The sequence below is a fragment of the Sylvia atricapilla genome, chromosome 7, assembly GCF_009819655.1.
Source record: "Sylvia atricapilla isolate bSylAtr1 chromosome 7, bSylAtr1.pri, whole genome shotgun sequence".
In the NCBI taxonomy this organism is placed as follows: Eukaryota; Metazoa; Chordata; class Aves; order Passeriformes; family Sylviidae; genus Sylvia; species Sylvia atricapilla.
This window is the reverse complement of record NC_089146.1, coordinates 15812489-16100846: the sequence shown is the minus strand read 5'-3', so window position 1 is coordinate 16100846 and position 288358 is coordinate 15812489. Positions and strand designations below refer to the sequence as shown.

The window sequence follows — 288358 nt, the reverse complement described above, 5'->3', positions numbered from 1 at the left end:
ATTTAAAGATTTCCTTGGAGGCTCTTTAGGTTCTGTAGTTGAGTTGCAGTATATAATTGCTGAGTGATAGTTCAACTAGCATTTAATAACAAAAGTATTCTGAATGTTTTTAGTCAGAGTTGAATAGAGTATTTTGTTGGTGATAAGAATTGAAAAATTCAGTGCTGTCAGCCTTAACTTTCTGTAAGGCAAAGTAGTAGTAAGACTGAGTAGGGCTGTGTTCCACGTGAGCTGAGGGCGTGCATTAGAGAGAGGACAACTCCCTTTTTAACCCTCAAGGCCTTGGGGCAGAGAAGATATGCTCCATGCCCAGGAGCTTTAGGTTGGCCAGGGTGGAGCCTTCCTGAGGAAGGCACAGGTGACTGCTTCAAAGAGAGGTTCATACTTTCCATTACTTTAAAAAGGTATTTAAATGAGCTTATCTGTAGCCTCTCTAACAATTCCTAAGCTTTAGTTTGCCGAACAGTTAGTTTGTAGAAAGCCCTTGAAGTGTTAATGTTCTGTTTCATACCTCCCTTACATGATTTTAAAAAATTAACAGCTCGGTTGAAGTACTTAATATCCTAATACCTCTTTAATCAAACTGATGTTTGATTTGAAAGATTTCAAGAGCAGGCTTAACACTGTATAGAAAGGAACTGAAGAAAATACAAACACTTGGAAGTTTCTTAATAAAACCTTTAAAATTTTTCCTGCATTAAATTGTGATACTCATGATTTCACAATTGAGTTTAATTTGAAGCCAGATTTTAAAGTGAAGTTATGTTTAAGAATTTCTGCTTTGAACAACAGCATGTATTGCTCGTTAGTAGAGACCTGCCTCCCTTTCCATAAGCAGGAACAAAATTTGCAGGAAGAAAACTTTACAAACAAAACCCCACAACCCAAACAAACAAACCCCTCACAGAAGTACACCTGGTCTTGTAAATATCTATGCTTTTAAATGCAGCACAAATGTAGTTTTACTGAAGTTTTGGCTAATGAAGTAAAGCTTCAAGAAACATCCAAAGTAGTAATGGATATTGACCAAAGATACAAATGCATTAATACTAGGAGTAACTGAAGAATCCTAGGAAGTTTTATAGAAAAAAAGGCCAAAGGGAAAATTGTTTGTTTGTCTGTTTAAATGTGTGGGTTCACTCACTGAGCTTATCTTGTAAAAGCGTTCCTATTTGTAATGGTACATACATTACATAGTACAGGGCAGTAATCAAATATGTAATATGGAAGCAAAAGTAATGAAGATGCCTAGTGCTGAGGGTCAGCAGTTCTTGATGTTGCAAGGTAGCTTCAGTAAGGGGTTCTTGCACTACTCTTATTGGAAAGTATTTTTTAAGTACTGGAACTGCAAGACATCCTCTAGTATTCCACACTGCTGGATGCCTGACTACAAGAGATTACACATCAGGAAGTTCTAATAAGCAGTATTTGCAAAATGTTGCATGTTAGAGGGCTTAAAAATCCAGAGAAGCAGAATTCATGTAGTGGGTTTGGGTACTGAAAGTGGAATTTGCTTGCTGTGTATCAGTTGTATTCGCAATAGTTTTGTTAGGTAGTATAAGATAAAGGTTTGCTACAGATTTTAGTATTAGTTTGTAAAGTAAGCTTAACTGGGATAGCAGATGTTGCTTTTTTACACCCCTTTTTAATCGTTAGCTAACTAGGCTGAGGCTTTTTATTCTATCCTTTTAAATACTTCTGGGATTTTTTTTTCTCCTTTCACCCATTTCTTCTGTAAATCCGCACCTGTGCATTGCAGCCAGTGTCACAGGAACTGGGGTAAGTACTGACTTCTCCAACCTGTTTTCTGGGTTTCCTAGATCTAAAAGAAAGGCCGAGTTAGAGTACCCTTCCAAAATGGCTGCTATTAAGGAAGAGAGAGAAGTGGAGGACTACAAGAGGAAAGGAAGACGATCCTCACAGGTGAGAGGATGGTTTTTTTAGTAAAAATAAAGTAGTTTTAAGGGGAAAAGATGAAAAAAGCCCGCAAGTTAACAATTTCTATCTGATATATTAATATCTTTTTTTTTCTACCTTCTTCATCCCCGTATTAGCGGAGTAACTTTAAACTGCAGTGTATTACCTACAGTTTTAAGGGGTGGGGTTTTAAGCATAATGGGGAAATTTTGCTTGTCTAGCTTTCTGTTATAACAAAACTGATTAAATGTATGTTTCTGATTAAAGCAAGGTGTAATTATTAAGAAATTCATGCATCCTCAGAGTATCAGCAGGAACTTGATTACTTCCTACCTTCAAAGTCCTGTTTTTACTGGGCAGGAAGACAGGTTTCTCTTTTTTTTTTTTTTTTTTTCCTTTTTTTTTAAGTAAAAATGGTTGCCTGATAGTCACTGCGAATGAAAGCGAGCTGTACTAAGTAAAAATAACTGTTTTCTTTTGCTTCTAGCAGAAATACCGTAGACTGAATAAGGTGCGTAGTATAGAGAAGATGTTGGGGCTGTTTTTGGGAGGATGGGAGCTAGTTACTTTTGGGGCAGGGTTTGGAAGTGGGAGGGGGGAAAGTTCTTAATACCCTTCAGAAAATAATTTTAAGATCAGCAAAAAGGGTATTAAACGTGCCTATATAGCTTCTAACGGAGGCATTTTCTCTTTGTTTATTGGGATTTGTTTGCTTTCTAACTTTACTTTTTTCAGGTTGCCTGAATATTTTAGCTTGTTCAACTTTTTTTCTGGAATGATACACTGCTGCAATGTGGGAGGGCCTGTACACTTGAATTACAAACCAACCTTGTCAGAGTTGCATGTGTCTGGTAGTGTATGGTTATTTTGTATTGAGGTAGGGTGTGTAAAGTCCTTTTGGAAGGAATGTTGAAACTCTCACTCATTTGGACTTTGAATCGAGTGGAACTGGGGTCGGTCAGCCGCATACTAAATAAGCTCTTGTAGTTCACGAAAGTAGATTGCCCTGCAGTGATCTTTAAACTGATGCGTTTCTGGAGAACAGGTTTCTCGGGGAAAGTTGCTGCAGCCCCAGTTGCCTGTAAGCTTTCCAGTTTCAGAAGAGAGGCTAGGATTCTACTGCCTGGGGCCAGGGTGGTCTCAGGTTCAGGCACAGCTGAGTTCGGATCTGGTGACAGGCATTTTGGGGGCACTTGCTGCTGCTCAGAGGTAGAATGCACGGGAGAGCTCCACCCAAAAATTGGCTTTAGGGAGAAATACTGCAGCTCTAAAAGGCTGATAATTCAAAACGGCTGCCACAGGAAATTTCGGTTGATGGCAACCCCAGGATATAAGTAGGATGTATCCGCAGCAGTGTTGTCTCAAAAGGCGTCGGGATTTCTGCGAAAGTGAGGATTTTTGCAGGAATCCCGGGGGGTTTTAGCTGCTATCTTCCCTCCCCGGCTTAGGCGAAAGGTACAGTTAGACTGCGCCGCATGTTGGGGGCTTGGTTAGGGCCGGGGAGGCAGCGGTGCGGTGTTGCCGGCGGCTCCCGCAGCGCCGCCTCTCCCTGGGCCCCGCGGGCCGGGCCCGCCCATGGCGCCACTGCGGCGCCGGCCGCGCGCCCCGCCCTCGCCTCCATATTGGCGGCGCGGCGGCCGCGGCTCGGCACAAAATGGAGGCGGCCCGCGCAGCGCTTGGGCTTTAGGGGGGAGCGCGGGAGTCGGGGCACAAGGAAAGTGCTCCGCCTCTGTAGAGCCTTGTAATATGTCTGGAAGCCCCTTTGACAGCTTAGGGGGAGAAACAGTGTCTTGCCGACTAAAGGCAGGCCGGGCAGTCTTGCGGGTGTTCTCTCCAGTCCTGCCAGAGGAGTGCTGCAAAATGGCGTGCTCTCCTGGCAGGTCAGCTGAGCTGGAGGCAGCCTGATTCTGATAGAGCAGGGAAGTTACACTGAGGGAGAGATGTGCTCTGCAGGATCTTTTGTGCAGCAAAGACTGCTGTTAGAAATAACTCGAAGTAGAACAACTGAGAAACAGCATCTTGTGTGATAAGAGGACAGCACTCTGAAAACCCCAGTGAGAACAAACTGCCCTAAAAAACCAATTCCCTAGTTCTCTAAGAAGATACTGCTTTCTGTTTTTTGCACTGAGTTCCTATAACGTGTATGTGTCCTAAAGATAATTTCTGTCCAATAGAACAGAGAAGCTGTAACAGCAGGTGTTCTTCCTGCTTATAAGAATAGCGGTTCTCATCACATAATAAAAATAAGCAGAAGAGAACTTCACTTTCCCTTACCTAAAAAATTCTGTGGTCGTTCTTTTAAGGTAAAAGTACTCTGAGTTGTTAGATGGAAACCCTAATAGCCTTTGTTAGTACCAGAGAACTGTAAATAGCCTGTGCAGTTTTTCCTTAACATAGGTTTCTGATTTTGGAGGAGTCAAAACTTTATACAGTTTTACATAATAAATTTCTTTCAATATGTGTAGAAGAGTTTAAAACAGTGTTCTGAGCTTTAACTCAACTAAAAATTGTCAGTAGATTTTAAAAATTGCAGTTAACAACAGATAACATGTGACTTACGCAGTAGGTGTGTAATCCTATAAAATTAAAGTTTCAGTGTAGTTAGAAGGAAGATTTTTTAAAAATACCTTTGTAGTCTGGACCACTTGGAAGACACTCACTACAAGCTTTACTTTGTAATCATGGGACTGTGATCCTCCTGAGGTAACAAAGCCTTAAAATAGAAGGCTGTTGTCAAGAATACTGGGGTTCTTTCTAACAAAATTCAGCAGGTGTAAGGGCAGGGGTTTGCTTCCCGGACAGCTTTTCTTAATTCTAGTTACTGTTTGCTGTAATACAACCTGAGTATTATAAACCAGCGATTTGCTAAAGCACTGTAGAATACAAAAACTCTGGCTCAAAGGCGCTTAAGCCTTTCTGGCCAACCCTAGCAGTGTGACAGAGGTTAAAGCACTTCAGATTTGAAGCAAAATAAATAGAAGTCTATGGCTGTTTTTATGTAGTTCACCTCAGGATAATGCTGCATCTAGTCTGGTTTAATGCACTGCAGCAGAAACAGTGAGGCCTGTTGAATAGTGATGCCGCAGAACTGAAGTCATACACAGCATAGGTGGCCAGCACCTTGTGAGTGTTTTCCATGCACAAAAGTACCCACTTGCTGAATGAGATTTTAATCTGGTTGCTTTTTGTAAGACTTCCCTGACAGCTGCAGTTGTGAAACAAGTTTTTGTGAACTCCTTGTCAAACGTACAGGGAAATTCCCTGTTTGTTAAAAAGGTGCAGCACTGAAACACAGCAGAAGCACAATTGAGCTTTTAAGCCATTTCAGTCATGTGATAGAAAAATAGGATCTGCAAATTTGCACTTTTTAAAACTGGTCATATATAGACACTGTTATCAACAGCTATTACACTTGTTTGTTCTGCCATGCTTGCTAAGTTACTTTACTTATTCTAGTAGTTGTACCCACTGTTGGTCATTGATGAGTTGTTACTCATGGCATTTTTTTGTCTGTAAGACAGGTGTATGTTGTGTTACATTTAAATATATTTCCCATAACACTAAAATCCACATATATATTTGCACTTCCTTGCTTGCATGTACTCCAATAGTAAAATTACCAAAATGCAGAATTTTTAATTTCAAGGAATTTAGCATTGATATGTTTCATAAAAATGCATAAAAGTAGCCTGTCAAAATGGATGCCCCCAAAGAGTAGACATTCAGCTCACCAGGAACCTTTCTTTCTTTTATTCTGCATTCTTAATTTTTTTGTAGTTCTGCATATTTATGCTTCATAAAGTGTTAGAACTTCCCTTTATCTAGCAGTGCTTCATCCCCAGTCCCTACAGCGTGATCTGCATCTCAAATATAGGTACAGAATGAATGCACTTCTGGGTAGTGGGGAGCAACTAAGTTACCTAGTATATTGAAATCTCTTTACTGTTTGCATTTTAACACTCTTTAAGTTGTTAGTGTTTTAATTAAAATCACATCTCATTAAGTGTTCACTATTCTGCCGTCTAAACCCATTAGAAGTCATTGTTTTTATGTAAATGTATTTCACCTATTTGTAGTATAATGTGCACAGGTAATTTCTAGTAATACGGCAAAATTTTAATTTTGTGGTTTGTATTCAAAATATGTTTATGATTTTTTGATTTTATAGGGCCATGAGCCAAAGGAGCCAGAGCAGTTGAGAAAGCTGTTCATTGGAGGTCTGAGCTTTGAAACAACAGATGATAGCTTGAGAGAGCACTTCGAGAAATGGGGCACACTCACGGACTGTGTGGTAAAGTCTCTAGTATTAATTTGCTTTAGAAAGGGTTAGGTACTTAAAGTAGCGTGGAAATACAGAGTGCCTCCTTGTGTGTTTGCAGGTGATGAGAGACCCCCAGACAAAACGTTCCAGAGGCTTTGGCTTTGTGACTTACTCCTGTGTGGAGGAGGTGGATGCTGCCATGAGCGCTCGACCACATAAGGTTGATGGACGCGTGGTTGAACCAAAGAGAGCCGTTTCAAGAGAGGTGAGTTAGTGTTCCAGTAGGCCACATATCCTAATCTTTATCTCTTGCATTAAGCACTGAATGTCTTTTTTGGCATTACAGGATTCTGTAAAGCCTGGGGCACACCTCACAGTAAAGAAAATATTTGTTGGTGGAATTAAAGAAGATACAGAAGAATATAATTTAAGGGAGTACTTCGAAAAATATGGCAAGATTGAAACCATAGAGGTCATGGAAGACAGGCAGAGTGGAAAGAAGAGAGGCTTCGCTTTTGTAACTTTTGATGATCATGATACAGTTGATAAAATTGTTGGTATGTGAGCTCATAAGTGAAAAATTACTTACAGGATGAAAGTGTTAAGATTTCAGAAGAGCAGTGTGTGGAATGAGATGCTGCGCAATGAGCTGCTTTACTGTTGTGAGGGATGGGGTTGATTTAATGTTACTTTTCAAAGTGTGCACATGCCTTACAGTAACTTTCCATGAGAATTTTACAGCATACTGCAGTGATGTGATTTTCTAACTTCCCTTTTTCATTATTTTCTGTAGTTCAGAAATACCATACTATAAATGGACACAACTGTGAAGTGAAAAAAGCACTCTCAAAACAAGAGATGCAGACTGCTAGCTCTCAGAGAGGTGAGTTGTAGTTGTGCATAGCTATTTTGTGTAACAGGTTTTCAATTAATGTAATTCAAGTGAAATATTTTGTAGGTCGTGGGGGTGGCTCAGGCAACTTCATGGGCCGTGGAAACTTCGGAGGCGGTGGAGGGAACTTTGGCCGAGGAGGAAACTTTGGTGGGAGAGGTAAATGGCTAAAATATTAATATAGAATATAATTTACATTTTGGTTTGTGTCGTTTTTTTTTTTTTAATTTCCTGTGTCAACTGGCTTAACCACTTGTTTGTTCAGGAAAACATTCTCATCTGTTTTGTGTTCTAGGAGGCTATGGGGGTGGTGGTGGCGGTGGTGGGAGCAGAGGAAGCTTTGGGGGTGGTGACGGATACAATGGATTTGGTGATGGTAAGTGTATTGTTCACTTCCTTTTCCCCAATGTTAGAACCAGCTGTAAGTTTTGCCTTCACCTTGGAAGCAAAGTCTATTTTTGTGATAGTGTTATAATAGCAATAACAAAAACGAAGTGTGTACATTGTAGAGCTGTGAAGAATTAACTTTTTTGTTCTTTCCACAAAAATGATGGATGGAAAAAATACTCTTCTGTATTTACCCTTTAAAAAACCTCACATCACAAGGTCATGAGGTAGCTGTTTGTAATTGAGAACTAAGTGAAGATTCTGATGTCAGTTGAGATGACTAAAACTGAATAAAGCAGTAAACAACTGTTTTCAGTCAACTCTTTAGACCTCTTGTGGCTCAGTAGTATCTTTTTTGTGATGCAGTTAAGGATGAGTATCGTAAATGCATCTGAAGAGAAATGCAGCAATTACCAAAAAGCTAAAAGTTGCAATTACCATAAGGCAAAAAGGGATGAGGGAAGAGGCGTGTAATTAATTACTTAGGTCCTGGTTTTATAAGCATGGGGTATTTTCTCAGTTAAATAGTTTAGCTAAACTCTGCAACCACAGTGAATATATATAATACAGGGAAAGTGCTGTGGGACATTTTTATTGTGCAAGTGTGTTGGTTTGGGGTTTTCTGTTAAATGAATCCTTCCTTACCTGTATTTAGCTTCGGTGTGTTAAGTTTGACTCTTCTTTTATTCAAAGGTGGCAACTATGGAGGTGGTCCTGGCTATGGCAGCAGAGGAGGTTATGGTGGTGGTGGAGGACCAGGATATGGAAACCCTGGTGGTGGATATGGAGGTGGAGGAGGAGGATATGATGGCTACAATGAAGGAGGAAATTTTGGTGGTGGTAAGATTCCAGCTTTAGTTCAACATCCATCGTTCTTAGGTTTCATTTCACAATGCCTGAAATACGGTAATTCACAAAACGAGTTGTATTCTAGGTTTTAACATAGAAGGCCATGTTGCATAAGGAAATTTTTTTTTCATGTGGATCAGCTTTGATAAACTACATCTTTTGCCAGAAATGTATTTTTTAAAAGCTTTGGCTGTAAATTTGTATGTGAAGGGAGAATACAGGAATTTGAATGGTTTTGATCATTTCGAGTATGTTACTGTCAGATACCAGTTCACAACATTTAGATTACATTTTCCTTTGCGAGGACTTGAAGACACATTTTTTAAGGTTTTTTGATTGTTTGCCTCAAATTTGGGGAGCTAAGCTGCAAAAACGACTGTATGTCTTACTATTTTATTTGTGCATGCAGCATGTCCATTACAGTTTAGGGGTTGTTTGTTTGTTTTTGGCTTTTGGTTGTTTTGTTTGTTTGTTTTTGGTTTTTGGATGTTTGTTTGGGGTTTTTTGTTTGTTTTGTTTTTTTGGGTTTTGTTATTGTTTTGGGGGTTTTTGTTTTGTTTTTTTGTTTTGTTTTTTTTTTAGCAAATAAATTGTAATTTACATTATTGCCACACTTGCAAAGTTGTACAGGAGAACAACAGTGGTGAAACTCACAGTTTTCTGATTTTGGTGGCCTTAATTTGGTCTATTAAGTTAATATCAAATTGCCTGCTCGAATGTGCTTGTAATGTGATGTGTTTCATCTCTGATAAAATACTGATTTCAGATAATAAAAATAACAATACCGTATGCAATACCATTATTTTGCATTGAGATAGCATCAGAATACATGAACTTCAGTTGTTCTGAACTACTGCAGTTTATTTTTTTATTGGATATTGGAATTTGGCAAGTTTTGTGTCCTAAGGCCTGTTCAACCAACACGGTTCTGTCAATTACTTGTTTCAGGTAATTATGGTGGAAGTGGAAACTACAATGATTTTGGCAATTACAGTGGACAACAGCAGTCTAACTATGGTCCCATGAAAGGTGGTGGCAGCTTTGGTGGCAGAAGTTCAGGCAGTCCGTATGGTGGTAAGTATGATTTTGTACAGAAAATACTTTTGAGTTAAAATCCCTTGTTGTTCATGTATTTCAATATACACGTTGGGTTTTTTTGTAGGTGGCTATGGATCTGGAAGTGGAAGTGGGGGCTATGGTGGTAGAAGATTCTAAAAATGCTACCAGAAAAAGGGTAGGTGTAATGCATATTTATAATGATGATTAATAATGTACAACTGTTCACTGAGAGTAATAATTTTCTTATCCTGTATTCAACAGGCTACAGTTCTTAGCAGGAGAGAGAGCGAGGAGTTGTCAGGAAAGCTGCAGGTTACTTTGAGACAGTCGTCCCAAATGAATTAGAGGAACTGTAAAATCTGCCACAGAAGGAACGATGATCCATAGTCAGAAAAGTTACTGCAGCTTAAACAGGAAACCCTTCTTGATCAGGACTGTCATAGCCACAGTTTGCAAAAAGTGCAGCTATTGATTCATGCAATGTAGTGTCGATTAGATGTACATTCCTGAGGTCTTTCTCTGTTGTAGCTTTGTCTTTCTTTTTTTCTTTTTATTTTCCCATTACATCAGGTATATTGCCCTGTAAATTGTGGTAGTGGTACCAGGAATAAACAAATCAATGAATTTTTAACTTTTCAATATTTGTGTAGTTCAGTTTTTCCACATTTAGTACAGAGAACTCTATAACAGAAATGAAATGTAGTTTAGGGTGTTTCCTTGTTAGTTAATAGAGAAGATAAATGCATTTCTCAATTACTATTTTGTATTAATTTAAAGTTAACAATAGAAACACCTATTGATTTGCAGTCTTAAGGGTCTAGTCTCAGTGTATATACGTAACTGTCATTGACATGAGTTACATAGGCATACAGAGGGAAAACATCTGTATGTTGCATTATAGTTTGTTTAGATGTATAACTAGGATTGAGTTACTCAAATTAGTGTTTGTGAATCATAGAACTAAGCTTTATCTTAATGAAAATTTCAAATTACTTTTTGCTTTGTGCATATTTTTTTAATTTGTAGTTCTGTATTAGTACTAGCGCTTCAAGAAAATAAGGCATGATAAATATTTTAACAAGACCAACTTTAGACACATGAAAGCTGTCTCCCGTCTCATTTGAGATGTATAAGGGATAACTGAAGTTGTTTAAGTCTTGGGTGGAGAGAAAAAGAAATTTGCTTTTTACCTTCGTATTTATTGTAATTCCCGAGAAGTTAAGGTGGGGGGAATCAAGTGCCTGTTTCCTTGGGATATACAATGATTCTGTTTCAATAAAACAATACTTTGGGGAGGGTGGCTTGGAATTTTCATCCCCTTTGTCCCCATTTCCTTCTCCCTTGCACCAGACTGCACTGTTTCAATTAAATGAGGTGTCATAGTGAGAGTAATAGGTATGTTCCTCAATAATTTAATGGCTATATACTTTCTTGCATGCACCCTAGGCAATTTTCTGGACACGTGCTTCTGACTGGGAGCCAAGGGTAGCACAGGTGTAATCACTGACAGTCCCAGGTAATGCGTTCCAAAAGCCCATTTCCCATGGGCTCTTAAATAGTAGAGTTCTTTAGCTGTTTCCCTGGCAGACATCTGTGCTCAGCTGAGAGCTCAAAGATAAAACACAATCTAGTTGTATTTTACTGACTAGAAGCACTCCCACAACCTAGAGGGGTACAGTCCTGACTTCCCACAGGTAGAATGATAGTGTGCTACAACTGGATTTGGTGCAGTGGAGTAGAAAATCTGACCCGTACATGTGGCTAGAAATTGTACTTCATTCTCACTTCTGACCTCCAAATTAAGGCACTGCAGTCTGTCCTGTCCTCATCTGATGTGAATTCTCTTGACTATTGCCAGGCCAGTGCTTGCTGTCAATTCAGACTCAGAAGAGTAGGGACCCAGTCAATAAAAGAAATACTCAGACACTTGGCAGTATGTATTGGAATTACTCACACCTGTTTCACTTCTGGGTCAATGTGCAGTATAAGGTAAATGCAATTCCAGTGTAGGAATGAATCTGCAAAGATGTATGAAATGGCTTAAGGCATAATCAGTCATATTAATAATGGATTATAATTTTTAAGAAGTGGTAGAAAAATAAGTGTGTTGTTTGAAAAAAATTAAACATGTTATTTAAACACTGTTATTGGAGTGTATTTAGACTGCAGTATGCTAAAACAAGGAACCAGTGTCAAGATGGTAGCCTCCAAAATGGATTTCAAAGTCTGCTTATTGTCTGTGGAGTTCTGAAAGATCTCAGAAGTTAAAGCAAGAATTGGTGGTTTAGTGAACGCTTCTGTTGTTGTACGTGTGCATTTGGGCTTGGGGTGGGGGGGAGGCTGTACTTCAATAAAGGCATTTTTTAAACAACCCATTTGGAGTTTGAAAACATGGGAAACTAAACCACAACTCACTAGGGAGTGAGACACCTAACTACTGACTTGCTTTGTACATTACTACGCTAGAAGATGTGTAGACTTGCACCTGGGGCCTGCATCTGATTGCAGGGACAACTGGAGGATGGGGTTGATGTCCCTTCTGACAATTGATCTGGTATTTCTAAATTTTTTTAGAATGTATTGACAGTGTTCTTTTTAACAGGGCCTCTTGTAGCTGTACTGTGACTACAATGTTAACTTTGAAAAATAGTGTCATAATAAACTTTATGAACAAGATCTGTATGCAACCTTTTAAGAGATGGATGTAAGTGACCGCTTTGTAGGTGGGTGGGGTAGCTTAGCTGTTGTTTGTGACGTGGAAAAGTGTAAGCCCTGAGGACAGTGATCCGCCAGCTTTACAGAACCTAGGATGTACTTCCTTGATCCATACATTGCTAAGGAGACTCGTAAGACAGGACTTCAGCAGCCTATTGAGTATGGAGAAGTCAGCCTAATTAAAGAATGACAAGGCAGCAGGAGCAACAGCTTCAACTTCCAGAAAAGTGAAGGAATAAGATACTGTGCTGATAGTGAGCAGCTTTCCCAAGGCTAGTTAAATCTGCTTATCACAGCTGAAATATCGAAGAAAGTCTAGCAAGAGTTCTTCACCTTTTGGAACCTCCTTGAGTGATAGCTACTTGAGTTGACTCAAAATCAATAGGTCTAGCATTTAGACCTGAAAGGAAGGGCAATGAGCATAGGTAAGGTTTGCCTTTAAAATTTTTCATGAATTATAAAGAGTGGTGGGAGGTTTTTAAACAAGGTAAGAGTAATTTTTTTAATTTTCAGGTTGAATGAGAAGCTGCTGCTTGACAAAATGGGGAATGTCTTGCACATCCTCTTCAAATGAAGGTTTCTGACTGGGTAAGATTTGTAGTGTATAGTAAAATGTGTTTAACCCTTATTTCTTTCTAGGCTTTCCTTAGACAGTCTTTTAATATCAAGGGAAATCACAAGTACTAAGCAGCAAATATTCCAGCATATGTCATCCAGAGTTTCCTGTTCTGGATGAGGGCTGCTTGCTGGCACAATTTCTACTGAAGAATCTTTGGTTCCTGGCAGATACAAAATTGCTTCGTGTCTGAGATCAACAAGACAAGTTGATGTTTTGAAAGAGTGTGTTTTGGTTACTGGGGAGTGTGCTGGAGTGGGAGGTGGGGGGAAATTGTTCTGTGCCTTGTCATGGAAAGAGGTGGCTCAGAGAAGCCCAGAAAGGCAGTGACACTGAAGTGGTTCTTCAGTTCTCAGCAGAATGTGACCTGCTGCTGCTCCCGTTCTGGGAGGGAGCTTGGTGTTGGTGCAAACTGAGATTTCCCTCACAGGTAGTGGATCTTGCCTTACCAGGTGATACTGTATGTATGTGTACAACTGGAAGCGCTCCCTTTCAGATTCTGGGTGCTTTCAGGCCAGGGTTGTTGAGGCTAATACTGTCACACGAGAGCCAGCTGAAATCACAGTGGCATTTGTACAGGCAAATCAAATGGCAGTAACTCATGGAATCTTGATTTTGTGCAGACTGGAACATGTATTAAGTCTTGGAACATGTATTATTTCCTATCTGCATCTTTGGCTGTTACAGGTCCTTTTATAAAGTACTTCAGCATCTATTTAACTTCCCAACACATTTCTGAGCCTGTGCATTCTTACGAAGTCAATTTCTAGTTTAGTGTTGGTTATGCTTCAGTTGCTCTGAAAGTAGTCAAATGGAACCTGCCAAATCAGAGGCAGAGGCATATTCACAAACTGTTTCAAGTACTTAAACTTTTTTACCTGCTGCATGTAGACTCCCAGAAAGTAATTCCTGGCCTTGTTAAAAGCAATATGGAAGTAACATACAGAGACTTCCATAAAATCAGAAGCTATTCAATTGGAAATCTCATGATGACTGCATATATTTTTTAAAAAAACGTTGAGACAAGTCTGTGTAGCCAAGATTGAGCCTAAATCTGAAACTGCAGCAGTACAGTCACGTTGCCTTAGTGTAGCATGCCAGCTTGTTGCTGAGATGACAAGCTTGCTCTCTTGGACCTAAAAGTGGGAAAGCTGTGCTTTTGCTCCACTTGGCAGAGCTCCCACAGGCGTCTGTGCAGCAACAGGTAACGGGGAACAGCACTGCCCCTCGGGTGCAGGCAAATACTCTTGCAGTGGTCTTTGGACTTTTTTAACAGTAAAATTTTGAAAATGTTGTAACAAAATTAACAAAATCTTTGTAGCTTGCCTTGGTACTAGGCCTGTGTATAGAGTGAAGCTCTACCTTTCTTTAACAGAGGATTCCATGTTGCTGCAGACTTGTTCTGTGCTCTGGATGGGTCTTTTTGCACCACATACAGAAATATATAATCACTGTTAGAATTATTTTCACAGTTTAATTTATAACACTCTTGTTAAGACTAATTTGCTTAAATTCAGTTACTTATAGCCAAGTTGTTCCGAAATAACTTGGACCATAATAAGCGCTTTAAGGGAGTACTTGGTTAGTTGCATCTCTGTCCAAGAGGCACTTCAAGGAGTTATGACCATTGTTTCATGGCCATGTTTTTGTTTACTGGCTTCCATTGAAAATAGGAGCTTTAAATGGAGATGGGAATGTAAAGATGCAAAGCATTGGTCCCTAAGCTGCAGTTATACAGAAATTTACTTGATAACAAAAATGATACTTCCAGGTAGAGCAGGGGGTTTCCCCAAGAGCAGCCCAGATTGGAGGCAACTATGCTATTACAAAAAACTGAAATTAAACACAGCTTCTTAACTTTGATATCCTTTCAATACATAAAGTTCCTAATCTTTTCAAGCATTGATTGTGTGATGTACTGACTGACGTGCTGTCTTTGGTTCCTGTGTTTAAGACATTAACGTGTTTTCATGTACTGTCTACACTGCAGTGGAATAGTCACAAATCAGTGTGTGGTCTCTGACAAGTGTCTGTATCTTAAATTGTGTGGAGCATGTAAGATCTTGAGTATCACTGAAATTCTCATATCTGATGGATGATTCTTTTTCTGCTGTGGGTGCTACAGGTTGACATCTCTCTATTAGCTTTTTCCTGAACTAAAGTAATCCAAGTATCTGCATAGAAGAAAAAATGGCCTTCATGTAGAAGATAATATCGCAGGATTGGAAACAGAATAAAATTGTGTAACTGGCAAAGACTTCAAGAGCAATGGTGCTAGTGTGCTCACATCTTGAAACTTGAGGCTGAACAAGTTAAAATAGCTGGAAATTTAAAATTTCAGTATAGTCCATATTGGATTGAAATTTGTTAAAATATTTCAATTTTGTATCAGAATAAAGTGTATATTGTCAAATGACTTACATCATAAAATGCGTTGGCATCACCTTTTTTTTAGTGCTTTGAAGAACACAGTGGTCTAGAATTACTGCAACACATTTTCTTACAGGACCATCTTTCCAACTTGGGACTGCAAGCGAAAAACCCTTGGTTCAGGCCAGCTTTTCAGCTTTATTCTTAATAGTTTTAAAGCCATGTGGCAGCTTGTCAGTGTGAGGTCAGCACTGTGATGCTTTTGACTTGGCAATGTCACTAGTTACTCAGGTTTGGGAACATACTCTGTACCTCAGTAATAATAATAATAAAATGAAGGTTATAGTTTGCAATCTGATGTTTTTATATGTATGAGTAATGTGCATTTTTTTCCTTGATGTTGGGGGGTCTGATGCGAGAGCAGCATGCACTGTGTTGATATGAAGAACACTTGTTTAAACTGAATGCAAGTTGCCACATATCAAGTTACTTTAGACTGCTTCTTCACCTGATAAAATTCAAACAAGGCTGCTGTGTTAACTGCAGGTGTTTTGTTGTTGTGCTTTTGTTTTGGTAATGGAAGAAGCAGTATGTTTTAGACAAATAAATGGTACAAATATAGCAGTCCCTGCAAAGGCTGTAAGGATGCTGTTTGCCTTTGGCTTTCACATTAGTGAACATATTAAGGAACAAATGGAGGTGCAAGGGCAGGAGTTTACTGAGATACCTGTTTTATAGCAAATTTGTAGTTACAAGTATTTATGTTGCACCTGTAGAGAGAATTTTCTCTGACAGACATTTGATAGCATAGTTAATGGCAAGGGGACCCCAGGAGCTTTTTAGGTGCTCTGTGCTTTGCCATCGGCCCCTGCCTGTGTTGAGCAATTACTCTGTATCAATGTTGAAAGGCTGTCCAGGGCCATTGCTGGGTGTGCTTTTTCCTTGATGCCTATGCTCTAAAATTGCCATCTTCAAACTTGGATTAGTCCTCTTGCTTTAAGTGGCAGTAGTGTCTTGCATTCCCTCAGTGCCTCCCCAGGCTTGGCTACTGTTGGGAGTTTTCCTTCCTGAGCAGTGCTGGTGGCAAGGCTTCGAGGCACAGTTTAACAGCATCAGAAGGAAAAATAGCCCCTGCTGCTGCAGTAGCTTTGTTTTAGGCCAGCCAGGTACCAGCTGAATTATCTAGAGCTAGTAAAGTCCATTAAATCGAGCCTCCAGGTTTTCAACCATTGTTGCTGACCATCTGCTGCCAGCAGAGGACTTTCTGCATTTGGAGTGTGTCAAGGACAAGGCAGGGGGATAGCCCGGCACACAGCTAACAAGGAAGATCAGGATCACAAAGGTAAGCAGCCTCAGGGTGCAAGCTGGATCACCTAAATCTGCATTTCCCAGTATCTTCTGCAAAAGCACAGATGTAACAGGCATGGTTCCTAGAACTCAAGAGATCCTGGAAATAGCCAAATTTTTTTCATAACTCCACTCTAAGAGCATCAGCCATGGACATTGTGCAGGGCACAACCTCACTTGAAAGCTTGCAGCAAGTAACTGTATGAGAAGCCACATGAAATCTTCTTCTCTTGATGTAGTTAGGGTGGGAACATCTGCTAGTCCCAGGGTTAAGTACCAAAGACTTCCTTCTGGTGCTGGCACTTGGCAGTACCCCTGTCTTTTTTAAAGAGGGTGTAGTCAGTCACATCGTGATTCGTGGTGTTACACTGCCCTGGAACAAACCTACCTTTGCAGTGAAGCTGTTACTGCTCTGCTTTTTCTCCCCCAGCCCTGCCGAGACTACATTGCAGCGGGGCAGGGAGAGTGTGGGTGAGTGCCTGCACCAGGTGCCAGGGATGCCTTGCTCTTCCGAACCGATCAATGAGTTCACGGGAAGGTGGGGACAAGGAGACAGAGGTTGTGGGTAATAAAACCAAAAGCTGATTGGGAAGGCTACTGTGGCTACCCAAACAGTAAAAGATAATCTGCAATTCAGTGTATTTGGGGAAAACCAGAACTGGTACCCACATTATTACAGGCTCCAAATTAATGATAGCTGTTCAGGTGAGAAGGCTTGCAGTCACTGGAGTGTTGTATGAAAGCAGCAAGCAGCTCAGAAGAGTTGGAAATGGGAGTCCTTGCACAGCAGTCTGTGACACAATACTTTCCCTGCTTCATAAATGCACAGGGTTTTTTTTTTGAGGACACTCAAAACGTTCATAATAAGTGATATGATATGGAATTGGGATGATTAAAAAATTGTTCTTTTAGCTTTCAGAGCCAGCTGAGATGCTTTTGGATGGATATGCAACTCTAGCACAGTTTAAAAGTTTGAGAATAAAAATATCAAGACTGAATTCAGCAGCAACCTGTATCATTTTACTCAACACTACTCTTAACTTTGTGAATAATGAGCTAATGGAAGGTTGTATTCCTAGTCTGATACTCCTCTTTAAACCCCTTCACCTACTGTAATACTACACCATCGTTGTGGGTCCTATTCTACCTTTTCTCAGCATCTCCATTTCCTTATTTTAGAAATATGTACCATAAGGTGTTGCAAAACAACTTCTTTCAATACATACTTAAATGATATTATGCATAATATTGCAATAGGTAAATTCCTAAAATTATATGGACCATCAGTAGCAAGAAAAAGAAATCACTTCAGATCAAGCATGCCTTTTAGAACTTTCACAGGGATGAAGATAGTATTTAATGTTCAGATCAACATGCCTTACAAATTATGCTTTTTTTGTATTGGAAAAAATAGAAAATGATCAAGTGCAATGAGTTCCTTTGAGTAGTAAACAAAACAATGCTATTTAGTTGCTCATTTTTTATTCTTTTATAAATCATAACTTAGACTCCACAAAGCTTTTCAATTCACTGAGCAGAGATTCCAAACAGCAGGTGGCTGCTAGTATGCAGTTTTCTGTAAGCACCAAAGTAACAGCAGGGACACGTGATGCTCGTTGATTAAGTCAGAGGCACAGTAGTGTATTTCTAGAAGAATTGCTCAAAAGCCTACAGAAATTTTAGCTGGAAAAAGGCATAATGCTGACAATGCTTTAGCAGATTTTAAATGCCTTTGGAGAAAAGATCACGTGAATTTACATAGTGCTCAAGGAGGAAAACAAAAATGTGAGCTTAGCATAGACTTCAAACTTTGTGTTACATGGTCTTTCCAAAGGTTATTAAAATGAAGCTGAATGAAGTAATGCTGACACTGCTGTGTGATTGATTATTGTACTACAGGAAGACTTTGCCTTGGAAAACTAGCAAGGATTTCTCTTCTTTAGGGAAATAAAGATGTATGAATTAGAGTTAAAAGAGTTTATTGAGCTGATAAAGCATAATCAAACACTGAGTGTCAACTTTTATACTAAATCAATATATTAAATATAAAGTAAGTATAAATGTGTAAGAAAAATGGGGAACACTACTGCATATTTATAAAAAATGCCAGAAGCCATCCTGGTTGTCTTGCAAGAAATTATATTTAGAAGGCTAAAATAATTTTTATATATATCTCAAATAAATCTATTAATATAACAATAGATAGGAACAGTATATAAATATGGCATATTTAAATATTTACATATATATGGAAACTAGGCAAAGTGGTGCTATAAGAAGGAAATGTCTGTTATAAAGTCAGATTAACAATTTTGTATATGCCCATCTGCATTATGTGATTAATTTTCAACTTGCATCTTCCATAAACTAGTTAACAACTTTAAAATTATCATTGCATAGACTTACTTGACAAACATTACTTAATTCTGCATTCCACCTCACAGTAAAAACTATCATGATACAAAAATAGTAACTCAGAGAACAGGAGCCAGCTGTACTGCCCTTCAAAGTTTAGTCCCTGACTTCCTGCTCTTAGGAACAAGAAAGACATTGCCATCTCGAGTTTGCTGCAGTGAATATTCACTAGGAGAGTAAGGCTTTCCGTCTTCATCACGCAGCATGCTGAAGACCTCGAGGTACAAGGTGGTAAATTGCTTTTTCATTTGATGAAGGCTCCTGTCATGCTCTCCTTTCTCCTTAAGCAATTTCTCTTTCTCATCTTTTAGATTACTCAAATCATGCTCCAGTTCTACTATATTTTCCAGTTTTCTTTTACGGCAATTTTGAGCAGCCACTTTGTTTTTGCCTCTCCTGCGTATATCTCGAATAAGTGTCAGCTGGGCTTCATTGAACTGCTCCTTAGACATCATTTCACTGAAGTCCGCAACAGGGAGATTGATGATTTTTTCAACAGGAAAAGGGATCTGCAGCGCTCGGGCTCTTTGCTCATCTCTCGTGAGATGAGCTTCAAGGCGGCCTGGAGGTTTATCTTTTGTGAAGGGAGCTTTGGGTTGGCTGGGAGCAGGAGGGGGTTCTTCCTTCGGCGTGCTCGTACACGACAAACTTGGTGTTTGAGTGCTTGGCCCTAAGGAAGAGAACACTCCATCCTGGAGGTGCAACGAGTACACGCCAGTGCTGCTCTGCAGCACACTCCCAGGAGAACTATCCGTGTCTTCCATTTCAGAATCGCTGCAACCCAAAGTCTTATCTGCATAGACAGAGGATTCCACAGAGTGTTCCGGTGATGCTACGCTGGAACTCGCATTCAGTGAAATACCAGAGTCAGAATCGTTACATTCTGCTCTAGTCCCTGAGTGGTTGCCATTAAAAGCTTTACACAGTGCAAAGTCAGAAAGATCAATAGGTTCACTTAGAATCTCTGCCAGGGATTGACTGATAGTGTTCGTTGCTGCTGCATCACCGTTCACCTTTGTATCAATAAACGTGGTGTAGAAATCCTCACAGAAATCAGGGTTTGAAGGGGATGTGTCATTTAAAGAGTTCACACTCAGCTGGCTGGTGTCCTCTGGTGGCAAAATACCCGAGAAGGGGCCCTCCATACCATCCAGGAAATCTGGACTGCAGTTAACGTCTTTTTTCAGCACGGGTACTGAGCTGCAGTAATTGTAGCTGTCGTGCATCTCTGCTGGCTTGGGTTCAGGGCTCGTGATTGTGCTCACCTCAGCCAGGTTATCATTTTCGATGTTCAGGCACTAGATGGGGAATGCAAGGGAGAAGTCGAGCAACACATCTCCAATTGACAAAACTCTTCTACAACCCAAAAGCATTAAATAGCAATCAACATGGACATAAAGGGGTTTTATAGCAGTGTTGTCTAGATGACCACAGCACCCTTGTGCTATGAAGAGGAAGATGACAGATAGCAGAGCAAGAGCACAACACAACTTGTTCCGGACAAAGCTGTTCACAGTAAGAGAGCAGAGCCTCTCAGGCTCATGGCAAGATGCTGAAGACACCCATTCCAGTGTGCCACAGAAAGTGCATGGAGCCCTCCTGTTCTGGTAATTGCTAGTGGGGATCCTGGAGCTGCCAGGTCTGAGCTTCTCACGAGCAACACTGGTAGGAATGGCGTGAGTACAGAAATGTAAAATTCTTGAATGAGACCTAATGAGCAGGTACACCAAACAATTACTTCTAGCACCATTACTTTCATGTCATGGTTCCTCAGAACCAAGATTGTTCCAGGATTTACTGAATGAAGGTGCTGTTCAGCACAGAGCAATGTAATTCTTGGTGAAGCAAGAAGACTGCTGACATGGAGCCTGGCGAACACACGTTAGTTCAGCTGGCTAACACCAGTGTGAGCATCAGACTGCTCCACTGATGGGTTTTCACTGGCTACAAAAACAACTTTCCAACAGGGCGGCAGTTGCCTAACTGAAGCTGAAATAAACAGGCCTGCTGTCACCCAGAATCACTTAATTAGAGGCTGTTCATAGCTTAAGCCAAGATTTTCCAATGTGAGAACTCTATTTTTCCATTTCTCTAAACATAATTTGTAAAAGGCAGTGTCCTCACTCTAATTATCTTTTTTTTTTTTTTTTTTTTTTTTTCCCAGAAAATGATTCAATTACTATTCAGAATTACTGCAACAGATAATTTTGATTTGGTTTCTTAATGTATTTTCACCATCACTGCTGTCTCTTCACAGCCAATTGCCCTTGTTACTTATGTGAAGCCTTTAGGCCAAACACAGTAATCAGGTTAGAAAACTAGAAGAATATAAAAATATAAGAATACGAAGGGAAAAGGGAGAGTGGCAGGAAAAATTCAGGTCCTGCTAATTTTCACTTTTGCTTTTTGAAATATGATTCAGATTTATGGACATTCACCAAGCAATCACCTCTTGCATTAATAGCATAAAGTAGAGCAGCAGCATGCTGGAAAGCATGATGACATTCTACAGTAATATATTTGAAAATAAATTGATTCAATTTCATAGTAAAATATAAGGAAAATAGAAATAGAAACATAATAGAAACATAAATAAAAATCCCTACATATTCTCTGTATTAGCAAAGTGATTTTTTTGTTCCTTTGAAATACGCAGTTCAGGTACATTACACAAGTTGTTCTTATTCAATATATATAAATAGCATTCATATAAATGTATCTGACTCTTCTGTGTACCTAAATATATACTCCATTATCAGCCTTAAAAAACCTTTTCCTTAGATAAAAGTTGAATGCAAAAGTAATCATATTCCCACAATCAGACACTGCCAAAAAGCCCCCAAACATTTACAGTAACACTTGTGAAAACAATTCCTGTTGTAAATTCATTACTCAGAAGTGTCTATTTTGAGCAGCTGAGTTTTAACAATGATCATGCTGTATCAAGCTGCACACAGAGGCAAACAGTGGCCTGCTAAACATGAGGAAGTTCTGGCTGAGAAGTGTTTCGTTAAGGCTTATCCATAAACAACTCATTTCATTCTTTCTGTATGTTTTTCAAGATACTCTTTTTTGAAAAAAAATAAAGCTTATATTGAGTTATAAGCACCCTACAGGTGTAGAAACCAAGTCATAATCACCATCTGTTCAGATGCTATTGTACTGCCTTCTAAAATACTGTAGTCCTCCAAAAAAATCATGCTTTGTTTTTCAGGTGCTTATCATACTAACCTGTAACTCTGGAAGGGACAGTAATTCTTCCCAAACTTGCTCTATGTTCTGCATATTCTCTGCATCAGTGGGTTGTACTAGATCAGGGGATTCAGGTGGCTGAGTTTGATCAGAGGAAATGAAGGCTGGGTTGCTATTGACCTGAGCAGGAACCAGTGACTGAAATGCAGCTGAAGAATCCTGAAGGGTTTAAACAAAAAATTAAAAGCCGAACAAAACAACTATAACTAAAAAACCCACTCAAAAAAACAGACGTGCATTTTCCAAAGCAAAAATTTAGTTTCTGGAGTTCTACCATTTCTGTAGAACAAGGAGGTGTTTCTTAAGAAAAACATTTTTTTTTAATATAATGGAAAAATATAAAAATAGGCTCAAGCATACCCACTGCTTTATGCCAGCTGGAGCCAGCTTGAGGAGAAAATTCAGATCACAGATCAGTCTTATGCTGAAGACAAATCCCAGTCAGAGAAGACATGAGACTGACCTCATGGAAGAACAGCCACGAAATCACTGAACTGTGCATTTTTTACCTCATGCTCATCTATAAATGGGAATGCTTCTGCCAAGAGCTGCATGCAGTCATCAAAGGATAAGGCCTCTGCTTCTGGTTTTGAAGGCTCTGTGGTCTAAATAGGAAAATTTATGAAGAAAGGTTACTGCATCTTGAAGTAACAGAAGATCTTCTATTACATCAACACATGCAAATTCATTTTAGGCAGCCACTAGTATTATGGCTTCCTGTGAATGGAAAAGGGGTTGAACACACTCAAAACACTGGAGTTTACCTGTGAGAAAACAATGGGTGGCTCAGTATTTTCTGACTGAATGCACTGAACTGGCTGCACAGGAATGAATTCACCTGTCTCTTCGTCTAACTCCAGCTGAGCCAGCAAGGCTTCCTCCTGCTCTTTTTGGAGCTGCTCTTGTCTTTCCTTTTCAAGTTTCTTCTGTTTCTCAAGTTCATACTCCTTCTGCCGCTGACTAGAATCAAAAACTTCACGTCTTGCCCCAAGGTCTATATCTTGCCTCCAAAGGATGTCAATCAAGTTCATGTCCTGCAACAGAAATACTTTTTTTGAGCAAGTTTCTCCCCAGCCGAACTGCTTTACAACAACAGCAAAGCTTTTAATCTGTGTGTCATATGGGTAGCCTCATGTAACTGAAGCTTATTCCCTCAATCCTACAAAATTACCAAAATAAAACATGGCTCTATATGACCCTTCTGAAGTGTGTGGTCTGGTGGTTTGGTTTCTGTGGCCCACATACAGGATTCACAGAAACCACGAATTTATTACAATTGGTAAGGAAATACAGGAACTAGCCAAAGGATAAATACATTCTTCTTTTTCAACTTGTCTCATAGAAAACATGAAGATACAGGACAAATTTGTCACAAAGAAAGTAATTTTTAGAAGAAAAGAGAGAAATTGAAAAGTTTGACCATGTAAATTTTTTTTCACGTGTTCTTGTAAAACTGCAAAAGCTGACTAAAACCATGATAGAGGCTTCCTGAAGTAACTATAATAGCCATAATACAAAATGTCTTTTGGAATATTAATGTTCCATTCTGGTATTAATCTTAAAGATCAGGAGAACAGAGCTTCAGAGCTGGAAGAGAGTCTGGTTTCAAAGACAGGAACTGACATAACAACACTAGCACTAAAGACAGACTATCAGTAAAAAACTGTAATTTAAAGCTTAGTCTATGTTGATGTTCTAAATGTGGCTGCTTTGGAGAAGCCGAGTATAAACAGTGGCTGCAGGGTCTCAAATATCGTTAATGAGTTAGCCCCTGACTCATTACAGCATTCAAATGGAATTCTGCTGTTTAGGAAAAAGCAATTGCTTAATACTATTTGGTGCGGCTACAATTACTTTTAATTTATTGCATCAGGATTTTTTATCAGGGGAAAGAGGGCAAGGGAGTTAGTGGATTCTTTTGTTTTAGTTTTTTTACTGTTCAAATAGTCAATGCTTTTAGGGCTGAAGTCTGGAGTATTTTCTTCTATGAAGAAAACCTAACATTCAAAATTTATTGATTTGTATTTCTGCTGATACAGAATCGTAATACTTGCTAGCCACATTTCTCAGACAGGTAAATGCCAACCATTTAGCTGGTGCCTGGAAATTTTTGATTTTACATCATGTTTTGTTGTGCTTAAAATTCCCCTTTAGGGCAGCATGTGAAAATAATGTTCAGCATTGGGCATCCTCATCAAATCAACACAGTACAAATCATGCACCAAATACTGCATCTCATTTAAACAGAACCTTCCTGATTCACTCTGCAGCTCTACACCCAAGATACAGTTTTTTGCCATCATATCAAATTAAAACATTCCCTTCTCTCTGAAGGTTAGTTTCAAATAGAGAAGCAAAGTAACCCAAACGCCAGTTCATGCTGCCATTCAAAATGATGATGTCTGTACAACAGCTATGGCAAAAAGCTTTAGGCCAAGTCCACATCTGAACAATAATTTCAGGGTCCTCATTCCATGTGATATGAATGACTACTACTAATAACTAAAAAAATGTATTTTTACTAAAACTGGGTAGTTACGTAAAATACCTTTGTGTAACACAATGCAGGCACTCCCAACTCTAAAACATATTTAATATACCTTGCTGGGAGAGACCAAAATCAGCTTTAATGGCCAGCAATGAAGAAGATGAAATTATTACAGTGGCTGCCCCAGACAATGTTTGGTCTTTCCAGATTGGCAGGGTAAAATGAACTAATTAAGTTCTGCAGTAATTGGAGATACTGCAATATGGTATAGCTTCATTAAGGGCCAGTAGTTTACCAGCTGCTCAGTGTCTCCTTCTGCAGCAGATCCAAAAGTGTTTCCTAGTCTCTGAGCATTTGCAATATGTTCTGGATAAAACTGCAGGATCTGGATTTTAGGGCTCACTTCTGAATTATTCATTTACAAAGCACCATTAAAAATCTGACTCAAAATATTTTTTTTCTGCATGCGTGTGTATAATGCACAAAAATATCAGAACTGGTGCTCAGTTTCAGGTTAAATCATGAAAACCAAAAATTTTTCTTTCTGTAGCTACAGAGGTACAGAAGACAAAACACATTTTCCCTAAGAAGAAAATCCACATAGCCTTAGTACAGAAACTTAAGACCCAGCTATGACATCTTTCAGCCATTCTAATATTTATTAGCAAAGTAAGTAGCTTTGGGTGCCGCCTCCTTTGTGGGATGAGATGTCTCCAAAGACACCAGCTGACCAAAGAAAATGCTGTGGCTGTACACCACTGCTTCTTTGTGTGTGCAGCAGTCAGTTCAGGATTCTTGTCTGAATGAATATGCTTGTATACTTATCAAGATTGTCAGGATCTTGAATTGCTGTTTGACAAATATGACAGCACTGATTGGCTCCTGTCACCATTTTTCAAGGGACCATATTTAGGTCAATGTCTTATCTCTAGCAAAGAGCTGAGCTTTGCCAAACAGTGTCATGTTCTACCCTGGAGAGCAATGCTTGTCAGGAGCACTTTTAAATTTTATTTAGTTGTGCTTGTGACACTTAAAACCAATAGGATGGGTTGTTTTGTTTTTGTTACCACCATGTAACTGGAAAAGAGCCCTCCTATTTTCAGTTTGAAAAGTTGTACATAAATACAGCAGTATTAGTCTTAACTTTGAATAACAATTCAGCTAATTACTCTTAACATAAATGGGCTACATGGAGGAAGTGTTCTTCTGGTCAATAAGCAAATATGCAGTATCTAACAGCACACTGATTTAAATATTAACCTGCCACTTTACACTTATCTATAATTTCAGCCAATGCTTGTACTTCTCTTTTCAAGAGAAAAAAAAGAATTCTGGTCATTACTCCAAAGCCTCAGGTCAAAGTTAAGGGAGGCAACACTGACCAGTGATTCACTAAGGAATGAATCACAACCACAAGCACGAGGTAATGGCAAAGAACTCTTAAAAAACCCTTTGCAGTCTAAAGCAAACATTTTGCAATTTTCTTCCTTTAGCCTCCCCACAGTCTTCCTCTTTAATTCCCTGCCTTGTCGAACACCAGCACACACATTCACAGAGGTACCCACACAGGCAGGCACTCTACTTTAGGTTCATGACTGAAGCAATTTTCCCCTTTGACTGTGAAAGTATCCCAGAAGTAACACCCCAGACTACCCAGATTAAGTGTGTACTCAATGCCTGGAGTGTTAAAGCTGAAGCTATGAAAATGAGTTCCCTTCTCCTGTGCGAAAACACTGGTTTTTAGATGCCTCAACATGATGTGCTGGTCTCTGACAGACTTGTTCGGAGGGACAAGTGAGCACAGACTGGCATGGAAACTGGAACACATGCACCAAGAGTCTGTTCATCTGACCCGGAGCTGGCTGCTGCCCTTCAGAGCCCGGCTGACCACTTCCCTGAATATCAGACACAGTTACTGCAAAGGCACAGCCTCATGTGACAGCCTCCACAAGCGCCCACTTGTTCTTTCCTCCCTTGTGCAACTTCTTGGATTGCACCAGAGGAAACGATGGGTTTGGCAGCGCGGGAAGAGCCGGGCCTGTGCCCAGGAGGGAGTGCAGCCACGGTGCTTCCCCTCGCCTGCAGCTCAGCTCCTTCCCTCTGAACCAGCACCTAGGCCAAGGGCAAATACACTACAGCATTCAACCGGGCTAGTACTGCCATACAACACTTCTAGCTTTGGAGAAAACGGTATGGGTTTAAGACTTTTCCCAAGCAGACAAACAGTGATTCAGTTTTGGTTGGGTTTGGTTTGATTTTCTTTGCAAGTTTGAACACAGAGAAACAACTCAACAGAAGACATGTTTGCTTTCCCATGATCCATGTAAGCAGGAGGTGCCCTGTACTGATGGTTTGATTTTTCTGTTCATTTAGTGATATGCTCTTCCAGCCACATTGATAGCTTAGTTTGGACATATAAAGGCACTTTTAATAAGATAAACATAAATGTTAAACAATTCACATTAAGCCACCATCTGGCTCCCAATGGAAATTTTCATGTTTTACATTTACATATCAGCATTTGCCATCTGGGCAGAGTCTGTTATACATTTGATGAGAAAATCTCTGACTACGTTGTTAAGTTTGACAATTAACTCTTATTGCTCCTAAGCAAACATTTGCAGAAGGGTAAACAAAGAGACCCTGTTTTCACGTTACTTTCATAGACTGACTTCCATGCTTTAAACAAAATGCTAATCTTTTGTTTCATCCTTATTTGGCTTATCTGACTGGTTTTGGTGTTGTCTGGAATATAAGCCATCTACAGGTAGCCTTGCTAGAATGGAAACATCCAGCAGCCCAGGTGTCAGCAAAGAAACAATCTCAGTACCTTCAACACCTTGTAAGCCAACCCCTGGATACACATTGATGGCTTGTGCATTTGCTTCTAAAGTCATGCCTTTGCACCATAAACTGAGATAACAGGAGCAGCATCTCTCACCAGACAAGGATTTGTTTTCCTTTCCCATGATCTGTTAGCACCTAACCTCACAAAGACAGATGATTTCACATGCCAGCATGAGTCAACAGAAGAGCAACAGAATCAATGGCTTTGCATCCAGCAGGGAGCTCAGACCAGCACCACACAAGAAGAAGGAAAGCATTCCTACAGCTTAGTCACAGAAAGAGACAGGGCAAAGTATCCATTAATTATTATCTGTTTTCCAGAAAGTGAAGGGAATGAAGAAAAAAGCACCTTACATAAAAATAAAAACTTTAATAACAAGTGTTGGAAGTGAAACAGGCTCAAGGACCTGAGACACTTCAAGGCAAAAATGAAAAGGAGGCCATCAAGTAATAAGGTAAGTACAAGAGGAGCTGGAAGCATCTTAACACTTAAGAAAAGCACACTGGAAGCAGCAGCTGAAGGTTTTCACCTCATTATCCTCTGGAGGAACTGATTTTGTTCAAGTAGTTTTTAAGAATTATTTATAAATAATTTAATGCTTTCAGATGATCTCTCACATCTCCACAACTACTGTTTGGTTTTCTAAATCTTCTTCAAGGTAAGTTACTTAATAAGAGCTTACAATAACAGAACAAAATTCTGGACATATAAGCCTTATGCTTAAGAGAAGGCACAGAAAGCAGACAAAGTTAGCCCAACACCCTAACTTTTTAAAAACAATTGAGAAGAATGGGGAAAAGGGAATGACAGAAGTTATTTACACTGGTGGGCAGGGGGGTAAAACAGCAATGTCAGAAGTGTGACAGAACAGACAGCTGTCAAACAAAGCCACATGACAGCAACATGTGATTTGTGAATACACAAGGTCAAATCCCCCACTGCCCTGCAGAGCTGTTCCCACATTTTCCACCAAGACCTTCTAAGAAATCTGGAAGGCAACAAGGTGCTTGGATGGATGCAAGGGGATGTCTTCTGTCTTTCATACCAGTGCCATCTAACACTGGTGTGACTGTACTGACACTAAACCAGTATGTTTGACACTACAGCAGCCTGCTTCTCTTTCTTCATGCCCATTTGCTCTTCCTGCTCCTAAAGTCTTTGGATGCCTGAGCCACAAAACACTCTTAAAGCTCTGGTAGGCTAATTTACCTAGGAAAGGACTCAAAAAGGGTTGAAAAGCCCTAGCTTTAAAGAAATTATATTGCTGGAGAATTTTCACTCCCTGTCTGTATAAATAAACCTGTTAAACGCTGTCCATGCTGAAGGTGCATCTTGGGACATTCTTCTGCCCCAACAGAGCCAGACAAGCGCCGTTCCTGAAATGTTACGTCTGTGTATGCAAATTTCTATTTTCTCCTAACACACATCTCGTATTTCAGACTGTACCTCCCACTGCATTACAGCAAGCTATCTCAATAAATGTCAAGTTGTCAGGATCTACATTTATAAATTAGATTAGTTGAAAAATTCCTTGGCTGGGTTGTCCAGCATTCTTAAGAAAACTTCACTGCAAGCCTTGCCTAAGGGCATTACTCTGACAAAGACTAGGAGAGGCTCTGCCTGGCTGGAAGCACAATTCTGGATACTACTCACACATTCTCCCAACCTCCACTCCACAAACAACTCCTCTGAGAAGTGGATTATTTATGTATTTTACCTGAAATGCCACCTTCCAGGAATGGTATCAACAAAGGTTAAGTCTGTAAGTGATGTACAGCTCTCAACATGATGGTTTTCTTGAACATATCCCATGCTAAGCAATCTTTCCAAACTGCCAGGGAATAAATATACCTTGTATATACCTTGTAAAAAACACACCCTGTATTAGTGAAAAGACAAGTTTCTTTAAGCATGAAGAACATAAAATGAGCAAGAATGTAACCCCCTAATAAAAAATAACGGTTGAAGGCTGTTTATGGTCATTAATGTACTAACTTTATTTCAATTCCAAAACCTGCAAAATCCTAATGTTAACAGTAAAGCAAGACCAAAGCAGGTAAAGAAAAACACCTTTCTTCAGCAAAGAAGAGGAAAAGGAAGGACACAGAACAGTTCACTTCTTCACTCTGGCAAGTCTTCTCTTTTTCTGCAAAATCAATCCCCACCCACCTTGCTGACACTCCTTAAAACACTGGACAAGTGCAAGTGCCTCACAGCACTCCCTGTCTGGGGCACAGCAGCAGGAGCAACACTCTCCTCTCTGGCTCAAACTCATCATCAACAGTCAGAAACAAATATCTATGTCCTATTCCCATCACATCTAGTGTGCTTTGAGGTGACCATTTATGGTACAGCAGATCAGGGGATTCTTGCTCAGTGCTGCAGATCTTTCAGCAGAAGCCTGTTTCATGATCTATCTCAGACACTCCAGAAGCAGCTGTGCTTTTCTAAATTGTTTAATCAATACATATTTTAGATGGCAGGTTTAAAATAGTAAGAGTTTAATATAGAGCATTGGTTTCCAGGGGCTGAGTGAGGTCTAGACTGATCCTGTCTCAACATACTTAAAAAGAAAAAAATAATAATCCCAAATCCACTGCCTCATTTGCATGGCTTACAGAAAGCAAAATCTTACGTTTGACATTGGTACGTACTTTCTTTGTCCAGTACCTGATTTTTCCAGTTATCCTCCAATACAGAGGACCAGACCTATCATTGGAGCATTGCATCTGCTCCAAATTCCCTTATTTCTGCCTTAGTCATAAGGAAAAGACAGAGTAAGGTCTAACACGGTCAAATGACAACACTAATTTTTTATTAAATAAACTGAATTATGCCCATATCTACAAATGCTACCACGGCTGCTAAGACCAAACAAAAAATGGCCATGGTTGTGATCCCACTTCAAACTGTCTTCAAACTTAGTCCTAGAACTCTTGACATCCCAGAATGCTTTCTGAAGCATCTGTATCTAAAGCAATGAGCCATACATGTTTTCAGAGCTTTGCTGTTTTAGTTAAATGGGTTCTGTTTTTCTCTTTTCAGTCTTAATTATGTTGTGTTAATCCAATTTTCACTTTTCCACAGTATATTTTGGCTAGTAGTGTTGCAGTCCCTTACACTCCAATTCTGAATCCCTCTTTCAGCCTAGCAGAGTTATTGACTTGCTATTTCTTTATCTTGCATCAGCAGCATTACAAAAGCAAGTCAATAAGCACAAAAAGTTAATATGTATTCAAGTTACAATCTATTACACAAGTTGCATAATGAACTTGGGAGGCTGGCAAAAATACAGGATTGTTTTCTAAGAGTGGGTTAGTCTATTTGTTTTTGCTTGATACATCAACAAAATTCTGCTGCGCTGCCCCAACAAGTCAAGTGAGCAATTCTGCTGTGGCTGACTTTCTAGCTGTTGTCTAATCACCATGTACTAAACCATATAACCCCATCTTGACAGGTATTCAAACAGCAGCCATCTCAGATAGACCAGCTCTTCCGAAAAGAAATACAGCTTTAATGGCTTTATTTGTGTTTGGGGTTTTTTTTCTTCCCAAGTTAAAACAGCATCATAATGAAACAGGCATTTATTGAATTTTGTCATTTATACAACAACAAAAAAACTATATGTAAACAAATAATATAAAAAAAAAATACTGCTGATCTTTTAGTCACAGGAATACGAAAGCCTCTGCATCCCACTTTGTTTTCTATATTGAACCTACAGTATTTGAAATACAATTAGCTGTTAAATTATTATCTTCAAGCTGTTCTGCTGTACTCAGCGAAACATGTACTCTGCAGACATTGACACAGGATATTCACTAGTTTATACTAGAGGATTTGTTTATAATAATGGCTCAGTCATCTGGGAAACATGATCCAGTCAAATTATAGCACATTCTTTTGTCCAATCAAACAAATCAGGAAGTAAAATGAACATAGGAACTGAGAAAAGAACATTAAAAACTGCAAATAACATTAGGTTATATAAATAGGCTATAACCTATTAGCCACTAATTCGAGTTCACACCTTTTGGAAAAGCATGTTTCAAACCAAACATGAAAACTGTGTGTTTGTTTGAGGGTCCATATATTCTCCAGGATTATATCTTTCTTGTACTTCACGTTTTCACCGCATTGGCATCTTAGTTTACAATGCCTGTTTCCAGCTGTGGTTTTGCTGATGGCTGGGCAAGTTCCAGGGACAGCACGCTGGAGCTGGGTCACTACAGCTGCAGCAGGGCCTGGATGTGGACACTGCATGCTCTAACGCTACCAGAGGCAGTCTTGGAACTTCCACTGCACTCATCTGCTTCCCGATGAAGCGACAAGCAACTGGAGTGCCTGGGTGAGGTAGAGAGCAATGAGGCTCACACACCCAGCAGCCCTCTTGCACAAACACAGGCAGCTACTGTGGCTGCATCAAGGACATTCCACACGAACATCCCATCAGCCAGGAGTACTATCTTAAGACTAAAAGCTTAAGAACAGGGTTGTATTGCAGGGAACAGTGTTTGCTCCAGATGTGCCCACATCTGGCAGAGCACATAGGTACACAGTTCCCACCGCACTCCGTGGAACACAGGTGTTAAATACCTTTGTGCCCTTTTCACATACATAATCCATATAGACAGCGCTGGGAATTCGGTCAGAGCACAGTTCTCACTAAACAAACAGGGACAGGGGCAGTTTTTTTGAGTGTTCAACCTCTAATATACTTACTTAGTTTCTGCAAGGGGAAAAGAAACCAAACCTAGAATGGAGGCCAAAAATACATTGCTATTCAACTGCTCACCACTTGGGCAGTACAGAACCATAACAGGTTTGAGAAAGGAATACCCAGAGGGGCAGGTTTTAGCTGTGCTGGCAATATCTTTCCAAAAGAGTAATTCATGGTTAAATTGCACTGTGAACTTAATTTGACACTGTGAACAGCCTTCATTAGTGACATACTTCAGTCAATAATAATACCATTCAACTGTGCACTGTTGACCAAGAACACTGCCTAAATTTACACATAACATCATAGAAATCATTATTTAATTTGCATGAAAGGAGTTCCTGTAGCTTTTCCCTTTTCTCTAGCCACACCAAGATGCATGAATTATCCTTCCATAGAATGAAGCAAGGATAGATTTTACTCATTTTCTTAAGCACTTGTAATCCACACATTTATCTGCAAAAACCAAGCCTCCAGAAATCATCAGTCCCCACAACGGCTTCAGGAATCTCTTTCATATGAAGGTCCTGCAAAATTAAACAACTAAATCAGAAAGCTCAATAAGGGCCAACAAGTCAGGCATCTACATGCCAATTTATCATTTCTGTCCTCAATGAGAGCTTTTGCTTAAAAAAGGTAAACCCACTGAGGAAGTGAGTAATAACTGGGTAGAAAAGTAAAGGTTTGTCTGTGTGGTGCATTCCAGCCCTCACTTCTCAATTTCTAAATTCTGAAAGCAAAACGATCTAACTCATCTTCCAATGCCTAAACCAGAGCAGGTAAATGGTTCTATATCTCTTGCCAAAGTAATGCTCCTTATCTTCAAAAGAACAACAAAACTGCAAACCTCAACCATCAGTACCTGCCCTTCCACCCAAATCAAGAGCCTCCACCACCCACCACTTTCCTTGGGGCTTCTTCCATGTCTGTCCCCTTGGAGTATAGAGTAGACTCAGAGCCCATTTTATCAAAAGCTCTCATCCCAAGCTTCATTTTGAATTTAAAATAATTCTGTGGGTCTGACCTTAGTGACAGTGTTTCAGAACAATCCAAAGCGCTCCATTAACAGTTTTATTTTTTAAATAGCTTTCATTCTTCACTTTGGGAACAAAAAGAAACTTTGAGAGATGAAAGATGTCTAGAGATGTACACACGAGCTGTCAGCTGAGCAAAGATTCCCAAGAGTGGTCAGCCCAGACTAGACTTCTGAAGTGGTCAGTGATAAAGGATTATAAATCAAGCCAGAAAACATTCCATGGCACTACAACATTTCACTGAGTCACAACAATTCATACTAGTTGAAGAATTAACCTGATAACATTCTAGTTCAAACGCTAAAACCAAAACAGAAAAGCACAGTATCAGAAGTCACTGTGCTGTAACTCTGTGTTACAACCTGTTACACAGCCATAAGGCACATTAATATGGCATGCATTTCCATAGCCAAATAATTAAATTTAAATAATTTGGAAGACCAGCTGTCAGAAATCACAGTTTAGATTCAAATATAAGTTCTTGTTTTCATATTATGCTATTTTACTAGCACCATTTTTGTTACTGACAAACTTCTATTTTCATCCTTTGGCATCTTAAATCCTACTTGTTTCAAAAGTTAACTCAGGTTTGTTTGATTTATTTTACAAATATCAGTGGGCCAATCTTCCAGAAATTCCTCAGCTGACACAGATCTGCTCAAGACCCATTTACAGTAGAAACAAAGCCAAGTGTGAATATAAATCTGTGTCATAAAACAGAAAACATGTCTATGCATCTCATGTCAAGTAATTCACAGCAGACTGCACCAGGGTCTACTGTACACTTGTACCAATGACACTTCCTGACTATATAACCTGCACTGGTGCAGATATATCAGTGACTCCTCCTGTGATAGTGGTGAAGTCCAGCATCAGCGTCACAAACTGGGGTGAACACCTCCACTGACAGGGGTTGGATGACCTCTGCTGCTAATGTCTCCATGTTCTCCTTCTGGCCATGAAGCATCTGAAAATCTTACCCTTCTGAGCTGAGCTGCACCAACCTTCAGAGCCACCCACTCATCCCTGCCATCCTCTCTTGTCCACGTTCTGCTACCCAGCTGATCGTGAAACACGTCATCTGGCCACATAACTGCATGCAACCCAACTGGAAATACCCTGATTTAGAACAAAATTCAGTCTTCTTACCCAACAGCATGTAACTCAAGCAAACAGCTCCTGAAGGCAGAAAGAAGAAATGATGAAGTGCCCCTGCCCAGGCGGCCAGCTGCAGAGCAGACATTAAAACTGGCCCTCTTCAGCATTCTGAGTGACAGACCTGCAACAAACACACACTGCCAGGGAATTCTGAATGGGGATCCCCCAACGGGGAGCCCAAGCAGCACAGGAATTTTCCCACTCTAAACGAAGCAATAAGTAGGAAGAACTCATTTTACCACAAGGTTTCAAACAAACAAAAACTCCCATGATCTTTCTATCATTTTATATTTTACAGCAAAATGATGGTGATGACCTGAGCAGGAAGCAAATCAAAGTCATAGCAACTTTTCACATAACTCAGCTGTTCAGAAGTCACTGCTTTAACATTTTGTAGGTATTAATTTTCAAACACAGCAAATAGACACACCCTTAATCATAAAACAAACCTCCTCTAACAGGCACACTATCAACCAAGCTCCTTCTGAGTCAATTTCCCCAGTATGCAAACTTTGTTTCGCAAGCTGTCTCCAGGAGTGGAATTTTTGTTATACTTACAAGAGACAGCATGTAAAATCAATACAGCAAACAGCAATAAAACTTTGAAACTACAAGGCAGAAGTGGGGGCATGGAGGGAAAAGTTCATATCTTTACATTTCATAGCAATACAGAAGGTACTTCCTTAAAAGGTTTTAAAGATATGGTTTCAAACTGATATTACATAACTTTGTTGCTGCAACTTCAATCTTAAAGGAACTTTCTTTCCCTTTCTCTTCTCTTTTTTAACTAGATTGCTAATAATAATACTGCAGAAGTTAGGCTAAAAGTCTAACTGTAAGAATTTACAAGGTTGAGTGGTTGTTCAACTCCCTCAGTACTGCAACAGCATCCACAATCAACACATACCTCATGAAATGGTGCAGTTTACATTTAAAGATGGAAAACATTATTAGTCATTTACAGTACCTTCCAAATAACTTTGCTAAACAAACACTGTTTTATATTCCTTCTTCCCAATATAAAAATTGCATCTAATCAGGCCAAATCATAAATCTGAACTGAAATAATTAAAAAAACCTTCAACTGTATCTGTAGTGCACAAGTTGCAGCCGTGTAAGTATTATTTCTAAGCTATACCCACTCTACTAGAGCTGTGCCCATTAGTATTTATGCTAGGGTTTAATAATATACTACTGAGCAGCAGTTATACTCTGCTGGTAGGACAATGGTAACTTAACTTTGAGTTATTAACACTCTTATTATCTCCTAATAGCTTTCCAAGATCTCCAGAACAACATGTCAAAACATCTAAGTATTTTAAAGTGAATTTTAAAGTGAATATTAACATATAAATTAAGAAGCAAATACAAAGCCACTATATTGACACATCACATTGAAAAATCAATGCGTCACTTAAAGAAAACAGAGAAAATATTTCACCAAGAACTCAGAATGGCAAGACAGAAAATAGAAGATCCTTCATAAGATAAAGATGAATGCGCTTCTCCAAAGCAGTCCAACAATTATACACTTTTATCTGTGCTAGTTGTTGTTGCAGACTGCTTGGTTATCCAAATTAATATTTAATTTAAATGTATGGTGGCAAATTAATACTTACTTTAAATATATGGTTCTGAGAGACTTTGCTTCCATTTGAAATGGCCACTGCTGGCAAATGCATGTCGAAGTAAAACCAAAGTAATATTAAAACAAGATAATATAATGGGGAATATATTTTTATTTCCTTATTTTAAAGAATAGTAAATAAAAAATAAGAAATATGTATCTAGAAATCATAGAAACAGCAAAATAGGTGTCACTCTGATTGTTTCACTACTGTGCTGCACGGAGCAGCAACACTGCTCTTTTATTTCAGAAAAACTTAAGTGCTATAGGATAACTAAATTCTTGCTACTGCAAATTAATATGTGACTGTCACTAGCTTTAGTTTTCCCATACAGAAAGCAGTTACTGGGTAGGAAAGCTAAAAGTACACAATGCCTATCTTTAATTGAATGCATTTGCCAGTATCTGTTCCAGATAAGCCTTCCAGGGTTTTCAGCAGTTTTATCCACACAAATAGCAGTGCCGCCCTCAGTTCTTACCGCTGGTTTAATTGTTTACCTTAATGAAACAAATATGCCATAAAAGAATTGCAGTTGAGCAACCCTGAGCGGCATTGCGGTTCACTGTATATCAGTCATCCCTGGGTAACACAAATCCAGCTCCTCCTCCATGACTTCTCATTGGTCATACTGAAAGACTTGCTGAGGAAGCAAATGAAGTGTTTTCAAAACCAATTAAATCAGTTTATTGCCGAAAAAGGACTAAGCCGACCAATGTGTCATTTTCTTTCCCCTTCACCTAAAGCGGCATTCTGTGGCACAAAGTCCAACTTTGGTAAAATATACTGCATCAGAAAACTGAACAGACTTCAAACTCTTTCAAGTTTTCTAGGAATGTGCTACATGAAAATAATAGGTTACTTAGGGCTGGAATGAGATGGAGGCCAAAGCAAACTTTAACCAGGTGATTAACCTAGAGACTTTGCAGGACGTCTTGCTGGCCGCGACTCAATCAGCAGGGGATTAATATTTAATTCATGCCAATGGGTTACTGCCTGAACTTGCACTGCACTGGCCTCTGCCAAGACAATCATTGGAAATAGATCACACTTGCACAAATGGGCCTAAATCTAGGGAATAATTTTAAAGCTAGACTTTATAATTGCAAAGAAGAAGAAAAAAAAAAAAAGAAGCAGTGCTCAAGATACAAAAATCAAACTAATTTCTTCTTCACAATGCGTCACGCACCCAGTATAACAGATACGGGTACACATAGTAATGATAATGCCAGTAACAGATACTGGCAAATGCATACACATTTACTGCCCTCTTCATCTGTACTTCCTATATTTTCTTTCTCCTTCAAGTTTGTCCTTTTCTGAGCCTGCAATTGACTATTTTCATTCTCCTTATAAAGTCTACTGCATTCCAAAAACTTTCAGTGACAAACTCCAACAGCTTTCGCTGTTTCGAGTTTTCTTAGTTCTACTGAAGGAATAAATACAATAAATTTTTACAACTATGTATGGAAAACTCCAGTAAGGAATAGTATGGATTGATTTTACTCAACACAAATATTTCCCCTGGGTGTTTGCACTTCTAGTGTTCAACACCACCTCACCAAGCCCAGCATACACCACAAAGGTATCTGACATATTTTTAACAGAATAGGTATGTTTAAGATGCTGATGCTGTACTTGTTTCAGTCAGGATCACAGAAGTAGCAGTACCTATCACACAGGTATTTTTCTCCTTTGCAAATTTAGGAGGTAAAGAAAGCAAAAGAAATCAAAACAGTATTCAGGTGCAACAATAGATACAATAATAATTTTCAACCATTTCCTGGTCCTTGTCGTTCAGGGTTATACATAACCTACAGCATGTCTTATTCAGGATGAGTATTATAACAGCTCTATTTTTTCAATTAAAGAAAAATATAATATAAGAGACAGAAAGACAAAATTTATTTTTTGCCCACGAACATTATGGGAAGTGAACACAAACCTTCCCAACTGCCCACAGTCCTATAAAAACATCTCAACTTCTTTAAAGCACACATGAACATCCAGCTGCCTTCTGCTTACAATGAATGTTCTTTTTTATTCCAGTTTGGTCTCTTTCAAACATTTCCCAATAAACTTTCAAAGCCAATCTCTTCTCCAAGTTTGAGTGCTAAAATTAATTTCTTCAAGTCAGGTATCAGGTAGTCAGGTTTTCTGAGACAATGAACTTGCACTTTCCCCAATTTCCAATACAACTGCTAAGTTCTTGGCACATTTTAAAGACATGCTACAGAACAGGATTCGTATGAGGGATATTTACTACACTAACAACAATATCCAATTAGCTGTTCTCCTGAATGGATTGACAAGATCAGCTCCTGCTAGGCTACATTCACTTCAGCCAAACTGCAGCTACACTGCATTATATCTAATACTGGTTTAACTGAAAGGTATCTTTTGTGAGTTTTGAAGGAAAGAAAGCTCTATCAATACAGTTCAATATCAAGGTGAGCACAGAACTACTGGGAATGTCAAACTAAATGCATTTTTACTTAAGGAAGTGCTTGGGATACTCTCTCATCTACTTCCTCCAAACTTATCCTCCATTTTAGTATATAACAATACATTCAGAAATATGGGCATTTCTGAATTTTATCCATATAGATACATGAATAGATATATCTACAGATATAGTGATGAGATATTCCTATTCAATAAGGTTATTACATCTCATTATCAAGAAACAAAAAAACCAATCAAACAAACAAAAAAAAACCCCAAACCCAAAAAACCAACCAAAAAAAAACTTTAAAAAACCAACCAACCAACAAAAAAAACCCACAAAAGAGCAAAGACTTGCTGCCAGCCCTGAGTGTTTGATTTTCCCCCAGAATCTACCCTCATGTGGAAATGAGATGCTATTAGAGAATAAAAATAGACCCACTTGATGATTAAATGCAGCAGGTCAAGAAAAAGAAAAGTACGTGTAATTGCTCATTACTCTATACTGAAGAGATCACACTAACTGAGGTGGACACTTTTCAGGACACCTCTCTAGGCAGAAAAAACGTAACAGATACATTTGCATGCACGTTCAATTATTTGTCTACTTGGTTTTGCCAGTTGTTGCAATTATTCTTACTTCCAATCTAATGCAACCCACAGCTTCTTTATTTGCATTGGAAAGGGAATTCTTCTTGCCTTCTTGTTGTGAGGCTCCAAAGTTAGTAACTAAGTGGGTTGTTGAGCGTTTTTACAAGGTTACAGGAAACTGTTTCCATAACTTCATATTTGTCAAAGAGAAAAGGTACTAAGTCCTGCCTTCTCCAGAGTGATTTGAAACATCCAGACCCTGTTCAACTGCAATCTTTTTTCTTGGATGGTCTGAGCTCTATGTAGGCAAACTTCCATTTCACCTCTGTGCACAGAGGTGTATCATCTTTCCAGGCAGAAAGGTACAAGGGAATACTTTTTACAGGAATATTGCAGGCAAGAGCTCTGCTAACTTCCCCAGAAGTACATAGCTGAAAGTAGAGGTTTTATATTCTGATTAAGGAGTTTCATCAATCCCTACACATTCACCTTTACTGCTATGACTATTGCTACCAGGCACACAGACAGTAAGAACATCCTTCCCATCTGCTGGCTTGCAAAATCTGAGGGACTAAATGCAGACTGTTGCCCTTTGTTCATTTTGAATGAACATCTTATGGTACAGCATATGTGAATTTTCCATTTAATTAATACATTTAGGACTATATGTCAAAGATGATGATAAGTCACTATCTAAAAAACACACTGCCTTTTCAGGCTAGGTCAGCAAGAGAAGAAATCAGCAGCTGCCGAGCTCAGATAGGAAAAACGCAACAGGTGGCTTAGGAGAGAGGGTCTGACAAAGTAACAAAAGTAACAAAAGGGAGGTTTCTGGAAGAGAAGTCACAGTGGACTGGGGAAGAAGGTAGCAAATCACACAGACAGGAACTGGTCTGTTAAGAGTACCTCAGGAATGAGACCAGAAGTGCCTGGATAATATAGGCAAAGCCAAATTCACAGGGTGCTTACGTAGCACAGGCCATGACAGTGATTTCTCTTGCAGTATTTGCCAACAAACTGAGGAGGCAAGGTGGAGGTCATGGCTGTGTTACCCAGGGCTAGGAAAACGGACGGCCAAGCAGTGTTATGAGCAGCCCAAGACTGGAAAGGAACTATCCAATGAACAGGAAAAGGTACATCCAGTGCTGCTGAAGTGATAGTACCTCCAGGAAGTACCCACTTATAGATCCTAAAATATGGACAGTGTTACAAGAAACTCTACTGCATAGCATATATTATACCAACACGCACTAAAAGAGCATTAGAACACTTCAGTCTTAATTCTGCAGTATGAAAAGAATTTAAGCAGCGCCAGAACAGGCTTTAATATTACTTCTTTAAACCTAGCATTCTGTTGATAAGGATATGTTTCTAGTCAAACGCCCAAGAAAAGCACAATTATATAAATTTATAACAGAGTTCAATTACAGTTTCAGTTATTCACGCGGCTCTTGTGCAGCTAGTTTACAACGCAACAGCACTGAACTTCCCCAGGCTTCGAGAGCAGAGGCTGCACACACACGAGTACAAACCAGCAGCGCTCGGAGCCTCCAGGACACCGGCCCCGGCCACCCGGCTCGGTCCGCGCCGTGCCCCAAGCGCCGGCGGGGCTTTCCAGCGGCCCGGGGTGCGCCCCGCCTCGGCTCCGCGGGCTGCGTGTGCGAGGCCGATCCGGACCCGAAGCCGAACCCGGAGCCGCCCCGGACAGCGCGTGGAGCGGGCCCGGGCCGCAGCAGCGGGAAGCGGCGGTAACTCACCCGAGTGCGAAGCGAGAGCGCTCGGGCCCGCCGAGGGCAGCGACTCGAGGCTGCGCGGAGCTCGGGCGGCCCCTCCGGCGCCTCCCCGTCCGCTCCCTCGGGGGCGGCTGCGGCTCCGGCCCCGGCCCTGCCCGCGCTCCCCCGGCTGCGGGCGGCGGCTGCGGGCGGCCCTCGCTGACCCGGGCCCGGCCCCCCGCGGGCAGCGCGGCCCCGCCCCTACCGTGACTCAGCACGTTCCGGGGGGCGGGCCGCGCCACGTGCTCCGCGGGCTCGTGACGGGCGCCCCGCCCCCCGCGCGCACCGGCCGGGCCCGGCTCCGCTCTCACCTGAGCGCCGGCGGCCGCCTCCATCTCCGTGCCGCGGGTCGGGCCCAGCGACGGCCGGCACGGCGGGGCCGATAGCGCCCGCCGCTTCTCTCCGTGCTGTTTGGGGACGGGGCCGCGCCGGGACGGCGGCCGCCCCCGCGCTCCGCCCCGGCCCGGCCGCGCAGCCACTCACCGCCCGCGGGAGCCGCGGAGGCGGCGGCTTTCCGGGCAGCGGCGGCCGCCGTGCCGCCTGCTTCGTCCGCGCTGAGCGCTCCCACGGGCCGGCGGCCGGGCCCCGCGGCCCCCGCGCCCTGGGCAGCCTCTGCCCCGGGGCCCTCGGTGAGTGGAGGAGCGGCCCTGCTCCGGGCCGGGCCGTGAGGTCGGCGCTGCAGCAGGGAGCGCGGAGGGACGGCGGAGCCCCGGGAACAGTCCCGAACGAGTCGTCAAAGCAGCCGAAACAGACTTCGGGAGATTCTGGGGGTTGGCACGCACGAAGTGTTGGAAATTGATAACTCCGGGCGAGGTTCCCCTCGGAGCGGCAGTGGTACTAGTCGTGATACCATTGTATCAACCTTTCCCGGCTATTTTACATGCTACACGCAGTAAAACACATCACAGCCCCCAATACGTCTGCTCCTCAGGAGTAACAAAGCACGTGACAGAGTGTGCCTAAAAGTAAGAGGGATGCTTTAGAGGCCACAGGCTGGCATCCTTATTGCAGTGTCTTATCTTAAAGCACCTGTCGTTGCATGGTAAATTACATTACTCAGAGAGCAAGCTGAACTGAAAGCCAAGCAGTTAAACGATGCAGTGCACGAATACCACTTTGAAAAGGGTCTGCTGCCATTGTGTGTGTAGCCGGGCTGACAGTATATGACAATATGTACCTTTCACATGATCATTTCGTCACTCCTTGAGCCCCTTCCTGAGGCTACCTTCAACGGCTAATTGAACCAGATATTGTGGAATTAGGAGGCTCTTACTAAACGTGATAAATCTCCCTATTCCTTTGCGGGTGTTTCATTCTTGTGCTTTGCAGCCAGAGCGCTGCACTGAGCTTCTTTCAGACCCTGCTTTGTGTATGCACAGCTGCTGGGTGTTGGCGCCATTTAAACGGAGCTACGGTGAAGATCTCATTTTCATTTTTGCCCTTCAAGATACAAGACTGTGACTTTACAACTTAAAAAAAAGCACAAGTGTATAAATTCAATACATTTCTAATAATTAAAACGTTCTTTGCACCTCCACGTTACAGCTGAAACAGCAAAATTTAAAGTATATTCCTGCATAGTATTTTTGTAGTACCACTTTATTCTGAGGTCCAGAAGTGAACCCAAGTGAATCAAACAAGAAGGACTCTGGTTGAAGATTCTAGAGAAACTGAAGCAGGCTGTTGCAAGTTAAAAAACCTTTTGAATGCAGCCTCTGCCAGGTCCTTGCAAATTATGTTTTTATTAAGTAGCAACTTTTGACTTTTTCAGTATTATAAAAGAAACAGTAATCGACCAGGTTAGCACAAAAGGAAAAATACACAATGTCAGCTAATGAAAAAATGCTGTGAAGCTATAAAAGTGCCTTTTCTACATGCTTTATTTGATAGAAAAAAAAATAAAAGGAAGTGTGAATCTTAGGCATTGGCATAGGTTGTATCATAGTGCAGAAATACTATGCAGAGCCAAGAAGCTTGCTTGGAGCCTGGGGGGGAAAAAATGGCAAGGACACTTTCTGGTCAGGCAGATAAAAGAGCATAGACTATATATTTCATTTGTGTTCCTTACTTAATTTCTTTTCTCCTTTCCTTGTCTTTACACCTTGTGCTCAGGCAGACCAGCCCTTCATTTCTAATGAGAAGGCAGTCATCCAAAAACCAGCTTAATGAAAATGCTGCATAGCACTGGATTAACCCTGCTGCACACTGCTGAGGAATGAGGTGCATGGCATTGGGAGCTTCTGAAACAAAGTACCCGCAGTGCTTTTATGATACTGATATTTTGTGTCATCAGACAATCTGGAATACCTGGAAACACAGATTTGTTTGTGAGTTGACTTTACAGATTTTTATATAGTAAAGTTTCAAAGAATTTTTTTCAATTAACATTGCATCTTTTTAATCCTGGAGTTTATTTGGAATATAACATCCCCATATACTATACGTGGAGGAATCTGGCCCTACATGTAGTGCCCTAGTCTTTGCTTGTTACGTGTAAACTTTTGACAACTAAAGAAAAATCCTAATGCTTTTTTCATTTGCCATATTCCTGTTTGTATACATTAATTTACATTATAAAAAGTACATAAATTATTTTAGATGTATTGACATTCATTATTGCAGTATAACATTTTATATGCAAATGAGATACATATAATTTCTGGGAAATTTAAAGTAGCAGAAACAGTATATTCAAGAACAACTCAAAGTGGTCCTTTACAAAGAGGATTGAGAACTTTTTATGACACATATTTTAATGGTTATATGTTGCCTATTTTGATATTAGACATTCTCATTCCTGTTCTTGCATTAGACTTTTTCTCAATTGGAATATTTAGAAAAATATTTATTTTATTATCAGAATTTATTCTGATATATTTTCATGTTCTCTTTAAAATAATTTATGTGCATAGAAGTTTTATATTCATTTATATTACAATATTTGTGAAACTTGATAGTGCCACCTACTGCTGAAAAGCAAACTTTTAAAAAACTTGCTAGTTTGGGTACCTTCAGATTAAAGGGCAATGTAAGAAAATATCTGTTGAAATAACAACTTTCAAACCTCTGAAGAATGTTGGAGACAAGTCCTGACTTGTCCAAGTCACTGAATTTCTGACCTTTCAACCAGTGACTCTTTTGACTGAAACTGTAATGAGAAGTGACTCTGAGGATCTGGGTTTTGCCTTTTTTTGATGTTACATTTTTAATAAATAATTTTATTTTAGAATCAGTCCCTGTGATATCCCTAGAAAAACACTGATAGAAGGAATCAGTGAAGCAACATTTATTTTTCATTTAGTGGTGGGAAGACATCCTCTGTTTTACAGAAATCTCTGCATGAAATGTAAACCAAACAGCCTGGAATTAGTGTCACATGTGACACAAGTTCTGTTCCCTTCTTACATCACAGGGTCATGAGATGGACCACAGCTCCCTGCTTGCTAATTGGTATAATATGGCATGTTTTCACCCACCATGGCTGGAATTCATCTTCCCTAACCCCTGCCATCTAGAAGGTAGATGAGGTTAACATACAATCTGAAGTACAGTACTGGTTCTTTCATGTCTTCATGGAGATGACCCTGTCTCTAGGACTAGTGAAATAGTTACCATGTGTCTACAACCTTTGCCCACATCCCAGACATTAAGTATTGGTTATGATTTAAGTCCTGGGAACCATAGAAGTACAGGAAGTGGTAAAACTTTATACATGAATATGAGTAAGTAGAATATACACCCTTAATCTTCCTGAGGAAAGTTCAGCTTTAGATTTGACTCAGAGGAATCAGGAGCAGTTGATCTTCTGCTGGTACTTGTCTCATCCTGTAGGATAATCTGGCATTGATATGATTTGAATGGATAATTGTCAGAGTTTCTGTCTTGTTACAGCTTGATGACTTAGCTTTAGAAATCAACTTCCTTTCAAGTTGAAAAATTCTTGAGAACAATGTATTAAAACAGATAAAAGATAACACAGGAATGTTTTGGCTATTGCTGAGCAGTGCTTACAGTATCAGGGTCTTCTCTCTTTCTCGGGCTGCCCCAACAGGGAGCTGACTGGGGGTGTACAAGGAGCTGGGAGGGGACACAGCTGAGACAGCTGACCCCAGCTGACCACAGGGATATTCCAGACCATATGACGTTGTGCTCAGCATATAAAACTGTGAGAAGAAGGAAGGAAAGAGTGATGTGTGGACTGGGGGTGTTTCTCCTCCCAAGTCACTAGTACCTGTAGTGAAGCCCTGTTTTCCTGGAGAGGGCTGAATGCCTGCCTGCTGATAGGACGTGAATAAATTCCTTGTTTTGCTTTGTGTGTGTGACTTTTGCTTTCCCTAATAAGCGGTCTTTATCTCAGCCCACAAATTTTCCCACTTTTACCCTTCTAATTATCTCCCCCATTGCGCTGGGGTAAGTGAGCATGTGACTGTGTGGGGCTGAGTTGCCCACTGGGGTTAAACCATGACAGTCCTGTTTTGGTGACCAACTTGGGGCTCAAATGCTTTGAAGTAATGACAGGTTTGGTCCGAGTTTGCTAGACTGAATTTATAGCTTTTAGTGCTATTTAGCTATCAGTTGGCAGGCTGTACTTGCCATGGGTCTTGCTTATCCTGCTGCACATTAGCCTAGAGCTTGTTAGTGGCTTCTTTTCACTCTGGCTGTTTGCTGTAGGGCTTATCATCCCACCCAGCTGTGCCTGGGAGCACTTTGATAACAGCCATGGCGATGTGCCCGGGCTGGCCCACGGCCTGGGTGTCACTGCAGGGCCAGACAGGCTGCAGCTCCAGTGTCAGCTTGAATTGAAGGGACCTGACCTGTGGGTAAGTCCCTGCAGCAGCAGGACAACCTGAAGCATCTGTGGTAGTGGATAAGAGTGCGTTGGAGCAGAGGCATCTGTGGCCATGGATATGTCTATAGCACAGTAGGTACACCCCTGGAGAGACTGTGGCCCTGGGATAAGGCTGTGCTGGAGGAGGTGCACCTCAGAGTGATTGTGGCTGTGTGTAAGGCCACATCAGCTCTACCCTGGAGACACTGTGGCCCATGAGTAGGTCCACATCTAAGGGACTGGAGTCTCTGGATAAGTCCACACTGGAGCAGAGGCAAGGATAGGAGTCCAAAGGGACCAGAGAAGGAGACTGAAATGGATACACCTTTAAATTGTTGTAAACTATGATCTGAGCTGCGTGTTATGGGATTAGTGTAGCAGGAACCACTGCCAGTGGAGAACAAGCCTTGCAAGAAGTAGAGCATGTGCAGCAGTGACCCAACCTGAGGTGGCTTTGGTGCCCCATAACTTCACACAACACAGCAGCTCTCTGGTCCTGAGTGACCACCAGAACAGATGGAGCCTAACATCCTGGACTAAATTAATTCAATGAATATTTCACAGGTGTTTTATGAACATTTTACAGGGAAAGATAGATATCTGTGAAGATATCAAAGGATGGGAAAGAGGAAGGTGACTAATGAAGATCTATTGGATAGTATGGGATGTGAGCAGCATGTAAATAGTAGGGAATAAGGTGTGGAGATTGTACTGGCTATGACTGGGATAGAGTTAATTTTCTTTGTAGTAACTTATATGGTGCTATGCTTTGGATTTGTGATGAAAAGAGTGTTGATAAAACATTAATGTTTGTGCTTCTCATGTGACACAGGGAACACCTGCACTGTGACCAAGGAGGAAGGATGAGCACTCTCACCCTTGGATAGGTATTTTCCTCATATGCAAAGTGTGCAAGTTACAAGTTAATGAATTGCACATTATGAATTAGAGAACTTGTGAGTTAGAAACCTCATGACTGACATGATGAATTAGTGAATTTGTGAGCTAGACTAGTTTGTACAAAGGGGACTGAGCCCTTCTTCATCATGTTTGCTTTCTTTCCTAATGATCTTATAAAATAAACTTTAATTTGCAAAGTACATCATCCTGTCAAATTGAGAGATCCAAACAGACCATGACAGATTGAGTAGTCTGTGGCCCTTCTCCCTATTGCCTGTCCAAATATTTTAAAACAGAGGCAAACCGGCAGTGACTGGGGATCCTCCTCTGAAAGGAGTTGGGGAAATCCTTCATAACACTTAAGTTCAATGTACCTCATCTACCCCACATTTTGTTTTCCTTGAAGGGCTTCGCCAAAGGCCTCTGGTGGCTGCTTTTTTTTTCTTCTAGGGAAGTTATAGTTCACCCTGGTTTTCCCTCTTGTTTCACTCACTATGGTCTATGGACTTTTAGTGTTAATGTGTGCCAGCCTAAATAATTAAAAGCAATGCACACTGTATCCCAGAAAACTAGAAAGGTTGAAAACACGCTTCTTCTGTCACAGAGAAATATGCAAACTCAAATCATAGTCAGCAGGAAAATGAATAAGCTATTTGGTGATACCATGTGCAACAAAACAGCATCATAAAAATGAAATTATTTAAAGTAGCATTCAAATCACGTAGTCATCATTGATTTAGTTTCCAATTATACAGAGGTAATTGTATTAACAAACTGCCTTATTCAGTTTGGTGGGAAAACAATTGAAAGTTTTAATGTCCTGGCATCTGCAAATAATAAATTATATGATCTGTGCACCCACTCCAACTAGAATCCTAATGCTTGTTTTACCTAGGGCATACTACAATATCAATATGACTGAAATGGAAGATACTTCTATGACTTTCTGGAGCCAAGACAGTTCTGGAATGAATCTAGAATAGAATAGCTGTTCTAGAAATAAATACTGAAATATGATAAAATAGATAAAGGAACTTATTCCAGAATTAATGACCCTGTATATATTACTATTTACAATACAGGTTCAGTTGTGTGAACAGAAACACTTGCAGCCTGTTTTGCATTGAATATAGTGGGAAGAGTTTTAAAATACTTAGTTTTGTGACTTCTGGTGCTGATGAAGCCAGACTGACTCTAAATAAACATTTTACAAAGACTCTAAAAGCATCATGGGCTTTAGAGGCAGCCCCCCATATTTGATATGCTGTGGAACCCCCTCCCATCCTCCAGGTGTTGGAATACAGTTATGCCACAGGTGAGCTGACCCAGCTCCTACTTGCCTTTCTTTCCCTTTAAATTCTGAAGCGTTCCCAGGAGCCTAGATTTTTTCTGAACTGAACACTATAATTGTTCATAGATTTTTTTTGTTGCCCCTTCCACACCCCCAAAAATCCAGAAAGTATAAAAGTGAGAATAATGCAGAGATCCCCTTATCTTTCATTTTCTGATGCAAGAGGTAATACAAGCACTGGTTGTATTCTGTTCTATCTGTTCTGTCTTCTATTCTGTTCTATTCTGTATTCTGTTCTATCTTGTATTCTGTTAATATCTGTTCTATCAAAGTATTTTAGTGTATTAAATGTATACGAATAGAACTCTTAACAGAAACTGTCTTTAATCTATGGTTTGTTCATAATGTCTTCTAGGGAATCCCTTCCTTATCTTCTAACTCTTCATTCTGTGTGTCCTCTGTAAAAAAAGTGTTTGCTAAACAGGGGAGACCCTAAGTTATTTACTGTTCTGATTTTCAGAGAGAATGGGACAATAGAATGGCTGCCCTACCACCCTTTATTTTTTCTTCCCCCCCTTTTTTTTTTTTCCCTCCTGATTGTCACATGACATGGGAATAGAAAACATTGTTTACTCCCTCTGCTTCTTGTCACACCCCACATATTCTGCTAATGCAGCAGGCAGTTTGTCATTACCGAGTTTAAAATCTAAACAATCTGCTGTCTCTATTCACACTGTTCTGCAGGAGCTGCTCTCGGAGCAGCTGCACAAGTGCTGGCCCAGGGTAAAAAAGACTGTATTTGAATAGGAAGCAATATTAAGGAATCAGTGGGGTCCTTAGCACTGGACTGGACCATGTCTCTCATTTTTATCTAAATGCCTGTTAGAAACATGGGAGGTTTGTCTCCGAGAGTGAGTTTCTGAGAAAACAAACCCTAAGCTTGATTCTCAGAATATGTAAATGCAGCCCTCGTTTTTATGCACTCTGGGGATCTGCTACCAGAGTAATTTTGTGGCTGCTCAGCAGCAGCAGCTAACAAAGCAGTGTCAGTATCTCTGGCAGCCCATGACCTGCTAACCCCTTTTTTTCTACTTTCTATTTCTAAGTAGCTTGTTCCAGAAGAAATTATCCACTATGAGTTCTCCTTAATCACCCTTAAAGGTTTGGACAAGTTAAACGTATGCACATATTTCCAAATAAGCTTGGCCTCCAGCCAATGATTTTCTGGCTTTTTTCAAAATGCTTTCTCATTTATCTTTTTTCTTTTTGACAGTGTTTGGGATAAAACAGAATATTTTTGACCTAAATGAAAAAGAAAATTGCTTAACCTGATGATGTTACAGTTCTTCATGTGGAGTCTAAAATGACATTGCTCTTTTGCTTTGCTATATCCTGTGCAAACTCACATCTAGTTGCCAAGGAAGAAGGACATCTTCCCATCATTTTCTTTTCCAGTTCAAACTTTTCAAGCTATTTATTCTACTGAAAGATTACTTGGATTATTTGTGCACTATTTATCTATTTGCCTTATTCTAGATCAAAACTACTATTTTTGAGCACATCATTTCTTTACACTTCATCTATAATTCTTCATTGGTATTTTCAGATTTTTGAGATCTACAGTTGTAAATGTCAGCAGTGTTCTGAAGTTTACTTCATCATCCTGTTGAAAATACTAAAAAAAAAAAATCAGTCCTCACCCCCATATCTCTCACAGCCCAAACATCTCCTCACAGTTCAGTGTATCCTATGTCTTCGCAGCTCTGTATTGAGGTCCCCAGTATATCCTGGGGTTTCCAGCATAAGGCAAACCACGTTTAAGAGGGAGAAGCCAATGTGGGAGCTGGAGCAGCAGTTTGGTAGCTGGCAGAATGAGGCAGATGGGCTGTAAGCAGCCTGAGAGCAACCCAGGGAAACGGCCTGCTGCTGGCAGGGTGTCAGCAGCAGCAGCAGGGCACAAGGAGGCAGGAGACACGACAGAACTGCAGATGTGACTGGCAGAAGACTGGTGTCAAATGGTCCCAACACGACCCACCCCAAACGATCATAATCCTCATTTCTGATTCAGCTGCAAGGCTGATAAGGCTGCCACTGTTGAGAGCTAATTGTGCTCAAAGGAGTTGCCCTGTTTGTTCCTAGAAAGCCACAGAGCAGTGGGGCTGCGTTACACGAGGGCAGGTGGGGAGCCTGCAATGCAGCAGCAGCACTGAGCTGAGCAGTCAGGCCCGCACTCAGGGCACGGCTGGAATTCATTTTTTGACTTAAATCCTTACAAAATATGATTTGAAGTCCTTTTAAAGGATCTACTACGTTGCATCTGCTGCCTTCTCTTCAGCCATTCCTTTTATAAATCTATCTGAACAGAGTTTACATTCAAGTTTACACAGTAAAAATTTTTAAATAAGACCATAATATTTTTAGACTGTGGCCCTAGAACTTTCCAGATGTTGAGCAATCAATGTCCAATATTTCTAGTAATACTCACCAGGGGCAGAAATTATGCTTAGGAGAGACTGATGCCAAGTGCCACTCCTTTCCCTTGAGAAAATTGGTGAGATGTTTTGTCAATAGATGTTTCTCAGCTTTCCACATCTATTGTGATAACTTATGTTATAATTGCAATAAGTGGATTGTGTGCTCCAGGAACTACAACAGAATGCAGCTACTATCCCAATGCAGCAAACATAAAGGATTGCCTTTATTTATTTATAGTTTCTTAATCAATGTATTAAGAATCTGATTTTCCATCAATCTCTCTGCAAGGTCACGAAGGCTGCTTTTCTGAGCATGTAGTGTGTGTTATGTTAGCTAACAGACTGTTTTTAAGTGCAACAAGAGCTGGAGGTGTGTTGCTTGATGGAAACAAGTCCACTGAACGTGTATGTTTTGCTTAGGTGAGCTGATAATACCAAGCGAAAAAAGTAGGCCTGGAGTAGCCCCCATGGTATAATTTGAGATAATTAGGACCTTTGCAAGTCTTATTAGGTTACTAATAGGTTTGTCTTATTTTGCAAACAACAAAAATAAGAACTTTTTGGAATGAGATTTTGCTGCAGTTCACACATGTAACTTTTTCTCAGCTAATATAGACAGTAAGTTGACTGTATTAGTTGGCTAGCTTTGATAAACTTAATTGCTGGGACTCTGCCTGATTTCCTTGCAAAATGTGAAGCTGTTTTCAAGGAGATTTGGTGAGAAAACAGCATAGTGAATTTCGCTAACTTCAGCTGGCTTGTAATGGAAAGGCCTGCAATTACCCTCAGGCATTAGCTTGATTACATGAAGAATAAAAAATACAAAATAAATCACATGCTTTAATTCTAAATTACATTATTTGATGTAATAAGAACTTCCATACCAGATAAAATCTAAATTAGTTGTCTGCCAATAGTAATTCCCAGATGTCTCTGAGGAAATTGCCCTATTCTTCAACCTTCTTTCCTCCCTCTGCAAGTATAATTGATAATTATGTAACAGCCTGACTGTAGGGGAAGTTATTTTCTAACCTCAGGCTGGTGGCTGATTTATGCCCTGAACTGTGAACATTTATATCCATTATGAATTTTTATCAGGTCCAATCTAATTCCCCGCACAAATGTATGAATATGTATGTATAACCTTTTACTGAATCCTGCTAAGCACTTGGCCTCCATTCCATTTGCCAGCATGTTTCACAGGCGTATTATTTTTGACTTTCAATATAATGCCTTTTATTGTCATTATGACCATCAATATTTGCTTGGTGAATGTATCAGTGGTAGTGATAACCCCCAATATCCTTTTCCCCAGTAACTGCCTGCTCTGAACAGCTCTGAAGCCTTGGCTGGATCCTGTGTGCCTGTGCTGGAGCAGAAGGTAACAATCTCCAACATTTCCTGCTCCACCTCCCTTAGTCCAGACCTCATTTTTTACATTATGGGTTGACCACAGAAGAAGGATGATGCTTGCAGTAAATGAAAAGGTTAAAGTGTCTTTAGGACTACAATCACTCTGCTGCACCATGACTTCCTGGATTTGCAGGGGTCATTACATCTTAATGTCAAGAGAAGAGTTTATTTTGGGGAGAAAAGGTTGTTTTGGACTGTGGGAAAGACATTGGTTTTGATTTGTGTTGGATCAGGTCAAAGAGGTGCTTTTGTAAAATACTGGGGAGGGAGGACTTAATCTTGGGGGGGTATTACAGCTGCACAGGAAAAGGGTAGATTATGTTTGATTTGGTGGAAATTGGTTATATGTGGTAAAAGAAGGTTGGATTAGGAATGATTCTGAATAGAAAATTAAGAACTGCATTACCTAAAGATGGAATTTCACTGAATGTCTACATGGGCTGACTACCACCATGATAAGAATAGTTGGGTTTTGACTAGAGGCAAAAGAAGATGAAAGACTGTAGGGAAGATCATGTAGAAGCAGCAAGAAAAAACAGTGTTTTCATTTTTTCTCTCAGTCCTGAGACATTATTGGTGGAACCTGAAATGTAAAGAAGACAATGAGACCAACTTCAATGGTCCATGCGTGAAAAAATACAGGTTTGTGAATCTTCATCACACACTCTCAGTGAGGAACAATTATCAAGCTGGAAAAGTAAATTTATGAAGAACAGGGATATATGCAAAGCCAAAAGAGACATGTGGGTTGGTTACAGCAGACAGTTGGCAGTAACTCCATACAGTGATCACAGTCAGTATTAAGCATCTGTGGACTTAACCACAAAGCTTCAATTTTGGTGTAAATCCTTTAGCTTGGGAGCGAGTGCTGAGGTCTCTTGTTGGTTCACTTAATCGTATGATGAACAGCTCCAAGTTTTTATTTGGATTAAAATTTCCCTGAAACTCAAGTAATTTAGATCTGAGGTTTTGGCTCTAGTCCCTTCCCAGCTTGTATTCAATATAAATTACGCTCCTAGAACCATGACATGTTCAATTTATCCTCCATTTTAGATGGTTGAAAAGTGCATGCATAATTCTGTGTGTGCCACACTTTCTGTAATCTACTGTGACGAATAGAGCAAATGACCGAAATTGCTAGGTAATACACTTTATTTTAGTCATGAACCCACACCCAGCCATAGTTAAAGCTTTTGAATTATTTGATTTGAATCAATGCCAAATTCAATCTTATGCAAACACAGAAAGAGAGAGGGAAAAGAAGTCCTGGTATTAACCCAGTGATTAATGCGTGGGAACACAAGGCCGTAACAAGCAGCAATTGGCCAATTGTAAAAAAAGGAGTGGACCACCATGAAAAAAAATCTGACAACTTTTCATTGGAGCTGCTGTGATTGAGGGGTTGGGAACACAGTGATACTTTTACACATAGGTAATGACCACAAAAAAGGTAGACTCAGGGATCAGGATTCCCCAGATTCCATCTTCTGTCAAAAACACTGGTCAAGCTCAGTACACCCATCTCCACTCACACTGGGAGGATTTCCATGGTGCAGTACAACAGAGGATAACAAACATTCCCATTCTGGAGAGAAGAACAGAAAGTAGTTATATCACACCTGTCTGAGAGAAATATATATTTTTTCATTATCTAATTCCCAATAACTATGTCAAATTAAGAGCTGATCCAGAAATAATGAACCTTAGTGTTGAGTTTGGATCTCCTGGGTCAATCTGACTTGCCCATTACAGCCACAAGTTTAGGTACAGGGAGGCAAAGTCACCTGAACATTCCCCAGGATGGAGGACTGCCTAGAATTTTGTCAGCATTAGACATCCCACAGGGATAATGACTTCCAGGATTATTTTATACTCTGAAATATTACAATTTTTCTAAGTAAAATTTAGAAAAGTAAATAGTAAAAAGACTTTTTTTTTTTTTAACTTTTTACTATGTAGCAAGGCCATGTTTGCATAACCAAATGATAAGAAATGCAACCAAATCAACTTTTTAGCTACACCTACTAATTCCAGTACTCAACTGAACCCAACCAAAGACATTTCTGGGTAGCGGCCTTGAAAGCTTGTTACTGCAGCTTTCTTTACCCACTGGTGCCCAGAGCGGCTCTGAATGAACTTCCTCTGAAGCTGCACATGGAAAGGTCCAACTCCTTGTAGCTCTTTAAGCAATTTTCTCCTCAGCTGGAGACCTAGCCCCTAATTTGATGCCTCTCAGTGGAAATTTTTTTCCTCTTAATTGTCATGCCAAACAATTGTCCGCTTTGTTAGTTTTTTCACAGAAAGGCACCTGTTCAATTTTAGATACTGTTCAGCCTGTTCCACTTCAGTGCTCTGCACTACTCCTCCGAGAGCCCTGGGCTCTCCACATATTTCAGGCTGCCAGCTCTCTTATGTGCTTTTCCCCAGCAGCCAATTTTGCTTGGAAGCTCTTACGACTGAGCCAGCTTCCATTCCTTCATAAAGGGATACCCTCTTGTTATTGCAACTGAGGAGTTTCATAAGAGGCTTTTAATGTCTCCAGAGTGTTGTTGTGTACCATAAAATCTTGAATTAAGCTTTACCTAACACTTGTTCATGCAATACTCATTTGTTGGCAAATTGCATTTGTTTCTGCTGCTGACAAATACTTTTAGGTTTATTTCTAATACCACAATTACATGATCAGATTAATATAAGCTTAAATAAAACGTTATATGCTTAGTTTGAGTAACAGGAGCATTTTCAAGCCTGAATCACAAGTATGTACACTGCCATCTTGTGTCCTAAAGTTCTAGATAATATAAAAAGGCACAATATACCTAGAGCTTTTCACAAAATAAGAGTTAGCTATATGAGTGGAATCTGCAAGGTTATCAAAACCTTGGGTGGGTTTACTGTAATTTCCTTCTCCTTCTTGTAAAATGTAAAATAGTCATTAAAATAGCAAGTGTGACTGATAACTCTAAGTCCAGCTGTTCTAAGGATCTATTCCTTTTATTTTGTGATTTGTGGGTAACCCAATAAAAAAATAAAAAAGTGCTACAGAGAAAATTTTGCTACAGCCAAGGCATTCTCTTTTCCAGCAATAAGGCCCAATATTGCCTCCAAGGTATGGCTCTGTTGCAAGGCTCCACTCTGAGCTGGTGTGGAGTTCCCAGAGCAGTTCTATGCCAAATGCTTCTCTTCTGCCAAAAGGGAGTATGATAGAAAAGAGTGAAGACTTATATTTTTAGCTGGAATCTCTCCCTTTGGAGCAACAGTGGTCTGAACATAACTGGATCATCACTGAGTCTGCTCCAGTGCTCACCAGAGGACTAGGCACTTGGTTCCAAGAGGACCTAAAGTGACATGTACTTAGAAAACGAAGGAAGTGAATCTAACATTTCTGCCCCTCAGTGTTTATTCAAAACTGGGTTAAAAACACAAAACAAATGACATTTTGGTGGATGAAATAAGCACTGCATGCTCTTTCTCTAAAAATGACTGTTCCTTCATAACATGCTAATCAAAGAAGCCTTTTTGTATGTTCATACTTCCAATTGCTTTCACTGTATATAACACTATTTACCTCTGCCTTTTTGTTATGTTTTTATTAATTTTAGCTTTTTTTCTTTTGTTGTTTGTTATTGCAAATGTGTAGGAGCACTCTCAAACAGTTTTGAAAATGGCTCTATAAAACCCCAAAGATTTACTCCAGGCAGCTGTTGCCTGAAACAAGCATAGAGAGCAAGGTAGGGAGAAGAGTGCAAAATCAAATACTAACCTTAGAGATACCTGGGGCAGGGCAGAAAATAGTAAAAGCTTATAAAGGTAATAGATGCCAAGGTAAAAAGGCAGAGAACATCAGCAGGGGACAGAAGTGTTCTCAGACATTTGTCTCAGTTAGTGGCTTTCTATGCCACAGATTTTTCTTTCCACCTGTTTAGCTTTCTTAGCCCATGTGTACATACTTGTGTGCATGAACTTAGAGTATTATTTGCCACCTTTGAAAGGCAAACATTTGTGGCACCCATTATTGTTGAGGCAGGCAGGGCTTCTGTCTCCCAAGGTCATTTTTTTATGCCTTACATGCACCATATACAATGACACTGAGTTTAAAGAACGTCCCTTTCTTGTGACATGAGCAGTTAGAATGACTTGAAAGAGCTTTTGCTTCTGTAAGAATACTTTTATAATACCTTACTGCTTTATGAACCTGTCTTCAAAAGCAATGTGTGTATTGCAGCCTGGTTGCATAACCTCCTGCTCAGTAACAGGAGAACTTTAAAACTGTTTGCACAACACAGTGTTTAAGTAACGCAAAAAGCTTATTGAAAAGGGCTTTGTCATTTCAAAATCTGGAATGCTTTGCTAAGATTGTTAATGCTATTTTATTTACTTTATCTGCCTATACGATTCCTGCCAGTTTTCTTCATTTTCTAGTGGAGAGTCATACTTCCTGACTTTATATCCTTTGCTGTGTTATTATCCAAGAGGTTTTCAGATAGAAAAAGCTAATTGGCTACATATGAGGAATGATAAAACAGTAACTCCAATACTGCTAGAAGTTACATAAAATTAAGCAGGAAACTGTTTTCTGTAATCTCTGTTCTACTGTAACCTTTAATGGGGTGTGCATTTACCTCCCTGGTGACTGAATAGCACTGGCTGTTATATTTACGGGAAAAGCAGAAGAGGGAAAACTACTGTAAACAGAGCAGATCTGGGAGGAGAACTGATGTCTATTGTGCCCTCAGTTCCTGGAGATGTTGGCTGACACAGCCTGTGGCTGGTCAGTCCAAGCCTCTCAAGTGGCTTTTGAGTGTCTGCCAACAGTTGCCATTCTGTGTTAGACTACATAACGTCCTAGCAATGGATGGAAGTTTTTTTGTTTCCATTTCCAGTTTGCTTTCCATTAGCTGGTTCATTTTGTCACTGTGAGACCTTCACTGATGCTAGAAGATGCCTGTCAGTCAGCTGGCCCATTTTGATAATTACCTACCAGCGGAAGTTGACGGTGGGAGACAAAATATTAAGTATGTGAATTGAACCGATCCCCTGTGATGAGTTACTATGAGTTACATGCTGCAGTACCATGTCTGAGCTGCTGGGTGAATCCTAAACGTGAACTTTGGAGAAAATACTAGCTCAAGTTTAGACTTTCACATTCCCATCTAAGAGTGCCCTCTGATCACCTAAAGTCACAAGCACTGTTTGCAGCTGGGTCCAGCTAAACCAGCAGTGTCCTTGAGAGATCAAAGAACACTGAGAAAGAGCAGCGCCAGGGAAGGGCAGATAGACCTGCATTGAACAAAACTTCAAAGCATGTATTTATATTTTATCCTGTAATTAAGCTTAATATTTCTAAGCTTTTCCAGGGGTACAAAGTCTACCATATCTGTTATTGCAGTCTTTGGCTCTCCTGGTAGAAGTAAACTACCCCACTCTCGGGGCAGGTTTCCTCACATCCCTAGAGCACACGCTACATTTCCCAGAGGCCTTGCAGGTACTTCATTACTCAAGCATATTTGTCTGAGGAAAATGGAGCTCTACCACCAAGCACAAAATAACAGGTCTTGAATTGAAAGTTTCATAGGTTTTTGGTTTATGTTTTAACAAAGCTGCCTTTCCTTTTAAGTGTCCATCTGCAGGGCTATAAACATTAGTGAGGAAGCCTCTGCTTAGGTTTATTTTCTGCTAGCAAGAGCAGTTGGCCATCTGCTGGGTAAAAGGAAGGCTGGGCTTTGGTGCATTTGGAAGCAAAGGTCACAAACAGCATATCTCGGTCCTTTGCCAATGACACATTTAGGCTGTAACAGATCAGAAAAGGTCTTATTAATCCACCTTACTCAGCTTCCCAGATCTCCTTAGATCAGAACTCGGTATCACAGAATTTCAAATGGCCTTCACACAGAGATGCTGTGTAAGATAATGGCTATCCTCAGATGTGGTAGGTCAAATGAAAAGATGTCACCAGGTTTCAGGGTCCAGCTTCAGCCTCTGTGTTTCAGGATGGGACATGGGGATGTCTGCAGTAGCTGGGGACTCCAGAACTCACTGCTGGCCCTGTGCTGGGACCTCCTGCAGGGATTTGCAGGGCTGAGGACAAAACTTGCCACAGAGGCACTGATTCAAATCAATTCATTACAGGTCAGCACAGAAGTCTGAGAAATGCTTGTGCAGCTGCCTCTGGTGTCTCATTCCAACACTGGGTACATTTCTAAGAGTCCTGGAAGCAATGTAGAAGCTAAGATGGAGTGAGAAATCAGGGGTTGACAGTGGAAAAAAAAACCCAAAATTGGAAATATTTTCTTTTAAACCCAGTCAAAACATAACTGACTCAAATCTCAAGTAAGACTGACAATGCATAAGGATCAAGTTTGCCTCTATTAACATGGCCAACAATGCCATACAAGTGAAGTAGGAGCTAGGGAAGGCAGGAACACTTGGCAATTCTGGGATACACAGTATCACACAGAAAGTAAATCTGAGGCAAATAATTTTTCCTTTTTAGTTTTTAATGGCTTTTAGAAACTGCTTAGAAGCTGCAGTAAAATGTATTTAGATACCATAACAAAAGTGTTTAGAAGGTTCTTTGCTGATATATAAATACACAATTCAGTTGATTACAAAATAATTGCTAAAAAGCTTTCCATAAAAGCCACTGAAGATCCAAAAGCAGTGCTTTCTCCTCTGAGAGTTGGAGAATTGGAATGATGTACTGAGCAGTAAATGAGGAATTTAAACATCCTACTGGAGGCATACAACAGAAATGATTTCTAGCCATTTCAGGAAAAATTCAAACACAGAAGAAAAACTCAAATTAAGGGCTCGGGAACAGTCATTTTACCTCTGTCTTGCTTTCCTATGTACCAGGAGTCACACTCTCCATTCCAGCTGAAACCTGCTATTTTAATTGGAGTAAGGCAGTTTTAATGCTCTTGGCCCAAGCTGCTTTGTACCAACATGTCCAAATAAGTGCTACCATTGTCACAGGAAGATAATTGTCCTGATAAATGTCTCCATTTTCTAACTCTCCCTCTGCTGAATTTATTATCATGGTTTTATTCTTCCTTCAGTCACAAGGCTGTACTATTTTCTGTAACTGCCCTCTTAAAACTAGTGCATCCATAGGCCAGGAGGGAGTGCTCTAGCAGGGGAGCCAACACTATTATTCCAGAATCTTGATGTTCCAGCAAGCTTGGGAATGATTGCCCTGAGGTTTCTCACCAAGCTGCTTTCAGCTCACAAGGGCATGAGGAATCACTTAGTACCTCTTTTTATGCCTAGTCATTAGGTATATTTACAGTAGTACTTTTCCCCTCAAAGTCTGGCACTGCTTTCTTTGCCCCTACTTTCTGTTTTACTGTTCCTTTGCCTCTAAACTTCCAGTGTTGCAGTGCTGAGGAGCCATGAACACAAGGACAGCTTGTTTTTTCACTTCTCAACACACAAAGAATGTTGTGTTAAAGAGAAAATAAATTCTGTTTTTCTCTCATTTGAAAATGCCTACCTTCTTCAGCAACATCACTGCATGTAATGGAGCAGTAAGCTGGTCCCCTATCAAACAAAGCAAGCAGCAGAGATTAATTATCTCACAAATATTTTGGAGAATCAAGCAGTTCACCCATTTGTGCTGCTCCATTTCCCATGTTTTCAGCTGAAAGAGCAGGCTGCTGTCTAAATTGATGGCATCCTTTTCAGCTGAGACCAGCTTAATCTATTTTGTGTTCTTCAAAAAAGGAGCTGCCTTTGTTGTCCCTTGTATGTGCCACATTTCTCTATTGAAACAAAGCACTGGAGAACAGCATTGGCTTGACAGTGCCCGAGACTGGAGTCCTCAGGTCTGGCAGGGCAGCAGCAGCAGGAGCATTTAAGGTGTCCTGCTGCTGCAAATTCCACAGGATGAGCTCACACCAGTCATTAATTGTATATACTTAATTAAACTTCTACAAGGTGAAAATCAAGTATACAGACGAATTCAAATCACATCATCATCAGAAAGGAAACAACATTTTAAAAAGTTAAAATCAACAAATAACTGATATTTCCAAAAAGGAAAGGGAGACAGACGACCAGGCTGCCTGCTAGTGACTCTCACCGTTCTGTCTGCTTTAGCAGTGCTTGCTTACTTATAGGTAATGATGCTTTTTAGTGGTTCATACCCATGAGTGTCCACTTTACTCTTCTCCAGGAGGGTGTCTCTCTCATCACAGACAGTTTAGCTATGTGTGGAGCAGCTGCTGAACTGCTCCAGTTTATGGCCTTGAATATTCAGATAAATTGCCACTCATTTCTCTTAATATACTGTGCTGTAATTTCAAAAATCCTGAAAATCAATCCTTTTCACCAGCATTCTGATGTTAAAACTGTGTTTTAAAAACAGCAACAGATTTGAATCTGAGCAGAAATGTTGCTTTTACTCATTCAAATATTCTGTTCAGCTGCCTTTGACTGCCCCAGCCTAAACTAGCTTTGAATCAACATTTGTTTTGTTTCACATAATGACAGAATTAGCTACATTTGTTCAAACTTCCTTGATTTACTACCTGATCTCATTATTCAGAATTCAGTCTGTCTCCTCCTTTTGTTTTTTCCATCTTAGAAGGGGCAGAACTGAACAGCAAGTTATGGAAGCTACGTGCTTCTGCCCCAAACAAAATGTAAATAGTCTAGTACTGGCATAATGATAATTTAGCTGCCTGTAAACCATTAAATCAGTACTTTTCTGCTGTGGTTGGCCACCAGCACAACACCACATGGTGGATGGTGCTCACTAGCTTGTGTTTAAGTTCCCTGTTCACAGCTCTGTGACTCTGGTTCTTCCTCTTTTGCTGACAGCAATTCCTCCTTCCCATTTCTCCATTCCTTGAGTGACAGGAGAGGTACAAAAGAAACATGGTACAAGGAAACAGAATGTGGTGTGTTCATGGCATCGGCAGTCTCCAGCTGAAACTTTCTGTGGCAAGCTCAAAAAAAGCCGTTTCTAAATGTTCAGTTTGCCTCCGTTATCTTGCCATGTAATTTATTAGGGTGCTCAATCCCCTCTTGGCACAGCACATGAAGGGACCATTAAATGCCCAATACCAACGTGTGTGTTTGTCCATGCTCTGCGTGACTCTCATCAAACCTGTTCTCATTATCTTTGCATGTATTCCTGAATGTCTTCATTCTGAAGCATGTCTCTCAAAATAAATTGTATTAGTCCCCTACATTTCTTCAGTACATACTAGGAGACCACCTCTGCTTTGGCAGTCCAGAGAGAATTTGAGCCAAATTAGAAGGAAATGCAGGAAACTTCAGGGGAATAGACTAAGAAGGAACTGAGGGCTGAAAAATGATACAAGTTCAGGGGATGAGAGAAAGTGGCCATTTGGGTAAGCAGATCTTAAAGTAGTTGAGTGCATAAACTGCAAATCTGCAGAACATCACGACTAAGCCTAACCTATTTCCCCACCAGACCTTCAATGACAGTGATAGTCTCCACTCTTAGCTGTGTGTTAAAAAACTGTGCATCTGATTTATAAAAAGGATATAGATGCCTGCATATAACAGAACAAAAACAGATGTCTCAGAGTAGTTGTAAACTGCCTTCCATTTTCACAAAGCACCTGGAAATTCAGATGTTTAGCAAAATTCCCTCTTATTAGTTATATAATCTTTACTTTCCACTAGTAGCTACCTTTACAGGACAATTTTACCATTGTGTGGGAGATAATTATCAAGTAATATGATACAATATAAGAAATACTGAGACAGGCTTAGTCTAAGGTGTAGATGTTTTATTCTGTTTTGACATCTAGTTCCCTCAAGGTAATGAAAATCTATTGTTTTAAGTAAGGGAAAAGACACTGTTTCACATGAAAAGTGATCAAACCAATCCTTCCTTATGTGAAGGGAACCCTAGAAGTAGAATCAAAACACCTCAGATGGGTTTTGTTCATTTTTCATTTCAAACACTCTCCTGTCCCAAACATGATGTTTACACAACTACGTTGCTCAGTTGTGTGTCTGATGTTGCATACCTTGGTATTCTCCAGAGCATACTTAGGGAATTGTCTTAAGATGTAATAAACACTAGAAGAAAATGTTCCTTCTCTTTAAACTCCAAGAATTTGTAATAGCTGGTTTTTTTCTTAAGCTGCCTGGCTATCTGATCTAGGAAAGGGTTTTTGTGAGTCAGCTACAACAGTTAAGTGTTAGAGTCTTAACTGAAATACGTCAAACATTTCTGCCAGGTTATCTGATAAATGTCCCTATTCCAGCAGTAAAGAAGTCTGTGGTAAGATTCAGTCAAGGACTGTACAAATACATTAGGCTTTTCATCAACACCTTTTTCATATTTTAACAGAGGAAGTAAAAATTCAACTGACTTAAATTGTCTTCAAGCACAATCAGCCCTCTTTATACCTTTGTATTTAGCCTCCTCCTGAGACACTGTTCTCACCCTGAAATTGTAGAGCTATTCTACAATTCTATATAATACTTACAATATTCTCAAAAGGATATACAAGGATTGAGTTTCTAAGAAAACACAAGCAATGTTCTCTTTCACAGTACAGTTGATATGTTATATACCCTTAGGAGTAACAATATTTATTAGAACCAATATGTCTAGGGACATGAACAAGGAAAATACAGAATTAAGCAAATGTCATTATCACATAATTTCTTCTTTCTCCTCTAAATTGTGAGAAATTACAGCAGATTGGGAGACCTTTTATGTAAAAAAAAAAGTCTAATCAAACTACATTATTAGACTGGATAATTTAGCAAAATACTGTAATATAATCTCTTTTCCAGTATGGAGAACTGAGAATAGTCATGAGATGATGCCCCCAAGACAAAATGCAGGTGTACGGGAGTTGCAACAGGCAGGAAAGTGTAGAGGCAAATAGTTTCTACAGAAGCTCCCTTGTCATGCTGAGCAGCTAAATTTCACCTTAACTGACACCTCTCTTAAAAAAGGGGAAGTGGAGAAAATCTTGGGGCAAAAAAGAGTGTGCACTTGAGCTCCTTTTGATGTGCACCTTGAAAACTAACTGTCTGTAAACGTCAAATTAAGCTTAATCTCACTGACCAAGCCATGAGAGGGCATATGTGGTAACTATGTTTGGTTTTACAGGATTCCCTCAAAGAGTAAATATGAAAACTTTTTCTCTTGACAGGCCTTCGGCATACACTCTGGAGTAGCTGAAACTGGGCAGGGCTATACATCTCCATGCAGAGTTTTCTATGAAGCTTGTCTCTCTTCCCTTAGTTTTTTGGATGCAGCAGGACTGTGATTACAGTAGAATGAAGAAGGTGAAATGAGTTCACTGTGCAGCTGCAAAGTTTGTACACTGAAAAACACACCTCTTGTGTCACTATTGCTACCAGTGACACAGCACAACTGGTTTCTCTACCAGAAGTAACCAGAAGAAACAGAGATGCATCTCATTCAGTTTGCAGAGGCAAACAGCTTTGCCAGCTTTGAACAGAGGAATGCACAAACTTACCCATGCACACAGCTGACAATTTAGAAAGTACTTTTCTTCCATGCAAAATTGGTATACAGAAAATTCAGGTCTGGAGTTACTTAGTACAGCGATAGTAAAAATATATCACGAGTAACTCTGCTTTGGAGCACCAGTGGAAGACTTGGTGAAGTCACAGCAGTTTCACTGAGGAGTCTACATGCATTTTTAAATACACTATGGACAAGGACTTAGTATTTGATTCTCAGTGATCCTCCCTTGTTTAGATACAGACAATTTTAAGTTCTAGCATTTTTAAGCTTTCAGATCATCTTGTTGACTGAAAGCTGGAACAGTTTAGCTCCTTTTACACTTCCTCTCTTTAACAGGGGACAGTTGACCACCATGTACAAAAACACCTGCATTTTTTGTATGTTTGAAGAGAGTATACTGCCCACTAACCTTTAATATATAAAAAGGTCAGCCTCTGGTTGGAGATCCCTAAATTAAAGGTTTCATTCATGGCCAATGCTCTCTCTTATCATTTTTTCCCTATTAACACTCCTATTCTTGTGTAACCTTTCAAATCCAGGCTGATCCTTGCCAATGGTTTGAGGTCCTTCAGGCTTGTCCATAGGTGTAAGCTCTGAGACCTGGGCCTTTCTTCTTCTGTGGCACCGAGGACAACAAGCTGAGCTCACAGTGCTGTAAGCTGGTAGTGCATGGATGGATGGATGGACTGATGGATGGCTGCCGTGCCTTTTCCCAGGCAGTCTGCTGACTCTATAAAAGTGACACAATGCCTAAGTAGGTCTTAGAGAAATTGGCTACTTCAGGAAAACTTCTTGGCCCATTCCATATCAACAAGACTCCTCCCAGAGCATGAATGACTTGGTGTTGAATGACATGTTAATGAATGTGTGTAGGCTTGTTTTTTGGGTTTTTTTCCCCTCTGGTGAAAAAGTGACTAATGCAGAGGTTATCTCAAGGGCTTATGCCTTTTCCCCCCTTTTATTGCCTCAACAGCTTCTGTGTCCATGATTCAGCTGTGGATGTCCCACACCCATCCTAAACCTAGGGCTGCCAAAACCTCACCTCTTCTGTAGGCGGTGTCTTTTTGTATGGGGGTACAGAACAAGAAGGTGTTCTAATACATTAGATAATTAGATAATACATCAATCATATCTTAATAGTGGTTGAACTGGAGAAAGCAAGAACATCTGGAACACGCCTTATTCAATAAGTGTTTCCTTCTGTTTAAACCTTGCAAGCAGCACCATGAAATGAAGAGCCTTGAAAAAATTAGTTTCTGCTTTTTCATTTTTCTAGAAGGCAAAGGCTTCTTTATGTCTATTTTCTCAAAGCCTAGTATTATGATAATGTTCTTCTTTTGGCTTCAGAAGCAGTGAGGTGAATTAAAAATTGTAGCTCAAAGCTGTGTCACTTTAAAATGAAAAATAAACAAAAAGAATCCCACAACTTTTTCTGCTATTTAGTCAGTAAAGGAATAGCACAGATGTACTACAGCACTGTACTTCCTGCCAGGACTGGGAACTTTCTCATGTTTCAATAAATGTTTTGAAATGTTTCAACATTCTTGCTACAGTTTAGGTTGAACGATGTACTTTACCTCCTCTCCCAGATGTATGTACAGTTGCTACTTGCCATCAATTAATTTTCTGCATCTGATACCTACATCAGGGGCTCTCATGCTATATTAGGTGATTCTCTACAGCCTGTTGCAGGACTCCACTCAAGGCAAGATGATTTATCAGAAGAGTCTTTTCTTTGCACAGCCTGTGTGCAGGTTGCCTAGGAGTGTAGTGTTTGTCCTGAGAGCATGTTCCCTCCTTGGTATCCCATAGGACCACTGCGCAATGGAACTCTGAGACACCTTGTTATGAAGACCTCTCTGAAAGTTTAAAGTACTGTGGCAACTTTATTTTGTATTACACTGTAAACTGGCCTTAAAACTATGTCTCTTCAAAATGCTGATGTGCAGAATTTGATGATATGAAGTGTCCCACTGACCTGGCATCTCACTTATGTTTACAGATCCACTTGGTTTTGTGGGAAGGACAGCTCATGGAATGGCAAAGGCTGCTGCTTTGGCTCAACAATAATTAGAATACTTCCAACTACTGCATTGTAGATCTGCTGATATCTTTTACTATATCTGCTGATATAGTCACATACTACCGTGACATATAGTCACAACATACTGCTTTCAAAATTGTGTTGCCTAGGTTTTCTTCTGAGCACTACTACTTATCAGAATTAATTATATGGTTAAATTAATATAGTTTTTGAAAACATGCCAGTGATTCACTTCAGGTAAATGAGAAATAGTGACTTCACAATCGGACAGGATATTATGTTACTGCTGCTCTTTATGGAGATTCCAAGGGAAGCGGGGATTGCATGCAGAGCACTGGTAGGAGCTTAGCATTCCTATTTTAAGAAAAGACCCCTCTTGCACAGAAACAAGGTGTGACTTAGCTATTCCTCTGCTTTGCAAAGGACGAGGCTCTCAATAGCTTACATGTCTCTAGCATCCCCAGTTAAATCTTCATTCACACAAATACTTAAAAACTAATTTGGAACTTTTTTGAGAAGTAAGTTGTGCAGTGGTGACACATATTACTTACCAGATTCTAATTGAGGTCAATTTTTTACTGTGAAGCTCTACAATTGCCATCAGATAAATAACTAATGGGCTCATTATTGTTCCTTACAAGTGACTGTGATACAAGGAAAAATTTTAGGAAAATCTGAAGCCTACTGCAGGGGATTTAGCATCTCATTGGCAGCGTTCAGTAATGTGGAAAGTTTTAGGTAACTGTGACTGAAAGTACCCCCAGCTATATCCAGAACTTCAGTAAACAATGTGAATGGAAATTCAGTCGAGGCCCGTGTTTGTTCCCTACAGACTGCCTCCACAGCAGCAGACAGCTAAATGTGGATATGCATGAGCTAATCCAGAAACTTGTATACAAATTATTCACAGGGGGAATATTTAACTCCATAACCAAACTATCAAACTGCCACAACAGCTGTTTATGTTGCACTAATACCAGAAACCTAACTTAAGACTGAGATCCCATTGTAACTAGTGCAATCACTGCCCCAGGAAACTTGCAGACTATTTTCTAGACAAAGTACACAAAGGGCATAAAATCAATTAACAATGGTGAGAATAAAAGCAAAACAAAGAGTAATAACACCTGGGTGGCTTTTATGAACTGTTTCTCATCAGAAGGCATTACTGGGGTTGGTCCTATATTGTCACACAGTCCACACTGTATTTATCTTCAGACCAGTATCTCTAGGGAGATACTGTTATCCTTGGTTTATATATGGGGGGCTGTGACTCAAAGGAGCACCAACATTGCACGTGAGGTAAGGAACTGAGCCTAAGTCTTACTGCTTGTGCAGTAGATACTGCTCCCTGGAGAATTTCCTGCTTAGTTAATGGAAAAGTACCATGCTGAAATATCATGGGAGAAACAGGTCCCTAAAAGAGGTTTGAAAGAGGGTGAGTTTTATCAATTTCCATGGAATTTGATTTCACATATGTAACAAACATCTGAGGAAGAAATGAACAAATAAATCAATGTTGATAGACAAAATGTCATTATGAAGGTATCAGTCATCACATAGATCCCAGCAGTCCACTTCAGGGCTTCCAAAAAGCTGGTCAGTGCCAGTCAGTGGCAAAAGCCACTCATCAAAGTAGGTCCTGTGTGACAACTGAGTAGGCTTCAACAGTATGAGATACTTCATGTCACAGAGGAAAAGCTGACATTACTCTGAGGAGGTCACCTAGCCCATCACCTTGCCCTGAGCAGAACTGCTTATAATGATATGTCTGATAGATATATGTTGTCTGTTCTTAATGCTGTCTAATAAAGGTGACTTTGTTCTCTGCTTAGGCAGACTACAAGTTTTTCATTTCCACTGCCATTAGAAAGTAGTCTAATGCTAATACTGAAGTTGTATCTTGCAGTTTGAGCTCATTACTTCTCACCAACCTGGCTGGGACACGAAGGGCAGATTGATTGCTTGCTTTCACTCCATAGCAGTCTTTTATGTATTTGAAGACTGATAACCTGTCTTCCTCAGTCTTTTGTAAGGGACTCAGTTTGTTAAGCTTTTTTTCATTCCCCTATGGAAAAAATCCTCATCTCTTCTACTAAAATGTTTCCAGCTTTCACATCCTTTCCTGAGTGGAAATCCAAAGCATTCTGGTGCATCGAGGCAAATTCATAGTAGAAAGCACCTGGGGTTGGCATCAAATCTGTATCTCCCCTTAAATGTCAGTTCAAAGTGATGCTACAAAGTGAATCCCAGGCGTTCCCACAGGGCCCAAATACGGTCAGGATTGTCAGTTTTTTCGAGGATTGGCCCAATGATGGCTATTCCAGATAGAGAAGGCGATGCACTCCCAGCAGGTGGTCAGCATGCATGCCGTGGTGCGGGTTTGGCGGGAGAGCAGATGGCCGGGACCTGGATCGTCCCTGCCAGGACGGCGGGGTCACACAGGCAGAGACACCTGGCTCAGCAGCCCTGCACTCACCAGCGCCTTGTATCCCCATCAACACCTTTAACATCCGCAACACCTGTAGGATTACCTGCCACCTCACCAACCTATTTCTTAAGTAACCCGCCTATGCTATTGCTATTAATTGGGATTTCATCATTAACTTAGGCAATCCTCATGCTCTAAAGAACACCTTTGTGTTCTCTCAGGTTTGTTCAGCGACCCAGAGGGGCTGTAATTACAGCACCGGAGGAGGGAGATGTTTGATAAACGCCTTCTCTCTCTCACTCTCTCCGGTTCGCCCCCCAAGCGCGGCGCTGCCCAGGCAGGGCCCCCGGCCGGGCGGCGGGGACAGCACCGAGGACGGCGGCTCGGCCCGGCCCGGCTCGGCCCGGCCCGGCTCGGCCCGCCCCGGCTCGGCTCGGCTCGGCCCGGCTCGGCCCGGCTCGGCCCGGCCCCGCCCGGCCCGGCTCGGCCCGGCCCCGCCCGGCTCGGCCCGGCTCGGCCCGGCTCGGCCCGGCTCGGCCCGGCTCGGCCCGGCCCCGCCCGGCTCGGCCCGGCTCGGCTCGGCCCGGCTCGGCCCGGGGCGGGGGGGCGGGCGGTGCCCCTGGGCGGCGCCTTCCGCCCGCGCGCCCTCTCACCCGGCGGCGGTCGCGGCACAACACGGAAGCGATGGCGGCCGCGGCCGGGGAGGCAGCGGGAGGCGGCGGCGGCTCCCCGTCCTCCGCCCGCCGGCGGCTGCGCATCATCTCCGGGCACCTGCGGGGCTCGCCGCGGGCCCCGGGGCGGGGAGCGCTCTCCCCGAGCCCCTGCAAGGCGCAGGGCGGCTCCGGCGGGCCGGCCTCCGGCTCCATCCCGAAGAAGCGGTGGGTGCGGGCCGGACGAGCCCCCGGAGCGCGGGGCCGTGGGTGCGGGCCGGGCTCGGGGCGGCCCGCGCTCTGACAGCGCTCTGCTCCCGCCCGGGGCCGGGCGCGGGCCGGCGGGGCCCGGGGAGAACCCGCGTGGGCTCCGGCGGGAGGAGGGCGAGGCGGATCCCGGTGGCGGGGGATGTGCTGAGGCCATTCGCCGCTGCGGGGACTGGAGGGAACCGAAAGAAGGTGGTCTTCAGCCTCTAACCTGCTTCCGTAGTTAGTAGGGTGGTGTTAAAATGGAAAGTCGTTCGTGGTCATGTTAATCACATTTTTAGGTGTGATGGAGAATTTCTGCTTTTGTAAAATATTTTGAGGCTGCTCTAAGGAGGAATGCAGCTGTGTGAAGAGCTGGGTCTGCAGCTGGTGCCACAGTCCTCCCCTGTTCACAGAAACCTTCAGCTGATGTGATTGTTGGTAGTGTGCTCATGCAGTAGGGTCTAACAGAAGTTTCTTAGAAATGAACAATTTCAGAGCTATGAACTACTTTTTCTGGTTCTTGCTGTCTTGTAGTAGTAGGGAGTCAGGCCACATGACAGCAAGGGAAGACAAACAGTCAGGTTCTCTAGTTCAGAGTTGTTTTACTGGCTCCTGGATTTCTTTTTCTGCTAGATTTTTTTAAAGATGCTATGATTTAACATACATTATAACTACCATTATGTAGTTCCATGGAACTTACTATCATGAGACCCCTTTTTTGCTGGGGTGGACTTGTGTTAGTTTTGTGACTTTCTTTCACTGCTCTCTCTTTCTCAGATGTGGATTTTCTATATGTGTGTTAGCTTGCTATCTTATAAGAGCGTTTTAAGGCTTAGGTTGTAGACAACCCTGTGTTCTCTCTTGAGCTGTGGATGGGAAGTGGTTTCTTAGTGCATGAGGACAGTCCAGAGGCAGACTGGGCAAGCAGTGAATAGAAGAGCTGCTCCTCCTTTGAGGAAAATCTATTCAGCCCATGCTTTGCTCTCAACCTTTTCAAAAAGAAGAACAGCCTGGATTCTCCTAAGAGGCAATTTGGGGCCTACGGTCACAAGCTGAACTTGTCTGCTTTGGGAGGACTGGGATGTCATGCACATGCAGTCAGATGTGAATAGCTTTTAGTTCTCACTGAGGGGAATTTGATGCTTGTGTAGGAGATGTGTCGAACAGTACTGCTTACTGGGACAAATGGGTTCTGAAGTTGTTGCCTTCCATACTGATTTTTGTTTGGCTTGAATCTAGGAAGAAATCACTGTTTCTGAAAAAAATACTAACTTAGCTTTTTTTAGGGATTTATTTTAAATGAATTGCTGTATAATTTCTGCATCCAGTTATTGCATCTGTGAAGAGCAGAAGAAACAAACTTTTGTGAAGATATCTGTGACTTGAAAGATAGCCTCTTTCTCTGTGGAAGCACAGGCTTGGGGACTTTACAGGATACAGGAACTTAACACCTGTACCTCTACAACTTATTGATGTTGCTCCCCCTATTAGGATTTGCTATAGGATCATAATGGATTAGTATTTTTATTCTAAATAACTTGATCTGGGCTGAGAATAAAAATTTGCTCTGGAGGTGTAAGGGAGCTGCTGGAAAGCTTAGCTTGTTCTTCAGCAGAGATACAACTTTCTTGCTGTACTTAAAGCCCAGCCTTTTTGCATGTGTAGAAATGAGAAAAACTTAAAGGGAGCGTTATCTTTGTCTTAAGTTTCTGTCTGAACATCTGAGATATGGTTGAAACACATCTAAGATGCTGCATGTGAAAATCCTGATACTTCAGTATAGCTAGGATATGAGGATCTTAGTTGAGCTCATGTTTAAGGATAATACCTGGGGTTTGGAGTGGTGGAGGAGAAAGTTCTGTTGCCTACACTGATTTGGAGGGGGCAATTGATGAATTCCTGGGTCTTGTTCTAGTGACTCCCAGCTAATCTGGAGCTGATTTTATTTGTGAGGCTGAGAAGGTTGATGGGAAAATCTAGTAAAAATAACTGACCTAGAGACAGTGCATGCCTTTTATTGGTAATATTAGGACAATCCAAAGCTGGATGCTGTTTTCTTGTAGTCTGTTGAGTGCTGATTCAGCTCTTCTGCCTTTTTTGAGCTGTTACTTTAATTTTTCCTAGCAAAGCTGTAGCCAAAAATACCCTAAGTAAAATCTTTGTTCTTTATGCCAGTTGCATCTTTCTGTAATGTTTGAAATAGAGCAAAGCTATGGACACTACTGTAGCAGATTTAGGTGCACTCTCCTCATGTTGCATTTCTTCAGCAAGTAAATGGCTTTCCTTGATGAATAAACCCTTTGTAGTACTTTAGGTCTGTGATCACAGAATTTTTCTTCTGGCTGCTTTTCTAACAGCCAGTAGACAGTGGCCTCTAGAAGCATGGCTTTCTTGCTGCAAGTTCAACTACCAAACTGTTGAAGATCTTATCCAGATACTATTTCTCACCAGCAAGGGGAGGATGGAGAGTATGTGGTATTGCCTGAAAGTCTGTGGGTTTCATCCAATTCTTCTTGTTTCCAAATAAAAATTTGCCTTGGAAGATTGAGCAATGTATTTGCATATTGATGTGTTGTGTTTAAGGATTGTAAAACACTTTCTACTTTTTCAAGTTATAATTATTGAGATGGGAAAATTCCTCAAAAGACAAGCAGCTATCTATTTGTCTGAGTATCCTCTTGAGGGAAATCTTTGGTACTGTGAGAGAGATTATTTCTCAGTGGCATGAGAGGCTTGAATGTAATATTTTAATTGAGTGTTGCAGTGAAAGATGGAATCACAGTTACACAATATGTGTTGAAGCCTTAAGAGGGTGATAGGCATGCTGAGAAAGTTGGTAAAGCAATTGACCTGGAAAATAACTTCCTTGATAGTACTTTTCCTGTCCTTTTGTGTTATGCTGTTGACTTTTGTTGACAGGTTAGCTCACATTGCTGGTGAGACTTGAGTTAAAAACTTCCTTAATCTTCAGAATAACTGTGTATACATGAAGTGTTCAACTTGTACTGCTTTGGGAGCAGTCAGGTGCTACAACATCCTAGGACAGAGTTGTACCACAGTAACTGCTAGGGAAGTAAGAGTGACTCGGAGATGGAGCATACACTGATGCTGATCTCATCAAAATAGCTTGTATAGCATAACTTAATCAAATCAGACTTTCAACATTTTGGTCTTTGTTAAAAGGGATAATTGATTTAGTTTTAACTAAATGTTGGCTTAGTACCTTGTAGGCTTAAAATTTATTCTGTCCTGGAGCAACAGAAAGCAGGACAGGATCTCCTGATTATCCCATCTCTCCGTGGACAAGCTGCTTTCCTAGGGGATGAAGAGAGGCTTGTGAATATCTTTTAATTATTATGGACATACTGTTACACAGGGTAAACTAAAGGATGAGTGTGTATGGAGCTGACTGCTGTGTGTTGAGTTCACAGCCAGGTTGTTCAGGGTAATGTGTTAATGTTGCTGCACCTTCTTCATACAGACGCTTGTAATTCTTGCTGCTAACGATTATGATGTCATTGTGCAGCAACATGAGTTAATTCCTAAAGAATTGGAGCTACTTGGATATAATGAGTGTCTTCCGAGAGGCTTTGTAACTTACCCCAATACTCAGAGTGATCTTTTTATAATAAAGACTTCATCCTTTAGAGAAGAGTGTTTAGGCAACATGTGGTGCTAAGCTGTATCCTGCTGTAGCTGACTTCTGAGTTAAGGTGATGAAAAAGGGTGAAGAAGGAAAGGGCTGGTACCACTTCACCACTCTTAAGAAATCAGAAGAGTAAGAACCTGTTGCATTGAGGAAGGTGTGACGGTTCACAGGAGGTTCTGTGATTGCATCAAAGCAATTAATTGTTAGTCAAAGTTGATACTTGAGGAATAGATAAAGAAGATTCTCTCATGGAAACATTAACATGAAAAAAGTGTTGTCATCTGCTGGTAAAAGTGACTTCATATGTGACAGCAATTCCTGTCTAATATATAGTTCCAAGTAGTTCCATGTCAGGAACATGAAATGTAGGAAATCTACAAGAATTTAAATAACACAGTATTTATTGTTAGATAGTTTGATACCAAGTAAGCCAAACCAGATATATTCATTAGCTAAATTTTATTAGAAAAAGAACGTAGATGGAAGGTGAAGTGTTTAATGTGTGAATCTCCATACAGATTATTGTGTGAAAGTGAGGAGCAAAAACTGAAAGACTTTTGTAGATCAGCTGCTTGATATCTACTGAGATCTGAACTGTTATGTACAAGAAAATGAACATGTATATAGCTGTTTATTTAAACTCAACGTGTTTATTTAAGCTGAATAGAATTAGAATAATCTGATAATGCAATAGACTAAAGTAATTAATTGGACTAGAAGCTACTTTGAGCTGAAGCAAGGTAAGGAGATCCGTAGTGTAGCAGACTGCAGTCAGCTAGACTTTGCAGAAGTGTTACTGTACCTCTTTGCAGAAAAGAAATAATATGGACTAGTAAATATTAGTTGCAGGTTGAATGTGATGAACAAGCCAAATACCTCTGTAGAGTTGTTATATGCAAAACTGGGCTGTTTTGTGCAACACCATCCAGGTTGATGGTGCAGGCCAGGAAGTTTTCTTGAGCCGTGATGTATTTGCTACAAAGGAAATGGGACGGGTAGAAAGGTGTCCAGGAACTAGACTTACTTGTGCAGAAAAGCAGCAGACAGTTGATTCCATTGTTAATTTCTTTTAAGACAGCAAAGCAGATTCCCTGGTTTTGCAAGCTCTCAGAAAATACATCTCAAAGGGCTGATCTCTTTGTGCCATTTAATTTACTGCCTGGAAGTAGCCGTGTGTGTGCATTTTGTAGTAGAGCAGTCTCTTAAAAGATAAAAAGTGAAACTGGTGCCAGCTGAAGTAGTAGGTGGAAGAGAGAGCTTCTAGTAAAGTATTCTGTTTCATAAGAATCATATTGGCCAAGTGTCTACTGAGAAGAATGATTATAATGTCTTGGTTTTCTTTGATCTTTAATTCGCCCTAAATGACTTTATTTACTAAGGAAGAACATTAGAGAAACACTTATTTCCTTATTCCTTGGGGCTTTGTTTATTACAGTGCTGTAAAATGAAGAGTAATGAAATAGTCAAGGCTGAGAATGCGTGTAAGGAAAGTGAACACTTGTTTTATCAGAATAAAAAGCACTCTGCTTTTGGGTACCTAAACCCTTGATGTCTTATGCCTGAAATCTGGTTGTCTGCATTTGCTGCTTTCTGTAGGTTTGAACTGGAATTATGAGCCCAGGTTTGTGTTGTATTAGGTATTCAGCAAACACAGTAGCAACTGAATCAGTGTGTGTTCAGCTGCAGGGGCTTAGCTGAAAGTGTGAGCTACAGAACCTGAATGTGTCTAAGGTTATAAAACAGCTGTTATTTGACTTCAGACTTGATAACAATTATATTAGGTTTGCTGCAAGGAAGGTCTTCCAAGAGGGAAGAAGTGTAAGAATGACAAACACAAATACTCTCTGCCTGCAGCATGGCATTCCTCTCCAGATAAATCATGCTTTCACAAAGCCCTTCTTGAAACAATTCCTTGGGCTGCGTGTTTCTTACTTTCAGGCACCTGATGCTAATTTACTACTGGCTTCAGACACACTCTGTAGTGTTGCTTGGCTGAGAAATGTGACTGTATAATCTGAACAGAGACACTGCTCCAGGGGAGAGGGAGAGCAGTCTTCTGGTACCACCTGTGGAAAGGGTTCGGAATTGCCAGCTGAGGGGCTGGGTTGGTAACCCAAAGTCCAGCTGAGGCAGGCTCTGAGAAACTGTTCCTTGGGTAATGTCTTCTTGTAACACCTTACTACTATAATACTGCCTCAGTATTACTGCACCCACGCACTCGGTTTTTGCAAGAGCTCTACAACTTGCAAGACTGTGTTACGTTAGGCAAATACTGGTGCTTAAGCCTGTGTGGTAGTCCTTAAAACTGCCACTTCAAACTGATTTCCAGGAATCTGCTGGTTCTTCCATTGTGCAACAGAGGTGCCTGTGAATATTTTCTGTATACGTGATTTTAGTGTTGAGCATCCACTGGTGATTGAATTGACAACGATGGTGGTTATTGTGAGGAAACCAATGGGAGCATCTGGACTTTGCTCCACCTGAGTCACGTTTCTGCAGCTGGATTGAACTGCACATTCATCTTCCTTCTTCAAAGAAGCCATGGCTATCTGTGGGAGACACTGTGCTTAGCCTTCAGCTTCCTATGGGAGAGATGAGAACTTTTTTATTCAGTCAGTGTGCCAATCACTAAAACCTGAGATTTGAGCCGTGCTGGCAGGTACAGTTTGTTGAGGTAGTGTAGTCCAAAGGCCTCTGCCTGCCCAGCTGAGTGACTGGATTCTTCAGGAGGACTAGTTCAGCTGGGGGGCCATGGGCCACCCTCCTGCCCCCCAACAGTAAAAATCATTATCCAGTGAGTTGAACTAGTATTTTAGTGTTGGCCATTGTAATAGAAGTGGAATATTTGAATTCATTTAAACTAGTCACACTGTGTTAGGCTATTGCCACTGGTGGCTTGTTTTCTTTCAAGCAATATAATTTCATGTGTATAGATATATGAACATATACATTAAAAAGTTTCTACTTTCTACATACACATTAAAAGGTCAGTTTCTACTATTTCTGACTATTTCTGTTTAAAATGAGATAGTTAATGAGCTTGACATTTTGTTGAAGCCAATGTACTGAACAGGAAAGATGTTGTCTTTAAATAAGACAGTCTGGGTACAATACTAAATAACATCTAGTTTAAAGTGAGAATAATGTCAAATGTTGGTGAGTCTTGGCTGTATATTCTTGGAAAGGAGTCTGGCAAGAAAACCAGAAGGGTGTGTAAATTATATCTTGCTACACATACAACACGTGTAGCATGAACATGTCTCTTGACTAATTCAAACTGGACAGCTTTTTTTTTTTTTTTCAAGGTGGGATATGAAACTTCCTGACATACTTTGATGTATTGAGATATTATACAAGGTATTCAGGTTGGGTTTTTTTAGTTAACATTTAGCAACCAAGTCCTTGAATTTTTGAAGAATGATGGTAGAAGCTATTATTGCAAAGGTAATTTTGTTTCAGATGGCACAAAATATTGATGTATTAGCAGAGACATAATTTGTAAAAGTTAAGGTATAATGATGGTACATGTTAGATGCAGATCAATAGGTGGCTGAAGTCCTCAGATACATTGAGTACTTTTACATGGAGGAAGATTTTAGTGTGTGCTTAAGTCTGCAGATGGTTAGCAGTCCTTTCTGCCCTTTCTGTTTATCTGGCATATGAAATGAATGATATTCTCTTAACACTGATATACTGGGAGTGAAAAATTTGGGAAACGTAGAAGACTATATCAGTTATTCAGTCACAGCTCAGATCATTCTTGAGAGCCAAGGTAAACATGGTGCATGATGCAGATTAGTCTGGCAGGCAGCTCTGATTGCTGCACCAGGGCATTAGAGGGCAATGGGAGTGTTTTGCTGCAGCTGGGGTGTGAAAAGTGTTTTCTAAGAAATGGTGATTGTATAAGTAATGCTGTGCAAGGGCAGTATAAAAATGCCAAGAAAGGACTGCTGTTACAAAACTTAAAAGACTTTTTTTCCTTGCCTGCCTTCTGGTTCTTACAGTCAAATTACCGTTTTGGTTTCTAAGTGGGAGCCGGAAAACCAAGAAAATGTAGAGCCGGTGTGTATTGCAGTATTCAGGAGGCTGGGATAGTGGCCAGACCTAGGGAAGAGCATCACACTGCCCTGGCCTCATCTGGCAGAGCTGATGCTCACATTGCCCAGCCTCATCTGGCCTGAATAGTCTGTCAACTAATACGTAACACTCTTCCAAAAAGTTCAGTCCTGAATTATATGAGTATGACACTGCTATTGCCTCTGTAGTCATAGAGGCTTGGAGATCTCTGAATGTCTTCTGCTTTCCTCTCTGCTGGGGGTAATTCTCTTGAGGTTCACCTGCTCTTGCTTATGAAGGACAAACCTTTCAGATGGTAATGCTAGGAGATCTGAACAGCTTGGTCTTCCTTACAGGCCTTCCTGTAAATCGGAAATCACTCTGATTTACAAATCAGAGCTGACTGATCAGCCTTTAAAATCTGGCCTCTTTAGGCTTCATTTTTTAAGGAAGCCATATGTAGTATTTCGTCTGACTTGTTCGTAGCATGTAGGCATGAAGTGCTAGAAACTGCAGTATGTAAATCAAACCACAATTCTTAAACTGGCAGTACTCTGGTGTGGTGGGACAAAAGAAAGAGTAGATGTAAGATGACTCATTCCAAAAGCAACACTTCTGGTCTCCAAATAGAAGTCTCAGACTTGCTCAGTATAGTTTTGAGTATAAAAATTGTTCTGTTGTTTACCTGCCACAACATGTAGTACTGCCCTTTGTGTGTGGTGGTGTGAAATCTCCTGCCTTTGTGTTACAAGGTCGCCAAAGTGTTTGGGTCAGCTGTTCTTCTACAAACATGCAAACTGTTATTCTAGATTTAAATTTAATTATTATCATTGCACCAATGATGGGAGCTATGTTGTCTGACAGAGTAAAGCTTTGTGTACTTCATTTTTCTCAGGAATAGTTCAACCTGAAAATGAACTCTTAGGAGTTAGAACTCTTAAACTCTGTTCTGTATTTTAGAGCCTGATCAAAGTGCCAGGTGGTTTAACACCAACCTAGGAAAATTAGGCCTTTAGAACAGGCCAGCAGATGGGAATGTTGTTGGTATAGCAGAAAACCTTCATATCTGGCTGTCTTTCTGTCCTTAATTAATAATACCTGCCCATGGTTTTGTGGGAAGTATCGGTCTGTACTGACATCAGGTGTAATGGTAGTTTCAAACCTGGCCATTATCAGTTTATCTGATGTCACCAGTTTCTTTAGGGCCTGGCCTTTTGTGTCTTGTTCTGATTGTCTCCAGGTTTTGCAGGTTTCATGCAACATTGTTGGCATATTTATTTTGGCACTGCCTTGCAAGAGGGCTTCCCTCTCTACCTTAGAGGGGAAGCTCTTTGACCCTTCCCCAATCTTGCTTAGAAATATCAAGTCTGCTCTGACTTTACAGGATTCTACAATCTGCAGAGGTCAGGTATATAGAGATACTGCATTTAGTCAGCAGAGGGAGAAATATTGCCTTGAGGAGCACTGTAGTGATTGGGATTTGAATGGAACATTTAGTTTAAAAAAAATCACTTGAGCTGCCCAATTCTGTGTCACCTCCTCGTCTAGGAGCAGCTCCACTGTGTATGACTTAGTTTCTTTGTGCAACTTCATATAAATACATGCAATATTTATAGATATCCATACATAGAAATAAGGATAAAAATGGGCGAGTCTGTATAATGTGCTTCAAGAACCCTTTTTGATAATTGTCACAACAGCGCAATAGCATAAGGCATTCCCATGCAATGGAACATGAGTGCAAGGAGGCAGCTGAAGGGGCTTCTCTGTCTGGACAGCTCTGCTCAGTTTCGTTTTGGCTGAAATTTTAGAATCAATTCTTCAGTATAGAAGAGCAGCATAGACTGGCTATTTCACAAAACTGTATAAAGTCATTTCAGTACTCAGCAACTGATAAAATTTGCTTTAAATGCCAGATTTGTCAAAGGCTGTTGAAGTGTCTGAATCAAACAATTGTAATGAAATGCATGACCATGGCTTTTTTCTATTTGATTAATTAAAACGTTGCATACAGGCAGTTTGAAGAAAATAGATTTTGTTTAAGCCAAGTCTGTTGAATTACAACACTGATAGTACGTCAGCAGCTCATGTTAATATTATCTTTATAATGAAAACTTTTGGTAATCAATCATCACACGGTCATCTTGCATGTAATGCTGGAGCTGAAAGTGATTGAGGCAATGTTTTCTCTGAATCACAAGGTCTTTTTGAAATGGTCACTCCTGATCATCTTACTCTTAGGCTGTCAAAGAGTAAGAGTTACATTTACTGTATATGGGGCAGGGAGGTAAATGATCTTTTTATAGATTTCTTTGAGATACATTTCTTTTAACTAAAATTCAGTTTCTAGATTAGTAATTTCATTTGTGATGTAAATAAATGGCAAACTTTTAAAGCAAAGCTTGATTATGTGTAATTATTATTAGTGTATTTCTTAAGTCGTAAATATTCTTACACAGTTCTGATGACTTTATCTTAGTTGAGATCCTCTGATATGGTTTTGCTTAAGATTTTTCAGTTTTCTGCTTGTATTTTGGCAATTGTGAGTTTGGTTTTTATACATTTATAGTTTTATGCTACCACATTCTGGTTGTATTTGATATATTATTCTTGCATATTCTTGAGGTTTTATTGTTTATGACTTTCAGTCCAAATGTGTCTCAAAGAGTCTCATCAACTGAATGTTAAGAATGCTGTGTGATTGCAGTAGTGATGACAAGCAACTAAAACCGTTATTCTCTGTCAAGCAAATAAATTTAAATACTAAATGTCTTTTTTTATTCTGAAAGTATTTAGATGTTAACCTATTTGTATGTGATGTTTGTGTATAGAGTGAAAACCAAGCATCTTTCACACATTACCTTTGCCAATTTGAAAATATCACCAGTGATCTACTCCTCTCTCTCTACACAGAAGAAAAGCAAACAAATTCCTTCAGTCCCAACATGCCCTGTACTGCTCCAGGCAGGGGGCAGAGTGGCTGGAAGGTGGCCCAGCGGAAAAGGACCTTCAGGTGCTGGTCAGCAGCCAGCTGGAGTGAGCCAGTGTGTGGCCAGGAAGGCCAAAGGCACCCTGGCCTGGACCAGCAGTAGTGTGGCCAGCAGAACCAGGGCTGTGATCATCCCCCTGTTCTCGGCACTGGTGAGGCCATGCCTCAAATCCTGTGTTCAGTTCTGGGCCACTCAACAAGAAAGACATGGAGGGGTTGGAGTGTGTCCAGAGAAGGGCAGTGGAGCTGGGGAAGGGTCTGGAGCACAGGTCTGATGAGGAGTGGTTGAGGGAGCTATGGGTGTTTAGCCTGGAGAAAAGGAGACTCAGGGATGACATTGTCACTCTCTACAACTCCCTGCTGGGAGGTTGTAGCCAGGTGGGAGTTGGTCTCTTCTGCTGGTAACAGGTGACAAGAAGATGAGAGAAAATGGCCTTAAGCTGCCCTAGAGAGGTTCGGGTTGGACATCAGGAAGAATGTCTTCGCTGGGAGAAATGATGTTATAATTTTAGCTTTCATGTTTTTCAGATTCTGTGCTGCCTAGGGGTGTAGTTCTGAGCCTCATTTTAAGTGTTAGTAAGCTCTCTTCACAGAGTAGGTAGACAAAACAAATCTTTTCCTGCTGGAGATCAAGGACAACCATTACAAGTTTTCAGGCCTAAAAGCATAAACAACAGTGGACTGAAGAGAGAAAACAAGAAGGATGGGACTTTATAATCTGAAGCTGTAATTGGACAATTAAACCCCAGTAAGCAAATGGACCAAAACTCGTGACCAGCCATCCATTTTCTGACCATTTTAAGTCCATCTTGGGTGTAGCCCTGGCCAGTTCTTGTACTGCCCAAATTGTATCCTTAAAGGCCTTTTAATAAATATCTACTTTATTCTCTAGCTCTGTCCAGTCTCTGTTCCAGTCAGTCTTCCCAAGGCATCAAAAGGGCTGTCAGGCTGCCCAGGGAGGTGGTGGAGTCATCATCCCTGAAAGTATTCAGGAAATGATTGGATGAGGCACTTAGTGCTGTGGTTTAGTTGGCTTGGTGGGTGTGTGTTTGGTGAGAGGTTGGACATAATGATCTTAAAGGTCTTTCCCAACCTTAATGATTCTATGATTCAATACAGCATGCAATCACTTAAGCTAGTGGTTGTTTTTATAGAGCATCTTTTCTTTCAAGTCATAGGATGCAATCTGAAGGAGTAATGGTTGTGGTTTCAGAATTTCTTTTGGCTCTAAGCTATGCACTTTTGATATGTACTTGATTGCTGTCTGGTAAGACTTTTTTTCCAAAGCCATATAACAGAAAATCATTTTGGATCTGCAGTGTGCTAAAATTGTCACTCACGTATTTTTCTCCCTTTAAGGCAAGAACTTTTGAAGTGGAATGGATGGGGATATAATGACTCCAAATTCATCTTCAATAAGAAGGGTCAAGCAGAATTCACAGGAAAAAGGTAAGTTGAAAATTTATGTAAATTAAGTATCTTTAGTAGTTTACTTGAAAAGAGTTTATAAGCTGCACAGTGCAGTTAATTCAAAGAGGGCAAAGAAGTCACTTCATTTCATAGATCAGGTTATTCTGCATTTAACAGGTTTATTGAAGTCTATGCACAGGAGTCTGACATAGTAAAATGGACCGTGTGGCTTATTGAAATGTTTATTAAAAATATGAGTCTTCTCTGTAACTTGATATAATCTATGGTTAATAAAATCACACTGAGAAGCTGCACCATGTTCTAAAGCTTTAGATAACATGCAGCATGTCGGTGCAGTTTTGTGAATCTCTTGCGCATCAACTAGTTGCTTTATTAAATTTCCACTTTGTTTTGTGTTTCTTAACCACTGTGCATGGAGCTACTTTGTCCTCTGAACTTAAAAATAAAACCTGCTCTTGAATTGTATGTTGTGTAGCGGCACCACTTCTGATTTATTACCCTCTAACCCTTTATGCAGCAAACTTTTTTTTCTGAGAAATATTTTTTTTGAGAAATGACATTAAAATGAAGTCTGCTTGGGGATCTCTTAATTTTGTTCCAGTGGAATTTAAACCTGTCACCATCTTACTTGTTTGGGTTCTTTTTTTCTTCCTGAGTGGAAAGTAACTTTGCAGTCTCTTCCCTGGTTTAAAAGATACACTTTTCATAAGAGTTAAAAACATAAGAATGGAGAAGAGAAATTCTGTCTTCCCTAAAATTCTGTCTTTCCTAAAAATTCCTTCCTAGTCTTGCAGTCTGTAAACTAGCATGAATTAGCTTGAATCAAAGCTGCAAAAACCTAACTGGGACCTTGGGCACTTCAGTTGCTAATTTCTTGATTTCCAGGCCCAAATTAAAATGCAAAGCCATGTATAAGCCGGTTCACTGTATATTAGGGAGATGCTGTACAGAAAATCAAAGCACACTAAACAAGAAAAAAGATAAAGGTCAGGACTTCTGGGTTTTTTTCAGGAGGAAGTGTCAAGGCTGCTTGACTGCTGTGTGACTGATATATACCAGTCACTGTTCTAGATGGTGTTTTTTCCTCCATCCACACTCCCTCTGTCTCTGAGAGATAACATTAGAAATACCTTGTTGGGGCACACCAGTATAGTTTCTATGGAATAGTTTGCCACAGTGGTAAAAGGAGAGTGTTTCAAGTGACAACAGGAGAATAAGCATCTGCATAGGTGGTGTAGATCCTTTCAGTAGCCACTTACTGGTCTGTTGTCCATAAATCAGTCTAATAACCCCACACCTTCCTATGCAGCATCCAGTGGCAGCAAGTTTGAGGTTGTTGCTGTGTAAAGTCCTTGTGTTTTGGAACAAGTATCTCTTACTGTTTTGCAGGACTAGGTGCATGATAGTTCTTCAGCCTGTCTACTGTGTTATCAATTTATCAGACTCAGTCATAGCCTCTCTTGCATTTTCTCTCCATACTTGTGGAGTCCTGGGCCCTTCAGTCTCTGCTTGTAAGGCCCTTTGGTCTTTACAGTTGTTCTCTGCACCCTCTGTAGCTCCCCTGGATTCTTCTGGAGATAGGGGCAAAAACTGTGTGCAGTGCTCAAGGTGTAGATACAGCAGTGTTCTACAGAGCAGTAGAAAGAGATGAGCTGCCTTCTTTCTTACACCTGCCCAGTTGATGCATAGCACTCTGGGCTGCTCTTGTATGTGGTCAGTGGAGATGCCAGGATAGTGACTACCAGTGGGATTCTGCAAAATATACAATAATGCTTTTTTTTTTCCAGATTTTGCAATTATCCTAACTTGTATCTTTTTTTGTCTACTTAGGGTTTATTTAAGGTCCTGAGTTCTTATCAGTGTGATTAATAAACTCTGCCCTTTGCTTCTTAACTTAACCTTATCCTTCAGCCTGCAGAATAACCTATTCTTCAGTACTGTAGTAGTGTATTTTCTTAAATAATTTTTGGGATAGACACCTGTGGAAATAAAAAGGAGTATGGGATTTCATGTTTGTTGTATCCCTGTTATTCACTTTCTGTTTTTACACCCTGATAAAACTCCAAGGAGTAGTGAAACAAGATTCCCCTTTATGAAAGTCATGTTGACTTTGCCTACAGACCATGTGTCAGATGATCTTTTTATTATAGGCTTTGCCATCTCCACAGGGATAGATGATACTTACTAGACTGAGCAACTAAAGTTGTTTTTTTGGAGTGTGTCTATGGCAGATGGATTTTGGGGGGCTTCTTGCAACATCAGTGTATACATACTTGCTTCCTGAGCAGTCATGCATTGCAGTAAATTAACTTCCTCTCTGCTATGACTTATGTCTTGACTTAAAAGTTTTGGGGTTTCTGATAGCTTTAGTTGTCCTTTGAGTAAGTGATTAAGGTTACCCTCACAAACCAGCTATAATGATAGTTTGGCAGTACTAAGAAGTAGGTCTTAGGAGTATAAGGTAGGTCTTAGTAGAAGAAAACACACCAGGCTGATCTGGGTCTCTGCCTTCATTGCAAACTCTTGATGCAAATGTATTAAACTTTCATTGCTTATTGCACTTTCCTTTTCATAGAATTCACACAATTTTTGTATGAGTCTGATGAAACAGTAACTGCTGTCACAGGAGGAATGACTGAACACTGTCTTCCATGCTGAAGAGTCTAGCTTGAGATAAGGTTGTAGCCTTTGAGTTCTAGGAGTAGAGTAGGGGGTTTGTCAGTAGAAGAGCTGGGGGAGTAGTTAAGATGAGGAAACAAAAATTGATCTTTCTGTGTTACAGGTGACTCAGTTGTAGAATTGGTTGCTCCTGCTGTGAAAGACAGGGTCATAACTGGTTTTACAGTGACTTAATGGTCTTAGAGGGAAGAGCCAGTTAGGTCTAGTGCAATGACCCAGGTGAAAATGATGATAAGGACTCTCAGCTACTGAAAGCTCTTAATACCAAAGGAAAATCTTATTTCTCTTCTCTTCTGGGAATACTTTTGCACACATAACATGCTAAAGGTGTGTATATGTATACAATTAGTAGCAGTAGTTTCTAGCTGTTTTCAGTGTGTCCCCAGCCTTCCCTGTTTTCACGTGTGATGCACATGGTCAAAACCAGCTCCTCTTTCCCTTGTCTCTAAGTCTGCACTTATCACATGGCTAGGCTCTCGCCAAACAGCTTGTGCTGGAAATAATTTTACAGTGCTTGGTGAATTCTGATGCATTTTGATGGTGAAGAGAGGATCTCTAATACTGTTTCTGTTTTCTTGAAAGCATAAGGTGTACAGAAATGGGTTTGTGTGTCTGAGACTACCTTGCAGTTTGTCCTCTATCTGTAACTGGCTTGTAAATTCTGGTGCTGCTTTCTACACTACTGCAAGGGAGAGGCCTTTCTTAAGAGTGGTGGGGTGGGATAACTGGAAAGCCTTACACCCAAAGTGAAGTGATACTATGCTGACAAATGATTTGATTCTGTGTGAAGTAAAGAACAGTTACATACAATGAAATACGCAGTTGCTTGGAAAATAAATGTGTGGAAGCCTCACAGGCTTGTAGATAAAGAGTTTGATTTAAAGCTTCTGTTTGTGCATACATGGAATTGAACGAAGTGTATCTGACAAACATTCTTTTAATTTAAAATGACCCTGTGTAATATTGACTTTTCAGGTACAGATTAGGTGGTATGGTATTACCAACTTTTAAGGAATGGATAGAAAAAACCTTTGGAGCAAGTCTGGAGCACAAAACTACCTCTAGAGTAAGTAAATAGCTGAACCAGTTCCTTTGAACATTAGTCTTGGTGATAATCAAGACCACACTGTTAAAGATGATTCAGCTCTTACACATAATTGATTTAAATATAGTGTATTAATATCTCCAAGTTTTTTGGGAAAAAAATTGGTGTAGAACTACTGTGTGAAACCTTACATGTCTTAGCATGACTTGTGGTTTCAGGATAACTGGTAGTACATTTATTGAAATGAAAGTTCCCAAAACAGGGAATTTTTTATCCTGCCTGTAGCTTGCATTTCAAGACTGTAGAAACTTTAGGCCTGGAGGGGGTTGTTTATACAACATCAGTGTTATTCATGATAACAGAGACAGAAAATGTAGGGACGTTAAACTATGGTGTGTTTTCAGGGTATTGAAAGATGTCAAAGTTCTTACTTGACAGTAAATTTATTTACATGTCTGAAAACTGACTACCAGAATACTCAAGATAGAACTGAATGTTTTCAGAAAAATAACGCATTTGGAATGTTCTGGGTTCTGTAAGTCAAACATACTTTGCTTTTTAGAAAGAGTAACTTACATTGGAGTGAGGACACCTGGCTCCCTTATTAGAATCCCTTTGAAGCTTCAGGGTCATGACTAGATAGCTGCTAAAGCAATATTGGAAGCAGGCTGCACTGTGACTGTAGCAACTCAGCTTTGGGTAATGATTGTACGCATCTCCTGAGTGAGTTCAGGATTGCCTTTTTTTGGAAGCAGGTGATCTCATAGGGCCTGAAAACTTAAATGCTTCTTCAGTCTTTTGTTCATCGAGACAGTCTTTCATCTGCTGTGACTTACGGATCTCCATCTGCCAATATATTTTGAAAAATTCATCTGGATGTTTTTCTGTTGACCAGAGTTGGTCTTAACTGGCAGCCACTTGAACTTGCTGTGAACAGAGGTCTTGGGAGCTGTTGTTTGCTTTTTACATGCAGACAAAGGATAGTACAAAGCAGAATTGAAGGACAAGTACAGATTTTTCAATAATACCCTGATTCCACTAGATCTTACACACCAGCTCCTCAGGAAATCTGCCAGCAGGGTCGAGTGCTTTTCTGTTATATTGTGCCCCTCTGTTTTTGATGGTCTTGTAATCTGAAGCAGGCTGACTACCTTGATACGCGATAGGACTCTTTGGAGTCTCCAATATATATCTGGTCTTCTCATAGCTAGTCTCAAGTACTGCTGCAGGTCCCTCATTTTCATGGCTGTCATGACTCCTAGGTGTATTTCAGGTTGTCATGCTATGCTGGGTTTCACCTATCACCTAAGCATGAAGAAATTTGGATATAGGAACAGCAGTAGAGAAGTGATCTCTTGGTTCATTTGTCTTTCTATCCCATCTCTTTCTGCCTCTGTCATGTAAGATTGAGAGTTTTGTGTTTTAATTAATAATGGTAAATGTACCTTCTGTGATCTTCAAGATCTGTTGATGCTTTTGTTTTGTTTTGTTTTGTTTAGACTAGACTTAATGTAGAGAGCAGTTTAGACTTAATTCACATAGGTTTCCTGACTAACTTTTCAGGGTGCAAATTTTAAAACATTTAAGTATTGTTAGAATAAATGAAGGTGTGTTTTTGTTTGTCACTATGCGTAAGGTTTTTATAGAAATATTTAATCTTTTTAATCTTGAAGATTAAAACTAAGCTATTAAAAAAACTTGTGGAAGAGTTACAAAAAATCAAGATGCTTAAAACCATCTGCAAAGAATTGTTGTAGCTGTTAAGTAGTTCATGTTATGGTGAACAAAGATCTTCAGGCACTTAGTGTTCAACTTGATATGAAATAATTCTTGTCTATGGAAATCCATGAAGAAGCAAAAGTTTTAAGTCTAAAATGTAAACACAGCTAGCAAGGATTTTTCTTAAATAATTTAAAGATCTTTAATTTGGTACCTATTTGTTTGTTTATTATGTTTCCTGAGTTGCTATCAGTTTTTTGGGCTAGCACACAGCACTGTGTGAACGTGCATTAATAGCAGAATAGTAAGAGCAGCAGTCCAAGATCAGATTTACATTGTGTTTACTCTGACTGGCTCCTAAAATCAAGGTGCCTCGGTTGTGGAGTGCCTCTCACTTAACAACACTTAATTTCAGCTTGTCTGTGTGTAGGTGACATGGTGAATATATTGGAGAGAAAAGGCTTTTTTTTTGTTTTTAGCTGTCTGACACCTTATTTCAGTAAGTACAGCACTATCCTTAAAGCAAGTCAGGATGGCACATATCCTCTTCCAGAAGTCAAATCACTGTTAAAAGTGCATTTTAATTATGTCATATGTTCCACATGAAAAGTTCATTATGACATATGTTCCACATTCTAACCCAAAGCTTTGCCTATCCACTTGAACCTATGAATGATGCCAGCTATCACTAATGTACATCTCATGCAGCTATTTCTTTCTGAATTATTCCTGTCAGTACTCTTAATTTCTCCATAACCTCACATAGTTTTTGTGGGGTGGATATTCCATAGCAATGATACAACTTCTCTGATAAGTTTAAATCTTACTTTCTTTAGCTCTTACAACTTTTAGACTCAACCCATTCAGAATAGACTGCTGCTGTTATGGCAGATGGGAGGCTATTAATCTCCAATTTCCTTACTTGTTAACTGGTACTATCTACAAAGATTTTATCTTAAGACATGTATTGCCAAAAAGTATCAGCTGCTCTGGAGGTTATGTAGAGCAAAGATAGACAAAACTCTCTTCTAGGAAAGAAAACTTTACATGTGTGAGTATACTTGTTATAGCAGGCATACTTTAGAAGATGAAAGCAAAGTGAATTCCATTTTTTTATTCCATTTTTGTATTTGTCAAAAAGCATAGGTAAGGCTTGTCAAAGAGATGTCTTAAGTTTCTTTGACTAGGTTGGAACATTACTGCACAATGTTTTTTGATGGGAGGGCTGTAAATGAGTTCTTCCTGGCATCACTAGGCAGCCGGGAATCTGGAATCTGTCCTGAGAGCTTTATAGCAAAAATGCAAGCACATTCTTTTCTTTGGGTTGGTGTCAGTTAATTTTCCAGCAAGGCTTTCATGGAAGAAGTGTGAAAGCATTGCGCTCTTTTATCTACTTTTTGTTCAATCCCTGATTTTTAAAAGTGTTTTTAAAGTAAAAGATATGGTGGTAAAAAAAAAATCAGTTTTGCATTCAGACTTGAGAGACTTTGTTAACAGGAAATAAGACTCTTGACCAGCATTTTCTTTAACAGGAAGACTTAAAGTCAAGAAGTTAGATTTTAGTCATCAGACAAGCTTTTAATCTAATTAAAGAATTCTTTAATTTGTGATAGAAGACATATTCCTTTAGGGAAATTACCCATATTTGTTCCATTTTTAAGGAGAAAAAAAGCATGGTCTTTTCAGAATCTTCAAAGGAAATAAAAGTTTTACACTTAATGTGTGCAAAATTTTTTTTTTTAATCTGGATCTTGTAAAAAGTTCTTGTTCTCTGAGTGGGTTTTAAAAAATTGACATATGAACTACATTTTTATGTGCCCAGTAATTGGAAGTGGAGTTCAGAAAAGAGAGTTAAGTGGTTATATCTGCACTTTGAGAAGCTATAAGAGTACTAGACAAGGCATCTGTTGGAAGAACCTGTAAGAATGGGCTGTTAGAAAATCTTAAGCAGAGATTTTTCCCTCTGAACTTAGAGAATCTTGATTCAAGGTCTGTTGGTACGTCAAAAATTCCTATGTAGCTTCTTCAAAGGAGAACACCTTTCCAAGGTGTTGGTTGGGACTTTAATGGAGGCTTTCTGGAAAGACCTGTATGTATGTGACTCAACATGGATTTTATGGAATATTTCTTAGAGGTGAGGTCTGCCTAAAGTGTGCCTGTTAAGTTATATCAGTCACTCTTAGTTTTGCTTAGCACTGGACTTCTGATTAGGCTTTAGTCCAATTTGTATTTAACTCTCAGGGCATGACGGGAGGGGGGAAGTGGCTTAGTGAAAACAGAACTGTAAGTAGAATTTGCAGTGTGTAGTGACTTTAGTATGTATTCTGGTACCTTGGGAAGTCTTAAAAAGAGATAGTTTGTTCAGTATGCATTCATAAGCTCATATATTTCTCCAGATTTATCAGGAGAAAGAAAGGTAAGAATGTGCTACTGAAATAAAACTTCTTGTGTGCAGAGTAGGATAGGCTGGATTGGGGGTTTGAAGATGTGAAGGATAACTGATGTCTCTCTGATCTGGAATAGGTGTGTTTGGGTGTCAGTCAGTGTTAGCCTGGTTTTCTTCTGTTTTACAGAAATACTGTAAGAATGAACCTATCTTTAATGAGTTTATTTTCTTGTATTGTAGGCATCCTTAAATGTTAATGATGTACCTCCATCCGTTGTAAATGAAGAATTTCTTCAGGATCTTAGAGCTACTGAAATTTCATATTCCCAGGATGCAGAAGATAGGGTATTCAGAGCTCATGGTAAGAGAACTTCATTTGTATAACTGTGCTGCTTTCAGTGCTTCCTTGTTTGAACTTGATAACTTATTGTTTGTGTTCCAGGTCACTGCCTACACGAGATATTTGTACTCAGGGAAGGAATGTTTAAGCGAATTCCTGATATAGTTGTATGGCCTGGTAAGTTTTTATTGTCTTCTTCCTTCTGAGCTGGGAGGCCATTGTTAACTAAACTCATGTGCATTTTAGTCAGGGGAAAGGTGTCTCTTGGTTCACTGACTTCACTCCTCTTTACAGAACCTGAAGGACTTGTCTCATGAATGGTAATCATGATTGTTTAGCATTTGGACTGCAGGTCGTGTCTGTGAAATCCCATCATTTTGTGGGGAAGTCAATTTATTATTAAATGTAGCTGAAGTTTATGTTGACAGATGAATTCACCACTTAATACCCACAGTGTAATGTGAACATGTATGTTCAGTAAGAGCAGTTGTCAAAAATGGCAGTCTCGATTTTGGGTTCTAAAGGTGTACGTGATGCTAGAAGGGTAGTGAAATGTTTGTATTGGAAGAACTTTTTTTAAACATGTTGTACTTTGGTAAAAAGAAAAGTGTAACACCTGTAACTCCTTTACAGAACACTTTACAAAAGATCAGTGACTGGAAGAAAGAGCAGTGCAATCTGAGTGCCTGCTTGTTTCTGTCTAGTCAAAGGATACAGATGGGATTTCTTTGCTTTGAGTCATGTGTCTCTAGTCACTAGGAACTACTTCATGTGCCATTCTTCAGCAGTGAACCAAAAGGTCATTTGATCTAAGTAAATGTCAATTTCTGTTCAGTCGTATGATTCCAGCTCTTTCATTATCTTGTATAATTTTAAGAGCTACACTGCATTAAAAACTTCAAAATTTCTTATAAGAACTTAGTCCTACTCAGTTTTGCCTCCTTTATTTAGAGGAAAAGATCACATATGGGAAGCATGAGAAGAGGTGCTATAAGATGAAATTCAGTACTTGAGGCCAGGTACTTCACAGCGCTGGTGACTGTGTACAGTACTTGCCACAAATTCCATTACATGTAGCTCCAAAAGCCACTGAAACAAAATGATTGACTACCTTCATTTAAAACAGCTCTGTATGACAAGAGCAAAGTAGCCAAAGTTTGGAAACTATTTATTTAGTCCTGCTTATTCTTTGGTGTTTGTACAAACTCATGGATGCAATGTATTTGATCTCTTTTTTGATCCTTTTACTTGGCTGTGCAGAAGCATTTTGGCCTCCATATTTGACCAGGTACAGAATGCATCCTAAAAAATTAGATTCCATCAGCAACTCCACTTCTGAAGCTGCAGGTCAGCCAGGAAGATGATGTGCTGTTCATCTCTCAGAAGAGACTTATTTCTCACTTAAAATAAATTGGACAGCCTATTTTCAATAAAAGCTTTACATGTGATTTGTTCTCCAAGATACCTAGATGAATTGTTAACTGTTCGGTGGCCCATCTTGCCCTGAGAATTTGCAGGTCGTCTCAATCGATGCATAGAGCAAGAGACTAAGACTGTAGTTAGTTCTTCAAATGTAGAATTGTTTGAGGTACAAACTTTACCCTGAAACTGCTACTTCTGAGCCCAGCTCTTATTTAGTGCCTAACTTTGAAACGTTTTCCTTGCTGGTGTCGGTAAAGAAGCTGCTGCTTATTCAGACTGCAGTTTTTAGTAATAGCACAAATAACAGTAGCAAGCACAAATTCTGGGATTTAACTGTTTGTCCTTTTTTAGTTTGCCATGAAGACGTAGTTAAAATTGTGGAATTAGCCTGCAAACACAATCTCTGCATAATACCATTTGGTGGTAAGTGAAATTATGAAATGTCCTGTCTTGTTTAAGGTTATTTGTGAAAATGTTGTCTACTTCAATTTAAATATGTGTTCTTCATTACTTGTGCTCTCTTCCCACAACGTGTATAAATAAGGGGGGTTTTGTTGCAGTGTTGGAGCTCAAAGTTTCAGAGAGGATTGTGGTCAACCACTACTGCAAAATTTTTCTAATTTCCTTGTAGACGATGTTCAGTAGAGACTCCTGTGGCAAGGAGTTTTCAGGAAGTGTTTCAGCTGGAGTACAGCTAAAGGCCTGTACAATCTGTGTCCTTCTCAGCCTAAAGAATTTGTAAAGGACTTCAAGTTTTCGTTGTGGGTGTCTTCTCCTCTAAGCCTGCTGAAGTAGAGTTGTGAGCTACCTTGTTTTGATATAGAGCTTAGGAAACATGGGATGTTGGCTTTTATGAGCTCATTCTGTGAGAAGGTTTTTGTCAAGAACTCTTAATTCTGTGGCATAAAAAAATCTGTATGTTTTACTTGGTACTTGCTTATGCTGTAGCACAGCCCTTGCAAAAGGACATTAACTGTTTGAGAAGATGAGCATTTCAGTTGAAGATGATACTAAACTTGTGGAGCTGGTTCCTCCCTAAGCACACTCACCCTTGCCAGATGCATCTGGAGGGCTGAAATACTGTCACCTTCTAACTAATACTAGTAATATACTAATATAATATAAATACTTCTAACTAATACTAGTAAACCAGTAGAGCTCAAAGCAGCAGTATTTGCTATTTCTTGTTCACTGTCCAGGATACAGAAAGATCTTCAGGTTGTTTTCCAAGTTTCACAAACAACTTGTGAAGTTACTACAGTAGGGGCTGTTATTTAAGGAAAGTGCCAGCTTTTCCATCACTGGAAACAAAGGTGTTGGACTTCACTGCTCTTGCAGAGTGTTTTATTAGCTGGCACTTTCTCTGTACTTGCCATTGTCACTTCTTCTTGTAGCCTGCTGTGGATCTTGAGCATCCTACCCTCTCTTTTCCTATGGCTGTGGCATAGGAAACACAAAAGGCTTCTTGGAGGCTGTTGTGTGACATCCTATAAAGATACATTAAAAACTGTTTATAAGTCTGATGCTTGATTTTATCCTATTTTTTATATGGTTAAACCCTTTCCATTTATTTCTTCTTTCAGATAAATATTACATTCGTGTACTAGGCAGACTTCTTATTCCAAGTTTCTAGGTGGAAGTGTAGTGGCTTCCACTACAGAATATATGGAAACTGTAGCTCTATGTTTTTGGAAACTGTAGCTCTATGTTTCTTGAATGACTTTGTAATTTCTTACCCTTCTTTGTTTTAAAGCTCTGTGCTGGGCTTAACAGAAGCAGCTGAGATGGTCACAGAATGTCGTGTTTGTTATGGAGTGCTGCTAAAGCATTGTACAGCTCTGCTGCTGCCTTGATTTTGTGAAACCTGGTCTGGGAGAAGGGGCAGCCTTGAGAGGCTGATCACTAGCCTCAAACAGTTAATTCCAGTGATCTTTCTTTATTCAATTCCGGATCAGAAAGGAGGGAAAGAGGCATGCTATTGGAAGAAAAGCTACCTGAGAATTTTATGATCACAATATCATTCCCATATTTGCAGGAGGAACAAGTGTCTCTAGTGCCCTTGAATGTCCTGAAGAAGAAAAAAGAACAATTGTCTCCCTGGATACATCACAAATGGTATGATCTCCTAAATTTTTTATTTTAATTTTTTAAATCATCCTACAGTTATGTGAATGATCACTAGAGAATGACATTTCTTTCCTTTCCAAAATAAAGTAGGGATGGAAATACTAATCAGTACCATGATGATTAAATTGGTACTTCATCAGGTTATTTTTCTGATATTACTCCTGTACTACTTTATATGACCTGTATATATTTAATTTAAAAAAAAAAAAAGTCACTGTTAAGCCTTATAGCAGCTTTGGGTGATCAAACTCAGAGAAAGCTACTCTTCTTCTATATTGGAATTTGTGTCTGAGGATAAATGAAAGGCTAGGAGGAAGTTGTTACTGCAAATTTCACTAGTTTTTGCGCTAGACTTCAAATTACTTAAAAATTGATAAAATGACCTAATATCTATAAATCAACTTGAAGGATAAACTTTCAAGAAATAACTGGGGGTTTTGTGTAGATAACATCTTGATAATGTGAAGTTCAGAGCTTTATGGCAGTCTAGAAATGAAGTTCTGTAAAATTTATTGCTAGTTTTCATCTTTTCATTATGAAGGAGCTTTGTACTTTAAAAATGATAGATTTATGGCTGCTTGGTAATGAGATGCTCCAGAAACAGCTCTGTATCTTTGATGTAAGGCTTTACTGCCTTCAGGTACCTGCTGAGCTTATTAACTCCTTTAGCCTCGAAGGTAAGACCTGGGTTTTGGCTCATTTTCTCCACTCAGTGCTTCTTTGGTTAACCAAAGTGATTTTTTTTTCTGCAGAGGTGGCAGTTGTAGTTGAAGGAAGCCCTTCAGGTGTCTATTTAGAATGAAATCCAACTAGTACAGTAGTGACTGAGGCCTTCATTTGAACTCCTTGATTTACTGCCCACAGCTTTGATTTCTGTTAAGTTTGGGTGTGGCAAGGCAATGTGGTTAATTCTTACTATCTTGCTTTTTTGTCAGCTAGATGTGTAAAATAAGCATTGAGTCAGAAAATAAACCACTTTCATGTGTCTTGAATGACTGCCAGCCAGCTCTTGCAATCATTAATGAAGAGGAAAAATAAGAAAATTTAAGTGAAAGGAAGCATTGTGAAAGTTAAAACGTGTTTGTCTCAGAGCAGTTAAGGTGATTGCTGAAGCTTTATTATTTTAATAGACACCTAATGGTTATCTTTATCTTGTATGTAGGGTTTATATTGTATAAAAACTGATTTAAATAGGCATCTGAGATCAGTTAAGCAGTTTATGTTGAAACTGAAGGAGCTGAAGTAGTTGGCTTTGAATGATTAGCCCATACATTGTGAGGGGGAAACTCCTGCAAGAGTTTGGATCTGGTTCTTTCTGACTTTTTTGCTTTTTATTCTGTAAACATCCCTGGTATAAACTGACGAAAATATGTGTTAGTCTCTTGTAGTGGTGATTTCATAAATTGAAACCTGTTGTGTAGCAGTTTGAGAGAGTGAAAAGCCTCAGCTCCCACTGGAGTAATAACTGGAGTAGTATAAATAGTAAATTGTATGACTAAGCATGTTGATCCTATAGCATTAGGGAAGGAAATAAACAAAAATCTTAAATACTCATTCTTGGTTTTGATTGGCTTTTCAACAGAATCGGATTCTCTGGATAGATGAAAAGAACTTAACAGCTTGTGTAGAAGCTGGCATTGTTGGACAAGATCTGGAAAAACAGGTATTTTTATCTGGTTGAGTGTCTAGGGCTTTTTTAAAATATATTTTTCTTAGGTATTGTTCATATCTTGTCCAAATCGTTGAATTCTAGCTTAATTCTTGTGTGTTTTCATGCAGCTGGTAAGAATTATACGCAATGGTTGTGAACCCAGGCTTCCTAATGTATGACCAGTAAACATACAAAGCCACAAGTTCCTGTGGTATAAAGAGAACCATGAGCTAAATGAATTGCTGTATACAGGATGCAGAGGTGACTCCCAGTCTTTAAGTTAGAACCACTGTGTACAACAGAACATAGTTAATGATCCATGTTACATGATACACTTAAATACAGCTGTCCAACATGATTGTTATCAGTTGGTCAGTGCAAATTGATTATCTCAAATGCACTAATGCAGTTATCACTTAATGTGAGACTGCTTGGCCTTTAATTCTTGCTGTTTGACAGCTTTGGTGTTGTAATTCTGAGGGCATCCAGTCAACCTCAGGTGCTGTGCAGATGGCAAAGCCAAGTTAATGCAGAAAAATGAGAAACAAGTGACTACTTAATGTACAGGAATGCATGCTCTGCATCACAAGTAGTTGACAAAGTTGCATGCAGGAAGCCCAACCAGATGGCTGTATATTAAAACACATCTCTCCTTGAGAGAATTAAGTACAGGCAATTTGCTCAAATTTTCTGCAGACCTGCTGCATATCATATTAGGATAGAAGGAACAAGAGATTAAGTGCCTTATTTATTGGCAGCATTTGTGCAAAGTTGGCAGTTATTTCAGTTATAACTTTCTGCAGATGTATATGAATTTGCACCTTGTTTTGAACAATAGAGTTCTCAGTTTTAAAATACAGGGGAGGAGTTATAGGATGATCTGTAGCACAGGTATGCATAGTAGAAGCAGAATCAATTTGTGTGTCCTGTACATATCCAAGATAAAAGTTGAATAAATGGGTGTGTGATCAGGATATTTATTTAAAACAAAACCCAAATAAACCAAGGAAGTACAGAATATTGAATTTAGAGTACTAAGTCAATGAAGGACCTGTAGGATATATATATTTTTTTTTCTTTAGCTCGCTGAAAGTGGCTTCTGTACAGGCCATGAACCAGACTCGATGGAATTCAGTTCACTAGGAGGATGGGTAGCAACACGAGCATCAGGCATGAAAAAAAACATCTATGGAAACATTGAAGATCTAGTAAGTAGTTTTAATACTTGTTATAATTTCTCTGTTCAGATATTTAACTTTTATAATGACTATTAGTGAGAGAGTAAATTGTAGCTCTTTGTGTAATACAATTTTGGCATCAAATCTTGACTGAAATGCTTGTTTCCTTGCTTTTGGTGTTAGTACTAATAATCCTTGTCACTGATGTAAAAGTAATTTTCATTTGAGCACTCACTGACTAGCTTAAGGAGTTTTGTTACCCTGTCCTGACTCTGGTGCTGTCTTCTACCATTCTGTACTCTCTATTAATCCAGTATAATAATCCTGTCAAACTTCCAGAAGTCTCATATTCTCTCCTACTTGTTGTGTGTACCTGAAGATGTCTAGCTGAACTGTCTAACTCTGACAGAAGCAAGCTCCCCACCTTCCTGCATGCCCATGGCTAGCAGTAGGTTGATCTAATTGAACATGTGGGTGCACAGTGGTGAGATCTAGTGCCACCACATACTCTGTAGGAACCCAGAGGAAGGAAGCAGTAGACTGGGAATGGCAGTCTTGAATCTGTTTTAAATGTCATTAAATGGTTCAACTTTATATTAACTCAGATAATGTTTTTACTTTTAAGCATACTTCTTGATTTTAAAGTCTGTGTTTTCTGTTATAACAAATGCATTGAATATATTGAAGATAAATCATCACTGCTCAGACTTTGCCCACCTTTTTGCTTCAAAATTCCATCTTTCTCTCATAATTTGAATAACCTTTCCACGTGTGAATATTTTTCTTCTTTCCTGCAGCATGCTCTAGGTAATGTATGTATCCATGTTACCTGAGGCTTTTTCATCACAGTTAAGGCATATTTGTTCTGTGCACAGATGTGACACTTCACTGTCAGTGACTGAGGCTGGCATGAACTACAGTTTTTATTCAGTAGACCTGGCTGAAGTAAAACTAGTAGCACTTACAAAGTGTCATTGTTCCCCTGCTGCCTGAAGCGTTACTGAATGGTACAGTTTGCTTATACTGGGAGTTGGGAAGCAGAAGGCTTCTCTGTTATGGAAGCATAACTTCAGGCTGAAACAGCTTCTGAAATTTTCATTAGGAGGAAATAGGATTGAAAATTGATTCAGAACAGTTCATGAGTTTCAAAATAGCACAGTGAGAATGTTTCAAGGAGGTGTTTACCTTCTGAGGAACTTTATATCTTGAAACAGCGTGTTATATAAGCTGCCTAAAATCCACTTACTGCAGAATCATCGGTTCATAAATTGCATATAGTGAAAATTACTTAGCTACCTGTGCTGGAAAGTTTTAAAGCCATTAGCTGGAATTCAGTAATTTTGCTTCATTTAAAGGCATCACTGAAGAAAAGCTGAAACTCTACCTATCCTTGGTATAAAACAGAGGATTGAATTGAATAGAGGATTAAAAAACCCTACATATGGGCTCTATTGCATGTGCCTGAAAAAAAGCTGAAAACAATAACATTGAAAAATATTTTTTAAAAAACAACCTTCTAGCCCTACATGTCTTTTGGCAGCTTTTATATTGATAATCTATTTAACAAAGCTTACTTCTGTCCTTCCTCCTAACTGAAATATTTTTGTAGCAATCAATGACTGAATTATAATAGCTTTATCAGGCAGCAGTTCTCAAGCAAAACTTAAGCAAATTTTAAGCCTTCACTTTTTTTCCTCTGAGGTATGATGTATATGTTGGATTGAAATCCTGGTATATCTAAAGTTCTATCTGTGAAGTTCTACATTGAGAAGCAAAAGAGTTTTAACTGGTATTGCCTGGAGGTAGCCACCAGGTGATATGATTTGTCATAGAATGGAAACAGTCTGTGGTGCGGGGAAACCATGCTGTGTTAAAATAATGGTTGGTAATAGTCCTCAGGTTCTTGGAGTGGCCTACAGAATGTCTAAAACCTATTAAGCCAAACTGTATCAAACTAAATATGTTTTGTGGAAAATAAATATAATATAAATCCGTGCTTAATGCTAGCATTCATAATCATTGCACTTTGTTTAAACAGGTGATTCATATAAAAATGGTAACTCCTAGAGGGATAGTAGAAAAAAACTGTCAAGTACCTCGCATGTCAACAGGACCTGATATCCATCACTTCATTATGGGATCTGAAGGTATAAACAGAGTAATTTCACATACTGCATCTTAATTCAGCTTCTGTAATGCTTGATTATTTGAGCATCTTTAATGATGTGACTTCAGTGTGTTGATGGGTGGCATTGTGCAGGCGTGAATTTCTCGTGTTAGGATAAAACATTGAGACCTTAATTAAGACTGTGAAGTTGCAGCTTTTAACACTGCTTTAAATGGACCTGTGGAGTCAGCCTGCAAGTCTAGTAACAAAGGGCATGATTTAGAGAATATTTTGTAAGAATTCACCATGTAAAAAGTGAGGAATAAATCACCTGCTACTGCAAACTGGATTTTTGGGATATCTGATTTATGTTAACTCACAACACTCTGGTATACGTTAAGTTGGGTAGCTTGCAAGGAGTTCATCTTGCGACATTTTGCTCAGTTTTTCTCCTCTCCTGAAGGAACTCTTGGAGTGGTTACTGAAGTTACAATAAAGATTCGCCCAGTCCCTGAATACCAGAAGTACGGCTCTGTGGTCTTCCCCAACTTTGAGCGAGGGGTGGCTTGCTTGAGGGAAGTGGCAAAGCAGGTAAAGAAAAGCTGGATGTTGACTTCACTCATGGACTCATGGATTCTAGCAGTAGGGGTGTGTTGATGCTTCAGTATTTCTGGCAATTGATAACCAGGAATTTGAGGTGCGAATTGCATAAGCATGTATGGTCCATGAAGTGCAGGATATGGATCATGAGGATTTGGAAGTTACTCAGTTGAGGACTGAGCACCTTATGACTTTGCTTGGTATTCTCAGCCAAAAGGTGGACAAGCCTTTTACTGTCTTTTTTCAGTGGGAGTTATTTTCATACTGCAGCCTGAAAAATTCAGCTCTGTATCTCCTTCAGCTGAGAATTTTACCCTCAGGTTAATTAGGACTGTGTAAAAGGGACCAGTGTTTAAAGGAATTGATTTGCAGCATACATGTAAAAGGCCGTTGAATTCATGGCTTTGAAGTGGTAAAGGAACAAAAGAAATGCAATGGAAGGATACAGCCTGTATTTAGAAATCACTGCCTGGAGCACAGTGACACAGACAGGTGAGATGGCTATTTCAAGTGGAATTGTGCTTACACTGTAATATTTAAATAGAGAATAGTGCAGTCAGGTGGTGTCAGGTAGTGAAGTGCTTAGGTATCCAAGTTCTGTAGTACTTTTCCTCAAGGCTATACTTCAAAACAAATCTTACTCTGGCTAGCCTCTTTCTCCACTGACTAACTTTGTTTTTCTCTGTGCAAAACATACCAAATTATATATATGAGTGGTAGAATGTACCGTGAATTGGGGAAATATTTTCAGAAATGTTTTAATTAATTAATGCCAAACTAAACACAGCTTTACATTTTTTCCAGTGATTGTTCTAAATTAATGGCTTAATGTTCCAAGCCAGATGTTCAAACTGGTATGTGAATGACATGTATATGCTAGTCAGCAGCACTTGCCAGTTTTTCTGTCGTGCTTCTACTGCTAGCGCTTGTCCTTCCTTTTAAAGGTACCTAAGCAGACTTTTTGGGAATGCTTAATCGTATGGCTGATCAACATTTAAAATCAGTTAAAGAACTCATGTCTTTTCCCTGTCTATGGGCTTAGTTAGAGGGGAAAAAAGAGGCACTACTTGCCACTTAGTGTTGCTCCATTTCTAAGCTTCTGTTGCTGCTGCTGCATTTCTCTGCTTACTTGAGCCTGAACTACTTACTCTCTTCTGTTGCCCCTCTCATCAATCTCAGTAGTAATTACAATGATTGCTGTCTGAAAAGCTCTTTTATATATCAGTCCACTTTAATGTAAGAATAATCAGCCTGTGAGTGGGTTGGTCTCATTTAAAACCACTCCCACAGTCTTCTGTCAAACTGCCTGGTGAGCTCCCTTAGTTCTTCATGCTCTTTTTCCTCTTGTGTGACCAAATACATATTAATGATACTGTCAAGTGTGAACACGTCAAATGACATGAAAGAGCAGTACTTCCATATGCATGTGATCAGATGATGACTAGCCTAAAATTCAGACTTTGTCATGTTCCTCCAGCTGTACATTTCAGTATGACTGGACGTGGCCATCAGCGATTATACGGTGTAGGCATATTCACGACCAGAAACTTACCTAGCTGAAGGCAGTCGTTCTTACAGTTTTTCAGATTCCTGTACAGTGTAGAATCTAGATTAGACCCAAATATAGATTTTGATTGCAGTCTGACAGCAGAGCATGGGTATACTGGGTCTAGCCAGGATGGAGTCAACTTTTTTCATAGCAGCATGTGTGGTGTTAGCTTTTGTACTTGTAACCAAGTGTTAACACACCAGTGGTTTAGTTATTGCTAAACAGTGTGTACACGTGTCAAGGCTTTTCCTGTTTCTCCCTCTGTTCCCACCAGCAAGCAGATAAGAGGCTGGGAGGGTACACAGTTGGGACAACTGACCCAAATTGACTAAAGGCAGATACCACATAACGTTATGATCACAAATAGAACTAGAGGGGGGTGTTTTGTTGGGTTTGCCATTGCTTGAAGACTGGCTGCATATTGGTCAGCTGATGGTAATTGATTGCTTTGTGCATTGTGCTTTTGTGGGTTTTTTTCCCCATTTTGCTTACCAAGCTGTCTTCATCTCAACCCATGGACTTTTCCTCGTTTGCCCTCCTGATTTTTCTTCACCATCCCACTGGGGAGGGGGCTGAGTGAGCAGCTGTGTAGTGCTCAGCTGCATGCCAGGGTGACCCTCAACAATTAAACTTTTTCAATGGATTTTTATTATGCGTGTATCTCTGATTACACAGAAACATAAGCTTGATGTACTAAACAAGTGTACTATCTCTAGTGCATATGCAGTTTTAGAAAAACACTCAAAATTTGCAGATTGATGTTTTTGGACTATTACTGTGTTGGCTTGAGGTTAAACTGAAAATTCTCAATGCATTTTATCTAGACATACCTAGTAGATGTTGCTATTCCAGTGAAAACAAGCTTATAGTCACCCTGTTTCAATGATGATGATGGCCAGAGGTCTCTGGTATCAAAGTGTGCTTTCTTATATGCTGTTTTAAAATGAATATTTGATTGTAATGAATTTTAAAACCAACTATGTACATAATTTTTTTCTTCTTCCTCCCTCTTACTCCCCTAACTTCGCCTCCAAGAGATGTGCTCCTGCATCAATACGCCTTGTTGACAATGCACAGTTTCAGTTTGGTAAGTACAGATCGTCATAGAGTATCATCTGTTTCCAAGAAGGTTTTAGTAGTTTAAGTCTGTTTCTGGGTAGTAATTCTTTTGCTCAGATCTAGACAGAGAGCAGTGAACACAGAGTTCAAACTCCAGATAGTGCCGTATTGAGAAAGCTGAGCTTCATTTTTCAAACCAAGGAAATTATGATTTGTAAGAGCTGAGAGGCCCAGCAAGCTTTGCTGCTTTGCTTTGCTCACTCTTTTGTGTTACACTGTTCTGCTCAGGCATGTCCAACGGAAGGCAGATGCATTTCTTTTTATTTGGAAAGCACAACTTGACCAATTGCAAGCTGTAAATGTAGTCTCAGGTGTGTCAATATCGATTTTTCTTGTAATCATTATTAAGTATTTTTTTAGATTGTGGTTTAATAAATTAATATCTTTTCATGCTTTATGTACATACTGAAGTGTGCTTGTAGGTGTCCTCCTTGGGGTTGGTATCTGCAGAGAGACTGCCTCCTTGCTTAGGAGGAAAAGAGAGCAGTCAATTGTTGAAGTTCATGTGTTATTCAGGAGGAAATGCTTTGTGAAGTGTTGTAGAAGGAAGTATCATGTAAATGGTGCATAACTTTTTATGAATTGGGCTCACAGCGTGTAGGCCAGATGCCAGGCTGCTAAAGTGAAGCAGTAATGAGAGTTCAGAAGTTGTTTGTGACTGAAAACAATGGAGCAAACAGTAAAAGACTTTCATCTCAATTAAACCCAGTCTTGAGGCAGAGATGTTAATTTAACAGGCTCCAAGACACCGTTTATATATCCTGGTAATTTTAGTTCCGTGTTTGTCATTAAGGAAGCAATTACTAGCTTTATGTAGAAAACTTCACACAAGTGATATAACTGTTAAGGAAAAAATTGCTTGATTCTTAACTTGCACCAGTTTTGGCTGTTTGTTTCAGTGCTTTTGGTATAATTTAACAAAAAAGGTCACTGATTTTTTGCTTAGTTTTGTGGTGTAAAAAATAATGAAGTGCTCTCTTAAAAATTTTCCACGTGCTGTAGGCTTGTGAAGTCTAAACGATGGCAGTCTTAATTAAGGTGTCAAATATTTGTGCACATTGTATGTGTCTTCAAAAACTTAATGAAACCTTTTCCTAAATCACATTCTAAATGAGTAGTGAGAATTCTGTTTGATAATCAAAGTGCTCCAAGCAATTCTAGTAATTTTGACTACCAAGCCATTTTTTATTTGCCCCTTGAAGTAAGAATCTTAAGAGCACTGTTTGCTTTAATATGCCTTTTTCTTCTTTTTGCCAAAGGTCATGCGCTTAAACCACAAGTTGCTTCCATTTTTACATCGTTTTTGGATGGACTGAAAAAGTTCTACATCACAAAGGTAATTTTGGGGTTTTTAATACTGGTTTGAAGTTCGCATGCTATTCATAAAATTCAAGGTTTTTTTGTAAACTGCTTCTTATGCAGCTGAGTTTGAGTATACAGATACTAGAGTGTAAGAACTTGAGGTTCTAAAAGCAGTTTAATTCAAATGAGATTGTGTTTGAGGAGTTATTCCAAGCGGCTGCTATCACTGGTCATACCTGTATAAGTTTATTGTGCCTTGTCTAACAGTAACTTGGTGATAGGGGAAGACAGGAACCAGTTTACCTGACTTGCAGACCAGTGATCATCAGTGAATACTGATGGAGCAAGGCCTGCACTCGACTACATTTTTGTCTTCCTGAATTTTTCTCAAGGCATGATTTACCTTGTTATTACAGTGAGCTAGAACTGTGCAAGATCCTCAAGATATTTGGCAGATTTTCCCATATAAATTGTTGATTTGTCTTTCTGGAATTCATTCCTTTTTAATCCACAATTATATGGTGCTAAAATGATGCCACCTAAGCTTTTGTATTAAATATTTTTTCTTATTGTTGATTTTCCCTTCCAAATTACCTAACTAGAGAGTTCCTCCAAATATGGGTATTCAAATGTAGAAAATTTCATTATCTTCCGAGAGTGAGCATACTTATGAAAGACAGTGACTAGTATTGATTCTGCTGCTTTTTTGTGGACTATTGAAGTGGGAAATAACATGTGTCTTGGGACTTCTTTTGTTAGGGAATACATATTCTGTTTAGAGATAGCCCAGAAGTTTTTTTCCTTCCCTCCCCATTGGTGGTGGTCATAGTTTTCTTCCTGCTTTTATAGCTGATAGTAATAGGGGATTGAATGTCTCTACTGCTTAAAGCATTTAAGACCTGTTTTTTTTCTACAGCATAGGTAGATAACTGTTTTGCCTATCATACTTTCTAAAAGGTAATTTCTGGTATTTCAGTTGACCTGTCTTGTCAAGGAAAAGCTTAAGTGTTTTGGGAGTAAATTTTTGAAGCATTTTTTCCCCAATGGTTCCTCTTAATTGCATCAACACTTACGGACCATGGCACATGCCGTGTATTTGAAAAGTAAAAACCCGTTCCTTGTATTCCACCACTTAGACTGTGACTAATGGAAAGTTTGTCTCTCTTTGCAGTTTAAAGGATTTGATCCCAACATACTGTGTGTAGCTACCTTGCTCTTTGAGGGTGACAGAGAGAAGGTTCTTCAGCATGAGAAGCAAGTCTATGATATTGCCACCAAGTTCGGGTATTGTTTTCAAACAACATTTTAAATGTGAAGCTGGGAATGGAATGTCCAGAAAAAAATTGGCCTAGCATATTTTTGTAGTGGTTACTGTATGGATATGTTCTCAGTTTACTAGTTTGAAGTGGCAGCAGTCAATTAGCTACTGCTTTTTCCTTTTGATACATATGGCTTGTACTAAATCATAGGTAACTTTACTGAAAAACTTCAGCTGCCTGTGTATTGCAGAAAAATATTTACTAAATATAGAATGAATGTTATTAAAGTGGAAACCAGCCCTTTTAAGATCATATCAAATATTTTGTTAAGTTCATCTTCAGGTTGTAGAGTGAAAAGAGAAATGAATAAAGATCTGGCCTGAAGTAACTCCTGATTTCTAGCAAAGAGATCTTACTGTTAAAAACTATTTTAACACAGCTTAGGCAACTAAACTTGCACATATGTTTTAATAATCAAAGTTGTTTTATAAATATTTTTGTAAACTGGTGACTAATTTGTTGGAAGAATATTTAAATTCTTGTAAATTGCAGTGGCTTGGCAGCAGGAGAAGATAATGGACAGAGAGGATACATGCTGACGTTTGTCATCGCTTACCTTCGGGTAGGTTGGCTTTTGTCTGTCTGCTGCAGCTTCTGTTAATTAATGTAACAAAACATGGAGATGTTTCTTTGAAGAGGTTTTTGCTGAAATCTGAGTGCAGGCTGCCTTGGATGATATCTCAGACTTCTCCAAGAGATTGTATCTCTTCCATTTCTGAGGAGTGATTATTCATGGAATTTCATCTGCAAAACACCATGAAGACATTATTTATATTCTTGTTAAGAAAATAGCTTCTCAGAAAGGGTAGGGAAATTAGATTGAAGAATCCACAGGGTGAATGAGATCGGAGGCTTGGAAATACTCACATGTTCACTTGTCTTTTTACTCTTGTTTGGCAATCTGCTTATGGCTGGTTTAAATCAGAATTCCAACATAATGGACTTTTAGTCTAAATTGTTGCAGCTGTTCTTACGAATTTTAGTCCTACTGTTTGAGATTTGTTTATTTTTCAGAACAATATGCACATCGTGAGTGTTTGATGTGTTGGGGACAAATCACTGAATCTCCCTTTATTTCATGTGTGCAGGCTGTGTGTAAGATGGGAAGATCTTTGTCTTTTTTCTATCCAAACAGCGACTGCATTGCAAAAAAAATTTTTTTTTACTAGGTATTATGCTGATGAGCCCAGTGAAACTCTTGGCTTGGTAGTATAGTGATATAAATATTTGATTATTGTAGATCTACTGACAGTCTGACAAGTTGTCTCACTGTAGCCATGACATCAAACTGTTTGTCATCTTTGTCTTTTAAGAGCTTCCCTATTTCCATAATAATAAACTTACATCACTGGGACATATGGGTGTTTTTGCTAAATTAGAATTTCTTTTGTTCTCTTGCCAACTAAAAGTTGTTCACCTGATAGCTGTGTAGCATACACTGGAATCCCAGATGCTGATGATGAATGTTACTGATAATATCCTTACTCTTTTTATTAGGACCTAGGCCTGGATTATTACGTAATAGGAGAATCATTTGAGACATCTGTTCCTTGGGATAGGTAAACTCTGATTACTCTTTAGAATTTCTTAAAACTTGATTTCATTCAAACTATTCCTAAGTCATATTTGCTCATGAGGATGCTTATTTTAGGCCTTACATATATTGGATGCAGCCTGACATACCTCAGGTCTTGCAGCTGTTGTTCTTACTAAAGTTGCTGATGAATTACGTACCAGAATTTTGTAAATGCAGTGTATCAAGCATTCAGTAATATTTCGTCTTAGGTTAGCTTACTGTAACAAATTTAAGACTTGAAATTGCCCTGTTTAGGAGGCAGGACATTGGTGACAATAACTGTAGTGGGGGGTGAGTAGCCACATATGTGGAATCAGCAGTATATTTCAAACAGATTAGTCTGTAGTGAAGATGAAAAAAATTAAGTATATTTAAATAAGGTTTTTTCTTTTTCCAGTAGTGTAAGGAAATGAGAACTGAAAAAGTAACTTTTGCCCAAGATTGAGATCTTTTGCCAAAGGGTATTTTATCTGTTAGTTGTGGTTGAGAAACATTTGACCACAACAGAGTTTAATATACAGAATCGTTTTGGATGCTCCTGTCCATTTGGTAAGCCTGAAATCTCTTAAATAGGATCTAAAGTGATTTGAATCAAAGCTTTACAGCATTCAATGCAAAGTCTGATGCCTTAAGCTGGCAATCCTATATCCTTCCTATTGAATTTAGTTGCAATTGTAGATTCCAGCCCCTCTTTGTAAATTGGCAAAGTATACTAAGAGTGTAGAAGAAATTTCAGGACAATTTTTAAGCGAAAGTGCTCTTCTTTTTACTTTATAGATTTTGAAGCATGCTAACTTCTTAGTCACCAATTTGTTTTGCCTCTCCCTTATTTCAGAAGACAATGAATTTTTATTTAAGGACTTAAGAAAGTATTTAAAATTGTCCTCACCAAAGCAAATGCTTTGAAAACCTTTATCTACTTTGACTCATAAGGACCATGTAACTTTCTATAAACTGATTAACTAGTTCTTTTTTAGAAGTTGTATAAAAGCACTTACTAAAATTTTATATTTCAATGTGTTTCCTGTTACAGGGTTTTGGACCTTTGTAGAAATGTAAAGGAAAGGATAGTACGAGAATGTAAAGAAAAGGGTGTTCAGTTTGCTCCTCTTTCCACCTGTAGGTAAGCCATGCAATGATCGAAATAATTTTTCTTGAATCATTGTTTAGTAAGAGATCTAGTGATGATATTACAAATGCTAGTAGTCTTAACCTTCCTCTTGAACCTGCAAATGGATTACATGGAAGAGTGGGGAATTCAAGGGATTAGTAGCACTTGCTTTAAAGTTTTCTGAACTTAAAACTTTTGCTTATACGGACAAGAGTCAAGTGTACTGACTAAAGAGCTTCAACTTTCAAAGTCATAGCATTGAGTCACTCATGGATTTGGAGCAAAAAGGATTAAAAAATTTTAAAAATATGCTGTCCGTTTGAATAAGATAGGAAGTAATCTTACGAATTTTATAGTGTCACATAGTGGTTGACTTAATATCATAAAGCTTTGTTTGTAATGCAGTTCTCTTCAACAGGGTGACACAGACTTATGATGCTGGTGCATGTGTCTACTTCTACTTTGCCTTTAACTACAGAGGAATTAGTGATCCAATTCATGTCTATGAACAAATTGAGGTAATGTATAAAGGAGCAATAGTCAAAGGGGGAGAAGCTGTATTTTGTTCTGAACCTATTGGCCAAGCTTACTGAATTTTGCAGGAAAGATCTCAAAAGTCTGTTTGTAAACCTTTGATCATTATCAGTAATACATGTTAATACATGTTAATCAGTAGTACATGTTAATAGTTCATCAAGTAGAGAAAAAACTATCTGACTGTTTTAGATACCAGTAAATGAATAGTTCTGACTGAAGTACAGAAGAACTTAAGAGTTTCTTGGATGGCAGAAACTTCAAACCTTAAACCTCAAATCCATGGGAAAATAATCTTGCTTAGTTCCATTTTTTATGAAGCTACTTCTTCTGCTTGATATTCAGTCTGTAAAATGGATAGTAAAACTGTCAAGATGATACCTAATTAATAGTGCTGCATGTAGAGAAAAAGGAATGGTACTGTCTCATGCCACTTCTGTTAGGCCTAGATAAGCACTGTTATAAGTCCAGTCTGTTAGACCAGCTGTAAGTAAGCTGCTTCAGCATTGGCCAAGAAGCTCTGCAATAATTCTGCTGTAACACTTCACTGTACTTACCTAATTAAGGAAAACTAATATCCTTGTTATCTTCAAGATGTAATTCTTAGAAGGACTGTGGCCAAACTGCTTTTTGTCTGACCTTCTGGTTCCCAGCTCAAACTTCAGCTCCAGGAAATTGCTAATAGGATTGTGGAGAAATAGTGTTTATAACTGGGATATCATTCTTCTCATGCTTATTCTTTAGAAAGTTCTCTTGAATTTGGCAAGTAGATGCAAAATTTTATCGACAAGTTCAGAGGCTTCCATGCTGTTGCATATAAGGCACTGAAGAATATAATACTTGAGGGTTTATTTAATGAAACTTTACTTGTACCTAGATATTACTGTTATTGGAATTAGTTTGTGTGATGACTTGGATGCACATCTTCCATTGTAGTGACTAAGTTTAAACTAACAAAGTGAGTTTGCTGACTAAGTATATGTACTCTATGGCAGACTGAAAAAATCTCTTAACTGCATAGTTACAGTTACATATGTTATTCCAAAAAAAGTGCACTCTTTTGAAAAAACACATGTAGTGCTTGGGCTTAGAGAAGCTTTCATAGTTACACCTTCTAAGCTCTCTAATTATCCAGAAGTGAATGGCAAAGAAGATTCTACAACTTGAACATTGTTAACATAAAAAATGTAAATTTTATTTCCTGTCACAAACTGCACCCATAAAAGGGTTGTCTGTTGTAAAGTACCTCACTGCCTCAACCAGGATATTGGCGATCTGGGTTGAAATTTGATCTGAATAAGGATCTTGAATCACTCCGAGCCTGTTTTCAGACTTCTTTATTGAGACTTAATTGTCTTCCAAATGAGCATCCCAGCCTTTTAAGTTTTGGCAAGGGGAAAGTGATCCAGAATATTCCATTATTGAGTAATACATTTGTTACAAGAGATGCCATTTCAAATGTCTTGGCTTTGTTAATGTTTATTTAGAAGACTTTTACTTACCTTTATCTGCAGGCTTGAACTGTAATGTTTACCTGTATCATGTACCCTAATTACTTCAGAAACTTTTCATACACCTGTGTGTACGAGTGCAATAGCAAGCATTTCATGAGATCAAAAAATCTTGTCCAATTGCTGTTGAATAAATACCATGTCTTTTGAATGTAGAGGGCTGCTAGAGAAGAAATACTTGCCAATGGAGGAAGTCTTTCACATCACCATGGAGGTAATGTTCTCAGTCTAATATTACTCTTTGATACAGCTAAATATTCATGAGTATGTCAAATAGTTTGTAGTAGAACTCTGAAAAATATTTCATGGCATTAACTAACATTATTGGAGGAGGGTCGAAGGGGAAGGAGATCTTCTGGCGTTTTATCTAGAAACTTCTCACTCTTTTTCCAGTTTGATCAGTTTGTCTTAAACAGCTTTTATGGACCCTTATGTAGATATATATTCAGTTAGAAAGACTTCAAATGGGAGTTTCACAGTTTGAAGACAGTTTTGTGTCTCTTGTGGCTTTGTGTGAATGCTGTTAGCCCAAATTCCAGAGCACTTAGGCCAAGTGAATAAAAGAGCCAATGACTTTAAACTGGACTATGTTGCAGTCTGCTCTTTGCTGCATAATTGATGTTATGCAAGTGTTGACTTTGCTGGCCGGCTGTCTGATAAGTTCTAGTTACCTAGTCCCCTCTCTTGGAGTTTGGGGATTACTTGTCCAGTGTTACTAACATCTTCACAAGATATTTTGTGCTTTAATATTAAGTACCAATGTTATGTATAAGCGATACTTCCTATACTTGATGTGTTTTTCCCACATACACGTATCATTTAATTTGATTGCTATAACCTTGAATGTCAGGAAGACATGTTGAGAAGTCAGTGTGATTTGTGCAGCTACCTTCTTGAAACTTATTATTTTAATGCATTTTGTGTCTCTGTTGTCTTGGGGCATTGCCTGGTCACAGATAGAAAAGCAAAAGTGGTGTAATGGTTTAAAACTAGAGAAAAAAAGATTGTAATTCTAAAAGCTCTGTGTGGTGGGAAAAAACCTAAAGGGCAAGAAGCTGTGCTTTAAAACATTTCAGTGACTTCCTAGACTTGAGGATTTTAGCTAAGGCTGTTTTCAGACATCTTGCTTTGTGATGGAAACTGAAATGGACTCTGCTTTATCAGTATCAGGATATTGAAGGATGTGTAGGTTATAACATGAGTGAAAAGGTTTCAGTATTTTTTATTTGATATGCTCTTATGGTCCTCTGATTAAATCTTTAATATGGTGGTATAGTGGACCTGTCAATTCTCACACATTGGATGTGGAATTACGGCCTCGATCTACTCTCATGTATTCCCTGCTGTGGCAGCTCCATTTTACTGTGACTAGCATTTCATCCAGCTTGCATGCAGCTGGAGCTTGTTACACATTTGGATGTATTTGTCCTCACCATATAAAACCTTGCTTACCACATGTGTTGAACAAAAAAAAAAAAATATATATAGCATTTTCAAACCCTTGCATGCTTGAACCTTGTGACTCCAAAGCTTTGAAAACTGGGTTTCTGTTTGACTTCATATGCTCCTGTTGTATGCATAACTTCCTCTGATACTGATACATATTTTCCACTTCGAGTGGTTTTGTTTTGCAGTTCATTGTGTTCAATATTCAAGATTAATTTTTCCAGTGCTTAGTAGATGTGGTGCTGAAAATTTGCCTAATATTGTCGGTTTTATTTACTGACCTTCAAGCCTTGTCACTCTTAGCACTGACTGGTCTATTGTGTGGGGTAAAGAAAATAGTGGTGCAATTTCCTTTGGTGTTTGTCTTGTAATTGTGATTAATAACAGTTGTTTTCACTATCTGGAAACAGACAGGCTGATTTGTCTGCCTACAATCACATTGTGATAAATGGAGCTGTTTTAACTCTGGGTTTGTGTATCAAAGAAAACAGATGTAGTCTGGGACTTGAGGCTATAGGAAATACAAAGCCTGCTTAAGTCAATCTTCATATACTCCTTGAATGAAGAAATGGTCATATATGACAGTTTAATTTGTGTAAATGTATAAATTACATTACATCTGGGGAAGTACCAACTGCAGGTAGGTGCAGAGTGAGAACTGAAATCATGGTACTTTTAACTTTATAAGGAGTAGCTTCAGAAGGACTTTAATGTGGATAAATCTTCTTTTCCCCCACCCCCCATTATAGTTGTCACCCTGCCTTGACTGTGTCCTATGCTTAGAAAGGGACATTGCTCATCTTCAAGCACAGCTTTGATCCTTCTGGTTTTCTGGGTACTTGGTATCTTTAGATTTGAGAGTCATGTAAGGTTGCTACAGAGCCATAGTGTTTAGAAACATAGCATTTAAAAAGAAGCATTAGGAATGGCAACTTCTTGTAGGTACAAGTTTAAGTTCAGATAAATAATTATTCTGATCATTTATGGCAAGCCCCAAAAACACCCATATGATGTGTCACACTTGAATTTGTCTTTTATCAAACATGCCTTTTTTTGTATGCATGAAATAATGTGCTGAGGAAGTATCAGTAGGTATGAGTGATGTACAACTATACCACTATATATACAACTATAAACCCTTTGGAGTACACCATCAGAAAGGGAGAAAGTTGGATTTGTACCTGATCTCTTTCATATTACCAAGCTAAGAACCTGTGTAAAACTAAAGAACAGTGTAAAAAGTAATGATACATTGCTTCCCTTTGAGTGACTGCTTTAACTACAACTAGTTGCTTAAGGAAACAATTATCAGATTGTGAGGTTGAGGAAAATAGCCCCATTTAGCCATTTAACATAATAGAACTAATTTTCTTTTCCTTTCTAGACAACTGATTAGAATAAAGGTTAACCAGGTAGCCCAAGCTGCACAGGTTTAGCTATAGGATCAATGGCAGTTTATGTAGAAAAAGAAATAAGAAAAAAATTCCACAACACTAAAAACCAGAGCAAAACCCCCAAAACAAAGAAAAAACCAAACCTTACACCTTACTTGCATTCAGTTATGTGTTTAACATTGCAATTCTTTGGCATTAAGGGGCTGTGGCTTAAGCTATACATTGCAGTAATTAACTCAGACAAACTACAAAATCTGAAATTATAAAGTTCTTTTATGAGGGGTAGTTGAACACATTCTTTTCTGTTTTACACAGAGGAAAAAATAGAATCTTCTACCCTTAGGTTAAGCATACTAGAGTTTGCTCTACTCATTAGAATGAGTTGAAACCAATACATTTGTCAGACATGGAGTAACCTCCTGTGAAATAATACAATAACACAGTTGTATTTTCCTTCTTGGTCTGTTGAAAGTCTTAGAATAGTCATCTTCAATGCCTTTTCAAAAAAAGAAGAAAAAAAGGAAGGGCCACCTGATTCATCAACACCAAACTTGAAAGTATTTCAGCTGTTAAGATACCAAGTGAAAATATGCAAAGTGTTATGGTGGTGGTTGTAATTATGCAGTTGACTTGGTGTACACTGGTCCAATATACTCCAGTGCTGCTACGTTTTACATTACTGCACTGACACTTCTCACTACTGTAGAGTTCCCCCTGTAACACTAATAGCATGTTAAGCAGTTTATAAGGGCAGAGAGCTGCTTTCTGGAAGCACAGCTAGCTTCAGGAAGAGGAACAGCTGGATGAGCTTCATTCTTCTTAGGAGCTGTCACTGCTGCTCCTTTTGCAAAGCTGTTGTTATGCAGTAACTGACTCTTCAAGCTGAAAGGGCTGAAACAGAGGCAGTCCAGAGCCATGTGCAGTGCCACCAGAACCTATATCCACTGGGACCACACAGTGCTATAAATCTGTTCTGCATGGGTGTAGAGTAATTCCTGGAATCAGTCAGCTACATGAAAACTTTCCTTCCAAAACTGTTCATGTGTGTCCTGGCGCTTCATATTCCAAAACTGAGAAAACCAATTCCTGCTTGCTGTTTGCTCACTCCATTTTTTGCAGCCAGACCTTTTGTAGTGATCCAGATGTGCAAGTGAAAAAGGGCACTGGAAAGAAGAGCAACTTTTCCAATGAAACCAAGATGGAGAAGCATGTGTCAGAGCTGGGGAAAAGTTACTTATCCAGTTTATGTACTTCTCTTCCATACGTGGACTAGAATGATAGATAAAAACCTAAAAATAAAGTTGATGTTTGATTGTCTTTGGAGTTGCTACTGAACGAGCCTTTCTGATCCGAAGTACTTTGTGAGAAGCAGGCTCCCTGCCATGCTGTGGGGTTTGCACTTGGTGTAATAGGCTGGCAGTGAATGTTTTAAGGCACTACTAGACTGCTCAGCACACCTCAGAACAGGCCATTTGCCACCTGTAAAACTTGAAAACTGATTCTCTCGTACTTCATCCTGGATACATAGGATCACAATCCAGAATGAATAAGTTTTCAGGGGGACACAGTGGGGTCATTTCATCCACTTTCCCTGCTCAAACAGGGCCATCCTAGAGCACCATTGCACAGGGTTGTGTCCAGAAGGTTCTTGAATACCTCCAAGTGAGAGACTCCACACCCTCTCTGGGCAATCTGTTCCAATGCTTGGGCACCTGCAGGAAATTATTCTTCATGCTTCGATGGAAGTTCTTGTGCTCATTGCCTCTTGTACTTTTGCTTGGCACCACCAAGCAGAGCCTGGCTTCATCTTCTTGACACTCTCCCTTCAGATACAAGATTTAAGTGTCTTCAGAGGAAGAACAGAGGAAGGGCTGTGTTTGTTTCCAATGGGGGCACAAGGATTGTGCATATAATGGTGGACAAGTAATAACTTGCTGTGCTAAGCTATTACAAGTACATTGTTAATAGTGTTATGATGTAGCATATAGAGTCAGGTGACTTTGATCTGATTTTTTAATTGTGAAAACTATCCTGTGTTGAAAGCCTGTAAGTGGTAGATGCTTGTATCAGTTCTGGTTTTGTGCACTCTCCCCTGTCAGTTCTAGATAAATGCCATAATGTGGGGCTGAAACTGAAAAGTCTGCTTTCTCTAGGCTAGAAATCAGAAGTTGGTTTTTTGTAGTCTGTGATAAGATCAGGCTTAACTGAGATCTTAGGGAAGTTAAGGCTTCCTTGAGCATAAAGCTGTTCTTTAGCTAGGTTTATAGTGGAAGTAAGCAACTTTGTCACTTGGAATTATTTTTATGTTCACACTAACATCCTTTATGGTATTTTCTTCCTCATTTTTCTTCTCATACTTGAAGCCATTTAGGTTGTCCTGTGGAGGAGAAGGACCAGAGAATGTATAGCACAGCACTAACCTGAAGTGAAACAGTATATAAATGACCTACATGCTGCTCTCCTTTTCACATTAAATGGTCCATCCATTTAATCTGATGGTCCAGCTTAGAATTAGGAGCGATTGTCTCAAAGCTTTTTAACTCCAATGTGAAAACTTCAGTAGTTGAAAACTCCATGTATATTTTATTGACATGAACAGTAGGAGCAGGGAATCAACTTCGCTGTTATCAAGGGGTTAAAATCTTTTTGTTGAGCATGTTTGTGAAGGACTGCTGGTAACTGTAGTACAGCTTTTTTTCTTTCCAGTTCACTAATCAGATGTATGTTAGATTTATTATTGCAAAAGTATAAACCATAGAAAATTTGACAAGATAGATGTGTAAATTATCACTTTGACAGAACTAATGATGCACTCCAAGCACCTTCTGTTTTCCAGCACTTGGTGAGCGACTTCATTAAATATGCAACGACTGTTTGGTGCTGCTCAGACAGTAGTTCAGTTCCTTGTGGAATTGCATTATTACTGGAGGTGTAAAAGAGGCAGGCATGCTAGCTGTTGGGCATCCTGCTGTGATTCTAATGTGCTCCATCTTGTTGGAGCAGTTGTTTGCAGTCTTTTCAGGACAATTACATCCATAACCACAGAACACATTCACTGAAACTATATTACAGATAACAGTTGAGAATAGTAATGACTGTTCTTCAGCTGCTTGTGTAAGAGCCAGTGTGAGTGACTTGAGGGGATGGTCAAGCCACATCCACAATTCAGGTGTTTTGTAGTAGTATTAAAGTTTTAACAGATAAAATTCCACCGTGTCAGACAGTCACATTGTAGTGACAGTGTAATCACAGATGGGGATTCTTTCTTGAGCTGGGGCTGCAAAATACAGCCAGGGCTCCTACCACATGACAAATTCTTTTGTCCTTCAGTTGTGATCTTTGATCTTGACACACATGCTGCTAATAGTCATTTTCTAGCAAACTGCAGATTTCATTCTGTCTCACATTATTTGCTTTTTCTGTTGGCATTGTGACTGGTTCGTATTCCTTAAGGTATAACCAAATATACTCTGTTCTCCAGAGGTGTCCCTGTAATTTATTATTCTGATGACAGTTTGATGGTTACCCTGAAACAGGGCACAAAAGATGTCTTGAATTTAGCTTCAGATACTCTTAAAGCTTCTGTCTCTCAAACCTTTACTATGTCTTATTATTACTGATGAATGGATTGTATTTTAGGCTGACAAGTTAAATGCTAGAGTGTGTTTAATGAAAAAAATGTCCTCAGTTTTGAATGATCTGTTAATCAGAGTTGATGATTTGGTTAATTAGCATATGAACACTTGGTCATTTAACAGGACTATTGTGAGAATTTAGTGAAATGAGTTCTTAAAAGATTGTTTCAGCTTTGTTTGTATTTGGTATATGTTGTGAATAGTCATTTTTACATGGGAAACAAAGCTCTTGTGTAATGGTACTGAGCAATAACCAGCCAGTATAGAAGTTTTTTAATGAAATATTAAGCCTTCTTCACAGAAACATTTTTTTTTTCTATTTAAACCAATACTGGTTTAAGCTTGATTATTGAGTTATATTTTCACTTCAAAGTAATCAAGAAGTGTGAGGTTCTGCTTTTTAGTAATCTCCTGTACAGTTTCCAACTTAAAATTAGTTTGTGGCTTTTTAAAACTTACTACTGATTCCTTGTCTTAATAGAACATGTGATTTCAGCCTAAGCTTCATCTAAATTTCATAGTTTCTAAAGAAAGTAGACAGTGTGGAACACAGTCTTCCTCTGGGAGTATGCTGAGCTTAATGAGCTTGATAGTCTGGTGGGCTCAATAAATCAAATAAAGCAAAACATTTCTCATTTTTGAATAAAAGCATTTATCACACAGTGTTTATTCATTCATGGTCACAAGATTGATTGGCTCCTAGAATCCTGCCATATATTGAAACACTTTGTTTTTGTTTTTCCAGTAGGCAAATTGCGGAAGCGCTGGATGAAGGAGAGCATCTCTGATGTTGGCTTGGGAATGCTGAGATCTGTTAAAGAATATGTGGACCCCAATAACATCTTTGGAAACAAAAATCTTTTATAAAGCCCTGCACAAATGATGTACTAAAAATTTAAAATTACTGTTAAAATTCCTCCATTTTCATTGTATTGATATCCCAGTAATCAAATATAACATAGACTAAACTTTAAAAACTAGTAACTTACATTGATTTTTGCTACTCCCTTCCCCCTTCCCCCAATAAAGTGTAAACATCACTGTTAATGTTTATGGACTTTTACTTAACAATTTTCCAACCTACTGGGGCACAAAGTACCAACCAGGAAATGCAAATTTGGGGTTCCAAGTCGGGCTGGGCAGCAGAGCTGACAGTATTTTCAGTGCTGAATACTGCCAGATGTTTCTTAGTTAAAGCATCCCCTGCAAGGAGGACAAAGACTGACAACAGCGTTTTCTACAGAAGCAGCTGCACAGCCCAGCCTCTTGCTAAAGGAAAGCTGCTGAGAGACAAATGAGAGAACACCAAGGAGTACCTCCCTGTACTGGATTAAGTATGTAACAGACTTGTAACCAGCAAATACTTAGAGTACAAATGTAGGCTTTCATCAAAAGAGAAAGTGTAAGTCAAACTACTAAAAATTCAGTAATTCCTCACTGTAGTACTGCTGGGAAATCTTACACAATTGAGCTGTTCTGAGTTGTATTTGCATTGCTGGGATAATCTTAAATTAACTGTAGGTCAGTCACTAAGTTTTGTACAATGGACGTTTCTCACTGTATGTTGAAAACAGGTTTGTAACAAAATTTTGTGTTCATCTGTACTTCAGTCCTAGTGCGTATGGGTTTTTGTTCCTGTTGTGTTTGTTTTGCACAGATGCAAAATACCTTTTTCAGTTATTCAAATGAAACTGCCCAGCACTGTCTTTTGAAACAGTCACAACAGTTTAATAAAACGCTTAAATGGACAACCTACTGTCATCCTGGAAGTGAGATTTCCCCTTTAAGTTTTGTACAGTTTCTTATGGCCTTTATGAATCATTTATTTACTTCACAATTAGCCACGATTTTAATTGTCCATTGAACTTTATGAAAATGAAATATTTTCTTGATCAGTATCATGTGAGAGTAAGCATTTTTACATTGAAACTTGAATCTTAATCATTAAAATAAAATATTTGTCAATACTCATGATCCATTTTTAAAGTGGGTTCTTTCTTAAAGCAAATTATCCAACTTTTTGATAATTAATGTATATGCATAAGAAAAAATACAGACTATCCTTTGAGAACACTGTCTCTAGTTGACTGCTTCACAGCTCTGTAGTGTCAATTTGGACACCTTTTGTATTGGTAGTTCCCTTAATGAGGAGAAAATGATAAATTGCATTTTTGTTTTTAAACTATTTTAGAATACTCTAATTAGCTTTCAGTTTTGGTAATATACCAAAAAGAGTATAAAATGCTTGAAAAAATACTGCATATCAGACAACTCTGAACTTGTTCTAAGAATAATTCGAATGCTACAATTCAAATGATTGAAAAACATGGACACTCAAACCATGACTTTAAACTGCATGCTGTCAAGGTAATTAAAGAAAACTACTTTATGATCTTCAGGTCATAAGATGGAATGTTTATGTGATATTTTTAATGCAGCTGGATTTATTTTGAGTGGTCTTTGTTTCACACCATTTCAATATAAAAGTCTTATTTTTTCTTGTCCCTAGAGTTTGTATTTCAGCAGTAACCAAGAGAGTAGGTGTAGTCTGCAGTAGGGAGCTGAGCCTTGGCACTGTGGTTAAGTGTTCCTTAAGTACCTGGAGGTGTCTCAGAGTCTGCAGGAGGCGGTGCAGGGATGGCCTCACCTCAGCTGCTCGCTGGTGACTCCGTGGCCAAGGCTTGGTGTCCTGCTGCTGGTGACTTGTGTCACTCCCCAGTGGAGACCTTTCTAGGAGCTGGTAAATATGAAGGGTGTTCATGTGCCTCAATGAAAGCTTGTGTAACTATGAAGAATTAATTTTGAAGGAAATCATGTGAAGAAGCTTTTTTGCAGAATGACAGCACAAAGAGTAGAACAAGTAGTCATAGCTCAGTAATACTGATCTCTTAAGATTTTGACTAAAGTACAACACAGCTCTACAACATCCTTCCTATTTTTTAGTTTTCTGACTATGGTTTCCTCATCTTTTTTTGTATTGAAACTACACAGGTAAAGACTCCTTATACTCTAACCTTTAAATAGCCACTGAGTTCTGAAGTGATTTAAAATGCAGTAAAAATTTTTGCTGTATGCAAGTTGTCCTGTGGGAGGGTGAAATAACAGGCTACAAGGGTCCCAAAACACTGTCACTGGATAGCTCTGAGGAAAAGATTAACTCCAAATGTAATGAATACTGCTGTCTTCCTAAATACTATCTCAAGAACTGGTCAGAGCTTAGTTGAAACTGCAGTTGAAACTTATGTAATGCTGTCTTTAATTTCACATTGCTAATGAAAATAGAAAAAAACCATAATGTGAGTTCAGAAGACCTAGACAGAGATCATTCACCATTTAAATGAAATCTTACTTTCTCTCATACTAGAGTCTTCCAACACTCTTCCTTCCATCCACTCCACTTTCTTTCTACAGACTTCACTTCCCATAGCTGCAGCCTGTTCAGAGATGGAGTTTGATCCATGCAGATTAAAAGTGCTGATGCATAACACAACTTCTGCATTTGCTTGACTATTTTGACCATATGTAAGTTACAGTTTTAATTAAGCTTGTGATGATTTCCAGTTACACAGCTTCTGCCCCCTTTGAAGGAGGAAAGGTGCAGAGAGTGACTGTGGCTTCACTCAAAATATGTTTACATTAGAGAGATCTTTATAAAAGTTTGGAGGGAAAAGAAGCAAATCTCTTAAAAGCTGATCCAGGATCTAAATCTTACAGTCAAAGAAAAACATGTCTTGATTTGACTTGCAGTATAATGGTTAAGTTAGAGATGTCATCTTTGCCTTACAGCTGTGAACAGAGGCCAGGCCAAATACTTCTTCCGTAGCAATGTTAATTAACTGAACCAATTTCAAAGGCAGGGATACATTAGCACTGAAATCCAGAAAACATAAATTGCTTCTCAGTCTTGGAAATGTATGTTTATCAAGGTTGTAAGTTAATTTTCTGCAAATAAAGCCAAACAGTGTTTGTCATTTTAGTGTGAGATTAACTGTAAAGCTTCAGTTGTAATGTTAAGAGATTACAGAACCGTATATTATTAATAAAAAGAAAATCAGCCTAAACCAGTATGTGTTTTTTGTGATGACACTAAACAACTCTATTCTACTAACTTGTCATATTGTTTCATTTTAATTTAATTCTTACCTAAGGAAAACTATCAGGAAAGATTTGGCACCTGCTGGGAGAGAAGAGACTGAATTTATAAATGCATGCTAATGGGAGCTCTGCTTTTGTTTCACATGTAAAGCCCAACAGGAAAGAGAATTTTGGGGAAGGAAGGGCACACCACCACCAGGCTATTTGTTTCAGAATGTCACCTCTTTGGTGAGGGCAGGATGAGGACCATGTTCAGCTGCTATTTGAAAGTTCTTTCAGTAAATACAGAAGCAGACCTTGTCTTACTTAGCTTTCCCATATTTTAAAGCCCTGTTGTATTAAGCTGTTGCTATAGGTATATAATTTCGTGCTGCTGTGCTCATCTCTCATGTAAAACCTCCTTGTTACAGGTCCTGGAATCTGTTAGAGTTCTCTGTGCAGCAATGTATCATGTGTAAGGAGAAGCAATATTTCTCAGTTACCTGCATCATTGCTATAAAGACTTTGTGCCTTTTAAACTGAACTGGCTGAAATCACGTGTTGCTTTAAAGAAATGTTGCATTGTCTTGTGTTAGCACTGTTATTCAATCTTAACATGTTGCACAAAACCTGCAAAAGTCATAATATGCAGGGGACAGAAGAACTAATGACATGGTTTATCATGTAGAACTGTGACAATTGCTCAATATGATCCAATTTTTTTGTGTGTGTGCTTGCTCACAGGAAGGAGACTACCTCGTCATCAAGAATTGTATTTCTGTTTTCCTTCTATTAACAGCATAAAAATGCAGTATTTTTACTTGGATCCAGTGAGTCTAGATCTGAAAGAGATTTTAGATGATGATATACTTGTCTCAGGATGACAGCCAGACCCCATCAGTGTTCTCTTTGTTTGAAATACATAAATTTTATAAAAAGTTGGACCTGAACTCACAGCTGTGTAAATACTACAGACTCACTGTTTATGGTTTTATAGTCCCAACACTGACTTTGAATTCCACATTACCTTTAACATAAATTGATGTCTTTCCTCAGGCTCTCTATGGAGACCAGAATTGGCAGGTGGCTGCTTTTTTCAGTGTCAGCTTTAAGGTCTGCTTTGCTTAAAGGGCAGATGTGGTGAAAAATACTGTTCAAAGATGTTTGCTGTGCTGTCTCTGAAAAACACTAGTGCTGTTAGTTTGAAATTAAAGATTCCATTTCAAAAATGGGGCGATGGTATTTTAAATTGTACTGTTATTTGCACTATTTTAACAATACAGATTGCAATAATATGTACCTTTACTGAAATGCTGTGAAATACTTCGTTTATGAATTTGTTTTTGCACTTTGGAAAAGTGCACTTTTGAAAGCATTGATCTTTTTATGGGAAAATTTATGACTCTTTCATTTTGATTCAGAATAAATCTAAATTTCAATTGACTGTTCATAATTTCCAGTATAACATTCATATCTGAGTAGCGCTCTGCCTGTTCCCACCTTCATGGTAGTAGTAGTGTAGTAATATTGCCTCCCCCCAAAATGGAGACCATAGCAGCTTTTACAATAATGTATTCTTTGTAGTACTGTAAAGTATCATATCAGCCTTTTAAAGGATAAAACAAAAATGTTGACCACAGCAGTAGATTTGTGTGTGTGCTAAAAGACAATGGACAAAATTCGATTATGTGACCCTAGTCATGTACAGTTTAAGGTGATGCTTCTAAAACTTGAGATCAAATTAGGAAATAAGTGAAAAATGTTTTTTGTTTAAAAGTGATACTTTAAAACTCTATTTTTAAATTACGAAGAATGTAAAATAATTGTCCCAACTCTGCTGTTCAGTATATTGTGGCTTGTCTGAGTGTGACTGACTTCCCACAATGCTTCTATATAGCAAAATATTAGATGGATGGTCTCCAGACAGGGTCATGATACAACTGCTCCCGTCTCAGGCTGCTGGAAGGGATTGGCTCTGTTCCCATGAGTGACAGGGACACTGAGCGTGTGGATATCCAGCACTGCCATTGCATCAGTCAGTGCTGGCTCAGCAACACAATATACTCCAAGTATTTTAAAGACAAACAATATCACTGATGTTATGTACTCAAATTAAGTTGGCAAATACTGAAAACATAAAAGTGCAATTTGGTAAGTTCAGTTGATGCCTGGACTCAGTCCTGAGGCTGTGGTAGTAATGAGACGGTACAAACCCCGCCGCTGACCTTCCTCCCTCGCAGCCCGTGGCAGCAGCAGTGTTTCCTGTCTCGCTCTGTTCCTGCCGCCGCAGAGCAGGAAATCCTGACTGCCCAGAGGCCAGGCTTAAAAACCCTTCTGAAACATGAAGTGACACACATGCTCACCTAGCAAATACATAGCAGCTGGGTAAATACATCTAGAGATGAGGCCATAAAAGCTGCTTATTAAGGAAAGTAAATCTGGCTAATGTTAGAAAGCAAGATGTGGGTGAGCTGAATGCAATACTTTGATAAGTGGGTAAGCCGCAAGGCAAATTTACCTTATTAGTACTGTTGCTTCTAAAACTACAGGAAAAGAGTGTTCATTCAGTAAAGTTTGTTTTTGGTGGGTTTTGGGGGGGAATGCTTGTTTGTTTGGGTTTGGGGTTTTTTTAGATTTTCTTAAAAAATGAAGATTTTATCTTTCTCTGTTCAGGCTTGTAACTGTGTTATACCTAAATTCTCAGTTGTGTTCAGTTTTACAGGTTAGCACATTCTAGTGCAGGAAGATGAAGCATAGAAGCTGCTGGCTTCCTTAAAACGGCGACGGAGCTCAGTTTATTCATGGAGATGTGTCTCAAAGTTATGGATTGTGATTGGTAGCCTTCTCCTGAAGAAGTGAGATCCCTTTAAAGCACAGCATTAAAAACAGTCTGCAGAGAACAAAAAGAAGCTGTGAAAAGGGACTGGGGAGAGACAGGAAAAGATGTCGGAGGATGTTGCTGTAGGTTTGCAAGGGTGGAGTATGTCCGTGTTGTTACCCAGCACGTGGCTGAGGGAGCCGGGTTTGCTGTCTCAGATGGAGGAGATGAATGACAGCTGACCAAGGAGCAGTGGAGAAAGGCTCTCAAGAAGATTCTTAGTCCTGTGCAGTGTAGAGGTTTATCATCACAGCCTGGGACACAGAAGCTGTCCCTCCGCAAAGCTTCAGCAGGCAGCACAGCCCACCAGCACGCTGAATAAAAACTCCTTTGTACAACTTCACCTGGCTGTTGCATGACTTACTGCTAATGAAATCATGATCAGGAAGCAAAGAGAATTGCTAATGAGGAAAACAGAGCAAGGGTAGTGCAAACTAGTGTCTTATGTGTATGGCTAAATTATAGTGAAATGAACATCTGGAGCAACAGCCAGGCAGAAGGGAGCTGGTTGCTATAGAGAAATGATAAATTTCAGATGGTAACAAATCTGCTGCCTTGGTTACAATTTAGTACTTTTTTAAGGCTGATGAGAGGGAATCACTATCTCTTCATTTGTAGACCTGTGCGCTGCTCTGCACACATGAATAAAACATAATGTTATTTCCTGTTCTTTTCAGTAGTTCATGTAAGACTCCCGTGCATATCAGAGCTCGAGTAGGTGTTTACAGCTGAGTCTATGTGGGCTGCCTGCTCAGCCATGCTTCAGCGCTTTGCGTCCTTCCTCCTCACCTCTGTCACTGCATGATGTAAATTACTAAAACCAAAATTATCCTTGTTGCTTTTGCAGAAAGCATAGGCTGATTGCCCTTAAAAAAAAAAAAATGTAATAGGGTCCCTTTCATTTTCTTTTGTTTAAAACCATGTGCTGATATGCTACAGCTGTAGACCAGTCAGAGCAAAGTTAAAACCAGCTGTGAGTAGTTGGGTAGGGAACCTTGTGAATGCCACATTAGTGATGAGTTTGTAATTGCAGGGACACTGTAGCAATGGGCAAGACTGTCAGCATCCAGAGCACAAGTATCCACCAATGGAGTTCAATGCAGAGTCCCCAGAGGGAGCTGAGCAGGTTTATGAACACAGGGACTAGTGTCCAGAGGCAGTCATGCTTGCATGTCTTCCCCCCTGCGTGCAGAGCCACGCGTAACGTGTTGAATCTTGGCATCTCATGTCGCAAGTGTGATGTTGTGCTTCCACTGTGATCCTGAAGGATGGGATTTGCTCATGGCTTGCACATAAATTCTTCAGAAACAGGAAGTCTGTGTGTGCTGACTTCACAGGAGGGTGGCCGGGGAGTCACATGCCAAAACAGCAGAGGTTTGCTAATCTTCTGCCAGGCTGGACTGTGTGGGTGTTGGACACACGGAGGGTTTAGCTGCCTCACAAGGGCCGTTCCCATTTTCTGCATCTGCGAACTCCTGCCATTTTATTTCAAATATACTTTTCTTGTTGTGGCTGTGTGTATTCTAGTCCTGAGAAAGGCAGCTTCGTCCTTCACACGATTTCAGCCCTGCAAGAGCTAATGTCACCTTCCTTGGTCACGGCACGTGTCGCCACAGGCGCCCCACTGCCCCGTCCTGGCAGCCCCGGGGGCACTACAGCCCTAGCGGCAGGGCGAGGAGGGGATGGTTAAACTGAGGAGAAAGAGGCCAAACCCCGCTGCAGTCCGAAAGGCTGTTGGGCCATTTCCGCCCCATCGCTAATGACAGCCGCAGGTCTCAGCTGTGCCCGGGTGCGGCCCCGGGGCGGCGGCTCCTCCCTGCGCCGCGGGCGCTGTGCCCGCTCCGGGCGCTGTGAGGGGCGGCTCTGTGAGGGGCGGCAGCGAGCAGGCCCGGCCGGCCTTCCCCCGACAGGTAAGGGCACACGATTATGCGGAGAATGGTGATTGTTTTGCCTCCATGGCCGCGTACTGATAACACCACGGGGGCTTGGAAGCGATGGCTAGTGTGGGTCGGGGATGGAGGTTGGCGATGGGGACAGCTCGTGGCTGGACAGGGTGCCTGGAGGAAGCCCTGCGGTCCAGGAGGCTCGGAGGTGATGGCAGAACAGCGAGGGCTCCCCTCCCTGTGCCAGGATGAAGCTGCAGGAGAGGGACCCGCTCGGAGAGGGACACCCCTTGTTCCAGGGCTGGGAGAGCGAACGGGGAGCCCTGAGGGCGGCTGTGCGCAGCCCGGTCTCCCCCGCGCTGCATCAGCGCGTCCGTGCGCCTCCCTCGGCGCTTGCTTGTGCTCTCGATGTGTTGAGGCAGCGTTTAAATAAGAGACCTGTGAGTCTCCAGTGGCTTAAAGAGGCAATTTGACTTCTGTGCAGTTGTATTAGTTGTTTCTGATAATCACTCGGCAAATCACGTCGTGCCCTCGTTTATAAGCAGCCGGCCCACATGTATCCAGCCCGGCTTTGCTAATGCGTGTTGAATGAGCTTGAGGTCAGCAACTGCTCAGCTGTGGAGCAAGGCGAGTAATTGATATTTGCCTTTGTGCTCTGAAATCACTTGGCAATTTTCTGTTAAAAGAAGCATAATTCAAATTTTGCTTGGTATGCTGAGGCTTCTGAAAGCAGGAGGCTTCTCTGGTGCTGCCGTGGGTCACTTGTGTATTATGTGTTCTGGGTTTGGCCTCTCGTCTGCCACTGCTGTTGGCTTTGAAATGTGACTGTGAAATGTCCATGCATTTGTTTAACAGTTTCAGGTGTAAAAAATGGCTCAATTTCCATCTGCTACTTTTTCAAATACATATGAAAAAATGAAAGACAAAATCATTCCTCTACAGTGGAAGCTACAATTGAATTAACCACTGTATTACAGTGACTTGAGTATAACATGACTGTAAAACTCCCCAGGTGCTCTAGCTCTTTTCCTGTCAGAGGGTTGGCCATAGAATAAATTAAGAGTACAGAACTGAAATCAAGATGTGAAATTAAACTTTTATTAAAGTAAATCAGGCCCTGGATTTATTTTAAAGAGCGAGACAATAAAAGTGAACATATAAAAATTGCAATTTAAAATAATGTACATTCTTTTTATGCCATTTCTCTGTTTTCAATTTTATTGGTAGAATGGAATTATATTTCCTGAATTGCATACCAGTGTTTTTCCAACTGTGATGGTGGCTTGTGCATTTGATGACTTTCACTTTTGGGGTGCCATGGAGAAAGCAGGGAAATAGAGTGGAAAAGGGAAACCACGGAGAGCTCATTAAAGCTCCTTGGTCTGCCACCACCTGGCACCGATGCAATGTAGGGTAGCCCAGCAGTCTCCTTACTTTACCCCAGGGAATGAAGCCTTGAGCCGAGTATCCCACGTGTCCCAGGCCTCCCCAGCCCTCAAGAGGAAGCGCTCAGCTGTGGAATCTCCACCTCTGTCCTGCAGATTGGTGGTGGCTCAGCCCCCTCCAGGTGTTCTGGACCAGGCACGGGGGCAAGAGGAGAAAAGGGACAACTGCATGGGCAAGGATGTTGTCTGCTGGCACTGGGGCTGTTTAACTACTAGTTAATCAAATCTCCTTAGTTCAACAATGGTAGTGTCCAGAGCACAGTTTCTCTGTACTTCAACAGCAATTGTAGCAGGAGTGATTTGGATTCTTTTGAATTGCTTTACCTGTTGATATCATTGATGTGTATTGCTTTACCTCACTGAAGGGGAAGTCTTCCCTCTTGCTTCAGGACCTCCTGGGGTGAGGAGGGAGAACCCTTATTTCCCTTCTGGATTCTTCTGAACGTATTATCTTTGCATTGAAGAAACTGTAATTCTTGTAAAAGAGCATTTCCCAGTGTGTTCTGTGAGGAAATCTGGAGGAGCAGGTAAGGGGGCAGGATGCATCTTGTACCCAAAAAGGATGTTGTGTCTGCCATGGATGCAAAAGGAGGGATCATGTGGGTGGAACAGAAAAATTACTTCAGAAAAAGTGTTTAACTCCATTTGCTTAATTTACTTATTCTCTGTCTCCATCCCATTTATTTGTAGGACTGTGGGCTCAGCCCTGCAATTACCAAGTCCCTACAATTACCATTGTTTTTGAAGACACACTAATTGTAATGGATCAAGCCTAGACATCACAATCAGTTCCAAAGCTACTCTGCATCTATAGTGATGCCATCCACAGGTGGCTAGCAAGGTTAGTCACCTCTTTCATAGGTGCAAGAGTTGCTTTCAAGCACAAAAATCAAATTTTCACTTTTTTTGCAGCTGAATGTTGCCCTATTCTTATAAAGACTGCTACCAAAGACTGCAGGAGCAGTGCATTTTAAGGTCTCAGATCAGATTTGCTCAATGTGGATATAACACTGCACTCTTCTGAGTTTGTTGTGCAGGTTACATCATTCTTCTTTGGATGATAGGAACATTGGCTGGGTGTACAAAGGCAAGGTCATGCAGATGTTTCCATGCAGGACAACATCTTCCTTTGTTGTTGGTTCTTTAGGCATTTAGAAAATTCAGAGAAAGTAATTTATCTGTTTTGACCAGTTTATAAAGCTGGAGAGAAATATTTTAGCTTATTTCAACTGGACAAAAGATGAGATATATAATAAAGTGTCCTGAGTAATAACTCTCTACTCTGGAGCACTCAGGATTCAGCAGCTGCAAAATGAACCTGTATAGGCTCTTCTCCCTCAGATCTGGGACAAACTGTGTACTTTGTGGTGTTCTTATATCACATAAAGGTAGTTTACACAGAGACATTAACTCTGTATAAGTAAAATAGAGAGTGAATTACACAATTGATCCATTAGTGAAGATAATCTATATGAATTCTCTGTGTGGATAAAAAGCTAAATCATCTCTTTTGGAGCTATTTTTCTCAAAAATTGCAAAGCCCAGCACTGGCCTACGAAGCTCATGTTCCCCTCTGACATTTGTGAATAGGCAAGGTTATTATTTTGATGACTGGATGCCACTCTTACTTGCCCCATTGCCACTGCCTTCTGGCCCTTGTCCTTTGGAATGGGAGAGATGCAAAGAATTTGTGGGGCTGCAATGCTGGGGCAGTACAGAAGGCTAAAGCTCTTGTGGTTTCTCTGCTTTTACCAGTGTATTGCCATCTGGAAATCACTGAGGGAGCCTGTTAATTCAATTTTATTACTGTATATTTTAAAGACTGTCAAAAAAGCTCAGGGCTTTGGCACAGATCTTCATTTTAGTTTAGTCTAAATCAAAATAAATAATAAAATCCTCATGAAGATGTACAGGCACCGTGAGATACTTATCCAACCTGACACGATGAAAAAATAAACTAATAATGTTTTATAGGCTCATGAAAAAAATATTTACTTACCTCATATGACTGTGACAATAAAGTTTAAACAGATTAAAAACTAAGACAGATGCCAATGATCATACCATATTAAAAAAAAAAAAAAAGGAAAGGCAATTATGTCAAATTTAAGCTCCCTAAATCTGATTTAAATATATTGATCTCTAAGTGTGACATATACTTGATTCTCTTTTAAGACCAAGAAATTTGGGTATACATTTGGCAAATCCACTGAGACAGCTGAAGAAAAATGGTACAAATGTGCATTGTGTAAGATTTTTGACTGGAGTGTGTGGTTTGAGAATCTAACTAAGCTTGAAAGGAAGCTATTTTGGGCTGTGCAGTTCTGTTGGTAAAGGTGCCTCTGAGCTGGCAGTGGCTGTTTGGGAGGGCTCTGCAGGGACATGGGGCACTCACCAGGTCAGCACGTGGACCCAGCTGCAAGGGGCCGGGTGCCGTAGTGAGCACAGGGACACTGGAGTGTTCAGATATTCCAAGGGTTTGCCCAGGAAGTATAAATGTCCAGGAAAATTGGGGGACATCAGCAAACTCTCTACCTATGGTATTCTAGAATTACAGAATCAATGAGTTTGTGGAAAAGAAAAAACCTCTGAGATTGAGTCTGACCTATGACCAACCACCACTGTGTCTACACCATGGCACTGAGTGCCACATCCAGTCTTTCTTAAACATCTCCGGGGACAGTGACTTCATCACCTCCGTGGGCAGCCCATTCCTCCATATAACCACCTTTTCTGTGAAGAATTTCTTCCTAATGTCCAGCCTAAGCCTCCCACAGCTGAAGCCTGTGTCCTGTTGCTGTTGGCCTGGGACAAGAGCCTGACCCCCACCTAGCTCTAACCTCTTTCCAGGGAGTTGTAGTGAGTGGTAAGATCATCCCCAAGCCTCCTCCAGCCTAAGGAACCCCAACTCCCTTAGCTGCTCCTCACAGGACTTGTGCTCCACACCCTTCATCTTTGTTGCCTTTCTCTGAACAAAGTCACAAAGTCCATGCTGCCAGAAACAACCAGTTTAGGTTGTGTATGTGTTTCTTAGATGGGAAGTTCTTTTGGCACAGAGCTGTACTTCTGCTGGGATTTGTATCCCCTGCTAAAAAACAGACTGGTAGCCCTGAGACTAGGAAACTCTGGGATCAAAATGTACCTCATGGATAGCTCCACAATGAAAACACATTTCTAAGGTGGAAATTTCCACACTCCTTTTTTTTTTTTTTTAAATTTTTTTTATTTTATTCTTTTTGAAATCAGATTTGAAAATATCTAAGCAGCCATGAGTGTGATTGAGATTAACTGCTATGCAAAATGTCTGCCTTCAGAGAAGAGTGCTGACCAGAGCTCAGCAAGAATAAAAGGTGTCAGCTCTGTTGTGTGATACAAATCTATTGTGAAAAGACTCAGTGCTTATGTCTTGCTACTGTTTATTTTTATAACCTCTTTTCTTTCCTTGGAAACAAAGACACAAATGATATACACCAAAATCACAATACATGCCAACATACTTCAAACCAATGCATTGTCTGAGAGTGTCTGGAGTAGAGTCCTGCTTGGCGGGCTCTGGGCCACTCCTGTGGGTCCATACAGTGGTGGTTCAGGGTGGCATATGAGCCTCTCAGTCCTCCCTCTCCTTCACATGCATCTATCTATTTTCTAATGCACCACTCTGGACTAAAGTGGGTATTTCTGGTCCCTTTCTCAAGTATGCCCTTTCCTGCAAGTGCTACATAACTGTGTAGCTTGGCCTGTTTTCTTCCTGAGCTGCTGTTATAAAAACTCCAGCTTTCTCAGTTGGAAAGCTACAACTGGAGCTACAGGAAAAACTGTCTCACTGGCAGAGCAAGCAAGCCCATTCCCCCACACTGGAGCTTATCACTGACTGATAAAGCTGCAGCTGTCTCCTACCAGCCATGCTGGAATATGATGGATGAGTGAGTCTCACTTCTCTGTCTTCTCCAGTGCTGGTCAAAAGCAGTCTGAAAATACAGTAAATCTTTATTTAACTCTAGCTCAAAGATCATCCTATGACTTCAGAGAAATTTTAGTCCCACTTAAAGCCAGGTGGTGCAGGTTTGATTGCTGAGAGGAAAGATATTGAACAACTGCATAATGGAGTGTTTACTAAGAGTTGATGGACTTCTCTGCTCTTAAAAAGTGTTTGCTATTGCCACCATGCAGCAGTCAAAGATTAGTCCAGTGTTACTGCAGTTTTCCAAAATGGGTTTAAGGTGCTTAAGATTAACACAAAAATTTTGAAGACGATTAGAAAGCTGCTTTGTTTGATTTTGTTGTTTGTTTGGGTTTTTCTAATAAATGCCTTTCAACGTCCTTATCTTTTTTCCCCCATTACTTGCCTACCATGTAGCAGTTATAACATCTCATAGGAAAAACTGAGCAACCTGATCACTGCTTCTGCTAGTGTACCCTAGAAAAGTGGCAGCTGTGGCTGGCAAGCTTCAGTCAGTTCTGTTACAGAGGCTGTTGTGATCAGGAGGAGCTCTAGTCATAAAGGAAGAATCCCAGTTCATTTAACCTTTGGGCTTTCTGGAGGCATAACAACGGTATTTATTACTGCTTTTTGTTTTTAATGGCCTTACTAAAGGCCAGCAGCTCCTCAGATGTTTGGTGGGCCCCTAGCCCAGTTGTGAGTAATGAACTGTCCCTGACAAACTCTGATGTGAATTGAGCCCACACAGGGAAGTTTGCTATAAACAGAAATTCCCTGGCTCCCCTTTTGACAGGTGTCTTTATCTCTCTCACAGACTTAGCCAAAGGATCTCCTCCAAGGATCCCAAACTCCAAGACATTCAAAGTCTTTGTACAAACACTGCAGTTCAGGGCCATCTTTTAATCACTGGCTGAGGGAAGAATTAGAGGTGCAACCACAAGATGCAAGGCTGCCACACTGTGAAGGGAAGATGATAGAAAAAATCTGGGGTAAGCCTTCAGTAAGAAAGAGTTAGCCTGTTGTGTTCCCCCATCCCCAGTGACAGATGATATCACCTTCAGTGTCACCAAAGTCACTTCTAGGTTTGTTCTCCTGGTCTCTCCCACACTGTGGTCTCACTGCCAGCAAGGCACACAGCCCCCAAGAGGAGATCTCCTGTCATGGCATATTTCCCTTCCCATACAAAAGCACAGGTCCACGTTCTGAAGCTATACTAATAGTAAGTGGCTCTGAACCAAGGACTATCCATGAGTTTTTCCAGATTGACCATTCCAAAATTTTGGGATGCTTTCCTTTCTTCATATTGCATCCCTTTTTTTTTTTTTTTTTTTTTTTTTTTTTTTTTTTTTTTTAAGTTCTATTTGCTACTCTGATTTACCTTCTGGTAGTTTGCTGAGCTTAGATAGGTTTTCATGTTGCTTTATAGAAAACCAAAATTCTTTCTGTGGATACTGGGTTACAATTACATGGCATTAATGGGTCCTGGCAGAGCAATCCTGTGCCCTGGAGCACCTTAGTGTTTGCTTTGGGGCTTTGCTTCATTCTCTCTACAATACAGCTTGAATATGTGTTCATTTGTTGTTCTGTTTCACATGTCCTGTTGTTTTTGCTGGCTTTTCTGCTCAGCCAGGCTGAGAAGTTTAGCAGGACTTCTTCCATGCAGAAGTGCAGCCTTGTGGAGTCTTGAGGTAGCATTGCCAGGGGTTTGCTGATAAATGCTGTGTTCCATTAGGATATGGGCAGAATCATTCTGATCCTGACTTCGTTGGGTGTCTGAATTATTAATGCCAGTAAGATTGTACTCTCTCTTTTTTTTCCTTCTTGGGCTTCTTCTATTCATTGTAAGGATTTGCTCAAAAATTAATGTGCTTGGGGTGTCCATACATTTGCACTTTGTTCTGATCTTCATTGTAACTTTCTGTGATCTATGGCTGCCGGCACAAGGAACTGGCAAGGAAGTGCCTGAAATTGTGGTCTGGCTGCAGATACTGTTTTAGAGTCCCATCTCTCTATTAATCTGCATTACAGACAAAAGGCCAGATCAGTGCAATTCTCCTGAGCTTCGATTCAATGGCCCAAAATATATGCCAGCTGAGAATTTGGTCTGAAGTCTTATTTATAACTGAGATAAAATTTGCAGAGAGAGATAATACCTTTTATTAGACCTCATTGATTTATTTGGGGATGGAGTGCAGAGGACATGGGAAACAGAATTTTTCAGGCATGCAAGACTCTTTTTGGGGAGAAATATCTTTAGTATCCTCATCTTCTGAGGATGCCATGGAAATTGTTATTACAGTCTATTCACAGCAAAGAGGTGCATGAGAAAAGTGTGAATAATGATGAAGCAATGAGCTTTCTCCCCTGGGTCCTGCACTGAGCCCTCCCCTTTTGTCACAGCTGTCTGACCTGGGAAAAAGAAGACTTTTGGTCATCTCTTCCCCAGATCTGACACTGCCCCATGCAGCTGACCCTGTTTCTTCCTTGAGCTGGTCTTTTTGTTAGGGTTGGTGTGGTAACTGGCTGTGCTTCCCTGGGAATGCTGCTTCTCCCTTCCCTTGAAAGAAGGGAGCACACAAAATCATCTCGCTGCTTTTATGTAGGTGGCCTGGGACTTCACTTTCTCCACCTGGTCCTAAGACAAGTCTTGGTTTGTTGTGCTGTCACGTGTCCAGCACTGCTGTTTGCACCTCACAACTAATCAGATGCAATTAGAAAATATTAATTTGGATGTGTTCTTGGAACTCTTAACCCAAGACCTCTTCAAAAGGGGCTTGAAAATAAGATAGCCAAGACTGTTAGAATGAGTGGACAGTGCCAGGTCCCCCTCTGAGGTGTGGGTTCAGCAGTGGTGGCACCATAAAGAGCTTTCTCTCAAGACACAGTGAGGTGAGGGCTGCTGTCTGTTTTCTCCAGGCAGCCAGAGCTGCCAGGGCAGCGTGTGTGAACACCAGGTGTTGGTGTGTAATTTTGGCTGCCAGTACAACTGGCATGACAGAGCCTCATGAAGCAGAGATGGCAACGATGCCTTTCAATGCTTGTGTGCACCAAGTGTTCAGAGTCCCATATATAAAGCAAGAATTTCATTATCAAGCAAGGAAACCACTTCCTTAGTTTCTCTAGGAGTGAGTGAAATAATGCTTTTCCAGCAATGCTCATCAGCCACTGCCAGCAGGTGTCCCAGCTGTGCTTCTCTACTGAAGATTTACCACTTGGTCTGTCAGCATGAACACATCCCACCTTCTTCATGTTTTCTGACACCTGGTGGGGTTTGCCGCAGAGGCCATGCCTAGATTTCTTTGCTGAACTAGTCGAGAATGTAATAAGTGAAATGATGGAGGGAGCTCAGACTTAAACGCGGGGGGTACAGGGTATAGCAGGAAGAATAAATCTTTGTCTCCCCCTTCCTTGCCAGATGCACTGTAAGCCTGACAGACTTATGATTTTATATGGAGAGCAACATATGCTACAGCTTTTATTTCTCTAACCATTAATCAAAAGGTATTTTGTATAAACAACGTAATTGCCAGCTCTGGCCAGTGTGGGTGGGCTGAGAGAAAGGCTTTGCAGGCACAGATAATCCTCGCCAGACATTGGCCCTGGTAGCCAGCAGCAGCTGTACCGACCATACGCCAGCATGGGTAGGTGTGTGGGGCTGCACACCATGCTCCAGGCAGAGCTGCCTTTCCAGCTAGCCCACAGAAGCACTGCTAAAGACTGAGAGTAGTGGTGTTTCAGCAGAGACAAACCCTCTTGCATATGTCCGGGCTCTGTGTCTACATGGACTTTAGCCTGGGTTATGTGTGTTCATTTCCTTGTGATAACAAACCTGTGGGTTTTGTTTTCTTAGTGGTGCCAAAGAATGTAAAACTGCAGAGAAGACAGGCAAGCACACAATGAACAGGCAGTGTCTTGCCCACAACCCGAAATAGGATAGGAAACTGGAAAGGTTAAGAGGACTTCCCCTTGGTGCAGGGGATGGGAAGTGACATGGGCCCAGTGCTGGGTGTGGAGGCTGGTGTGATGTTCTGTCAGTGAAGTGCCTACAGGCAGTGAGCTGGAAGGGAAATGATTGACTGGAAGCCTGGAAGCCTTTCCATGAGCCTTCTGAAAACCAAGCCACAGATACTTTCTACCTCATGTAAGTGTGAGAGAGGAAGAGCCACATGGGGCCATGCTGCTGCAGTAATGCTTGAGCACCTTTTTTTCGAGAGCTGTTGTGTTTTCAGGCTCTGCAAGAGTGCCTGCCGTGAGTAGACTGTGCATGGACAGCTTCTGGGGAGTTGGCAGGAGAGGACAGCAAAGCTTCACAGCATCAGAGTTATTTATTGAAAGGAAAACATTTTATTGTCCAGTTTTATGCCACTATTTGGTGCCGTAGTTATTTATCTCAGAGGACTGTTTCCAGGCTACTGATGCCAGTTGATGTGAAGCTCCAGCTAGGCCAGGACTCTGGTGCCAAGGTGGTTTTGAACAGCAGCCAGTGAGAGCAAGAAGTGCCAGGATGATAATAAAACACTTCTTCTGATGGCACTTCCAGGTATTTACAATCTATTTTAAATCTAAGAAATCTGACAGTTTTGTAAGGGTTATTTCTCGACTTCTAGGGTAGATTTACCAAAGAGCAAATGCTCTGGTTCTCTCCTAGAAATACTCACTGATGAATTTAAAATACCAGAATTACAATAGGATTAATAACATCTGTATTACAGCAACAAAAAAATCATGCATCTTTGTTATTGATATCTTCATCTTTTGGGAAGGATCCCATCAGCTACAGATTATCTCTTGACTCCTGTAGTTACTGAAAGCTCATCAGAGGCAAATGAGGCTAATGTGGAGTGTGAAAGAATACACCATTGGGTCAGCAATCCTCCCCCTGCCTGCTTCCAGCTGTTATACAGTGTTAGTCTGGTATGGGAGTGACAGTTCATTTAATTTCCCTAGGAATCATCAGAAAAACGGGACAAAGAGGAATTAATTCAGCCATAGAGATTGTCACAAAGAGTTAATAGTATACTGAGAGAGATTGGCACCAAGTAGCAAATTTCAGAGCCATATCTTGATACCTGAAAACTCGAGAAGATTCTTAAATCTGGAGATTTAAGAATTTAGCCAGTTCCAGAAGTACTTTAAAACTTGCATAGAAGGTAGCCTTGCATTCCTCACTATCTCAACATTTGGTGCAGGTTACCTTGTAGTGAAAGCAGGTTTATATTTTGCTGTTCTTGGAGTGACTGATTTGCTGAACATCAGAAGACAGAATTTGCTATAACAAATTGTTGGATTGATTATCTAACATGAGTATGCTGTTACTTACAACGTGTGATGATTCAAAGGCAACTAAAACATCTTGCTGGGCAATCTCCTAGGAATTAATTTCTTCCTGACACTTCCAGTGATCATCTTATACCATGAAGCATGAGATTTGATTACTGATACTTCAGCATGCATAACTACAAAGGTTGTTAGTTTTAATGGAGTGGACAGCATGTCTCATGAGAGGTATAAACACATCGTGTGCGTCTGAAATACGATTGTAATGATTTGGCTTATTCTAATACAGAAGACTTTGCTCAATTTGATTAGCTGATGAAAACACAGCATTGCTCAACAAATCAGCAGGATTCATAGTTAACATTTTTCATGAAGTCTTACTGTAAGGTAGGTAGTTTTCCTCTCAGTAATATGTCTATCTTGAGTAGCAGCATTTTGTGTTGAGAATGTCAGGCTTGGGAGCAGCAGTATGGAGCTGGATGTACCAGAAATGGCAGTTTTGTATATCTTCAAGGGAGAATTGGAATGACAGAGCTCTATGATTTGGAGTGATCCGTTGTTAAGTAATGAATTCTCCATCACCCCTTTTGGCCCTCCATTCCATGGTGGTATTTTTGGCCAACTAGCTTGCATATCAGAAGAACTGGTCTTCCACAGTAATTTTCTTGTGCTATTTATAACTGCTTCCTCAAAAGGCAGTGCCAATTGAATTCAGTCTTTGATGCTTAGATGTTTCAGAAGAAGCAGCATGCTAGGATTTCACATGCTGCCTCAGGAATTTCCTAGTTTGTATCTGTATATTGTACAACTACTCTGTCTCAGTTTAAACAACAGTGAGCAGAGGTTGACTCATGAAAAGTTTCCTTCAGCTTGCTGCATCCTGGTGTCAAGTTTTAAGCTGGTTAGTTACCTGCTGTCAGGGCAGTCAGTCAGGCAGGAATTAAGTGATGTTGACATCTCCTTAATGCAACTCTTTAAATGTTTTACATTTAAAGAATAGAGTAGAGTAGAGTTGCAACAGTTGATCTTCAAGCCAGTTTTGTTATGACAGTGCCCTTTGGCAGATGTCTCCTTTTCTGGAGATAGATTAAACCCACCTGGAGGAGACTTAATCTGAGCTCAAAGGCTGCAAAGGTGTAACCTACCTCTGGTTGGTTTTTTTTTCTATATAATTCTGAATTTTTATATGAAGTAGAAGAGCTACAATAACTCCAGAATGGACTAGAAGCACAAGCTAAACCTCTTTTCTGATGCTGTTCATGAATTATTTCAGAGCACAGACTTTGTGGGATTTGCTGTTGAGCTGTACTCTCTACATGGAGTGACAGTAAAGGTGAGGACTCCTGTCACCTTTGGTGCATACCTGGCTCTGTAGTTTGATTTCCCAGTGATCAATTTGAGGCAATTCACAGCCTGAGTGCTGGATTTACACCCTATCTGCTGTGGCCTACACATAAAGCATCCTGCTGCTAAAGATAATATTCTCATTGATTTTCAACACAAGGGAAAATCCTTTAAAATTTGGGTTAATTCTGAGCTCAGAGGGATTTATTTCTCTTTTGGCTCTTCTCAGACAAACGATACAAATGGGAGAATCCTACAGAGTCCTCTCCTGTCTGCTCTGATTTCAGCTATGACCTTAAAGCTGGCCATGGCATTTGCAATTCATGGGACCCTTTTCAAGCCCCCTCTTCTGCCTGGTATATCTTCAAAATCTTGGAGTACTTGAATAGATAAAGTTATTGAAAAAAAATCCCCCTCTGCTTGGTTTTGCTTGCTTTTATCACTGGGTCATGTAGCGAGGAAGGAATCTGATGGCCTACAGCTGAACCCTCCTTTTCAGAGCTGAATGTGTATAGGCTCAGTTGTGTTCTCCACCACCAAGATTTTTGGACCTTTAATTTCAGTGAAACTGAATAGAAGTTAAAAGCTGCCTACTCTTAGTTATTTCTGCCATTTTAAGTAATAGTTTTCTTCTCTCTCTTCCCACGCCTCGCTTCTATTTGATGGCTTTCTTGTTTAGTGCATTTTGAATCCTGTCTCCACATTTATAGATCCCAGGAGAATGTTTTGCCCACGTCTGCCTACCCACACCAGCCTTTGATTTTTACAGAGATCTGTAGCAGTGCCTGCATTTACAGTATAGCAAACAGAATTAAAACCCAAATTGAATCACACCTTGTGGCCACCTCAGTCCAAATGCTGCAAGCATGAGGACGTAAGTTATTATGCAGAAACCCTTATTTTCTTCAGCTATTCAGACCAAATGTTCTGTGTCTGTTTCACCTTTTCCTCATTTCACCTAATTTGAAATTCGAGCAACAGTGGAGACAGAGCATGCCTGGCTGCCTATGTCTGGCAGGATTCCGATCATCTGTGAATTCATATTGCTTTTCTAATACTGCTGATAGGCGATTACTTTTATTTCTACACCATCTAGGAGATACAGAAGATGCATTAAGCAGTAAGATAAATGCAATGGCCAAGCTTGCACTGACATGAATTTACCCATAAACTAATGTTACCAGATCTATACAGAGAAATAAGAAAAGCAAAAATGTAAAGTATCTTGTAACCAAGTTCCTTTTCCAGACTGGGTGTTGAGATCAGGTTATCTAAAGTAGGTGCTGGAGTGAGTGGTGTTATGCTTCACTACTTACAGTGCCGTTCTGGAGACTTTTTAAAATTGATTTTTAGTGTTCAGTGGATTGCCCATTGATGGGCCCTGTTCTTTACTCTTGAAAGGAAACTTGTGTGCTTCTGGACCACCAAAGCAGCACTGGATGGCAATTATTCTCTCCTGGATGGAAGTGCTGTTGAGAGAGTGCTAATATGAATCATGTCACCCTAATACGAATCATCATCACTCAAACCTTTCCAGTTCACACCAGTAAAGGTGCTCATACTTACTATGGCAGCACTAACAACCACAGGGGAAAGACCCCAGCTGTTTGTGCCAGAGCAGTTTTATAAACCCCTGCCTCTCTGCCTGCACCCATGTGGTTTAGTGCTTCAGTTTTATTAACCACTCTTTTGACAGCTTCTCAGCCTAGCCATGGGTAAGGCTGCAGCTGCAGTAGGTGTTACTGAAATTCTCCCCAGTGCATAGAAATTGTGTAGCAAATCTGCTGCCTCCTTACTACGAAAAGCTGCTTCTAATCCCTGGTAAATCAGCTGATTTGCTAAAAGAATTTCTAGTTATTTAAGTTTATGTCTTTCATTATTGGTTGTTCATAATCACTCTCAGCCTTCCAAAATTTCATGCCCCAACTTTTTATTTGTTCTAGTTCATATTTCCTTTCTATTGGCTTCAGTTGAACTGAAGTTGAGTAAATTTTTTTTTTTTTGAGGCACCTGTTTGGCTTGAACAATATCGTGCAATTTAACCATTTTATTGTTTTCCCCCATACTTTCCTGCCTCCTCTCCCTAAAGTACACCACTTTTTTTGTGCTCTCCATGATCACAAAATCGTTTCTTAAATAGCTTCCATGCTGAGTCTAAAGATTTTAATTTCCTTGCTTTAAAGTTTTTTTAGTATCCACTGCACTTAAGCACAAAGTTTCTCTTCTGTGGCTCTTGTTGATGTGGCTCCTCCCTGTGATGTTGAGTTACAGTGTGGCTTTAGACACAAAGGGCAGGTCCTCCCTGACCTCCTCCTGGTCACGTCTTTCCTCAGCTTCCAGCCTCGCCCAGTGCTTGGATTAATGAATCTGAAGGGAAACTGCCTGCGGGGGTGAAGGGAAAAAAAAAAAAAAAAAAAAAAAAAAAAAAGTTACCCTCATCCCCAGCGCCTGGAGTGGGACTCGAAGTAGTTCAGTGTTTCTTGCCAGACTCCTCGGACAGAGCCGTGCTTGATTTCAGGTCCCGTCTGTACCTGGATGCTGCTACAAGGTGAATGAAAAGGTGTGGAATCTCCTGAGGTATTTGGGAGCAGAACAAAACCTGTTCAGCCAAAATCCTTATTCCTCTGTAAGAGCTGCAGGCTGACTGTTGGTCTGAGGAGAACTGGAAGGTCTTGGAATAGGAAATGCTTTGAAAAACCCTGAGCTGGTAGGAGTGACTTCAAATCTGTCTGCAGGGATCCTGACACTAATTACCTGCAGCCCACCCAAATCACAGTGTGCATTTATGGGAGCACAGCAAGTCAGGTGTGAGGATGGCTCTGATTAATAAAATCATTAGGGATCTCCATAGCTTTGCAGGCAGACTAATTGGGATCAGATGATCTGAAAACAACAGCAGTGTGAGGTGCATGGACACATTGTTTTTATTTTCCATTGGTGCTTTTCAATTTTTCTTACTGCCAGGCTGTAAGCAATAATGCTCCAGGGAAAAGCCAAGTGCGTATTTTAAATCTCCTTTTGCATTAGCCTTACGCCTCAATTTTTTATTTATTTATTTTTTATTTTTTTTTTCTGGATTGGGATTGCATTGAAATAAACTACCTTACCTCTAAATCAAAATAACTGAGCAGCAATAATTTCCTGAAAGAATTTTGCAGAGTTTGATATTACCAGGCAGAGATGCTACCCTAAGACCCTGTGAGTCTGTACTGACCCTGGACACCCACGGACAGCTGTCTCTCTGGCTCCTGGTTGTCCATGAAGGCTACTGGGATCAAGAGAGGCATTTTCTCAGCAGGTGCCTTGTGCACTGCCCCTTCTCCCTTTATGTGCATCCCTTGGTGAGCTCAGTGCAGCAGAGGCTGTTTCCAATCGCATAACTAGCAGTATGAAGACCCAGTGATATCTGGGACACAAGGAAACCTCCCTTACTGCTCTGGAGTGGGCATTTCTGTTTTGTCACCAGGCTTGGTGACTCCACCTGGCCACAACTCAGGAATGAAATGCGAGTAGTGACAGCTGATGAGTGGGTAACTAGTGTCAGGGGAAACTGTTTTTGAGGGAAAAGCTGTGGGTGGATTTTGTAGTTGTCCAAAACTGGCTCAGTCATGAAGGTGTGTAAGAGTTGTTGGTGGTGGTGGCGTGCTGCTGGCTTTGGCTGAGTTTCACTGGTCTCAAAGAAGTCAGCAGGGACTAACAGTGTGAAAAGCCACTTTGGAGTACGTGCATGCTCATGGAAGTGTTTTATTTTGATCCTTTCAAGCCCTCATTTTGCACACTTCTGGTGTTTAGGGAATAGTAAGAACTGATGCTTGGAGGTAAAGCATGCAAGTATAACGTGGCAGAAGAGGACAGTGGATTCCTCTCCTCATATTGCCAAGAGACTCTTGGTGGAAAAGAACAAAAGTATGTCCAGAAAAATGCAGGAAATTTGTAAATTTGGGAGTGTGGTGGAAAAATCTAAACAAAGATTTCAAGGTACATATTTCTTAGGTTTTAATGCAGCTCTTTCTAGAGTTCAAGTTCTTCCTGTCAAGGACTAAATGAAGAAAACAGATGTCAGATCTTTGCAGACTTGAATCCAGATTGTGCAGTTCCAGATTGGCCCCATTTTCCTTCTCTCTGCACTGTTATCTTGGAAGTCTCTCTCTCTATTTTTTAGTTCTTAGGGGTTTTTTTTTTGTTTGTTTGTTTTTGTTTTTTTTTTTTTTTTTCCATTTTCTAATGCCAGAGCAAAAGTTTTAACTTTAAACAAATTTTTATAATCAGGTTCCAAACCCCTCAAACAAGGTATTTGATTGAAAATACTTCTAGGACTGGATCTGTGCTAGCAGGGGCTCCAATGATGCATAAGAGGACTGAGTTCTGTGACTGGTGACTATTGCTAACCAAAGGGAATCCAGAGTGTAGAACCAAGACAATTTCTCCATGGATAATGGGACCCTGCTTGCTAGAAGGATCCCTTGACCATTCTTGCAAGATAAGTCACAGAGAATAAATTACAGTGTTTTGCAATGACTGTTTATCATTGCGGCAGTGCTGGCCAGTCTGGACAAGTAATGAGTTTAGGTGACTCCCTAGTTTTGTTACATTCCTGTGCCTTAAGAGTTTATTTAATTGAACCGCTGTGTTTTTATTACCAAACTTTCCTGGCTTCAACATGATACAAGGCAGTTCACGAACTAGGGGAGAATGGAGCAACTTTAATTGTTTCAGATTCCCATTTGCTGTTCCTCCTCCTCCACCCAGTCTCTCCAGAGGTGCCTCTGGGTCGAAGTTGAATTGAAAAGTCATTTAGCATAAATGCTTTCGCATGCCTTGGTCCCCCAGGTACAGTGGGCAGGGTACCAAATTTCCAGGCATTTTCAGAACATCCTGAGGATGGTGTGCCATAGCAACGGTGCTGCTGGCTGCAGTCTTGGCTTGCATGCTTTCCTTCAGCAACACTGGAATTCCTCCTGCACTTTAAACAAGAACAGACACTCTTCTCTAGGCTTCCTTCCATAAATACAGACAAACTGGGTCAAACTCTTTCCTCAGTTGCACTGAAGTAAATCAGAAGTAACTCCACTGACAGCCATGAACATTGCAGTGAAGTTACATAGGCAGAGGGCAGAATTCAGACTACTCTGCTTGCCTGTGTATGTAAAAGCTGTCACTGCCAACCAAGCTGAAATGCTCATTTACTGCCGCACATGGATAGCATTATTGTTACCACAGACTTTGTAAGAGTGGAAGTCAGTGGTTAAACACCTGAAATTTTAGTAGACAAAAGAGAAGACTATAAAGTTTTATGACTGCAGAGTAGGAGATTGCAACATGTAGGTTCAATTAAAAAAAATACTCAGAAACTATGTTATATTACATACTTTAGAGGTTTTGTCACTGAGTTGATTAGTATGACTTAGTTATTAGCTGTTACTAGAAGCTTTCCACTGAGAAATGGAATTAGAAATACCAGTTGCTGTATTTTTTTTTCACAATCCTGTTGAATTAATCTCACTCTCTCAGATGCACAGAGAACGAGTCCTAAGGCTGTTTCGCAGGTTTAAATATTTGTCTATTTCTTTGTGGGGAGAAAAATGCAATCTGTAGAGTGAAAACCGTGTTTTGTAACAGCTGGGCTTCAGATGCACACACCAGAGCAGAGAGGGACAAGGGCTGCCAGCTGCATTTGTCCTTGGGCAGCTGTAATTTTGGGGACCAGGATACTTATTTTCCCAGGCCAGCACTAGTGCCTTTTCTAACTCTCTTTGGCAACCCCTGACTTTATCATATCCCTTTGTTTTCTCTTTTATTTTCTCTGCCACCCTTACAATTCTCCTTCACTCTGCATCCCCTCTTCAAGCCTTGTGATAGCTATCCTGAGCACTAGAGAAAGGCAAGGGATTGGATAAGAAAACATTCATGTTTTCTCTCATGCACAAGAATACATAGATTCATTCCCAAAACATATTTCACATAGCAGCTAGATCATATACATCTTTTAAAAAGACAGGTTTTTGTCCAGTCTCTGACTGGACAAATTCAGGTATTTTCAGTGCCAGCACATTCGTGAGAAGATGTCAAAATGGTGGCAGAAGGTTTACCTGTGGACTTGGCTCTCAAATGCAATTTCTAGGTGTGTTTCAGAGAGCTAAATTTGCTACTCGGAAGAGCCTAACATCAAAACAGAAAAGAGCCTTCAGCCAGACTGTAGTGAATTAATTCGAAATACAAAATAGTGTTTTCAGACAATTGTTTGTAGTATCTGTCCAGCCCTACTACTATACAAAGCCCTCTGCTTCTTCCAGTTTTCCTGTCTTATCCTGTGTATTTTTAGCCAGTGCAATCAGTGAGATCCAGCCTCTATCTGAACTGGGCTCCATTAGGTCAACTCAGTGGGTTATGACATTTAAAGACAGGTATCACAAAAAAGTCATTTGAGAGGGTAAATTAAGAATAAGATGAGCTTTTGAAGGTGTGGCAGCCCCCAGATCAGCCCATGCCAGTGAGTTTGACTCGTTCTGTTTGCAATGAACAAGTGTTGATGTTCCTTCAGCCTCTCTTAAAGTGAGCAACTGGGCTGACACAGCGGGATCCTGCCGAGTGCTGCTTTTTGACCTGATCCTGGGACCCCTCGATTAGAGCATAAAACATGGGTAATGTGAGCCTTCAATTGTTTTCACATTTCTACTTGAGCATGGTGTGCCCAAGGGAGACTTGTGAATGCTTAGGAGTTCACTGGTAATCTTATTTTACCCATTTTTATTACTGATTGAAAAGTACAGGGTTGAGGGGACTTTTTTTCTAGTCATGGTTTTGCTGGTGGAGACATGCAAAGAAAAGAAATCCCTTTTGACATGGGAAATTATGTTATTTTTTTTAAATAAAGAGTAAATTTTATTGTGCGCCATACCAATTTATAAACGTGGTCTCTGTAACTAGCACTTTTAATTACAGGGGGGAAAAACGGAATTAGTTCATTAATGCTGTGAAAAAGAACAGTGACCTACCTGCCAAATGGCAAGGTGGAAATAATTAATCTGGTCAATTAAAAAGAAACTGATAAATTAAAATGCAAAGCCTTCCATGTGGTGCATTAAATTAGAGTTGTAATTTCCAGAATGTTGTGTTTATTGTCAGACTTGATCCCTTTTTTTCTTGCTTGCCTTGATTCTGTGTTTGGCAAGTCCTGTTAGTGAGTTCTTTGGCATTCTTTACTGAATTCCTACGCCCGTGCATATTTTGCAAAAGAAGGCTTGCAAGATCAAGCTCTTTATGAAATCCAACTGATGAAACGCACATGCCTTGTTTTTTATTGTCATATTACAAACCTCCATATTCCCTTTGCTTTGCTTTTCTTGTTTTCCCACTAAATGTTAAATGTCACTTGCCTTTCCCTTGGGCTTTAAATGACCCAGGCATGGGGCTGAATTGCTGGGGTCACCTCAATCAATTTATGACCTTAAAAATCTGATCCACACGGAAACTACTCGGCTGATAGAGCTGAACCCTAAAGTATACAGCATATTTGCTCCACAGAACTGGAAGCAGTAAAACAGTTTCTTTTCTATAAATATCAGTAACTCCTCTTGACATTTACAAGTACATAGTATTTTTTTACACACTGCATGATCTCAAAAGTGCTTAACAGATCAGTGAACTGTGTATCTGCTCAGCATTTGTAACTACAAAGCCATTATGTGCCCTGCACCATCCCTCACAAAAGCCCAGGACATTTGCATTAGCTCCTGTCCATCTCAAGGCCATAAATTGCAATAAGAAATATGGGCTACTTACTGAATAGTTGACCAGTGCTCTGATGCAGCCTACGGGAAAATATGAACGTTACTGTTTACTTTAACTAGGGCATAGATCATACAGAGCCAAGGACTTCTTGTTTGTTAAGAGGAGAGTTACTCTCCTAAGAAATACTTTGGGGCATGTTCCATTGCTAGGGAAAAACCAAACTTTAAACCCAAAAGCTAGGCAGAGGATGGTCTGCAAGTTTTATACTTGAAGTGTTAGAACTGGCAAGCATTAAAAATACAGGGGGAGAGCCAAGTCAGATGTTTCTGTGATGTGGTAAAAATAAGCAGTGCATGTTATAGCCTCTTCAGAAGGTGTGGGTTTGCCTTGTGAGAGGGAACAGTACTAGATGGAATAAACAGCTGTGGCCAGAAATCAAATTCCTGGCAGTTCAGCAGCTCTGGTTCTCCTTCTCCAAAACTACAAATCACCACGGGGATTTCCCTCAGCCTGGCTCCTGCCAGCAGCTCTGCAAAATCACCAGACAGTCCCCACCACATGGTTTTAACTCCTGAACGCTCATATGTGTCAATTAGATTTCCTCGCTAAACCCTTAAGACACTGTGATTCAGAGCTGAATTATACACTCTGCACCCATTTTTCTTATCTAAACCAGCCTGTGTCCAGCTGGGAATTTCCTCCTGGAGAGGAGAGACACAAGAATTTCCTATCAGTGATCAAGTACAGGGTAAGGCAAGGGATAACAAATTTATTTACTGCAAATGAAGACAGAAAATATAAAATCTAACCTGAGGTATAAAACTCACAAAACTCTTTTAAAATCATGAAGTTTCTCAACACTTCTGTCAGCTTCAACTGTAATGGTCCTATAAAAACTGAGGTGGGTGTCCATTGCTGCATGATGAAAGTTACCTCAATTAAAAAAAAATTCTCAGAAACGATTAAAAGGTTGCTGAGACCAGATATGTGTTGGAGGCTGTCCTGACATGACAAGTTGTGCAAGCATTGCTAAAGTCAAGGGAAACCTCAGCCACTCAGAGTGCCTGTATCATTTTCTGGGCTTTGTCCTGCTGGCCTGCAAGGCTTGCTCTCCTCTCACCTCTGTGTCTTTCCACCAGCTCATGCCCAGGGGCTGTTGTGTCTCACTCAGTTCCATCTCAGATTCTGGTATCTGCCCAAGGTGTGTGATGAGACCCTCTTACATTACCTGAGCTTGTAAGGAAGTGCTCTTGTGTGTCATGAGCTTAGGTTGTGTGATAGAAACCACGCTCCTCCTCTCTGTGTGTTTTGCCTCAGTGCTTTGCTACCACAAAACCACAGTCATGGATTTGGTGAGATTGACTCTAGTGTTGAATATAACAGCAGAACAGGTGTGGAAATAAACAAATCCCAATTTGTGTTTCATGACAGCACCTGTTTTCAAACCCAAGCTGAAGGATTGAAGAAGAGAAGGTTTAAGATGGACAATAAACTGACTATTTATAATGTACTCTCGAAAGCCCAGTAAGCTCAGCATATGCCATTTGTAAGGCTCAAAGCAGGAGGCTGCTCTGCAGGCTTCAGGGTGCTCCTGCCTGGCCCCAGGAGCCACAGCCTGGCCAGCTCCTTGCTCTGCACAGCAAGGAGCAATCCTTGCAATTGCAGCAATGTAGCCCCAGTGCAGGTGTGCACTTTGAGGTGGTGTCTCAGCACGCTGTATCCTAAGGCACAGATTCCCACAGGTACTTGGGAACCTCCCGCTGAAAGGGTGAAGCTCAGGTGCCTACATGCCATGCAGATCTTGGCCTGAGGGCTCTGTTGCTTCATCCACAGTTGCTTCACCCCTGACCTTGGGCTAGTGAGTGAAATGGCAGAGGGGGTGTTAAAAGCCACTTCTGTGATCAGAACCCAGCCTTGGTGCCTGCATGGTTCAGGTCCCACTTCCCTATCCCTGGGGGAGGGAGAGTAGCAGCTGCTCACTGCACTGGGGCCCATTTTCTTACTCAGGGCACCCCTGAGTGTGTTCCTGCCATGGGCAATCCTTTCTGCGGGACAAAGGAGTGGAGGGGAGCACACATGCACCAGTGGCTGAGCTGCCACAGTGTGGCAACTGTGTGATCCAAACCTGAGTTGGCCTTCCCTGCTTATGAAAATTTGTATTTTCCCAACAGGCTGTGCCTCCTTATGCTATCTATATTTGAGTCTTCCTCCTCTTTGTGTCCCATTGCACCCGTGCTGTACTTGTCCTCATTTCAAAACCTACACATGTGCCTCTGAGCAAGCTTCCAGGCTGTAGCATGTTTTATGTCTCTTTATTAGCTCCAAAGCTGCAGTGAGATTACATGATGTCTAGATTTTCTTGCAGTCAAACTTAATATCCTGAGAAATGGGAAATTTTACTGAAATCCTGCAGCACTGGCCAGGGTGTGGGAGGGTCCACCCTGCTGTTTCCATGCCTATGTTGTTGCCATGGATGTGCAGAATTTTCTAGCTTGAACTTTCTTTTTTTTTGTGCAGGGAGCAGAGAGAGGTGATAGGGTTTTTTGTGTGTCAGGGTGGGGCAAATGCACTTTAGGTAATTTTGCCACTGCCCCATTTAATTTATTGTGAAGCTGTGATGGGAACTTAAAATGTATAAATCTGAAGAAACCTACAGGGGAAAAATGATGGTGAAAACACGCTGCATGAAAAAGGTATTCAGCTTTCTGAGTACTATGGGAAAACAAACAGGAATTGCTGTAAGCAATAGTCAGAAGGATATGAAATGTATGCTGGTACTTAGCTAGTATAAATATTCATTGCTTCAGGGGAGTCAGGCAAGCCAGCATCAGCTGGGGATATTAGCTACATGTCATGGACTGAAATATTTCTGTGAAAAAGAAAGGGGGTGGCTGTTTGCAACTGCATTTGCAGGCAGAGCCAAAGCTCAGTCCCTTGGAGGCACAGAAGTGCACCCTGGCTCCCCTGCAGCCCTTGAAGATTTTATCCCATCCCAGTGCTGCCGTCATGCTCCTGCTTGGCTGCTCCCAGTCTGGGATTCATTTCAGATGGGAAAAAGGGCAGAGTGCTTCTCCCTGGGAGCTTTGCCGCATACACAGGACGCTGGGAGAGGGAAGGTGCTGGAGGGTCCGCATCAGAAGCAATAAGCCGCTCCCAAGGGCTGCTCACCACGGGATGTTATCCAGCTGCAGGGCTACTGACACACAGCGACAGCCTCGGAATCACCCTCCTGTGAGATCCCCGCCTCTGCTCTCTAATGATGGCGGGCAGGCTCTCGGGGAGAAAAGGCAGCAGCAAAGAGCTGCTGGGAGGCAAAGTTGCCAGGCTTTCTCCCCAGGTTTAAAGCAAAACTCCCTCTGAATGAAACCCATCACAAATCCTCACTAGATGGAGATACAGTTGTTGTTAGTGCTGTAGTAGAGCCCAGGAAGGCTCCTCCAGGACTGCATCAGATTGCAGGGATTCAGACACACACAAGGTGAAGAAAATGGCAGTCAGGAAAGTGGGTAAATGAATCTGTCTTTGTTCAGTGTAGGAAATTAATGCCAGCTTCTTAAGGCATGGGAAATGACATTGGCTGCCAAATACAAACTGCTCTGGATTTCATGGGAATAATTATGACAGTGAAATATTTTCTTAACTTGACCTTTGGCCACATACTAAATGGAAAGAAGTAAATTTGGCACTGCAAATGCAAACTGAGCCCAATTAACTTATACCCATGGAGGATCTGGCCTTACAGACCTCGCTCCACAGGGCCAAATCCTGCTGTCACTTATGCTGGTGTAAATTTGACTCTGTTTTGCTGAAGTGCATGGAAGTACTGGGGCTTGCACTAGGTGAGTGTGAACATAATTTAGCACTCAGTGAGGACCCTGCCTCGTGGAGGTCAGTGGTGTCCCAACTGAGCAAACCCCCAGCTCGTGCAGGAGCTCTGTAAGGCAGAAAAGCAGCGGTGAGGGGGCCCCTGTGGGCTTGATAGAAACGTGGTCTGAGGGGGGACCTTACCAGAATTGCAGACAACCCTGTTTGCAGATAACCTTCTGGAGATTAGTTCAGAGTCAGCGACCTCCTTCTCAGGGGTGAGCACACATTCACCAAAGCTAAAATGAAAACTGGTTTTGTAGCTCTGGTCTGTACTTCTGGTTGTTTCCAATGTGTTGATTACCAGTCCAGTCATGCTCATTCACCTCCTGCCCCTGGAACCTCTTAAGTTCAAATAAAGGAACAGTTATTGGCATTATTATATATTTATTTGTATCAGCCCAGATTAAGACTTGATAGTTCTGGGCTCAAACAACAAACAAAATGACAATATTAGCAAATGAGATTATGATCTGTTTTGCATTCTCATTCTGGGCCCATTTCCACCAGTTTAATTCAAGAATTACTTTAGAAGAATAAAAAATATGGTATCACTCTATTGGTACAACAGGACAAACAACCTGGACTCAAACCAGCTTATATTTTCATCAGAAAAAGGGAGAACATATCAAGCAGGAAAAATACTTTAGGAAGATAAATATGTCACAGTCTATTTTTGGTTTACATTTCTGCAGTAATTTCGTGGCAGAAATATTAAGCAAGTGTTGTCACATAAATTGCTTTCCTCATCATTCGGAAGCAAGGCCAATTACTTAAGTTAAAACTCAGAATGAAAACATTGGTAGTTTAGGTTTCTTATGTAAATATGCATCTAATTGAAAAATGGAAATCAGAGAAAATAATTCTGCAAAACATGGCACAGTCTTAAATTACGGGAGGTTAATACACATCCTCAGTGTTTTCAAATGCAAAAGATGGGAGGTTTCTATTCAATGTGTCTCCCTAGGGAGGAATTATCTGATCTCCAACATGAGAAAACACCAAAGCCAGGGCAAAGACCTGCTGTTACTCTATCACAGAAAAACATGTTTCTTTGAAATTTCATCAGCTAGAAAATCAGTGAGTAGGGTTTCAGATTTCATAGAGGAATTTTACTGGGTTTTTTTTGGGCACAAATGATAAAAATGCTATAAATTCTATCTCAGACTCTGCAAGTGAAAGGTTTAAGAGATTATGTGAGTAAATCATTCATCCCTTCTGAATATCCTGCTGATAAAAGGGATCCCCTAATGTGATATATACTGTCAGGTTTGAATCTGAAGCAGAGAATTTCTTTCAAGTTCCCTTCAGGGAATCTGTACATTTCATGCTGAATATTAGGATCACCTCTCCAGGCATGGAGAGAAAGCTAGAATGAGACCCTAAAGCCATAGAGAAATTATCAGAAAGAGATAAACTGGTTTCCTTTTTTTTATTAAATTCTCCTATAACCAGCTTTATAACCTAGCAAGTCACAAAAATTTCACAGTACATTACACATGCTCGCTGGCAGGCACTTCACAAGATCAGGGAGGCGTCTCTGCGCGTTCTGGCCTGGATTGAGCACAAAGGCAGAGGGCAGGGCTCCCGCATCTCCCTTCCCAGAGACGCCGTCCCGCTCTAACAGCTTTATATTTTGTTGACTGTTTCACTGCCACTGAGTACTGTTGCCAGCATTCATGCCTTCCGAAGCCCTGATACATTCTTGTGCAGGCTGAAAGGCAGCAAAGGAGGTGGGCCCGGTTATGCCGGGTAAATGTGGCTGCTTCCCATTTCTAAAGGGGGGCGATCCTTGCCTTGCACACATTTGCGAACGCTCAGCAGAGGCGGATGGGGCGGTGCTGCCAAGCGCCAAGCGCGGTGCCACCGGCACAAGTGTGGGACGCTCTTTGAGGTCAGGTGTGCACGGGACTGAACAAATACCTGCCCAGAGGCCAGACTGCGTTACTTAAGGGCAGGTTCCTCTCCAATGTGCGGTCCCTGTAAGGTGCTAGCAGGAGGCTGCGGTGGTGCATGGCATTGCCTGCATCCCTTGGCTGAAGCGCGGGGTTCCGCTCCGCTTTATGTCGGGAGCGGCCCTGCGCTGGCGGGACCACCCGCTCCCGCTGCCGGCCCGGTCCCGTTCCCGCTGCCGGCCCGTTCCGGCCCGGTCCCGTTCCCGTTCCCGCTGCCGGCCCGCGGGTCCCGGCGCAGCAGCGCCCTCTGCAGCACGGCCCGGCCCCGCCGCCAGGGTCACCCGGGGAGCGGCTGCCGCTGAGCCGGGCCCCGGCTCCTGGCGCCTCCCCGGGGAAATTCCGTGTCTCCGCACCTGCGGCAGCGGCGCGGGGGTGTCGGTGTGCTGGCTGCGCCTTTGCTGCCGGGCCGGCCATCAGAGCGTGTGGCGCTCGACGCTGTAAAAACGCCGTGTGCCTTGAGCTGCTCAGCAGGGGAAGAGCAAAGGATTTATGTTCGCTCTGAATGCCCCATCCCTCAGCCGTGATGGTGCTTCTCCATCTCCTGCTCCGCGTGGGAACCGCAGTGATGAAGACTACTGACAGAGCAAGAAAATCCGACACGCCGTGTCGAGCTCTCGCGTTGCTGTTTGCCGGCCGTGTGAGCGGCCGTGAATCAGCGGAGGGGCACACAAAGAGCTCTGAGAGGCACCAGAGAAGTGCAGCTCAGAAAAATCCGAGCTGTGCTAATTTTAATTTGGAAAACGGCTGTTAGTAAACAGTTCAACCCAACTGTTTGAGTGTTAGCCAACTCCCTCTGCCCTCTCCCACGGGAAAAAGAGCTATAAAATAAAACAGACTCATAAAAAGCTGTTCGTCAACCTTTTCCCTGCTCGTGATACAGGCTGGAAAGGGTCCTAAGGGCAGAGTTGGGGGAAAGGAGAAGGTAAGCAGCAAGAAAGGCTGAAATTCAGGGAAGTGGGTGACTGTGCACAGCAGAAGACAAAGAAGCCATGAGAGGCTCAGACCGTTCAGAGCCAGTGCATACATTCATCATAGGAAGTTTAAAAGTTTGTGATGCCGAGTGACGATTCCCATGTTCCAGAGAAAATGTGGCACTTGTGTTTTCTATTTCCCTTTCCAAGCCGTTCCTGGCAGGGTGGCTGTGGGGACACAGGCATCTCCCGGGGCCGGGGCCGCACCGCAGGGGTATTCCTGTGCCAGGTGGTTGGGAGCGCTCAGCCCTGTGCTCAGCCGCGGCGCTCCGTGCGTGCCGGCGGAGGCTGTGCCTGGCCACGTCCAGGTGAAGGACCAGAATCACCTGCCAGCTTCTGCTTCTCGTTGCGCAACAGTGATGTTTTCTTAATGTGCAGTAGCTGCGCCATGCCAAACTTGGGGTTAGCTGAATTCTAGGCAGCATTTTAAGTGGGTAGAAACAAGGGGTTTTGTCATTGAACAAGACGGGTTGTAGCATTCCAGCACTTTCCAGAAGCTGCACTTGGATGGCTTGAAATAGTAGTCTGTGAAAATGGGTATTTTCCAAGGTGCCAATTTTAGACTCATTGAAGTCGATGTGAACTTTTTTATTGATTTTCCTGGCCTGCAGTTTGGACTACAAACTACAGTGAATTTAGGGAAAGATCTTCAAAAATAGAAATATTCTGGACTTATTTGTTTGGTTTGGCAAGGTCTGCTCTAAGGCTTTATTAATTTAAATTCAGGCAAGATCTAGGAAGATTATGCTAATCAAAAGGTTCTTAGGAAAACGAGTCCAAATGTCTCAATTTTCTACTTAATGGAAAAGCATCCAAAAAAAAAAAAAAACAAAAAACAAAAAACCCCAAACAAAAACCAGACAAAAAATAAAAAACCCCAAACCCAAAAGAAAAAACAAACAAACAAACCCAAAAAACCCAAAAAACCAAAACACAAAACACCCAAAAAACCTAACTAAACAAAAAAAACGCTTTGCTGAAAATAGGGCCTAAAAGTTTGTCAGTAGTTAAAGCCTCTTTTGCTTCATTTAGACACTTTCTTTGTGTAGGATAGGTTGTCCAAATGAAGTTTGGACAAATACACTTCCTTCAAAAACATGATGATGCACATTGTCCTGGCCATACTCACTCCTTAAGAAGAGAGCAGGTTTTATCACAGTCCCAAAATATAAAAGTATTTCATTTACTGAAAGGTTAAAAAGAAATAAAAGAAGACAAGCCCGAGGGAGAGGAGGGGATGGATCTTTCAGTGCTTATCTTTTAGCCTACAAAGAAACACGATTGCATGAGTGTTCCAAATCTGAATTTTTCAGGATTAGACTCTTCTGCCTTTGCTGGAAGCTAAGCCAATATGAGTTTGTTGAAGTTTTGAACTCAGGCTTCTAAAATAGGATGTTGTCAGTAAGATATTGTGGAATGGGCTGTCAAAATCGGCTTTTATTCTCATGTGTAACTTCACCATTTTTGGAAAAATAGCAGTCCTCTCCTTGTTCATCTGCTAAAAGGGGCTTGCTTACCCAGCAGAAGTACACACAACTTTCCCAAGGAAGATGATCATCATGTTCCTCCCAGTGCTGAAAAGGAAGACTCTGCTGTCTCACCTTTTATCTCTGTCTTATCATAAAGTCAGCCACCCCTTGATTACAGAAATTTTTTGATCAGCTCTGACTGTGGAGCTGATCACAAAGGTCCCTGGCATTCACTACCTATGTCGTGCTGATGGTGTCAGCAGACACTTGATGGAGATTTGAGCACCAAGGGGATCCAAGATGGAGCATGAAATAAATTTTATCTCAGGCCTTCTGTGCCTCTCCTGCTCCTGCCAGCGCACATGGGCTGCTGTCAGAATGCTGGTCTGAGGCCTTTGCTCATGCAATGTGTGCTGTGATTCCTGCAAGGGTAATGGGGGAAAAAAATTATGTGTCCACTGCAGTATGACACAGCTTGTCACTTGCAACATGGGTGTCAAGCCCTTGCAAGGACAAGAACATTTTACAGGATGTCCTGTAAGGACAAGATGCAAAAGAGGGTATTCGTGCAAATAAAATTCTGGAGACTGGCCTTGGTATGGTGGTCATGTACATGGGAAGCATCTTGTGCTGCTCACCTTTCAGACCCTGATGCTGGAACAGAGGGCTTCTTTTCCCCTGCTCCAATTAAAAAAAACACCAACAAAAAACAAATCAACAAAGGCTCTTGCTTAGGAATCTGAGCTTATCTGCAGCTGTTTGCCCATTGCATGCCCTGGGAATATGTTCAGATGTTTCTGAGTAGTGTTTTTGATTTTTTTTTTTTTGGAACAAAAGGACTCTGCTGGCTTAGGGCATTAATTTAGGCAGATTTTACTATATGTATAGGGAGCATAAACTGTTACTTGCTATCTTCCTTTCTCTCTAAATAAAAATGTATGTGCTTTCCTTTAAAAATGTATTTTGTGTGTAAGTCACATAGTGATAACATTAAATGTGGTATAAAGACGGTAATAAAAGTGGCTGTAACATTTATATATTTTTCATGACCAAAGTGCTCTGCAGTGGGAGATGCTATAAACGCGTGCTTGCCACTGGAGGAAGCAACACTCCTACCCTGCAAATGGTGTCAGCCACACAAGCACAGGCCTCAGTTCTGGGCACAGAGTGGGTGGTAGGCAGCTCTCCAGGACATAATGAGAGTGAGGGCGTCTGCCTCAGCATGTCACTGCCATGGGAAGGTTGGGTGCTACTGCTGAGGAAGAGGCCATGGTGGACACGGTGGAAAATGCTGCTGGAATGGAGGAGACTCCATGCAGAAGCATCTCTTGATGCATCAGAGGAGGAAGTGCCTGTCCCAGGCCTCCTCCTCCTGTTGTACCTCAGCTCTGCCACTTTTCCGTCTTCTTTCAGCAGCAGAGGCCTCTCCACTTTGAGGTCCTTGTGTTCAGCATCACACAACCTGCTTTGAAGCCCTCGGTTGTCTGCAGGCACAGCACACTCCGTGAGGAAAAGCACATAAAAACAGCAGGAAAAGGGAAAAACAGGAAAAATGCCGCTCTAGGCATTTTAGTTGTGATGTAACAGGATGAAGCAAATTCCAGGCATGCCGACTGCCCTCTAGCTGTATCTTCTGAAACAGCCACAGCTTGCAGAACTGCACAGCCCTTTCTGGGGACGTTTTTTCCATTGGGAGAATGGCTCATCTCCCTCTGCAGCCTGTGGCAAAGGAGCCGATGCCTTGGCTGCAGGCTGCACGGGCAGTGTGTGCCAAAGCCCGGCGGGCCCTGCTGCCTCCGCCTGTTCGCAGTGCATCCCTGTGGGCACGGGAGGAAAGGAAGTGATGAAGCTCTCGGGGCTGAAAATTCTGGCAGCAGTGCCCTCGTGAAAGCCACAACTCTGACTGTATGGAAAACCAAGAGCATATGAGTATCTGAACTGCTCTCCATCAGAGGGCATTCAACACTTGCACAGGCACGAGTCTGCAAAGTAATTTTTTTAAAAATGTCCAGTGACTTTTACAGAAAACGCACAATGAATATTAAATAAAGGGCATTGTCTATTACTGCACTTCAGACACTGTTATGTGGTGTGACTTTTTAAAAAGTTTTTTTTTAAAGGTCATGCTGTTTATGCTGCATAATATATAATACAATTGCACTGTAAATTAGAGACATGTTTTACAGCCTGCTGCTGTGCTTCATGGAGGTGAACAAAATTTGAAATCACAGGTCTCCTCCCCACGGGGAAACAGTTGTGGGAAATATTTAATATCACAATAATCAGGGGCTTAATGGCCTAGTGATGAGCTATGGAAGCCTCTCTAGGACACCTTGCATCTCCTGGTCTGCTCCCTAGTCTCTCTAGAACATTTTCCCATTCTTAGCACTGTTAAATTGGATTTTAATTTACAGTTATAGGACATTTAGGGTAAAACGTAGCATTACCTAACCCCCAGCATTTCCTTTAGCCACACGTGGTATGCTCAGCCCTGACAGATTTCTCCTCCAGCAGACAAGAGTTGACTTTCTCTGTGTTGAAATGGTTGCAGGCCTGTGGAGTTCCTATATACATGAACTCTCTGGAAGGATTATTCTATTCCTTTATAATAATAGCTTCAAAACTTCAAACATGCTGTTCTCTTTCTTTCCAGATAAATCACAGCACAGAAGCTGGATTCTGAGGGACATGCAGCCTGATTCCAAAATTCCCTCACGATAGCCCTTCAGGGAGCCAGTATCAAAGGTAAGCAAATGAGTTTAAGCCATGAATTTTTGATCCTTATTTTAAAAACTTGAACTCACACATTGCTTCAAAGGGCAGAATACAAAATACAAATACAAAAAGGTGAGCAGCCATGGAGCAGAGAACCAGACTGCATAAAAACACTGGAAGGCACTTTGGTCCCACTTCACTGAGGAACACATATGTTTGAAAAGGGATGGGAAGACTGTTGAGAAATAACACTGACTGATGCCAGGGTGAAGGAAATGCCAAGTAAAGGAATTAAGCAAATAAACAGGGTTTTGGAGAAGTGTTGAGAGATGCAGGAAGAGTGTAACACAAGGAGGAAACTGAGAAGCAGATTTCTTCCACCCAAGGGTACAGGTTGTAAGCCTTGCATGAAATGGAAGTTACATGAGTTTTTCTTTAATAAAAATGAAAAACAATATAATTTCACATTCACGGGTCTCTTACCAGAGACAGTTTTAATAGTATTTTGATTGGAGGGGTTGCACACAGAGGACAGAAATTACTATGTAAGCACTTGCTATAGCAAACAGGTTTGCAGGACAACAGCTGCCTCCCAGATGGTGTGGGCACCATGACTTTGAGGGGCAGCACTGAGCGATGTCTCTGAAGCCAGTTGTCATAACAAATTTTATTTCAAAGGCAGGTCTAAACTCACTCTAATAGAGCCTTCCTGGAATTTATTCCCAGTCCCTGTATTAGTTATAGAATTCGCTACAACACTTGTGCATTATTAATGAGTAAGCAAAAGGAAATATTTATGTTTGCAGAATGGATTTTTTTATATAAAGCCATTTCTTGTGTTTAAATATGCTACTGATGTGATCCACAATATATTAAAAATACCTTAGAAAAAGCAGAAGAAAGAAATGTTTCATACATAGGCACAAATTAGAGAATTTAAACAACAGTTTCTTTAAATTCTGTCCTAGAAGAGACAGATAAAATTTTTTTCTTTGAACGTCAACCAATGCAAAGAAATCGATCAAAATTTCAGAAGGATAAAATATTATCTTATGGGTGAAAACTCTACGGGATTTCTATAATGACATTCCTGGTCAACACATCTTAAGTTTTATTTAACATGACTGCTTACTGAGAATGCTCCTAGTTATCTGTACAGCTTAATTTCATGAAAATATTCTATTTTCTACTGAACATTGTTAAAATACAGCCCAAAATCTTTAGAGAATTTTGTGAGGGTTAGCATTACCTCACAAGCGTAAGGAAAGAACAAAGTTCTTATTTCTGCTGTATGATAACAATGTTTACTCAGCCCACCCAGTGATCTTATACATCAGTGCCCTCAAAAGCCTGGCTTCATAGGTGACTGTGTTTTTCCCACTGTGCATCCCGTTCTCTTCAAGGGGGTGCTCAATGACAGCTGGGATGTTTCTTCCATACTGCTCACATTGCTTCAGGAACTGCAGGCACTCCTGAATCACACTGTCACGCAGCATGAGCATGTGCTTGGACATGTTCTCCAGCAAGGACAGGAAACACCTCTTCGCGTAATACCACGTGTCCGTGCTCAGTTTTTTGTTATATGGCTCCAGGCTCTTAATGATCCTTGAAATACCAAACTCATAGTTTCCCTTCACACAGTAGAGGGTACCAATGACTAGATTGACAATGCAAAGGTGGTAGGTATTTTTATCAGGGTGATCATAAGACAGCTGCTCTTCTGCCTTCTCGATCTTCCTCATTAGTTCCTCTGCATCCTCATTCTGGCTGGTCAAGATGTAGGAAACGCAGAGGTTTGCTAACACAATGGCACTGACATCGAGAATGTTGTCGTAGTGCTTTTTAACTATTGGTTCATAAAAGCTAATAGCCTCTTTATACTTGTTCTCCTGCATGAAGAGCACGTGAGCCACATTGAGCTTCCACACCTCGTGTTCCTTGCAGAACTCCACTGATTTGTGGAAGATCTTTTCTACCATTGTGTAGTTCTTCATGTCCCAGTAAATCTTTGCCTGGGCCATCAAGACAGGTATATATTTATCCATAGTCTCATCATACTCATTAATTGCCTTTTTTAGAGCTTCATCATCCCATTTTTGCCTAGCTTCCTGTACCTGTTTTGTGAGTTTTCTCAGCTGCTCAGTCATTGTCCCTGCTGAATCATCTAGCTTGTGGAAAGCCTCCTCAGGGGCAGTTTGACAAGTAATAATGGCATCCAAGAAGTTGTACAGATAAGGTGTGAGCAGTTTGTAGGTCAGATGGGCATTCTCTGCCAGCACATCAGCTGCCAGGTCGTAGTATTGATATTTGCAATAGAGAAGTAGCAAGTTACCGAAAGTTTCTGGTGGATAGGGGTTCTGCATGAGAAGAAACTGCAGCTTCCCAAACCCATCAGTGGGCTGGTTGTCCATGTTCATGAGTGCCTGGTTGTGCAGCGTGACGGGATCCAGCTCCTCCTCGGCTCTGGGCGGCATATCCGTGAGCGCTTCCCGCGCCGCCCGCACGTTGCGCACCTGGTACTCAATGGCCGCCTTGAGGTTGAAGGCCTCCACCAGGGCCGTGCGGTGCAGGAGCAGCGTGTTGCCCACGCTGCGGACGTCGATGCCCTCGGTGTTCATGCCCACGTTGAGCTCTGGGTGCTGGTGGATGCCGCGCTCGATGATGTCGGATATGTACTTGAGGGCAGCAGTGTACTGCTTGGCCGCGTAGGAGCACAGCGCCATGTTGTAGGACAGCTCCGGGCAGTACCCCAACACTTGCATGGCGCTGGCGAACTTGCCGCTGGCCTCTTCGTGCCGGCCCTGCCGGTACAGCAGGCAGCCCAGGTTGACCTCGGCATCGGCCCGCTCCGAGGGGTCCTCGGCTGCTCCGGAGCCGCCATCAGCAGCGGCGGCGAGCTCCTCCTCCACCAGGCTCTGGGCCGCCGCGAGGTCGCCCTGGGCATAGTGGACAGCGGCCTGGAGGCGCAGGGCTCGGCGGTGGAAGGCGGGCACGTCCAGCAGCGGGCTGGCGACGCGCAGGGCCTCGGCGAACAGGCCGGCCTTGTAGAGGGCCTGCGCATGGCACAGGCGGTACGGGAGCAGCTGCGGGTGCAGCGCCACCAGCTGCTCGTAGCACTCGGCCGCCGCCGCGAACTCCTGCAGCTGGTAGTGGCAGTAGCCCAGCAGCGAGAGGCAGCCCCGGGAGCGGCAGCTCTTCTGCAGCCCGCGGTTCAGCAGCGACACCGCCTCCGCGAAGCGCCCGCCGCCGATGTGCCCGTACACCACGGCCGTGTGCTGCCCGTCGGGCACCGGCGCGGCCTCCATGGCCGGGCCCCGGCAGCGCGGCGGCGGGGCGGAAGCGGGGCCCTCGCTGCCATGGCAACGGCGCCGCCGGGGCGGAAGCGCTGACGTGCGGGCGGGCGCTGCCCCGGAAGCGGCGGCGCGCGCGGGGCCGTGTGGCGGGGAATGGCGGCCGCGGTGCCCGCGCCCGACCGCTCCCCCTGCAGCCGGTGGGGGCCGGTGTCGGCAGCGGAACCGCGTCCTCCGCTTTTGCCCGCTCTCATCCTCTGCTCCCCTCCCAGCGCCCGTCTCCCGAGCACTGACGCGGCGTGTTCAGTGCCGGTTCCGAACTGGCGCAGAGAGCTGGGGCCTCCTGAGATCGCTGCCTGGGCCAGAATGTTTCCCTCCTTTTGGGATCTTCCCGGTGCAGCCGGGAAGAATAAAGAGTAAAAATCAGTTCCTGTATTTCTAAATGCTGTGTAATAGTTCCCTTAAGCAGTAAGTGGTGTAAAAGCAGGGCCTAAGCTAAACACGTAGCCCAGGGCAGGGAGCATTTAACTTCTGTCTTGGGCTTTGTCAACATGGAACCTCTCCATTACAGCCCATCAGGATCCAAATTTCGTTAAGGCTGGTGGGAAGGTAGGAAGTATGTCCGTATCTTGGCACAATCTGACAGCTCTCCTGCAGCTTTCAAAAGTAGAAGAAGTTACTTTCACCTTTTCTTATTCAATAATGTGACACTGCTTTGGCAGGACTTCTTTCTACTGAAAGTGATATTTCTACTGAACAGTGATACTCCAGACTGCATAATCTTGTGTCATTTCTGTACGTGTGAATAGCTCCCTTAGGATCACCAGACAGATCTGGTTTCTGGTCATTAAAGACTAATGCCAAGCATATCCAGTGAAGGAGTTTGGTTGCCCCCAGGAATGAGTGCTGCAAGGTTATGTGTCAAGAGTTGTATCTGGGTTGCTCAGTCTTGCATGTTCAGTAATCAATAGATACCGCTCTGATTAATCCCAGCAAAGTAGTCTCAAAGAAAAGTAATAATAATAAGAAAAGAAAATCATAGTAAGCCATCAAAATTATTTATTTTTTAAAGACTGGTAAACCCAAGCTGCTAATTTCAAAAGCATGCTTTGAAAGCTGAACCAGCATAGTTTGATCTACTAAGCAAAACAATAAGAGTAATGGTTCAAGATTAAAAAAAAAAAAAAAGAAAAAGGAAAAGAATGCAGATGTCTTAACTTACATATTTTGCAAGTATCTGGGACTCACTTGCCTTTGAACAGACACATGGTATTTCTGTGCACCTGTCAACTCTCCCACAGGCAAAGGTTTAGGGTTTATAATGGTATTCCCCAGAAAACTCTTAAGATGCAGTGGCCAACATGCTTATAAATTTGTCATTAAATACAAAGTAATCCAAGAAAAAAAGTAGCAAGCAATATACAGGATGTATTCCAATAGTGGCATATTCCAGTGGCAGGAGTCACTGGGGCATTTCACTTCATTGCTTTGTTAGAAACCATTCACACAATTTTACTCTTTGAAAACTCTTCCCTTCAAAAAGCCAGTAAAAAAACCTTGTTCTATTATTTTCTCACCCATAACACTCTAGACATTGAAGTGCCTGTTAGTATGTTTTATGTATCTTTAAAATAAACCTGTTTTAAAATTTCACTCAATGCACAAATGACTTATCAGGAACTAAAGTAGTTTTAATTTTACAAAGGGAAAATAAGTATTTGGCCTGTAGACTGAAACACTCCTGGTTTTCTACTAGTGACTTCATCTAAATATTACAAATGACATTAGGCACTGCTGGTTGCAGTTTTCAAAAATAGTATGTGAGTACTAGTATTGGCTTTGTTGGTAACTACAGGCACATTATGAGATTGCAGTGCACTCTGAGAAGGAGCAATTAGCAAGGTCACCAGACCAGGAAAATGTAGCTGCTGCACCAAGGACACCATCTGAAGAGATACCTGAGCTAAAATGAAACTTTCTACGCTGTGGTTACAAAACTTACAACTGACCTTCTTGGCAAGACCCTTGGCCCTGTAAATAGTAGGGATTGGCTGAGACAGAGCTGTGTGGAGAGTTCTGTGCCTGTCTGCCTCATGAAGCATCCAGTTTAAACCTCAGTGAGCTGCTGCTGCCTGACCTTGTCAACTCTGCTTTGGAGCAGGAGCAAAACCACATCCTGACAAGCAGAGTCTGCCTCTCCATCACATTATGAAGCTGTTCTTGTTTGTCTGCACGTCCTGGGCTGGGAGGGAATTGTCTGTTTTCACTACTTGACCTATGGCCAAAGACATCTTTTGGACATCTTGTTCTTGGGAAGTTCTTCTGTCTCAGCTGCAGGAGAGCCTCTATCCCAGGTGCTCCTTGCCTTGAACAGTGATCAGTTTTCTGTTGGGGGTCACACTGTCGTGTTGCAGAGGAGCATTTTAGCCCAAGGGAGTGCACATACAAGACCTGAGCTCTCCCACCAAAGCCTGTCTGCTCCATGCCCCTTCCAGGAGTGAAGCCGAAACTGGGGCTGTGCCCAGTGGGCATCCTTGTCTTCTTGCTGAGCACATGAAAGAGGCTTTGGCAGTGCCACAAGCCAACCCTTGTTACCACCAGCTGGTGGCAGATGCACCTGCAGTTCAGAAGACTGATGGAAATCAAGCAGGATTTGAATGTCAGCCTCCTTCCTGATTAGCCTTTGCAGTAATAAAACATTTATGGTGGGTGGGTTTTTAAAAATTACTGGGTTTTGGTTGTGGTTTTTTTTTTTTTTTGTTTGTTTGTTTGTTTGTTTGTTTGTTTTTGTGAGGAAAGGGTGATTTTGGTAAGTGGTTTCACAGGTGGGAATCCCAAGTGAAATAACTGTTTGGCCTGAACTACCTTTGAAGATGGGGATGAAGACCCAGATCTTCTGAGAATTTTCTGGTGACAAAATGAAGGCTGCTGCCTGGTTCTTGTGAGACCTCCAGGCCTGTAGTTCATGGGCCTAGAAACCTGACCGAATTCAGGCTGCAGTTGGCATGAGTCAGTAGGACACCTAGAAAAAAGGCATTGCTACAACCAGCCTGAAGCACCTCCGGGTGTCCTGGGGACTATACACGTGCCCATCAAAGTTTAGCACAGGAACTGTAAATGCTAGAGGCCTCATTTAAGGCCAGATTTCCACTTACAGCTGGGGCAAAGAAATGGTGGTTGACTTTTCCAGCTGATGTGCTGGGCATCTCAAGGGAAAGGCCAAGCAGCACAGTCCTGAGTAACAGTTGTGTTCCCCGTGTGCTCTCTTAATTTGTCCTTGTCTCTTGTGGACCCATGTTTTATATGCATTGACAGAATTAGGCTGATTTCAATGTTGGTTTCTTTTTAATTTCTCCTTGTCCAGCAGGAAGGGAAGCAAGACAGAGAATGAGATTAAATAACCTACACAATCACGTCTCTTGTGCATATCTCAGAGAATTTGGCAGAACTGACTGAAATACTGGAAAATTGTTTCCCTATCAGAAATAATGAAAAGCAGATACAATTTTTGATCACCAAGTTTGTAAGCAGTAGCTAAAAAAGTGTTTCCTACAATCTTAAAATATAATAGACTTAAAATATGTTTCTTTACTGTGCTACATACTTCCCCAAAGAATCATGTTTTTTCTCACAACTTTTTGTTTGTTTGTTTTTTCTAAGTTAAGTCTTACAAGAAGAATATAAGGGTTTTGTTTGTTTAGTTGGTTGATTTTTTAAAGATTGAGCTATATGACTTTCAGTGACCAAATGCTGTTCTGAGATGCACTACTGGGCGCCCCAGGTTCAGTAGGGTTCCTTCGTTTTGCCTGAGAACAATTTGATAAGATCAAGTGGTGTGCTCTCATTTTCTTCCTTGTGATGGAGGAACAGAACCATAACATTAGTCAGCAGTTTCTGAATTTTGACCCACAATGGCAAAGATACCAAAAGACAGGAGAAATAGATGGAGGCAATTACAAACAGTCACTTGATTGATGGTTGACATTGTTAGGGCTTCAGCTGTGTGTCAGGCTGTGGTGCTGCCGAATCCTCATCCCTGCCAGTGGGTGTTGCCATGGGCAACAGAGCATTGAAGCCAATAAAAAGGAGAGGAAATGAGGGGAGACTCAACCTTCGGGGAGGCTGTAGGGTATGCAGTATAAATTGCGTTATACTTAGCAATATGCAATATCAAAATCCAGGAAAGCCGTGTGTACCTGCCAGCAGTACTGTTGGTTCCTAGTGTCTGTTTTTCCTGTAAAGTACCTATTGTATGGCTTGCTGCTTAGTAAACTGCATCGGGCTTTATTCAGAGAAGAAGGAAGTGGTAAAAGAACAGCAGAAACATTTCCATTTGGTGCATGTACTCACTGCTGTGCAGAAATGCAAACTGCATGATGAGCGTTTCTGCTCCTTCCCTGATTCCTTCTGCTAGAGAGTGATGTGGTTCAGTTGTGCACTAACAGATTGGCTCACAATGCTACTGAATTTCCAGCTATTGTTCTACAAACCATTGGAAGCACAGAGCATTTTTGCTTTGTTGTGTTTCTTTTAAAGAAGGGATCAGCAGATTTGTTATTTCCGTTTGATTGTCAGACAGATGTAGTTAGCTTTTCTAAGGCTCTAACAACTCAGTTTCCTTAGAAAGGAGAAAAGCTCTTTTAGCATCTCATCAGCTGGGCCAGGTTCTGATTTCCATTAAGCTGGTGCCAGTTCAAGGTAATTCCACTGAAGTAAATAGAGTTTGGCACAGGTGTAAAACTAAGCTGAATTCAGCTTTAATTTCTGCTGCCAGACAATCCTATATTTAGAATCCCATTTTTCATGGAGTATAAAGGCCTTTTTTTTTTTTTTTTTTTTTTCCCCTATGAATGGGCACTCACAAGCACTGCTACATGACTCCTCTCATGTCTGGTCATGCAGCAGAGAAAGCATCCTCAAATCACAGATCACAGGTTTGCTGCATTAGTGATCCTGGCACTAATGGAAGGAGACCAACTTTCAGATAATACTAGGCTCATCACACAGAGACATATTTGGTTTTGTGACCCATCATATTTGATTAGATTTTCAGGGACACCTTTACCACAGATGCTTGTGATCCTTGACTAGTGCTGTGCTACCTATAGTAATAGCATTTGAAATTGCACTGAGAGAACTGCAAGAGGGTAAGGGGTAGTCAGTCCAGTGTGATGATATTCTACCTCTCCACCATTTCAAAATACTAATTTCAACTGAAAATTATACTAGAAAGGCTTATCCATGGTCTGCTTTTCAATGTAATATAAACCTGAAGCACAAAGCAACAGAATCCTTTTTTTATTTGTATTTCTATTTTCAAAAAAAATTTAATCTTTTCCTTAGGCGACACTCTTAATTTTTTTAAAAATGAATGTGTTACAAGAGCATTTTTTAAAAGGAAAAAAACCCCACTCTAAAATTACCATGCAATATTTTGCCTTTATGCAAACTTCCTCTTGCTGAAAAATTTGCTGCACTGTTAATATGAATTTCTCAGGGAAGAAGGGACAGCTTGGTGTTTTAAAGATAATAAAGTTTGTTTTTAAATGTAGCAAAGGTAGGCAATTCTAAAGGCCCTGATCAATCACTAAGAAGCTTTGTTGTAAAAAAATACTTCTTCAGAATACAAAGCAGGCTTTTCAGAACATTCAGGCATAAAAGAGGAGGGAGAGTAAGAGAGGAGCATCACAAAAGCAGGCATAATTGATTCATAACATGTACTGAAGAGATGCAAAACAACAATGTAATTACACACTATTCTGTTTTCTGCAGCTCCTTGCATATGAATTGGCCAGCTTGCATCCCAGTCTCGCTCTGTATTATTAATTTTATTAAGCTGCGAGTTCTTATATTTCAGTCTGTTGTCAGCTTTAGAGATTTTTACAGCAGCAGTTGAAATGTAGTGGAGCTGAATGAACGCCTCTTCTGTTCAGCGTTCCGTGTCGCTCCAGACACCAGCGCAATCCCACTGCAGCCTTCTGTTAGTCCCACTAAGCCTTCCAGGAAAAGCACACTACGCTGCTGTCAGGATAATATCCCATCAATTAAGCATGTCTGGGAAAGCATTTCTTAAAAAATGGTGGGTATAAGCTTATGAAGACCTTTCAGACAGCTCTTATTGTAAAGTGACACTGATATTTGCAGGCTTAATTTATGTCTTTGAGAGACACGGTGAAGCTAGAGGAAAAGGAGGACAAGGATGCCGCCTGAGAAGGAAGTCTTTTTTGGTGCAGCTCCTCCCATTTACCTCTATTTACTGCCACAGAGTCCAACATAGGCTTCAGTTTCACATTCAGCTTCACTAGACACTGGAAGAAGATTAAAAAGAAGATGAGAGAAAAAATACTGACAGTATATCCACTCCTTTTAAGGACGTGGTATAACAGGGGAAAAAGAGAGTTTAATCTGCACTATGCCCCTTACCCTCCTCGCTCCCAGCTGTAAATACCTGTGGAGGTAAATTTATTGTTCCTATTGAGTTCTCTTTGTCTATCTAACTGGATTCATGTAAGGCTTTAAACCACCAGAAATGTGAAAAAAGGCACATAAGATGGCAGAGATGCTGCTCAAGTACTTTAGCTTTCTTACAATCCTTAAAGATAGTCCTTCCGAGGGATCCCCAAGTGCTAGAGGCTACCAGCTATGGCATCTATGAGCAGGAAGGTTCACTGGCTGGATGACAAGCTGGACAAAGCTTCCTTGTGCTAGATTCTTTTTTCCTATAGATGGCTAAACCACAACAGTACTGTCCTTTCCCAAGACGGCAGAAAAAACAATTAGTGTGTGCTCAAATTAAAGAAATATAAATGAGCTTTCTTTGAGGTTGCACTGAAATCATCTCTTCTCTACATACCCAGTCTGAAGCTTACAGAGGCCAGTAAGAATCTTTAATCTGGTTTCATCTGTCTTTGAATATACCCCCAAATTATGGAATTTCTGCACATCTTTGCCACAGGCTTATTTTACCTTACCCTTTAATACCACCTACTTATGTGCAAAGACCACAAGTCCTTCACTTGGTTTTGTATCTGTATTAGAGGGAGACAGAAATTAACAGCAGCAGTGGATGTCAGGAAAGGGTTAACCAGTTGCCTCCCAAGTGGTCATGTAATGTGTCCTTTCAGGACAGAGGATTGTTCTTTTGCAGCTTTTCTGATTACCAAGCAATGGCTTTTGCTAAGAGCTGGGCAGCATGCTTTCTCCTATAGCATGGAAACTATGTTTTTGTTGGAAAGAAAGGATTGGTGCCAGATTAAAAAAAAACCAAAACGGACAAAGAAGACAGCAAAAGCTGTTATTCTAAAAATCCAGGAAATTATAAGAAAATGAAAGGAAAGCAAGTACCTTTGCAGTTGATCAGTTTTTGCTTTAAATAGCAGGGTTAACAGCAACTGCTTTAAATGGTCCCCAGAGCCTGGATACCACTAAAAAACCTGGATTTTTTTATAGCTAGCTTGGCATGCCATGGGAGCTTGGCTTGATGCAAGTCTTTGTAGATTTTTAATTGAGCTATTATATGATAATTAAGGGTTAATGGCCTGATTTTAAGATGTGCTGAAAACTTGCAGTTTCAGTTGACTTCGGTAGGAAATATGAATGCTCAGCACTTATGAAAAATCACATCATGAGGAAGAAGCTGGAACTTGAATCAAATCCACTTGAAATTATTATCTAAGAGTATGGCTCAGACTGGGCAGATAGTTTTGCAATCTGGGGCCTGGGGTAAGAGGGTTCACTGCAGTCTCTTGCCCCATAAAGCATTGCTTGCTGCTGATGGTCATTCATTTTATAGAATGGATAAGGACTTTAAACATTCCCATCAGCATGTCTCACAATTCTACATTTTTACATTGTTATTTCAGACAGTTGTGTATTCCTTTACACTGATTTGGCAGAGTCTAAAACAGAGGGGCAGTAATGCATTATAAACAACTGAAAGTATCTGAAAAGCTCACTGCCATTACCGTTAGCACCTGCATTACCACTGCCAGCTCAGTGTCTAGAGACAGCACATGAGATGCTTCAAAAAGTTTTTGTGAGGTATTTTTCCAATATAGACCTTAGATTAAAATAAATAAATAAATAAATAAATAATAAATATATAAGCAAACAGCCTAGTGTTTAAATCACTGTTTAAAAATCAGTATGCTTCAAACCTCTCTAAGCACAAAGGTGTTCTGCACTCACATCCTGTCAGCCCCAGAATCTGTAAGTACAAAATGCAGTATAGACTATACCTGTAATACATATATATATAGACACACAGTGTATATACCATACATGCACACATATATATGTATATATATATAAACATTATACCCAGGAACCTTTAGCAGCTACAGGCAGCATAGAGAAGATGGAGTCCACTGGGACTGCAGACTCTGTCTCAGTGTGGCTGTGCAGCTCTCGACCGTGTCTGTCCTTTCTGTAACCTTGCTTTTTTTGCCAAGACTGACCACAAGACCGTGATGTTTTGCAGCCTAGTGCCAGGGAGCAATTGCAGAGGTCTGGGCATGACCTCCTGCTGTGCCTGTCCCTCCAGGCCTTGGCATCTGCCATGGCTTATGGCAGGAGACAGCCCTGTCACGTACTGTGCCAGGATGACTGCGAGGGCTCGAGGTGCTTACAGCAATTAGCTTTTCATCCACTACAGCAGGGACCCAGGAGCCCAAGCAGGCTGGGAATAGATTCAGGAAGCATCCCCACAGTTCTGTGGTAATCACTGTTACCTTATGAGCTGTAAACATATTTTAAATCTGTAAGTAAACACACATATATTTCTTCAAAGTATGGATCTAAGCGGACATTAGAGTCTAATAACCTAGGTGCAACAGAGGCTACCAGGTAAATAACAAGAATGGTTAACTGCTTACATTAACTTTGATGAAATAGATTATAAGGAGTATTTAAGAAAGAATAAACCATGTCTTTGATATTAATTTTTACCATAGCACCAGCAATTAATTCAATGGAATATGTACAAAATATATAGTGTAATTTTAAGAAACTTTATTTTGTTACACATTAATTTAGCTTAGTGATACTTGACAGTGCAGATTTTGCACTTGGTCTATAAAATGTCTTTATTCAGACATTGATTTGATGTTTGAACCAGTGCTTCTGTATTTAGTATCCTTTCACTTTGGGACTTTTTCATTCTGATCTAGTCTTTTAATTAAACAGACTACTATAATTCCTATGGAAATTAGCTTTTATTTTATTTTTTCCAGCTACCAAAGCATTTCAGTAGGGCTTCCCTGATACAAAGTGCACAAATTGGATTTTATTTCTTCTTGAGATGTAATTAAAAACTCATTTGATTACTATATATCTGGCCCTGTTTTAATTATTAAACTCCAGTAATCAATTTGCTTTTATGAAGCTTCTGGGAAATTATCTCAAAAGCAACACATTTCTTTCCCTTCTGGCAGGGTCTGGACCATTTACTGAATTACATCCATTGCACCTGTTCCTGATCCGGATTAAACCTCCAATTTATTCCCAAAGCTCTTTAAGTTTATTTGGCTGTAGCCTTGTCAGGATTTTCCACCTCCTGGTTGCAGTTTTCCCTTCCCATTTTACTGCATGAGAACCTCTTGATGTACTGCTCCTCCATGCCACTCTTTTTGGTGCATGCCTCTGACAAACAGCTTTGCTAGTGATCTGTCTAATTTGCTGTCTAGGTTCTTAATGCCTTATTTATTACTTGCCTTCCTAGGAAGAGGCTTGGTCTTCACCAGCTATCTGATATGGGATACCTCCACATAAACTCAGTAGCTGCAGAACACCCAGTTCCTCATCCCTGCTTGGTGCAGCAGGCGGGCTGGGAGCTGGCAGGCAGCTGGGCTGGGGGAGAGGGAACTCCTGCCTGGGGGAGTTCCTGTCTCTGCCCACTTGCAGTCCTTCCACTGCAGTGCAGCTGCCTTGTTACACAGCAGTAGGTACAGGATTGGTGACCTTCCCCATTCTATCCCCTTTACTGTGAAAGCTGTTCTTAGTCGCAGAGTGATAAAGCCTGGGGGAGGCACTGCCTCCTTCAGCATTAGGAAAAGCCAGAGAGGTTTGCAGTTCCGTTCTGCATCCATGTATTTCCTCAGCTGTGCAACTAAGCTGTTTGTCAGAAAGTTGCTTTATAGCAGTGTCTTTTTCTTAACACCTTCAATTATTTAGGTATCTTTTGGGACTGTGTACCACTCTGCCCACAGCATTCTTTCCCAAGTTCTGCTTACATATAAGCTCCTTCGCACAAGAAAAGGTTAAAGGCACTTCAACAATACATTGTGTGCAGCTGGGACAGGGGCAGGGCTGCCTGAAGGAAGAGTTCAAAATGGGGAAGAGCATAAGATGCTCAGAGGAAGTTATTTATGGGAGAAGGTAAGGAGGGCAGAGTGGTTTGGGGTTTTTTTCCTTTCCCTGTGTATAGAGATGTACATTTTGGTAGGTAAAGCATATAGAATGCAGAAACAGTAGTAGTAGAAGCAAACCCTTTCAGGGAGAGAGTGATGGGGAGCAGTAGAGGCATTTGTACCTCTGGGTACCAATTTCCTGGGTTGAAGTGGGGTGTGAGGGGAAAAAGACTTCATGTGCTACATCACCTTCATCTCTGGGGAAGGATATTAGCAAGACTGCCAAGATGCAGCACAGATGTGTTCAAAGGCTAAACTATTGCTAAAGCAAATACAAAATTTTGTTGTAGTCTAAGACTAGTACCAAATCTCTTTAAAGAGGAGCATAATATGTCCAAACTTACAAACACCACAGGACTTCCAGAGTATATACTTATCTTTTTGCCCCCTCCCTGCCAGAGATTCTCATCCAAATATTGACCAATTCTGACCTTGCTTAACTTACGAGCTTTGACAAGATTACAGCTCATGAAAGTATGGTTGCGGGGCTAATATTTGTAAAGTGAGTTTATGGAATAAGACCATATAAATTCATTTTTATGACTGAGCACATATAAAAAAGTTATAGGTCTCGGTGTTCACTCTACTTTGGAACCCAGTGGTTTCTAATGAATCACTTTTATTATGTAGGCAGTTTCTTGGTTGGAAGGGAGGACCAGTGACCGAGAAACCATGGGGATAAATTCAGACTTGGTGTAAGCATATGAAGCATTGTTGAAGTCAAGAGAGTCATGACCAGTTACAGCAAAGCTGAATTGGACTCCTGAGTTTTGCTGAAGTAGCTTTCACATGAGAATACATAGGCCAAAGGTGAACCATCTATCTGAAAGTCCTTGAACTTCAGATTAGATAAAAGGGAACCTGTGCTGCAGTCATCCACAGATTTTATCTTCATAATACAAATACTTGATGGAAATTGTTTTAAAAACCCAAAAGTATTTCTGTATATATGCCCATATACTAACCCCCTCCAAATTGCTAGAATTCTACCTTTCATAGTAGAATACAGAAGATAAAGTGATACAGAGAAGATGTAGGGATTAACTTCTATGAACCCTTGACTGTGTGTGTATATGAATTAATTTTTTGCCCTACTGATTCAGGACTGTATTTAATCATTATGTTCTACAAAAAGTACAACATTTGTGCGAGGGTTTGAGTTCATGAAAAAATATTTATTGCAATCTCCTTGTTGTTGAAGGGGACTTTATTCCTTTTAGGGCTTAATGAGGAAGGGTCCGGGTCATCACATACATAATTCATTAGTGGATTACTTTTTTATTTCTGCCAGGGAATTTTTTTTCTGATGCCTAAAATTGTAACTAGATGAAATGAATATATTACTATTTTCCCATATAGAAAACAGGAGTTTCTTTTATCTTCTCTCTAAAGATTGTTAGTGGATAGAAGCCAGTTGTGACTGGAAAGGAATCTAATACATGCACAAGTATTCTGCTCTTCCACTGTGAATTAATGTTAAGCATCTTTCTGGTGATGGTACAGTGGCAAGAATAATACTGTACTTCTTTGGAAGAAAACTACAGAGGGATGATTATAAAGGAAGATTAACCCTTGGTAAAATGTGCTGGGTACTTCAGGGAGGAAAGTATGTACAGAGCTCCTGGTAGCAAAATGTGTTTCAACCAATATCCTGTGCTTTATGCTGCCAAAGGGAGAGTGGTTCTGAAGAAATGGGACCAACTGAAGTAGCTCTAGTGATGTATTGCTTCAGTTGCAAAGGATTCATCTATTGTTCATTACAATTTTATGAAACCAAGGGTTTGCTCAGAAGAGTTATTATTTCATAAACAACTTCTTATTTAGCTCTGCTGTTTATGGTTTTGATTCTACATCTAGAACGTGTGAGAGACACAATGTTTCTAACTCCTTCCCTTTCAACATTTTAACCAAGCAGCTGATCAATGTCTTCTGCCTTGCTATTAAATGGATTTTGAAAAATTCTTCAAATCCTATCAGTCTCATATGCCGATTTAGTTCTTTGAATTTACCCTCAGCTGGGAATTCTGCAGGCAACTGTGATTCTGTTGTGTTAAACACTTACTTGAAGTGCTTCATCCATCATAATTTCTGGTCCTTTTCGGATGCAATGTAGTTTGTGCTCTGTCTTTCTTGAAAACTGAATGGCTGTTAAATTATCCATTCATCTCCTTTCAGATTTGCTGTACAATTTGAGTTCCCTCTATTGGCTGTTTCTTCTACCTTACTTGCCAACTTTTCTGCCAGCTTCCTCAGATCTTTATATATGTTTCCATACACAACTGCCATGTCCTTCACAGCACATCGGACAGATAATGCTAAGTAAAACAGCAAGAGGAATTGTAATATTATGAATGATTCAGTTTTTTCACAGATTAGGGTGAAAGCCTTTAGTGAAACTTAGCTTCACTGAAGTCAATGGGGAATGTTTGTTTCCCTGTCTTCTCCCAAATACCTTTGTTGATGAACTGCCCTTTCAGCTGAGACTGTTTTGACATAAGATAACTCAGAAGTAAGCTGAAGTACTCTTGTCTGAAGGAAAAAAAATACTCTTTTCTGCTGCCTCTTCTAAACATTCTGGAGATACTTGTAAATTCTTAAAATTGGTAATTGTAATACAATGTTCAATAATCTCACCAAGTTATGAAGATCATAGCAAAAATAATATTTTAATTTTCAAAGGCAAACCAAAACCCTCCCTGTTCTCAGGAAGTAGAAAAAGAAGATCAGGATCCTTGCAGCTTTTGTAAAAAGATGCTCGTGATAGTCACAGACAAAAAAACCCCCTTTGCTCTGAAACCACAAAAACTATGCTTTTCCATATTATACTGTGCAATAGTGATGAACTTATATGGAAATTGCAAATAAAATCCTTCTTTCTTCTTTTCTTGGTTTTTCTTTCTTGCATTGCTCTTCTTAACCTTTTCTGTTAGTAAGAAAGTAGCAGACAAGGTACTTGTCAGATTAAGGTCAATAGGTAAGAAAAATAATTTGGCAATGCTTATTCTGTTACTGGAAGTTTTAATACAGGGATAGTAGCTGAGTTTTCTGAAAGTTCCAGAGAATTCATTCTGGGTGGCCTCATTTACATTCATCATTAGGAGACAAGAAACAAAGCAAGAAAAGTGCTGAGCCTACTTAAGTTCTACTTCAAGGCTACAGAGAGATCCTTGTAATGTGCCAAAAATCTTTTCTCTGGTCCAAACCTTATTCCTAACATAATCCTTAGCTACCAGCTTCCCCCAGCACTGGCATTTGGCCTGATTAAGTTTCCTCTGAAGCAAATTTCTTACAAACACAGCAGAATATGTTGCACCTGCTCTTCCTTGGTTAATATTACCCACTGGATTTCAACAGAGAGGGAGACTAATTTGATCTGCCAACATCTGTTTAATCTGCTTCAGTCCCTGGTATCACAAACTGCATCCCAGACTGATGTGCCTTACTAATCCTTGTCAGCTAGGCACTCTCAGGAAGCGTGAATGCTTTATTTCTCACTCTCTCTGTCCAAATCAAATGTCAGAAATAAACCCTGCCAAAAGTGTGCATCTTTATGGTATTCTTTAGGATCTATTGAAAGTTAGCCTCCTCTCCTTCAACATGCTACAAAGGAAAAGCTGTCTTCAGTGAGAATCCCACAAAGCTGATCAAATTGCTTCCATTGAATAGATCTTTCTGAACAGCTTAGTCTTGATTTTTTTTTTTGTTACAACACTTAACAACTTATGAACATGTTTCATGGACTGTCTATATATGTGCATGGTGAACAGCTAGTGAGTTCCCTGCTCCCTGACTAGTTGCTAACTTAAAATATAAGAGCAGTGCCCTGACTTTTGTATCAACAATCCCAGGTATGGGTCAGTGATGGAAAACCATTTCCAAAAGGGTCATACAGTTAAAGTCTTCTTGGTTAAATAATTTTAGAAGTTTTTGGTCCTTATTGTATAGACAGAACAGAAACATCCAAAGGAAGAAGTCATTGTTTTGGCTGCATCCAGTGACTCTTTCCTGGGTAAGGACTAAGCCAAGCCATGCAGTCCATTCTGGACAGGCAGGGCTTCTGAGAGGAGTCGTGCAAATCCTGAATTTCTCATACAGTATTTCATCATGCAAAATTGTAATTGAAGGACAGAGGGAAAGGAATAGAAGTGGTAACTGAGGAAAGGCTGCATCAGGATATAGCAGTGTAAGCTTGACTGTTGAAGAACTCCTTTTTAACATTCTTTGCAAAGGAGATGTTAATCTCCTGTGTAATAATTTCAAGTAGAGTATGTACCTTTGGAAAAACAAATCACGGTGTGTGTATGTACTTTCAATTCGAGTATCAAAGTCAGCTCTTGAACCAGAGAAGTTAAAACATAGAAAGCCATGACTGTTAAAGATTTCTGTGTATTTTTTCTGTACTTTGTAGAGGCTCTACCATTTATGACACCCTGTACATTTAATCTAAGTTTAGAATAGATGGTAAGTTAAAGAATAGATGCTTTTGCAGCTACATTATCATAGACAACAAATAGATTTAATTACAAGGCCAGACATTATTTTCTGTAGGAAGGTAGGTATATCAGAGCTCTTGGAGTTGCAGACAGAAGGATTACATTTCTTTCCAAGTACTTCAAACAGTGTGATGAAGAAGGAATCTGTCCCTCCACATTCCATTCAAAACACTTAAAGTACTTGCTAGGTCGAATATTTCTACTCTTCCCAGGTTCCCCCTAGAATCTTGGATGGACTAATGCAAATTCAATTCTGTAGATACTATTATATGCTTGAAGTTCTCAATACCCAAGAAAATCCTGAATAGCTCTAAAAAGAGCACTAAAATGGAGCAGTTCAAGGGAGCACCAAGGTAGAGGTGAGCAGGGCAATCTCAGGCACGCATAAGTTGTAAAAGCCATGAGCTTCTTTATCTTCCACAAAGACATCTCCCTTAAATTTAAATAGCTGCTGTCATTGTCACTGAGTACCTGACTATGTATTTATCTGCCCAGAAGCAGAGTGCATGGCCTTTGGCCCTGCTATTCATAGCGTTACTGTCTCTGCCTAACAATGCCCTGAACAGAGCTGGGTTTCTGTTAGCATCTTTTGTTTGATGTGAATCGCTGAAGCTTTGATGTTGTTTGTGAGAAATATAAAGATTTAAAAGAGTCAGATCTTCACTCTCCCACTCTGTGTGCTCCCCACAGAGAAATCTAATCTAAGTTGGGAAAAATCTGTGACTGATCCTGTCTTGGGTAAGACACAAATGACAATCCAGAAGAGAAATTTCTTAGTGTTGAAATTCTTAGCATCTCTTTACTGGAGGGTCAGAGAGGTAATTTGTCTCAATGATCAAAATTCTGTTTCCTGTTACACAAACATTTATAAATAAGTACAGAATACTTTCTCTGTGTGAACATAGCTGTCAGCAAAGCCTCAGTGTTTAATTTTCAGTGGAATGCTTCAAATTTTCTGCTTTAGTTGCATGTACTTCCTCTTTATAAGATATTCTAGCAAAACAAGGGATTGATTATTTTATACTGAAGCTACATTAGAAGGTTTGAAAACTCTGCAGTTTCAAAGAAGTGCATTTTTCTTTAGAAATTATTATTCTAATAAGCTTGTTTCTCTTCTCTATTGATAAATGCTTTTCTTACTGTCAGTTTTGAATGAAGAGCAAATGTAATGCAGTAAAGTGTAACTAAAGCCCCTAAAATCTGATATTCAGTGTAAGTGGATTGCTGTTCTGCTACTCAAGGCAAAAGCTCCACTGTTACATAAAAATACTCTGAGATCACTACAGTAACAAAAAAAGTAAATAATAAAATTATAATGTCCTAAGTGTAATAAAATGCAATGAACAAAAAATTGGTATCCTTTTATCTTCACAGACCTTTGATCCACAGTGTGAAGGAAATGGATTTGATTACTAAGATATGAAATTGGAAGTGACTTGATTCCTACATTGGGCAGCAGATAGGGGAGAGAGCAAGGGAGCAGAGCTGTGGCTTACCTTGTGCCAGGAGCACTCAGGTTTACAGAGCAAGCACAGAGGTTTTGGATTTAGACACCTGCATATGGGGAAACTGTGCATAATTCCAGATATTAATTTTTTTAAAATATATATAGCTATAGCCACCTTCAGTCTTAACAGTAGCTCATGGTGTAGTACATTTTGTGTAGCACTGACTTTCTTCTGGGTGGGATGGGCATTCCAAGGGGCAGTCAAACAGGACTGCTAATGGAAGTTGCATAGATCTTGTTGATTTGCTAGTCACTCGTAAACCTTCTCCCTAAAAGGGTCCAAACTCAGGGACAGTCCTAGCCAGGTAAGCAGAGGGATGTGATATGTATTCCCCAATAAAGGAGACTTCATTGCCCTTTATGTGGGAGAATTACTGCACCTCCAAGTGAGTTGTCTTGAGCTGCCTTCAGGGAATACAGAAAGCAGAGCAGATAGAGCCAAATCTCCACAAAGCATGTTTCAGAACTGAAGAAAAAAAGATAAGTCTAGAAAAGCCATAACTAAAATGTGCTGCAAAATCTATACATTGTTTTAAGTATGAGCCATTCCTTGTGGGCACTCTGGTGTAGCCTAGTTCATAGGTTTGGACTGCAGAGAGGATACAGTTTGCTCTGGTACTGTGAGAGGCACTGGGATGTTATCACAGCACTCCTGAAGTCTGGGCTGTGAAGTTCCTTTAGTACTGCATACTTCCGATGTCCTCAGCTGCCAGGAATAGCCTGCTCTTGGGATTTACTTTGAGCAGACAATTTCAGGGAGCTCTGCTGATCTCACGAAGACTTTAATGGGAGTTGCCAGCATTCAGTGGTTGCTGGGATCATCTCTGCTCTGTGTGCGTGTGAAATAACACAGGGCACAGCATTAGGTCCTGCTCTAGCAACTGCATTGGCAGGGACTGGCGCATTCTGCACAGCATTCCCGTTGGGGCTCTGGATGCTATGGAATCCCACATGGATTCAGGATTTCTAATCAATATCATGGCAAAAAATAAATACAAAAGCCTTGATTTTGTTCTCTATGGTTTAATGTTGTAATTTGGTATTATTTGGTAATTTTGAAAATGAGTGTCAGATGTTTGTGGGTTTTTTCAAACGTGGTTTTTCTAAGAGCTGTGATAGTGAGCTATAGGAGTACTGCTAATATTTTACTGATTTATCAGCTGCTACTGCATCTCTTTATATTGCATTTGAAATGATATAACCTGTTCTCTCCCCACATGCACCTCTTGCGATGTACTGCAATGGCAAGGATTTTAAAGAATGTAAAAAACTCATCAACCCAAAATCTAGGATATGGCCAAAGTTGTAGTGTTCAGCCAGCCCTGAACAGTGGATTTACAATGCCTGAATACTCTGCTGATGGGATATGTGTATTGAAGTTTGATTAAGCTGGATATGAAAATTAAAACTTGGCTCCACACTGAAGAGAGAATCTCCTGCAGTGTGATACTATGGCATCAAGTTTTCTGTTTACCCCTAAGGCTGGTGCTGCTATGACTTCCAGGTTTGATGGTGTCTCTTTTTTTAAGCTGTTGAGCAGCAGGCTAATGGCTGCACAGCATGATGCAAACACAGTGGAAAGCAGGGAAATCAGATGTGAATATATTCCCCAGAGATCTCCTGCTAAGATGGAGCTAACTAACCAGAGCTTTAGTGCTCAGATGTAGTTTCCACATGCAGAGGATGGGCTGATTATCAGCCCTTCCTGCCTTACTGTACATTTTTGGATTACAGATGCTATTAGAAATAATGAATTCTGGTATAATATGCGCTCTGGTGAAATATGAGCTATGTTATGAAAGGAACATTATTTTTAAAGAGTGTCTGTCTAAGATCAGTGTCCATTGTCCCTCCCCCATATTGTCCAAAACGGTCTCGGTCTTTTAAACAATATATGTGTATATTCTTCTTCTGTGCTTGCTTTGCCTTAATTGTTTGAAAATGGTGGCTGTAGTTTATTTCATCAGGACAAAGACTGACCTTAGAAAGGGACGGGACCTCTTGGCAAAGCAGCAGCTTGGCTTGCTGCTTACACAAGTGCCTGCTCTCTGTGTCACACAAGAGGAATTGCCATTGCTGCTGGGTAGTCATTTCATTATTTTCATGCTGGCAGCCTCAGATGCCACAAGGTATAGAGGGAAGAGGGCACATTGTTCCTCTTTTGGGCCTTATTACGTACTTGCTGTATGGTATTGGTTTTATATCTGGTCTATAAAATGAAAGGAACTGCCAATCCATTTTTATTTGTGTGTAGGGAAGCTACATTCAGGCACAAGGTGATGATTTTCTTGTTAACATGGGAGCTATTATTGCTGTGTATCAACACTGACCCATTCATTGCTTTGAGGTCTTAGGCTGTTTAGGGTGCAGTGGGAATAGGAAGAACTTATTGCAATTCCCCAAAGGTGCTGAATGAGAACATCCTCCTGTTTTCTCATATATCAGTGGCCAGTCAGTCTTTGGTGGCATAAGGCAGTCTGGGTGGTTTCAGTCAAATCCTGAAGCTGTTTAATCCAAAAAGGCAGAAGCATTGTTCTGATAGGAAGAAATAGCTTGTGAAATGGCGGTCAGGCATTGGAACAGGCTGCCCAGGGAAGTGGTGGAATCACCGTCCCTGGAAGTGTTCAAAAAACCTGTAGATGTGGTGCTCAGGCATATGGTTTAATGTGGACCTGGCAGTGTCAGATTAATGGTTGGACTCGATGATCTTAGAGATATCTTCCAACCTTAATGATACTGTGGTTATCTCTAGCCTTAAGAAAGGAGTACTTGGGCACTCACACACCATGTGCCAACAACCCAGGCACTCTGTGTAGAAGCACCATTAAAAGAGTAAACTCTGAGTAAAATAGCACAGGTTAAACAACAAATTGTTTGTCACTGACCCTAAAGGCTTGGTCTAGAGGGCCCCATAACAGTTTGGGAAGGTGCCAGAAGAAAGTGCAAAGGTTCAGGCTTGAGTTTCCTTTTGCATTACACAGATTTGGACAAATTTGACAGCACCTACTGAGACTGTCTCTCTAGCACTCCATACCTCACCATGATGAGAATCAGTTAGTCTCAAACATAATAAAGTAAACAATTGCCCTACCAGCTTTTATAACTTAAATAGGAATTTACAGACATTACAGATACTTACAGACAGATTCAGCGAATCTGAAGATTTCTTCATGGAATTCTAACTTCTGGTAAAGTCAAAATAAGACAGAAGTTCAAATAGCCTTCAGGGCTGCTCTGAAAGCTAACTCTTTTTCCCTAGAGAGACAAGAACATCTCCTCTGGACTCTACAGGAGCAGTAAGTCAAAATTACCTCATACAATGGCATGCAGATGCTATCAATCCACTCAAGCTGCAACCTGGGTAGTTCATGCTTCCTGTTCCGATCAAAAATGGCCTGAATTGAGAAGGAAACAAAACTGTCATGCTTTAATTACACTGGAGTATTTTACAGACGTATCATCCAGCACTTTGCAGCTATGATCAAATTCTCACAACCAGAATACTTTGTAAACCATAATCAATCTTTGCAGCTGTCTTCCTACTGCTTTGCTTAGCATGAAAAATAAATTGTTTCTTTTCAATTCTGTTTTGAAACTTTTAGGCTGAATGTGTTTGTGTTTTATAATTTTGTAGTGTAAAATAAATGCTCCACAGTTGGAGCTGAGCTGGAAAATAACCACCTGTAGGAATGTAAAGCAGATACCTTTGAGTAGAATTTTCTCTGTTCTTACATAGGGTTTTTTAGCTCAGCAAAACAGTGATGGATCTGGGTTGGCTCTCTTCCTCCTAGTCAAATTCTTTAGAATACTTTCTGTTACCCTTCTCCTGTTGCCTCTAGATAATGGCAGCTGAACATTTTGAGTTATTCAACCTGATAAGGCCTTTTCTTCTAATTGTTCAGTGAAAATCTCTATTGAACTTTCCTTGTTCTTGTTTGACACTTCATACCCATCTGCCTTTATTCCATTCAATTCCATTTTATCTATTCCATCACAGTAGTATATTTACATGTATATTTATAGAAATGCATTTCAAATAACACAGATATACAGCTGCAACATAAAGGAAATCTGACAATTTTGATTTCCACAGGTAGCTGTGATTTTTTTAGTTCAATTCTGTGTGTTAAACCAAACACCTGCTGCTTAGAAAATTCACTGATAGGATAACCTTAGCAACAGATACAGAAAACAGGTAAAAGGGCTCAATGCAAAAATGACTGTGTTGACTGGAGAGCTTTTATATATGGTTATAAATACATACTCTTACTGGACAGAGCTTTTATTTATTCTAAGGTTTCTCTTTATGTACAAAATACAATTCATTTTTCTGAATGAGCCCAATGCTATTTTCTTACTTTATTTAAGTTAGTAACTATTTCAGAAGTGATAAAAACTTACTGAAGGGGTGAGTTTGAGTTCAGATCTTTCTCTGTCTCCTTGTTCAAAGAATTCACTGGTTACCAGCTCAGCTGCCTAAAATAAAAATCATGATAAAGATCAGAGTTCTCGTTACATAATTTTCAGGATAATGAGTTTTTGCTCAGACCATGACTTCAGCCTGTGCTTAGCTGTAAAGAAGTGAGTAACCTCACTTACAGGACTGACATCAGGCATGTGTTCATATAGTTTTTGGGACTGGGCATACAGGGGGAATTAACAGCCACAGTTAGGCAAAGGGACTTATCCCTTTTTGATAGGGAGTTGACTTAGGGACTTACATTGCACTGCCAAGGTAGCACTCGATGCAGTTATAAGCAACTTACTCAAGAAGTGAAACCAAACCAGAAAATGATAGCTCTTTTTTGGCATCCACTATTATGTTTCTAAAAATGCTTTGTAAAACATGCAAGAGCTCTCTGGTTACTTACAGGTTGTTGCCCTATAATAACAATTTTGCTTATCAAAGAAAATCAATTAACCAATACCCTCTGTTGTTTTAATGTAATATGAATTCATAAAGGGTTTTTTCCCTCACTAGGCTTTACTTTTTTCCCCATGACTCATCACAATAGGATCTGGATATCTAAGTATGAACTCAGACTGTGATGATCATCTTGATTTAAAATCACGAAGTGATAGGTTGAAGTTAGAATGCATCTTTCTGACTTTAGAGAATGAAGATGTTCTATTCACTGCGGAGGTTTGTGTTCCTTAGAAGAAAACAAGACTTAAAAATAAACTTAGTTGTGGAAACCACAGGAATTTTAGGGAGTCAAACAGTAAGCAGTTCCAATATAGTACTGTATTCCTCTCATGTGCAAGACCTTGAAGGTAAGCACATGCAGCATCTTGAGATGCAAAAGAAACTGGAAGCCAATCCACTAAAGAGGCATTCATATACAAAATCTCCTGTCATGCCAGTGTATAGTTTTTAAACTAGAAAATTATTTTGTAATGCCAATGCACAAGAGGGTAAACTAAGCAGAGACCCTGTACTTCATAAAGTCTCAAAATTTCTTGCTTTAGCAACTGCATGGTAGGTAACATTCACAAATGCTAAGCTTGTTGTAGTTGAAATAAGGAGTACCAAAATAAATTGGAAGTAGGTGATGTTATAAAGTCCTCTTGAATCCAGCCTCTCACAGTTTGGAACTTTATTATGTATGCAATCCAGTACATTAATAAAATTCTGGATCAATATTCCAGATGGAGGACTAATCGAACAACTTAGTAGTAATTAAGGGTTTGCTAAGTGTATTATTGTATATGTGTATTTATTGTATAAAAATAATCAAGACATAGTATCAACCCTGTCCCTCAGTGCCATTTTGATCCTGTTCTCCTTATGTCCCTTTGTCTCTCTTTTTATCTGTTTCAATCTTCTCTTCCTGAATTTTTACATCTTACACGTGGCCTTTATTCCTTTTGTTTCAACTATATTTGGTTTTTCTCTTGTGGCACAGTTAAGGTTCAGCTATTTCCTGTTTTGCCTCTGTGGACTTATTAGCACTTCTGCTCAACCAGGTAATGTTTCAAGATATCCCAGACTGGATCTTTCAGTGTAAAATAAACCTGTATAACTAAGCTGCAGGAGACTTTTCACCTGTAGATCTCAAGAGTGATAGGTATAAAAATTCCCTGTTTACCAGAGACTCCAGCATTAATTCAGCAGCATAGCACAAAGATTCACAACTAGGAAAGCAGACCCTACCTGACATTTGGCTGTCAATGAAAATGCAGAAACTAATTGGGTTAAGGAGGAAAAATGAGGAGGGATTGCACACATTGCAGCAGTGGCCAGGTGGCACCGAAAAATCTTGTTATTCAATTTCCCACTGCAGGATAGAAGCAGTTTTCCTGATTTCCATGCAAGGTGACCATATTCTGGCCAAGTAGAGCAGCAGCCTTAGAAGAACTTTTGTCACAGTCTGCTGATAAAGCAAAAAGACTCATCTGGCAAAACTGAGAGCTGGGGTGAAGCCTCAGCTTTATCCCCCATAAATCTTTTTTATTCAGTTGATGGGCATGTAACTTCCATAGATCCCTTTCAGCTTCTATTACTTCCTTGTGCAAGGAATCTGGCTGCTCCTGCATCACTAGTTATCTAGCTTTCTCTTTTTCATTCCGCCTTTATAACCATTACTTGCTGTTACACCAAACTTCCTCCAGGCATGTACCCAAACCCAGCTGCACTGGTATATTCTTTATGCTGTCAATTTGTCCAAAACCTGACACAGTCTGTCTTCTACTGGCTTGTTCTGGGCCTCAGTGAAGGACAGAGAATGACTAGCATGGATACTGGAAATATTAAGGATGGTTTCTGGGTAGAGAAGGATGTCTAGAAGAGGAAAAAATCATGGGGCAAAGGACAAGTGTTTTGGGACAGGTTGTTTTCTCATATTGTTTGCCAATGCTGGATCCATTTTTTATGTATATTTCTAAAGAGCCTACTCAGCAGCAGCAGAACCCTGAATTTTTATTTATTGGTTTCTAGGTACAGGATGTTAAAGAAAGCCCTATATTACACTTGGAGTTTTGCAACATTCTTAAGAAAATGAATACATTTCTTTTATCATATATACTAAAGATTTTATCCTAATGAAAATTTGCAGAAAATCTGTCGATATCTTTGATCTAGAGAAGACTCTGCCACTGCCAAGCAAAACTTTGGGATGAAACAAGTAAATGCGGCTATATGTGGCTAAATGCCTTTTTTTTTTTTTTTTTTTTTTTTTTTTTTTTTTTTTTTTTTTTTTTTTTTGTTTAATCCATCCATTTTTGGATATGGATTTAAAATGTTAGCAAGAGGAGGGGTTGTAAAGCCAGATGTACACACTAGTATGTGTACAGGGAAAGATTATGCAATAAACTATTTTTTGCAGAAACCCCCTGCTATTTTTTTATAGCATTAATACCGCTGTAAATTGATTCCAGTTTTGGTCCCTTGTAAGCCAGGGCCCTGGGAATATTGTCCTGCCAGTCCCGCCTCCTCCCAGCCCTGCTATTAATCATGACTTGCCTGTCTTGAAATCTCCCACGGTTTGGTCACAGCTCCAAGGTCACAGGCTGTCATTAGCATTGATCTGAAAAACAGAAATGAACAATACAAGCTGAATCAACCTTTGTTAAATTTCTAAACAACTCTGCTCTGGATGCATAAATAAATAATATGTATATAAAATGTCAGCCCTGGCACCTTCTTTTCCTCCAGGAAAGAATGACATGTTTGAAATCTTAGCCATCAGCATGGCTTTTACATTACAATTGTGCCTCGGAAACCTAATGTGTTGCAGGTCATAAAATGATGAATTTTGGTATTGTGCATTGCACACTGGAAAAGAAATGATATTGCAAGGGAGTAACTGCTAATTTTGCAATACTTCTAACACTACTTACATTAATACCTATAATATATTAGAAAGCATGTGCTTCACATGATATAAGTAAGGGTATTATTACATAATAACACCTGCAACTGGATTAATTTATATGCCTATTTGTAAGTGACTGCTGTAGCAAGAGAGCCTATAATCACAGGAGGCATCCCAGACACTGTTTAAGCAGTTTCTACTGCTCATCTACAATAAAAATTGAAGATTTACTATGAGCTATACGGTTCCACTGTAGTTTAATACCCAGCTACAACCATGTTTTATATGCATTAGGAGAAAGAAGCCATTCAGCTGTAGAAAGCGTTTATGTACAGTACATGATGCAGATAAAAGTCTAAGAAAGTTTAAATGAAGAACAAGGGCACTGAAAATGAAGCATCAAATATATTGCCTGAATCTAAAATTAGGAATGGGTGAAATGGTATGGAAAATAGAAAATGGCCAATATTTTGTTAAAAGACCAAAAGATAACAGAATTTTAATGAAATTTCAGATAAAATGAGACCTAATCAGGCATGCATATGCAAATATACACATTTTATTGTCTACAAAGTGTGATCTACTCAAACCACCCACAATGTCTGAGGTTTTCCATAGGATGCATGCTCAGGGCACTCTTGAGGGCTGGAAGAGTACTCTGTATATGAAAATTCCCAGGTACAGACTGGAAGAGCGGAGAAATGCAGGGCCAGTGAAAAAAGACAGATGAGAGGAAGAGAGCTTGGGGAAAGAGACAGGAAAGATCTTTGTGCAGAGAGGCAGAATATTGATACTTTCTAGAAAAAGAGCAGAAGGGCTAAACAGGAACTGGTGAGGCTGGGAGAAAGGAAAGAAAACAGGACTGAGTGTGTAGGAGAAATAAAAATGGAGAAGGTGAAGTGATGTTGATTAATCCCAGCTGTTTGCTATTGTTTAAAAATCATACCATACTTTCTCTTGTTATTCTAAGCCTTCAGTCCACATTACATGAAATTCCTTTAACAAATATGGCTACACTTTGAAATAACCAGAAAGCAAGAAAAAACAGTGCTTACCGAAATATTTCTCGGTGGTTTTCCATATTCCAATCGTAACCACCTTTACTGACAAGTTCAAAAAACTCTGTCCTTCTCCTGCAAAAAAACCAGATTGTCAGAGAAGGAAACAAGACATTTCCAGGGCAGCACTGCGGCAGAAACACAGTTCTCTGTGTGATACAGAATCACTGCACCTCATGTATTATTGTTAAGGCTGTTACACTGACAGTCCATTTAAGCGAAACATACTAATTTCCGAACATGTTCTATAAATGTCTGTTATCAATGTCAGAGTTGCCTAGTAAAAGCAATATTGGATTTATGCTCTCCACAGATAAGGAAATGAATGGCTCTGAAATGTTCAGTCTTCCATGGAAGCATGAAATGTTCACCTACAGCAATGGACAGACAGACAATAAAAACACCCCAGAAATACACACATGCTTCTGTTTTCTTGTCCCTGCAAAATGGTTTTTACTTCTGCATTCTGAAGGGTTTTTTCAAAGCTGTGAAATTCTTGTAATTTCCAGCACACAGAAGGAAACAGAGACACACAGGAGCTGCTGCTGTCTTGAGTTCATAGTTCTTATAGACCGGAAACTAGGTCTCCCTGCTTGGTCCCATGGTTTGTCTTCTCATCCTTCATGTCCTCAAGCAGGGACAAAACGTGAGATGGACGGAACGTGTTAACGCTTGATTGTCGCCTTTAAGAATCAAAATTCTGACTCATCGTAGTCTGTAATCTTTCATGGCACTGAGACTCCAAGCTGCTCTCACTGCTTGCAGTGTGACTACATTATGTAATTGATCCTGCTCAAGATATAGCAGAAGTTGAGGAACAAAAGATTGGAGCAACTTTCCCTCAGTGACACAACATATTGAGCATCAAAGCTGGAAAACAAATAAATACCTATATACTGAGTGACAGTCCAGAGACATCTCCTATGTCTCACAGTCAAAGACTGCTCTTTGTCAAGAGGAAATGTTGTTAGATAAAACAGGAGAGTTTGCAGTCTTGTGTTTTCTATGTTTACTCCAACTAGACTGAAATGTTGAGCAGTGATTATTGACAGTGCAGTCTGATGGCAGCCAGTACACATTTGGACACAAGGAGATGTACACTTCCAGAAACACTCCTTTGGTCAATGGACAAAACATTATGTGGATAATGTTGCAATATTTTGGTCCCTGACTGTCATGGTTATATATATGACCAGTCACTCCTACTGTAAGGCCTTTCTATAATGGATTTTATACAGCAGCTAGAAGAGGGCTATAAAAGGGCTGTGTGATGATATCTAATCCCTTATACTTTGGGAAATAAAAGATTTCATTTTGAAGCATTGGATATTCCGAGCAATTAATATGCTTCTGGACAAAGACATACAAGGCAAGAATGTTTAAAGATGAAAGTTCAGGAAGATGACACACCAGAAACCTAAAATATTCAAATTTAAAATGTAGAGATCCATAAGCAGTAACTGAAAATGAGATTCTCAAGGCCTTATGTTAGCATAAACCTTTAAGGATTTTCTTTGAAATTCATTTAAATGGATACAGAAGTAGCAGTCCAGCTCCACAGAGAAGTTTCAGTGTAGGAAGGACTGAACTCAGAGAAAAGCAGCCATGTATGATGAAACAATTTAACATTTCCTTCTGTTGGTATCCAAAATTAAGAGGTTTTCTATTGATAAGCAAGTATAATATGACAGAATTTCAGAAACAAACTGAACTAGAACAGTTTTCCAGGGTCTTTGAGTAACATTGCCTTTGGCTGTATTTTGCCTCGAAGGGAGGTTATTTTCCTATGTATCCATTTGCTCTACAGCCCAGTGGATCAAGGTATCATTTGAATGAATTTCCATAAACTTAATTTTGGTCCTGTGCTTTTACTTGTTGTATTATCTACAAGTGTCATTATCTGGATTTATAAACTAAAATCAAATATATTTCCCATCTGATCTTTCAGTGAAAGTGATCTTTCTGTTTGTTTGTTTGTTTTTGTAAAAGTAATGCCTTGAGAAAGTCTGGAAAGTAAAGCCTTGCTCTGCCTGCAGTTTTTTTGCTGTTTTGCTACCTGGAGCTTGTGATCATTAGCTTTAGTTATTTTAAGAATACTGATATGAGAATTCCCGTCTCTACAAAAATATTGACGATGTAACAAACTGAAAAAACAAATTAGGTACTTGTGTAGAAACACCTGCTCACATAGGGTGGCTTTAAGAAATGTAAAGCACCAATGTTTCTAGAGAGTGATTTTCAGGCACTTTTAGAAATAAACTAGCATAGCTACCACCTCATTAATGAATCATAGTAACACAAGAAAAAAATAACTTATCTGCAGACTTTTGAGTAAAGAGACCTCATTTCTTGAGAGTCTTCTGATTCATGCAGTGCAAAAAAAAATCAATAATGAAAGTAAAAAAAAAAAAAAATCTTGCAGTTCAGTTACATCTCTTCTGGACATTATTTCTCTGTATTAAAACTAGAAAAACAACTTTGCCATGTAAGTTTTTCAGCCTAAGGCAGGTAGGGAAGAGAGCTCCATCACGTCCGAGTCTGAACAGGGTCTGTCCCAAGGCACTGCCATGAGCCCTCTCTGGCTTCTCCAGGATGTCCAGGATCTTGGCAGGGGGAGCACATGGAGCTGTGCCAGGGCAGCTGATCTCTCAGTCCCTGTCACTCATCCCCTCCTTGGGAGCACAAAACATTTCCGCAGCATTTATTTATGATGAGACAAGAGGATCTGTGGCCCACAGAATGGAAGAGACCTTCAAGGTCATTAAGTCTAACCTTCATCTCAGCACCACCATAATCACCCCTTAACTATATTGCCCCTAAGTACCATATCAAGGCAACTCTTTAATACTTCTAGAGGTGGTGACTCCACCATCTCCATGGAAAACTTATTCCAATATCTAGCCACTCTTTTAGTGATTTTTTTTTCCTCTAATATCTAAGCTAAACTTCCCCTGGTAGTCTCATCCTTTCATTTGAGACATGGCAGAAAGACAGACAGGATAGGACACTAATGGACACCAAACAAAAAATCCTAAGGATGACTTATTGTCAAGACTGGGAAGGCAGTGCACTGAAACTGCACATCTGCCAGCACTTCTGCCCCTAAGTAAGCTGCAGGCTAATGCCAGATGTCAGAAGTGCAGTGTGATGGTGACACCATGACTCCTATGACCAAATATCATCCTTCCACATATCCTCATTGGGATGAGCTTGATAATAATTAACAATATTTGAAATATAGGCCCAACTTGAAATCTACTTTGAGATTTGTTTTGCAAACAAGGAAAAGGAAGAAAACTGGATGAGAGAGATCTGAGTGTACTTCTCCATAGTTAAGCTTTTAAAGACCTATTCTCATCACGTGATGTGAATTGGCATAATTTGTCTTCAAAGCAGCAAAGTGTCTGCTTCATTACATCTACAACTGGGTCTGTAACTAAATACTGTATTTCTTAGCATACATGTTTAGAAATGCTGAAATGGTGGAAAAGAATTCTCAAATGTCACTAATTTTCTAGATGCCAAAAGAAATGATCATAGAAAGGACAGCAAAATTATGTGACTGAGCTGTAACTGGTTCCTGGGATTGCTTTGAAGTATAAACCTAGGATTTCACTTGCTCTTGGTTGATACAGATTACATGCTACACATTAAAGCAAAACTTACTTGGACACTTGAGATATTTCTATTAGTCTAAAAGATACTAAGTATTAGACTAAACCTCTTCAACCATAGCTAAACACTAATTTCTCATATTATGTATCCTTACTGGTATTTAATAGGTCATTAGAGTAAGTTCTTTGAATTTTCATTCATCAAATACCAGAAATGCCAATACTTACTCAAAATACAGAGTGAGGTCTGTTGCCAGTATTGACTGCTTTAGAAGCTGCATAAGGTCACTGTAGTCCTTAGAGGACAAGTTAGCAAAGATGTTGTGACCCTATAATGAAAGAGATAAAAGAGGTAAAGGGCTAACAATCAATACAAGTTTTTAAAAGGTTTTCTAACTTGTTAGTCTACTGTCTGTCTGTAACACAAGCCTTTTCTGATTCACGGTGAAACTACAACAAAATAATAATGTTAATACTGCTGAGATTACATTGAGGCAGAAGAGTTGATGATTGTTATCAAGTACCTGGTATGTTTTCTAAACTCTACTGAAATTATAGCCTGTCGAGTTAAGATTTACTCTGTGCTCTCACCCTGCACAGACTCAGTTTATGAGGAAAAACTATGGATACGTTTCAATCTCTCATCTTATTAAACGTTTTGGGGAGCTGCATATTGGAGCTTTTGAGTAGTGATCCTAATAGATTTATCTGTGCTGCTGCTTGCATGCACACAAACTGCTGTTAGAGCAGTCAAGGACACTAAATCAGTTTTTCATTCAAAGCAGCCCATTTGCTCACTCTGCCCATTACTGTCTTGTCCTACAGTGTATTCAGCCATTGCCTATGTAGGCTAAAGAACCACAACTTTATAAGCAGTTTAAATACCCTTTGTGGCTGCCTTTTGAGGGATTGTGGATTAAGAGTTTGAAAGATGCTCTATGGCCAAAATGAAAGGAAATTTTTTTTTTTCATGTTGCTATTTGAGAGGGGGAAGGTTCTTTTGTAACTGAATTTCTGAAAACAAAAGGGACAGAGACCCTATAATTCCTCTGTGAAATTCTTGAGAAAATAAGATGAAAGAAACAAAATTAATGAAAAACTCTGAAAGTAAGCTGAAGAAATTATCTTTGTGACAATAGTCACATATATTAACATACATAAACTTATTACAGGTCTTTCCCCTCCTAATCTCCTACATCAATATTGAAGTTCTTTCTGAACAGAGTCTTACTTCGGTGATATTTAGTCCTGTAGTGCCCACATTCAGTATGCACTGCCATCTACTGATTAGGAAGATTAAAATGCCCTTAAAACCAAGAATTTTCCAGCGAAAGGGTTACTATAGTCATGCTGGTATGAGGACATGTATGAGACAAGGTCTGGTGAGGTAGAGGTGGCATTTTTTAAAAAGAGAAACTAACTTTTGGACTAAAAAGATAATTGCCCATGCATAAAATTACTCCCTTTCAGCTAAATATTAAGAACACTTTGTGAATCTGAACATTATTAAAAAAAATTAAAACCAAGGTACTCAGAAGAAAATAGAGGAGTTCTTGCAACAGGTCTAATTTACCAAGTTGTTTGTTATTCTGTAATATCTACTGCCTTTCTGACCTGTTTGATGGAGTATAAAACCATGTGACCACAGAGCCCACGGTCACTTACACTGAGGCTAGCATGTAAAGAGTAAAGGATAAATAGCCCCTCAGTCCAATATGATCAAAATCTGAATAAGTGATAGAACATACTAGGTAGCAAGGATAGAATATTTCAGCTTATTTGAGAGAGACCAATTGCTCAGCTGGTAACAGAAGATCTCTCTTTAAGTAGATTGGAGGTTCCAAATCTGCATTTATTCCAAACCAAGCAGGACTGTGTTCCATTAACAAACTGAATGTGTTGGATAAAAATTCCATAGCATTCATTTTCTGGTTTAGACATGAAGGCCTGGAGAAGAAGCTGTCTGAAATATCAAAGGTGAGGATTTGCATTTCAAGTAATATTTTACATCTCTGGAAGAAGCCAGAATAGAGTCCAAATATTTTTTTCATAAAATTCTTGATTTTTAAGCTGGAAATGACAAAGAAAAGCATCTAGACTGACATGAACTTTTACACAGTTCTTCGTATCTTGAGCCTGAGACATTCAATTATAATGATTTCAGGAGCTAGAGAACTCACTGTTTTCCAAAAAAGCTTCTTCCAGAGACTGAACAGTGTCACTAGTTTAGGAGGAAAACTACAACAAAACCCCCCCACCCAAACCACTTTTTTTTTTTCCTATTCTGAACCAGTCTGCTTAGCATTCAAATGCTGCTTTTTCATACACCTTTCCCTGGCAGTATAGGAGCCATGTAATTCCCAGTATCACCTTTTGGATGAGCTGGCCTAGGCTAAGTGGCTTGAGCTGTTTAAATCTCATGCTGGTGCCCTCCTTTCCTATGTTTACTTTTTGAATATAACATCAAGGAGCTAAACACTAAAGGTGCAGTTCTGTGACGAATCTCCCTGGATGTGAACACAGAGGTAAAGCCATCACCCTGTTCCCATTTGTCTGTGATCAGGAGACATTCCAGATCTCTTCAGGAGTTACTGCAGATCAGGCTATGGTCTCCCAGCTGTGCTGCAGGAACAGCAGTTTTGGTTTTATATTTACTGAATGCATTTTGTTGCAACCAATCGCTGTAAATTAAGAAAATGCATCCATTGTTTTGAAAGGACTCCATGTCCATCCTTCCACTTTTCTCAGTTTTTAAATGCATGGAGTAGTATATACTGTATAGTGTTACATGCAAGATATTCTAGGCAAGAACTATGTCTTCACAGGAATCTGCAAAGCAATTAATGTACTTTGGACAGCATGATATTGCTGATTTTAATTTTAAAAGATAGTGTATTAAATTATGAAAAAATCATAAAAATACTGATTACAGAAAGGCTGCCAAAGAAATTAAATTGGTGCAGTAAAGGATGGCTCTGATACTCTGAATATGACACCTGTGGGTAAAGGTAAGCACATGTTTCAGCTACCTATAAAACACTGAGCAGGATATATGTAAAAGGAGTGAGAAAAGCTGACAATATGATTAGGATGTATTCTCCTTGCCCCTTGCTGATTGAGACAGATATAATCTCTGGGCTCTATGATCAGCATTTGTAGTTGTTTAATTTTGTGCTAGTTGTGACCTTTGTGGTAGCCAATAAATAATTCCTCAAGGAGAGGGCATTAAAAAGGTACTGTACATGGTATTTCCTTTCTGCAGCTGAAACTGCCCAACAGCTTACAGTGAGATTAATAGTAATGCTTTTGTACCTCACTTTGGAGAATCATGACAGCGTGATTGAAATGGTGGTGCTCCAAGGTAGCAGAGGTGCCATAGAGCTGAGCTAAGGCTGATCCACTCCTGAAACAGAACATGGGAAGTCAACAAATCCTGCTCGTCTGCTTACGAAGCAGGTTTCAGAGACAATTTAGTGACAAAAGCACGTAGCCACACTCTCCACCTCCACTTCAGCAACCTCACTTAAGACAGCTGATGAGACCAAAATACTGATTTAAATCCACATGCAAAGCATTTATGTTCCAGTCTTTGCTAAATATTGCCAGCTCACTAAAGATTTTTCTGGAACTATAAGAAATTTTGTAATGCAGCTTTTAAAGTGCCTCAGCAACAGCACAGACATTGCAGCACAAGAGCTGTGCATTAAAGACACACAGTTATGTCCTTGAGCTGGGATTGGCTGTTCCCCTGCTACCTTTTATTTTTAATTCTTAATAAACATAAACATGAGGGCTTACCATTGGTAACTACAAATTCTTAAAAAATAAAACCTCAAAACAGAACAACAAAAAAACCCAACTGCAAATACTAAGGTAACAAAAAACACTTACTGCTCTTGCTAACCTCAAGTGAGAGCAGTGAATATAAAAGTAAAGCTTAGCCTATCTCTAGAATGCATTTTCTCATCACATTTATTGTCTAAACCAAAATCAGATTCAAAATGCACAGAGCAGATGGGTTTTCTACATTTAAAGGACAAAAATATATGGAGTTATATTATTAAATTGCATATTGCTGGGAGGTGGAGAGATTGGGACTGGACTGTCAGAATGGTCACCGTTCACCAAGTACCGAAGTAGTTCAGGCAAAGTACTTCACTTCTGGGATCCAGCCTAAAGTGACAGGATGGGTTTTCTTTCCAAAGAAACGAGAATAAGAGATTATGCTACAGACAGAAGGAGTCTCCTAGGAGCATATACCATAAAACTGCACCATACTGATACTTAATTATCAGAAGCAGCTATATGAGAGAAAAGGATGTCCAGGAAGCATCATCCCTAGAGAATGTGATGTTGGCATATATAACAGAGCCATTTGAGACAACTGTGATATTGCCTTCATCATATACCCCTTGAACTTTCATCATAGAGTATTGGACACTGAAGATAAAATAGGAAAATGTGATGCTTAAATTTATGTCAGGTTAGAGGAATAAATCATAGTTAGTGTTATGAAAACTACAGCTTCTGTTTTCAGGGATGTTTTATACATGTGTGGTAATGTTTGTCTTTCATTAAATGTCTTCAGCAGTTTCTTTATGGAGTCATAAAATGGTAGCCTCCTCTCCATACTCTGTTGTCAAACAACAAGTATGAGTGATAGCAGTCTAATGCTGAACCCTGTACCTTTACCTCAGCCATCCCTCTGCACAAAGATACTCTTGTGTAATGGTACAGCAGAGAAGTGGTTAACTTAATCAGAGCCTAAAATGGCCAGGATGTAAATCTTAGGTCTCGTTTTTGTAAATTAGGAACATAAACATCAATCAGCTGAGCTTCCTTCCCATTTGTCTCGTCTATTTTGATTCTCTTCAAGACTCAGCTGCAAAAAGGCATCTAGCTGTGCTTGGTAACCTTTGCACCACGAGCTCTGTCTTTGGAGCTCTGCAATTGATTTTCCTTGCTATGGTGATTGAAGATCCAGACAGTGTCATTGTTTCATTGAGATTGTATGGCAACACCAATACCTCAGGAAATGGCAGCTTAGTGAACATCAGAAACATCAGTTTGAGTGATGGTCACTGAGGTAACTTGCCCCCAGAAATGCAGCAGCCCTTGCATACACACATTGCAGCAGGGTACTTCTGCAAAAGGGAGGACAAAATAGGCTAATACAGGATCATGCTGGCTTTCAAATATCCCTGGACAGCCATTTGACCACTCCCCCATCACACTGCAGGATTAGTAGTAATGCAGAACAGAAAAAGCTACAAATGCACACTGGAATCTGCACGACAGGAATGCCTTGGGGCCTCATATTCTGACTGTAGAGGAACTGGGGAGTGAAGAAAACAACACAGGATTTGAAGAAATCTCTGTGTCTGGCAGCTTTATTCCACAGCTTGGTTGGGATGTTGCTGGGGACATTTTCTGTTGTCCCTCCTATTTTCAGGGAATAAAGATTTTGGAATGAATTTGACCTTAGTCCAAGAGTTCTGTTACCTACACAGTAAGAAGTACCACTCTTAAACCTTCTGCAAATCTACTACTTCGCTGTGCCTGAGGGCAGCAGCAGGTTTCTGTGAAAGCATTATTTCAGTTTCACTTACTTTCTTTTTTTCACAATAGCAGAACGAGGTTTTGCTTAATGTCATGCACCCCAGTCAGCAAGAACAACCCAGACAGACAATTTAGGTGCTTCCTGGGTTGAAAACCAGAATCAATAATAGCTGAGCCTGAAAAGAACATCAAGTTTTGGCACCACATTTCGATATGTGGTGTCAGTTCAACAGCCAGCTACAAAGGACAAGCCAGCAATTACTTAAAGAAACAGAGAATGATAAAGATGGATAGTCTCTCACTGGACACAGGAATAAGAGTACTTGGCCTTGGCCTAGAAGGCTTGAAATTAATGCTTCCTTCTTTATCCTGGTCACCTTTTGCTCTCCTGTGGAAGAAAACCAAATTAAAATAGTAAGAATTAGAAAGCTTACTTGGCTTGGAAGGCATTGTTGGTTCCCCTGTGGTCAAGGTCATGACATAAGCATCCCACAATCAAAGCTAAAATTTCAATTTCAGTTAGAATCTCCTGAAATCCTGCAGTCTGAGAGCAGAAAAAAAAAATGGCAGCTGTAACGATCAGTAGCAAAAGGGATAAGTAATGTTAGTCCATCCAGCAACAGTCAACTTTGTTTTGATACCATGAACGTTTCAGTAAGGAGAAGATAAATGCTTTATTGTCATATTCTATTCCCTGCTGTATGTCAGATGGTTAGCAGAATAGATAATGTCCTTGGAGTGATCTGTTATTATCTCTTTGTTGCATTTCCAGCATGTCATTTCTCTGCTACCCAGGAGGCACTAAAGGCAAAAAGCTGAAAACAAATACCAGTAAATGCAAACTGAGACAGGAACTGGATTTTTCTATCAGAGAAGTAAACCCCCAAAACTAAACTGATAAAATTTTGAAATTATTATTTAGAGAAGTACTTAGATTTCTTCAATTCTGAGATGACCATCTTAGTCAATCCCTATTGTCAGAGATAGCTGACATATTAAGCTGGAAGACCTTTAAAAGAAACCAGCTAAAATATACTCTGTGGAACTGTTATGAACTATTAGGAGATGTTTTTAATCTGGCACAGTGAAATGAAGTGGCCTGATTTAAAGAGGAAATGTCTCAAATAGCATATTTCTGCTGCAGATACCCACTTGGATTTGGGAGAAGCATTTGAAAACAGATGCAATGAAATTCCCTACAAGCTGCTCAGACATGACTGTGTGAATGGGTGAGTTAATCCTAGAATTAGGAATTAAAAAACCCTTTTTTTACCCCTGTGCTTTTCCTCTTGGATATTTGTCATAGCAGTCTTCCTGCCTGAGTGGGCTCATGTCACTTGATGCTACTGCTAACCTCAAGCATCCTGAACAGATCCTGGAGGAGGTGTCAGAGCCTCTGTGGGACACCACCTTGTCAATGCTGTGCCCCTTAACCCATGGCAGAAACAACCTGGCTCTTCAGAAGCAGAAGGGCATAATGCCTGCAAAAACGACTGGCTGAGCTGGAAAATCATAATACTTGTCTTTTCACAGTCCCAATCCTCAATTAGCCACATGATCTTGTTAGCATGAAAGGAAATTATATACAAAAAAATACAAAATACATTTGTATTGGAAGACCAGTCCAAGGCTGAACCCTAACATCATGTAAGAATTCCGAAATTTCATTGATTTTCAAAGGGGCATAAGTTCACCCACTGGCAAAAAGATGGTTTAAGTGATACAGTGGGACTTGTTGCTTTTCCTTGGTAGGAGCTTACACTCAGAAATGCCAGTCAGTTGCTGCAATACTCTGTGAAAGCTCTGCTATTCACCCCAAAGACCACAAATTCTACTTAGAGAAATGCACATTCAAATCTAAATATTCTCTGTTTAGACAGTCTGAAATGTGGCCACAGTTAATACTTTGGCAATACAGGGAGCCCAGCTCCCTCAGGTGCTCAGGAATGCACTTCAGTGGGAATTGAGGAAGTGCCAGACTTGCTACAAAAGCTTTGTAATTGCTTAAAGTTTACACAGCAGAAAAGATTACCAAATATGAAGAAAAGATTAATTAATTTTGTGTAGAATCCACCAGTGTACAGAATAACTTGAATATTAGGAAAGAGATTTCTAGTGGCATTGCTTTTGTTTTAGTTTCAGTAACATCTACCCAAGTAGAAAAAATCCCCTAAAAATAGCATTTGCTCTTTTTTTAATTTTATTTTTTAGCATAGCTCTTGTATAACAAATAATAATAAAAGTCTATTTATAAAAAGGGATTAAAAATAGTTGGTAACTGACAACACACCATGTATCAAGTTTCAGTCTAGAGAAAATATTCATGGCTAAGTTAAAATAACTTAAAAGAGAAATTTTATAATATGAAATTGATGTTGTAATAAATATTCTTTAGTGTAATCCAAGCTTTGATTAATTCAAGGATTCAACCTGTTTTGTAAATGCAGGGAAAACAATTAAGGAATTTACTAACAGTAGCAATATCTCAAAAATAAATGCCACATTTTATTTAATGAAAAGTCTTGTCACTGAATATATGAAAGAAATATAGCATATGTCACATAGTAAAAATCATTTAATTTAAAACAATACTAGAGTAAGAGGATTTCTTCTTTGAACATAATGCAAGTAAACAGAGGATTACATTTCCCCTTTTTCTGAATTTGCAAGAGAAAAAAAAATACATGGCTATAGATGATGGTGCAGTAAAATTTATTTTCGCCAGAAAAGGAATGACCCATAACTCATGAGTGGCAGAGTCTCCAGTGAGTTATGGAGGTCATTCTTTCATGTGAGGAAATGAATTGCATTCATTATACCTTGTCCCAAATCTATATGTTTTGTTATTAGCACACCAGATGGGATTTTAATTTGATATTGCTTACTTGTTCATTTTTGCCCTTTGAAATAAGTATCAATGTGAACTGTGTTGGCAAAGGCACTGATAATGAAGCCTGAGGTCGATCCTGCCTTTACTCTCATGTACTCCCTTAACTTGCCAGAGCAGCCTTGCTGCAGTGCTTGTCTTCAGAGTTCCTGAGCATCTGAAATACAGAACTATGGCTTGCAGAACTGGGGTTATGATTGTTCAGGAGAGAGAAAAGACATGCTTAGATATACAGGAGCGTGCTTTAGATATGTAAAAGGTTGAGTTTACCGGGAGTGAAGCAACGATTTACTCTTTGTTGAATTTCTGTTGTTTGCCTTGTTCAACACAGCTGAATTTTCCTTGAGCATTCAGTAGGAGTATGGTGGGGCCCTTAAAGGTTACTGCATTACAAGTTAGATATCACTATACTATGGTTAATCCTACCTGAAAATGCCCTAAAATAGAATTACTGGTTTCTGTTTGTGGGGCAGTCTATATTGCTGACTATCATGGAGAAAAAATCAGAAATAAGGTGCAATAACTACAGAAAGAAGCGTCTTCTTGACTGGCAGAGAAGGGCTCTGATAAGCCCTTCAAATGGCTTGTCAAAGAATTTTTCTCTTTTTACCAGTGAACAAAGAAGGCACATGCTAACTTGGATGGTATGCCCAAGACAAATGCAGTAGGAGCAAGCCTTGTATTATTTCTACTCTCAAGTCTCTCTTTTGTGTCTTTTTTTTGCACAAAATGAATCTTCCCGTATCAGGAAGGGAGAACAGACCAAACAGATCAAGCACCTGAATTTATTCTGTTCTCAGCCAGAGCCGCAGCAAAGCGGGGTGGGATGTGAGGGGACTCCAGTGCTGCGGCCACTCACATCCAGCCCTGCACATGGAATTGCTCATTCTGTTTATTACCAAGAGCATGGGCAAGGAAAATAACTTGGCTTAGAAATGCCGGATCACATCTCACAGGGAGCTGCATCCCTGTGCTGACTGTTAAAAGGATTCTGACATTAGGCTGCGAGAGCCACGGTCAGAGCATCTGTGGGTGGAGGCCAGGCAGGAGCTGGTGGCTGCCGGAGCAGCAGGGCCCTGCCTCCTCTCAGGGATGGAGAGAGGCATCTGGCGGGGATGGAGGTGCCCGGTCCCACCGGCAATGTGCCGCAAACCTGGCCTCGGAGCTCCACCTAGGGGTGTCACCGCTGGGGCTTCCCCGCCCGGCAGCCTCCGGCAGGAATTACTGTAATTCACACCCAGCGGCGCTGCCCGCCTTTGCCCGTACTCATCAGAGTAAAATGCTTCTCCTTTTTCTAAAACTAAGGGGGAAAAAAAGCATGTCAAGTTTATAAAACCATAAAAACTACCGACACCCAGTGTTACCACCAAATATCCTTAGAGAGCACCAGCAAGTGCCTGCTAAAACAATGTTAATTCTGCGCAGCTGAGCAGCCTCATGCCCAGAGGAAGAGGTGACTGTTCTCTCGTTGAATATCTTCCTTTCCTTTGTCTCATGGTGCACGGTACAGCTTCTCAATGCCTCCCCCAACACTCAGAGAAACACACCCACCCTGCTTGGGATGGACCAAGCACTAGAACAACATCTTCACCTGCTAGGGGAAGTCAGAAACTTTTTTTCTTGCCCTATACACAAAGTTCTGGCATCCAGGACCTCTGAGTTTTTTATTGGTGCATTTACAAGAATGAACTAACCAAACATTGGTTATTTCATGCAGTGAGGTTGCTGTGGGGTAGGGAGAGAGAGCAGTAAACTTGTTTTAGTATGTTAGCTGTGGTACTTCCAGCAGAATTTACTTGAAATTTCAGCAGAATTTACTTGTATGCTGAAAGGAGCTACAGGTACTGCTGGAGATATGTGCTAATAAAACCTCTAAGTGTTAACAGGGTCCAGTGGAGACTCAAGTTTCACTGAGATCACTATGCTGAAAGATAATTTTCAAATGTTTTGAGGCAATACCTTCTAAAACTATTTAGATGAAGCTGGATAAGGAGATAACAAATATCAACATAATAAATACTTTGGGATTCTAATCCTTGGTTTTGTACTTCCCAATTAGGAGTTTGAAATAAATGTCAAATCAAAGAGTTCCAAAAGAAAAACATTTTGTAAGTTCAGGATCTGTAATAACAAGAGCACTCCAAGACTGCCATCTGTTTTCAGTCACTTTAATGTGCCTATGATATCACTGTCACTAAAACACTATAAGGTTTTGCCAAATACGTGCTGCCTTAAGTTCTGTCTGCTTTGCTATTGGAAATGAGTAGCATAATAACTAGAAAAGAAATTGAATGCTGGAAAATGCTTAGACAGGTTAGGCAATGTGGCAGGGAAAGCTCTTACGGGGCTGTGTAGCTGGATACTCACAGTTAACATGGCAAACATCAGCTGGCAGACGTTGAAAGCATGCCTCCAGTTGTGATACAAAACCATTCGATAGTTCTTCCGCACTGTCAAAAGCCACCTACACAGCGTCTGAAATTAAAAGTACAATTTGTAGCGGGGCTACTAAATGTGTACAAATGGACAGAGCAGTGCCAAGACAAAAGCAGCAGATATTTGCAGCGCAGATGGTTACCTCGTAGTCAATTTTAAATTTCTGAACCATTCCAAGTTCCATGAACATCCGCAGGGCTGCAGTAATCATGGCATCCACATCGAGCGAGAAGTCATCAAAATGGATATCATCAATGCCAAGCTCTGACACCAGAGGGATGTTTGCTGCCTGAAAATGCCAAAGGGAAATTTCTGATTCAAAACTTCAGTCTTTTTTCCTTTTTTTTCCCACTCTTACAAGAAACAAATCGTACATCAGTTCTGACCTGCCAATACATCCACTGCTTGATTCAAATGCTGAGCAGTAAAAGTCTTCATCTGAGAAACACAAACACGTCAAGCTAACAGAGCATGGAAACAGTGGGAAGGAGAAGAACCTGGTATGAGCAGGAAATATGTTCACCATCCCAACTGGAGCTCAGATACAGCATTTACACTGAAAGCTGACCACTTTACAGCCACTGCCATAATCTAATATATTCCAATGCAAATTACAGTGCTGTAATGCAAGAAACATCTGGATAGCCAGAAGCTGTGAGTTTTAATTGCTACCATTTAGAAATGCAAAGTAAATATACTGCTCTGCAGCATTTCTTCATCCAAATGCCTTCACAATCATAAGCATACAAGTGCCCTTTGCTTTATGCTATTCACTACACACACATAGAAGAAGAGGAATATAAGGAATGTCTAGAAGTACCCTCCAAAGTAAAATAAAAGAATTTTCAACATGCTGATTATATAGTAAGTCAATAAAACAACAGCAAAAGCCTTACATTTTGCTTTGTATAACAGGGACTTCTGTTTGTAAGAGAGGAATGAGCTACTCTTGCACACACAAACATAGGAATGTGTGCCGGACTGGCTGATGCATTTAGTGGAGCACACAGATGTGCTGTGGCTTGCTCAGTGGCAGCACCTGCACAAGCCAGGCAGAGGTGCTGACAAACCTCCCAGGCTTCTTTCACCTTCCTTATGCCCCTTCAGACGTGCTGCTCATCTCTCTAGAGAGGGCAGGTGCAGGAGGGGCATTTGCTGAAGGAGCATTTGTCCCCTGACTGCTGCAGTGAGAAGGTGATGGGTCAGGTAGAAGCCTCTCAAAGGGGCTGGATCCAGCCCAGAGGGTGTGGGCTGGACAATGCTGAATTAGTTAAAATCACATGGACACAGCTGGTATGGAACATCTAGCTACACACTTGCATAAAATACCAACTAGTTCATGTAACTGCAATGTAAGTTCACCTTGACTGTTACAGGTTCTATGTGATTAATTTATGGTTTCCTTTTTGAAAACTTGTCTTTTGAAATACTCCACTCAAACTACAAATTACTGATATGTAAAAATCTTCTTTCAGCTGAAGAAAAAGTGCCACCTCAATAATTACTTTATGCAGAGATTAAGCTTCTTTAGCTATACCACATAAGAGAAGATGGTGTAAACCTGTCATAAAATAGTATTAACATTATGGTTTCGACTTACTTGCTAGGTAGAAGAAAAGTCTTTTTGGTTCAGTACCTCAGAAAGTCATGGCAGGGAGTTAAACTGATACAGGAAATACAGCAAACCCATCAAGTCAAGTGTCATCCCAGGATTGCTTAAGAACCTCTGGAGCATGCAGACAGAATGTAAGGTCTGTTAACTGCACACTCAGTTGTCTGCTAACATACTAATCCAGGCTGAATCTATCCAGCATCCTTTTTTGAGTAATCACTGAAATATTTGGAATACTTTTAGATTATCCCAACAGGAGTTACACCTTAATACGCTTTAAGATCTGAAAAACTATGTCTATACTTTCAGGATAAAGAAAGAAAGAAAATATGGTTAGGTGTGAAGCAGGAATGCTGGCCCAGAGACTGTGCTGTCCAGACCTTCAGCAATCTTACAAAAGTTGTGACTTTTTTATCATTCAGTTACTCTTCAAAGACTTGGGGCGGGGGGGGGGGGGGGTACTGGAGTTGTACATTAATATTAGGTCTATGAACACACTCACTGGATAGAAATAAGAGTCTCAATATAATCCCTTTTTTGGCAAGAAACACATTTGTACATCATACTCCTTAGTTCCTTAGTGAAAAGCTTAAATAACAAGCTTAAAGAGAAGCACCTGATTGTGAGTAGACCTTCTTGAAACTGTTTATCAAAACAAATCTTTAAAAACCTACTGCTGCATTTTCCTTAACTTTGAAGGGGGATCTAATTAACGTTTTCAGAGTTTTTGGCCTCTGAAAGAAAAACAGGTCTTTTCCTTGCTATTTTTTCTGGAAACCAACACTTCTATCAGCCTGTTGCAATTCAAGGTAGAACACTTGAAGCTGTTGCTCAATAAAAATTGTTTTTCCATTTGTCAAACAAATTTTGTGGAGAAATAACAATATATTCCAAATCTATTACAAATTGAACAACAGGATATTAACAAAGCAAGTCAAAAACAATTTCTTCCTACGTCAGTCTGAAACTTTTAAATATTTATGAGGTTTTACATTCCTAAATTTAACAGGAGTGCCATAATCCAAAATAACTGCTGAATTAATAGCCAGGAGATAACATTTGTATAAAAGAACCATTTGCTTTACAACAGCAATAAAGGAAACAACAGAATTATGAGTGCAGAGCCTAATTTGAATAATGTTAAAAAAAATGATATGTTGTGGGGCTGCAGCAATATTCTGGCTGCACCTGGCATTGACTATCCTCAGCTTCTTAGGCTAGAAATGCAAAAGTCCAGGCTTTAGAGGAGAACAGTCATTAAAACTTCATTTTGTTAATTACAGAGATATAAAAAAATATTAATAACGCAGAATACTAAAACATATCCCTCCCTGAAGTTCTTCAGCACTGCAGGAAAAATTTCAGTGGATTTCTTAAAATAAACAGGAATGACAGCACTTTCTTTCAGAAAAACAGGATGAAAGTACCATGACAGCAGAAGAAAGGGCAGGCAATTAAAATTCAAGTTACAGTGAAATTGTTTTTTAAAGCACCCCAGCAATTTAAAATCACTTACAAGGGTATGGGTTTTTTAACATTTTGAAGTTCAATTTCCCCTTTCTAAAAACACGAACATTTTACTCTGGAATCTTTTTACCCTGTGAATCAAGCAATTTCAATGTTCTTTGTATCCTTAAGGAGAATTCACATGACTCTTCCATGAGCTTATGGCAAGTTAAAGCCGGATGTGCCTCCTCTGGTCGCATTACCATATCCCAGTACTAACCCAAAAATTTGTCTTGAAAGGAATCAAGAGCACAAGTTTGGCTGAACAGATGGAAGGCAACTGGTCTTGCCTAATACAGACTTGGCAATTGCTAGACTAGGAAAATACCGTTCTCGAAAAAGAGGATGTCATGCCTCCAAACAAGAGCATAAGGATAAAGTCTGTGGTTACTCCATACTCAGGCATGCATGGAATAGGATGGAATGAATACAGGAAGGAGGAAAAACACCTTTGTACTCAATTCAGCTGGAGGCTGAATCTCCTTTCCTCACTGCTCTTTGCTACCACGTAAATTCTATCACAGCCTGCTCAGTACTTGTGAACAGGTAAGAGACAAGGGACTGGTTGAGCCTTAGTTTCCATCAGCCATCACAGAAAGCCTTATGTCATTAATGACCCTCCTACTGCAAAACACATGGAACATCAAAGTGGCTTTTTCCACAGTCACAATTCTAGCCACTATAAAAGACAGCCATGGGAACAAAAAAATTACATTTTTGGTTCAGTATTAATAAGCCTTTGGGCTTCTGTGGATGAATAAAGCCTAAGAAGGAAAACGCTTATTAAATGATTTTTCACTAACTCATCTAATAGCATATTCTTCACAATCTTCTGTATCCATATTTGATAATGTGATAAAATCAGATGTGAAGAAACTGATGAGTTCTTCCTAAAGCATTCTTCCTTTGTAAAATGTGCACTACCATGGTTACAGTCCAGCTAAACACAGAAAACACTGACATCTTACTTTGCCATGTCATCTTAAAATTTCTCTACTTCAGTTTTAGTACCTGTGTGGAAAAGACATCAGTGCATATTATGCAAGGAAAGTATTTTGAAACACACTGATAAGTATATTGGTATGGCTTTGTTTAAGAAAAAAGTACATTCTGCAATTTGACATACTCAGCTTCCTTCCTATGCAATGCCAGAACTATTCTGTAACAGCAACTTCCACTTACTGAATGTAGTGCACTTTTTGCATAGCCTTCTTTGCAGTGGCGTGTGGAATGATCAGCAAGGTCTCCTCATCAGAAAATACTTCCAGACTGATGGAAAGTTTCAAGCAAGAAACTTTATTATATTTAACACATATAAAGATATCTTATAAAATATGTGTCCTAATGTAGCAAAAGAATGGCAGAATAATGTGGTACACATCTTAAATCCCAGGGGTGCTGTTAGAGTCCAGAGTCCACATACTATTCGAATAGCAGGTCAGGATCTGACCTCATGTATACTCGAGTGAAACTGGAGCTCCAGACAACATGACACACAGAGAAGAAATAAAATTGCCCTTTCAAGTATCTCTTCATCTCAAATCTCTCTTAGAAGATTAGGATCTGAAAAACCTTAGAGGATGATCATCAAAAGCTGAAGAGAAAGTATCAAAGTGAAGAATACTTAAATGTGCTGCCTTCATTATCTCTCACATAATCTTCTATGATTCCATGAAGCCATTTCAAAGACAATTTTCTGATGGCAAAGATTTTTATTTGTGAAAGGTTCTTTTCATATATAAAGGCCTCTAAAATATTTGCTTATATTTATAGCTGCAGGCAGGCATCTTTTAAAATATATCTTTATAGTCAGTTATTAGCAGCAGTGGACAGATTTTGTACTTCTGCATAGCCATGGAAGAACAAAGCCTGTTATATTCCAGTCTGACACGTTTACTCTCTCCAAAAGAGAGAGAATCAAATGTTGCAGCTCCGGCATGTTTAATGCCCAGAGCAAACTGGCTTTTAAAGGCCTCCATCTGTTACTGGAGACTGTGGATGGCAACTGTGCCCTTCACAACGCTGAGTTAGCACCTCTTTTCCAATGACCAACTGAGGCAGAGGCAGGACAGTGGCATTAAAAGGGAATTTTCCAATATTTACAGTAAAGGGGAGTGGGTATGGAAATGACTGATGTGTATTTTCCTCTTGATTTTGATTTTAATAGCTTTTTTAACATGATTATCACAGGACACATTACTCTGCTTTCAATAGTGAAATCACCCAGAAACACAGTCTTGTTCAGCTTGGAGAGAGCTTTTGAGACCAACTAGTTGTACTCCCCTGCCCCCAGGACATCTCATTCTGCCATATATACACACGTACAGCTCTCAGATCTACCAGACTCCTTCGATGTTCCAGTCTCTGTGAATGTCTTATATCTGAACAGTTGTTGGAGGAAAGGCATGGTGGAACAGGAGTTGTGCATTTTATACCACCTCAGATTAACCCCACAGAGAAACAGAGGGTTGCAATTGTGAGATCAAATGCCCCAACTCTGCCCCAAGTCCCACAGTAGGTGTCTGAGCCCTTTGCTGGAAAGGGTCATGCCTTGATTTAGTCAAAGTTTTACATCTGTAAACCAAGAATAATGCAGTACACACATCCAGCTTCAAAATCTGGAGCTGAATCATGTATATGTGCGTGCTCCTCCTTCAAATGGCAAATTAACAGCTTAACATGTACTTCAGACATGAAAGGTAAAACAAAGGAAGTCACATTTAGACTTGTTTCAAAAAGTTGTGTTTAGTTTAACCATTTACCAAATAGAACTGCTGCTTAGTATGATGCTGGTATTTCTTTCAATTAAAAGAGAAACTTCACAGCATTAAGAAAGTTATTTAGTCTTCTTCTTCTATCAGAACAAGAAAAGTAGTCATTAAGCAATATATCACTATCAAATAGAGCATTTAGGATTTTCTTTATTATTATCATGCAGTGTGGGCTTAGGACAAAAGTATGGTATTTACTTTCTGCTTTTAGGATAAAACTGGATGTGCCTTAGGAAAGGACTTGTCTTCTTATAATCTTAATTTTAAATGGGCAAGGGAAGGTATACCATTAGAGTGTTACACATGTTATTTCCAAAGCTAGCCCCAGAATTATAGCTAAAAAGCAAAAAGCATTTTGAGTATTTCTATCAGTCAGTCAATCCTATCTGAACATATCGCTTTCTGAAACTGAGACCCATCAAAAAGAAATAATACATTTCAGAGATAAAAATGACATATAAAATTTTGTTACAAACCATAATAGACAGAAAAAACGTTATTTTATGTTACTAAAAGTCAATCCTTGATGCTAGAGTTGCTTCCTAGTACACAGAAAGAAAATATATGGCAGCCTATAAAAGGAACAAGAAATTTTCATTTTAAAAGAAGAGAGGCATAAAATAAAAACAATTAATGGTCTAGGCATCTATTATTCTTAAAGCCAAAGTCCATAACCACAGCAGCCTAGGACTGGGGTTTTACAGGGCATGCACATTGGACACAATGATCTCCCAAGGCGCGCTGGGGAGTGTTCACGTCCTTTTGGCCAATGGTGATTAGGAAAGAACCAGTGTGTCACATACTGCAGGCTAGCAACTGTCGAGTTTTTATGACCATCAGTGCAGATGAGAAGTTTGTACAAAAGGGTCTATTCAGTGTCTGTTTCAGAATTTCAAACAAACACAAGCAGCAAACCTAGGGCAACTATTTCTCTATACTACAAAAGTGTCAGGCTGCCATTTCCCACAAAGCTTTACTTGGTCCTGGTGGCAAAAAGTCAGCTTTGTTACTCCCATGAAGAGCAGAATGGGTAATGTGGACTGCCCCCCCTCAGGCCTGTAAATTTGGGAGGGTGAGGAAAGTGGGATATAACATCGCCTTTTCCTACCCAGAAAGTGGAGGAAAAGTTCTAGCTTCTTCCTTGAAGACTCAGAAGAGAAAAACATCAACCTTAAGCAAGGGTGGAAGGAGCAGGGACAAGTTCTTTTCAGAGTGGACATGATGTGAAGGCATAGGAGGGAACTCACACATTTGGTGACATACAGCCCAAACTATGCCCTGCAGCTCGCAGTTGGGCACACAGAGGAAGAGAGCATGTGAAAAAAAGTGAAAGGGTTGTCAAGATGAGACACTAAACCCGCCCCCCCCTCCCCAAATCAGTACTATAAAAAACCCAACAGAGCCACAATGGCATGTGCACTGCTATCACAGTATTTCTGTGATCCCAGCACACTCCAGCAGCTCTCAGTGCTCCAAAGACAACATGCAGGACCACCAGTCCCATGTCATTCCGGGGCCATGGTGGTGCCACAGGGGCACAATGGCACTGGATGGGATTTCCTGGGAGCCACTGAAATTCTCTTTCCGAGCAGCTGTGACAAATCAGGCTGGCAGTACAGTGACTGGTGGGGAAAGTTATGCAAATGTATGAGTGGGTTACTGCTCCACTGGGGAGAAAGTCCTATTTCAGACCTGCTAGAGTGACAGCAATAGCAGAATACTGTCAGCTGGACAATAAAGAATATTGACAACGCCTTCAACCTTACAAAGTACATTTATAGGAATCCTACAGAGAACATTTATGTGATTCCCCTTAAAGTATGTTTTTGTCTATTTCTCCTTACTTTTTGTCAAGTTCTGATTGAAGGTTTAAAACAAATCCAGCCATCCTATTCTGAACTCATAAATCATTCCCTAGGAGCACTCAGGACTGCCCAAAAGACCTTTCTCTGCAAACCAGAGGTTCATCATCTCACTACAGCTCAAAAGCTGAGGCTTATCCCATGTGAGACTTCTGCAGGGCAAGCTAAACACTGAGCCCAGCTCCTCTCCCCAGAGCAGAAGGTACATCCTCCACTGCCCCCTTCATCCACAAAGCCCCCCAGAAGAGAAAGGCTAAGCACCATACACTGCAGCATGACCTCTGGTTCACACACAACTCACAGCCTCAGCACCACAAGCTTTTTCACAAAACCCAAAATGTGCAGATCCCATTCTTCCAACAAAAAACAAATTATAGGCACTTAAATCTTATTTTTATTTAGCTCCTTATTTACTACCCACATACTACTACCTTTATAAATTTTCTATAAACAAAAGTTGCTTCCATATACCACTACTTTGAAGTAAAAGGCTGCAGTACAGACATAAACACTTGTTTCTTGACATTCATGTTTTGAGTACATGTATATATTATACTGCTTATAGCTTTTCCTTACCACTACTCACAGCAACAGGTTTCCTTTGGGGATAGTAGAAGTAGCACAAGTAGTACTGGAATCAGCTTAACAGTAGAGTTTATGAAGGCCATCCATGGATGGATTTTTTTGTTATTTTTGGGGTGAGGTTTTTGTGTGTGTGAGCTTGTTGCAGGGACAGAACACACACAGCTGTGTGGCAGCAGAGAAAGCACGGGTAGGCAAGTTACCCTGAAGCAACCGAGCAAGCTGTTGTGTGCACAGGCAGATTATGATGGGGGTGTGTGAGCTATAGTCGATTTCTCATACATGTGAAGTGTTTGTAGTTTAAATTTGAAAGACTAAACCCACAGAACTACTGACAAAATTTCTCTTAGAAACTATATTTACTCTGTCAGGGATTTTGCCCAGACTAAGCCAATAGCAGACTCCACCCTGAGCAGATATATATACTTGCATACTGATACAAGACTGCAATTACAAATAATATAGGCCAGATAATGTTTTGCTTGGATGATCCAGGCCCATGCATCCCAAATTGATCTAGAAAACAAGTGTGCATCCAGGGAATTTTTTCTTTCAAATAATCCCAGAGCCTACGTTAATGCTGCATAGAAGCATGGTCACTCACATGTTCATGTGTGGGAACAGCCCTTTCAGCACAGCCTCATTGTCACCAGCTGATGGAGGAATGAAAAAAAAAAAAATTTTTTTTTGTTGGATATAACATGGCCAAACCTGTAAGGATATTTCCCCCCAGTCTCTCAGTGATCAGTGACACGTGTAAGAAAGGCACACTGCCTTGTGCTGGGAACACATTCTACCACATGCACACACACAAACATCATGATGGTGCGCAATTGCACTGGCATTACATTTTTTCAGGATTTTACAGCTTAACAGAAATGCTGCTTTGGCGACCAGCCTTAAAGTGGAGCAAGGATGGCACCCAGTGGCCAAACAGATTCATCTCAGAAAAACACGTCTCCCAGTCTTCACTTCGGAGAGCTTTACTTATAAAAAGGTTCTAGCTGTAACATCAACTCATTGGAAATGTCAAAAGCCTCTAAAAAGGACACTGCCTTCTTGCATTGGGGGACATTTATGTTTCTCACTGTAAAATATTTAAAAAAAAGCCTGTAGAAATATTGCCATTAATAATTTAAAATCAACACAAGCAAACATTTATGACAAACAACTGCTTGCAGCTGGAATACTGCATAGAGGCAGAAACAAACAAAGAAAAATATCTTTTCAATTTTTAAGGTATATGCCAAGGGGGAAAAAAAATCCTGTTTTTAAATTCAGTGCAAATAAATTTTTAATTTTAAAATTAGCCTTGGTAATATTAATTATTTAATTTTAAAATTAACATTTATAATATCAATGCCAACTAGAAAGTTTCTATCTAAATAAATTTTGGTGCAAGGAACTTGATTTTTTGACCAGAAAATTCCTTGTTATAATTCTCAGATTACTGGGGCTACAGAAGAAATCAAGCACAGATAAATAAGGAATAATTTAAAATGCAAACTGTTTTGCCATTTTTATAGATTTCTTTGAAAATTTCTTTCTTCCACGAGATAAAATAAACAATACAATGGTCTTTCTGGAGCAGTTGGGAATGTAGGTCTCAGAAGAGTGAGCTGTCACAATCAGAGCCCGCCCAAGGGATGTCTTATCAGCTGTGTGGGGAGTAATTTTCCTCCTCTTTGGTGGCAAAAGAACCGTGATAAAGTCACACTGAAGAATTCCTAAATTACCCTCTTTCACTCATGTACCTCAGATTTTTAAATTATGCTGGCCCACTTCCAGTGCATGAGTCTTTGCTAGACAAATTTTTCTTCGTGTTTGAAAATCTTTCCAAATAGAAATTCCTAAGTCTGTCACTGACTGAAGCACACTACTTTATTATTTGACAAGTGTTAATATTTTTTCCTTTTTTTAATCATCCATCAGATATCCCTCTGGCTTGCATGGCAATTTAAATATATTCTATGCCTTTATTATTTTTTTGCATGGTTGCTGGCTAAACAGTGTAGCAGTGTTGAATTCTGTTTATTCCTTGATGTTTTCCATCTGACAAGGGATTCTTATGGAGCATGATGACTGATCAGATTGAAGGACAGACAACAGGTCTGTTGGGTAATAAATCATTTCAGCTTCACTTGGGAGCAATGCAATGTTCCAACAATTGCTTTTCTAACTTGTTTTTCTAAGCATTTTCAAGATCTAGACCAATTGTGGTTTTGCATATGGAAACCAACGCAAGGAACACAAAATTTCCCATGTGAATAACCAAAATCCAGTATCTGAGAGCAGCACATTAGCAGCATGTTTTTAGTATGGACAACTTAATAATCCTAAGTGTTTTATTACTTCTCTGCTGAAAATGAGTGTTGTTTAAGTATCACTGTATTACTGTGCATAATTACTAAGAAACTGAAAAATAGCCCCTATTAAAGGCAGTAAGTTAGTAATATTTTTCAACTACATGGAATTTTTTTTAGTACTGTAAATATTAGAGTATAGCAGAAATAATTAGAATTATCTAGATCAATTGAAACATATTTCAGCTTTAAAGAAGAAGGCTTTTAAAAGTAACTAGTAAAAAGACTAGTTTTGATCATGCATATATTTTAATTTTGTGTTATTTTAATTGATTAAAGCTTATTACTTTTTAAGGTATTTAATGAGGAGATTTAAGCTCTAGTCTAACTATGAAGTAGCTGATCTTGGAAATAGTAATTTATTATTTAATATTTTTAGTTACTGTGTGTCTTTACCCTGCAGTTAGAATATAAATGTTGATTTTTCACTTTTTAAAAAGAATCATAGCCTTAAGATCCCTTCTTTTTAACCTACAGTGTAAATGTATCCAAAGATCATTCGGCATAGCATAAACATGCTGTAATAAAGATATATTTCTTTTGACTATTAAAAAAAAATCCACAGTAGCTCCTTATTGACTTCTGCAATGCCCTTGCCCAGAAGCAATCCAGACCAGAATCTATTCCTTGCTGAAAGAAGCCTATCCCTTTAAAAATGCATTTAATGACTTGTGCTAAACTCATAAATTAACAGAAAAAGTTGTCTGGGCCTGGGTATATGATTAAATTGTGGGCTTTATCTAGCTTCCAGGCCCCAGGCTTCTTTCTTTTGCCTTAACTCTCCCAAATCATATACAGTTTTTCCTCAAGAGAAATATTTATTTTAAAACAGGATTTACTTATCTCCTACACTAGAAAATAAACTGGTTTTGTGCATAGGCTTATCATATAAATGCAATACGGTTGCATCACACAATTTTGTAGCAGTCTGAAAGTAGAATTGTAAAAAGTATAGAGTGGAAACCTTTCCCAGATGTTTTAATATTTCTGTGCCCTCTCTGCAAATGGGAAACCAAAATATGAAGCAGTACCCTGCCCTGCTCAGATGGTTTGGCAACACAAGGACAAGGAACTTGCCCACTTAGACTGCAAATATTCAGAGTGCGGATCTGTGCTCACAACCACTGCAGCCTCCCTTGAACTGCCCCAGGGCTGACCGACCCAAGAGGGCAGCTCAGTGCTTGAGCCTCACCAGGCTAAAGTGCTCCTTGGGAACCTTCCCTCCACAACATCCTGGAATATTCATATTCCATTTGCCCTGGAGGGAAGGTAATATTTTACCCTGGGAGCTCTGTGTTTTCACCTGAAATAATAAATATGGCCATTTCAGAAATTTTACAAGAGGAATCCCCTCAGCGACCTTTTGCAGCTGTTTAATCTCATCTTGATTACCTATGAAGCCAATAAACTCCAATGCTGAAATTTTAATAAAACTGAATGTTTAAGTTTTTTAAACCAAATTCAGAATTCCCCCCACTAGCTTTTTCAATTGCTATTCCTTGAATTAGGGTAGACAGTGTAGTATGGCAACAGTCTAGCAGGACAGCTCCAGAAATAACTCCTGAAAGGTGCCTCTCATGTCTCTGACATGCAGAATTCATCTGACTATCTTTATTTCTGATAAAACACCTCATGAAAGAAAATAAGCAAACCCCCTCAGGGAATATTATTTGAACTGAGAAAACATACCCCTCTGGTGCACTCCTTTCTGCTTTGGTGAGCTGCACGTTGGAGATTCCCAGAGAACTTCAGTCTCAATTTGCCTTCTGCTAATTCCTCATTTTAACTCATTAACATCTACACTGATAGGCCATATAGTTTAACTACAAGCTTGCTGAAGAGAGATTTTTAATCAGATTAAAATCTCCACCCGAATGTAATTTGATGTCTCTAAATCCAGACATTTTATGAGAAAACACCATGAACAATCTTTCCTTACTCCACTTCTCCATGCCATTCCCTGTTCACTGAAATTGGAAAAAACCTGAACTACAGAGCACTTGTCTGAAGTAAGATGACAGCCTCTCATTTCAGAAACTAGTATAAACACTCAGCATTTTATCATTGTTTATTATTTTCACTGTATGCAATGTGTTCTTGACTTCTTATTTCCATGACAACTGAAGACATGGGCACATGTCAAAGTGTACAAAATAATGTAATACAATAAAGACCTTGGTTTCATGAATTATGAAACTCTTAACACGGTGCTTTAGTTCTCCTCTTATGTGGGCAGTGGATGTGGAAAAGCAGAGAAATAAACTCTGTTTTACATCCTGTGATCATGTACCTTTCTCAAAAGGGAAAAAGAACACAATTCAATATTAACACTTAAGCCCTGGTTACCTCAAAGTTTTTCTTTATTTTTTTTCCCGTTGTTGCTATTCTCAGTGGAACCTGAGCAGCTGGAATAGCACTAGAGAAAAAGCTCAGTGCCAGCCTGCACCCTGCAGTGACAGCCAAAGGGCAGTGTGTGTGAGCAGCCTTGGAGGCCAATATGGAAAATCCTGCAGCATGTGAAGAGCTGTTTCCCCACACACGTGGCTTGGCCCATGGCTCACAGTGCTGATGCTGCAGTGGGACTGGTGGTGTGGGTTTTGGGAAACACAGGGTACCAAACTGATTGACACTGCAGTGCCATAATAAAGAGCAACAATGCATAACCCCCCCCCCCCATGTTCTATGGCAGTATTTCCTAAATGGTCCACAACAAAGGCCAGATTGCCTTTCTGAAGTTTAATTACTGAGGATGACTATGGAGAAATTATGATAAACTACTAAAAATTATGTAATTACAAGCTTATAAAAGTAATTAAAGTAGTTCTAAATTGAAAGATGACATCACAGCAGAGAATAAGCTAATAAAGCCAAGGAATGCCTTCCCTATTGTTTCAGATATTGAAGATAAAATCAGTACAAAAATTTCAATTGTTTTCATTGTGCTACCCATACATTTAGGAGTGCATAAGGCATGAATAACAAATGTTAAATCATACAGAACTCACTCCAAGTATCAAATTCACATAGATCCATCATCTTTTGTGGATTCAACTGTTTACATTGTCATATACAGTAGCAGTCTTAAAAGTTGTTTCTTTTTTTGTTTTGGTTCAACTCTTTTCATCATTCTGTAGTTAAATGAGTGTTTTTAAGAAAGACATAGAAGCCTCCCTTTGTGAAGGTAGAGCTTAAATAGCCACACTTCAGGCTACAAGACTGAGAAATGCAGAAATTGTTATTCATGCTACATTTTGAATTGAAGATTCTGTAAAGCAGGTGATACATTATTTTCCATTGTGTATCTCTCCTGTGTGCTGTTTGACCTAAAAAAGGGAATCTCTCCCAGGGCGATAAATAATGCATCACAGTCATTAAATATTGATCTTGCTTATACCATTGACAGCTGTGCAATTAGACTTCTTCTTAAAAATAGCTTCTTGTACATTTCCCATAATAGGACAGCATTTACATATTCTCTTTGGAAACTACATTGGCTAAATTTAAAGATGATGTGTGTTTGTGGGGCTGCTTGCTAAGTCACAGGACTTGATCATTATTGTCTCATAAATCAGTAACTCTTGCTATAAATATCCTGTCCTGGACACAACTGTGCCTTCTTTACTCATGTATCTATATTTGTCTAACATGTAACTATATTTAGGCTTGCAAAACCTGGATTTCAGTAAGAACAAACCTGGCACTACAGGGCAATGCTATAGGATAGCTTCAATCTCAGATTATCAGCCTTCAAGTGCCTTATCTATTCTAATGACACAAATGTTTATAGCACTAGCACTAGTACAGAACAGAAATGAAAGAATAGTCTTCTAAGTCTAAAATACAAGGGAGAACCGAGTTGCCACAGTTTTTAAAATCACAGCTGTTTCTAACTAAATGGAAATAATATTGATATGATTCAATAGTGCATTACTTTAGCTTATCCTGCCAAAATTCAGTTTGAATTTAGCATAGTTATGTAGATGCAAGAGAGGAGAAGCACTGTGATAAATTAGGCTGAAGACTTCAGACATTCTAAGAAAAATTTGCACTGAAGGTGATTTTGTTTTGTTTTACTTGCAAATGCCCATGTAAAGTAAAGTTTAGGTTTTCTTTCTGTAACTGGAGGAATGGCATCAGAAATCTACCTATCACAGTAATGCAGCACATATCAGAGAACCTAAAAAATATTATGCAGTTTGTATGAATTTAACAGTATATTTTATTTAAATATGTTTGAAGCCATCATAATCTAAACCTGAAATTTTCAAAAAACCTGAAAACATATAGTAGCCAATTGTACAACATAGTCCCTTTTCATACTCTCATGTTTTATTGTTCCATACTGTGATTTTAGCTGTTTTTCCAGCTCCACCAGCAATAGTGTTTTGCACTTTTTCCCAGATAAACATCTGGAGAAAGGTTTAGTATCTTAAGGGTTTCTTATTAAGGTGGGGTTTTCTTCATTATTTCTTAGATGGGATTATAAGAAACAGAAATAAATGTTATTTATTTTACAGAACCTGGTCACAGTGATTATGTTTAATTCTTAAAAAGATACCAGATGTATTTGTGAATTTGTAGGTTTGTGAATTCACCACTAACAGTAAGAAATTATTGATGAAATTTTGAGTTAAAAAATCAACTTTAACTACTCTTGCTAGGCTTTCTATAATGAAATAAAATAATTCACTCGTAAAAGCCAGAGGAAAAATAAACTTCAAGTACACTTGCAATTTTTCACTTTTTATCAGAATATTCTTGAGATCCTAAGCAAATAAAAATTAATGGAAAAACATTTTATGAAGACTATAAAGAATGAGATTGCAAAGAGGGAAGGAAAAACCTGTACTACAAGAGTATGTAATTATTTTCCAAGATCCTAGGGTCCAGTTACAGTATGCTTGGGATAATACGTTGAGAAGTTGTCAACTCAAATGTATTGTCACTGCCAAGTCATTAATTACTGCTGGGTGTTGTCAGTCAGGAGCCAACAGTGATCTCCTGGCATCACTCTCATTTAGATGTTCCTGTCCAGTGTGTGTCTCTGCTCTGACTGAACCAGGACATTGGGTAAATCGTAACAGGCGCTCGCTCTGACATCTGCCAATAAATCACCACTGAGAGAGGGGGCACTCTTAGCCCCAAACACCCCCAGAGGGAGGGATGGTTTATTAGCCAGCCAGGTCTAGAAGATGACCCTAATATAACAAAGGGCTTATACAAAATATAACGATATAACAAACAGGGAAAAGAGCCGTGATTTCAGGGTAGGATGCCTCGGGAGACCTCAGCAGGGAGGCTGGCTGTAAGCAGGGAGATGGGAGCAATATCATCCCACAGATGGATGGCCCTCTCTGGGATGAGCTCTGTGTCACACAAGTCATGTTGGTTGTCTCTGGGTTTTTGTTCTTTTGTTTTTTTTACATCCTGTGGTGTAAAAGCGTTAACAAAGACTACTTGAGAGTCATTATGTCAGGATCTGAAAATTACACAACTGGATATAGATGTGGAAAAGGAACAGTATTTCTGAAGAATAGCTTAACTTACTTTAAGCATAGCTTGGTTATGTTCCTCATTTTCTCATCTATGTTCTTTATGAGAAATGTATCTTTTGGAGTTATATCTTTTGGATTTATTAATGAATAAATGCTTTTAATTTCCTTTTTCCTTATTATTAGCCATTAAATGGATAGTCACATGTCTTCAAGGTAAATAGATAACAAAAAGACATTTCTTACTTGGAGACTGGTCTATCTATTAATGAAGTCACCTGGGAAAACAAGTAGAATAGCTTCTCATCACACAAGCATCTGAGTCCAAAGAATAACACAGCAGGCTGTTATTTCAACTACAGAGAATATAAAGGAGAGTTGCCTTTTAATTGCTGACAGTAATTGAGTATGGACCTCTGGTACATACAAAGATACTGGTGGAATCCTGAGAGCCATAGAAACTATATTACAGATGCTTATTCTAAGGTAAATGGAAATAAAAAAATAAAACAGAAAATTGATGGTCCTTTATCCCTTTCTTTCCTCTTTCTCAACAGTCTTCATCTTTTTGCCAAACACTAAATACAACTTACTGTGCACACAAAAATATTTCCTGCAGTGTTGGATAATCTTCAAGCATGCTGATTCCAGCAATACTTCAGTAATCTCATCTTCAGCCCACACAAGTGTGGGCAATCGTACCAGTAACTACAGTGGAGGGAGAATATTCCACCCTTATCACCAGGTATCAGTACAGATACCAGGCACAGTGGTCATTTGGGCAATAATCTACAAGCTTTTTCTCTAGTCTCTCTCTCTCATCTCCTACATGGTATGATTTCCATGTGATGGTTCCTGCTTGGGAGGCCACCAAACCCACACTGACATGTAGTTCCAGTAGCTGGTGCTGGGACAATGGGACTTTTCTCCACTGCAGCTCTTTATCCTCTGAAAGAAGCTCTCCATCTTCCCTGCTTAACAGCCTTACATGTAATATATCCATTGTAAATAATTTTTATTAAGATTTTCTGCTTATGGTGTAAACTTCCCTCAGATAAACTAGACAAATATTATTTTACTGTTATAGTTTCAGAAATAAGTATATTAAAATCTTAAATCTTACCTTGAATTTATCAACTTCTGCCTTCGAGCATGTTGCGTGATAAGACAACACCTGGCCCAGAACAAAAGATAAAAACCATTTTTGTACACTTGACAAGTAACAATATCAGGGCTCTGTACTGCAGTCTAATCAATTATGTTTAAAGCAAATTTAATTAGCATTTGTGTGATAATTCAGTTCTGATTGACAGCATGTAATAGCTAATAACAGGTTATCAGGCATACATTTGGCAGTTATACTGCAGGGAATTTTATAGGGAATAATGAACAGTAAGTAATTTAATATTATAAGGATTCCTACATTGTTCTCCTGAAGTTCTACAATCAAAAAGGAAAGAGTTTAATGTAAAAATAACAGTAGATTTACAGACTTCTAATGATGCCTTTTGCTATACTGAAAAGCTTTAATGCCTATAGTCATGGCATATCACTGCATCCAAGTAGCAGCACCTCTGTGCTGTGTCTGACATTCTTTTTAATACCATTCTGGAGATGGCAGCATCAAATAAAATGTGCAAAACACTGCACACCGGCTCCTATTACCTCTTAGTATGCATCCATTCATATGTAGCACATCCTGTCCTTGTGGGTTGATACTGGCACTGAACAAGCACTGCAGACGGTGCAGCGGTCTGGCTGTGCACGGGACGAGCTGCTGGTCCATGAGGGAGCTCCCAGAGCCAGAGCACTCCCAGCAAGGACAGGTCCTCCTCCCTGCACTGCAACACCTGACCTGCTGATGGGCTAAAGCTTTGATACAGGCTTCTCACTTTGAAGTAATTTTCATCTATGTTATTCATCTATGAATGTCTCTGTTATTCAAACAAACACCTAAACTGTGTCTCACAGGGCTTTACATTGCAATACCTTGTGGCAGTAAGTCTCAAGATGTATTTACTCTTATCAGTTTTAGAGATGCCACCTTTTACAGTAACAGGAATTCATTTCTGCACTATAAAAGAATAAATCAAAAACATGAACTCATTTGTTCTGTTTTCCATTTTACTCTGTATGATGATACATCATGTCCTTTCTCAAATAGTATCTATTTTTCTGTCCAACCATACTGCAACTTCTCTCAGAAATTGGTAAGATTAGTCAAATTACATCTTCTGCTATGACAGATTACACTTCATACCAAAATTCTCATCAAGCTTCTCCTTGATCTGTATTCATTATATCCCTCTAGATTTTTTCAGTCTTCCTTAATATTTATAATTCTAATCTTTAAATAATTTGCAAATTTTGTATTCTTAGTAAAAAAAATGTATTTAGCCTGGCTTTGAATCATGACAGTCTTTCCTGATCATTTATTTATGTTTTGCTCTTCTATTTATTAGTCAATCTTATCAGAATACTATATGAAAACCTGTATCAGTATATATGGATAAGAATCTTATTATTATATATAACAAGTTCATTTATTTTACATATGATATCAATGTGATTTTCAAGTGTCATTCAGTGTCATTATAGCTAAATACATAAATACTAATGAAGTATTCTATTACTGAAAATCCACAGTCCTTCATCTCATAGAATTCAGTACTTTTTTTGTTCAGTACTTTTCTCCTGCATCTTCCATCACTTTATGCAAATATTATCAAGAGCTGTTGCCCATTTATAGAAAGAATTACTCTTCATTGAAGAATAATGGCTATTTATCAAATCTATACTCTACATGTAATCTATACGGTTATTTGTCTTTTTTTAGATCAAAGAAAGCAGTTGTATTTTAAACCAAAAAAATTAATTTTCTTTTATTCTAGTAGCAAATAAGAAACTTCTGTGTGAAGTTCCATCCCTATGTATCTGTGTGTGACATCTAGCACTGCTTGTTTTTCTTGCCAGGAGGAGCACTCATTCTAAGGTGCCATATTGCACAAATATCTGGGACATATGAGGACTTAGACTAATTCATGGCTATGACATGTGAAGTATAAGGGATCTTGCAGGAGGCCTGAAAAGGTAAGCTTTCAACTTTTCCTCCTACATGGGTAGATATATACAAGTAATAAAGAAAGCCGCTTATGCTCAGAATTTCTAACACCAACAGTCTTACTGACTTTGGAAAGCCTTAAGAGGCCTGTGTGCATCACAGGATACAACTCCACTATGCAGATTAATATCTCAAACCCTACAGAAAAGAAAAAAAGCCTCTTTATAGTGATGCAGTTGAATTTGATTTTTCTTTTAATTGAAAGAATTTCATCTCTCATTCAGGCCAATTTTTTTTGTGGTTCTTATATAAGTGGTACTGTAGAAACTCAAAGGAGTTACACAGGTAAAAGGTGCACACATCAAGGATAACTAGATCAATTTCTTCTCTTATCACATGTGAAATTTAAAACAATGCTAATATCTTAGTGATGTTACCCTTTCCTCAGAGCAATGTTTTAAGATTAATCAGTCTTGCATAATGCTTTCAAAAGATCTGAAATTTCATTCAAACTGTTCCTAATTATTGTTGTAGGAATAATGTAAATTTGTAAAGCTATCCTCAAAACTCCAGGCTTTTTTCTCACCGAGATTATTTTCAATATAATAATGTTTAGAATCTCCAGATATATAATAGACAACAGTGCTTTACTGTTGAATCTGTTAGAGAAACAGTCTATTAAATAATCACAGGTTTTTTAATATAGTTGGATTTTTTACATGTGACAGTTAGGAGCAAGAAAAGGTTTCACAAAGATGTACACGTACATCGAGAGCCACAGACTGTTTTGCCCAGGATTTCTTCACTTGGTCATACATAATTGTGTTGTTGATACCCAGGCCACAAAAAATAACAAAAGCCTAAAATTTAAAAAGAGAAAAAAGAGAGTCAATTATGAATGAGTTATGATACAAGCACAAAGATGAATACTGTCTTAATCATTAAAAGAAACTGCATGGAAATATTAGGAATAATCATGTTTTAACAGGTTATTTTAAGAATGCAGGTGAGTCACTGGCCTTTAGATAAGAGATTAGGTGCCAGAAATTTGTTTTAATCAGGAGGCTACTTTCTAAGTGAGGATTTCTGAGAATTAATGTCAAACCACAAATATAGACAAGATATTCCCTCCCATCCCTTGAGTGGACTGAAGCAGATTACTGAGAAATACCAAATGCTACTGAAAAAGTATGTTAATGCTGAACTGAATGCCTCTTACTTCAAACAGTCGCTGGTCAGCATCGTCAAAGGATTTCCCATCAAGCCTGTTCAACACTTGAGCGACCCCTTTAGAAAGAGTTAATATGAATTATAATCTTCATTCACTAATGCACAATGCAGAATGTTTTATTCATTGGTAAAATGTAAACCACGTATTTCAAACTGAAAAGGAAAATGCAAATATTTATTCTGAAAATAATTAAACAGACACAGATGTGCAATAATTTGATTGTTTTGATACTAGTACTTTTAGCTGTTATTCTTTACTAAGAATAACTAATATTCTTTACTAAGTAAAGCACTCACAGTGCTCTTCACAAAAGGTTGAAGATCTATTTGAGAAAGAACTAGATCATTTCGCTAACAGCAGTCATATAAGTTGTCCTAAAAATCTGGAGTTACCAATACAATTTACTGAATCAGCACCTTCATTCCTAAAATCTTAGTTAGTTTAGCATCACCTGGGTATATAAACCCTTTTTTACTCCTGACTGGTTCATTAATTTACTGAGCCAATGAAAAAACGTGCATTTTCCAATGATTTCCAATGATGAAATGCTGATTTCTACTACAACAAACATTGCTATTTTATTTAGCTGCAATAAGGCCTTAGAAAAACACTGTAAGAGTAATCAGCTGCCAAGAGTCCAGATAATTTCTTGTTCTTGAAGACAATGTGCAGTTCACAACAAACAAGACATATTTTTAAAAGACTCAACTCCCACATCATCTCTGCTAAAGAAACTCAGAGATCCTGCATGACACCAAGTGCCTTCAGCAATGCACTACTGATCTCAGCTCTCCCTGACAGCCACAATGCACAGGGATTTAACTCTTGCCCTGACAGTATAAATTGCTATTGCTTTGACATCAGTTCTTCTGAGGGAAGTTTGCAGAGGAATCTGGCACTGTTATTTTCAAGCACTCCTTTTTGTGCCAGAAGCACCTAATAACAGAGGGCCTACTGCTGGTGCAGCATAGCTGTGAAGTATCCTATTAAAGATTCCCTAAAACTCTGTCACATCCTGATCCCGCAACCACCACTGCAACAGGCAACTACAACCACTACCACAGCCCCTCAACCAAACCTTCCCTGAATGTATCCAGAGTTTATCATTAGAGGGAAACAACAACTCAGCTTGACTGCAGAAACCATTGCTCATGTACTAAAGAGAGCAACTCAAGGAAAACAAGACTGCATATAAAACATTTTTCACTAATATCATTAGAATTTCTGTTTTCGTCTCATTAAAGTTCAGTATGACTTAGAACTTAACGACACAACTGGAAAGCTGGAAAAGTACATAGACTATCCAAGTCAAAACATCCCTTCTTGGATACTTAGCATGCATCCTAGGTAGTGTAACTTCCTAACAATATTCAGCATGGAAAAAGAAGAAAAAGTAACACAGAATTAAAAAGATAGACCTAAATTTACATTAGCACAAAAATGATGCAGCCATGAGGAAAGTCTTACCAATTATTTGGTGGGTGCTGTTCCATATAGGAACACACAGGACAGATCTTATGTGAAAGCCAGAAATTTGGTCAGCCTAAAATGTAGAAATGAGAGCTTCCATTAGTGGTGCTGTTTTCAGTCTTTTAAATCACAGTAATAGAAATGTCAAGGAGTAAGTTTACATTATAAATGTCATTTCATATGAATCACCTCTCAGATAAAATTCTGCTGAAACTTCATCCACAGTAACTAAAAGTCATAAAAATTGCCAAAGAAAATACAAACATTGACATCTTTACCACATTAAGCTTACACTCCTTGACTCTGATTTGGCACTAAAGACAAACTATGCTTGAGGCAATGTCCAGACAAATTCTGGATTACTTACACTGGTGGATTAGTAGAGATAACTTTCACTGAACAAGTTTGCTTTAGAAGTACCCTTCCCAATTGTCAAACTGAAATTGGACTTAGCAAGGCAGCTGTACAAGGAGGCATATGGGAAATACACTTTTTCAGAAGAAAGGTGAGAGTAAGTAGGGAATTGCGCAGAAGTGCAAGTCAGTAAGGACTGAGCCAAACCCTAGATTTGAGATAATTGGCCCTTTTGGTCCAATGACAATTTACTGCCTCATTTATTTTTTCTATCTAATAGAGTATACAACTTCATAATTTATTTTAAGTGTCACTGATTCTTTCTTTTCTACAATTAATAAGCTTTATTATTTAGTGTCACTGCTGTGAAATCTAGTGAACAGAAAACAGTTTTTCAAATGAGATTAGAGAGTGGAATGAGTCCACTCACAGATCAGGAGATGTTCTGTTACTAAAACTGCTACTGGCAATCTTTAATAGAAGAAAACTCAAAGACCAGCTATAATTCATATATGGGAAGTAGGATGGGATCACTGTGATCTCCTAGCTAGCAAAAGATACAACTCAGGTTTTAATTAGATTACTGCCTGTTTCTACATACTCAGAACTCATCACTGAAACCAGTGTGGAGTGCCACCTAAAATCCGGGGGAGTGGGGTAATAATTGATTCAAACAAATGTCTTAAAATGAACTGTAAAATACTTTTGCATTAAATTCCTGATGAATGAGTTGAAAATTGAGCATCAACATTTACAAATGAGAAGTAGTGTTCTGTGAAAAGAATGAGATGATTTTCAACAGAGGCAGAGAACAGAGTTTCTCTTCATAACTACAAATGTATGTTTGATTCTAAGTAATAAGGGATACATGTTCCTCTTGCTACTCTTAACTGTAGAAATAATTGAGTAGAAAAACTGATTTTAAGAATTAAATTTTCATAGGAACCCATCAAATGAAAATTATTATTGCCCTTTTTATAATTTTCTTTATATATATTGGGTAGTGCCTCCAACTTGGAAAGGACTAAGTGTGAAACAAATAAGAGATAGCTGAATTATTCAGGGCATGATATAATACAAGTACAATTGCAAACATCAAGGACTGGCATGCTCTAGGTTAGCAGATCTAAACACCCCAGGCATTAATTGTACCTCTTGCAATTCTGAACACATTAACATCAATGCAGTTTTCTCTTACACTTTAACAGCAGGCCCCTTTTATTTTTTCTTGTTTCAAAAATTTCCACTGGTTTTAGAGATAATCTCTTTAATGACATGTGGAATAAAATTGGAACCAAGCAAACTCTCAACATGAAACACTTCCAGGAACACTTACTGTTGGAATATATTTTCTGAAGCTTTCAGACCAAGGCTGTGATTAATGTTCTGTCCAGTTGCTGGCCAAGTCCTCCATAGTAATGCTGGATTACAATTCAGTTAAGATTTTGTCCTTCCATTTGCTTCTAACATTTATTTATATGTTAAGTATACTTACACTTTTATCTGTAGCTACCTTTCTTACAGGAAATAAATACCTTAAGATACACAAAAAACTTTGATTTGGCGTGATATATATATCTTGAAGAAGTATCCAATCCAGTGTGTATTTGAGCAAATTAAACTCTTGGTTGGCTAAATTAGATCGCAAACAACATTTGTCTGTCTGGATACCAGCTCTGTTTACACTCTGTGTACAGCCCCAGTCACCCCAACAGCTAACAACGATGATACTGCTAACACTGAACACCAACAAATTTTCAGTAATAAAAATAGCTTTGCATAAATATCAAGGCAATTGGTAGTGGAAGTTATCACTTATTAATAGGGAAAAAAAAAGAATCTTGGACAAAGTGACTGCTTAAATTCATACACTAATCCAGTGATCTGTGTTTACAGTATAAAGCCATGTCAACAACAGAAGACCAGAAGGACAACTAACTGGGTAGAAAAAATAATTCAAAATAAATATTCACACATGTCACAGCCACTTGGATATAACCCCAAAATTTTTATATTAGTCACGGTGCACAAAAGCTCATTACACTTGTAAAAATCTCTTACCTCAGCATCAAAGCGAGGGTCCTGATAGGCATCACTGATGTTCACGGGGAGACCTGTGGAAGCGACGAGTTCAGCAATGCTGTTATTTATTAGCCAGTCAGAATAAGAAGATGATTTTTCCACGCTGTCTTTGAAACTGTCAAAATGCACGGCAAGGGAGGAAAAGAATACCGTCAATGTTAATTTTGCAAGTTCAGCATGCCTTTCATACACACTAATAGGAACGGCAGAACCATTTACAGTTATTAATGGTTTCCAAAAATTAACAGTAGAACAATAATTTAGTATTATTGAAATGGTACCTCAGAAAATCTCTCCTTTACATAGCTTCCTATTGAAAACAGCAGTGGTGTCTCAAGTAAATAAAATATTTGATAAATTTTACCTATGAATCAACAGTGGATTGTGTTCTAAGTTTCTGTAGGATACAAGACTGCTCATGCAAAGCAACCAGTTCTAAATAATATTTTCTGTAGAGTTACCTGGAAATATATAATTTTAAGATTTTTTAAAAAAATTAATCTAATAATCTGTGGTATTTTCAAATTTTATTTTCAATTATTTTACTGTCAAAATGACATTCTTTTGACTTTTGTCATCTGAAATGCCAGATCAGAATGGCTGAAGAAGGGATCATTAAACAATTCTGAAATCAATACTGCAAGTATATTACAGCAGGTGGATCTTAGTAGTCCGACAAGACATGAAGGTTTCCTTTTCTTTTTATCTGGTTAAATGAGCTTCTGCCACAATTGCTGAGGGGGTAGAGAGCTATCACTAAATGATCATAAGACACTAGAATTATGGCCTCAACTCACCACACTCCACCGAAGCTTCTCCAGAAAACTCAGTGTTTACTCAGACCTCAAAGTCCTCACCTCATACCTCACCTAATCAGCAGGAAAGTTCTCTTTTACTTATTTCAGGCAGGTTCCTGACACTGGCAATGTCTGGCTACTCATGTGTGAGAAAAAAAAAAAAGTCTGTTGTCTTAGTTTTGAGAAGAAAACTGGTAAAATTTTGACACCTGAAAAATATTACTTAGAAAAATAATTATTAAAGAAGCTAAGGAGAAGACTACAGTAGCTTAAGGCTTTGAAGTAATGCTCATGAATGAAAGCAGGCTGCTCAGTAAAATCCTTGAAAGACTCAATCGAAGTGAAAGGATTGATTTTTTTGACTGCATTGATTTTCTGGAGACTAGTTCAACTGCATCACTCATCTGAAAGAAAACTTAATATGCTTAAAAGTCGATAAGTTAAAATAATAATGATTTACAGAAATCTAAAGGAATCAACTTTCATTTGGGATAACAATTTTGAGTGACTATAATAAATGTTATGTGTATACTTTGACAGAGACCTTTATATAAATATAATGGGTCTTGAGCTAAATTAAAAAAATCACATTTATAATTTAAAATTTAATTAAACATTTAATTTATTTCAAATACTTTGGAAGAAAAAATCTTTAAGGGTAAGGATCTAATTTCAAATGCATAGTTACCAGTTCATACCTTATGTGAATGATAATATCATTATCATATAAGACAAATCAGGACTGCATTATGGTTGTCAAGCACTTTAAGCAGCAAATGAATTCAAGTAAAGGAAACAAGATGAAATTCATTAAGAAATTTTAAAAGTGTGTTCTAATATGTTCTCTCCATTCCTACCAAGCACTCTACACCCATACTCCAGAAGACAGGCACATCATCCCAGGAACAGTTAAACAGTTGAGGGGTTTCAGCACTTCCTCTGTAGCAGCCCAAGTGGGAAGGAGCACAGATACTTTTGCCCACACAACTCATAATCTGGCCCAGGCAGGAGACCTGTCCACTACCACTGGTACCCAGGGTAGAGAACTGTCATCCCAGCTACCTGTTAAATGTAACCTTATCTGCCAAAACCACTGCTTCTGCGCAGGAAAGGCACAGTCCACAGCACACTCCATCAGGCTCATCTTCATCTAGATCACATCAGAACTGAGCTCTCAAGGATTTTAAGATTTATGAATATTTTTTCAAAGGGAGAGAAAAATTAGGGGTTTTGGCAAGCTTGTACTTCAAGAACAAGATCGCTGGGAAAAACAAGAGCATCAGTGTGCCAGTATGGATCATAGACAAACTCAATCATGGTGTGTGATGAAAAATTGCAAACTGAACAGATAAACTCAAGTGTGGCCTTGCAAGGTATTTCTTTACAAAAACAGTAAAAAAAATAGATGTGACTATTTACTATGATATTTAGGGATTTAACAGGTGAGCTGCTGTCATGCAGATAAGGAGGGCAAAAGAAAAGCCAATTTCTAAAACTGTATGAGAAAGTATATTAGGGAATGAAATACTTTCTTGAGACCTTTCTCATTTAGATGAAACTTATAATGAGAACTGTTCTCAGCCTAAAATTTCTTTGGATTTCAACTAAAATTTCAAAGAAATCATAGTTTTCTTAACTGCTGTAAAGATGAAGAAACTCGTCTTGCCTTTTTTTCCCAAATGAAAAGTCTTGATGACTTTACATCAGTTACAGCTGCAGAATGTAGAATGAAAAGGGCAAGACTCACTAGAAAAATGCTCAAATGTCAAGGGCTCGCGGCATTGTTCTGTATCCTAAATAACCTTTATTTTTCCACAATAGTGCCAATAACTCAAGCTGTGCCTGTGTAAGATCCAACTGTGACATCATATCTGCCAGTCTAACCCTGGTCTTTGTAAAAGCAACTTCACTCTCCACAGGAAAAAATCATCACAGAAAAAGGGAAACATTTTTAGGTTAAAATGCATAGAAATATACCTTCATGAATCTTACGAAGACTAGCTACCAGGCTGCACGTGTTTATCCATGTCTTGGACTAAAGTAAAAATAATCTTGACTTGACTACATGCAGAGCAGGCTACTACAAAGTGCTTTGTAGCAACATGCTAATATAACTATGGTAACAAGAAATGAGCCAGCTTGGTTATCTTGACACCACTCTACATTGTTTTGACTAATCTGGCTCCAGATCAAGTTTGAGAAAAACAGGAATAACAACAACATTCCTTGATTCATACTCCTGTGCCTGAATAAAAGAAATATATTTTCACCCCCTAGGAAAGACCAACTGCTACCCTGAAACTCTTTGACAAAAGCAATAACTTGTGATTCTCGGATAAATCAAGAGGTTATTTATTAATATTTAAATCTTCCTATTTTTTATCACTTATTTTTCATTTGCTTTGCTATTCCCGTACTTGGACATGGAAAGGAAATAGATTCTACCCGTATTTCTGTGTGGCTCTGGATTCTGTTGTCAGCTTTCACATTTTAGAAATTTTCTAACACTACCCATTTTTCTAATGCTGAGAAATCAATCCATGAAATGGTTTATCACCATGACAGCCATTTGATATGGAAAATTGTCCTTTAGAATCAGTATGAATTAATCTGCATAAAACCTGTGTGATAAACACTGAGCCCTGAAAGATGGAAGAAATGTTCTCACAATAGCCCTGAATCCTCATCCCCTCATTTGGTATATAGGACATTTTATGTGAATGGCTACCAGTGGTGTAACTTTGCAGGGATTGGTATAACAACCTCACATGAACAAAAAGCTTTCTTTTACTACTTAAAATTGGCCCTTTATAAATGTTTACAGATCTTACCAGGCAAAACATATACTTCCATTTTGACTGGGCTCCCAGACAAGATTTAGTCACAGGAACACAGTTTCTAGGAAATACATATGCTCTGTGCTTTCTAGGCTTTCCAATTTGACAGGAGCAGAAATAAAATTTTACTGGAAACTTTTCAACACAACTGTACAGAAGAATTCTGTAAGAAATCAAAAATCTAAAATAATTTTGTAATTTTTACTTCAATATTAATAAAGGAAAATAACATCTGCATGTTATCAATGAGTTCAACCGCAAAAAGTCAGTTTTCCCCTGGTTTCTTACCTGAGACACTGATACAATACTACTGCATATATATACACACAAAAATACATATATTAAAAAATATAGGCAGGTATATTTATTCAAGCAAATTTCCAATTGAAGCAAGCAGGAGTCTTGTCTGAGTAAAAAATGTAGGCTCACACTCTTCAATCAAATCTACACAAAGTTCCGTAAGAAAAGAAAATCTCGACCAAGCAAACTTAAAAATTATGTGAAAAATGAAGTTATCCATAACCATGGAAGACATGAGCACTAACCTGTTGTCGGTATCAGCACTGCATTTTGGAGACAACAGTTCAAAGGATTTTGTAAATTTCACCACCTGTCACAAAATAATAACTTAAGATCATTATTAAGATTAATAAACTTAAGAATAACTTAACATAAGGTTCCTCTATTTAAACTGTATTTTTATCTAATAGTCTTAGGATAAAAACACAAATCTGTATTCTCTCAATGGAGAATTCATGTTTAAAATAAACACTGTTCACAGTTCCCTAAAAACCAGTATCAAATCAAATGGTATCTTTAGATTCCTCAGAAAACTATTTTCTACAAGCATATACACTTCCCTTTAAAGGCTTTCAGGACACGAATTACTGAGCTTTACTCAAAATTCACTTTTTTAATTAGGAAAATAAACAAAAAGGCTGCTTTGCATTACTAACTGCAACCAATCACACTTGAACATATCTGTCAGAAGCACATAAGTGAAACATCTTAGAAGTGGCTATAAGTGATACAGAACAGAGACCACGTTTATGGATGTTTCCCCATCTTCACTTCGGTTCTGAATCGTAAAAGCTTTCTGCACAATGTATAAATAACAATATTTTAGACATGGTTAGACATTGAGTTACTCTAAGCAGATCTATTTTGATATATATGTTAACCCTCTAAAACAGAAGAAAGTCAGGAAAATAACTGTTCTGCCACTTGTAAAAATTACCAAGTGGGTGCAAGATGCTATTCTCCTACTCCAAATTAACCTAAGATTTATGAACATTTAGAAAAAAATTTTAAACATTTTGTCCATATTTCACAATTTGGTCTAGAGGAATAAAAGCTCATTGCTTGTGGTTTGGGAAAAGCCCCTCCAAACTCAAAGGCAGAAATAGTACCAAGAGCAGAAAAATGAACTGCCACCCACAACTTCCTAACACAATGGACATTTCTGTGAAAAATAAAATCATATTATACTTATAAACACAGTGACATTTCATAAGAATATAATAGAACTGTATCTTGTAATTATAAAATTGGGGAGGGGGAATGGCTAGGGGAATCTAGAAAGAGAAAAATAATTAGAAATATTAAAATTCTCTAGTAGAGAACATAAGTGAAATAAAAACTTTGATCTTGATTTTATGAAAGCTGGTGTAATTTAGGGCATACTCCATGGAAAGTTCTTAATTTTTATTAACTGAAATGAAATGTGAATAATATCTTTCCTCCAAGGAATAGAATGGAGATTTTTTTTCTTCCATACAAACAGATTTATGATTCTGTCTCTGACTTGTCACGGCCCAGCAACAAATAATTAACTGCAGAATCAGTGAATACAAAAAAAATAATTGGGTAGGAAAAAATGATATTACAAACAAAGTTTTATCCTTCAACTACTTCTCAAATCAGTAGAAAGGAGGGTAGCTTATATTGAATAGCCAGAAAACACTGGAGGGAGCTACAAATATAAAGGCAGCCACCTAATTTATTACTAATAACAATACTCATACAAACTTCAAACATTTTTTAAAAGGCTCTCATACCCTATGAATATCGGTACTGCAAAGTCCCAGTGAAAGCCCCTGTCAAAACTGTCAAATACTTTCATACAGTTTACATCCATCTGTTCAACAGAGCTCTCCAATGAAATAATTATTCCTGGGTCAAGCAGACATAGTAAAAAACCAAATAGACATTGCAAAAACCCAAAAATACTTCAGTAATTCTGAAAGTTGGACTTCCATTTCACCTTCTCAGTGTAAAAGCTTACTGCTATCACAAAATACGCCTACTGGGCTTGAGACAAGAGGGGTGTTGATAAAGTTTCAATGTGTACCTAACTTACATTTAGGAACAACACACTGAAAAATACCTCCTGTCCTGTACTTACATATGATATGCAACTGTACTTACTGGTGACTCAATATCTTCCAGAAGTAATACTGAGCACCGTTCACACTTCAGTAGAGTCTGGGCCCGATGCATAATTTTCTTGACAATTTTCTCTAAGTCAGTCTGTTCTTCAAAGAGGTCATTCACTACTTCCAGTAAAGCCTGTATACAAGGACAGAAAACTCTTGTATTGGTTGTAGAATTAATAAATACATGGAGCATTGAAAAGAGATGGATTTTATATGAGTGATCTATTGAAATCTTCATTCAAATACAGTTCTTAATGATTATAGCCACAGCTCAATATACAGACCCAGACTACTGTAGTTACACCTACCTTGTGAAGGAAGAGTAGGTTCAACACTACCAGAATTATTTCTACTAAAGTTTCGGACCTGTGATCCAAGCTAACAAAAAATATAATTCCTTGTTATTGCAGAAAGGATGATAAAAAAGAAGCCAACCATTATTAAAAATCCCTCAAAATTACCATTTTGTTTCTTCAAAAAATAAAAGGCCTCTCTGACAAGGGAATGACAGGGGAGCTCAGCATTATTTTCACTTCAGAGCCTCCTGTCCCAATGCATGAACAGCACCAGCAATCATGAGAGTGTATTCTATGGAGGCATGCTGTCAAAACCCTTCACATAGAGCGTTTTTTTCTTACTTAATTTTATAAATATATGTCCACATTATTTGCACATGAAATGAATATTAAAAATTCAGGATGGCAAAGGCTTGAGATTAGTAGAATTTTATGAGAGCTTGAATCTCTGCCTAAGTAACTGTTTCTCCTGCATCATCTGTGCCACAAATGCAATTGTTTCAGTACTACAGAATGTGGAACTGACATCAGGAAACAATAGCCACTACTGCAAGTGTATTTCCCCCCACACTCTCTGCTTGCTGCTTCAGTCAAGGCAGGGATCTTTTGAAAATAACATTTTTGAAATAAAGCTGTCTGCTTAGCAAACACATATGCATAGCTGGAAGCTGCAGGAACAAAAGACAAAAGTTTGATGTTGGTCCACTATACATTTCCCACTCACCCTGCTTCTGTCATATTCCTTCCTTGAAGCTGCGAATAGCTGGGCATTGGATATGGCAATCCCACAGAAGGGAAGGTACATCTGCATCACCTAGTATAGAAAGGAACATTAAAAACAACTGCAATTTTTTATAGCTATTTCTTACTAGGAAAGAGACCTAAACTTAGGGGACACATCACAGGAAGGTCTCAGCTCACTCTTCAGCAGAGCACTAAACACAAAACAAAATTATCAAGGGCAAGGCACATCAGATGATTGGAAAGAGGTCAAACGTCTAGGAAAGAACAAATAGAATTAGGTCCACAGGTCCCAGAAGTCGGGGTCCTCCATAATTTCTCTGGGAATCTGTAGGTTCTCAACTCTATAAAATGTCTTCTGAAGACTACTTTAAAAAACTGTAGACATGACAGCTTCCCAAGAAAAATATTCTTTATTCTCTGGACTGCTTTTCTGTTCTGAGCTCATGAAGCAAGCTCGAGTCATATTCCTTTTGAGGAATTCTACATCTAGAGTACATAGATTTTGGAGAACACTAGCACAGTGGAACACAGCACATTGATCCTACACTATTAGTCAGAAAACTTATTGTCTTTTCAAAGAAAGTTAAAAAAAAAGTTAAAAGAACATGCTTGAAAGACTGGGCTTTAATGTATCATCATATATTAAAAAATATTGAAAGGAAGGGACTGGGAACACAGTTTGAGGTGCCCAAGATGATTTTAGGTTGGCTGTGTGAAGCTGGTAAACTAGACCAGTTAAACGGTTGAATACCTGTGGGACTGGCACTTCACAAGGATGACAATGGATTAAAGTCCAAACCCAGCACTTTTTAGCAACACACTGGTAAAAATTCTGTAACATACTGTCACTCCTGAGTGGTTCCCAGGCTTAGGTCTGAGACTTTTAGTAAATTTTACAGCTGCTGAATAGCCCTAACATTTGAAAAGCCAGTGGGAATTGAGGCACTCTGCTGTGTACAGAGCCAAAAGAATGCTGCAGCAGCTAACCTTTCTTCTATTTGGTCTGTCTGTCTATTGTAAGAAATCCTGTCTGTGACAAATTTTGGCATTAAGAGAGTGGCATTTGTCTTTGAAATTCTATTTAATTAGAAAAATACTGCTAACCCAGAGACGTGGGCTATTGAGACTATCTGAGAAAAGAACCCAGAAGAACAGAAACAGCAGCAACTGCTGTTAGACTTTATCTGCCTTGAACACTCCACTGGTTCCATACCTGCTTAGTCTGTGTTTGAGTAATTTGGAGAGCGTTTGGCAAGGATTCTCAGATCCTCTGAATTTTGTACATTTGCACCTTGCACTCCGTCACAATAACCGCAGACTTTAAGGGAGCACACCAATACTGCTAATTTGGAATCACCCTACTTTCATCCTCTTCCCATCACAGTTGCCTCCAAAGGAAAATGACACTTTAAACTCTACACACACTCATCTTTTTGCAGAGGCAGTAATTAAAGTAGCCAACTATCACACCAGACCTACAGGACAGAGTATACAAAATGAAAAATAAAGTACAAGTGTAAAAAACTGACAAGAGGGATTAATTTTTTAATGGTTAGAGTTTCTGTGAGAGAATTTTGCATATTTCAGTTTAGCTTTTATTTCCAAATGAAACAAAAAACCCTATCTATATTTTCTTGTAACAGTACTAAGAACCACAACCAAGTAAGAGATTAGAGCAGGAAAAGTAACCTTTAAAAAAATCTGGCCTTTAGTGAAATTTTGAATATTTTGAAATAATGGGATTGGATGCATTTTTACTTAACCAGTAAATACTAGTATTTATTTTCTGCACACTGGAATTTCTATTCCCAAAATTAATGTGGCCCTATGAAAATTGAAAGCACAAGAGAAGCTTATGAATCTTCAGGTATCACAAAACCAGCCAACAAAAAAAGTCTTTTAAGTGAGAAGAAAATAAAACCTTACAATATTCAAAACCACTGGTCTTCGAACCCAAACTCCAAGGCACTGGCCCTATACAGAAATTACCACCCATGAAACACTGTTCTATGGAATATTAAGAGCCTTGAAAGCCACTGACATACATCACTCTTTTTACCACTCAAACTAATTGTGTAAGGCGCAGCACAATTAAGAAAGACACCAAGCTGTTTAAGAAAACCAGTAGAAGAAATAAATGTCAACTGTATGAAGAAATAAACCAAGAAAAAAACTGTCAGGTAGAGAGGAATCGAACCACAAGGCATCGTGGTTCAATAACTCCTGTTTACCTAAGACTGATGAAGCCTACTGTTCCTCTTCCGTACTCTCTGAATGGTCAAAGTGACTTTCCACTAAACCAGTTTTGGCAAGTTGTAATACAGCACTAAGTACATGAAGAATGAAGATGTTTCTAATGGTAGCTGACTTCTAAATAAGATTTTTTTAACCAAAAATTGCTCAGTGGGATAGAAAGCAGTTATTGCATTATTACCTCATATTACAGATTTAAATCTGCAGTATTGAGACTATTTATAACCACCTCTAAGATGTTTATGCTATGACTGTGAAGACTCCAGACAAATATGTAATTCAACTCTTATCTGTCTGAGCCACAGACTGTAAGGAGCTGGTTCGGGGGTTTTCCCTCCAAAGAGAATGTAAAAAGTTGAGGAAATGGCACCTAACACCGTGAGATAGATCGAAGCAAAATGGAATATATCTGAAAGATAATTTCCTTCCACATCTATTTTGAATTAATTAAAGGAAAAGAATCTGCAGATTTACTAAAGTGATTGTCTAAGAAAGCAAATAGACAGAATTAAAAAAATCAAACCAGCTTTAACAGATGTGCCTCATTAAATTATTTTGCCTAATAGGATTAGATGCAGTGATTCATCAGTACTGTGTGACATATTGACAAACACATCAGTAAGTATGTAACAGTACATTTTATGAAAATAGTGTTTAGGCTGAGTAACAACTTAATGAAGATGCTGAAAGAGAGTAGTTTTTGTTGGATTTTTTTTCATGACAACTACAAGGCATTCAGATACAGTAACATCAGGTTAACAAGTTCATATTGTGAATTACTTGAGCATTCAGGGTCCAGGTGACCTAGCCTAGTTTCTCTTAATCAAGCCTCCTGTAAGTATCCTTGGGTAGCAACTACACTCACCTGACAAATTCACAGCAGCATACTAAAGCTAAAAAGCTGTACTCACAAGCTGTCCAGTATTTTATCAGGGCAGGAAACCTATGAAAAGAAGTAATGGGCACTTACAATATCTCACGTTTTTGTTTTTAAAATTCTATTATTTCTTGATTGTATGTTAGGAGAATTAAAACACAACTACCAAGGAAACAAACAGTATAATGACAAGAAGTTTTAGTATCCAGTTATGTAATTACCTACATTTTCATCTACATCTTGAAGATGACATATATTTACTTCAAAACTACACCAGTAAAATCAAATGTTTGCCCTAGCCATAGTTATTTTTGGCTTCACAGAGGATATATTTCCATTGATTTAATATCTCCACACACCTCCAGACTTTTTTCCCCTAAGTTAGACCTTCAAATCCACAACAATAAATGAAGCAGGAGCTTGATATTTAGAAGTATGAAGTATTTCCAGATTCTGCAGTATTAACTACTAGGACAAGTAAGCTACAAACTGTGCTTGTTAGTGAATATGTTTATTTTATGGCATCAGTTCAGAAACACACCAGTGCTCCCTCAGAACTTTAAAGGGCAGTCTTCCATATGCTTCCTGTTCATAATCACAATTTTACAGGCCAAAAGTTCCACACCTGGTTATACAGTTGTCTGGGCACATCAGCATCTGGACACCTACACTACAGCAGCACAATGTCTTGAGATGTGACACTCATTTTCCTTTCATCTAGCTTTTAATAGATGATGAGACACAGAATACATGAGTTAAAACGTTTCTTAGTGTTCCTCTGAACTGCTAAAAATGAGGGTTTCTTCTCATCATCTGGGTTTGTATTTCACAATAATTCACACAATACAAATCTTTTTACCATCAGAAACAGGAAGGAGACCTCTGGCCAAGCTCTTTCTGACAATGTGTGCTGTCAAGAGAGCCCACCTTTCACTTCACTGCACAGCCTGGGGATGAGGGTCCTTATGGAATCTGCAAACTCTTCCCATGCTGCATAAGAAAACCCCTGCTGGTTCCAGCTGCAAAAGAAGGCTATTTACTAGAATGGTGTGCCTCACAGGAAAAAGTTCTGAAATTTTCTCTTTTGAGAGGAAAGTATTAACGCAACAAAGTTGCATGCGCGCAGACCTGCAATGCAGAAAGTTATTAGCTAATGGTGAAAACCAGCCAGTGCTGCAATGGCAGCACACTGCAGAGGTAAAATGTGAGCTTCACGCTTGCTGGCTGGAAAGCAGCCCTGACTTCAGCTTCAGCAAATGCAGTGACATTTACCCTGCTTCCCCTGCATGCAGCTTCGCCCTGGCCAAACCTCCTCCAAGAGCACACGCTGCCATAACTATCCAATACAGTCTAACTCAGGCTTCTGGCACACTCCAAGCACCCCCTGCCTGTGGTCAGAAAAGAAAACAATTCTGATGTCCGACAGAAGAAAGAAGCTTCTCAGTAATGCTTGTGTACTCACTCTGGCACAAACTCCAGGCTGAGCTCTCAGCAAATGCCTGTCTGGTTCAGTTGTTTTCTTTAGCGGCCACAGGAGCCACTTCTCTTTACACAGCTTGCTTGGTGAGCCTGTGGGGAAAGGAGCTAGTACAGCCTTCCTAGAAAGAGAAAAGAAGTCCTTTCAAAGGAAATGTTTTTGCTATAGTTTTAAGTGAAAATGTTTTGTGGACACACTTGAAACTAAATTAGGGAAGCCAGCTGCCCTTTAAAACATTTCCTAATGTGTTCAAAATAGGTTCAGAGAATGAAATATTTTTTCTACTGAATTCTGAAAGCAATAAACAAAATCCAATTGCAAAATGGTTAAACACAAGTGCTCATCCAAATTCCATTACCTCCTGCCAGCTGTGCAGGGTCTGGCTAGGGACACATCTGATAAAATCTAATTGTTATCTAAGTTTTCACAATTCTAAGAAATATTTACCAAAATCATTTTTCCACCCCAAGCATGGAAAGAACAATTGGTTGGCAAAAACACTCCATGAATTGTAGGCACACAAACACGGCACATTAGCTCCTGCTTGTTTCACTAAACCTGCAGAGGCTCCTGGGCCAATTTTCTACTGTCCTGTTTTGTTTTTGGGGGGGGGGGGGGGGGGGAGGGATGGTGGGTCGGGTTTTTTGTTTTGTTTAGTTTTGGGGGTTTGGGGGTGGTTTTTGTTTGGTTGGTTGGTTTTTTGTTGTTGTTGTTTTGTTTTGTTTGTTTGTTTTGGTTTTTTGGTTGTTTTTGTTTTAAGTTTGTATTTGCTTGTGGTAATTCATTAATAAATGTACCATAAAAATGCACTACTGCATGCAAACATACAGCAGCATCTCTGCCCTATAAAGCTCACTATCTAAGTCTGGTAGCTTTTGGTGTCTGTAAACAGCTTGAAAAGGACCATGGGAGCAGTCCTTCAGCACTGACTCTGTGCTTGCCTGCCTCATAGAATTACTGGCACACATTCAAACTAGATAACTGCGTCACCAGACAGATTACAAAACATGTCTCTGGTAGAAGCAGACTTATTACAGTTTTAAAACCTGACTCCTATGTAGGTCACTGTCCTCACAAGCCATGGCTGTGGGAGACTGCTGCATGCAGGACCAAGGGGCAGGAAAGGGTGAGAGTGCAGCCAAATGTGCTCAACTCTGATTCTCCTGCAGGCCCCATCACTGCCCTCTAGTTGTGCAACACAAACTCATCTTTTCTCTTTTCTGCTATGCATCCAAGGTCTTTAAACTGGGAAACCAAATGAACACATTGAACTTGATTTATAATAATATACCTGTAAAACTGTTTATACAGTCAGAACATATCTAGTAATCTTATTTTTTTCTGGCAGGTATTTGAACATTTCTTGACCCACTATCTATCATGATAGATAGATAGATAAATAGACAGACAGACAGACAGATAGATACTATCCAGATAGGTATTATCCATTATTCTCCTCATTACCAGGTGTGAACCTCTAAAAATCTAAACAAGACATGCTGAATTAAACTGTCAGGAACCCAAAAATATTGGAAGTTGCTATTAAACCTATTTTTAACAATATTTGGTAAGACATAAACATTTTAACATTGCATTAAATTTAGCACTCGGTATAAAGAAAAAAGGAGAATAACTGCACTGTAAATTTCCTTACAGCACCTCATTTTAAATGATGTTGCTCCAAATGAATCTGAAATATGAAAACATTTCTGCTTAAGACTAGAAAGCCAAAAATAAATATATTTTAAATGAGTGCTATTCTAGGATCCAATCATCTGATCTCCTACATGCAAAATCCAGCTATTTTCACTAGGAATGTCTCTATATTTTACACAAACCTGTATCAGTGATGCCCACTAATAAGCAAATACGTCAAACTGTCACTCAGTTATTCAACATGTGATATTAAACCAGGATTTCCAGAAGGGAAAATCAGGACAAGAGGAAGGAAAAAGTTACACAAGGAGTAACAGAGGTTCTATTAAAATCAGAAGTCTGTAAACTGAAAAAGAGCAGAGGTAGCAGATAAGGAGCATCACCATCATCATGCCAGTGTAAGCACCTGTAAGGCATCAGCACTTAGCCCCAGGACTTCAGCAAATGCACAATGAGCTATAAAGCAAGGAAAACTCAGCTTGCAGACAGCCCCAAGGAGGGCTGCAAAGTTGCAGCAGTATGATTAAACCAGTGAACCAACGTGTTTCTACGTCATAAAAATGCTGGCAGCCATGGAGACTCCTCACTGCAAGGGCTACTGAGGACTCTCAAATCTGGATGGTGGAAGTATAGGCTATGTCTGTGGGACCACCTGCAGGAAGAAGGTCATTAAATCAACCCAACAGTTATAAATGATGTTTCTTTATCAACTCTAGAGTTTCCACCCATTGGACATTGGCAGGGCTTTGTAGCAAAGTCTTACAAAGAAACGCTAAGCACCTTTTGTTCATCTGAAATAACAGGGATGAGGAGCATCATAAAAGGCCATGAATCCTCAAAACCACAACTCCTACCCACAAATAAAGTTCCTCTCCTTCAAAGGATGAACATCAGTTCTATTTGAAACATCTAAGTTATATCATCACCTTAAAAAAAAATCAAGCTGAGATAATTCACAGTGGACATTTCACCTGTGTAATGCTTCCTAGAGAGACCAAGAGGGGCTGTTACTACCTGGCTGCTCTGCTCTACCCTGTTTGAGGAGGAGTCACTGGAGGCCAGCCCCCAGGCACAGGAGCCTGCAGCTGTTATGTAAGGCAGGCAGTTCTGCAGTACCTAAATCTCAGTGTGTCAAAGCACTTTGGCAGACCATGAACAAAGTTTTACAGCAGCAATGTCAGGTAGTAATTTTTATCTAGAGACAGAAAAACTGAGCCAAAGAAAAATTAACGGATTTCTGAAGGAAGGAAAAAGGTCAAAAGAAAGATTTTGTCAAAATTTTGGAAAGACTCCTGGCTTCCACTATGCTTGAATCAGTGGAACCAGCTTTATAAATGTCACTGCATGAGATGGAAGATCTTGGTATTGGCAAAGTGAGAACTGTGAAGACTGATACTACCAATGCTAAAAATAGGAATTGCAGACCAGAACTTAAAATTGACATAGGAGAATTAATAAGTATCACCTCAAAGCTATCTTCCCTACAACACAGTTGCAGACTTGGATCTTACCATTTCAAGTTGCACTCATCTGTCATCTGGCAGACAATATATATAATAATTGACCATGTTAACTGAGTGGCATTGAAACCAAGCGATAAATTCCATGTGCATACCATGAGAATGTCATCTTCAAGTAACAGTTCTACTTACAACTAAGGTAGCAACTCCTAATTCTTGTTCATGATGAGAAATAGAAAATTCACTTCCTGCTGCAGGCCATAAGGATTAGAGTACACAAACTAAAAACTACTAATTCTTGACTTATCCAAAACCGAATGAAGATGCCATCTTTCACTTTTTGTATGAATTTAAATCCTCTCTTTAGAGCCACAGTGCAGATACAGAACCAGAATCACAAACTGGCTGAGACTGGATGGGGCCTTTGGAGGTCACCTAGTCCAGCATACTGCACTCAAGCAGGACTGCCTAAAGCTTTTTGCTTAGTACTTTGTCTAGACAGCTTTTGAATATCTCCAAGGATTATGATTTCATAACCTCTCTGAGCAACTTGTCTGTCTCTCTCACAATAAAAAATTGTAAAAAAACTTTCAGACAGAGTTTTCCATGTTTAAGATTATGTTCATTGCCTCTTGTCCTATCACTTGGCACCACTGAAAAGAGCCTGACTCTGCCATCTTTGTATCCTACTAGCCACTATTTATACACAGTGATGAGATTCCCCCGTGAGCATTCTCTTCTTTACTAAACAGTCCCAGCTCCCTAAGCTTTTCCTCCTAGGGGAGATGCTTCATTTCCTTAATCCTCTTTCTGTACCTTTATTGGACTCTATCCAGTACATTCATGGACATCCTTGTACTGGGAAGCCCACAACTGGACATGTTGTGTAGAGTCATGATTGAAACTTAATCCTGCTGTTGTACGAATGCTTTGTGCAGTTTAACCAGAAAACCCATTTAGCTAATTTATATATAACAGTCTACACTGAGATCCTGGTGATATTAATAAGTTTTTATTCAGGTTCTTCTCTCACATACTTCAAGATGTGTTTTGTGACTTTTGAAGAAGAAATTATTTAATGGTAGTCTTTTTATTCATATTGGACCTTGTTTAAGAGAGAATGTTTCTGGCAGAACTTACTGCAGAAGCCTGATCCTTTGCCATGCTGAGCTCCTCTTTCAGCAAGGTGGGCATCTTTTTCTGACTGAAGTAGCCAATGTCAGCAAAATCCTTCCAGCTGAAGCTCCAACTGGAACACAAAAGCCTGAATCTAGCACATTAACCAAGCAGGTTACATTGTGCCTGGTGTGAGTAAGTTTAGCTCACTCAACTTCTCACTGTTTGCAGCATCAGTTCCAGAGGGATGAAAAGGGTTGGTTCTGTTCCACTAGAAAAAAAAAAAAAAAAAGTGAAGCAAATTTTCTTAAGTGAGGTGCATAATTTGGTGACAGCTTAAAAGAAAGCCAAGGAGCCAAGACACCAACTGTATTCCCTTACAATACTGCTTGTCAAACAAAGCACCTCTAGTGTTTCTTAGGCAGTAAAAACTTTACCCTCAAACAGAAAAAATCTTTAACTGAGTGGAAATAACCAACAAAGGACAACAAATAGCCTAAGTGACCCTTCCTTTCATCACATCATTTTATATCTCTCTTCCAACCAAGATGCATCTGTAGCTTGACCCTTTCTTCCATAACACATAGAAGCACCACAACACAAGATAATCACATCATATTTTCTACATATACCCTTACATTATTTTGTTGAGTTTCTCCTCAACATTGGGAAATTTGCTAGTGATGTTCTACATTTGCCTATTTCAAATGTATGTATATTTAGTGACTAATATTGTACTGAATGCCATGGCACATTATGCTGGGTGACACCTTCATATATTTCTACAGAGAGTCACTCTTACTCTTTTTTTCCACTTTTTAAGATGAAAAATAATGGTAAGCAATGTAGTATATTTTCAATGTATCATTTTTACTCATAAATATTTTCTTAGGAATGTGATGATTCTGCAAAAGTGCAGAATCTTATTGTAGCAGAATTGATTATAAAACTGGACACACTTGACACCTGCTATTATTTGAATCTGATTATACAAATTAGGTAATCTGAATTGGTATCAATTACAGCATTCCCAGACGTGATTAAAAGCACTTCTAACATATACTGTAATCTGTACCCATTACATTATGATTATGTTTCACATGAGGAAGTAGGGGAATAAACCCTACAAACCTTTGCCTTTAAGAAAACAATTCAAACCCTCATGTTCAGTTCATATCTGAGGAAGAAAAAGAAGCACTGTATAGTAATAATATCTTTAGAATAGTTACTATGTAAAGTGACAGAGATTTTACTGGAAGGAAATTTATCTATTTTTAGTGGTTTGAGGTTGGCAACTGCTGAATTGGTGACAAATGAAAAGTAACTTGATTCCAAGACAAGAGAATAACTTCTAAAACCAAAAGCAGGAAGAAAAAGGCTAATTTTTATCTGTTTCAAATGAAATGAGATTTTGAAAGACCATCACAAAGTACAGAAAAATTCCTGAATTGCTTTCTTAATGAAACTATTTACAGAAAAGTATGTTGAGCAATTACACATTGCCTCTCCTTCATTATGAGCACAGTTTCAAGGAACAATAGCAGACAAGTAGCTTAGCCAAATAATGCTCTGATTTACATCACTGTGAGCCTGCAGTTATACCTCTGACATCTTTATTTGGATTTACGTGGCTGCAATTTATGGAATTTTGTTGTCTTTAAAAATGTGGAAAGGTGATTGATGCCTCAGGGCATTTTTAATCAGCTCTGGCTGTAGTAATTTCACTGAAGGCAGGCTAACATTAATTTTTTTTTACCCTTTCCTGGCAGATGTCAGTCAGAAGAAGCTGAGAATAAATATTAACAGAATTTCTCTGGAACCAGGTAATTTTTAATACAGCCTAAATGGTTTGACATTTTATGCTTTTTCTATAATGATATTCCATCTACCAGGTTGTCCAGATATCACCTTTTACTGTTTAGTCCAAGAACATGCCAACAGAAAAAAGAAAGGAGATTCTAATCTCTGCACAGAATTTTGAATACTAACTGTAATTTCAATGACAGTAAGCAAAAAAATATATGGTATCTTTTGGAAAGACCTAACCTCAAAATTTTAGAGAAAGTGATCCAAACTTGTGCTTCAAATTTCTCTCTTTACTTCACTGCAAAAATAGGAAAAAGAAGACATATGGCAAAAAGATTGTCCAACAAATAGTAAAATGTGCAACTTATGAAGATAAACAATGATTCAATCTGCTGTATTGAAAACATACCAGTTCCAGGATGCAAATGTGCTTTCATATGAAAAAGGATTCACTTACTTCTGTCTTTAAACTTTAATTATAAAAATAACTTGAATCCTGCTTGAAAATTCAGTTGTTTTGGTGAGAGCTCTCACCTGGCATCAGGACTCAAAGTATTCCCTTTCATTTTAAGTTAAGCCTTGAAAGGATAAAATTTGCCAGACCAGTTAAAACTAAACCAGGCATATTCTTGAACTAAAAGCTCCTTTTTTCTTTCCTTTGAATTCTCTCCAAAACCAGCACCTTATCCTAAGAGCTATTTTGGTACTTGTTGATTTCTTCATTACACTCTCCATTAACTCTGCAACCAAGGAGGTCAATATCATTAACCGTTTCCAGTTTTAACTCATGAAATTTTAAAAAGAAAATCATAATAATTTGGATATTTCCTTAATTCTTTAGAACATACAAATATGTGTTCTAGAACAATGATTTACAGAAAACAGCTTTGACACACATTTGTGTATGCTAATTGAAATTGTGATAATTAACTCACTAAATTAGTGACTTACAAAACTGCCTTTTGAGCATGACTGATCAACAAAGTACTGAGAGAAGTACTGGATTCCATATTACTGCACCTTTAAGTCTGGGTGGGCTTCAGCATCCTGACTTGAAAATTTATTTTCTGTGCTGCAGACTTCAAGGGGCTGATGAAAGTGCGTGGGCTGGTTTGGATGTGTGCCATGCTTTTTCCACACATCATTGTGTCTCCTGCACTAATGACTCACACCTGCACATGCTGCTATCTGATTTCTAGACAAAGTTATTTATAAACTGGAACAGCACTGCCAAATTCTGGTGGTGTAACTATACCAATCATTATTTACCTAAAGTGCTTGTCTGTGAAGCACAGACAATTTGGGGACATTGAGTTTGCTTGCCTTTGAGGAGCCACGAAAACTGGATGCAGCTTCTCGCTGATAAAACCCACATTGCAGTTTTATCCTGCAGACTTCTATGGATTTGGTGTGGTAACATACTACCTTTCACATGGCTGCAAGATAAGGACAGGCTTCTTAGGTTCCACACACAGAAAAAAACCCATCCTATCTTCTCTCACAGCAGCTACTGGAATTATTTCCTGTAACAGTTTTTTTATACTTGGAGACTTGCATGTTGCAGACATTAAAAAAGAAAAAAAAAATCATTATATTCAAGCAAAAATACAGTTGCCACAAGCTTGTGATTATGGTCTTCTCTGCAGTGACCCACTCACTGGTCCAGAAAAGTATTTAAATTTTCACATTATAGTCTCTGCCTTCTGACACTGTTCACCAGTGCTCAGGCTTTTACTAGCCCTGATTGTGGAAGCATCAGCATTTGGTATACCAATTTCATATTTTTCTCCTTCTTCTGCAAATGGCCATGAAGTGTTTTTACTACAGTTTCAGATGAGGCCATTTGTCTTCCTTGCTTTCTTTGGGGTAACCTGGTGGAGATCACAGAAGAACAGTTCAGGACAACTGCCTCAATGACCTCTCAGTGAGAAGAGCATTATGAAACATACAGTGGGTTACATCCTCAGAGAGATAAAACAGTCATCTGCTGCAGTATGAATTTTCAAAGACGTTAATCTCATGCCTGGTATGCACAGCATCCTGCCCCTTAATTCTGAAAATCATACAGTGTTTCAAATCTTGGACTGAAGTGATTGTGTATCTAAAAAAAGCTCTGTTTAAATGAAAAAAAAAAAAACCCAAATCAACCCAACAAAACAAAAAAACCCCAAAAAACACAAACCAACCAACCAACCAACCAAACAAAAACCCCAACAAGGTCTTTATACAGAAAATCAGGTATATAAGCAAGCCTGTTCCTGTTACTTACAGACATGCTTTTTGCTTCAGCAACACAAGGTTCTTCTGCAAATACTTGTGTACACTGTGTGCCTCCAAAGAAAAACCATAAGGTATTAATATTAATATAGCTGTTGAACGGCACACTGGAGAGTGTTTGATTTCAGGTAGCTGAGTTCTGTTCAGAAATCAATATGCTGCTGTCTTCCTTGGTGCAAATTTACAGATCTTAAGGGTTTGCTTCTGCCTGTGTTATTAGCAGTTCAATACAGGGCCAAATTATTTTAAACTTTTACAGAGCACTCAGGAAAATAAGGCTTTGCTTCCAGTTAAGTAGTATCATAGTTAATTAGCCTTTAAGTAGTATCAGAGTTAATTTAGCTTGATTCTGTAGTACCAGAGGTTAAAATACTTCACAAACTGAGTAAGTATATCTTGTCTTTAAGCTACAGAAATAATAGGAAACCATTTCCTTTACATCATACAGGTTATGCTCCCCTCACAGATATTTTACTAAAAAGTTCAAGAATAGAACAGTGTTCTTTGATTTGATTAGGCTTTGAGTAGGTTTGCTCTTTTTTTGTCTCCATAATTTTGGACTGCACAAGTTGACATTAATCAAGCAATGAATGCTCACCAAGACAAGGCTGTCTGATCAGGGAGGTGCCCTGGGTCATACCTGCTTCTTACAGCTGAGTAGAAATATAACAAAAAAATTCAAATTCAGTTCACTGCACATGTGTCCATATTTGCTCTCCTTCTGTTTTTATTTCTTTTCCATGAGTTTAAATATTTTCCCATGCCCAGTATTTCCTATGTGCTAAAGAAAGTATCATTCTCAGTTTAAAGTATCTTTTGATATACATTCAGTCTTCTTGCAATTCTTACACTCACTCCTTTTTTCATCTTTTGTCTTCTTTTTTTGTTTATTCTCTCTCAAAATTATTGCTTTCAACATCATCTCTGCTTATGAAGAAACTAAATTATCTAATATTTCTCAAAATAAAAAAAAGTCTTCAATTCATCAGGGTTTTTTTTTAATAGCAAAAAATTCACTACTTGCATAAGGAAAGTATTTTCTTTATTCATGGAGCTAGAACAGGCCAAGAAAGAATGGGTGAATTCTGCAGGCCCGCCTGTCAATTGTCCTGAAATATTACACAGTCTTGTAAATGGGATTTGTTCTTACTACTTTTTCATGACAAAAGTTTTACCAATACCTGTGTCACAGTGAATTTTATGGTGTTTTTAGGAGCTGAACTCAAAGCATAAATTTATTTCACTGAAACAGACCAATAGATGGTGCGGTACCATCAAATCTAAAGAATCAGAGAGCTCTATATCCTCATACAAACTGCCTAAGGCATTTTATAAATAAAGCGCTTGCTGCAAAGACTTTATTGATTCTGAGAACAGATTACTTTTAATTTTAACTGTAAATCTGATTTCATATGCTGGGAAGCACAAACAAGAACAAAACCAACTTAACAAAAAATCCCAGGAAACAAGCCCCAAACCACTGGGAACCCTCCCCCCTCAACAAAAAACAATCCTACACACACTTTTTCAATCTCCTGTTTCTCACAGCTGCTGGTCTAACAACTAGCCTTTTCTGGAATTGGCATTGCTGCTCCTTTCTTCCCCATCTATCCATTTCTACCCCTGTGCAGATTCACGGGAAGCCAAAAACCAAATCCATACTGATAGGGGAAAGGAGGCTCCAGAACAGAGGAGTATTTCTGATTTTATCTGCTTTCATGCATGTGGCTGGAGGGCAATCTCTGCACCACGAGCTGTGTCACAGGATCTCACTGGTGGCTGAGCAGTGCAACCTGTGCAGAACAGCACACATGGCCCCACAGGCACTACAGGGCATATTCCTGCTGGCCTGCAACAGGAACTGCAAACAAATACAGCCTAAAAGCTTGGAGTGCCTTTCTACCCTCTCCCCAGACTGGCCTGGCAGGTCACAATTCCTCACTGCTCTAGGGGACTGTTCTTAAACACCTGGGTAGAGTTACTTCACTTGTCTCCAAACAGCTGCCTACTCAACAGTTACACTAAATTCTTCATTTCCTTTAACCAAATTCAACAATTCACCTTTCCTCATGATAGCTGCTGTTTTGGTGCCTTCAGTGTCACCATCTCACTCCAAATATAATCAGCATACAATTGTTTTCTCTCTTTTAAATGGAAGAGAAGATTAGGTCCAGTAGCCAGGACACATAAAGAGAGCATTGCGGTTTCTTTCTCAGCTCTGCCAGTGACCTGGAGGGTTACTGCAAGCCATTGCTTCTGAATGAACATCAGTAGAAGGTTTCAAAGTACCATGAAATCATCACAAAACTACAAAATGTTTTCAATTCCTAAGAAATCTTCATTGAAAACCAGATTTTTCCCCTGCTCCTATATACTATGAAAGTTTAAGTTCTTGATAAATAAACCCGTCTGTAACAGTGAATTTTCTCCTGTTCCCAAGAAGCTCTTTCCTTTCTCCCACAGTTTCTCTGTACTGAGAGACAGCCAAGGCACTGGACAGGCATTGCCTGTTTTCTTTGTTAGTTACCAGTGCGGGTTGCAGACTTCAACTTTGGAGGTGCCAGACCTTCTCCTTGTCCTGCAGCTGAGAAAGCACATCAATACTGCCCTTTTTTTGAACTATGAGTAGCAGTGACACTGCGCTTAGGTCTCCTTTGGCTGAGATGCCTCTGAAGATAAAGTTGTACTATGTTCAGATGCTAGCAGCTGGGAAACAAAATTAGTAGCAAACTGGTACTTTTCATGTTCCCATAAGTGCAAAAAGAATGTCAAAGGCAGCAACCAGTCATTTTATACTCTTTGGATTTCTGAAGGCAAAAGTCAGGTCATGAATGGCTACCACAAAAAACTTCTGCAATTTGTAGAAATGCATGGGGAAACTTCAAATATGTAAGTTGAGACTGAATTTGTTTCATTGAGGAGATATTTCTGATCATGAGACAATCTAACAGGCACAGATTTAATATTTATATTTTGATAGAAATACTGAATTTTACACACTGAGTTAGACCCATTTACACACTCTTTTCAGGACCATTTAGCACAATTGCAACTGCAAGTCAGTGTCATTAAAAGTAGAACTAGACTAAAGAAGTGGATTTGAAGCAATGCTATTTTATATAATGAGTGTATTAAGTGAGTATATTTTATATAATGAATTCATTAAGTGCTAACCCTCTGAATTAGCCTTCAGACAAAAACATACCTTAGGGCTCTGCTACTTCTCCCTTGCATATGCCCACAAACCTCTTATTTCTGCTCCTCTTATCCAAGCATATACCACAAAAGTTTCTCTGTTTTGAGCTGTGATAAGTACATATCAGTTTGGGGACATCTGCTGTCTTGAGCCTTATATTCCATAAAGGAGACTAATTGCTTCACATGGTTATCAACACATGAAGAGCCCGGTGATTAGGAAGCCTACTGACTTTAAGGCTTAGCCCAACATTTGAAATGATAACATGGACATTATTAATGCACTTTCTATTCCATTGAGTGCCATGAAAGAACACTCTATTACTGTGTCCAGTTTTGAGCACCTCAGTACAAGAGAGTCATGGAAATCCTGGAGCAGGTCCAGTGGAGAGGTTCAGTGATTAGGAGACTGGAGCACCTCTCTTACAAGAAAAGGGAGAGGGAGCTGAATGGTGCCAGCAACAGGACAAAATGCAGTGGGCAGAAAACTGATTCACAGGAAGTTCCATGTGAATATGAGGAAGAATTTCTTTACTGTGTAGCCTTTTGAACATGCAGAAATTGTTATAAAACCAAAAGATTTTTTGCCACCCCCAAACACTTCTTCAGTGTTTGAATGAGAAGTGACACATGAGTTCTATCAAATAGCAAATCTATTAAGACTCTTAATAGATCACAAATACTTCCATCTGTGCAAGGCGTGAGGAAAAAGAGGGATGCTAGCAAATGCATGGCAACAGGATAAAAGGGAATGTGCTGAAGGAAGGCAACACTGCTTGTTGCAAAAATGGTGATGCAGCTGTTGAATTAGGAGAAGAAAAACAAGAGATGTAGAATGAGCCATAAACTAGCAAGCAGAATGACAAAGTTCTGAAGACGCAATTAAAAGAAAAAAATACTTTTCTAAACCACATAAACTGTGTTGGGCTTTTCATAGTACCCAAGCTGTGTATATCCCAGCTCACAGCCAAGTGTCAAGAATTCCTTTCCAGAACTTTAATGTGCAATAGCTTGTCAAAGAAAATATTTTCAAAAACAGTTTTAGAAAAAAATTATTTTGAATACACTAAGAGAAAAAAGGCAAACTTCAAGGAGTTTCTTCTTGAGGAAGAAAACCCCATTCAACCTTAAACATCTAAAATGTGATAAAGCTATAGGGTGAAAAAAATTCTGTCAGAAAATGTTCAGTCACTTTCAGCATCTAACAAAAGGAAATGTTGTTCAATTTTTAATGATTGATGATACTGCTAGACTGAAGCACCAATCTATGCAGATGCTGGATAACTTCATGGATGAACAGGGAGACAGCCATTGAGTGCAAGCCATTTCTTGGATCAGGTAGCCATAAGACTGTTTTTGAGCAATGATACCTGAAGTCCATTTAGAGTCTCTTCATTCTGTCAGCCTCAGAAGAATCCTGAAAAGTTTGAGGCAAATAAAGTCTGAGGCTGCACAACAAAGCCAGGACAAAGAAATAGCAAACATTGTTCAGAATTTAAGGCAGATATGAGAAGCCTCTCCTAGGCAGGTGTTAGAATCAGAAGTGCAAGTAAGTGAAGCGAGGTTCAGTAGGATTTTGAGGTAATGAGAAGCGCTAAGAAGCTCGAGGAGCCGGCTGGCGCCGTAGTGCCCGGCATCCACTTGATGGCACTGTGAACGGGCGGCTTGTGTCGCCGCGGGGACAGACAGCGCCGAGCGCTCCCAGCGCGCCCCGGACGGCAAAGGGCGGGTTTGACTGGAGAGCTGCCAACACCTGCAGCCTGCCCTGCCTAGCGCTGGGTGCACTCGTGCCGAGGAGTGTCTGCCCCAAAGCGCAGAGGCACCGGAAGGATGGCTAACTTCATTTATGCTTAATTGACACTTAAGAAACACGCTGCCGTTCTAGAAGCGGACAAAAAATAGTGGAAACAGGAAGCTCTAGGAGAGTCACCCCTCATCTTTAGGAACCCCTCCTCTAGCTCTATGTGCTCGCTTAGGTTTGTGGGGTTATCATCACCAAAGAGGGATGCAAGCCGCTAGAGGGGGTGAGACCCTTTCCTGGTAGCGCACGAGTGCGAGCCTCAAGCACAGGAGCGAGGATGCTTTCCACCACTTGTCGCTGTGTCCCCAGCATGGGTCTGCCACAGCTTTTCACTCCCTCAGCCCTGTCCTCTCCTGCTTCCTTCCTCCTCTCTCTCCCTGTTGCAAAAACCTGTCTTAAAGTGGTTACAGTTTCTGTATCCCTACGTGTGCTTCTAAATGTTATTTAACAATCAGCCTATTCCCCTTTGGGTGGTTTTTTCTGTGACAAATGAAAGTGATAAAGTATCAGCATGCAGCTCTGGTTACTGCAGAAGTACAATCAAAGGACCACAGATTTGAGTATCAATTCAGTAGTCCCACTGCCATACTAACAGGAGAATTATAACCATGCCATTAGGCGTGGCAGCAGATACTTGCAGCACCTACTGCAGAGACCTTATCCTCCAAGAAAAGCAGAATCAACCCACTAAATTAAAATACTGAGAGAAAAGGAAATGCAAAATTATTCCATTAAGGGAAAAAAACGAACACAGTTCGGTTAGTAAGTCTGTTGTAACTCTGCCATTGTAAAAGATACATCCAGATACACAATGTTCTGGTTATTATTCCTGATATTCACTTTCATGATTCACAGTTATATTCAAGTGTTCAAAATTATATTTATATAAATTCTCACTGTAACTTCCCATCAGAAGTACAGCAACTATGCCAGAAAAGCAGGTTCTGTTTAAAAATATTCATGAGATACTGTTTTAACAGTTAGATACTTCCCACTCCAACATCACATACTACTACAAGCATCTAACATTTAATCTTTTTATATAAGCAAAAATAGATCTTAGTATCTGACTTGACATATCTATTCTAATAAAATCCAGAAAACTGACAGCAGATGCAAAACAGAAGGCCATGCATATTATAATAAAATCAAATTAGAATCAATTCTGATTATTCATCTCTAGTTCAGTTTTCATTAAAAGAAAGTCTAAGTACCTGATGAAACAATAATTGAAGTATTTTGTCTTAATATTCAGGACATACTACTGAAGTATGACCTCAGTGAGGAACATGATCACCGAGTGGTTACTCAGTGGAACTCATTTTCATATATATTTTACTGAATCATCCTTATAAACAGAGGCTTATAAAATAAGTTTCTCACCATTCCAACTCTGATAATGGAATTTCATTTTTAAATATTAAATTTAATTTTTAAAGTATGCTAAAAGCTGTCATAGGTTGAGGGGAAAAAACCTCAACGAACCGACAGTCCCCACTTCTTTATTCTTCCAAAAGTAGGCATTAATGCAACAACTTCAAACTGATAGCTGAACACATAAAAAGGCTCAAGCTCATTCCCATAGGCTTTTATGGTGGTTTTTCACATCCCACTGGAATGGCCTCTTCTTCATATGTATGGTGATTTCCTAGAACTCACTTCAGAAAAATAAAATGCTTTCCATTTCTATATGAACTGCTTGGTCTAGCAGCAACTACTGAGTTCATCACCCAGTGGCCAGATGTTCATGAAATCACACAAAAGCAGAGGTAACTTCTCCACTTATAGGGCAAACTACAGTCTCTACATTATATGTTTTTTCCAAAACGTAGGTTTAATGCAGTTGCTCTGATTTGTTAGTGAGAAGCTTCTTTTCAATCTGCTGGTTTAACACTTCTGCAGGCAGACTTCAGCTTTTGTAAGTCATCCACATCTTCACTGATCTAATTTTACCAACTTCTTGAAGTTCAGAATTATTTGATATTGTTTAAGAGACCAGGGATCAGAGTTTACCCTTGAAACAGCTGTATTACAGAGGTGACATTTCAGCTGCTGTGCATGTCAAGTAGGGTAGCAACAAACTTTGCCACCACTGAGAACCAAAATTTCTGGTCATTCAGGATTAAAAGCTCATGACTTTTTGAGTTGAAGTTGCCCTCAAACCCTAGGCTAGAGCAGATTACCAACCTTTGTAATTCAAGCACAGAAGCAAGTAGACAGGCCCCACAATCTATATTTTCTACTTGCAGTGACAGAAAATTCATGTTGTGTTTATGGTAAGGTCTTGGCAAGCTTCCTCCTTGGTAGGGAGTAGTACCATATTCACAGCTGCTCTGCTCAGTGGGACAAGTCTGCAGGGCTGCTCCAGCTCAGACCACAACACCTGGCCTTGCTGTCCAATCAGATATCCCACTGACACTCACCACATGGCAGCTAGGACATCCTCAGCTCTTGGATGTCCACAAGCCCATCACTACTTGGCACTAAAACCATGCCACAACACTAGAGAGCTATTATCAATGAATTTGCTTTGTAACCATGACACCAGCTTCACAAAATGCTAGTCTCTTTTTATACAGCAGGAGCTTTTTCTTACCAAAAAACCCCAAAACCCAACACAAACCCCACCCAAAAAAACAGAAAAGAGAAAAAACCAAGGTTTTCTTTTTACCATTCTACCACATGGATAGCAAGTTGACAGCAAATTAATACTAAGGTTAAATCCGTGTCAAGTTTAGTGCAAAGACTTTTGCCTTAATACCTGCCAGTATAAATATTGGGGTTTTTTCACTAAAAAATATATGTGGATGATTATTCTAAATAATAAGGTTCCCCAAAGACCAAATTAACTATCAAGGGTCCTACTCAGAGCTTTCACAAAGGGCTGTTAAATGAAGCATTCTTCCTTGTGCCCTGCCTCTCTCACTATGCTGTTCACAGGAAACATTTTTCTAAATACAGTTCAATAAGCTTGTTAAGGGTTACCTGCAGTGCGCTGCATAATTTCCTGTGTGAAACTTCTGGCCACCATTCACTATTATGAAAAATGTGGCTTAATTCTCTTGCAGTTCCAGGATTTCAAGCATAAAAATCATCATAATATTGTTTTAACCCTATTTTAGTGCTTGCCAGCTATGCAAGAGATCCAAATTATTATCATTAATGGTTAAACTACTTCAGCTTTCATAATTTTAGTGAGGTCTAGTCTAGAACATGTAATCTAGCTGCCCAGTAACTCTTAATCTTTTTGACTAACTTTAGTGGTAACCCATGTGTTTTATGCTTTGCTGTGGGTTGGGGTTTTTTGAATTAAAAACACAGCATCCTCAGTGATTCAGAGCACTCTGGAATCTTTCATTTGAACAGACACAGTTTTTGAGAAAATTAACAATCAGCAAAATGAACTAGCTAGTTAAGGGACAAACAAAATTTTTTTTCATGGTAATGCAGTGACAGCAAGATGACAACAGAAGCAATGAAGATGTGGTTGGGCTTTCAAAAACAGTTCTGGGCATACTAAAAGGTAGCTCTAAAACACTAAGAAAATTGCAGTTGTTTTTTAGGCTCAAGTGTACAAAAGATTGGTTCAAATGTCTTCTAATTCTCGAGACATGAAAAGTACCAACGGTCAGAGCAGTGAAGGGACACTGACCTGGGCTTTTGGGGAGCAGGCACCCCTCCTGCCAAAGCAAACAGATGACTACAGAAAAGAACTGCTTCAGCAGGTGGGAACTGGTGAAGATTTTTGGGGCAAAACAACTGGGATGAAAATAAATAGGGAATGACTTTTCAGTCTGTTCACTAAAAGCAAAAAAAGAAGAAATAAGATTAAATTAATTAGAGTCACATGGCAGTTCTTCATACAATTTGCAGGATATTGTGAAAGCTAAAAGCTTTTCTTGCTTCAAGAATTGCCTGAATTCCTAAGCAGAAAATCCCTGGAGTGGTATTAAATACACAGATAACATGTTTGGCCCTGAACTGCAAATAACAGTACACTGGTGGGCTATATGAGAGAAATACCATCCTGTGCTTGCCTCATTCCAGGCATTTGCTTTCAGCTGCTGACAGAGAAAGGTCCCATGAAAGACGAGGACAAGAGTTTTATTCATTTGTGACCACAGATTTAAACAACCATTTTCCAGATATAGGGGAAACACATTGCTGTATCCCCTAACAGGCATTACAGCCATATTGCTGCTTGCATACTCCAGCTGCTGGGATGCAGACAGGAATTTCTCAGGTGGACAATTGCAAAGGAGGGCTGCATGGAGGAGGGCTGAATTCCTTCTTATGTTCAATCAGGAGTTTGCCAGTTAAAAAGCTGCTACACTTTTGCAAACAAATCAAAGTCAGCAGGCTGGCACAATTTTCTTGGGAGTGAGAAACACTATAGGTAAAGCTGGGACAGAGAGGTGGAATACTATATGCAAAGCTGGGATTAATGAACAAGCTGCTGAAATTGATTTTTTTAGATTGTTTTGGTGTTTTTTAACCACATCTATCCAAATAAGGGATGCTATATGCAAAGAAAGCAGTCAACAAGGCTTCAAAAGCTCAGACTGAGTCAAAAAGGAGGAAAATTATTTCCTTATTCTAGAGTAAGAATACTTAAAATTGAAAATCTGATAGCACATATGGAACCATCTAATTCTATTTTTGTAATTATGTTTCAGAAGAGAGATCACTGTAAAGTGATTCGCTCAAGGGGATACTGTGAATCAGTGCTACAACAACAATACTGTTTTAATTACAATTTCTTATTAAGCCTGTATTAACTTGCTGAAGGTCAGAGGTTGACTTAATTTTTAGCAAAATTATTTGCTAAGATGTTTTCAATATATCATCATGTAACCTATAGCTACAGATAGGTTCTGCATCACTGTTCCAGGGGGAAATACTTTTGATGGCAGGAACTGCTGTATGAACATTTCATTCTGCTTCAGGAAAGATAGGCAATTCACAGGAGATGCAAAATGCTATTTTCTAAAAGTATATCAAGCCTTGAAGTTATTATGAAGAACAGCTAGGGAGAATGGAATAGACTGACAGAAGTTCAGAAAACACTTCACTAGGGGCCAAGTCCTCCCATCCAGCCCACAGGGCACATCTCCAATAACTGTCAGAAATAAAGGCTTCACCAGCTGTTGACCACAAAGGTTTCCTCTTACATGCTTCTGTAACAGGGCCCCAGTGCAGGTATCACTTCAAGCAAATAAGATTTTTCTAATAAGCCAACTGATCAAAATAATTTACTTGGTTTAAGGGAGTTTTGCCAAGAAAAGAAAGACAGCTGAAAGTAAAAACTTTATTCCTTAGGTAATGGGAGAATAGGGTTTTCTCCAGAAAAAAAAAAAAAAAAAAAAAAAAAAAAAAAAAAAAAAAAAAAAGACAACAAAAAACAAACCAACCAACCAACAATGAAAACTAGCTTTTCTAATCAAATCCTTATATAGACAGTACCTAAGAGTTACACTGTAACAGAAGTACACACCATAGCTTTCAAGACCTGCAGGATTTCTTTCTGATGACATATGTATCAAACAAAATTCTAATCCTCCCAAGCCTTTGTATTATTGTTGTTTTGGTATTCCAAGCTTTTAAATGAAAAATCTATTAATAAAAAAATGTAACATTAACATCACCCTTTCTAGTTACTAAGGTGTCTGAGAGTTACCATCAGAACTGCAGAACTCCTAGCTTTTAAGCTTCCTGTTGAAAAATTTATTCTGCTTCTGATTGAATAATGTAGCATGGCTGCACAAAGGCTTCCATGATCATGGCATTTGTTGTATTACCAGTCTTCCTGAGAAGTTGTTCTTGTGTTTCACCAGTAGGGATCTGGGCTCCTTCCTCCTGCTGCAATGCCTTGTGAATACTAACGAGAGGAGAAAACAGAACACAAGCTCCAGGGCTATTTCTGTGCTTCAGATTCTGCAGGAATACCCAATGTTTCTCTTAGCAAGATTTAGACTGAAGGTGATATTGAATGCTTCATAATGCATATCTCTGAGTATATGAGTTATCTTAATCACTCTTCTGGATTTTCTTCGAACAAGGATATAATTAGTAAAAGTAATATTTGATAATATGACTAAAAAAAGCATGAAGGAAAGCAGCACTGTTGACTGTGAACCTGTCTCCTCAGGTTCTGCTCAGTGGAAGCAACAGGAGCTAAACCTGCTCCTTAACCAATCTCTTTTCAGTGATCTGACATGGATGAATTTAAGCTTCATAAATAAACTTGGGGGGGTCTTCATTAATTAAATGTTCCTATGTTGGAAAGGAACAGGAGTTTGATTTTTAAAAGCCTATTAAGTCAGCAGAGATTCTTTAATCTAGTTTAGCGAGTGCTGAGTCAAATACTAAAAATATTAGCCAAATGACAGTCAAGGTTTACAGATAAGAGCTCTTATTTATTCAAGTCACTTCATACTAATTAAGAAGATACAAGCACAGGCAATATGGAAAGAACCAACAAGTTCAGATTCCTGCTGGCAATTGCAGGAAGAATCCAGATGTCTTGAATAATAGGGAGAGTAAGGAAGGCAAGAACAAAACTCCAGTCCCCACAAAAAACCCCCATGACAATTTATCTTGAGCTGTTCTATTGAGGCAACCCTTCCTGACACCAAATCTGACCATTTGTTTACTTGTTTTATGATAACATTTAGAGGCATCAAGCAAGCATCAGGAATTTAGTGTAATATGTACTGCAAATACACAGCAACAAAGCAGCCCACGAGTCTAGGAAAAGACACATTTATATTTGAAAAATATATAGTTCACTGAAATATCCCTGCAACACATCTTAGGCAGGTTTCCATACCTCAGAGATAAAGATGTCCAATTCAAATAGTAACCACCAGTCTCAAAACAGAGGTACTGATATTAGGGAAGTTTTTGTTAAGTTTTGTATACATTTCGAGTTCTGTGATTAAAAAGAAATCTAGACTTTCAGCTTAACTTGAAAGCATGGCTAAATATATACAAGACTAAAAGAAGTCCATGCAAATGTCTGTCATGGCAGTAATTTTGTGCTGTTGGTTGCAAACCAACGATATTAAGCTGCCTTGATAAAGCAAATATCCTAGTGGCAAATTGCTTTAAACTCCCCCAGCAAGACATTTCAGTTACTGTGATTTATTTTAATTTAGATTTGTGTAGCAAGTACTTTTTGAGAAGTGTGCCTAATAGACCATTAGAGTTTTCCCAGATAGCTGTGGTGCTTCAGCACCTTCATCCTTCAAATGTCTTCCTTATTTTCAGTCTTCTTTCAGCAAATTTGTCTCTTGCACTGGGAGGTAAGTGACATATGGGCCACATGATACCTTTGAGGATTATGCCATCTTTAAATAATAGCTTTTGGTTCACTGCCATGCCAGAGAACCAAGGCAGGTATTAGCAAGAGGTTGTCCCATACTGCAATATATGGAACACACACACAAAAAAAATCTTTATTTAATTTGTTTCTCATGTTCCTTTGTAGTAGATTGATCAATTCTTTTCAGATTACTTTTTTTTTCTTGGTAAATTCCACACATTCACAGAGCTGGAGTTATCATTTTCACAGCAGCTAGAGATGCTTGCCTGTTCTGCATCACTTCCTTTCCTGGTAGTTTTATTTACAGTTGATTACTTCCCTTCGATAAAGGAACGGTCCTTACTGACTTTGAAATTGCTATCTGCCAGCGTGACTCTAAGCTCATCATGGAAAAAACTCACAGAAAATGAATTAGCAGGTATAGCAAAATCCCTGGAAATCATTCATCACTATGGTAGACCTGATGTAGGATATATTTAAGCTATAACAAATATGGACCAAGAAGAGCACAATAAATTGAAAATTCGGAATCACAAGGCTGCTATTAGTAATGTAAGAAATAAGATGTTGGAGCATGAGAACACTTATCTTCAAACCTCCACAAACCAAATACACATCAGATAAATCCTGGAATCCACAGACATATACTTAATAAAACTATCCATAGAGTACAGACAACCAAATCCAGTTTTTACTTCCCCTTCCCAGGTCTCACTGCATTCAAACTATTGGTTTTCAGCAAAACCAGCAGGGTTTAATTTGAGATGGCAGCCCTGGATACTTTCCCTGCAGTCAATTCACTTCTTTCAGAGGAGGAGGATGTCAGAGGCAGAGAGAACCAGGATGCCAATTTAGATGACCATGGAGCTTCTGTGGCTGTTTGTTAAGCCCCTCTGATGGAGGACTAGATTTGTTTTGGCACTGAATTTCAGAAGACTCTAAAGGGCAGACAATAATCTAAACCACAGACTGTCAAACTCTTGTTAGGCTTTTCTCACCAGCCCTGGAACAAGTATGACTCACCAGCAAACAGCACATACACTTAAGTGAATCTTCCGCACAGCACAGGGAATGGATGTCGGGTGAATAGTTCCTTCCAAGGGCTCGGGGCTTTTATCTTTCTCCTGTTTGTCTGTGCAAATGAACTGGTCTCTTCATTTGCAAAATACATGTAAAAGTGTATCACCTGTTATTTTTCCAAAAAGTTAGCAATTACACAACATAGTGTAATAGTGATGGCTATTATGGGTAATAAGGTATTCTAATATTGTTTGTATCAAACTGAAAGTCTCCAAAATCAATCTGTTCAACTGAGCCATTAATGTTGGAGTGACAAAATGCATTGTGACACAGAACATCTTTCTCTCATGCCTGTGGCTGTCATCTAATTCTGCACTTTAACAATTAATTGGCTGAAACATCCCTAACACCAAAAGAAGAAAAGAAATTTGGCAGTGGGAAACAATATTAAATGTGGAAAATTCACTTCTGTTTGTTTTTAGTGCTGTGCTTTTAACACTGTGGTCAGGCATGTAAAAGAAAACCCTGAGAATTTGCCATGAATAACAAAACCAGAAGGACTTTGCAATATAATACTGCATTTTAGATACTGCAAAATATAAACTTGGTTACAGCTTGAAAACATTAAAAATTCCTCAAACCTTAAATATTTTATTTGCTATTAACTTCCTGAGAACAACTTAGAGTACATAAAAATTATGCTAGCATCTACTTAATTCTAATTGAAAACATAAGTCTTTGTTTCCTATTGACTCAAGACAGCAGTGCCGCCAAGAGACATTTCATTATACAATATAGTCTTGTTGTTTTATAAAAAAACTCCAACAGATTATTTTTAATTGCTCCGCACAATATCAAGAGAGGAACGACACTTGCAAACAAGAGCCAGAGTCAAATGATACTGACATTTCTCTGAGAGGGTTTCAGGGGTAAGAAAAAGACTGCTAATTTCCATTTTCATTTTCTAACCATTCTGAAGCTGCTGATTGTCAGAAACTGCAACATCAACATAAAGCTGCATAAAAGTCTTTTGCTTTTCTGTACAAGCCACCAAAGTTTTCTCTTCTTATCCTGAAGAGGGTTTCTCAGTTTTCACCTCACAGATATCTGTGTTGATATTATGGTTAAAAAAACACCTGTTTGCTAATCTTGCAAGACAGTTCTTCTGAAAGTATGTGCTCTCTTGCTTCCCAGAGGTAAATCATGCTTTCTAGGTTACCATCTGAGGGAAAAATCTTAAAAGCATGAGTTTTGAAATAACAGCACATGGACTGCCAGGCCTCATTAAATCCAAGATCTATTACAGGGCAAAATGATGGTTATGTTCTCATTTACTTTTTCATAAAATCTACAGGTCAGAACCCATTCAATATATTCTTGAAGAGTTCTAACATACTGGATTATAACTATAACAGGGATACAAATTACTAAAAGATGACAAAGTATGGGGTATTTGCTGATTTTTAGATAATATTTGGTACTCACTGAATGGAAGCAAATGCCACAGCATCAGCATCAAATATTCATATATTAGAATATTTATGTAACTCACAGTTCAATGTACACAGTTGTTTTGCTAGTTGAATGCATGATAATCAAATGTAGGATCCATGTTATGAGCTGCATTTTAAACAAAATTCCCTTTACAAGGACAGTACTAATAAAAAGAAATGCTGAAACCTATTCAGGGAAGGTTTAATTTGCATTTAGTAACCCATTGAGGCAAACATTGTTAATAAATCAATATTCAACATCCAGGATTCTCAAGAATCAGAAGTAACTAATAAGCAACCTATGGTTACACAAGTTTAGATAGCTTCTAAAGAAGGAATTTAAGAAGTATTGAATAACTTCATATAAAGCACCATCTGAAAATTGAGAATTATATTTTAAGTTAATTAATTCAGTCTTAATCACTATGCCAAATCAGTTATACAAACACCTTACAGAAATAAAAATCAGGCGTTAATTATTTTTATTTAAAAAGGGGGTGTAAAACATTAATTGCGTTTGAATCAATATAAAGAACTTTTTGGAGGAAAAGTCTGCCTCTAACTACACTCCCACAAAAATGCGGTTCAATGCTATTTCAAATGCACAGAAGAGTAGTTCCCTATTATATGCTTAAAGCAGACTCCATTGCTCTCTCCTGGGCTAACAGGGCTGCAGTTCTGTTCCTTCCCCATTTGCTGCCCTCTACCATTCTCTTCCCCAGTCATGTTTTGGCTTCGTGCACATTTTCCCTCCAAGGTCAGCTGAATACATGTGCCTTCAACAGCAGAATTTCCTATTTCCCCCGTCTTTAATTCAGGTTCCTTTCTTGCAGATACTTCTACCTTCCTGCCTTTTGAGTTCACTTTACTCTCCAAATTCCACCTGGATACACATACCTGGTGTTCCATCCCATCCTCTTTGTCCTTTTGTCTTTAAGTATTTGTGAGTCTCAAATATTTTAGAATAACAGATTTGTATATGCATAATTTCCTCTAAAATAAGCTTTGTTTTGCATATGCTACAGGCATTTAACCCATGGAAGTACTACAGGAAGATCTTGAGTTTTAGGGTTAGCAAGCTTGTGAGTCTCTCTGTGATAATTTTCCCCCAAACTAATTCTTACAGGTGAAGTTGTTAAAAATTAAAAAAGTCTTCCTACGAAGGTCTACTACATAAAAAAAGTCTGCATAAGATTAAGTTGAAGTTTCAGCCAGAAATGCTCAGACACTTACAGAGAAGATTTTCTTTTTTCTTTCTTATTTCTATTACATTTTCTATTGAAAACAACAAAAACATACACTTTTTTATGCACTTCCAGACAAACATCATAAACACAAATGATGTGTTACTTACTAATTTAGATTAAGTCTTTAGGCAAGTCTGCTGAATCAGAGAAAAAAATTTAGAAAGCATGCAAAATTAAAGGTAACATTACCTTTTCATCATCATCAGAAAAAGGGGCACCTCCTGGAGTCTTGTTTATTGCTTGGGCAACACCGATAATCTCTCCATCACTGTTTCTTATGGGCATGCACAAGAGTGACTTTGTCTTGTACCCAGTCAGTTTGTCAATCTCATCATTGAAGCGTCGATCCTTCAAAAGAAAATAAGGAAACATTAACTTACATTTAATTTATCTAAGCTTGCTTCAGACAGCAAAGTACTTTTCTCCATGTCTAATATGGTATTTTTCAGTAGCATTAGGCTGTTGCTTCTCAGCCCATTCTTTATTAGCTGTTTTTCTTCACTTTTCTCAGGGGATCAGTACAAGATTTACCATTACATAACCACATTCACTGAAGTCCCACATTTATACCTCAATTAGAAGAATGTCAGCAAAGACTGATATCTGTCATTAGTAGTGTGACCATACATACACACTTCTGCTAGGCCCTGCTGCCATTTGACACCCAAATTCTGTGGACACTCACCATATTTCCCTCAAGTAAATGGAGACTCTTTTTGGCCCATTTCTGTCTGTTCAAGTAAGAATGGTTATGTGGACTGGTATTCCAACACAGTACAAACACATTCTCAAAGAAATGCAGTCAAAACCTCAGCTCTTTCTGGAAAACTAAGTACGGAAATGTCCCTGTTCAAAAAAGGCACTGTACAGCAATCCATTCTCTGGAACAGTAAAGCCCAAACAGCAGATCATAAAGTAACTCAAAGGAGGCTGACATCACTTCTTTTCATCTTGGTGGAGCATAGTCTTCAACAGCTCTTCTATCAGCCAGAAAGGAAATTACTACCTTTTACTGGCAGCAGCTCTGTTCCTCCAGGGTGAAGTTAGGATTGTGCTGGAGGCAATAGTTCAAGCCAGTCCCTCCCCAGCATGAGGGAACTAAGCTGTTGTACAAAATTAGGCATAACTTTTTGTTTTCAAAAGTTTAAACAATATTGGCAGCGAAATAATGCCCATATTTGTCGCAAGTCATGAAAACAATCCACACAGTCCTTAATTTGATTGCGATGAAAAAATCATTAATTTTTTACTGATACTAAAAGCTGACAATATTTTTTCTTGACAATTTTATATCTATTTCTATTTCCCTGTTGTAAACTCCAGATGCTATAAAAATAGTCTCTTCTAGTCACTTTGTGACATGATTTAGAAACGCTCTATTTTTACCCACTATAAAGATTAACATATACATTTGGCTACTTTATTACTTATTGCACATTTTCCAACATCTCAACCAGAAGGAATTAATACCAAATGTATCCAAGAACTTCTTGGGAGAACCAGAACTCCTGTGATGGATGCTTTTTAATAACAGCATCAAGGACAAAGATCTGCCTGATGTTGTGATCCTTCCATATGCTTCTAAACACTTTCATATCAGCTTCAAAAGAAGCCAAACTGTCCTGCACCAAGAGAATCCTGCCTAGAAAGATATGGTTCTTCTGCAACAGAAGAAAGGAAAATGCAGTACAATTATCATACAGTAGGCTTCACTAATGGATAAATTAAATATTTTTTCCAGTACTTCCTGGTAATGTCTGAATGATTATTTGGAATTGGTTGCTGTTCCTGATATATTGATAAGATATTTTGTGCCACTGAAGAGACAGTCCCTGCTCTACTAATTTTGTATCAAGCAAAGCAGAGTACATGGGGAGAACAATGAAACAACAGTGTGCCTTGAGTAGCAATACTGTTGTTGATTGACACCTAGTGGGCCTTAAACAGTAAACCTTCAAGGGGCAGCTTAACTGAAAAAACAGCTGTTGGTCACATCAAAAGTGAGTTGAGATTTTCTCATCAGAATACATTCCATACACGTGGCATATGCCTTTTCAACAGGTCTCAATATTAACACAAGAAGTGCTATTTGATCAGCAGGGTGTGGTGGCACACAGGACAGGGCTGGTGAACCTCTCTGAATGAGACACACAGAGTACAGCTGCCAGTGCTAGCAATAGATGTAATGATCAGCTGTGGAGCCACTGCTCCTTAATGGATGCTCTGGAGCTGCAGAGACACGAGGTGGATTAGCAGTCTGAAAAGTGTTGGTGTTTCCTTTAATGTACAGCTCACTCCTGCTGCATTGCTTCTCTTGTCAGGCAGATCATGGAAGTTTCCTGTTTGTATTTCTCCCTGGAACCTCTACACTAGGAGGAAGAAAGATATCAGATTATATCCACTGATGGTAGAGAACTGGATGACCTTTTGCAGAAGGGTACAACATCTTGGAGCCGAAACTAAAGGTGCATTCGTCTAAGAAAGTTAATGCATTTAATTGGAAAAATGAGACATTATTCAGAAAAAAAATCAATAACTTGGTAAAAGCTGAGAATCATCAAGATGTGATGTGAACCTACCCCTAATCTTTTGTGGAAAAGCACGCCAGAATTTCATTTGTGTAACATTTGAGAAAGTGATGAGGAGAGATATGTAAGTGAACAAAATAAAATGCTGCTCCTGGCAACATTGATACTGTTGAACCATCCAATATGCACAGAAAACATTGACTGGATGACCTGCATTATATTCCAAAGATCCTACCCCCCACTCTCTTCTTTCATCAGTTATTTTCATAATAGGACATACATGGCAGGATCTAAGAGAGGTTTTACTGAGTTTAAATAAAAACTTTCATGCCCAGGTGTGAACTGTGATGGCCAAGAACAGACAAAATTTATACCTCCCTCTCCTCACAGGGTAGTAACCTTGAGCAAGGGGGCCTGTTTAGCAGCTGATAACAAAGCTGGTAAATCAGAGAGAAGCTCTGTCAGATTGCAAACATTTTGAGATTTAAACTGTATTGTCCCACATGTTGGAACAGCCTGCAACACAACAGGGTCCTCCTCAATTGCTCCAGGCTCCTGGGTAGTAAGGAGGAGTCTCAGTGTCTATGACAGCAATGCAGCACTTGCTTTGAAGTTTTTACTATTAAGACATATATTCCGGAATCAGGGGCAGACTAGATAAAAGCTTTTAAGAGAGAGACTTCACCATAATTGTAAGTGTACTTACAGTATTTTCATGCAAGAACTCCTAAATTAAAGTCTTCCACTGACTGTTTAAAGCATTACTAAACACTGCTGTGGTTCTATATAGTGAGTTTTCTACACGAGATATTAAAAAATGTGAAGACTGAGGCACGTCTAACTGGAATTTCACTTCTGCCATCAAGGAAAAGTTACTCTGTAGGACAAACTCATCCTAGTCTTAAGGATATTTATTGACTGCAAATGTTACCCTGTGAAAAGGGAATGAAGACATAGAAGAGAGCAAGTTTGATCCATCAATCCAAGTGCTGGTAATCCAGCTGCCTGCACAAGAATAATGTAGTCCCAGGTTTTCGGACATATTTGAAGATTGCCAGTGAATGAGAACAGACAAGTATCTTCATTATTTTATTCTGCAGAAGACCAGATAAAGATACAGAAAGGGTTGGGTTTTGTTTTTTTTTTTTTTTCTCCATTAGGGTTCTAGAATCATATATTATCAGAATCTCAAATTTCAACTAAAGTTTTGGCTTCTGAGCAGTTTCACCAACTGCCTTTTGGTGTTGATTTTCAGTTAAACTTTGTATTTCATACACTGTTGGCAAACATACAAGTTTCACTGTGTTTTTCCAGCTTCTTCAACATAGGATAACTCATGGAACTTTAAAACCATTTTTTTTATAACCTTATTATAAGCTCATTTTATGTGAGGATTGTTACCATGATTTAGAACAAAAGAAAAAAGTATAACCCTAACCCAAGTTAGCTACAAATCAAATATTGTAATGGAGGATGAAATCTGCTTGACAACATTTCCAGGAATTAAGTCTTCATGACAAAACCACTTCCTCTTTCTTTAGTATCTAAGGAAGGTGTTGAATCTAGTGAAATGCACCAAATGCCTCAGCCAAAGCTGACAGCTAACAGAGAAAGCCATTTTTGAGTTCATGATTTGAAAACAGCTTTCAAATTTTTTCATGACACAGAAGACAACACTACAGAAAAATGTTCAATTAACAGGCCTGGCCTATAATATTTTACCATTTACAGCACTGTTTTTTGTTGTTGCTTTGGTGTTGTTTTTTTTTTTTTTTCCTTAAAAAGGGCTCTATTGAAAAAAAAATTGCCTCAAAATTTCCTGGATTGTATTTAAGTTACTGATTAAGCTGCCTTAAAAATAACTAATGCAAGTATTATAACAGCCTCGTTAATTTTTTTATTTTATTACTTTAGTACCAAACTGCATGGGATAGACAAGTTTGAGTGAATTCATAGAAAGCAATCCTCCCAGAACCTTTACAAAAATGAAGAAATTGAAGTTGAAAGATTTCATAACTTGATTCACATTCCTAATCACACTTCTTATAAGTATAATACATTAGCTTTAATAGGAAGAAAAAAGAGCAAGAAAGCTAAAAGAGCAATCTAAAAGACAGCAAGTCCTCTAGATTCAAAGCACAACATTTAAAAAAACTAAATACAAATAAAAAAATTAGGGCATACAGTCTGTTCTGGATACACTTTTCTGAAAATCACATATGGTGCAAATTACATTGTGCATAAACAGGAAAGAAAACCCAAGCAATAAACCACTAAAGGAGATATGGGGAAACCTTGTAGACAAGAAACTCACACACAAAACACAAGTTATAGAGCAATCTCTGAAGAAACTTCCATGTAAGGATTGAATAGCTGCAGCTATTCCTGTCATCCCCCCCAAAATCTGTAAATCCCCAGAGACAAACGCAGCAGGAGAACAAACTAGTACCAGGCAGCAGCACTGCAAACCTAATTCTCCCAAGTAAATAAGCACAGTCCAGTTATATTGTGACTATTTATATAGTGACAGCAATATTTCTTGTAAGAAAAAAATTACTACGACAGATAGGACACATAAAACAGCTCAGCCAACTCTTATTTCTTTACTCCCAAAACATTTCTTATAAAAGGAGAGAAAATTGATCCTCAAAAATTTTTAAGTTCCAGATTTAAAACTAAGACCATATATAGTCTAAATTTATAAAGTAGCTTACTTTGAAGAAACAGAAAAGGTGTTGATATGCAACAATGCAATACTAAAACATTTTGGTGGGGTTTTTCCCCCACATATGTCAGAAGTCTTGGGGCTTTGTTTAGTTTGATGGGTGGGAGTGTTTCATATGACTTATACCCCTTTTCTGAGCACTGTTTCAGTTATTAGTTTGACAATGGACATTAGTAACAATGCATGTTTGTCTAATTATGACTTGCTAAAAATTATTGTGAAAAAAATCATATAATCATCTTAAACAGGAAGAAAAGAGTTTATAAGCACTAGCAAGTCTGCAAACATGAGTACCTAGCTAATAAGTATAATTACAGCTCTTACTTCATAGACTGAAATGATCAGCAGTAGGGGTTAGAAAATACTCCTCTGTAGGACATTATCTAGATCCATCCCATAAGGATTTTGTTTTCTTCCTTCAAAACAAGCTCCAGAGAGATCACCAACAGTGCAACAGTGAGTCAAGTTGTGGCCTTATGTATAGCAGATTCTGTGCACTTCTAGTCTGATTGTATCACCATTAAATAAATTGTTTACAAATAAAAATATTTTTCCTCTAATTTTCAATATTTAGAGATGACCTCTGGTTACTCCATCACAGTGGTTCTCTCTCCCCTCCTGTACCAGCCCTGACTGATGCCCCACTGGGCACCAACTATAACCATGCCCATGTTCCCATCTTGTTCCAATGTTTCTTTGAGACAGGGCTTAGTGCTGACCTCCTAAATATTCATGATTCTTTATACAAGACATATACACACAGGTGACTTTAGAAAGCTAATACTTCTATGAGCAAGGAAACCAACAAGGCTCCTGGGTGTTTCAAGGGAAATGTATGTATGGGTTTAAATCTAGCACCTGCTGGAGATTACTCAGGTGGGCAACACAATTTCAAGTGTTACAGCAGCAGTCTTACTGTGACAAAGCAGTAGCTTTTGTTATTGACAAAGCAGCATTCATTTTGAAGTGTGCACTCTAGAGACATGAAGCTCAGACTGTGTAGAGTTACTGTTACCCCGTTAACATAAAACTGCTGAGCCATTACTTTCATTTATTTTTCATAGTTTGCCAGTAGTTATTTTAGAAAAGCAAAACAAATTAACTTGCATAATGATGCATGTATACTTCTTAAATTTGTTATTCTATAGAAAAGCTATGCATACAGCACACAACTGTAAATAACTAAAATGAAACAACTATTTGTTTTGAAAAATTGAAAGCCAATCAAGCAGAACACCAAAATCATTTACAACACAAAACTACAGCTTGACTCAGTCTTGTGCTTGCAACAGGGCTTCAACTAAAATATGAAGGGCCAAATCCTGCAGTTTTTTATCGTTGTCACTGACCTGCTCTCGTCAAATACATATACTACTTTCTCATGAGGAACTATAGGCCACAGAATGTCACCAGTTTCATATCTGTTCCACAAAGATATTCTAGAGAGGCCAAAGAAACTGAAAACATCTGTACTCTTCAGATGGATTGGCTGAGCAATAAACCAGTTAATGTCTATCAGCTTACCAAAAGGAAAACCTTCCCAGCTCTCCAAAAAGTTTTTCCTGCCAAAGCTCTGCAGGGCCAGCAGCCCAGGGACCTGCTGCAGGAGGGAGAGCTGGGGACAAGCGCAGGAACTTGAGGCAAAGACGCTCCACCTGGGCACCCTGAGCACAGCCACTTCTGGCCCACCCACTGCTCATCCCAAGTATCTTGGCATCAGATCCATGGTGAGCACACCTGGGGCAGCAAGCAGGGGGTGAGGATCCACAGAGTAACGACTGAGCAACCCTGGAGGACAGGCCACTAGTGGGGGAGGCAACCTCAGCTGCTCACACAGGTGTGGAGGGAAGGTGTGACTCCTCACCATACCTGAGGCCTGCCAGCAGCATACACTGCACTGCACAGCCCTGTCTGTCCTGGGGATCCACAGCAGCAGCAGGGGGACATGAAACTGAGCCTTTGCTTTGGGCAAGTGTCCCTCTACGTGTCCCTGGTGTCACAACCTGGTGTCCTGCCCCTGGTGGATATCTCCAGACAGCCATGGTGGCATCACCTGGGAAGGTCTTACATGTTGTTGTGTCAGTCAGAAACTGCTCCCGGAGAAGAAAACTTATGGAGTGAGGGAGGTGACAGGAGCGAAGAGACATCCTCAGCCACTGTCCTGAGGGTTGTCTGCCTTTCCTTCCCAGGACCTGCCTCCTGTAGAAAGATCTCTCTCTCCCAGGCCAGCACCACTGTGACATGAAGGACGAAGGGCATGTTCACAGCCAGTGGGATGCAGATATAAGGATAATTACAACACCCCTTCACCAATTTATGGACATGTACTTTGAATTTCAAGATTTCCTAAATTTTGCATGATGGGTTGGAGTGTCCTTTTCTGCAAAGCAGATCAGAGCATCTTAGTTTTTACTGTGGAAGTTATTTTCTGCATTCCCCATGGTGCTTCCTAGTCATATTTAATGTACAGCAAAGAAAATCTTTCTTTAATCTTTTTTCTGTATTACATGGAAATTTTAAAGATCACTGTGTATTCTGCTTGCCAGGTCTTATGCTCTTTGCTCTCTTAAGAGCCACCTCTGTCCTTGTTAAAAGTCAACACTGAAATTCATAGAGCTGTTGGCGCCACTGTCCAATGCTACTGAGTAGAACTAAGTGATTCCCATTTGCAGAGCTGAACCTCCCAGGCCCTGGGGTTTTAGTGCTTTAACCACGCTTTGAAACTGAGAGAGACCCTGCTGTTAATACTGCTGATGACAAACAGCTACCCGGTGGAAGTAAAAGTGGCTCATGCCTCCTCTTGACCTTCTGCACTCACAGCCAGCCCCACACGGGCCCTCCTGGGCTCAAAAGTTTGCATCCCTGAGCAGTAACTCTGTGATGCTGTCCTGGCACAGAAGGAGACACTGAATGCCCAGAGCTCACCAGGAGGGCTTGAAAAAGACACCACCCATGCCTGTACCTAGGTATCCAAGGATGTTGAAAATCTGCTGTGAAGGGTTGTGTGTGCATTAACTGTGTTACACTTGGCCTAAGCTTGAAAGAGATAACAGGAGAGTCCCGCACAAAAAGAGCTCCATTTGTTTTCTACTTTCCTTGATTTCAGTCGCAATAATGTGGCTACATTTTCTTTTTGAGGACTTGAGCTATATTGAAAAATAACCAGTCATATTTTATGGCACTTTCTCTAACTTACAAAACCCATGTCTTAGCATGACTCCATTTAATATTTCTCCTCTTTGCTACATGCTTTATTAAAACATCCATCTGGTAAGCCATTTTTGTCTTTTAAAGCTACTTTTTAAATTCCAAATTTAACATAAGATGTGCAGAAACTTTATTCAGCTGACACTGGGAAATGGCAGAACACATTTTTCACCACTTTCTGATATATGCTTACTATTCTAGAGGGTAATATTCTTTCCACTAGTTAGAAGGATTTGGGATGCTATTAAATTGTTTCCTAATTTTTTGCACAGCAAAAGGTATAACAATAACCAAACATGTAATTTAAAATGTTTTTATTTAAATACTGCTCTAAAAGATGGAACAAATTTGAAATTATCAGTAATTTCAGCCAAACACCATGGATCTCCTGTGAGAAGAATGGATGACATGAAAAAAATCCACAGCTTCAAATAGGAAAAAACCTGAAATTTGGTAACAGCTTCTAAGAGCTACAGGTAATGGTCTCTGTCCGTGTACTTACAATAGCCTTAATAGTCTTCATATATATTGATGGAAGTTACATCTATTCTCTGTCAAAAGAAACCTCAATGGACATTTAGGCCCCAAATTTCCCTGCCAGTCTGATCTGATTCTTCTTCCAGCATGTGTGCTCAAGATACACTGCATTATTCCCATATGAAAAAGGAGTCAGAAATGCTTCCCAAAATTTTCATATGGGAGCATCCAAACCCTTATTTTAGAACTTAAAGTGACGGAAAGTTTGATTTACAATTCAACTGGATTAATTTCAGGAGAAACAGTTTTAGACTGGCTTCAAAATGAAAATTAAATAAAGTATCAAATTGCTTTCCTTTTCTCAAATTCTCTGTACTGCTAACACTTGCATATCAGATCATGCATGTTACAGCTAAAATTATAAACTCACTTTCACCAAATGACTTTGCAATGCCATAAATAAAGTTTTTAATGCCATGAATTAAATTGTGCAAGTTTTGAATCAGTTATATGACCTTCATCTAAACCTTTCCATAAAATATTTGCCAAATTTTTTATTGCTGTGAGCCTCCAAAAGTTTGTTCAGTGGATGCTGCACTTCATAAATGAAACTACTGTGAGATCTTACATGGTCTTTGTTAAGTATTAAATTGTTATTATTATACAGTCCTCAATATGTGATATTAATTCCAAACCTTGTATCTATGTATGTTTATTGAATTAAGAAAAATTGTTCACATGAGCAGATTTTGAAAGTCCCACTCAACAACAGTAACAATCACCTGGATTGTGGAAAAGCCCCATCTTATTTATGACTTTTTTTTATTTTTAAGAAGAGTAAATGTGTAATTGAAGTAGTATGCTGCCTCTGATCATGACACAACCAGCCATTTACAAATACTTCCTGAAACAATCAGTCTGCTGGGCACAGGGGACTGCCTGCATGGAACACATTACAAGATATGACAGCATTTAAGTGTAATGTTGATTGCACTGAAGTACCATTAATGTCAGCTCTAGCTGACAGTACAAGTAGGCAACCCAATTTGTACTCAGTGGTAGAATTCCAAATGGTATTTGATCAGGCTCTGAGAAAATATAGTTACATAATAATAAATTTCCCAATAGAGTAAACTAGCTAATTGATGATATGGAAGTATGTTTACCTATTTTAAACAAGTTTATTAATTTGAAAAAGAAGCAAAAGAAGATTAAATTAATCTAGAAGTTCCTCTGGCCTTGTGCAAGGCCCTTTCTTGCCAAACAGCAGCAGTGTAGAAATCCTTTTCAATGGACAAAAAAATGCTGCTCTGCTGTCACCTTTTTCTTCAGCTCTACCTACCAGTTTCCTGATGGTGCTGGTTTTTTACCTGACAGTTAATTAAACACTTTCATCAGCAACAGCAGAAGATAATATCATATTTATTAATTTTTAAAGTGCTCCATTGTGAAAGCTACAACGATCTGAAATGGAACAGCTGTCACCTCTTCACGCACAGGTACCTGGGCTTCCATAGAGCTCTTTGTACCCTTAAATTAGAAATGTCTCCTTTTGATGATGCACAATGGATAGCTATCCTTGCCAAGGAAGAGAAGATAAACTGTACTAATTCAGTGAAGTTAGTTAACTCAGAAGGATAACTGAAAACAAGGTCTTATTTTATTATCAAGCAAAACTTTCATTATAGTGGGAAGGTCTTAAGTTTCATTTGCACTAAAGTCAATCAAAGTAGGTCCACTGAAAGTAGGGAAATTACATTTGATGTAATTACAGGATGGACTTGGATAAGAACTTGCCCATCTACTTCAACTAATGTACTTAGGGCTTAAAGATACAATGAGCTGTATTATTTATAATATTTAAATTGATTTTGAATAAGAGCCAGACAAAAGTATAGCACAAGTAGCACTGGGAATGGCAACTAGATGGATTGCTTTTCAGTTTTCTCTGTGGATGAAACAGAAAATGAACTGTTCAAAGAAGCTGGACTCTCTCACAGGCAAGTGGACACAAAGTGAACAAACACTGAAGAAAAAATTAAACAATAAAACTATATACATCCCTAGAACTAGAAAACAACGCCCTTTCAGTGGCATTCTCACCTCCAAAAAAAGGGTGGCTGGAGCGATCCAGAGTTAGAAGGAGGGATCAAGTTCCTTTATCTGTTTAGCAAGTTGGGACTATTGAGAACATACATACTGCTTCACCTACAACAGCAGGTATTCTGGGAATGGCACACTTCTACAAGTCAAAGTAACAAAATCAGATTGCAAGAAAAAGCGTATAATGCAGAAAGGGGGGAAAAAAGAAAGAAAGCCAGTTAAATTTTTTTTTTCAAAGGTGATCCAATACTCATTTTAGCCTGAACGTTTTTACCATTCCCTTTGAAATCTGTGGGTTGGGAACCTCTGTCAGTCTGAATCTGTGGGATGCCTAGTATTTTTCAAATACTGCTTGACAAATAAATAAATAAATATTCAGCTGCAAATAGATATATGCTCGTTCTTCTTCTTCTGTATTTAAAAACCAAAAATAACCAAATCTTATTTTTAAGTTTCTTCCTTGTAGTCTGCTGTAAAGCATCATCATTTTTAAATGTTTATTATTTTTTATTATTATTGTAGAGTAAAATTAGACACTGGGCAATGATTACTACTAAAATTCTTCAAGACTTACATCTCCCACATTTCTCAAGCTTTCCAAGATCCTAACTGAGAAAACGTGTCACTTTGTAGTTCTTCATTTTCTCAAGAACCTTCAATTGCTGTTAGTGTCTTACACAAATAAACACTAGAAACCGACCACATGAAAGAGAGGTAAATTTCAAGCCAGGAAACTGAAGGCTCTGCTCTACATTGACACACTCGGGCAAAGGCTTGTCTGCCCCTGCTGAAGCCATGGGTCAATGTCTGCTTTGAAGCCAGAATTACATTTTTTACAATTCACACTGAAGCTCTAAAGCAGTAAAAGGTGGGGGAAGTCCTTGTTGACGGTAACAGGACACCGGCTATATCACTGCTAGGAACAGGTTTGAAAACATATACCATGTGGGCTGAGTGGGCATACGCAAAGGTGGAAATATATGCTCTTTTGAAAGCAATGAGATTTTTTCGGCAGCGGAGAGCAAGGGAACATTGAGACAGAAATTTAAGAACACCATCACTGGGACTGTCAAGAGCTTTTTTTTAAAACTTTTCTTCAGCCAGTTCCAAAAATGCTTTAGAAATACACGAAGTGCCTATCGCTCCTGCGAAATCCAGACCGCTGCTGTGCCGACTGTAGGGCCCCTTTAGCCCCATCGGCCCCAGCCCCGCCGGGGCTTCCCCTCCCGCTTTCCCCGGCGTCCCCTCGGCACCGGCCGCCCGCACACCGCGGCATTCCCGGCCGGGCCAGCCCGGGGCAGGCTGCGGCGGGAGGGACGGCCCGGGGAGGCGCGGCCGGGCGGTCGGGGGCTCCTCTGTCGGCGCCCGGGCCGGGGGAGCCTGCCCGGCTCCTACCTGATAGGCGTCGGGAATGTTGACCGTCTCTCCGTGCTCCGCCACGTAGCCGATGATGCCCTTGCCCCAGGGCACCTGCACCTCGTTGCTGTCCTCGCTGGAGCCGCAGGGCAGCAGCGGGGTGCCGGCGTGCACGTCGAAGAACTTGGACACCAGGGTCTTCTTGCCGGCGGAGGTCCCCTCCACGAGGAAGAGGGATCCCCGGTCCGCGTCCACCATGAGGCAGACGAAGATGAGGATCTTGTAACTGAGGCTGGTGAGGTCCAGGTCATTGGAGATGTCCTTGACCAGTTCCAGGAAGAACTGGCGCTCGTTGTGCTCCTTGAGGTAGCGCTTGTAGTCCAGGGCGGTGGGGGGGTACTGGGGCAGGCTGACGCGGGACTCCAGCAGGGCGCTGAGGATGTGGGCGGTGGTGGGGGGCAAGGAGCTGGCCTTCCGCAGCAGCGCCCGCCGCCGCACGCTGCTCAGCGGCTCCTGCGCCCGGGCGTGCACATGCTCGTCGTAGGTGAGGTTGACGTGGATAGCCTTGGAGCGGGCGAAGCTCTTCCGCAGCTCCTTCTGGGACGCTCGGCGCTGCAGCCCCCCGGGGCCGGAGCCGGGACCGCCGGGGCCGCCCGCGCTCCCCCAGCTGCCGCCGGGGCCGTCGCTGCTCCGCCGCTCCTCCGACGGGCCTGCGGCGGGGGCGGCGGGGACGGCAGGCGCTTTAGGGAGAGAGTTCTTCCTCTGCAGCCACTTCTCCACCAGCTCCGGGTGCCTCTCTAGGAAACTTTCCACAGCCGCCACGTCGAGGCCGGCATCGCCGGCGGCTGCCATGGTGCCGGCGGCGGGGGCGGCTCAGGCCGCGGGAGCCCCCGCGCTGGCCATGCCCCGCCGCCGCCACGTGCCGCTGCTGCCGCCCCGACGGCCGCCCCGGGGCACGGGGGATGCCGGCAGCCCCGGCGAGGGGCCGCTTCTGCCCCTTGCCCGGGCCTCTCCTCAGCGGCGCGCCTTCTTCTCGCCTTCTGCTTCCCCTCGCGACCTCCTCTTCCTGCCCACCACTCTTTATTATTAGTAGTAGTATTCGTATTTTTCTAGGTAAATTTTTGTGCTTCCCGGTTTTCAGCCTTTCTCTAGCTCTGGCCTCGGTTCCCGGTTCGGGGCCGCTCCCCTGGTGAGGCGGGCAGGCGGTGCCGCCGCGCCTCTGGAGATGCTCCGGGAGCGCTCGGGCAAACCCCTTCTGCCAAGTGCTGTCAGTGCTGGCGGCGGCTCCTGCGTAAGCCAGCCGGCAGACCACTGAGAAGGAGGGAGGGGAGGACGCGTGAGCCGAGCGGGGGGGCAGGCGGGGAGGAGGGAGGGCTGGCGGGAGCGCTGGCAAACCCCGCTGCGGCTGGGGGGGCTCTGCCGCCCGCCTGGCAGCAGCCGCCTCGGCAGGGCGGGCGGGGCGCGCAGCGTCCCCCGGCGGGAGGACCCCCGGCAGTGGGGAGCCGTGCTAGGGAGTTTCATTCAACATCGGGGGCAAAGGGAGGGGCCTTTTGTCTGTGATGCTCGTTCGGGGAGGGGACGAACCCTGCCGCCTCTCTCGCGGACCGCGGGCGGGAGCCGCGGCCGGAGGTAAATGGGAGCGCTCCCGTTAAAGAGCTCTCATTTATACCGTTGTCTGAGCTGCTTCAGTACTTCAGGAGACAAGCAGAAAAACGGAGCCCTTCCAAGAATCCTGAATCAATTCCGTTTCTTGAATCCCTGAGTTGATTTGCGGATAGCCTCACCCGTGCGGAGCCCGACTCTGCCCGGTCCGCACGGCTCCCGCAGGGTGTGAGGGGCACGGCTGGCTGTGCCCGCCCGGAGCCGCCCAGGGCTTTCTGCCGCAAGCCGCTGGTCCCCGGGGCAGCTGGGCGGGAGCGGGCGCGCCCAGGCGCTCCCGAGTGTCCGCTCGGGCATCGCCGGTTGCCAGACGGAAGCCGACCGTATCCACTGCCGGCAGACGGACAAGGGTTATTTTTATGCGCACGTGGAGCACTTTTCACTGCTAAATCAATGCCTACGCATAAGCGATTGAAAAAACAAGTCATGGATCTTAACACGTGAAAATGTTTTTCATGCGCTCACCAAAGACTGAATGAAGGCGGCTTCAGAAATTCATGAATGGGAGTTCGGGTGGCTGGGAAAACACACGGGCAAATCTTCAACCACACGAGATTCTGACCTGCCGGGGCCCCTGTCCCTGCAGCAGCCCCTTACGGCGCGGGGTGCGGGCAGTGCTTGCAAGGAGAGGCAGCACTTTTGGGACATGTGTCGATAGCGCAGGCTGGTGCGCGGGTGTCAGGAGGGGAGGAAGGGCTACGTGTGCGTCCCGAAGGACGGCCGCGTCTCCCGCGGCAGCAGGGGTGACCCTCAGGGGCTCCGTACAGCTGTTTCGGCTGATGCAGCTCGGAGACAGCTTTCGAAGCCGCAGACAAAGGATTTCGGCTCTCAGTCTCGGTGCCCGCCCCGTTGCAGGCTGAGCAGCAGTTCCCTCGCCACCGCGGGTCCCGGGCCGCTGTGGCGGCAGGGCGCCGTGCTTGCCCCCTGCTCTCGGCGGGGTTTCACGCAGCTCTCCGGCTCTCCCCGCCGCGCAGGGATGCTGCCGCAGGAGGACGGGCTTCCCATTGAGAAACCCCACGCCGCCGGCACACACCGGCAGCCGGGCAGCGGGGGCGGCGCGCAGGCGCGCGGGCAGCCGGGGCGGGGGGCGCAGCCCCGGGAGCAGCCCCCGGTAGCTGCCCCCGGCGCTCGGGGGGCGGAGGAGGGAGCCGGGAGCGAGCCCGGCCCTGGGCGGTGCGGGGAAGGGTCGCTCCCGGCCGCCGCACCGTGCCCCGCCCGAGTTGCGGAGAGCGCCCGGCTGCGGAACCCGCGGCGAGCGGGCTGCGGGGCGAGGGGGCGGAAAGCGGAGAGGTCTAGGGGATCGTGCCCCGAGCTGCTCGCGCCTCTAGAGAAGCCGAGCTCTTTCCATGCAGGTAGCTCGGGTATGACAAGGCAGCGAATCCCGGCGAGGGCAAGGCTCTGCCAGCGTTTCCGAGCGCGCTGCCGGAGCTGTGACGCAAAGGGGTTTCACAGGCGATGGGCGCAGCCCCTGGGGCTGAGCCGCCGCTGTCGGAGTGATGCCGCGCTCCCGGAGTCCCCTCGGCCCCGGGGCTGCCGCTGAGCCGCCCCTGGCGCTGCCGTCCCGAGCCCGAGCTGCATTTGTGGTTTTGCAGCGCTGGCACAAACACTCCATAAAGAAATGAGCATGAGCTTCTGGAGGCCAGCCCGGCGAGTACCCCCAGCTCTCAAGCGAGGACCTCGGGTGCGAAATAACTGTATGCAAATAATTTTTACCATCTCACTGTGGTAAGGTTTGGTTTGGTTTGAGCACGCACACCAGTGTTTACTACAAAATGGCTACTGTGTAGCAGTTCTGTATGTTCTGTATGTAAACACTTAAAGCAACTTGCTGTTTCTGTAAGCCTAGGTATAAAGTAGGTCCTTCAAAGTCTTGTGGCATCTTTATTTTGCTGGGATTTCATGCATAGGATTTGATTGCATCATAAATCTGCATATTGACAATCTCAAATAGCAGTCAAGACTGAAGCAAGTAAAACTGTAGTTGTCTCCATTGCATGAAATATACAGTGAAAATTTACTGTAACAGTTTAATTGTAAAGAACTGTGGAACCTGAAATCCATCTAAAGATGAAATGTGACAAAGATAATCACACTGGTGTGACTGTTCTTTAGCTTGCACAGGCTTTGGACATGTCAGGATAAAATCTGGTTCCAAAGCCTGGCCTGGTGTGCATCGATGGATGTTAGGAGAAAACTAAAACTAACCTTAGGGTCCCTGTTCTGTCTGCAGGGCAAGTTAAACAAGCACAGTGTGCACTGGGCCGCAGCCTTACGTGTTGCCCTGAGATAGATTAGTTTCAGCCTTTTGTGGGAGGGCAAAAACAGGGAAATGGGTTTTGTCAATGCCATAGGATTGTGCTGCCACTGTAATTTTATAGGTATGCTGCAGTGAGGTAAAAGCATCTTACATCTGATGCATCTGAGGTATGATGCATCTTTTGTCAGCAGGGATGCACAATGCCAACTCAGACAGCAGTGCAGGCTTTAGCCAATTCCTTTGGGTACAACATACAGAAATGCCCTAAGATGGCCTAAAAGAATCACAGGGAGAAATGTCAGTGCATTTCTCAGGTGCAGTGTGTTTCTCTGTTCAGAAAGACAATGGAATAGCACTCCTTAAAATGCAGTTGGGAAAAACCACTTGAGAAAATTTTGTATTTTGGGGAGGCGGATTATTATTCTAAACAGTCTGAAAGGGGGAAGCAGTCCAGTAGAATCCAGGAGGATGGGAGCATAAATGATGTATAATATAAAACGCACAAGGTGTACTTTGTGTCACTTTAATAAGTAGAATAGAAATCCTTGTTGCATCATGGAGACTGGTAGTTCGTTGCATCATTTCATACACAACTACTTACTACTTCTAAACTGTGTCTGTAATTCCAGTATCCAGAAGATATTGGAAAAATTTAATTTCATACAGTTTTTCAAAATGAGCATGAGGCTGACATTGAATTCCTCAAGGGTGTCCTCCATTGAAGGGCATTAGAAAAAGGGCTGTTAACAGCCAGTTCCTGGAATCTCCTAACAGAAGTTGAAAAACCCATTACTTTTTGATAAAACCTGATTCTTCCAACAGCAGCCTGCTCTTGTACTGAAGACTACTGCAATACCTGTAATGACATGTTCACGTTTCTCTTCTGTCCTCCAGAGCTGAGTCTTCCCGTTGTCTACAGTGAATTTAATATCACTTTGTTTGCTTTCTTTTAAAAACTTGTGCTAACATCTGTATGATTTGTTCACTACAATTTCACTGGGGAAAAAATAGTTACTATATGCTGATGACATATAGAAGGAAATTCAGTATAAAGTGAATGCCACAAAACGTTTCCTAGAAATCACAGAAAAAAAAAAATAGCCACACAATTCTCAAGCACCTTAGTAACCAGAAAAAAACCCAAACCATTGGACACAGGACTGTATTTGTCATTAATAGCTTGATTCAATTAAGGTAATTTATATTCAAGTAATATTAAAAAAAAGTTGAAACCCACGCAGAATACTTTCCCTTTTAGATGTTCCACTGTTTCTCAAGACTTTTTCTGTGGAAAGCACAAGAAAAACCAAGTCACGGTAATTAGTCAAGCGAAACAACCGCAGCACACCACGGTGCCAGTAGAGGGCAGTGACCAGCAGACAAAATCTAACAGCTCTCCAGAATGGGAAATTAAAATCTGCCCATTGGCACTGCACCGATCTGGGAAAGCTACAAACCTTCCGGCCTGGTGTACTGGGTATTGGAAATTATACCAATATTCTAATACGGCGAATGAGGATTTTTGTTTCTGTGGAACCGTAGTTCAAATTCATCTGCAATACTGCAAAGTCGGCAGTTGTGACAGTAAATCCTTTTAAGGCTATCATACCTCTAAAGAAAACCCTTTATTTTTTAAAAAAAATGTATATCCTGTCCAACACTGAACTGTACTTATGTCACTTCTTAGTTTTGCCTGTTTTGTTTTGTTTGGATTTCAGTAAGAAAATCCTGCAGTTTGTCCTGTTGTAGAGCCAAATAAACCCCGAAGATTTGGTCCTGTCTTGTGCTTTCCATCTTTTCCAACAGTGTGGCGCTGAGAACATTCCTGAATAGAAATCATGTAACTTTTTTCAACACAACCCGTTTAGATCTATGGAAAACAGCACCAGATGTTATCACGTCCTTCTACTTGACAACTACATCTGCTTACATGAAAGAGGAGGGGGGGGATTTCTGCATTTAATTTGCTTGTGAAAAGTAACAGGAAGAACGCGCGCCGCCCGACCTCTCCCCTTGCGGGCACCGCGGAGCCGCGCGGGGCGGGCGGCGGAAGGGCCGGTGAAGGGGCCGTGAAGGGGCCGTGAAGGGGCCGTGAAGGGCCGGTGAAGGGGCCGTGAAGGGCCGGTGAAGGGGCCGTGAAGGGGCGGTGAAGGGGCCGTGAAGGGCCGGTGAAGGGGCCGTGGAAGAGGCCGTGAAGGGGCGGTGAAGGGCCGGTGAAGGGGCCGTGAAGGGGCGGTGAAGGGGCGGTGAAGGGGGTGGCGGAAGCGGCGGTGGAAGGGGCGGTGCGCCGCGTCCGCGGCGGAAAAGGCGTTGCCGCACTTCCCTGCTGTACGCCGTGAGGAGGCCGCGGTGCTCGGCGGCCCCGCCATGGAGGAGTCATCCAGCGGCATCCGCCTCTCGGCCGAGTGCCTGGACGAGCCGCCCAACAGCCGGGTCTTCGTGGTGCTGGGCAAGGACACCGGCGAGGCGCTGATCCGGGAGCGCTTCTCGCCCTTCGGGGACATCCAGAACATCTGGCTCCTGCGGGACAGGCGCACCAATGAGTCCCGCGGCATCGCCTTCATCAAGTTCGCCCGCAGCTCGCAGGCCTGCCGCGCCATGGAGGAGATGCACGGCCGCAGCCTGCTCCCCGACAGCAAGCCCATCAAGGTGCGGCCGGGGGCTCGGGGGCCGGGCGGGGTGCAGGCCCCGGGAGCCGCGGCCTTGCCCGGCCTCGCTGCCGGGGCGGGCTCGGGCCTCCCGGGCGCCTCCGCCCGCGGCCCTCGGGGAGCGGCGGGGCCCGTCCGCCCCCGGCTCCCGGGCCGCCCGAGCTGCAGGGGGCCGCGGGAAGTGCCGCACCGGAAGAGAGGCGGTGGTGGTGCTGAAGTGTTGTAAGCAAGATAGTTGTGGATAAATAGAACTGTCTTCGCTAGTTTCAGCTTTGTAGCTTGTAAACCCTTTTCAGAACCGTTTTTTTTTTTTTTTGGTTGTTGTTTTTTTTTAATCTGTGGAGCTGTTCTGTCAGCTTTCAGCTTCCTGATTTCCTATTCACTAAGTACTAGGAAAGTATGAATTATGAATGAATTTGAAGAGTGAAAGAAGATACCATGTGTTTCACTTGACAATACAATTGAGTCAGTGAAATCTGTTTTGAAGAACTTGCCATCAGAAACCAAAAGATCTGAGTTGTATTCCTCCCGCTCTTGCATGGCTATTAGAAAAATAAATCAAAAGCTCTGTGAAAGCCGTTGTTACTTTTGCATAAGAGGCTTGCTTTAAAAGTTGTGCCTTTCTTACTTGGTTGTTTTGGTTTTGTTTCTTTTTGTTTGTTTGTTTTTGTTTGTGATTTATTTGGGCTTTTTTTCTTGGTTGTCTTCTGGTGTGCGCTTCTGAGATGAAATTCATTTCAATAACTAAAAAAAGATTTTAAGAGTAACAGATTTATGATCCTTCATAGAGCAGTAGACCTGTACAATTTAGCCCAGCTGAGCAGTGAACCTTCTGTAGCATAGTTTTATCAAGGTGCCAGGCTTTCTTGTTTGCTTGCTTGCTTATTTGTTTCTACTATTGCTGTGCTAGGCCTGTTACAGTAATTCATTCTTTGCTAACTCAGGTGTCACTGGTGATGTTGACAGCGCTGCTGGTTCAGCAGTGTTATTTGTCATCATTCCTCATTATCTCCAGTGAGGAACCTCTCTGGCAGCCCTGTCCTCTTTGGGTTTTATTATATTTGTAAGTCTTTTATTACAGGGGTCACATCTGTTCTTTTCGTGCTAAGAAGACTAGCTTATGTGAGCAATAAGCTCACAAAGACAGTTAAACTATTTTACTTGCTTGTTGGTATGTGTTTTAGAGCCTACTGCCAGTAGTTAATGTCTGTGTAATTATTTCATCAGGTATTTATTGCACAGTCAAGAGCTTCTGGAAGCCACCGAGATGTTGAAGACGAGGAGCTTACACGAATCTTTGTTATGATACCAAAAACCTACACGGAGGAGGATCTGCGAGAGAAGTTTAAGGTTCTGATTTGCTGTTTGTTGTTATTTTAAAATGCATTTTTCTAAATTGATTAGAAGGGTTTAGCACATGGAACTTTTCATGGTTTTCAAATATTGGGAATTAATACATTTTTTAATTGTTCTAGATGTATGGAGACATTGAATATTGCAGCATTATTAAAAACAAGACTACTGGAGAAAGTAAAGGTTTGGGCTACGTCAGGTACCTGAAACCATCACAAGCTGCCCGAGCAATTGAAGAGTGTGATCGAAGTAAGAATCTGAGTGAATGTTTTGAGGGTTTTTTTGCAATAAGTGTGTGTCATCATAATGTACCTTTAATTTTTAGTTTTGTTTGTAGGTAAAGGATTTGTGATGCAGAAACACTTTGAGACAAAGTTTTATTTGAAATAAATAATAGCGTTGTTAACATTCAGTGAGAACGATTACTTGATCGTGATTTTCAGGACCAAACTGCAAGTAGAATTAGTGGGAAGAGTTTGGAAATGGACACAGAGTTTCCTTTTATGCATTATTATTGGTCTGTAGTGTAGGCTTCATACACAGGAAAATACTTTAATTTGTCCTTGTGACTAGGCAGTTTTAATCAAATGTATTTGATATAAAATTAATTTTCAAATGAAATGTGCTTCATGATACATAGGGATTCTGTTGTGATTACCTTTAAGAACAAATTCTTGCGAACTGAAATTGGGAGAAGGGTGGTTGTTTTTGTTTAGTGTTACAGTTTATCTGATACAGAGTGAAAGACTTTGTATGCTGTATTTGTTACCAGCCATTTTGTGAGGCACTGGAACAGGTTGCCCACAGAAGTTTTGGATGTCCCACCCCTGGAAGTGTTCCAGGCCAGTTGGATAGGGCTCTGAGTAACCTGGTGAAGGTGGAAGGTAGTGGAAGGTGTCCCTGCCCAAGGCAGGGGGTTGGAACTCGGTGGTCTGTAAGTTTCCTTCCAACCCAAACCATCCTGTGATTCTATAATTTGTCATTTAAGTTAATTAATATGAGTCAGGCTGGTGGAAAAATGTCAGGGGCTGGAAGCACAAGACTTTGGAGGAGAGGCAGAGGGAATTGGGTTTGCTCATGCAGGAGAAGAAAGGTTTCCCCAAAAGCCTAACAGCAGTATTCCAGTCCAGCCTCCTGTTCAGTGTTGCTTAATCACAAAAATGAAACAGCTTGGGGAGTGGGTGTGGCTGCTTGTTCTAATTTTTTTAATGCTTTTTTTGGTTCTTTTTTCCTCAGTAATGTGTGTGGTGGTTCTGCATTGTAAATGGTTCTACAGAAATTATATTTGTGCATAGGAATATGAGCCTGAGCTTACTTAGCAGTCAAATTTTATTTCCTTTTTGCTGTGAGGTTAAAATGAAATCAGTTGGGTAGCTTGAGTGTAATACCTCTTTCTTTCATAAAAGCAAAACCTAGGTCAGATTAAAACGTCCATAAGCTACTGTTGTAGCATAGCAGTTCAGGTGATGGCTTCTGGAGCATCTCAGAATCGTGCTAGGTATCACAGATTGGTTGAAGTTGGAAGGGATCCCTGCTCAACCACTTGGCTCAAGCAGGATCACCTGGGTCCTGGTGGCCCAGGACCATATCCAGGTGACTTTTGAATATCCCCAAGTACGGAGACTCCATAGCCTTTCTGGGCAACCTGTGCCAGTGCTCAGTCACTCCCATGGCAGTTAGCTTCTGTCATGCTTAACTTATGAGGAATAATTCCATTTGAAAGCTGTTAACAATTATTTGGGCAGACTTCAAAAGTTATAATTCTGTTATTCCTCTAAAGGCGGCACATACTGTGTTTTCTGAATAATATGTTTCTAAATATGGGACTTGGAGAATGTGGGACTGGTCAGATAACTGAGATATGCTGAGGTGTTGTTATGTGTGTGGTTGTTTCTTTCAGGTTACAGGGCCATTTTGGCTGAACCTAAAAATAAGTCATCTGAGTCTTTTGAACATGATTATTACAGTAATAACATGAGGCCAGAACTAAGAGGAAATACGCTTCCATTTTGTAAGTAACAGCTTTTTACAGTATAAATGATTTGTAGTTTCCAGGATGGTCACTGAGTAATAATGTGGTTTGGAGTAAGGGAAGCTGACAGAGCCTTAGGTCAACACTTAAATTGTAGATTGGATATTGAAGTTAGAAACTATCCAGGCATTTTATCTCTGCTTTAATGGCTTGCTTTGCTCTGGTTGGCCAATTATTTTGTGACCTGCACTGGAGAAATCAACATGTGACCTTTAGTACCTAATTGACTTGGATTACTTTTGAAAGTCGAGTGCAACACATGCATAAAATGGAAACATGCAAGTATGATGATTCAGATTATTTTGTTGATTCTTGAGGTATGCAGCCAGAATTCTGTGGCTTTGAAAAAGCTGAGACCCGAATTCAAGAGCCAGTCTCCAAACGCCTGTCGGTGGTCTCCCGGCTCCCCTTTATCCAGGAGCAGCTGTTCGCCCTCTTTGATTTGGTTCCCGGTCTGGAATACTGTGATGTTCAGCGAGACCCTCATACCAACAGTGGTACGTAAAAGTACAAAAGGCTTTTGTCTTTTTTTTTCTCTGAAGGGAATCCCTTGTAATTGTACTTCAATTGATTTGTATTGCAAAATACAGTACACTTGTTGGAAACAAGCGTGGTTGCTGCTATCACGGCATACACCCGAAAATTCAGTTTTGTTTGAACCGCTGTTTACACATAGCCCTTAAGGGCTTGCACCCTTACTTTTAGATAATAAAAACTCAAGAAGGATGGAATCAAAGCCATGATAAGTGGGTTTTGATCAAATTAATAGTTTGAGGCAGAATAAATGAAGAAGTAGTTTCAAAAATTATTAGACATTAAAGTAAAATCTTCTCTAAACAGATCTTTTGAATTTTTTCATTCTGAAATGTGTGTTTAGAAGTTGACATGCATGAATGGGATTAAATAATTACAAAATGGATCATGCTTTTTGTTGAAAGATTGTTTGGTGTCAGTCTTGTTTTACTGCTGCTGAATATGGAAGTGGTTTCTTCTCCAAGAAACTTGAAATGTAAATAATTCAGAAAGTTACATTTTTACTTTACATTTTTTAAAATTCACTGTTGATGGGATAATTGCATTTTTAAATAAAATTATGTATCCTTTTGTTACTAGTTCTGGAGTAGTGAGGAAGACAGGTTTTCACTTGTATGGTTTTACTGCCAGTTTTTCAAGCTAGTGTAAATACTGCTGTCTGTCACTAGTAAATTTCACTGAAGTTTCCTTCACAAATAGAAGTGATGAAGTAATAATGCTGTGTGCTAAAAAGACTTAAGAATTTTGTGTCATCCATGACTGATGTGCAGTTTGAATATATTGCTTGTATGAGTGTAGTTTGTTCTGAGGATTTACCCATTTCCTGCTGACACTGTGTGCACTGTGCTTGCAGGGTATGCTGTGATTCAGTACAGCACTGCTGCCTCAGCTATATATGCCAAGTACAAACTACATGGGTTTGAGTACCCTCCTGGAAATCGACTAACTGTCATTTTCCTAGAAGATGGGAATGATAGCTCAGAGTAAGTACAGCTTAAAGAGTTGTAAGTTGTGTTCTGGAGAGGAAAATACAAAACACTTTTTTAATATAAGACTACCACTGTGAGCATGTGCTGTGGTTGCTGATGGTATTGTCGGTCTTGATACTCGGTATCTACATGACATTACAGACTTCTAGAGATGCTCTGGTGTGTATTAAAACTTATTTTTCTTGCTAAATTTAAGATTGCTGTAACTTAACTCTTTCTTTAAAGTAGTTTACTGTCACTTCTGCTTGCAGCCTTATCAGGAAAATGGCAACGCAGCTGGTGACAGCGCAGGTGTCGTCAGCACTGCGCAGTAACAGCGCGATGGTTCAGCAGTACAGGACGCCTCCTGTGAGTGCACATCATGGATGCTGTTGGTATTCTTCTCAGCTGTTGTAAGAAGCCTCACATATGCCAATAAAGAGCACTGCTCACTCGCTTCTGCAAACTGTTTTATGTGCTGCATTTTTAAGACGTACCTCTAGTTGGTTGGTGCATTTTTTTCGCTGAGAAGCTGTCTGACCTTACTTGGATTTATTGTTCATTTTAATGAAATAACTAGAGTAAATAAAGTAATGAAGATTAGAACTCACATGGCCTATGTATGTCCTGTGATGGAACAAAAACGGTAAGAAAGGTAAAATTACTTCCTCTGTCCCCCCACCACCAGTTAACTTACACTTGCATTTTTTCCCCTTGTTTCAGCAAGCATTTGGAGGAACTTCTGGTCCACAGTTGCTGCAGCCCCAAACAGATGCCATACTTCCACCACCCAAAAAAAAAGTTCCACCTGACACTTCTGTGAAGGAAAGGCTTTTCATACTTTTTCATCCGCATCCTTTACCTGTAAATGTACTGGAGGATGTGTTCTGGTAAGACTCTGTTTACAAAGTCATCCCTAACAAAAAGGAAACAAACTATGAAATATTGAAAGAAAATATTGAAAATAAAAGAGAGGGCCTGAACACTCTTTCCAGAAAAGGCAGTGCACAGTGACCAGTGAGCAGTAGGTAACAGTTCCTTTTTAAAAGAAGTGTGTAGCGACGTTCATATTGAAGCATAGGTGCATTGTCATCAGTATAGCAGCTTTATTATCAATTAACTTAATCTGACATAAAATCTCTAGTCTCCTAATGTAGATTTTTAACCAAAAAATATACTACTTCCAGTTACTATTTCCTAAATAATTTTGCATTTTCTTTTACATATTTTTTGTAAGGCGTTTAACTATTTTGATAGATTTCCACAGTAACCTAGAGGGAACAAGTGTAGGGTGTTGGGTTTTTTCTGATACATTTATAATGGTTTGCACCCTACTAAACACTATTTCAACTGTTCTATCTCACTGTGCGGAGAAAATACTTGGGACAATTTTTTGCCATATTTAAAAAAATCTATAATTAGCAGTTCTCTAGTGTTTTATATTATTAATTTGTAGTATAATATTGAAAAAAGAGACATTTCCCTTTTCTAATAGCTTGAATTTGGAATAAATCTTTGGAAATCAAAAATATTTTAAAAGCACCAGGAGATAAAAACATTTGGTGTGCAAGTTACTGTGAAATTCAAAAATATACCTATTTAATATAGTGGATTTTCTTAATCAGATGCTAGAGGAGGAAAAAGCTATGGACCTGAGTCTTGACACTTCAGTGTAACTTCAGTAAGAAGCAAGCAGACTATTGTTAAAAAACATTTAAGGATCTATCTAGGGACCTCCTGAGTACTTGGAAATCTCTGTTTTTTCCCTGAAGCTGTAGCGCTTGCTTTCTGAGTCATTTCAGTGAGAGCTTTTCAAAGATAATTCACAATGAGCAAGTTCATTTAAGTGAGGTGCAGATGGAGCTTCTAAATGATCTGCTGGCTTGGGTGTGTCTGTCCTACTTCTGGTTGGTTTGGATTTTTTTCTTGTGGTGTTCTTGTGAGGTGTTCTGAGTGCGATTTAGTCTTTGGGGAGTGTAGTATTGATCAGCTTTATATATTCTTTTAAATAAGAAAGAAATCACTGATATTTGTGGTTCTGTCGTAATATTTCATAGAAAACGTCTATGAACTTTTGGTGTTCATTTGTACTTCTACCCATAATTCAAGAGAAGGGAATATGTGAATAAGGAGCATAGATATAAAGATACTGGTTTTGTAGTTAACAAATCATATGTGCTTCAGACTGGAAATGTTGCAGGAAAATCTGTAAATTACCTTTTCTTTTCCCCCCTCCCCTCCCAGTCGTTTTGGACAATTGATAAGTGTTTATCTTGTGGCTGGAAAAAATGTGGGCTATGCCAAATTTGCAGACAGAGCAAGTGCCAGCGAGGCCATCACTGCATTGCATGGCAAGATTGTGAATGGTGTGAGGCTCAAAGTGAGGTTGGCAGACTCGCCCTCGGAGGAGCCCAACAAGCGCCAGAGGACTTACTGAGCAGGTGAGTACCCCCCACCCACCTGAGCTCTTCCTCACCCTCAAGTCCAGCTACCTGAAATAGTGACAGGCTAAGACTTTGAAGTTAGATACAAATATTCAGTGCTAAACTCTAAATCTGTTCTTAGCTAGGAAATTGAAATAGAATTTTTTGATATAACTGTGTTTATACACACACATATAAAATATATATATGGGTGTGTGTATTCTTACATATACACACATGTGCACTTTATTTTAAAAAAATCGATTTTTATAATTCTTGAGGAAAAAAAATGAACCAGTTGATAGAAGTCAATCTGGATGTTCATGGAAATATCACTCGTGTATTTGGGAGAATCAGTTGACACTGAAGAGAGTATGCAAAAATAAATAATGAAACAGACATAAGCTTGTGTGTGTCTTTTTTTTGTTACAATCACATGCCCTCAGTGGCATTGGTTAAAGATAGAAAGTTGAGCCCTTGTAGGGGAGAGGAGTGAAGGGGTAAACAAAAAAGGGACTGGGGGAACAAGTAAGACTGAAACCTTAGGTCAGGTGAAACCAAAGGCTTGGGATATTCGGGTCATTTGTGTTCTCAGAAATAAGGTGTAGCTGAAATGTGTGATAGTGGAGAAAATACAGTAGAGCCAGTGGTGGAGAAATTGAGATATGTGTTTGAGAACTTTATTATTTGATGCTTATGGCATGTGTAAGCTGGTTAAACTCCTAGAGATGTTTTATATCTTACTGACTTCAGGGACCAAGATTCAGTTGTTCTTTTAAAACATCACTTTGCTTCAAATTATATTGAATTTCATCACATTTTAAAGTTATATTTATGTTTTTCAGCATTAGGACTATTGCCAAAGGAGAATATAGTCAAGGGAGAAAAGCCTAAGCCCCATTTTCTACAAAATAACTGTCAAATATTACTATAGCTTCCAGATATTTCCAGTACCATACTACTTCCTAGGGGACATGAAGTTCTGACTTAAGTAATTCAGAAAATATCACATGACTGTCTTTGCATCAGTATTTTCCCTTAAGCTTCACTCTTTATACCTTTCTTTATATAGATGTTCTTTGTGACCCCAGAGTTGCAAAGACAAAAGAAAGCTTTTGCCCAGAGTGTTCTTTTTCTCCTTTTCTTCTAAGGACCTCCATGTTGCTCTTTTGATAAGCAGCAGATACTAAACATGGCCTTAGTTTTTGTACACAACTTTTGTTTTAATAGTTGGATTTCTGGGCATTCCTTTTCTGTATGGAATTATAGCTAAAACTAAATTGAACCTTTTTTTTTCTTAATCAGCAGCTCTGGCGAATGCAATTTTAAGTAACTTGTACGTACGTTCTTAGCTTTGTACAACGTTTTGTTTGTTTTTCATGTGATTTTTGCTTTCAGCAATAAGAGTCCAGCCTGTAACCACACCTTATTCCTGTGTCTCTACAGGAGTAAATAACTATGATGTGAAGGGTAATGTAATACCAGGTCTGCCTTGTGTACTTTTTACTGGAGAAGTGTAAATACAACATGCATCCAAAATTAGGAAAATTATTTATCCCCACTTTTTCTGTATACCAGGTTTCTTAGCAGGTTGCTGTGGCATCTGTCTCTTTTCAGGATAGATAGAATTACTTGTTCATTTGTTCTTTAGTTTGTTTCTCAAATTCAAATGAAGTGGTACCTAAAAGGAAAGATTGCCTTTCAAAAGGGCTTGCCCATGTAAGTGATTTTCCCACTGCCTGACTTTGCACTGGACTGACTTGACAGGTTTTGCAGTAATCTGGAGGCTCATGTTTTGCTTTCAATTTACGTGTTAAATTGTGTGAAAATAAATGCAATTTTCTCAACCTCTGAAATAGTTGTGAGAATACTAGTATTTTTCTATTTGAATTTTAGCTGTAGGAAATAACCTTCCCAGCTAAAGTTTGTGATTTTTCACTTAAAGAAATCATTGCCTCTTAATAAAGAAATCCTTTCTAAAGTCCTGTTGTACTGCTTGCCTTTCATCTCTCACAGGATGACTGGATTTCTGAAATAGTCTTTTCTATACAAGGTTTTCTGATGAAAACTTGTTATAATACCTGTGAATTCTAGAATCTGTATAAAAATAAATGTCATTCAATGGAATAATTAAGTAAAATATTTATTTTTTTAACACACATAAAGTTTTGCCCCAACACCTTCTTATGCAAAAAGTCTTTTTTAAAATACAATTTACAGAATTGTTTCTTAAAAAAGGCTTTATGGTAACAATATGCTACTCATAGTGCTTTTGTAATGCAAGCTTCTGACTATAAGAACTTTCTGTTGTCTTGCAGCAAACTTTGTTTATCAGGTAAATTTGAACACACGTCTATTAATATTCTGAACTAATCCACCTAATGACTTTTACAGGCTCAGGTTCTCCTACAGGTCAATGAAAATTCAATTGTTTATGTAAGTAGTTAAAAGTAGCAGAGAAAAGATGGAAATACAGACCAGTAGGGTTCTCCTCACTTTTAAGTTCTAATGTAAGTTTTTTGGGGTGTGAGGTTATCCCCTTTTATGCTAAGTGAGTGTATTAATGGCTGAAATAATCACATCAAATTCTCTGGCTTTAAATCAGTGTAGGCCTGAGAAGACAACTACAGTGTCTACTTGGAGCCAGTTGCTAAAAGTAGACCTACTTTAAACATCTTGCTGTTGACCAGCTTGTGCTCTCCACTCAGGACTTTGTGTTACTTTGAGTATTTTGTGAAAAGCTCACTGCAGTGTCTGGGGCCAGTTAGACACACTGTCATTCAAAAACAGAAGAGGAAGGAAAGAATTTGCTATCTGTCAGAAGAATGCATTGTGGCGTTACAGTAAATCTCTTCATTGCTGTCTAGTAGTTCTATTTAAATACCATTTCTGTCCTTGGAAACTCCCCCCTCAAAACTACTAGACAAGAGACCCACAAGCAAACAAACCAAAAAACCCAAACCCACCTGAAATGTCTTTCATAAAGCTTTCAAATAAAGTTTCCAACTAGTGTTGTGTTAGAAATGGCAGACACAGCTAAGTTCTGTGGCTTTTAAAACTTGTTGCAGATTGCCTTCAACCTACAGCAGATGGATTCATTGCATATTTCCCCTGCTGACAAAATCTGGGTGTTTTAAATAATCATTTAGTTACTAAGTTGAAAAAACCCAACATTTACCCTGTCATAAAATACTTGGCTATTATTATATTTGTTTTTGCTTGTCCTGAGGAAATCCTGCATCGCTGATTTCATTTGCAGTCTTTTTTTTTTTTTACTTTAACATTTACTAAAATCCTGATGTTAATATGTATATATTTTAATAATTTACTGCTCTGCAAAAATGTTTTTAAAAAGTAATTGTATCATAGTTGTGATATACATTGAAAAAAACAGCTGTGTTTTGTACCCACAGTAGACTGCAGAAAAAAATGCAGGCTTTTACACAATGCTCGAGGGAGGCTCTTGAAAAGTTAGAGGAGCATGCCTAAAACTTTAATATTATTCTTCTAAAGATATTGAAAGCCTTATTTATATGTTGTTGTAATAATTATATTTTATAATATGTACTTTAAAATAAAAATAGGTATGTTGCTTTTTGATACTATTTTTGTACTTGTGTTTTTTCTACAGAAACTAAGTAATGACATGATCCTCAGCTGACTGACTGACTGACTGAAAACGTGACTAGACATGGTTCCTGTGGACAGTGACAGCTTTTTTCAGTGACAACTTTTTTTTTTCTTAATTGTTACTTAGTTGATTTCTCTATGATCCTTCTTCTTTCTGAATATGCAGAGATGCAGTTTTGAAAAGTATGTAGGCATTAAAAACTGTAAACTGGTGGTTGTTCTTGTAATAGTACATAACTTGTATTACAGAAATAGCTCTTGTTTTTACCTGAAACCTTCTTATAAGATGGAAATTACAATGATGGAGGAAATAAAGAAGCCAGCCTTTTCTGACTTGACTGGTTAATTGATAATGATTCAGATTCTGTTAAAATAGAAGACATCTCTCATGATCCAAATTGCATTGAATTGCAGTAAGTTCAAAGAAAACGAAGTAACTTCAACAGTGCTAGCAGACGTGACAGTATTAATCTAGATTTGAGAAAATAGCTGTAATCAAGAAAATAAGTCAAAGGTAGATTCTTAAATATTTTGTTGCTTTGGGCCAAGATTATTCATTATGCTGTTTAGTGAAAGGAACATATTTCAGACTACCTAAACTTCTTCTATTTATGCTTTCTTATCCTGAGATCTTTTGGCTATAACTGCGGGGAAACTGTGGAGTCTAGGGCTGTGGGTTTGTTTTTGTTAGTTTTGAGGTTGGGGTGTTTTGTTGTTTTTATTTTTTTTTCCCAGAAGTTTTCAGTAGGATGAAGACAATTTTGGCACTGATGCAAAGTAAATTAAGATAGTTAACTAAGTTTGTGTATAGTTAATTTTCAAATGCCATTACTTTTCGATGTATTCCTGTATACTACTTGTTCAATTGGAAATATCCTGGTTATTAAAATACGATACACAGATAAAATTTAGGAATTCCAGTTGTATGCAGTCTAGAGGAGAAGCAT

The 288358-nt window shown here is 39.9% G+C and overlaps 6 protein-coding genes and 1 long non-coding RNA gene across 15 annotated transcripts in view; 4 read left to right on the top strand and 3 right to left on the bottom strand.

Moving 5' to 3' along the window:
- The window catches only part of HNRNPA3 (heterogeneous nuclear ribonucleoprotein A3), a 14082-nt gene extending 2041 nt beyond the window's left edge, over nt 1–12041 (top strand). Inside the window, exons 2-13 of one of the 3 annotated variants that reach the window (XM_066322746.1) lie at nt 1814–1923; nt 2405–2428; nt 6086–6208; nt 6297–6443; nt 6525–6735; nt 6972–7061; nt 7122–7229; nt 7366–7446; nt 8151–8297; nt 9255–9380; nt 9469–9540; nt 9627–12041. In XM_066322746.1, the coding sequence (XP_066178843.1) occupies nt 1858–1923; nt 2405–2428; nt 6086–6208; nt 6297–6443; nt 6525–6735; nt 6972–7061; nt 7122–7229; nt 7366–7446; nt 8151–8297; nt 9255–9380; nt 9469–9521 (1176 nt within the window). In that variant the 5' untranslated portion in view covers nt 1814–1857 and the 3' untranslated portion in view covers nt 9522–9540; nt 9627–12041. The remainder of the gene's footprint in view (nt 1–1813; nt 1924–2404; nt 2429–6085; nt 6209–6296; nt 6444–6524; nt 6736–6971; nt 7062–7121; nt 7230–7365; nt 7447–8150; nt 8298–9254; nt 9381–9468; nt 9541–9626) is intronic. The other 2 variants (XM_066322748.1, XM_066322747.1) reach the window with 2 other exon arrangements.
- Nucleotides 12042–17878: 5837 nt separating this feature from the next.
- NFE2L2 (NFE2 like bZIP transcription factor 2) lies at nt 17879–41210 on the bottom strand. Of its 5 annotated transcripts, none has more exons than XM_066322745.1 (5): nt 41073–41210; nt 22845–23114; nt 22590–22685; nt 22060–22239; nt 17879–20126 (listed from the first exon to the last, which is right to left on the bottom strand). In XM_066322745.1, exons 1-5 carry the CDS (start codon nt 41094–41096, stop codon nt 18918–18920), a joined length of 1779 nt encoding a protein of 592 aa, XP_066178842.1. In that variant the 5' UTR covers nt 41097–41210; the 3' UTR covers nt 17879–18917. The 5 variants fall into 5 exon arrangements, with proteins under 5 accessions (XP_066178842.1, XP_066178841.1, XP_066178839.1 ...); XM_066322744.1 differs by lacking the exon at nt 41073–41210 and adding an exon at nt 40747–40938; XM_066322742.1 differs by lacking the exon at nt 41073–41210 and adding an exon at nt 40418–40558.
- A 4188-nt stretch (nt 41211–45398) lies between these two features.
- On the top strand, nt 45399–115451 carry AGPS (alkylglycerone phosphate synthase). Of its 3 annotated transcripts, none has more exons than XM_066322739.1 (20): nt 45399–45581; nt 80583–80672; nt 84309–84399; nt 88724–88844; nt 88926–89000; nt 90597–90668; nt 92281–92360; nt 93955–94035; nt 95106–95231; nt 97240–97348; nt 97772–97899; nt 100493–100544; nt 101836–101912; nt 103050–103162; nt 103690–103759; nt 104695–104756; nt 105807–105896; nt 106303–106402; nt 108086–108143; nt 115150–115451. In XM_066322739.1, the coding sequence occupies exons 3-20, from the start codon at nt 84325–84327 to the stop codon at nt 115269–115271; spliced, it is 1611 nt and encodes a 536-aa protein (XP_066178836.1). In that variant the 5' UTR covers nt 45399–45581; nt 80583–80672; nt 84309–84324; the 3' UTR covers nt 115272–115451. The 3 variants fall into 3 exon arrangements, with proteins under 3 accessions (XP_066178836.1, XP_066178835.1, XP_066178837.1); XM_066322738.1 differs by lacking the exon at nt 45399–45581 and adding an exon at nt 45648–45682; XM_066322740.1 differs by lacking the exon at nt 45399–45581 and adding an exon at nt 68258–68508.
- LOC136363476 (uncharacterized) lies at nt 56797–64581 on the top strand. The gene is made up of 2 exons (XR_010743994.1): nt 56797–57858; nt 62815–64581. It is a non-coding gene; the product is annotated as an uncharacterized lncRNA (long non-coding RNA).
- Nucleotides 115452–154410: 38959 nt separating the features above from the next.
- Nucleotides 154411–157303, bottom strand: IFT70B (intraflagellar transport 70B). Its single transcript, XM_066322737.1, has one exon. It carries the CDS (start codon nt 157253–157255, stop codon nt 155255–155257), a length of 2001 nt encoding a protein of 666 aa, XP_066178834.1. The 5' UTR covers nt 157256–157303; the 3' UTR covers nt 154411–155254.
- Nucleotides 157304–162743: 5440 nt separating this feature from the next.
- PDE11A (phosphodiesterase 11A) lies at nt 162744–270759 on the bottom strand. Its single transcript, XM_066323308.1, has 20 exons — nt 269947–270759; nt 257701–257859; nt 228490–228579; nt 227462–227602; nt 225580–225644; nt 221380–221515; nt 218962–219037; nt 217483–217550; nt 217031–217123; nt 214326–214376; nt 197157–197303; nt 196946–197053; nt 192126–192235; nt 189445–189535; nt 186361–186461; nt 182516–182593; nt 181105–181172; nt 178048–178118; nt 176958–177041; nt 162744–163548 (listed from the first exon to the last, which is right to left on the bottom strand). Exons 1-20 carry the CDS (start codon nt 270757–270759, stop codon nt 163387–163389), a joined length of 2712 nt encoding a protein of 903 aa, XP_066179405.1. The 3' UTR covers nt 162744–163386.
- A 5361-nt stretch (nt 270760–276120) lies between these two features.
- RBM45 (RNA binding motif protein 45) lies at nt 276121–287744 on the top strand. The gene is made up of 10 exons (XM_066322736.1): nt 276121–276472; nt 277699–277821; nt 277947–278073; nt 279725–279835; nt 280174–280353; nt 281244–281373; nt 281631–281727; nt 282082–282248; nt 283603–283799; nt 287413–287744. The coding sequence occupies exons 1-9, from the start codon at nt 276191–276193 to the stop codon at nt 283793–283795; spliced, it is 1410 nt and encodes a 469-aa protein (XP_066178833.1). The 5' UTR covers nt 276121–276190; the 3' UTR covers nt 283796–283799; nt 287413–287744.
- The last annotated feature ends 614 nt before the right edge of the window (nt 287745–288358 follow it).

What these genes read in the sequence shown, in the direction of transcription:
- NFE2L2 (XM_066322745.1), bottom strand. Translation starts at nt 41,096, where the DNA reads ATGGAGGCGGCCGCCGGCGCTCAG. An exon ending in CACCCATTGTTTTCTCACAG is followed by an intron (nt 22,686 to 22,844) that starts GTAAACTCCAGT and finishes TTTCCTATTTAG; the next exon opens with ACCACAGAGCCTTCAAAACC. An exon ending in CATTTATAGATGAGCATGAG is followed by an intron (nt 22,240 to 22,589) that starts GTAAAAAATGCA and finishes TAAACCCTTCAG; the next exon opens with GATTCTTCAGCTGCATTTCA.
- AGPS (XM_066322740.1), top strand. Translation starts at nt 68,315, where the DNA reads ATGGCGGCCGCGGCCGGGGAGGCAGCGGGAGGCGGCGGCGGCTCCCCG. An exon ending in CTGCATAATACCATTTGGTG is followed by an intron (nt 90,669 to 92,280) that starts GTAAGTGAAATT and finishes CCATATTTGCAG; the next exon opens with GAGGAACAAGTGTCTCTAGT. An exon ending in GCTCCTCTTTCCACCTGTAG is followed by an intron (nt 105,897 to 106,302) that starts GTAAGCCATGCA and finishes TCTCTTCAACAG; the next exon opens with GGTGACACAGACTTATGATG.
- IFT70B (XM_066322737.1), bottom strand. Translation starts at nt 157,255, where the DNA reads ATGGAGGCCGCGCCGGTGCCCGACGGGCAGCACACGGCCGTGGTGTAC.
- PDE11A (XM_066323308.1), bottom strand. Translation starts at nt 270,759, where the DNA reads ATGGCAGCCGCCGGCGATGCCGGCCTCGACGTGGCGGCTGTGGAAAGT. An exon ending in TGGAAGATATTGAGTCACCA is followed by an intron (nt 225,645 to 227,461) that starts GTAAGTACAGTT and finishes ATTTTGTGACAG; the next exon opens with GTGGTGAAATTTACAAAATC. An exon ending in CAGAAGTTGATAAATTCAAG is followed by an intron (nt 197,304 to 214,325) that starts GTAAGATTTAAG and finishes TGGCATTTTCAG; the next exon opens with GCAGCAAACATCCCTCTGGT.
- RBM45 (XM_066322736.1), top strand. Translation starts at nt 276,191, where the DNA reads ATGGAGGAGTCATCCAGCGGCATCCGCCTCTCGGCCGAGTGCCTGGAC. An exon ending in ATCTGCGAGAGAAGTTTAAG is followed by an intron (nt 277,822 to 277,946) that starts GTTCTGATTTGC and finishes TAATTGTTCTAG; the next exon opens with ATGTATGGAGACATTGAATA. An exon ending in AGCAGTACAGGACGCCTCCT is followed by an intron (nt 281,728 to 282,081) that starts GTGAGTGCACAT and finishes CCCTTGTTTCAG; the next exon opens with CAAGCATTTGGAGGAACTTC.